Source organism: Periplaneta americana, chromosome 3, assembly GCF_040183065.1.
Source record: "Periplaneta americana isolate PAMFEO1 chromosome 3, P.americana_PAMFEO1_priV1, whole genome shotgun sequence".
NCBI classification, from domain to species: Eukaryota; Metazoa; Arthropoda; class Insecta; order Blattodea; family Blattidae; genus Periplaneta; species Periplaneta americana.
Window position 1 is genome coordinate 153,928,433 of NC_091119.1, and position 288,358 is coordinate 154,216,790.

General features: G+C 35.4%; 6 protein-coding genes across 12 annotated transcripts in view; 4 read left to right on the plus strand and 2 right to left on the minus strand.

Annotated features, from left to right (window-relative positions):
• Positions 1-1,285: 1,285 nt before the first annotated feature.
• LOC138696688 (insulin-like growth factor-binding protein complex acid labile subunit) lies at positions 1,286-61,941 on the minus strand. 7 transcript variants are annotated; one of them, XM_069821983.1, is made up of 4 exons: positions 22,068-22,379; positions 21,840-21,982; positions 8,643-8,735; positions 1,286-3,847 (listed from the first exon to the last, which is right to left on the minus strand). In XM_069821983.1, the coding sequence occupies exons 3-4, from the start codon at positions 8,647-8,649 to the stop codon at positions 1,668-1,670; spliced, it is 2,187 nt and encodes a 728-aa protein (XP_069678084.1). In that variant the 5' UTR covers positions 8,650-8,735; positions 21,840-21,982; positions 22,068-22,379; the 3' UTR covers positions 1,286-1,667. The 7 variants fall into 7 exon arrangements, 5 of the variants coding, with proteins under 5 accessions (XP_069678084.1, XP_069678082.1, XP_069678081.1 ...); XR_011331443.1 differs by lacking the exons at positions 1,286-3,847; positions 8,643-8,735; positions 21,840-21,982; positions 22,068-22,379 and adding exons at positions 35,408-46,102; positions 47,561-47,763; positions 58,931-59,850; positions 61,452-61,941; XR_011331442.1 differs by lacking the exons at positions 1,286-3,847; positions 8,643-8,735; positions 21,840-21,982; positions 22,068-22,379 and adding exons at positions 35,408-46,773; positions 47,561-47,763; positions 58,931-59,850; positions 61,452-61,940.
• On the plus strand, positions 35,275-90,727 carry LOC138696689 (medium-chain acyl-CoA ligase ACSF2, mitochondrial-like). Its single transcript, XM_069821984.1, has 13 exons — positions 35,275-35,413; positions 46,881-47,037; positions 47,658-47,786; positions 54,341-54,567; positions 63,561-63,678; positions 65,561-65,656; positions 70,398-70,546; positions 72,651-72,819; positions 75,336-75,440; positions 83,942-84,090; positions 89,834-89,975; positions 90,126-90,236; positions 90,322-90,727. The coding sequence occupies exons 1-13, from the start codon at positions 35,403-35,405 to the stop codon at positions 90,445-90,447; spliced, it is 1,689 nt and encodes a 562-aa protein (XP_069678085.1). The 5' UTR covers positions 35,275-35,402; the 3' UTR covers positions 90,448-90,727.
• A 5,709-nt stretch (positions 90,728-96,436) lies between these two features.
• LOC138696690 (uncharacterized) lies at positions 96,437-106,722 on the plus strand. Its single transcript, XM_069821985.1, has 5 exons — positions 96,437-96,570; positions 97,906-97,970; positions 103,092-103,116; positions 103,458-103,613; positions 106,347-106,722. The coding sequence occupies exons 2-5, from the start codon at positions 97,914-97,916 to the stop codon at positions 106,517-106,519; spliced, it is 411 nt and encodes a 136-aa protein (XP_069678086.1). The 5' UTR covers positions 96,437-96,570; positions 97,906-97,913; the 3' UTR covers positions 106,520-106,722.
• Positions 106,723-126,600: 19,878 nt separating this feature from the next.
• Positions 126,601-134,956, plus strand: LOC138696692 (uncharacterized). Its single transcript, XM_069821987.1, has 4 exons — positions 126,601-126,740; positions 129,886-129,910; positions 130,014-130,160; positions 133,941-134,956. Exons 1-4 carry the CDS (start codon positions 126,681-126,683, stop codon positions 134,105-134,107), a joined length of 399 nt encoding a protein of 132 aa, XP_069678088.1. The 5' UTR covers positions 126,601-126,680; the 3' UTR covers positions 134,108-134,956.
• Positions 134,957-141,158: 6,202 nt separating this feature from the next.
• LOC138696691 (uncharacterized) lies at positions 141,159-156,517 on the minus strand. The gene is made up of 2 exons (XM_069821986.1): positions 156,221-156,517; positions 141,159-145,848 (listed from the first exon to the last, which is right to left on the minus strand). Exons 1-2 carry the CDS (start codon positions 156,377-156,379, stop codon positions 141,304-141,306), a joined length of 4,704 nt encoding a protein of 1,567 aa, XP_069678087.1. The 5' UTR covers positions 156,380-156,517; the 3' UTR covers positions 141,159-141,303.
• Positions 156,518-282,177: 125,660 nt separating this feature from the next.
• Positions 282,178-288,358, plus strand: part of LOC138697062 (venom allergen 3-like) — an 8,090-nt gene continuing 1,909 nt past the window's right edge. The window contains exons 1-4 of the mRNA XM_069822657.1: positions 282,178-282,192; positions 282,379-282,546; positions 284,818-284,899; positions 287,145-287,313. Of these exons, the coding sequence (XP_069678758.1) occupies positions 282,178-282,192; positions 282,379-282,546; positions 284,818-284,899; positions 287,145-287,313 (434 nt within the window). The remainder of the gene's footprint in view (positions 282,193-282,378; positions 282,547-284,817; positions 284,900-287,144; positions 287,314-288,358) is intronic.

Here is a 288,358-nt window from a genome sequence, read left to right on the forward strand (position 1 = left end):
GCGGATGATATTAAATTGTATAAAGAAATCAAAACTATATCAGATTGTAAGCTACTTCAAACAGATATTACAAACTTACATATATGGAGTATTAATAATAAATTGTTATTTAATATAAATAAGTGTATACATATGACCTTTTCTAGATTGAAAAATACAATTAAATTGTCATATAAAATAGAGGCAAAAGTTTTACCAGCAAAAAATGAACATAAAGATTTAGGTATATTATTTAGCAGCAATTTTACATTTTATAGTCATATTAATAATATTATAAATTTGTCCTATAAAAATGAAAACTATAATAATTTTGTATAATTCCATTGTTCGATCTAAATTAGAATATGCTGCTGTTATCTGGAACCCAGTTACTAACAGATATATTCTGTTACTAGAAAAAATTCAAAATAAATTTCTAAAATGGTTATATTACAGACTTTATAATGATTATCCTACCTATGAGAGTTATGCTACAATGCTTCAACATTTCCATTTTACTAGTTTGCAAATTCGACGAAATTGTCAATCTTTAAACTTTCTTTATAAAATTATTAACAATAAGTTGGACTGTGTTGGTTTATTTTATTATATAACATTATATGCACCTAAGCTTAAAACGAAATTTCAAAATTTGTTTTACATACCATGGACAAATACTGAATCCCACAAAAATTCCCCAGTTTTCCAAATGTTACAGTTATACAATAAATTACATCCTCATCCGAATGTTGATATTTTCAATATGAATTTCTCTAGATACAGAATTATTTGTTATCCTATTTTACAGAATATTGTTGTTAGTTAATTTGAAGCTACTTTCACACCTTATTTCAATTTCTCTTTTTTTCTCTCCCTTTTTTCTATTATGTTTCAGTTCTTAATAAGTGTATGTTTCCTTTTCCTTGTTTATGTTTTATCAATTAATTTGTTAGTCCTGAACATTGTAATTGAGCTTTGCCTGTTATGTTCATCAACAAATGAATGAATGAATAAATAAATAAATAAATAAATGAATAAATAAATGAATAAATAAATAAATGAATAAATGAATAAATGAATGAATGAATAAATACATAAATAAATAAATAAATAAATAAATAAATAAATAAATAAATAAATAAATAAATGAATAAATACATAAATAAATAAATACATAAATAAATAAATAAATAAATAAATAAATAAATAAATAAATAAATAAATAAATAAATAAATAAATAAATAAATAAATATTATTAGTCGGTTCAATTGATGTCCGGCTGAAATAAATATGATTACAAGTATATGGATTTTACGTGTAAAATTTATTTTCATATAAACACGCTGATTACATTAAGCACAGATGAGGAGGCGAGACTTGGCATATGAGCTGTGCGAGAGAGAAAAGAATGAGCTATGATAAAGAGAATTTGTTTCAGGATGGTTGATATTATACGAATGTACCGGTACGGAAGTTCATCTCAGACTAAAGCATATCTTCCCCTTCAATATCCATTGGTAATATAGCCACGACACATGAGAAGGTCACAGGACAGATCTTGCCTCCTCTGCTATATCTACAAACAGCAATTTGATGTCTTAATCTACATATCCGATAAACACTGCCAGTTTACAACAAGGCATCAAAAAGTTATTATTTGAAATATTTTCAATTAGAATAGTTCAATTCAAATGTCATTTTCACAATCGTGAATCAAGCAGGTATTATCTTGGGATATTCTGCGCCTAAAAAACGCAAAACCTTCCGTCCTGTAGCGTCTCCAAAGGAAGGTGCCGACAAGCACGACGATGACAATAGCCAGAATAGTAAAGATCACTGTCGTCACGTTCCTTGAAGTCGGAGGTGATTGTTTAGATTTCATTTTCCAAGCAGGTATCGGCTTTGTTTTTACGGTTGTAGTAGTGGTTGTAGGAGTTGTCGAAGTGGTAAAACACGCTAGTGTATCCACTACATCCCAAGAAGACTTGGCAATGTCATCACATAAAACCAATCCAGTGTCTACTTCCCATCTAAGACACCACGACCTCAAAATCTTCAACTTGCAGTTGCACTGAACTGGATTCCCAGTTATTCTCAGCCGACTCAAACGTTCGAGATTCGCAAACAGTCTTACGTCAAGAGTTGTGAACTGGTTGTTTGTTAAGTCTAATTCTTTCAATTGTGTAAGGGACGAAAATATACTCCACGAAGATGTGATAACATTTGGCGAAAGTCCAAATTTGCTTTCATCCAGTTTCATCAGTCTGTTGTTACTTAACGAGAGTCTTACGAGGCCTGATAGGTTCTGGAACGCCTGCACAGGCAAGTAACTTATATTGCAGAAGTCCAAACTAAAATATCTCAAGCTGGGTGCATGCAAGATCGGCTCGTCATTAACAAATTTCAGTTTATTATACTTAATGCGAAAGTCAATAATGTTTGGATTTTTAATGAACATATGAGGATCGATATCAGATATACGATTTCTGCTGAGATCTAGGAACTTAAGGTGGGTGTTACTGGCGAAAGACTGAGGCTGAATGAATTTTATGGCATTCCTACTGATGTCAAAAGACTGAAGTTTCGTGGCGAACTTTAGTGTTTCAGGATGGAAGGATGTTATAACATTATTACTGACATTAAATTCTCTCAGTTCCAAATTAGTCAGAAAGGTATTACGTAGGATGTACGTCAGCCTATTGAAGCTTGCATCAATATGCCTGAGAAAACTGTTGTATTTAAACAATTCAGAATCAATTGATGCAATGTAGTTGCCTTTTATAACTACATATTCGAGGTTTGGGTTATTTTGGAATATTGTATGAGTAAGAGAAATTATTCTATTGTGACTGACGTCCAAAAATCTTAGCTCAAGATTGCTGGTGAAAGTATTGGAGTGCAGATAGCCTATGTCATTACTTCCCAGATCCAGATATCTGAGCTTAGTCGCGACTTTCAGTACTTCAAAATGAAATGCAACTATCTTATTTCCATTAAGATTCAAATATTGAAGGTATGGATTGTTTCTGAACGTTTTACGATCGATTCCAGTGATGTAGTTGTTACTTAAATCAATATGAACTATGTTCATGTTATCTTTAAAAGTGTCCACGTGGATTAGAGATAAATTATTACTACTCAAGTCAACATGTACTAACTCCGTTTTGTTCCAGAATATCTCCGGATATAGGACAGGTATACAGTTCTTGCTGAAGTCGAAATGTCTCAGGATAAGAGTACTATTTACAAGGTCGTCTGGGAGAGTCGACAGACTGTTAAAACTGAACTCCAAGATCCACAGTCTAGGATTGTTTTTGAATATGGAATTATTCAAAGACGTGATTCGGTTCTTGGTGAGATACAAGTTAGACAGTGCGAAGTTTACCTTGAAGGTGTCCGGATGCAGTGTCTCTATCATGTTGTTCTTAAGATACAGCGTTGACAGAAGAGCACTGTACGAGAACACATTTGGATCTATAGAGGTCAGTTTATTGTTTGACAGCGAGATCGACCGTAGCTTAAGAAGACCTCTGAAAGCGTCCTTCTCGATTACTGCGAGACCATTATTATTGAGAATTAGCATCTCCAGACCAGTAGCTCCAGCGTCGTTCAAGGCGTTATTTCGTAAGATATTAATGTTGTTGTACGATGCGTTAAGACCAATGTCTTTATTGGTCATTCCCGATGGGATATCTTGAAGAAACGCACCCGAACAGTCCGGTCCGTTCACGATCCTGTAGCTTGCCACGTCGAAAACTCCGCCGTTGCATCGACAGGATATTGGACAGGAAGAAGTCGAGGAGGCACACACGAGAAGGAGGATGGCAGTGCCAGCGAGAAGTTTTCTCTTGCTGAACAGCATGTTGCCTGCAATTTAGAAATAAATAATTATGTCCAAATCATTAATCCAAAGGTCCTTTTTTGGAGTAGGCCTATTTCAATTTCTGAAAATTTGTATAAAAGGCACGAAATTTCGAAAGTTGTATCTATACTTGTTTTTTTGAAAGATGGGACATGACAGTTAAGCGGCCGAGCTTGGAACTACAGTGCCATGTTGCCAATATGGACTACCACGCTGCCAGCTGATGGTAGCTAGCAATTGTCGTTAAGATGACTGACGTTAAAACATTCATTGACAATTGACGCGAAGGTAAGAAAACGATACAAAAATCGACAGAGAATCAAAGACGAAACGTGCCAATGCTAACATTGTGTGCACAATAAATGTTGCCAAGAGAGCTATTAAGCACTCGCCATACGGAAACTGTAAGTTTGGCAACTCAACCGTTGTTACCATAGTAACAGGCCTACCACGCTATGTGACATTCAGTTGTTTTTCCGATCGCAACGCTCCTGTCATATCCCATCTTTCAAAAAAACAAGTATACCTACATCAAGCAAGGAGGAAGCTATACTGTTTTCGCTGTAAGAAAAATCCTAATGTAAACATAAGCACGTTGCTGTCATACCCGTGATTGGCTTCCAGTCGAAACACTCACATGACGCAGGAAAATATAGTCCGTATTTGGAAACCACAATCTTGTATTATTTGAAAAGAAAACATTGAATCCTAGTTGTTAAATACGATGAAACATTTAACTTCACTCATATGTAAAACGCTATGTAAAAGAAAAGCTACTTTTATATTTTGTTATGTACTATGAACGCGGATGAATAGCCTACCAACAGTAATACCGAGGTAGTCTGTTCTTGTAACAAGCTGGCGTCACTTGAGCTCGTAGTTGTTCACGTAAGCACGTGGTACTGAAGTATGGCTTTTGCATCCTCAACTGTCCGTTGTGAAGACATAAGACTTAAAAATAATTTAATTACAGTAATTATAAAATAAATGTTTCCTAAGCAAACGAATGCTTAGTAGTGGGGTTAGACCTACTTGACGAGTAACGGGATGAAACAGAATGTACAACAGTAGGCGGGAACACGTACTGAGAATCTATGGCGCCAAACAGCGGCCAATGAAGCCTCACTTCAGTCACGTGTTATTGTTTACATTAGGATTTTTCTTACGGCGAAAAGATTATACAGAAGCGTTCATCGAAATCGATTTCAATTATCATCGTCTTAGGAGGACTTGGTTAGGAAACAAATGCATACCAATATAAAGAATGCATTGTAACTCTACTACTGTTGCGTAATCATGATAGAATTCAGTTTGTTTCTCTAGGCTTCGAATAAACTATCTATTGACAATAAATTTTAGAGAATATATTATGACATCTTGTATGTCTGAGGTAACGTGTGAATGTGTCGTAAAATGTAGAAGCAGATCTTTCTATAAATCAGATAATAAATGCTGACCAGCCTTGGACCAGCGAGGTGTGGGGACTATATATATAAAAAATTCAAATTCAAATTTATTTGTTTACATTGTGTAAATAGAAATTAACGTTGTGTAAATAATATAAAAAATACAAATAAATACAAAGTAAAAATAAAATAAAATAATACAAAGTGTAAAAGAGGAGGACATAATATTACTTCTGAGAAAAATGCTTTTAAAAGTTCATGACAATTTGAATCCTCAAAATATAAATTTTAGTACGTTATTTCCCTTCATGTGTATTTCATTTCCCGATTCTAAGTTTGTACACATACATTATGTACATTGTAGTATATACGTTTTTTCCCCATAAATAATATTGTTGACTTATATCCAGTTGTGTACCATTCCAAAACATCGCCCTATGTGTTCTATTTGTTACTACGGCTTGCCAATGAATGGAAGGTTCACAGGTTTCGGGTAATACAAATCCTGATATGACTTCTTTCAGAAGGGAAATAAAAGTTGGGAGGTTCAAGTTTTTGTATAATTAAATTTATTATCGTATAGTGCGGAAATGGATTGATAGTTTCAAGTATCCTGAGTGGGCACAATAAGTCACCAAGAGGCTTTTCTCTCTCTCTCTCTCTCTCTCTCTTGTACGGAGGAGGAACCCGAAGACTTACACTGCAGCCTGAGGCTTATTGTGCTTACCATTCCTATTCTTGTTTGTGAATGATTGGGTAGCCGAACGGCCGCACTCTTGTACAGTAGTGGCAAAAAAAAACCGGACCAACCCTTGTAGCTGATACAAAAGAATTCTGTGCTGTGTATTGTGTCAAACTGTGGTAATTTCAATATGGATAGTGAAGTCAGAGGTATGTACTGCTATTTAATGTAAAAATACGCAGTTATCTTTGCCGAATAGAGGTAGAAATGTAATATTGATGCCAGATGAAAATAAAACCCTCAAAGTTTTTTCGTCTGTAAGTTTGAGGCACTGAAGGACTCAAAAGACGGCAAGAATCGAACAAATGCAATAAATTTCATTGTTACAATTAATTATACAGATGGATGTGTTTTGTAAAATTTGAATCTGTGACTCTATAGCTCAGTCGGCAGACTCGCTGGGCTGCTGAACCGGAGCTGCGTTCGGGCTTGGGTTGGATTACCTGGTTGGGTTTTTCAGAGGTTTTCCCCAACCAAAAGGCCAATGCCGGGTAATCTTTTGGCGAATCCTCGGATGTCACCTCATCATTGTAGAAAATTACTACATTGTAAAACTGTAAAAATTGTAGAATATTGTAAAAATTTGTAAAAATTGTAATTGTAATATTGTAAAATTTTGACTTGTTCCACATCTTAAAGCTTCATTGCTCATGTAAGATATATGGAAGATAATGAATGAATGAATGAATGAATGAATGAAATCAGCTACAAGATCGGTCCGGTTTTTTTGCTACAAGCCGCACCGTGAACTTAACCCGGTCTATTGTAAGGATGATGATGATATTTGAATTAATGATAGCGAAATGAGTCCGAGATCCAATGCCGAAAATTACCCAGCAATTCTGCTTCAATTGGTTGAGGAAAACCCTGAAAAAACCCAACCAGGTAATTTGTTCCAACCAGGATTTGAACCCGGGCCAGATCAAGAGGCTTGCTCTGAGGTTTCAGATGTAATCTAAATTTTCAAAATTATGAATGTTGAACAATACCTTCGATCCTTTGGAAAAGATTCTAATATTAATATAAAATCTATAATAGGTTTCTTTATGTTCCTTTTTCGGCTTAAAATCTTACTTTCTTGAAATTCTTACAAGAATGTATGAAATTAAATGTTCATTAACGTACTGTATAAGAGCAGTTATTATTATACAGAGACATCACTTTATTTTTACTTGCATTTTTATTGTACATGCGTTTCTGAATGTACTACTTGACTCCCACCCCTTGCAGTAATATTCTTGCTCCTATCAGCCACACAAACTCACGGCCGCTGTTGCATTCGAAGTCTGCTAGCAGTGAAGTAAATAGTACAGAGTATAGTGTGTTTCAGAAATATGGTTGCGTTTCCTATAGAAGAAAAAGCCTATATTATTGAAACTTATTTCCAGGACAGGTATTTATAGAGATTGATTTTATCATTTGTGTTTTTTAATATTGGTGTCGGAGGAGATTGTTGGAGATTGATTTGAACTCTTGGCGGATATTAATAGAAATTTTGGAAAATACAATTATTTTGAAATTGGAGTATTAACTCAGTATGAATATTACTTTCAAAATAATTTTATTAACATTAAAGGTTCGTTGGATTCTGGTAAAGGTGCGGTATGGCCAATAGGCAATATTTGTTAAATTGAGACTGTATTTAACACACATTCATTAAAAAAAAAAAAACTTGCAGTCCTCAAATTAACACGTACAAATTATTAGTGAAATGTTTAATTCTCCGTCTTTTGAGTTCACGAATGTAATCAGGAACACCTGGAATACCATATAATGTAGCCTACTTGAATGTATAACAAATTCAAATGAAAAAAAAGTCCGAAAAAAATTCAGAATATGAAATTCGCTATAAAACGACGCAATAATAATAATAATAATAATAATAATAATAATAATAATAATAATAATAATAATAATAATAATAATAATAATTCGCGAATGTGTTCATATTTCGCTATTAGAACTCTATTTCGCGATTTGTCGCGATTGTTTTATCCCTATATTATTAATCAGAATAACTTGATTCGTGAAGATTAGTAAAAATCTATTGTATATCTATCATGTCGTGAATTTCGCGATCTCCGTAAAAACCCCCCCCCTGCTTATTTCGCACAGGTACGGTGTGTAGCATGACTGAATAACTTTATCTGTGTGGACTGAGCAGAAATGAAGATTAGAGTTACCGAAAGTACGGTAATATACTGAATAAAGTGTCCATTATATAATGAATTCAACCGCCTGAAGAGTTGCGTTTGTGAAAAAATACTGTTACTACTATACTCTATTTTGATAAAATACCGTAAAAGTAATAAATAAACTGAAAATCGTAATATCCTATTTCCTTGTAACATAAATGTATACACTACTTTTCTCTCCTCCTATAGCTAGTAAAATGATTTGTTTACATATTGCACTAGTAACACCAAATGGAAGGGGGTAACAGTGTTTCCGAGTATAGCCAGGTTAATGTTAAAAATGTTTGTAAAAATAAAGTGATGTCCCTGATTCTATAGATTCAAATCAAATTATATGGCATAGACTGAATTAGAGGTAATATTTTATACACGTGAAAGGAAGGATAATAATTTTTATTACCAATGAATTGAGAATAAAGTATCATTATATTACAAAATACCATTAACATTTGCTTACCTTTCATGCTGAAAAACGTTCTGCTGCCTACAAACTGCGCGTCTGAACTGTTCAGTTGTACCAAGGGAGGCCCGGACAGGATGTTTGCAGCTTCTGAAGATAAACCCACGTCTACCGACTCAACAAAAATTATATTTTCCGTTACGAGCTAGTTTAGAGAACGAAAATTTGTAAACAATATGGGAGATCCTCACAGAATAAATTACAATTCTTTATTTAACACTCCCTTTAATTATAGACGTTGCTCATAGACGATGAATTGATAATAAATAAGAGCCGTAGAAAACCAAAATAGTCGTGAGAACCTCAAACTGCAGGTCTTTTACCCACTATAAAACATATTTCTCCGGTATGAGAGACTGATTCCATTTTATTTATTTATTTTTCTAATAATTGTAACATAAAATATAATATACATAGATAAAAATTTTAGCTCACCCCTGAAAGAGTAGAATTCGTGCTCAGGGGCGAATTCCTGAATTTAAATTAAGAAGTATATAATACAATTTATTTTATGTTTATTACACATATATATATATATATATATATAAATATATAAATAAGAATATATAAAGAATATATAAATTTAAAATTTACAATTTTTCATTATTTATAAAATCCATTTTTATTAGCATTCAGTTGACGTGCTACGGTTACGGAAAAAAAAAAGAAATTGAAGAAGGGAGAAATTGACTAGTTAATTGAAACATAAAAAAGAAGAAGAAAAGTACCGAAATATAAAACAGACATAAGTAAAAAAGGCTTAATTAAGAAAACGTTTCGTAAAGAGAAGGAAGAAGTCAAAAATAAATTAATAATTAGCCTATAATTAATTGAAACATGAAAAAGAAGGAAAGAAACAAAATAGAAAGAAAGAAAAGACAAAGGTAAAAAAGTCTTACTTAAAAAAAGTTTTTGCACGATCATACTCTTTTTGCATATTTACCTTCATTGTTGCATGCCATGTTACTTGAATTTAGGCCTACAACACGTTCAATGGTTACTACGGAAACGCTGGAAATAACAGTGCAGTAAACGAATTACTTACAACACAGCTGTGTTTTAAGTAATAATAACAATAATAATAGTAAACTGCCCCCCATTGAGGGTAGCCCTTACGGACTCAGTATATCCTCAAAAAAATTATTATACAGAGTGATTTATATAGAACTGACACATTTCTTTCATTAATTGTTTCAAAACGAATTGTGCTAGCGACAACTTATTATACCTAAAACGTAGAGGAATTTTGGGAGATTATTTACCTCTATAGCAAATGATGTCCGGCGTTGTCAAATCCGGAGATCTCGGTTGCCACAGGTTCCTGGAAATTATTCTGTCGTCACATAACCGGATAAATGGAACCATGCTTCATCTGTGAACCATGTGATGGACAATATGGCAGGATTTTGCACAATGAACGTTTGAAACCAACAGCAGAATGTTATGGAGTTTCGATTCCTTGTCACTAGATGCGCAGATGTTTATGTTTTATTCCTATTGTTGGCAGCTGTTTTCGACATTTTGTGTCAACGTGAAAATGCAGTACACAGTAAATCAACGACTCTTCCTTGTGAAGCAATACTGGATTACGAATTCAATTACAGCTACTCAAAGGGCATACTAGAGAGAATTTGGTGTTCGCAATCCTCCCAAAAGAAACACAATACTGGGACTGGTAAACAAATTGGAAACAACTGGATCTCTGGTGAGTGAAAAGAGCAAGCATCGTTCATCTAGGCTTCCCACGGTTGTTGTTGACGTAAGAGCACGACTGGAGCAGTCACCCAAAAAATCATTAAGACGTTTGTCGCAGGAGATAGGGTACACCTACTCAATGTGTCAGAGAGCCTAAAGCCATATAGGGTTACGGTTGTTCATCAGCTACAGGAACGAGATAAGGATAAAAGATTGATTTATTGTCGTTGGTTTCAGACGTTCATTGTGCAAAATCCTGCCATATTGTCCATCACATGGTTCAAAGATGAAGCATGGTTCCATTTATCCGGTTATGTGACGACAAAATAATTTCCAGGAACCTGTGGCCACCGAGATCTCCGGATTTGACAACGCCGGACAACATTTTCTATAGGGGTAAATAATCTCCCAAAATTCCTCTACATTTTAGGTATAATAAGTTGTCGCTAGCACAATTCGTTTTGAAACAATTAATGAAAGAAATGTGTCAGTTCTATATAAATCACTCTGTACACAATATGTAAATATAGATATTAAATTTTAAAGAAGGGAAATAAAGAAAAGGCGTGAAAAATTACAATTGCTATTAATGTGGCACCATGTGATTAATTAGGATTTGGCAGGATTTTTTTAACACAATTATCACAATGTCATCCTTCAGAGATATTGGCAGAGCAAACTGCCGTCGAAATTCTTCGAAAAAAGCTGGTATAGTCCCTCGAGCACCTATGAGCAAGCCGAATACCTCCACGTGAATTAAGGCATATTTCAGCTTGAAATAGTTGACTGTAGGCTCTTAGATCGACTTCTTCTCAAGGTGGACCTCGGCTGACTGATGACATTCTACAGGGACATCATTTTATTTTTACTTCAATTTTTATTGTACCTGCGTTTCTAAACGTACTTGACTCTCACCCCTTTCACTAATGTCCTTGCCAACGTCAGTCACACAAACTTACGGCCGCTGTTGCTAGCAGTGAAGTACAGTGTGTTTCAGAAATATGTTGTTTTCTATAGAAGAAAGAGCTTATATTATTGAAGTTTATTTTCACACAAGTATGGTGTGTAGCATAACTGAATTTATCTGTGTAGACTGAGCACAAGTGAAGATTAGAGGTACCGAAAGTACGGTACCCTATAATATGGTACGGTACTTAACAACATTATTTAAACAAGAGTTTTGTTTTACTATTTTTAGGTATGAAGGACGATGATGGAAACTGAAATTACAATGTAACCGAATGTGAACAACAGTTTTTTTTTCACAGTTTCCTGATTATATCATTACGGAATATTTTCGTAAAAATGTCATTAATCTGGTATATAAATTTAGAGTAACAGAGCGTACAGTGTAAGATGGCCAACAAAGGTGACAGAAGATGCTATAGAATATGCTAGAGAAAGGATGCAGCGAGGTCGTAATTAGTCGGTCAAGAAGTTAGCTGTAGAAATTAGGGTTTCTTAAGGAAGTGCTCACAAAATTCTCAGGAATAAATTAGGTTAGTAATATGCTGAATAAAGTAGACATTATATAATGTATATAACCGCCTGAACAATTGAGTTTGTGAAAAAAAATTGTTGCTATCCTACGTGTTTTGATAAAAATACTGTAAAGTAATGACCAAACTGAAAATCGTAATACTATATTTCCCTGTAACATAAGTGGATACACTACTTTTCTCTCCTCCTATAGCTAGTAAAATGATTTGTTTACATATTGCAGTGGCAACTCCAAACTCCTGTAATGGAAGGGGGGTAACAGTGTTTCCGAGTATAGCCAGGTTAATGTTAAAAATGTTGGTAAAAATAAAGTGATGTCCCTGTATTTCAAAACGTATCGTGGGATCCACAATGATGCCCTGTTTAGTGTCAGCATTGTACGCTAAAATATATACTCGTCTCGTTGACCCATTTTCAGCTAGACAGGAGATTTCTTCTTCTACTATCCAGCCCTTATTTCTTAATGCGGCAGCAATTTTGAATCTTACAAGATGATGTCTAGAGTTCCTCAAGAGCAATCCCTGTTCACAGAATCCCAAGACGTGTGCTAAAGTTTCAATCTCAGGGCAGCCATGTCTGCACCGGGTACCGTTGAGAGATCTGCCGGGAACGGAACGAACAGCTGCTAAATTTGCTGTCATTTTCAGGCTAGATATCCATTCATTAGTCGAAAGTCCTTTCTTGTTTGCAATCCAACTGTTGGCGGCTGTTACTTCGCTATACATCTCAACACCTTTTCCCCGCCCTGAAAGGGTCTTCCATGATTCTCTACAAACTTGATATACAATCACTTGTAAATTAAAAAAAGAATAAGAACTCTGACAGAATAAGCTGTAACTTTATTTATTAACATTAAAATTGAACGTAAATTTAAACAATTATTAAATGTTATGGGATAAAGACTGTCATTCTCTTTATTTATAGAAAAAGATTCAGACATTTCAATTTCACATATTGCAATAGCTTTTTATTTATCTGAACAATGCATACACGTAAAAGACAGTCGTATACCTAGACTGTGGTCGTATCCAACAAATAAAACAAAAGAATACAAAAACACGGCCACCTAGAAAATTACACATTGCCATTAACAAAACGACAAACGTTCAGTTCAAAAATGAATACGTAATAAATAAAATAAAGATATAAATTATAATTGTGCAAAAAAATAATATTCAATACACAGACGTCGAGTACATAACAGAGTCTCGGGAATTAAAAAACTTGGCGCAAGCACCTCTATTATATAGCATTTACCAACCTGAAATATAATATTTCATAAAGGAAAGGAAGAAGCCAAAATGACAAAAAGCGCCAAGCAAATAGGTACACTTTCTCATTACATTATTAAACACTGTAACTAATAAAACCACTATTTGTATAACTTACTATGTCAAATGAATTGTCAAACTATTACAATCCATCTATAATTTTAATCAACAGTCAGCTATGTGAAAATGATTATTTTTGTTCAGACAAGTAAACGAATATGTTGTGAATTCTATTACAATTTATAATTTATTTTATTAAATTATTATCCAAAAGACTTACTTTCATGAAATTATTTACTGTGCACGCAAAAAGCGTTATTTATCCGAGATATTAATTGAATTCATATTTTGTAAGCTGTATGTGTGTTTGTACGTATGTACAGTAGTGGCAAAAAAAAAACCGGACTGACCATTGTAGCTGATTTCAGAGCCTTGTTCACTCCAGAGATCGATAGACTGGTAACTAAGACTTTCGTGGTTCGAATCCTGCCTGGAAGGAAACTTTTTTTATAATAATAATAATAATAATAATAATAATAATAATAATAATAATGATTTATTTTAGCCGGCAGAGTTAAGGCCGTAAGGCCTTCTCTTCCACTCAACCAGCAAAAAGTGTATATACATATGCATGAACTTACAAAGAATCCAACAATTTGATTGAGATGAGAGTTACATGTATACAAAAGTTATTTACAAATTAAACAACAAAATACTATGAACTATTAATTAAACACTGAAATAAACTGTGTAGCAGAATTAAACTAAAATACATAGAATGTTAATATATTTCAAATAATATTAGATAATAGAAAGAGATTATTACGAGACAATTAAAATACAGCACAATCAGGATGATGTCTAAAGAAAAAAGTAACAATGTAGTCAGTGATAGTTTAAATCAGTATGATTGGAGTGAAATGCTAATAAGGTTATCTTTTAAGCTGTTCTTAAAGGTGTTTATTGTCTTGCAGCCCCTAATACTTTGTGACAAGGAATTCCATTGACGCGAGGTGGATATTGTAAAAGATGATGAATAACAAGATGTTCTATGAAGAGGTATACTTAGCGTGCCACAGATAAGTGATCTGGTATTTACGTCGTGGTTAGAGTATAGATGAGAGAAACGAGACGAAAGGTAATTTGGTGTTGAAGTGTGCAGAATTCGAAAGAGTAAAGACAAAGAGTGTAAAGTTCTACGTTCTTTAAGTCGGAGCCACGAGAGACTTGCGAAGGACGGTGATATGTGATCATACCGTCGGATGTTGCACACGTATCTGACGCACATATTCTGAGCTCGCTGTAACTTGACTGACAATTCAGAACTTAGGTCACTTAACAAAACGTCACAATAATCGAAGTGCGGCGTTACTAGGGTTTGCACTAGGGTAAGTTTTAGTTGCTGGGGCAAGAAGTTTCTCAAGCGACTCAAACAGTGAATGGAGGAACAGATTTTTTTTATCGTTTCTTTAACTTGAAAATTCCAACTTAGATTATTATCAAAAAAGAAGCCAAGATTTTTTACGACAGATGAATAAGGGATTAGCGTGTTGTTAAGAGTAACAACTGAAAGATTACTGTTATTAAGGGAGTTAACTAAACGCTTATGTCCAATAATTATGGCTTGAGTCTTACTTGGATTAAGTGCGAGTCCGAAATTGGCCGCCCAAGTGGAGACAGTGGCTAGGTCACAATTTAACTTGTCAATCGATTCATTGATCGTATTGGGTCTGGAATGTATGTAAAGTTGTAGGTCGTCCTTTTTGTTCCTTATTCAAATTTATTCCCAATACTTTTCGATTGCTGGTAAAATTCATGTTCTGGGAATAATAAGTTAATTAAGTAGTAAAATATCGCTGCAATCGAAAAGTATTGGGAATAAATTTGAATAGGGAATAAAAAAATGTTTCCTTCCCAGGCAGGATTCAAACCACGAAAGTCTTGGTTACCAGTCTATCGTGCTCTGGAGTGAACAAGGCTCTGAAATCAGCTGCAAGGGTCGGTCCGGATCTTTGCCACTACTGTACATACATAGGCCTACATACATACATACACATACACACACACACACACACACACACACACAAAGACAGAACATAAAAAAGGAAGAAACTGGAAAGGAGGGAAGTAAAAATAAAAGACTTCATACGTTTCATGGAAACATCTAATGAACCATGAAAGTAGCAAAAAAGAATAATGCATGTAATTAGTCATTTGTATTAATTTAGGTTACACAAAATACATGACGTAAGAATGTCTTTCTAGTCTCTGGTACTGGCAATTGCACATCACGTTGAAAATAACAACATTGCTGAAGGTCAAGTTCTGAACTGCCAGAGAATGATTAAAACTGAGTCTCCCCACTTCCGGGAACACGAAATAGAGATTAGATATAGAATATGCAAAACGTTTGTACTAGGGTGTTCACAAAACATAAAGACAGTAGGCTCGAGTTAGCTCTGCGGTTAACGAAAGACTACTCAGGTTCAAATCCGGCTGAAGGAGAATCTTCCATCCCAGTGTAACTTCAGAATGGCCACTCAGTATCTTATAACTGAACGTGAATGATTTTCATGTGGGGGATGAGACAAACTGACGCGCTATTCGGTGGTGTATTTCTGAAAGGAAAAGTGCCCTGGCTCTGGGATTTCGACTTATAAGCTCCTGGGCCATTCTGTGAACAGAAAAGTTGTTTGCATATAGGACCATATTCATAGACATTCTTAGCGCAGGCTTCCGGTGGATGATCAGCGAACTAATGTTTTTCGTATTCATAAACCAGTGTTAGCGATATGATATGATATGATATGATATGATATGATATGATATGATATGATATGATATGATATGATATGATATGAGTCCTGTATAAGTAACCAGTCGATAGCCGGGGCTAGTTTAGCACGCTCGTAGCGCGGGCTAGCGAAATGTCTATGAATAGCACCCATAGAAAACAAAATTGGAGGAACTTCCTGATAGCAAAGATAAAGAGGTTGTTGAGTCTGAAGAGTAGACTTCACTATGAAATGATTTAAATATTAACAAAATATGACTTTTTATAAATACAAAATTTTACGATATTGTGAAAATCTGAAAAGTGCCCTGGCGCCGCCTGGTCTCGAAAAATAGTACCTTGGCAACGCCAGGGCCCGCGAGACCTGAAAGACATCTTTGGGGCTATTACATCACAGTCTAGTATATACAGTCATGAAGCTTGAGTTGTGAGGGTACTAGGAACAATAGACTGTGCCGGTACTATTTCGCATTGTCTGTGATGAGGCGATAGTAGCGATCCCAGTGGTTAGCAACTATCTATGGGTGCATATTCCCTACGTATTGAGCTTCGTGACTGTATATACTAGACTATGATTACACCCTCTATACGAGCCCATTTTACTACCTCTAAATTTTAATTTTGACGTGAACAAGAAATGGACGGAAAATTTTGCCTGAAGTTTTCTTATTTATTTACGTGCAGTAAATCTATGACGTTGCTCCCATCCTGAGGAAGACATGCTAAGAATTTTCCTCAGCCGGGTACAAAACACTCGAATTTCGGGTCCATGGCAAACAGTGTAACCTCGAGGACGAATAGACACACATTTTCTTTGTGCCTGGTTGGCGCGTAGAACAGTCTTGCGATGGTGACTAGTAATTTCGAGCTAGAGCTCTTTTTATGCCCGCTGCGCGCGCGCGGAGCTCTTTTACCTGTAAACATTGCTAAAGGATGTACAGATCTTAGTACACAGCGCATCATGACGGAACGGAAGCGCTTAAAGCTTTCAAGGAAGAGTGGAAGATACAATATTTATGCTTCGAACATGGTGATGAAGTCCAGTGTTTGTTGTGTAAGAAAAAATACCATTTGCAAAAAAAGCAACATAAAACGGCATTATGACACGCAACATAAAAAAAATACAGGCATTCTTATTCAGGAGAAGAGAGAAATAAATTGATTTCGGAATTGACACCGAAGGTAAATTAATTTACATTTGGGTCAGTAAATTGTATCTAGATTCCTTTTATTACTTTATTTTAAATGTATTGTTGATATTTTATTTGTTCCTTGTTTCTGGATATTTACTTTTATTAGACTACGTGTTTTTTAATTTAGAAATAATAATTTATCTTTGATTGCACTTTAACTTATACTACTACTAAGCTCAAAAAGCTAATTCACTTTTATTCCAATAACTATTTTCAAGATTTTGAGCAAATATGAACTAAACATTTTGAAAACTTTGATGCAAGGAGCTTTTTTAGTAACGTCAATATAAAATATACTTAAAAATATAATTTCAAAATGATTAGACCTAATTGCACCAAATTTTGTACAGATGATATTATTATAGATTTGTTTATATAGTTTAAATTTCACAAATTTTGGCCGAAAATTGTGGAAGTTTTAAAAATCACACATATCCCCTTAAATGATTGACCCCAAAAATTACGATGGCTCTCAATATCTTAATTTAATCAATTTGTTTTTTCGTGTTAAGTGCATCTCACAAATCACTCTAAGAAAACTCATTACATAATCACGACTGAGAGTAAGGACTATATTTTCACAATCACACAATCAATATAGACTACTCTATTTCAATCAATATTGTCATTATTATTTTTTCAACAAATACTCAAAAGTACTTAGAGATCACACACGTCGAGCAGGTAGACCCTATTAGTTCCTCCTAACCAATAAAGTGAAGTATTTGCATAATAAATAATTGCTTTTAACAAGAAAATGGTTTGCATACAATTAACTTTTCCTATTTCTCTTTTTATTCCTAAAAAACCCTTCCCTTTGCAATTTGTTTATATATGTACATGTATATTAAATAACTGAATAATTAACCCTATTACATATCCAGAAATTTAGTAACGCAAGTTATTGTACTAATTGCTGCCTTTATTCGCTGCGTGTGCATGTACATCCCTGTTGTCTACGTTACGACGCTACGTAGTGGATGCGCTATGCGCTCGTGATCAAGGTCGAGTTAGTATTTACTAGTATTTAGTTATTTAACCTGGTAGAGATAAGGCCGTCAGGCCTTCTCTGCCCCTCTACCAGGAGATTCCAACTACAATATGAACAATAAAATTACAATTAGTATTAAATTTACAATTACAATTACAAATAACATTACAATTAGTTCTTCTACCATTATATATTTATCCATGATTGGGAGCTAATATCGTCTCAACTCTGGCGTAGAAGGTCACCATGTACACTATACATATTTCATTGTAATTAGAGATAAGTTACAAACCAGTTTGTTTTATAATATAGCATTTCTACCAGAAGACCTTATAAGAGACTGGTTGTAGGCATGAAGAAATTCCTTGAAAGTGACTGGTTGTGTTCAGCACTTGAGCAGGGAGTAGGAATGTGCATGGCAAATATTGCTAGACTTAAATATGTACCCATTACTGCTGTATTATTGGAAATATCTTTTTTCGCTTAATAAAATGGTTCTGTCTAAGGAAGGCAAACTTTCACAACAGGAAATTTTGAGAAAATCTTTGCTATATATTGCAAGGCCAATTATGAATGATGTGTTAGTTATTTATAAACTCATTGGTAAATTAATTAATTTAATTGTAATATTAACACGTATCAGCAGTCAGAGAGCAATGAGGCTGATGAATTTATTAATAATTATTATTCATAATTTAAAACATAACAAAAATTATGTTTCTAACCACAATATTTATTTAACCCTACTGTTTTTGTCACTGTATAACGTAATACTCATTAATTAATTTATTGTATCTTTATAGTTATTGTAATTGAATGGATAGAAACACATTTTAGATGTACAAAATCGTATTTTTAGCTGTCTGGTATTTTTTAGGTGTCTAAAGTTGATTTTAAGGGCCTAAAAGTCCGAGGTCTAGACATTACACATTTCCACCGTAAATCAGTTCAACTTTGAGAAAATTCGTATATATACTCGTATAATATGAAAATGTAATTATAGATAGCACAGTTTTGTTGGCCCCTCTATATATTTTATGCTCGACCATGCCGAAATATAGTAATTATACACCTGATAGCAGTCCTCATGTCATTAAAGTACACCTATTCATTAAAGTTCAGGTTTTCGATTATTCTCGGATATGCAATCGAAAGACAACGAGGGAAACGTCGCGGAGGCTGGAAATCCAATACTGTCGCAGAAGGTTATGTTCTCTTACTATAATAATTAGCGCTAATTGTAAATAATATTCAAATAAATTCAATTTGTCATCTCGTTTTTCAATTTTAAATCAATTTCCAGGTTATATCAAAATTAGTTCATGTTATTCTTTACATTACATCAAGGTCAATGACATTATTGTTCCTCGGAAAAAATCAATACTTTCGCGTCTGCGCACATCTCACAATATACGAGCTATGCACAAGGTCACTTCCGATCTTCAGTCAGATACAAGTAAAATGAATACTTCTGAATAATTTCAAGTTAGAAATATGGTCGAGCATAAAAAGTCATATGAAACTTGCCTATAATGGTAATTAAGACGCTCGTATGAAAATTATGAAACTCACGTGCGCTCGTTTCATAAACAAACATGCTCGCGTCTTAATTACTATCATTATAGGCTCGTTACATAATGTACTATTACGACTTAGGCAGATGGGTGCATGGTAGCGTCACGGTTAAGCAGTTACTTTGCAAGTTTGAAAGTAGCGGGTTCGATTCTAGACGGGGTTATGGATTTTCTCCATTGATCCAATTCCTCCGGCTGCATCGTAGATCTGGGGTTCACCCAGTCTCTAACATAAATTAATTACAGGGGTATTAGTAGGAGGGGGGAGTAAAGGCGGCATGCTCGAGGACTGACATCCTACTGTTACTAATGTCTATTGTCTGCAAAGGTGTGAGCCTCAACCTGCCGCTATCCTGTGCGCCACCATGGGCTGTAATAGTGGAATTTGGTACAGTATCTATATTATAATTTGAAGTGGTTATGGAAATTACGACGAAACCGTAAAATCATTAGGTATGTGTTATAAATCAATAAAAATGATTTAATTCCGGGATTTGGAAAAAAAAAAATTTTCAATGAAATGTTAATTTTCCTGTTTTCCGAAAACCATCTGTTATCAATTTGCAGCAATAATTTATTTTTCAGAATGGCTTTTAGAAGACAAAACAGATTCTAATAAGCATTATCGCGAAGGGTATGACCTACTATAAAGCCAGCATATGTACAGCTCAGATTCACTAACGTCATAATCAAGGCCCGGACCTTGGAGACTTGTGTTGCTGCACGTACGTAAGTAACCGACTTCAATGTCAACATAAACTCATTCCAACCCCGCTTCCGTAAAGGAGGTACTGTCAGATCCGCTTGAAAAGTGACTTCAGTCTAGAACAACATATATTTTATTAATAACCTTGGGAAATACATTGAATTTAATGGTGTGCTCTGTACGTTTTATTACAGTGTATGACTATGTACATTCGAAGGTTTTCGAATTGAAAACTTTTTCGATTGTCAGTTAGAACCGATTTTAAGCGCGAAAAACTTCTTTCTACGTCATAAGACGTGACGGGTGCAAACTTAAAATACTAAATGTATTCACTGTCACTGTTATGTGTTTGATTTTCAGTACTTGCTAGCTGATCACGTATTTGGCAAAGATCAGAATATCCAACATTTTTGTCAATAATTGTTTTCAGTTTTTGTGTCACTGCTTGGGAGGGCCCCTCTCTGACTTGATCTAGGGCTGTGGACAAGTCTTGTACTACTTTAAGAGACTTAGATATTTCCATGGCACTTGTTTCCAACAGCTTAATATATTTCGACAAATCCTTGAACTTCTGTTCAATATACATAATGTGGTCTCTTAGCTGTTGCGACACTAACTCTTTAGCTATGGCAACTGAAGAACAATCCTCACTATTGAGCACTGCTAACACGTCTACTATTTTTTCGTAGTATTTTCCATAGTAGCTTGCAGCATCCAACCAAGTACCCCAACGTGTTATGATTGGCTTCGGAGGTAAGGGAATTTCTGGCGCTATATTTTTAAATACTTGTAACCTAGTAGGTGCCTTTTAAAATATTTGTTTCATATTTGATATGAACCGGTCCACATCTGGATAGGAACTCCTCACAGTCTCGGTTACTCTGTGAAGACAATGAGCGCAAGACAAGTCATGTGACAGACGTTAGGGTAGCTTAATTTTATTTGTCTGCCTGCTTTCATCATGTAAGCAGCGCCATCGGTGACTAGCAGGAGGATATTTTCACGTTTAACTCCGTCTGGCCATAAAAGAGACATTGGGTTTTCAAATAGTGTTACAATGGATGCATGATTCACTTTATCAAATACCTCTGCGGTTAACAAAAACTTTTCACCAGGTCCATCAGGACTCAATGTTCCGACAACGACATGTGCTACAAATCGCCCTGTTTCATCAGTCGTTTCGTCCACAGAAACCCAAATCTTATTATTTCCTACCGCTTTCCTTATTTGATTTAAAACATCTGCATAACAATCTGGCAGATAGTTCTTGCGAAGAGTTGATTCGGAAGGAAGTTGTTTTTCTGTATATTTTTCTATGAAGTTCTTAAAAAAAACATTCTCTACTTTATGGAATGGAATGTTGGCCCCCACCATCATCTCACAGACGTCCCGAAAAAATGTAGACTTCCGACTTGAGAGAGAAGTAAATGGAACTTTGTTTACTTCCTGCTCCAATAAAGCTACACTTGCCTTATGTTTTTTGTGTTGCAATGTCTTTCAGTGAATGCTCGTTTCCAGCCTCTAGTTTGTGTGCGACACAATCTACAGATTATAAATTCTCCATTCGAAGAAAATATTTCACCTCCTCCAAATTCCCCCACGAAACAATTCACCTACAATTCAAAGTAGTATTGTTAAACTTTTATAACACCACTTCTAATAACACGTATGTTGTGAGTTCTCAAAACGTCCGCTTACCTGCACTTCTTTGAATGTAATTGGCTTCGCCATGACTCGGTTACCTCGTCCGTATGCTGTACTTGCATGTGCCCGCTTTGTTATTACCGTAGTTGTGACTGTCACTGTGCACTTGCAACGCAAACTACCAGCACAAACCCCCCGTCCTATCTGAAGCCATAGTCGCGCGGAGAACACAGACGTACCGAACATCCGTGGCCTGGTCATAATTAATGACAATATTGTCAATCTTCATTTGTGTAATTTCCTGAGAACGGCTCTACAGTGTGTTTAAAAAATACGGGGCATAATTTCAGGTATGTATTTCCCACATGTAGACAATCAAAATAGTTCATTACAACATGTGTCCGGAAATTCTTTATTTCCGAGTTATGCCCTTCACAACATTGAAATTCACCGGAACGTTTCTCTTTCCGCAGGTCGTTGCCGTCAAAGGAGACATTAAGAGGGCACTCTGACAGTTCATTCCGAGGCGAAGGTTACATTCAGTGTTGTGTAGGCGTTAGACTGTGCGACATGTATTCAAATCAAGAGCTGGCAGAGATACACTTCATGTACGGTAAGGCGGACGACAATGCTGCGCTGGCTCGTCGTTTGTACCAGGAGAGGTACCCACAGCGACAATGTCCAGATCGGAAGACATTTGTATGTCTCCATTACCGTCTGTGCGAGTATGGAAAATTTAACTCTCCTGGTTTGGGAAGGGGACGACCAAGATCTACAACTCCAGAAGTACAGGAGGAGATTCTGGAGGCTGTGAACATGACTCCTTCTATCAGCACACGAAGGGTAGCGTTGCAAGTCAATGTTCCTCATACGACTGTCTGGAGACTTTTGAAAGAGTATCAATTGTATCCTTATCATATCTGAGGACATACGCAATACTCCTGGAGTTTGGGATCGTGTTCGCAGGTCAATGAGACATCGATGTGAGCTCTGTATTCAAGCAGGAGGTGGACATTTTGAACATCTTCTGTAATGACAACGACCTGCGTAAAGAAAAACGTTCCGGTGAATTTCAATGTTGTGAAGGTCATAACTCGAAAATGAAGCATTTCCGGACACATGTTGTAATGAAATATTTTGATTGTCTACATGTGGGAAATACATACCTGAAATTATTCCCCGTATTTTTTAAACACCCTGTATATTGGTTACTAAAAATTATAAAACTTAAGAAGGTAAGGTATCATTATTGCCATTAAAAATTAAGTAGAAAAAAAAAACGTGATGTGGGTCTTTGCCACAAATGATACACATTAATGCTATTATTAATTATCATCATCAACATCATCATCATCATCCAAGGTATAAGCCCAGTAGCCTGTACAGGTCTCAGTAGCTGTCAACAAGTCTTTTTATCAGTCTGTCCGGAGTTCTTCTTCCGTGTGGTGGATACTTTACAATTTGGAATGGTAGTCTGTTTCTGTCCATGCGTTGTACTGTACATGATGGATTGAATTTTCTCTGTATTTTTTTATTTTGACTGGTTTGACGTTGAGTTCTGTTAGAATTTTCTCATTGGTTTTATAACCTTGCCATTAATAATTAATTAATTAATTATTATTAATGATGATAGGTTTATACAAGTAGGCTAGCTGTAGAAAATATCTTGTATATAATTTTCTGAGCTCCGCGCCGTGGCGTCGTGGTCTAAGGCACCCTGCCTAGAACTCGCGTTATGGAATGCGCTCTGGATCGAGTACTTGTGGGGAAGAAATTTTCTCATGATATTTCGGGCCAGTGTATAGGACCGGTGCTCACCCAACATCGTTATGAAATTAGGGAGCTGCGATATATAGCGAAATCCGGTTACAAAAGTCAGCTATAGGCCTAACGGCTGTGGGAATCATCGTGCTAACCATACGATATTACTATTCTGGTTGGATGATCGTTCACCTCTGCGATTTGGAGAATTCTGATTACAGAGATGTGTAGAGAACACTGCCATCTATCGGAAACAACTCCAAACTTAATTTTGACCGGAGATGGACAATTTACGTTCAGTTTAGTTGCTTCTCATTTCATTACAAAGGATTCATTGATAAATCACGATTACGGAAACAACATAAAAAATAATTCCATTGCCTACTTATCGAAAGACATTGATAGACAAAATATTTTAACAGGGTTGCACCTCACTGATTTATTGCTTTGCTTTCAATGTTAATCTTCAGTGCAATATGTTTCATTATTATAGAAGCAAATAACTTTCATAACTTCTAGTATTCTTTGTGGAAAATAAATTTGAAAAATCTTTATTTGAACTTCTAACGAACATAATTTGCAGTATTTGCTGCACAAGCCACTAGTAGGCCTATTTGTTAATTATACACAAATTCGTATCAAATAACTATGCATATGATTATACAGAGGTTCCTATTCAGACCGGTTCCACTCCAACTTCTACCTAACAAAACCTGTTGTCGGGCGGCGACGAAGACCGGTCCCACTCTACTCCTTACCTTTCTTGGGACAGGTGCTCCTCACAGTTATTAAGGGCATATACTGGGTGTTCATTTCAAAGTGTGTCATGATGTCACTGTTGATGAGTCAGCGATTTGAAGCGAGTTTCAGCTTTTGTGTCAGAGAAGTTGCCTATTAATCAAGGCGTTCAACCTGAACTTGAGAACGTGTACGGTTTAACTTGAACGTCGTAGCAACAGATGGCGGTCTGTACGGTCTGTGTGCTACCATAACCTCTTTCGAACTGTATTTGTGCGGCCAAGTCGTACGCAGGGTATTTGTTATCATCGGTTGCGTACGCCAACATTCCACAATACAAATCAAATGTTCCGTGTCCATGTTGACCGTCGAAGTTAATATCAACAAATACGTAAGTAATCCTCTTAACCCTCTCCCCATATCCCGACAGTAAGAAAAAACTCACCTCAGTACATGTTTCGAAACAGTTCACATTCCTGCCACTACCAGCGTTACCGTACGTATCGGTAAGTACTCTTCTGAATGAACGCCGTACTTGCTAGGCAACTTCTCTGGAAGATAAGTAATACACCTCTGCGGAAGTGTAGGAAGATTGAATTCTCTAGGCTCATCGACTAGCCACGTGACGGCATACAGCGAGCCATGACACACTTTGAACTGAACACCCAGTAGTCATGAGCAGGCTTCGGACATCACTTTAGGTTACCTTAACTTCTACTATACTGGTACTTTGTTTACAAAGCGAGCGCAGAGGAGAGAGGCAACGATCTCTTGAGCTATTGAGTTCGTGCTGTGCTGAGTACTGCGTAGGCTACAGATAGGCCTATAGGTGGGCCCAGAAATAATAATAATAATAATAATAATAATAATAATATGTTGTGTATATCAATTCTCGATGCCTGTGCGTCCTACTTTAAACAGTTCAAACCTACCCGCGCAAATGAGAGTCGCTGCTTTCTCTCTCTCAGAAAGCAGGTTGGCTCGCTTTTTTCCCTCTTGTGAGGGAGAAAGCAAAGATCGCGCAGCGACGAGTCACGTTGGCAGTAGAAATACCCCCAGGCACTGTGACGTCAACGGCGTCCTCAACCACCATTGTTCCGAGGGGTATAAATATAGCTTGGACTCAAGGCCTGCCATAAAAATTCACTTCAATTAATCCCCAAGGTAAAAAAGGCCAGACCACTCGTTCGCCAGATGGCAAAGAGGTAGCCTACGCCATGGTTGTCTTTTGTTCGGACGTGCCTACACACGGCCACCACTCCGGGAACAGGGAGCCAAGCTGCGCCCCTGTCTCTTGTATTCTTTCTTACACCAGCCGAATCTTCCTCACTTCTTACGTATCCTAAACTTATGTTATTCTCGTCTCGCTACTAGTCTCATCACCACCTCCAACCCACCCACTTCTCTTCCTGACTTCGACTTCCCACTTATCCCGGCTTGTTCGATAAACCACAGTCCTCGCCTGAAACCCCCCCCCCCTCTAGTGTCGGTAAGTCGCATAGTACGCTGTGTTGATCCTCCGAACGCTAGAGGCCACCAACCCCCCCCCCTTAGTGTCGGTAAGTCGCATAGTGCGCTGTGTTGATCCTCCGAACGCTAGAGGCCACCATTCCTCCCCCTCTTGGAGTCGGTAAGTCGCATAGTGCGCTGTGTTGATCCTCCGAACGCTAGAGGCCACCATTCCTCCCCCTCTTGGAGTCGGTAAGTCGCATAGTGCGCTGTGTTGATCCTCCGAACGCTAGAGGCCACCATTCCTCCCCCTCTTGGAGTCGGTAAGTCGCATAGTGCGCTGTGTTGATCCTCCGAACGCTAGAGGCCACCATTCCTCCCCCTCTTGGAGTCGGTAAGTCGCATAGTGCGCTGTGTTGATCCTCCGAATCCAAAGGGGTGTGTTCTCGAACGTCGATAAGTCGCACAGTACGCTGTGTTTGATCCTTCGACCTAGAGAATCAACCATTATCCCGATTCCATCTCTCTCGTTATCCTGCCCACCCCACAACACACATGAAAGCAAGCCGATTTCCCCAGGCACTCCCGTTACCCCTACCTCCCTCTCATTCAAGTCGTACTTTACTATCACCCATCATAACTCTCCTCGCATCGAAGCCTCGGGACGAATTTCTAAACTATCAATTTCTATCACGACTCTCCCGTTACCCCTACCACAGAACTAGGAGGAAACCACAGTTACAATTTCACTGTTATTTCTGTAATAAACAAATCTTACTTTAAAAGCAGTCTTTCTTTTAAACTTCACCACAGTTTCTTATCATCACCCCACCCACAAGCGACAGCCATCTTGTCACGTCACTCCCGTTTCCCCTCCCCACCTCGACAACACGTCGGAGAAGAACGACCACGGAGACCGGCGTACGACAAATAATAATAATAATAATAATAATAATAATAATAATAATAATAATAATAATAATAATGATGATTTATTTAACCTGGCAGAGTTATGGCCATACGTACTTCTCTAACACTCAACCAGGAGTAAAACTGCGTTACAAAAAAACACTACAAATTTACAAAGTACACTACAATTTTACACACAAAACTGAATAAGATAATATTAATAAAATGTAAACATCAAGTAAGTAGAAATCAGGCATACTTAGTCTATATAACATACAGAAAGAAAGGAGAAAGCATAATAAAATGTGAACAGCAGGTCAAAATAAATGAGACATACAAAGTATAAAAAATAAGATAATTATTGATGATGATAATAATAACAATAATAATAATAATAATAATAATAATAATAAATAAGAATAGTCATAATAATAATAGTAATAATAATAATAATAATAATAATAATAATAATAGTAATAAAATAGTGCAGTACAAAGCATACAATGAATACAATATTTTTAAGTAGGCCTACACACAGTAAGGAAAATTATGATTACATATAGCTCAACTTATCACATTATAGATATACCATTATCGGAAAATATGAAAACAAAAATATAAAATAAGTTAAATATCACTAGAACAGAAAAAAAAATGTGAATACGTGGTAACATGCAATACAACACTTGTCATAATAGTAAGTTAGTTTGGCAACTCATCATAAGATAATTTTCTACCTTGGATTTGGAAGATTTCAATGTTCGGCAGCTCTTGACTTCAGACGGCAGAGAGTTCCAGTGACGAGAGGTAGCAACAGTGAAAGATGAGGAATACAGAGATGGTGTATGAAGTGGAATTTCTAGCGTGTTATCGCGTTGTGATCGAGTATTAATATTATGATACCGAGAGAAAGGATGAAAACGAGCGAATAAATAATAGGGGTATGAAGTGTGCATAATTCGATATAAGAGAGAAAGTGAGTGCAGATTTCTCCTCTCATGTAACCTAAGCCATGATAACTTCTTCATGATCATAGTAAGTATACAGTTGTGTAATAAATATAAGTTTTTAACGACAAATAAGAAATAAGTAGACTCACAAGGAATTTTCATAGCTGTATATTTCTCCAGAAACGTTTTGAAAGTAGGATTCTGCAGCTTATTAAAGGGAGGTTTGCGCATTCCATCATTTCACACAAATCCCTGTAAAATTCAGTCTGGCTACATGAGTTCGTGGTTTCTGATGTGAATAATATGTCCTCACCCCCTCATTTCTAGGAAGCAACGAAATATTTTGTCAGTGTTTTTTAGATTTATAGTGTCTTTCAATAAAAGTCCTTCTCCCTCCCTTGATTTCAATGTGGTATAGCCTACGTTACAAAATATGTGTTCGCCTTTTACATGAGAATATACTCGTCCGTATTCATTTACAAGCAAAGGCTGATTGACAACAAACCGGGAACGGAAACGACAACGAGAACGAGGACGGAAATAATGTTAAAATATATGTTTTTTAAATGTGAGTATTCACAATAGTTAATTGTAGTACGTAATGCAGCATCTGATCGCCTGCATAATATTATGTAGACTGAATGACTGGCATTGCTTGGGAGAGGGGAGGCGCAGCGAAACTGAGTCAGTCAAGAGTGCAACGAAACCGCACCATGTCCAGGTCATGGATATGCAGTGAAATGATGCGGAATCTACAACAAACATTTATCACTCTAACTACCATAATATTGAAGACAGAATTTTACAAATTTTACTGTGTGAAGTCAAAATCTACTTATCCACACCTGTGGAGTAACGGTAAGCGTGTCTGGCCGTGAAACCAGGTGGCTCGGGTTCGAATCCCGGTCGGGGCAGGTTACCTGGTTGAGGTTTTTTCCGGGGTTTTCCCTCAACCCAATATGAGCAAATGCTGGGTAACTTTCGGTGCTGGACCCCGGACTCATTTCACCGGCATTATCACCTTCATTTCATTCAGACGCTAAATAACCTAGATGTTGATACAGCGTCGTAAAATAACCCAACTCAAAATCTACTTGTTCAAATTAAAAGCACTTCATTAGATTTAGATTAATAATTTGGTGTAAGATTTTTTTTTAATTGAGTAATTTTCCAAGGACTTGCTGAAACGTGCCATTACATAAGAACTTGAGATGAACAACGATTGAGAAAGCAAGACTAACAGCGCCCGCAAAGCCGAAAACCCGCACGACAATGTTGTGTTACGTCGCGTCCTTGACGTATAAGATCTTCAAATCTTCCGAGACTCGATATTGATCAAGTCCCGAAGTCAAGCAGCTTTCAATCGCCACAGTTGCTTATACCTGACTGAACTTGTATCTACTTTGGCACAATAAAGTAATCCATTTGAAACATCTCTACCTTTTAGTGTATAATAATCCGTTCCCCAGTCTTTATTTAATTACTAGGCCCTTATTAAAAGACTAGGCATTTTCTTTTCATATGTTTAAGATCAAATGTGCAATCTCAAGTAAAAATATATTAATGTCATGTTTTAGAAATGCAAATTTATTTGAGAATTGTTTTTTTTTTATTTATATAACCATAGGTAATATCATATAATAGAACCAGAACATTTTGATAACTAAGATACTGTTCTGTTTTGTCTTTTTGTCTCATTTAAACATTTATGTTATTTATTTCAATGATGTATGTTATTCAAAGTTACGAAATCTTTCCACGCCTACCAAATGCTATTTCGAGAATGACGAGCGAGACTCGAAAGACAAATGCAGTGAACACAGCGAGCGAGAGCGGCAGTTAGTTCTGTTCATCTCTAATAAGTACACACTATAGTAAAACTACTGGTATCAATGCTTCCAAATTTTTACGACTCATTAAATAGGTTCAGATCTATATGATCTATATGAATTCTAGAATTATTTATTTTGGTTAATATTTAGTAATTTAATAAATTTATTTAAATTCTCATTACTGAAAAATTAATAACTTATTAACCCAATACAAAACTTTTATAATCTAGCACAATTTTGAAGCCGCATTAAACATTCTAGAGTTTCAGCATCACAGTCTAGTCATAAAAGAATGTGCAAAGTTTCAGATCTCTAGGTTTAATAGTTCACATGCTAAAGGAAAAAAAAAATAGATTGCAGAAAAATGCAGAAAAGACATTTAAAAAGGTGGAGTGGCAAACACGAACTTCATATACAGTATATTTCTTAAATTTATTAGTGAATTTGCATATTTATTTATTTATTTATTTATTTATTTATTTATTTATTTATTTATTTATTTATTTATTTATTTATTTATTTATTTATTTATTTATTTATTTATGTATTTATTTATTTATTTATTTATTCATTTATTCTTTCATTCATTCATTCATCCATTTTTTCATTAATTAATTAATTAATCTATTTATTTATTTATTATTTTGCTAATAATTGTAACATAAAATATAATATATACAGAAAAACTTTAGCTCGCCCCTGAAAGAGTAGAACTCGTGCTCAGGGGCGGATTCCTGAATTGAAATTAATATTTATTTATTTATCTAAACGATAACAGCCCCTGTATTAACAGGCTGCCACAGAGACAGAGCATATTGAGCAATAGGCAGTTGGAAGTATAAATAACATACATATGTTTAAGTTGAAGGGAGTCTTACAATAATGACAAGAAATGACTGAATAAATAAGTAGCTACTAATTAATTAGTTGAAGATCATTGTTGACCGTAGAGATGGTTGCGGAGTATAAATATTGATCCTCCCAGAGCTGCAAGAACAATGTCATCAATTGCCTTCCTCTGTAGGCCGAAACGTTGCCAGGTCTGGAAGAAGAAACCGGGAATAGTTCCGCGCGCTCCAACCATAAGGCCTATTACTTCAATTTGTTGTCGACCGTATTTGTCCATGAAATATGGAACGGTACGTACATAGATGTCGTTTTTTCCCTATTTACATCTTCAGGTTGGCGCTTTTGTTTTTCAAATCTAACGGTGGGATCGATGACGTAGCCATTGTTGTTATTTGGCGGGATGGCAATCATGTCTATTCTTCTTGTACTGCCATTGTCTGCCAGTCCGTGAACTTCTTCGAACACTTGAAAATTTATTGATCTAAACTGTTCGGCGATCATCGAACGAATTCTATGGTGTCGTGAGTTACGGAGTACTTCACCGTGTGGACAAGAGCCCAGGACATGTGCAAGTGTTTCTGGCTCTCTGTGGCATCGCCGACAGAGGATGTTGTCCCGAGTCCTGCCCGGAAGGGAACGTACGGAAGACACGTGTGCAGTCATTTTAATAGCTTCGCGCCACTCGCTAGAGGTTAGGCCTTCACGATGTCGTATCCAGGAATTCGCCGGAGTAAACTCGCTGTATAGCTCTACGCCAAGACCTTTCTGCGGTAGCTTAGCCCACTCCTCTAATTCCTTTTCTCGCAGTTTTTTCCTCATACGTCGAGCGTCATACAAACTGGTTCGTGCGTCTTTAATTACGTCGGATGTCTCGGTTAACTGCAAAGATTTGACGCATTCGGTGCTTTCAGTAAAGAGATATCGAGTGGCTGTGACGTAGGGATTGGCTGACAGTGCGAGGACGCGACAAGTATTGGCGTGCTGAAGATGGGCTTCGCACTCTGCTTTGAAGAGACCAAGACTTTTACACTTCATATCTGAATAAATCATATAGTCTGGCGTGTCCGTTGGGAGCTGTAGAATTTGTTTGAGGGCACTTCTGATAAGTTTATCACTGTCTTGAAGAAACTTAATTGGGATTTTGTTCGGCTCCGCGGTCTGGAAGGGATAAATCAACGATGTACAAATAGATGTGTTTAAAACCAGAAATTTTTGTTCACATTTCAATAAGGGTGTAGAAGCCAGTAAATCGAGTTTTTTGTGTATATTCTGAATTGTACCTTTAGAGTCAAAATTTAGGGAATCATTAAACGTGACGCCGAGATACTTAATTGATTCTCCGTGTTCCAATACTCTTATCCGACAATTAACATCTAGATCCAAGGGTTCTTCTACAAGTTCCCCTTTCTCAATACGAATGCCAACACATTTTCTTGGGTTTACTTCGAGGCCTATCTCGCTAAATTTCTGCATAGCTATGCGTGTTAATTCTATAGCTGCTTCTCTACTTTTGCCAATGATTGCGGTGTCGTCGGCAAAACCCAAAACTGTAAGAGGTGGCAGGTCTGTGCTCAGTGTTTTGCCATAATGTTTGCAAATGTTATCTTCAGTTAATTCGTCGAGGATATGGTTAGTTGCGATATTATATAATATTGGCGATAACGGTGACCCCTGCATGACGCCTCGTAAAAATGAGACTGCTTTCGTCTTGCCATGAGGGGTTTCAATTTGAGTGATATTACTGGATTGCAAATTCATGATTAAATCGGTTAATCTAGAAGGAATTCCTTCAGCTCGTAGGGTTTTATTAAGGTAGTATGACCTACGTTGTCAAAGGCTTTTCTTATGTCTAATAGTACAACTGTTACGTCATCTTTTTTTGTTTTAGCACATCTTAGAGCGGAATTGAGTATGGAGGTGTTTATTAGCGTACCTGGTAAAGTGACGAATCCTCGCTGATTTTCAATAAGTTCAACATACATTCGAAGTTGTGAATCTAAAACACGTTCGATGACTCTTCGAATAACCGAACAGATGGTGATAGGACGCCAGTTGGAAAGATCCTTGTTTTCGCCACCTTTAAACAATAAAATTGTCCGTGCTTTCTTCAAGCATTCAGGTACGAAACTCGTTTTTAGCATTCGTGTTGCGATTATTGAGATCACTTCACTAACCATGTCATCTCTGATAGCTCTAACAATGACGCGATCTGGTCCGGGACTAGTGTCAACAGCTATGCGATGTGTAGCTTGAATAATCTCATCTTTAGAAATTTCAGTTAAAAATGTATCGTCAAGTTCAAGACGAGCTGCTTCGCTAATTTTGGATGGGAACTCGTCTCTTTCAGCAGTATTAGGAGAAGAAAAAGTCTTTGTGAAAAAAAGTATGAATATCATTATTGTTAATTGAACACCATTCATTTTTTGTTTCAAGTACTCTTCTGATCGCTTTCCTCCTCTGATTGTAGAAAAGATACTGCGTGAGTTCATAATTGTACTGCGCTTTTTCCTATCGCGATCTCTCTTATTGGCTCTCTCTGGATTACTTGAACTTTTGTAATTTTTCTGTTGTTTCACTAAACGGTTTCTCCGTCTAGAAGCGTAATATTTGGTGGCCGGATGTTTGGGCCCGGGTAGAAAGTTAATACTATTTCTTAAGAAGCTCTTATGTCTACTGTGCAATTATAGTATATAAATTTAAATTTACAATTTTTCAATTTTTATAAAATCCATACATAACTTTTTTAATTTAATACTAGAACTATTAGAATTGACAAGATTAGGATATTTGAATATAAATTTGTTATATATTCTTGGGCCTAAATTAATACTATGATTAAATATTGTAACAGTGTTGCATTCTGGTTCAAACAACCGTAAAGAATTCATACCTTTTGTTTCATAACTATGAGAATACAATTCAAAATTATTTCGATTTTGATGTATGAATTTTATTAATACAATATAATAAATTTGTCTTACGTTAAGTACATCAAAGTCTAGAAACAAATTTTGAGGTGGAAAATCAATAGGTTTATGAAGACATATTTTAATTATTTTCTTCTGTAATAAATAAAGTGGATTAAAATGGGATTTAAATGAGCTACCCCAACCTATAATTCCATACATAATTACCGATTGAAATAAAGTTAAATATATTGTACGTAATAAACTTATTGACAAGTAATTCCTCAATAAAACAAAATAATATACTATTTTACGTAATTTATTACAAAGGTAATTAATGTATTGGTTCCATTTTAAATGATTATCGAAAATTATGCCTAAATACTTAACTTCCGAGGACTATTTAATAATCGGACATTTACACTGTATAAGACAACAATCAGAATTATGTAATGTAATACTTAATATAGATGTAGGAGGTTTGTTACATTTTTTATTTTATTTTAGTAGGTTATTTTACGACGCTATATCAACATCTTAGGTTATTTAGCGTCTGAATGAGATGAAGGTGATAATGCCGGTGAAATGAGTCCGGGGTCCAGCACCGAAAGTTACCCAGCATTTGCTCATATTGGGTTGAGGGAAAACCCCGGAAAAAACCTCAACCAGGTAACTTGCCCCGACCGGGAATCGAACCCGGGCCACCTGGTTTCGCGGCCAGACGCGCTAACCGTTACTCCACAGGTGTGGACGGTTTGTTACATTTTTCAGATAATGAGAATGGAATAATTATGGTTTTATTTTCGTTGATAGAAAGATAATTTATGTGAAACCATTTTTTTATTAATTTAAGTCCATTATTTGAATTATTATATGCATCATACCAGGTTTTTCCACCAAAAAGTAAAACTATGTCATATGCATAAGAATAGTGAACACCATTGTATTGTTGTAAGTCAATTTTTAACATGTCATTAATATATATATATTAAAAATTGAATAGGGCCTAGAACTGTGCCTTGGGGAACACCTATATTAATAATTAAAGGTTCACTTGAATAATTGTCAATTTTCGTTATTTGAATTCTGTCGTTAAGATACGATTTTATTAAGTTTAAAGCATTACCTTTGATTCCTGATAAGTCTAATTTCTCAATTAAGATATCATGTTTCACTGTATCGAATGCTTTTCTTATGCCCTAGAAAATACCAATACATTTGTTACCATGATCAAATTCTCTAACAATTTTTTTGGTAACTTGATATATTGCATTATCTGTACTGAATTTTTTTCGAAAACCAAATTGATTATCACTTAATATATTAAGTTATGTTTATCAAGATAATTCATTAATCGAACTTTAATACATTTTTCTAGTAATTTTTAAATACGTGAAAGTAATGATATTGGTGTCTACAAGGAAGGCGCGCTTTTCAAAATGAGTTCATGAAAATACATTTTGGAACTACTACTACTACTACTATTATTATTATTATTATTATTAGTAGTAGTAGTAGTAGTAGTAGTAGTAGTAGTAGTAGTAGAGTATTAGTAGCAGCAGCAGGAGGTCTAGTAGTAGCAATAGCAGTAGTGGCAGTAGTTGTAGCAGTAGTAGTAGTTCATCATGAATTCTAAGCAACATTGTGGAATCATTCCACCTACATAAATATGACTGAGAATCTCTTGGTTGTCGCTGATCATGAGAACTGAACATTTTAGATGTCTAAACTACGATTTTCACCTCTCACTTTGAAGCATTACCAAACCAAGCTAATAAGAAAATTAACAAGAAATAAATAGAAGATGGAGTTCTTGTCAGACTTGGAAACCTGTTTCGCTTTATACATAAACTCGCTGAATCACGAAGCGCAAAGGTCTGGCTTGATAGGATTAAAATTTCTCATTCTCTTGCCAAGCAGTGATACCAACAGTTCACTTCTCGTTTCGCTTACATCAGTGCTAGTTCGGGCGAAGTAAGACGAGATTCAGAAAATATGACTGCAAGGTAAGACCGGTCAACTTTATTTTTAGAGTTCGTATTCACAAAGCAGTGAAATATCGGATTATTACGGTGCTTAGCGTTCCTAATTCGTACTGGGGAAAAGGGTTCGATTCTACCCTTTTTAGAGCAGCCATTTTCAACCGGTGAAGGGCGGCAACATGAAAATAATACCGGTACCGATTGCTTCTTACATGACATTACAATTAACGCAAAACAGTTTTTTTCATACATTCTCTATAACAAATTAAGAAAACTTTCATAATACATACCATAATTAATACACTAATATTACATTGTAATAATTTTCTGTCACTAAATTTACATTTCTATCATAAACTTCAAATAAAAATACAAAAAAAGTGTGTTATAGTGCGTTTCACGAATAGAGAGGATTGCCTCGCCGGGTTATTAAATCAGTAACAGGTCAGTTTTTCAGGAATAATAATAATAATAATAATAATAATAATGCTCGGTTTCGAGCAAGTAGTCTACACCTGTGAAGCGCGTTGGCGGTGAAACAGTTGGCCCGGGTTCGAATCCCGGTCGAGTTAAGTTATCTGGTTGAGGTTTTTTTCTGGGGTTTCCCTCAATCCAATTTGAGCAAATGCTGGGTAACTTTCGGTGCTAGACCCCGTACTCATTTCACCGGCATTATCACCTTCATCTCATTCAGACGCTAAATAACCTAAGATGTTGATACAGCGTCGTAAAATAACCTACTTCTCCCCCTCCTCCGAGCAAGTAACAGGCACATCAGTCATTCTCGCGTTCATGAATCGGAAGCCTAATCGTACGCTCTGTAATATTTCATGAAATAACATTGAGAATAAGTATAATAACATAACATTACACGCACCCAGAATAAATCCATTTCAGCTCCTATATGAATCAATATTAGGCGCTGTCTTAGACTACTATTTGTGTATGTCCTTGGAATTGTTATCGCTTTGTCAACATTTAGATACTGTACAGCGGTGTGAATCCACGTTTCAACCACGTAGACGTAGACCAGCCATGGCGAAAATGTGACTGGCTCGCAATGATAGCTATGCATTTCTCTTGCTTCCTACCTCCCACAACCCCCACCCTCTCACTCACTGGAGTCAAACTCCGTTCCATTTGTATTTGTCTCTGACCTGCTATCATCGCAATGTCTCTCTCGAAACCATGTACCTCTACAAAAACGAAAGTTTGAAGTAGGATAGGAGGACGCATTTTTTTGCTGCCAATATGATGAGAATATTAAATGAAGAGTCCACTGCAAGAATGATGGATGTCACTTTCTTGTCGAAAATGAACCAAGACTGTAAATGCATAGCTTAAGACATATAGAATGTACATACAGAGTTATATGGCATTAACACTGATAGTCGTTGACCAGTAATGATCGGAAAATCACAGTTAAGCTTTGAGTGCTAAGCATTTCAAACTTTCAATTGCTTCTCCTGAAAAATGTATTCCAAATGACATCCATCATTCTTGCAGTGGACTCTTCAAATGTATGATTTGTTCACAAGTATTACGAGGAAATCGGTTGTATAACATAAAAAGGCATTATACTACATGTTACTGATGAAACATTAAAACATTAAGTGTTATTATTATTATTATTATTATTATTATTATTATTATTATTATGATCATCATCATCGTCATCATCATCATCTCTATACGTCGATCCTTTTTCTGCAGATGTACGAATAATGCGGTTAGACCTTCAATTTAAATTCACAGATTTACAATGTGATGTTAAAAGAAAGCTAGATGTAAGGACTTGACAAATGTTGAACTTTTCAAATCATTGCCAAAAAATAAATATCCGAAGCTTCGTTCTTTCGCTTGCTCTTTTGAAGCCATGTTCGCTACAACTTACGTTTGTGAAAAATTATTTTTAACAATGAAAATAGTAAAAACCAAATTTAGATCACGACTGGCAGACAAATACCTTAGGGTGCTATGATAGACATTTCGCTAGCCAGCGCTACGAGCGTGCTAAACTAGCCCCGGCTATCGACTGATTACTTGTACAGGATTCATATCATATCATATCGCTAACACTGGTTTATGAATACGAAAAACTTTAGTTCACTGATCATCCCCCGGTAGCCCGCGCTAAGAATGTCTATGAATATGACCCTTCGTGATCAACTACGACTAGCAGTAAGTGACATAATTCCTGATTTTGAAACTCTGTCACAGAGATATTCTGAAGACAGTTAATTTTAGGTTGTGATAATGTGTCCTATGTTTTATTGTTCATTTTTTTCTTCGTTACATGTACTAAACATTAGTTTGTAGCCTGTACTGTATAAAATTATATTTAAGTGCTTGACGTAAGGAAAATGAAAATCCGTTAATAAGTCAGACAGTTGCTTCACTTCCTCTTCGGGTGTCCGCCTCCCTCCACAGGTGCTATTCACGTTGCAGGTTACACAGTGGCTCGGCGCACGATCACATTTTCGCCACGGCTGTCTACCGAAACCGGAGAACGCTACAGCTCAATGGGAATTTGAAAGCCTTGTTCTTTCTCTACATCTGCAAACTTAATAACACGACTACCTTGATCGTGAATTTTATAATTAGCAGATTTCGGACGCGGTTGCAATTTCGCTGCACTCTGGAAAAAAAAACGAGTTAGTGTACACAGTTTGGCAGTGACCTTCACTCCCCCAAGCAAAACAGTCATTTAGTCCACATCAGGGATGACAGAAATGAGGCACTGATTGTGCAGTTACGTGCGCGGATCGCCGGTCTGTGCGGACTGCATCATTCAGGCGTTGCTCTAACCAGTTCTTGGCTAGAGGGGTGTACAATAATCTATTCTGCGCTCCTAGTGTTGGATTAAATAGGCATTTGGACATAATAAACACACTTAGCAGAAGGAAAAAAAAACATAGTTATTATCAGTGTCTACATTTGATACTTGTAATACAAGAAACATTAGGCTTACTCAGTTATACTTTATAAAGTAGTGGTTTGTAAAGCATAATTTATTAACATGATTTTTATATAGTATTTGAAGAAAAAAATATTGCAGTAATTTCGAAACAACAAAAAAACGAACAAGTATTTCATTTTACGTAGTAGGTACTAATTATTTTAAAGTAATAGACCATTATTATTTATAGGGACCATTGGTACACAAATGTTGAAGAAAATATTATACTTACAATTAATTACATGCAGTAGAACATTGTGAAGATTTTACACCGAAATCATTTCCTTGCTGTATGTCAATATAAATTAACAATAATATTAATCTATACTAATAATAAATCTGTAGCGGAAAATTTTCTGGTAATTTTCGATTTTCCAAAAATAATTGGTCCTGACATATATAATTAACCACCCTGAAACCGAAAATCGCTTTTTTTTAATTTTTGTTTGCATGTCTGCCCGTCTGTCTGGATATTTGTTACCTTTTCACGCGATAATGGCTGAACCGATTTATATGAAAATTGGAATATAAATTAAATTCGCTGTAACTTAGATTTTAGGCTATATGACATTCAAAATACGTTATTTAAAAGGGGGTCATAAGGGAGCCTGAATTAAATAAATCTAAATATCTCCCTTATTATTGATTTTTGTGAAATATATTACATACCAAAAGTTTCTTTACAAATGATTTCCGATAAGTTTTATTCCTTGCAAAATTTTGATAGGACTGATATTTAATGAGATAAATGAGTTTTAAAATTAAAATACATTGCCATCTAAGGCGGTATAATGAAATGAAAACAAATGACTTCGTCTATAAGGGGCCATGTACAACAACAATCGAAAGCTATGAAACATAGCCTACAGAGAATGTTTCTGTGTTTGTAGTTTCTCTTGATGGGCATAATGCTATACTTAATGTTATTACAGTAACTTCTGAGTGCTCTCTGGACCAAAATGGCCGCATTTTAATTATTTAAATACAATTTGAACTAAGTAACATATTAAACGATTTATCCTTCTATCAAACACGAATGTCCCCTGGATCAAACGTCCTATTTTAATTATGTAATTACTTTATATTTATTTCTAACAGGTGCAGCGGAGCGCACGGGTACGGCTAGTAAATAATATAAATTAAGCTTAGAATTTAAATTCACATATAGTATATTTGGAAAACTTTGAGAGCAAGTATCGACAAGTCGGGAGCGTTACTGAAAGAAATTAGAAGTGTAGTTCACAAACTGTGACGCGATGGCATTCTCTTTATGTCAGGATTAAAGATTTATTAATGTAAGTTTATTAACATAATATAGATGGAAAATTTGCCATTATATATTTTTCCAGAAAAATTTTTCCGCCTTGCAAATAGTTGCTTTCTTCGCTTCTTACAACCTCAAGAGCCTCACATGTATTCCTCACTATATTCTCATCACTTAGCAGCTTATCAAATAAAAGTCGTCAGTCGCCTAATCTTTGATGCCTGTGTTAGTACAGACTCCAAAACAACGCCATTGTCAATTTCGTTTTGCCGCGAGAGTACTGATTAAGAAATAAGCGCTGGCGAATATCATATTTTGAGAACTTTACTCATCTGATCTAAACTGTCACAAGGCTCTTACCTCGACATGGGTTGATGAAAGCCTTTCATTTTAAAATAACTATTGTTGGCTGAGGAAAACATAACAATTATGTTATATTAGTGCTGCTTATGATTAGGTTTTCTTCGGAGCGGTTGTTTGCGTGCTTTCAATCGGAGACCTCCGGTTACCTCCGATTGATGCCGGGCAGGTTGTATATGTGCTGTGGCACAGACATACACTTTCCGCTGAGCATTCCTGTAATGGGATCAGGTAGTGATTCGAGTCCGCTGACGTCCGCGTATCTTTTAAAATAAGTTGTAATTTGTTGTATATTCTCTCTTTTATGCTAATCTCTCTCTCTTTCTTCGGCTCTCTTTTTGTGTTGCTTAAAGTGCTACGTTAGCTGACAGATTTTTTTTCTAGTTTTGAAATTCATAGTATATGTGGAAATACATATTAGTTTTATATCATTGATCAAATTAATAACATTCAATCTAACTGCAAAACTAACGCAGAAGTAAAGCTTTTCAGTAGGTAATGTAAACATTTATACTTTAATTCTCCTAGAAAATCTCGTTTAATCGCAAACAGGGTTTGTCAATTATTATTCTAATCGGTTTAGTTTAACGTAAAATATATTAAGGGAGCTTCAGAATGGAACAAAAGAAAAGTGGGCTATCAATGGGATAAAGTTTACTGTACAACATAATGTATTGAGATTCTTCACCGGACAGGATTGTGATCATTGTGTTAAAGGGTGTCAGTATTTGAACTGCCTCTTCTAAACGCGTCACTCTTTCTCTGTAATAAAAATATAAGCGGATATCAACTTAAGAATAATTTTAATTATATTATTACCACATGTTTCTTTAGTTTAATTCAGAAGTATTTTAATCCAAACAGTAAAATATAACTCAAGTTGTCTAAACAACAAAAGATAACTCAAGTCGTCCTGTAAATATTTCATATGTTTTTTTTATTGCATCGAAAGTTAAGTTTTAGAGAAATTTCAAGACTTTCCTAGACTGTGAGCCTTTGGGAACAATAGCACTACAACAATTTAAAAATAAATCGTATCAAATGTTTTGCGTAATTGTTTTCATCAAGTTCGCGATTGTGCGATCGCTTCAAATGGTCTAACAAATTCGAAGTTCCACCACCCTTAGAGTAAATTCGCCCACAAAGTTTACAGTGTGCAACTTTATTATTACCTTCAACTAAATTAAAGAATTTCCATGCGACGGATATCCAATTTTGTGCCATTTTATTCCACTCACAACTACCGTCAGTCCGTACGCGCCGGTCGTCCTTGAGCTAAATGTCGCTTTGCTCCGAACCACCGCATCCCTCCATATTATGTCCCCTGTTCTACCTACGGTAGTACCGGAGATCACCGGTGGAGAGCTTTGTTCGTAATCTCCGACTCCTCCGCGGTTGTAGTCACTCCGATGAGCAGCACTGTGTTATATGATTCGTGATTTCTCTTCTTCGTTATATCTGTGGAGTCCTGACTTTATTTTTCATAACGCATTCACAGTCACAGCTCAATCAGCACCCGTACTGATCTGTGTTACTGAGACAAATGCTGGTCTGCTGCTGCAGATAATCTAAAGCCCTGACGCGCGCCCCTCCAACCTGATTCACTCCCTCCAGGTAGGGGAATAGGAACTGCACATTGCACAGAGACAGCTGCACAATGTGCGCGACTGCACAATGTGGAGGGGTTTGACATGCCTGGTCTACATGCAGGCGATCAGTTGCTGCATAACATACTGCCTATTCTAAAGTTACGAAGTCCGGTCATTGTCAACTGACGAAACAAACCGAAAACAAATACCAAGAAGAGTGTCTTACTTGTAAATGAATACGGACGTGAGTGTTTTGATGTAAGAGGCGAGCATATACTGTCTTTTGTAAAGTATGCCACACTGAATCAAAGGAGGGAGAAGGACTTTTATTGAAAGACACTATAAATCATGAGTATCCAAACGCCTATAGAACCAGGAGATATTACACGTCAAGCATGCTCTGCTAAGGTCAATAACTTCCCATATAAAATAGAAAAAACGACCTTAAAGAATATGCGCTGCGGGTTGCTTACGCCAGGGGTTACCTCGTATGCGTTACAATAATTGAACATCTATGCTTTCTTTCTTTCTTTCTTTCTTTCTTTCTTTCTTTCTTTCTTTCTTTCTTTCTTTCCATTAGTTTAACCTCTCCCTTTTAGGTGCATTTACACGACCCACGCCACCCGGGCCTTACAGGGCCGAGACCTGTCGGGAGAGGAATTAAGCTATGGATCACATACATACTTTTTTGACCACACAAGGACATGGAGGGCCTCCCCGGACGAGGGATCAGCTCAGTGCCAGGGCCACCTCCGATACAACACAAACATTTAAGACATTACACATCATTCACTCACACATATGAAAGGATTAAGGGAAGGATCGCCGTCCATGGCCGGACTTTCAAGAGGTACAATCCCAGCATTTGCCTGGAAATAACTGAGGAAACCAGACATGTATGCTGTTAATCTAAAATACACACAAAATAATATTATGTTGCTTCCTAGAAACGAGAGGGAGATGACAAATTATTCACATCAGAAACCACGAACTCATATAGCCACACCGAATTTTACAGGGATTTGTGTGAAATGATAGTATGCGCAAACATCCCTTTTAATAAGCTGCAAAATGCTGCTTTTAAAACCTTTATATAGCTATTAAAATTCCTTGTAAGTCTACTTTACGCAAATATTATTTGTCTCCGTGTTGTGATGATACTATAAACTACATCAGAAGTTCTATGGCGGATTTCGATAGATGAAACCACAGATGCTACTGGAAGATCTGTAGCTAATGTGGTCATAGGAATATTACAATCTGAACGTCCCGGTCAAAAATTCTTGTTAATATCCGAGATGTTAAACGAAGTTAACCAGACAAACTGTTTAACAATGCGATGTTTCTTCTATGGTCAAACGGGATGAAAACAGAGAACATATTACTATATTTTGTGATCAAAGCTGCTTCCAAAATTCAGGAACGTTATCCCAGAATGATACATGCCATGTTTGGCTCATGGTCTTCACCGAGTAGCAGAACAAACTAGGAAACATTTTCTGATGTAGATGATTTCATCTCAAAATGTGAAAATAGTAATATGCGTTACAAGGGCGGTATGTTGAAGTTTTCATGTTCGAGGAAAAGTTTGAAAAAGCGAAACGTAGTTGAGCTTTTTTAATTTCCGAGAATTGAAAGAAAACATACCGCTCGTGTATCGTACATTATTTTGTGCGAAGATCGTTTATTACATACCTGAAAGAGAAATTTCTAATTAGTTGCAATGAAATCTCCATCTTGGTTTCTGTTCAATGACGGCAAATTTGCAAAACAAAAATATCTATCTTCAACATTGTTGCTTTAAAATGTTTTCTGTGTTTACTATACTCCAGCTGGCCGTGATATACGTCTGTCTTTTTTTTCCCCCAGTCTATGATGAGTCTGGAATCTTGTTGATTTTTTCACTGCTTCCTTAATGTTACTTGCATCACGAATGCAGTAACTTTAGTGGAGTTGTAGTCTACAGTTTACTTAATTTTTGCAAATATTTAAAAACAATAATTAACAGTGCAATTTAGGTGAAATTGCAGTGGTAAGTTTCCAATTTATAATTATTACTATATTGAACGTCTCTAAAAATAATAATCTAAAGCAGTAAAATCAATATATCACTTAAGCGGTAAGAAGAGGGAAATTGTTATGTGTGTTAGGTTGGGAATACTGAATGTGGAATTTTAGACTTTCCGCGGATTGGTTTTGTGCGGAAACCAAGCAAATACGCACGATCTCGCACAAAAGTATTTTTAAAGGCGCCTTCTAGGACATTGAAATTTAAAGAATTAGCACCAGGAATTCCTTTGCCACCCAAACCTATTGTGAGGAGAAAAATTCGCCCCGGCGCCGGAGATCGAACCCGAGTCTTTGGTTCTACGGACCATTGAGCTACGCCGAAGTTCAATCCATAGCACCGGATCGAATTCCCCTCCTCCAGTGTTTTTCCCTTTGTGGCCTGACTCCAAGTTCGACATGTGTGTTGACATTTTTATATTAAGTCAACTGCCATTATACAAGGAGCGCACTCATTTGAGTGACTTGATGGCCGGGAGTCCACAGTAATATGCACTGTTGCTCGAAGAATCTATGTCAATATACATGTAGATTGTGCGATATCATAGTTGTAAATGCTCACGCCCCTACAGAAGAGAAACTGAACTCGGTCCTCCTGAATGGAATACCAACGCGCTAGCGCTGGACTCAGATGATGCATCTCCGGATTTTACTGTTATAATTAGAGTCCTGGGTTTGAACACCTAAGCAGCGGTTATCAGCACAGTGCACCCTCGGACTAGCGTCCCTTACCCGCGGATAAGAGACTGCACTATGGTGCATCCGTGGCTCTTGGCGGGTATACTCTCTCCCTGTTCCTGCTGCATGACGGAGCATATTACGTTGCACTGCTCACCCTTTTCCCATTTCAGCGAGTGCTGACCTAGAGTCTCCAAGCAATCCACAACGGTGTAGGTATGTTTGGAGTATAGCATGAGGACATGTAAACTCCACCTACACAGTTCAGGTCTGTTGTTCTGTGGGTAAGGTAGTGTGAATGCCAAAATAAAACAGGATCACCGGTGATTAAACAAAGATAAAATTCTTCAACGTACTTAGGAATAATAATGATTATTTTGTGATGTGAGATATACGGAATGTGTTACTGGGACACAAAATACAGATCAGTTGTAACAACATGGTTACCTCAGACGTATCACATTTCAAGTTTGTGCCCATTACGTCGTCTACGGTAGAAAAAAGTTTTTCTAAGTACATTTGATCAGAAAGAAGGAGAAAATTTTCATTTGAAACACTTAAGAAGTACAGTCGGTCATTGTAAATTGTAGAAACTATTAAAGCACCTAGTCAGTATACTTTATTGTGTTTTACATTTGTATTGAGAATTATGTTTTTTTTTTTTTCAATTCTTAAATCAAACCTTTAATTAAATCTGAAGTACATACATGCGTTTTACTTGTAGTAAAAATAATCGTTTGTTGCTTTAAATAAATATGTAGTTTTTCTATATTGTTTTGCATATGAATACTACTCCTGTTGTTCACCGACTTATACATACAGGAACACGACTAAATAGATGTAAACACACAGTACCGGAGACTGATACACTGTAGATTGAACTGTTTTGTCTCGCAGTGTTTTTCGTATCAAGCGAAGCTAGTATGATCTACGTACGCCTACAGTAACTTGTAATCAAAGTAAACAAAAGCAGGGCTCTAGTTATACATGCTTGATAATGCTGTTATTAGAATGATACTGAGACACATTTCCATTTCCTGCCATTAACGTCAAACTGGTTCTGTTTACTGTCTTTCATATTACATAACATACGGTACAGATGGGTAGGTAAATAGGCATAATATAATATAATATAATATAATATAATATAATATAATATAATATAATATAATATAATATAATATAATATAATACAATACAATATAATACAATACAACACAACACAACACAATACAATACAATACACAACAACACAACACAACACAACACAATATAATATAATATAATATAATATAATATAATATAATATAATATAATATAATATAATATAATATAATGATATATGATATACTGTAATACATATACTGCAATGTAATGTAAGACTCAAAACTCGCTAAATTATATCCGCTCCTCAACAAGAAATCATCTCCAAAGCTACAAAATTGCATGCTACTTTACACATCTCTATTACGACCTCTACTGCTTTATGCCTGTCCTGTCTGGGGAGGAGCTGCAATAAGTGAAATTAAACACATCCAGTCATTTCAAAATAAAGTCCTACGAATTTCACTCAATTCTCCTTGGTTTGTCCATAACAGCCAACTACACAGAGAAACTGGTATTGATACAATCAAACAGTTTATTCATTCACAAGCTAAGAAGTTCTATGACAACCTAGAAAATGTTCCAGGCGCCGTCCATTACTCTCTCGGAAGGAAGTCCACATTTCCCACCAGAATCAAGAGCCGACTTCCAATGGACCTCATATTATAATCAAAATTTATCATCACACCAACCTATGTAAACAATTATTTATTAACAATTATTTTTGTTCACTGAGGAGCCCAGTCTAGGCTGCCCTCAATTCAGTGTCATAATTGTATTTATATTTTTTAGAAATGATCTGTATAGCGCTAAATGCGCTAATCGATCAATAAATTGTTAAAAAAAAGACATAACATAACATAACATAACATAACATATCATAACATAACATAACATAACATAATATAACATAACATAACATAACATAACATAACATAACATAACATAACATAACATATCATAACATAATATAATATAACATAACATAACATAACATAACATAACATAACATAACATAACATAACATAACATAACATAACATAACATAACATAACATATCATAACATAATATAAGTTTAATATAATTTATACAAATTCAAATATAAGATCCACACTGTTAAGGAGGATGAGGTCATCGCGTAACTCAGTCGGCTGAGGCGCTTGCCTACCGATCCGAAGTTGCGCTCGGGCGTGGGTTCAATTCCCGCTTGGAATGATTACCTGGTTGTTTTTTTTCAGAGGTTTTCCCCAACCGTAAGGCGAATGTCAGGTAATCTATGGCGAATCCTCTGCTACATCTCGCCAAATACCATCTCGCTATGACCAATCCCATCACACTAAATAACCTAGTTGATACAGCATCCTTAAATAAACAACAACAAAAAGATAAAAAAAATATATATATAAAAAAATCAAGGACGAACAATTCGTGAAACTGTACAAGCAATCGATTTCCTTTGTTTCCCGCAGCAAACCCAGCTATTGGAATAGGCCGGGCTACAAAGGTCTGACTCCTTTAACAATAGGACAGCTGGTCGATATTTCTGCAAAGAAGTGGCCTGACAAAGAGGCACTAGTATTTGTCCATCAGGAGAAACGCCTAACCTTCGGAGAAATAAAAGATAAGGTATGTAGAGTGTTTTGATTTACTTTCAACACTAAATCAGTAGTCTATATATATTTTGTGATTATTGTAATTATTTGAAGGGTCTGTTGTAGTAATGAAATCTCCACTACATCATCTAAACTAAAGATATTATACTAGGTATCACTAGTGACATCTGAAATGAGTGCCTTGTAACAAACTTAGCAACAATAAAAATAACGATAGTAGTGACAGAGACAATGTAATGAAATGGCCTTCAAAACAAAGTTATTCAGTCTTTAAACAAGGCGGGTCGCTACCCCAAAATATGAATATGCACAAAAGAGCTCGTTCTTCATATCACATACAATTGGCCAGTCGTATTTATTGAAATATTCTTACTTAAATTTCTCTATGAAATACTTGCCTTAAATTTACTTAAAAATTTTTATGTATCTGAATTCAGACTCGGCGGTGAATGGTGAATGACGGTGATTTAGGTCTACAGTCCCGTACAAATAATGCGCCGGTAAGAGGTAGTAAGAAAACGTTATGTTAATCTTACCTTTTATCAAAGCACCTATGTTGAAAGTGATATCAACCTTCCTGGATGCTAGAATTACATGTATGTATAGGGCCTATGTATTACATTATTATTCCAGGCGGACAGATTGGCAGCTGGGCTTCTACAGCTGGGCCTCAGTCCTGGTGACCGTCTGGCCATCTGGGGCCCAAACTCGGCGGAATGGTGCATCACAAAACTGGCAGCTGCAAGAGGAGGATTCATCATTGTGAGTTGAAAGGAATTTCACGCATTCGGTGCTTTTAATTTGTTATTTAACGATTATTTATCAACTGCGCGGTTATCTTGGCGTCAATGTTAGATGTATGATATGTCAGTGCTTATCTGTGTCCTGGGCTTCAGAGTGCCAAAAAGGAAAGCAAAAACTATCTGATTGGCGTCATTCCAATGTTCTGGCCACTGCTTGCGTGAGTGTAAGATAAGATTTCAGATATACGGGCTATTCCATCTCAAATCGACCGAGATATAGAGAAAATTGACCTTGCAATTTTTATATACAATGAAACTTTTTCTGTCCGTAGACAACTGTGATACAATGCTTTGTGAAAAGTTTGAGGCATCAGAACTTCATAGTGTTTAAATTAAAAATATTTAAATTTATCGTGTTTTCATAAAATTAGCAACTTTAAACTGTTGTGGCTCCGAAACCCTTTCACCCAATGATCAAAATCATGGGTTATTTTGATGCTGAGAAATTAGAGTTTATATTGGCATGTAAACAGTTTTTCTTACTTTTTATGGAAATGGAGAAATTTAGATTTTTCTTCATTAAGACGCCTTTGCCCACGAAAAAAAATATTTTTAAAATATATGGTTAGATTCCGCATTGAAAGTACAAATAAACACATATTTTTTACTGGTGCACCGTTGATAAGAAAGTATTGAAAATATCAAATAAAGAAAATGAATAGTACGCGCGTGACCTAACCAGCTGACTGTGAGGCGGGATCTAGCCGAGGGAAGCAAGGCCAGGAGACAAATACGTGATGTTTCGTCTAGTAGCGCATAGCTAGGCTAGCTTTATCACAGGTTTTCGTAAACACAGGAGTAAAATGACGCCCAACGCTCGCTTATCTTCAGCTCTCGGCCAGTGCGAGCGGTACTGCGCCGTTCAAGTCTAGGGTTATGAAAATAATCTATTTAATACACTCGAAATGTATTGCCGTGACACTAAGCAAACAATGCCGAATCCCTCTTAATAATGCAAGGTTTTTCCTCAATATTTTTTTTTTTACATTTTTACAAATGGGCAAAAAGCCTAAAAGTAAGTAAAATCAGATTATCTCTCTCTCTGTATACAATAAAAATAAGGATTACTTCTTATCATAACCTACCAAATGTCAGCTTCAAAATAAGCTCTCGTTCAATGTTCTGCAGTAAATGGTTCCAGAGTTCTGAGCGCTGATAGACGCTTGTTTTTCTAAAATACGCTAAATTTGTCGCTCAACAATACGAAAACCGTTTGACTTTCGATAATATATTTTTGCAAATGCACTCTCCTCAGCACCTTGTATAAATAGGGAAAAAATTAGAGTATAAAAAATGCGAGGTTTTTTACTGATCGATTTCATATGGAATAGCCCATACTTTTTCTCACAAATCAGTGTAACTTATTTCTCTTCCCGGTAGTGGCAGGAATGTGAACTGTTTCAAAACATGTACTGAGGTGAGTTTTTTTTCTTACTGTCGGGATATGGGGAGAGGGTTAAGAGGATTACTTACGTATTTGTTGACATTAACTTCGACGGTCAACATGGACACGGAGCATTTGATTTGTATTGTGGAATGTTGCCGTACGCAACCGATGATAACAAATACCCTGCGTACGACTTGGCCGCGCAAAACACAGTTCGAAAGAGGTTATGGTAGCACACAGACCGTACAGACCGCCATCTGCTTCTACGACGTTCAAGTTATACCGTACACGTTCTCAAGTTCAGATTGAACGTCATGATTAATAGGCAACTTCTCTGACACAAAAGCTGAAACTCGCTTCAAATCGCTGACTCATCAACATGACGTCATGACACACTTTGAAATGAACACCCAGTACTTGTAACTCTACGACATGGGCCTCCCAGCCAAGCTAAGAATTTTATCTGCATGGCCACTAAGGACAACTTTATCGTCGGTGCGGTCATATTTTGACGATATGAGTCCGAAGAAACGCAATGGGATTGCCTGACATACGCCTCATAATTGGGGAAACGTCAGAGAACTCCAACCAGGTAACCAGCCCAAGCGAGAATCGAAACTAGTATCGAAACACGAGTCCCGCTTGCTGACTTGCTAATCTCTAATTTGTCCCATTTGATATTGACAGACTACAAAATGTTGCTCTACTAAAAATTACAATCCTCCTGATTATACCAACTAGCTTCAAATCCCTATATATTTTTAAATCTAAATCAAAAGATGCACCATAATTATTTTTGCATGATCGTGTTTTTACTCTATTTACAGCTATTGCTATTATAGGCCTTGAAATGTACAATTACCAAACAGAAACTTGTTGCTAGGGAAACCATTCCTCATAACATTAAAATATACTGAAAAGACCCATTACAGTGCACTTATTGTTATTTAGTTACCATTACAGTGCAGGTTTGCGAAGGCTTTGGAATAATCTATATATATATATATATATATATATATATATATATAATTTGAACTGGTAATGGAAATTACGGGAAAACGGCTGAACGGATTTTAATAAATGGCCCCTCATTTTAAAGCTTGGAACCTAAAGTTTTTCGGAAAAAATAGTAGTTTTCAGTGAAATGTCAATTTTCCTACATAATTTTCCTATTTTCCAAAATTCATCTGTCGTCAGTTTTGAGAACTAGCTAATTGCATTCGGGAGAAGCGAAGCGAGCATCAAGTCGACAGTGTTGCATTTCAGAATAAAACAAAACACACACTACAGTAAACAATAATACACGAAGGCCATGATCTGCAAGAATGCTGACATAGTTAGAGCTTAAATTAAATTGGTTATTAAAAACTTAACTTACTAAAAATAATTTACAGGTTCGATTCTGTGGTGTGTAATTTTCTGGGTACAGCTGTGTATTGGATATTAAAAACTACAAAACTTGAGGTGGTTTGATGACATTATTACTATTAGAAATGAAATATTATTGTAGTTAATGCCGTGATGTGACTATTTTTCATTAATTATACATATTAATGTTATATTGATGATATGAAAGTGAAACGTTTTGGGGTTATATAAGTAGATGTAGAGAATAACTTAAATTAGATTTCTATATTTTACTGAGTGGCGGCTATATAGTAGACTATATATAATATATGTTACTGAAAGCTATAAAACTTACTTAAGATAATAATATTATTAAAAATCAAATATTTTTATAGTTATTAATCAAGTGGGGTTGGGTCTTTTCCATATATTTAATGGCCGGTGGTGTAGATATTTATATGCGTGGTTCTCTTCAGTATTGGCAGTATTCATTATTATGGAAGCAAATAACTTTCAGAATGTCTGGTATTCTTCATTGAAAATAAATCTGAAAAATGTTTATTTGAACGTCTAATGAACTTAGTTTGCAGCATTTGCTGCACAAACCACTAGTATTGTTCTAAATTTTCAATGCAAAATACAGGTATATCGTATTTGCAATTTTAAAAATATGATCGTGCAAAAAATGTTGTACAATACACGTTTATGAAGTGCATTACAAAATCTCGGAAATTGTGAAAAGCACTTCCCAACCTTGTATCGTAATATACTGTTACATCGCTTAGTATGCACCAAACGGAAGAGAAGATAGGCGCTCACTTAGAGCAGGGTTGCCAAATACCATTAAATTGTGACGTAATAGTAATGCAAAACCCGCATACCATTATCCCAGAGAGAGAGAGAGAGAGGAGTGGAGTAGGATTAGAGTCGTCCACAACCGGTTACGAAAAATAAAGCCACCGGCGGTTAAGGCGCTTGCCTGTCGGTGTGAAGTTGCACTCGGACGCGGGTTCGATCCTCGCTTGAGCGGATTATCTGGTTGGGTTTTTTTCGTGGTTTTCCCCAACCGTAAGGTGAATGCCAGATAATCTATGGCGAATCCTCATCTCGCCAAATACCATCTCACTATCACCAATTTCATCGACGCTAAATAACCTCGTAGTTGATACAACGTCGTTAAATAACCAACTAAAAAAAGCATATGATGTTTTTGGTGCATGATGTAGTACAAGATATGCTTATTGTCTGATAATTTTTCGTGTTCTATTAGAGTACTTCATATATCGCTCATCAATGAAAATCCACTAATTGTTGTGTACTTTCCTAGAAATTCCCTAAAATGAAGATTATCTAATTTATTAATTGGTATGTTGGCACTGAACATCATGGTAGGCTACACAAATCCATGCTAAATGTCGGGTTAATATCTTCATAATTTTCAGATTTTTATGGTCTTGATTGTTTGGATTACGTTGAACACACTTTCTGTGCCTTTTGGTATTGCATTGTCTTTCAGTGCAATGTTTTTATCACTTTTACGTTTATTTTACACAATTTATATGCAATGTTGTCTATATTGACAGTGAAAATATTACTTAAAATATTCTCATCTATGCCCTGCAATATTACACGCTTGAGCGTCTTACCCTAATTAAGAAATTTTACCTCTTCAATGAAATTTCAATCACCCACAATGATGTACAGTAGTTAATAATACGACTAGTAAGAGCAGTGATCGATAAGACTACTCATTATGACTGCGTCCCGATTTTGACTTTCTAGAGAAAAAGGGCGGAGGATATGTAACTATTTTGTATACGAACGTACCTGTACCTGGACTGTGACGTCAATCCTACTTCGAATCAGGCAACTTAATTCCAGTTTATAGGTAGAAAAAAAAAAGGTGACGCAAGAAGAGCTTGCCAAGGAAAGCTGCGCGAACTTTTGGAAACGTTCGGGTGCACTCGACCTCGCTTCGATTCGATTGGCGGTTCTCAGTCGTCTGCTGGCTTGATGTTTCGAGTGAGATTTATCAAAGCGCGTGTAACGTAACGTAAACCTTGTTGCAGAGTAACTAGTAACATAACATTGTTGAAAATACAGAAGCACGAATTTTTTTACACATAAAATCACTGACTGAAATGACAAAGATGTTATAAGATAATTGATATTTGTAATAATTGATATTTGACGTTGTAATAAAACACTAATACTATGTGATTTTATAAAAATGTTCCGATAACTAAGGTACTATGGTCGGTTTATTTTAATCTGTATATACTCCTTATATTAGAGTGGAGCCTGTTTCGTTTTTCATAAATTTATAAACGTTATAAATAATTCCCTAGTTTGACTGTGTAACGTTTTATTAGCACTTCCTAATTTAGAGCGAAACAGGGACATTGTTAAGTACATAGAGTGTTATACAGAACTCTGTTATTTAACCCTTTGATGCACGCATTTGGGAAGGAAATAAAAATTGTGTTTGTAATGAAATTAAACTTTTATTTGTCTAAGAGAAGTGCCTCAAATTTTAAAAAGTTTAAAAACTTCCATTTTTTACACAGAGAATGGGTGGTTTCATGGTAAAACCACTATGTAATACTGCAGAACACAATGTCTTCAGACTTACTGCGAATGATACAAAAGGAAACAGTTTCTGGTTTCATTAAGGCAAAGTGCCACTTCACATATGTTGCGTGGTAATTAGAAAGGAAAAGAATGGACCTTCTATCCTTCCACTTGAGCCAGGACACTCCAGCATATGACGTACGGCTATCACTCTCACCACGTTTCATGTCGCGGTCTCTTCTTTCGTCGTGTGGTAAACCAATACGCCCATGTCTAACTGTATCACATGCATAGATATTTTGCTCCCTTAGAGATCATCAGATTCAAACTTGTGAAAAAGTTGTCAAAAACACTTAGTGATTGTCACCAACCATCTCTTCCTTGTAGCCATGATGAATAAGCTGACACGAAAATGGAACATTTTGTTGAATATGGTGAGCATAACTACCCTGTTCGCTTAGTGGTTACGTTTTGAAACCACCACATTATTTCTATATTGACGCCACATGTGTCGAATAAATTACAATCTTGTTACTGAAATATGTTCTAAAAGACCGAAAGACAAATAATACTAAATAGAAACTTACGTAGTTGTGATATTTTAGCATACAACTGAAATAAAAACACATAGCGAGTCTTCCACATCCCAACTATACATAACAATATCGGCCATCTTAGTGGAGCAACACAAATATAGGGAAAATAAAATTCTTCTACAGTTACTAGGGATCAATGAACGCAGCACAGTGGTTTTGAAATAAAAATCACACTGTAAGTAGGCAGGAAACTCAAATTTAAAAGGTGGTTATGTACTGTAACCACTGCGCTTCAAAGGGTTAACAAACACACTTTGGACTACATAAAACTCCTGATATCAGGGATAAAACGCAGAAAATATAACGCACACGCTGGCTTCTACCCGCTCTGCACAACACACTTCACGATACGAACTGCTCAAGACCGCGCTTTCGAATGCGCCCTGTAATCAGCATTAGGTGATTCATAGCAGCCCTGTAACGAGCATGGCGGCACGAGGACCGAATATCGTTCTCTGCGCATCAGTCAAATGGGCAAGCTTTCTTTGCGCTTCCTCTAGCTGGAATACGGATCCTACATATTGTTAAATATAATTAAAAATTTCCAAATTCAAATGTTACATTAAACTTTTCGCTATCCAAAACTACTACTTGCTTGCTTGGATATTCCAGGTTCAGCTTGATCCTGCATATGAGAAGCCACAGTTGCTGGATGGTCTCAACAAAGTAGGCGTCAAAGCTCTGGTCTGTGCACAGAGCTTCAAGACTAATAATTACTATGAGATGCTGCGCAGTCTTGTGCCAGAGCTCGACAGTTGTGCTGAGACTGGAGTCGAGTTAAACTGCAGCAATGTGCCATCACTTAAAACACTCATTTTCATGGGTGACTGCCAGTATCGGTGAGCAGAATTAAAACTTAAGAAATTTGCTTATCTGAACTCAGGGGCGTACGCTAGGGAGATTACCGGGTTTCAACCCCGCCTCTTGAACTTAAAAAAATTAAATATATTTCAATATAATTATTTGATTGTTTCTATGGATTTTCCTGTTATGTAAAATGTCTTATCTATCATATACAGGGACATTATTTTATTTTTACTAACATTTCTAATATTAACCTGGCTATACCTTTGGATCAATGATTAAGAACCGGAAACACCGGAGTTCGATGATACTGGCGTAATATACAAACAAATCACTTTACTAGGTATAGGAGGGAAATAAAGTAGTTCATCCATTTACGTAAACAAGGAAATATCGCGATTTTGAGTTCGATAATTTTCATTAGGTTTTTGTTTAATCAAAATACAGTACAGTATTAACAATGAGTGTTTTTACTCACGAACTGAGCTTTCTATGCGGACGTATTCATTATGCAGTGTATATTATATTGTCTACAGCATATTAGCTACACTATAGAGAATGAAGTTAAATTGAAAAATAATCATAATATGGATATTTAAACACATTTTTGAAAATGGTCGCCGTTCATTTCTATACAGGCTTCAGTTCTAATGTGCATATTATCGCACTATAGACTATTGTACGTAATTCCAATTACCAGGTTCGTACTTCGTATCAGTAACTCATGTTGAAATAATTCTGTACCTACTCTATAAAAGAGTACCTTACGTATTGTAAATTCAATCTTCACTTCTGCCCGATCCGAAAAGATAAAATTACTCAGACATGCTATCTACTGTCCGTCCAAGTGGTTACGTCGCAGCGTCGTAGAAAGGGGGGAAATCACGTGACAGTTACTTAATGAGGCCCTTTTATTTAAGTTATTTTAAACAGTTGTATGGGTATAATATTACGTAAACGTCCAATTCCTAACAGAAATTAATGTTCTCAGAAAAGAGCTAAAACAGCCCAGCCACTAGCATTTACAAATGTAGGCAAATGGAAAATGATGCAATATTGAAAGCTCTTTCGTTACTGGAAAACGCGAAAATATTTTTGGAACGTACTGTTTACTATGACCGTAAGGCTACTATGACTGTATAATCGGTCCTGGATCTGTGTGGAGGACGGTTGAACTTCATTAGTAGAAGGGGTAGGAGTGAAGTACATTCAAAAACTGAGGTACAATAAAAATTGAAGTAAAAATAAAATGATGACCCTGTACAAATAACTGCTGACTAAATATATAGGCTGAGTCGTAATTGTGTAGGCCTACTATAAAGTATTGCAGAGTATTCTATATTCCAATATAAACAGATTTTGTCAGATAAACATACGGCTTTGTTATCGAGATGTGACAACACTGTGGGACGCTCGAGTTGGCGTTACTTCGAAGGTATTCAGCATCAGTCATTCAGACGACACTTACAAGTAAGTACAAATGAAGAGAGAGAAACGCTACAGTTTGTTAACAGGTGCTACATTTGCGCTTTCTGCAGATTGAACTAAAAAAACGGTATGACTGTCAACACGGTTGAACGCGTGGGTACTTCCAGATGAAGCATCTGCGCATTACCGTCGTGCGGTGAAACGTCATTTGAATGAACGGTATCCAGGCAGATGGAATGGACGCAACGGGCCTGTTACATGGCCGACGCGATCGCCTAAACCAGGGCTGGGCACATTACGTGATTCTGAGAAATGAGCGCTGTGTGCTTTAAAGAGCGGGTCTTGCGAGCGCTCTGACGTATGCATACTGTACGTCATTCAGTGTCGGTGCAGTGGTGACTCTGCAGTATGGTGGCGAACTTTGAAGACGGAGCTTCCGTTCATACACTAAAGCGTCCCTCTATTCCCAATGCGTTTAATGTATCATGGGAGGAGGAGTTCTTTTTGGTAGAGAGCAGTGGATTAGCAAAGTGTTTAATTTGGCATAAAACACTCCAACTTATTAAGAAGTTCAATATCCAGCGACATTATTCTTTACAACATGCTACTGAATATGACAAATATGTTGGCAATGAACGCCATAAATTAATAAAACTTAAAGAAAATATTTCTCAGGTACATTATATTAGAGTATCTATTTGATATTTACATTGCATTATAAGTTATTACACATTTAGTAATATATAATTTTAAATTATACAAGTATTATGATATATCATAATATTTGTATAATTTAAAATTATATATTACTAAATGTACTATAATAACTTATAATGCAATACAAATATCGAATAGATACTCTAATATAATGTACCTGAGAAACATTTCCTTTAAGTTGTATTAATTTATGGTCATATATCATATCATATCATATCATATCATATCATATCATATCATATCATATCATATCATATCATATCATATCATATCATATCATATCATATCATATCATATCATATCATATCATATCATATAATATATCATATCATATCATATCATATCATATCATATCATATCATATCATATCATATCATATCATATATCACATCATATATCACATATCACATCACATCATATCATATATCATATCATATATATATCATATCATATCATATCATATCATATCATATCATATCATATCATATCATATCATATCATATCATATATCATATCATATTATATTATATTATATTACATTATATTATAATTATATATTAACAGGATGGCAATAATGCACTTAGTGAATCGGCTATGAGAATTAGCTACAAAATTTGCCACGAACTTGCAAAGGAATTGAAAACATTCAACGAAGGTGAATTCATCAAGCGATGTTTAATTATATTGGCAAATTAGCTCTGTCCACAGCAAGTAGGGGAAGTGGAAGCCATACGCCTGTCTCGTAGAACCGTGGTGAGGAGATTGCAGTATGTGCGTATGGGTTATGTAAATAAGCCTAATGATTTGTGTGTGTGCATAGAGCGAAGTTTATTTCATTAAATTAATAAGAGTGTTATAAAGTCTGTAATGTACAATGGATTGATGTAATATCCTTATAAACTACTATGTACTGACAGACTGAATGACTAGAACAACCGTGGCTCTTGTTATATTAATGCAGGGAAGGTAGCTGTAATGCGAGTCCGCCACTGCGTGAGCGTTCTGCTCTGGCTTGGAATTGAAGTGCCTTGCGGAGCGAGAGCAGCTCTGGCCGACTAAATGGAGCCGCTCTCATGCCCGGCCCTGGCCTAAACTCAGTCCCTGCGACTTCTGGTTGTGGGGTCACATGAAGAGACTAGTTCACTCTCAACGACACGCCACGAGAGAGAATTTGTTGATTGCAATTGTGGCTGCAGGAAATGCGATTCGGGGTATTGTTCAAAGAGCAAAACAGTCATGGCGGAGGAGGGCGGAATTGTGTTGTGAAGTGAGTGGTGGCATTTCGAACATCTTCTGTGAACTTGCAATGTTAATAACCACGTCATTAAACAACACTCTCAGAAAAGTAGCTGTTGTCTTTTTCTAACTGTTCCAATCATTATCTCCATAATGAAGCGGGCACGACCGTAAGTTTATATGAAAAAAATATGTTTCATTTTGAGTATAGAATACTCGGCACTACTTTATAGTACACAATTACGACTCACACTGTATACATTTTATATATTTATTGTATAAATGTAATGATGACACAAACATTTTTTATTATAGGCTACGAAATTAAACACAAGTTAAAATTTGATAAGAATTGGATGGCAGTGGAAATATTACGTTTCAAAGATTTTATAAGGTTATTCATGAATATGTTCTATTAGAACAGTGGTCTTCAACACTAAATAAAAAGGATAACGGGTAAGGAATGTATCGTAATATGCACCGTCGTGCAGAAGGAAGAGGGAGAAAGCATACACGCCAGCAGCCACGGATACACGCTAGTGCCTCTCTTATCCGCGGGTAAGCGACGCTTCTTCGAGAGCACTGTGCTGATGACTGCTGTATTAGAACATAGTATAATATTAATAAATATACTGTAACATAATAATAATAATAATAATAATAATAATAATAATAATAATAATAGGGTAAAGCTAGGAGAGAAGACGCACATTTCAATATATAGGCTAAGGTATTTTGAAAAACAAATAATATTTATTTATTCATGAGTTATCACTTACCTACTTCAGGAAAAATATTTGTTTCACAATGAAATCAATTACATATTCATTTTTAAACATTTTTCATAAGGCCTGCAATGCGTCATCTCTCCTACTATGGTATTCATAGACGACGCACTATGGGTAGGAGAGATGCCGAACAAAAAATTGCATACTGTGTACACACATTATGGACTTAATATTACTATGAGTGTTTTCTGTCACAAAATAATTATAGTTACAGTTATATAATACTTACTGTATAAGCCAATTCTAGGAGTTTGACATCATTCATTTGGGAAGCATGTCCATCCATGATGAGTAGATTTTTCCCTGCTAGCTTTCGTGGTATGAAATGTGTGGTCATTCAATCCAGGGACAGTTCAGAGTTAATGTACCTTTTTCAGGTCTCATTTTAATAACAGTCCCAGGAGGCGCTCCTTTTTTGTGTTCAGGCTTCTTGTAGACTCTTTTCATCACTCAATAAGGGGGTAAGAAATGACCTTCCGCATTACAACATGCAAGGACAGTAATAGTTTCGCTCTTTTCCATCGTAGTAACGACTTTAACATCTTTACTGCCTTTTCCGGCAATTATTTCGCCAGGCATATTGTTCAGTTGCAGCTTGTTTCATCTGCGTTCCAAACATTGCCTGGCTTATTTACCAGATCGTTTTCCACCATAATTCTTGATAGAAGCTGAAAATAATCAGCAACTTCTTTCCTGTTCATCCCTTCAATCCTTGCTCGTGAGGTACCTTCACCCTTTCTTATGGCAAGCTCAGGATTTCGACGCATGAAGGAAGCCAGCCATATTTTAACAGCTTTTCCGTCCTCAGTATTAAATGTTGTCCTTATACCGAGAAACCGTGCCATGGTGAAGGCCATTTCCCGAACATCTTTCCTTTTAGGAGAATGCAGATCAAGAATGTGCTTCACCAACTTTTTTTCTGCCACATTCCCCAGCTGTGAAGATGGCCCGAGAACACTTTTGTTGAAATTATTGTTCTTCACTCGGTCCTTAACGTTTTTTCCGGTATATTGTACTGTTTAATTGCTGCTCGTAGAGACATTCTCTTTTCCAGAACAGCGAGACCAGCATTTCTTAAATCTTCTTCACTCCAGGAAGCACGATTATATATTCTAATGTATTTATTTGGCATGTTTGATAACCCTAAAACTAAAAAACAAATAATTAAAATTTGAAGAAACACGATTTGTCATTCTAATTTATTTATTTACCATATTGGTAACTTTAAAATAATTTAGAAAACTCAATGAGACTTCACAGTGACATGATTATACAGGGACATCATTTTATTTTTACTTCAATTTTTATTGTACCTGAGTTTTTGAATGTACTTCACTCCCACTCCTACTAATGAAGTTCAATCATCCTCCACACAGATCTAAGACCGCATATACAGTCATAGTAGCCTTACGGTCATAGTGAACAGTGCGTCCCAAAAATATGTTCGCGTTTTTCAGTGACGAAAGAGCTTTCAATATTGAATCACTTTCGTACAGGTACTGTCGTCCATTTGCCTACGTCGTATCCCGGTTTCTCCCACCAGCTTTTATTCGCCAGCTAGTGGCTGGGCTGTCTTAGCTCCTTTCTCAGAACATTAATTTCTGTTAGGAATTGGACGTCTACGTAATATTATACAACTGTTTAAAATAACTTAAATAAAAGGGCCTTGTTAAGTAATTAACTGTCACGTGATTTCCTCCCTTTCTAAGAACCTACGACATAACCATTTGGACGGACAATAGATAGTATGTCTGAGTAATTTTATATTTTCGGGTCGGGCAGAAGTGAAGATTGAATTTAGAGTACGTAAGGTACCCTTTTATAGAGTAGGTACGGAATTATTTCAACATGAGTTACTAGTACGAAGAACGAAACTGGTAATTGGGATTACGTACAATAGTCTATAGTACGGTAACATGCACATTAGAACTGAAGCCTGTATCTAAATGAACGGCTACCATTTTAAAAAATGTGTTTAAATATCCATATTTAGCCTATTTATTTTTAAATTTAACTTCATTCTCTATATTGTACGCTAATGTGCTGTAGACAGTATAATATACACTGCATAATGAATACGTCCACATGGACAGCTCAGTTCGTGAGTAAAAACACTTGCTGTTAGTACTGTACTGTATTTTGATTAAACAAAAACCTAATGAAAATGATCAAACTCATGAGCGCAATATTTCCTAGTGTATGTAAAAGGATGAACTACTTTTTTTCCCTCCTATACCTAGCAAAGTGATTTGTTTGTATATTACGCCAGTATCATCGAACTCCAGTCGTGGAACGGGGTAGCAAACGGCGTTGATCCAAAGGTATAGGCAAGTTAATATTAAAAATGTTAGTAAAAATAAAATGATGTCCCTGTATATTATAATTTATTACTGTAGTATAATTTGGAATATTTTATATGCCAAAACTAGATATAAATGCCCAATTACGATTTAAAGAAACGTTATTATAATAATTTAGACAAACTTCCGTATATTCATTCTTTAAATAAAAAATAGATCATAAACTGCGTCATCTTTCCTGCCATTGTGATAAGTCATCTGTCCTAAATTGGTAGGTGAGATGACGCACCCAGCTGGTTAATAGAAAACATGGCCGAACGGCGTAGAACTGTGTACACTGCATGTGGATGGGTATAGCTTCCACTAACATTTTACAATTCCTAAGTATTACTACTACAAATATGCTATATAAAAATATTAGAAATGTTGAACGAAAATTCAGGCACTTACCAACGATAATTCATTGAAGAAAGTCGATGTAAAATACACAGTAATACATATAATCGCGGGAGAATTTCACTGCATCAGCACACTTCCTTGTTACTCTCGTTGAGATTAGACATGAGGCGAAACATAGCGGTAAACCGGGAAACTAAAGAACGCGTTATCTCTCCTACTCTCGTCTTCTCTCCTAGCTTTCCCCTAATAATAATAATGATAATAATAATAATAATAATAATAATACACAAAATTAAAATACCGATAATATGAATTGTAAACAATTTTCATAATGACCCCCTTGACAAAATTCTGCGTACACCACTGTCTGAACTCATTATAAGATAAATGGGCTATTTTCATTTCAGTTGTTCTATACACTGGTAATTATTACTTAAAAATTTAACATTGGCCATAAACATAACATTGTTGGTTTACAAGTTACTATACATTTCTACAATTTTATTATTCAGATCATAATTAAATCCAGTTCTAAATTAATACATTCTCTATTCCACCAAATGATTGATTTGAGGAGATTGATTTGAGGAAATCCCTATGATTGCGTGTGACGTCTGTCTACATGGACGGCAATTAGGATAAATAAATAAAATTTGCAGTAAGACTTAAATGTGTCTAATGAACGGAATAAAATAAGGTATGAATAGCAGTCAATCATTCTGTCAAAGGGCAGTTTTTTCCTATTTTCCGCCTTCCCCTTAGTCACCGCATACGATTCATGTATCTTAATGTTATCTACCATCTGATACCTTCTGCCCCGAACTTTCTTCCCATCCGCCATTCCTCTCAGTGCATCTTTTAGTAGGCAGTTTCTTTTTATCCAGTAACCTATACCATTTGTTTGTCTCTTCCTGACCATTTCATTATCAGAGCCTACTCTTTCTTCGCCCACTCCTCCTGGCACAGCTTCATTTCTTATACAGTCAATTCAATAATAATAATAATAATAATAATAATAATAATAATAATAATAATAATAATAATAATAAAAATAATGCAATGAAAACTGTCGTTGTTCCACTGCTGTGGAGTAACGTTAGCATATCTAACCGTGAAACGAGTGGACCCGGGTTTAAACCCTGGTTGAAGTTTTTTCTGGGGTTATCCCTCAACCCATTAAGAGCTAATATTGGGTAACTTTCGGCGCTGGACCCCGGGCTCATTTCGCTGGCATTATCACCTTCATTTCACTCAGATGCTAGATAACTATCGAAGTTGATAAAGCGTTGCAAAATAAACTAATAAAAAACAACGTAGTTACCAGTAAGAGGGCAAGTAAAAAACTTGTTTTTGAGCTGCAGACAATTTAAAATTAACTGGATGCATAAAAACACATGAAAATACCCTGTAAATGTTATTGTTAGACCCTACTTATCCATCTCTAAATTTTGTGAGTAATATTAATTTCGTATTAACTTTCTAGATTTACTCATGTATTGTGCAACTTCCCCATGAATTGTAATAAACTCTTCCAAGTAGATTATGCAGTCTTTCCTTGAGTATAGCAATGGACTCGTTCAGATTGTTGAGTTTATCGGATAAGACGTAAGCATTTCCATGACAACCGAATGCAAACGAGGTTAGTGTTATTTCTGCTTTACTAAATCCTTTCATTTTTTCTATTAGAGTAGGTTGCTTTTATAGACGTTACACGTAAACAACTTTAGTCATAATATTTCTTCAATACACTTTTAAGTCATTTTTTTTCACTTCTTTGCTTATTCTGGAAGCAAAACAAGTAGAATATTCCACGTGTTCTGCTGTAAGTTTATTGAACAAATAGTCTACATCGCTGAAAATTAAACACAAGCTTTGGAGTCAATTAAAGTTGATGTGTTTCTGTTGCCCTGCTTGTATGTAGTATTTAGAGTAGCTACTGTATATCAGAATTTAAATAACGTCTTTAAACAACTTGTGATTATTACACAACTTTAACATAATTTATTTAATGTCGAGGTTCTAATCTTAATTTCCTTTTTATATAATTTTGAAAATGATTGAAATATATTCTCAGTTACAAGGTTAACAGTAGCCTACTTTTTTCATAATCCTGCTTGGTATTATATGGTGCCAGTAGTACTAATTACATTATGTTAATAGGGGTGCTTATAAGTTTCACGATGTCTTATCGTCTGCTCAACCCAAGTTCCTTCAGAGAATTCAAGAGCTGCAGACTCTGATACAGCCAGATGATGGAGCAGTTATTCATTATTCATCTGTAAGTTGGTGTAATCCTCATTCTCTTAGTCAGTAACCTTACAATTTAAACTTAAAATATCTGATATCCATTTAGAGTTCCATTAAATTGAAGTTATGTAATGAAATCTTGTGAGTTAGGTGATGCCTTGATGACAACGGGATAACGATAAATTAATAGCTTTGTGCAAAAATAGTCAACCTTCCCTCTGTCTTCGATTTCAATGTTAATTCTTATAACTTTGTCACATTCTGTAATTGTAATAATAATAATTCCTCACAAAGAAAGGGAGACATCTGCCTCACAGACCAGATCATTCAGATCCAGATTACAAACTTACAAGAATTTAATTTAATTAACATGAAAACTGTACTAATTTAGAAACTAGCATTACTAACTATGAGTTGTGATCATCAAATTCCGAGACTTGTCCCATAAATGGGAATAAAATTACCTGACTTAAATTTGGCTCCCATTCCCTTCAAAGTAGTCCTCTTGGGCAGCTATACACTGATCCCAATGTGTCTGCCATTTTTGGAATGCCTCCTGAAAGTCGCATTCTTGAAGCCTGTCAAGCACCTTTTGCGTTGGATCTCCTCCACTGTGCCAAAACGGTGACGTTTTAGCTTCAATTTCATCTTTGGAAACAAAAAAGTCGCAGGGGGCCAAATCTGGTGAATACGAGGGTGAGGAACGACGACCATTTTGTTACGGGTGCAAAACAGGCGTGTTGGGAGACCTCTGTCAGCTGGTGCATTGTCGTCGTGGAGCATCCCTTTATTCTCTGTCCAGAGTTGTGGTCGTTCATGTTCAAAATGTACGTGAGGATCATTATTCACAATTTGTCGAATTTTTTTACATTTTCGACAGTGTTGCAAGTGGTCAACCTGGCCTCTCGTCGTCCTCCAGCGATGTTCTGCTAATTCTGAAACGCGAATGAAACTCAAAATACCTCGCTTGACTCACTGCTTCATTCCCGTAGGCTTGCTTCAACATTTCATGGGTTTAGGGTGCCGATTTCCCGAAGAATTTGATGTTGGCTCTCTGCTCCAGTTTCGAATCCATCGTGATTTCGCAAATGCGCGGATGCACGTGCTAACAAAACCTTGTGTAACACAGGTCTCAATGAAGGTAGCGCTTTGAAACTTTGTGTCGCGTCTCTTCAAGGTCGTCTAGTGTCACTGCTGTGCGCGCGTGTCAATCACGTGATCCCTTCGCCCACAGTAGACACAGTCTCGGAATTTAATGACCACAGGTCGTATAAAAATTGCTATAAAATTTTGATAAAATCACATTAATATGTAGAATACAAATGAGTATTTAGTATAAATACAGAATCTTTAAGAATTTGTAGACAAATACTTTCTATATCATGCTGCAATATACCTAGAGTTCAAATAATTATTAGTATATTTAAAACAACTTCCTCGAGCTCCGAAAAGAAGATCCCTTCCATGCATGTATAGGTATATTATAACTCTCACTGAAGTGAGGGATGCATGGACGATAAATTGCCTCCTTTTCGTCGCTCACTTGTGTTGCTTGTTGTATTTTCTGCTCCTTTCTCAAGGTGGGATCTAGAATAAAGCCTCTTTTTCTCTTCCTCTCTTCCTGTCGATCGCTACAATATCAGCTCGTCGGAGGCTGCCATACTTTACAAACAATGAAATTAATAACTATTTTCTTTTGCAAAATGAAAACAGAAAATGTGTCTACATAATCCTGCAATATTTCTGATTATTTTAAGAAATACTTTGTATTAGACACATTGCATTTCATTACATATTATATCAATACTTGAAAACTGAAAACATGCAACAGTTAACGTCAGTTAAATTTGAATACATTTCTTAAGTATTTCAATACTTTATTAGAAGAATAATTATTATCTTTTAATTTCTAGGGTACGACAGGAAACCCAAAAGCTGTTCTATTATCACATCACAACATTGTTAATAATGCTGTCTATGTTGGCAAGCAAATTGAACAAGATAAAGAGGTAAGATTAAAAAGTAAATAGTTGCGGAAAAAATACAAATTGGACTATTTGTTTCTAAACTTTCAATGTTAAAATAATACTATTTAGCTTGCTCTATTATTGAAGTATCAGCTTAAGAGACTAGCGGTGTAGTCAGGCAAATAGAAGAGAATTAATAAAGAAAAACTGAAGTTTTTTTCAATGTTGAGTATTTAAGTATAATCCGAAGTTCTAGATTTTATAGTAGTCTTTTATAATATTCTGTAATACATTATCATTTAATTCATTCTGTAATAAGGAGAAGAAACAAAGTTAATAACGTGTTCTATCTGCAAAATTGGTTGAAGGGTTTAGAACAGAGCTGGGCAGCAAGAGCGGTTTCTACTCTCCCACGGGGAGCCATATGATTTCTCTTCATTCCCTTTCTTCCCCGCCGAACACCGCGCAGCGTTGATTCAGTCACGGATGAATATTAAGCGTCCCCGTTTAGAGTCTGGATCCGCTCTCGATGCCCAGCCCTGGTTTAGAACAACGTACAGATACGGAATTAAAATTTGGAGCGAGTCTTGATGGGAGTAAACCTGTATGTAGGCAACAGTTTCACACGACTGTCCATAAGTAGCATATGCACAGGGGATCTTGTTTACTGCGCATGCGCAGTATGTTGTAAGCGAAAAACACAACAAGGGAGCTCCAAATTTTATTTCCGTATCTGTACCCTACAGTAAAACTTATTTTATGTGTTTCGAACTTACACAATTTTCACACATTCATTTTTTTTCTGAGGTTCTATACTTTCAATGTTGTTTATTTTTTTGTTTATTCGTTTTTTATACTTATACGGTCGTATTTTAAAGCCAGGAACATATGTAACGTCATTCTAAACCAATTTTGCTCAAAATTGGACTTGCAGTGAAAATGTAAGAACGCGAAAATACAGCAGGTGTTCATTGTTAAGATGCTGTCCACTTTGAAATTCGTAGAAATTCGAAGCTGCCCTATTATCAAACAGATTTCTCCCGATCACTAAGAAGACGTGAAGTCATTCTATTACAAATTATTATTTCTCTATTTCGTTTTACCGTTGATTTATGAGTATAAACTTGTAATTACTTTAATGTCCTGCACCATAGATATTTTACGTCGGTGACCATGGGTTCCCAACTCGAACACTACCTGTCCAAGACTCAACTCTCACAAGAGAACCGTCCCAGGTCGTGTAGCTTGAATTTAATGAAAATTCAATCTTAAGCTAATTTTCATTCGTTTCGCTTTTTTCCTCGTTTACGAAATATGACTTGAAAATCGTTGCTATTTATACCGCTTCTTTCGCACACTCGGATCCTCATAGCTCCGCGACACGTATCACAGCTTTCGTAATAATGCTCTAGTCTATTTGTTTTCTCTTAAGTCACATTAATAAAGTAGTAGCACAGACTAGTATATACAGTCACGAAGCTCAATACGTAGTAAGTATGCATTCATTGACAGTTGCTAACCAGTCGCTAATATCGCCTCATTACAGACAATGCGAAATAGTACCGGCACAGTCTATTGTTCCCAGCACCCTCACAACACAAGCTTCGTGACTGTATATACTAGACCAGTGATATCAAAGCAAGCGCATTTTTCTGACCTTGACGTCGTGCGCGGGCAGCAAGCGCTAAGTATGGAAAGAGGAAGGGTTGTGTATATGAATAAGCAACCTGTTGGATTAAGAAAACAGTGGTGTACAAACTTCAAACGGAATGTGAAATTTTATGTCGTTATTTTTATATGGCTTCTTTATGTTTAATATTATCTATATTGTCTGTAAAACAAAAGTACTAACACTGATCTCTTAATATTGCACTTGTGTTTTAAATCTTAATAACATAATAGAGGGTTAAGAAGGAATATTCACTTAAATTCCATAGTAGTATAATTATACTGTATTAAGTGAATGAAACACATCATTCATAAAGAAAGTGATATTCCAAAGAAAGAGATTGAGTATGACATGATAAGTTGGAATTGATATTGATGGTATTTCTAGTCTTACAAAAGTAATCAATAAACTAATCAAAACAATATTACAGTACAAAGCATAGTTATCTAGGTACTGTATATGTTTTAAGTGTAACTAATATTACATATCAAAACTCTTATCGCATTATACTTTTAAGGTGATATTTGTGAGCAGCTTCCTATCATCAGAATATTAAATTATTTTCTCGAAATTTGCTGAAGCTATAGAGCTGACATTTTTACAACACATGGACACGTATCTTTTGCTTATGATGTAACAGTAGTTGCTTTGTTAATTCATTTCCTTACAAACAATTTCCATGCGAATATTTTCAAAATTTTCAATACGCTATCTTCAGTAATACGTATATACGGTATATTAGATTTACGAAAAAAAATCTGTAAGGCTACTAAATAAATAGGCCTATACCTGAAAATTTCACTTTTCTATACGAAAAGTTGAGAAAATGTTTCTTTTGAATAAAAAATCAAACTTGTGAAAAATGAGCATTAAAATTATAACTTACATTCTTATAATGCACTTATACTTCTCAGGCAAATCTAAAAATTAACATGGATACAGTTTTAATAAGTTCTCTTCCCTTTATCTATTGAATCAGTACTGGCCATCCCTGAATATAGCTCGACCAAGCGGCATATACTATTCTACCTCTTTCGTCTGTCTCTTTCCTTTCCGCTGTAAAGCGCTCAGGCTCTCCTGAGCTCTAAAGCGCGCGCTTGCTCCTATGGGCATCAATTGACATGCCTGTACTAGACTGTGGTAGTAGTGCAATTCATAGCATCTTACTTATTCGTACACCGTCCAAATACATAGGTATGCAGCTGGAAGTCTAGGAACACGACAGTACATACTATGCTTTCAAGAACAAAAAGAGGAATTTGGACTGAAAGTAAAACAACGTGTAGACAATTATAAGCCATTTAATGTCGTGGACGATGCAAGTAGCTCCGGTAAACTGACAAAAGAAATCACGTGAGTTTGTTAAGAGATGTATTTCTCTCGGATGTTAAGAAAGACACATTATTAATTCTAGATTCCTGGAGTAGTTAGATAGGTGACACTATATTTACTTTTGAAGGAGTAAACAATACTTTACATGGTAAGACAATTAAAACACAAATTATCCCTCCAAACACTACAAGATTTTTTAAACCCTTGGATGTACAGTATATTTTTTAGGCGATATAAAATTGTAATTCGAAGGCTAGAAAAGTATTTCAGACACAAAATAATATGTGAAAACATTCCAGACACATTGCACGATAGGGGCTTCATAATGACATTGCATTCTTTTGTGTATCAACAGTTTCATTCACCTGTCCTCAAAAGACATGCTAATATACGCGTGGAAGAAGTGTGGATATGTGACGGAGAAACACGTGAACAGTTTGATAACGTTCTTGCAACAATGTTGAATTTTGGAAACAGTGCGTGTGTTACAAAAGAGTGTGAAAAGCCAGCCTATATAAAATGTTTGTACTGTTCAATGGCTCTTTGTTCCGACCACTGAATTTCGAATCCCACTATCATATTTAAGGTGAGTCACAAAGTTAATACATATTTCAAATTCAAATTAAATTTGTATTTCAGCAAGAGTACTCTATTATTATGAGTTAAGAGAAAAAGAAAACAGACTAGAGCAGTAATGCGGGAGCTGTAATACGGTGTCGCGGAACTATGAGGATCCGAGAGCGCGCAAGAAGTGGCATAAGTAGCATTGATTTTCAAGTCATTATATTTCGAAAACGAGGAAAAAGCGAAACGAACGAAAATTAGCTTAAATATGCATTTTCATTAAATTCAAACTACACGACCTGGGACGGTTCCCTTGTTAGTTGTCTCATGAGTGATGCTTTATTGGTGTCACTTATGAGGTTCAAACCTGTCTTCGGACAGTTGAATAAACAAACAGCAACATGACTGATATTCAAATTTTGTGGTCTGCCACTTTTAAAACCACGAGCCGTTACTTGTTGCTACCTTTCTTGAATCCCTAAAACTTATTCTGTCTTGTGGCATGCGAGATTAAGTACATTTAAGAGAGATGTTCGGGCATTATAAACTCAAGGCCTGGACTACTCTTTTATTCAAGTTTTACTTTCCTAATCTAACAGTGGTGGCAGTTAATATTTTCTATTCGTCCGCAACACGCATTTTGAGGGAAGGTTTTGACATGATTTCATGAAGTGTTCCCTTGTGAGTGACTTTGAAAGACGTTTTACCTTATACGCACAAGTTGTGATTACGCACTTTGATAATTACGATTAATTTTGAACTATTACAATTTGTATTCTAGGCCTATGACCGAAAGCTCTACGAAAATATGTTTTATAGGCCTATAGCTCCTGAACCCTAAATTGTTTGGTTGTACATCTTGATTACACAATTTTTAACACTATATCACTTCGGAATATGTATTTCTCGTGCTAAATTTTACTGTACCTGGTTAACATGTTTCGGCCTGTTATTGGCCTTCTTCAGAACTGGTTGTTGCTGGTCTTGGCGCCTTTTGTTTTGTTTCCTGTGGGGTGTGTTTGTGTAGTGTAATGTGGAGTCAAAGAGTGTGTGTGTGTTCTGAAACTTGTTAACCAGGTACAGTAAAATTTAACACGAGAAAGACATATATCTACATATTCCGATATTTGGTTATCTTTTCCCTTTTAACGATAAGTCTGATCTTGTATTGGAATTTAATTATGTGTACCGTATATTTATGTTATGCTCTTTTTTCAGGGAGCACGCATAAATATAACTATGCAATTTTGCCACATATCCGGAAGTGTAATAGGTATAATCTCCAACATAATTTATGGCGCCACAGTAGTGATATCTTCAGCAGTATACGATGGAGAAAAAGTATTGGAAACCGTTGAAAAAGAAAGGCAAGTCTCACTAAATAACTAATTTTATTTTTAGTTTATTCTACATGAGGAAATTTAACAAATAAGTTGTAAAGAGTCTTTACATTAACCTGGGTTCAAATTTGAAGACAGAATTCATGCTTGAAAACGGTAAAGTATGCATATGTTTTCTTCGTGTATTCGCGTTTCACCAGTTACAACACCAATTATACACTGTCTTATTACTAGAGCTCGAAAACGTAGAGACTTAAAACATTAAAAATAGGCGGGCTAAAAGTCATTAGAAACATCTAAATTACGCTTAAAAAAACATCAAAATGTGAACTAACATTTAAAATGTATATCATGGATATATACAGGGACATCATTTTATTTTTACTAACATTTCTAATATTAACCTGGCTATACCTTTGCATTAACTTTTGAGAACCGGAAACACGTTTGCTACCCCCTTCCACGACTAGAGTTCGATGATACTGGCGTAAAATACAAACAAATCACTTTACTAGATATAGGAGGGAAGAAAAGTAGTTCATCCATTTACGTAAACTAGGAAATATAGCGATTTTGAGTTTGATAATGTTCATTAGGTTTTTGTTTAATCAAAATACAGTACTGCATTAACAGTAAGTGCTTTTACTCACGAACTAAGCTATCCATTCGGACGTATTCATTATGCAGTGTATATTATACTGTCTACAGCACATAAGCGTACAATTTAGAGAATAAAGTTAAATTGAAAAATAACCATAATGTGTATATTTAAACACATTTTTTAAAATGATGGCCGTTCATTTCGATAAAGGTTACAGTTCTTTTGTGCATATTATCGCAGTACAGACTATTGTATCTAATTCCAATTAGTAGTTTCGTTCTTCGTACTAGTAACTCGTGTGAAATAATTCTGTACCTACTCTATAAAAGAGTGCCTTACGTATTGTAAATTCAATCTCCACTTCTGCCCGATCCGAAAAGATAAAATTACTCAGACATCCAAATGGTTTTGTCGCAGGGTCGTAGAAAGGGGGAAAATCACGTGACAGTTAATTGCTTAACGAGACCCTTTTATTTAAGTTATTTTAAACAGTTTTATAATATTACGTAGATGTCCAATTCCTAACATAAATTTATGTTTTCAGAAAAGAGCTAAGACAGCCCAGCCACAAGCCTTTACAGAGGGAAACAGAAGCGGGGGGGGGGGAACCGGGATGCGACGTAGGCAAACGGACGCGACAGTACTTGTGCGAAAATATGATTCAATATTGAAAGCTCTTTCGTGACTGGAAAACTCGAACATATTTCTGGAACGTACTATACTCACTAACTCAGTATACGTGGGCTTGGTTCTGTGTGGAGGACGATTGGAAGTTTACTAGTAGAAGGGGTGGGAGTGAAGTACATTAAAAAATTCAGGTACAACAAAAATTGAAGTAAAAATAAAATGATGTCCCTGTACACATCAAAATATTTCGGAATATGTATTATATGTCTTCCTCGTGTTAAATTTTACTGCACCTGGTTAACATGTTTCGGCCTGCTATTGGCCTTCTTCAGAACTGGTTGTTGGTGGTCTTGGCGCATTTTGTTTTGTTTCCTTTGGGGGTATGTTTGTGTAGTGTAATGTGGAGTCAAAGAGCGTGTGTGTTCTGAAATGGAGTTATGTGTTGAGAATTTCATTTGGATGTGTTTTTGTGTGTCTGTGTATTTCGTATTGTTCTAGTGTGTTTAGTCTCTGGCTTTTTGGTTGGATGTGTAGAACTGCCATGTCTGTGTTGATGTCTCTGTAGATGTGGTTAGCATTTGTGATTGTTCTACATATGTGGAAATGATTTGTAATTTTGTTACGGCTGTGATGTGTTCTTTGTAACGTGTACAATTATAATTAATTGGCACCATCACTTCTAGCAACAGCAAACAAGGAACTGAGGTTAAACTCACATTATTGCAAGTCAATTCATAACATTATTACATTATATTTCAGTGACTTGGCTCTGCTTCCAGACATAGGGGACTTTTGTGCTTTGAAACACAATAAATTGAAGAAGAGTTACAAAACGATGCCGACTAGAATATGGTTGCTTTCCTATCGATAAATATCTTCTTACATTTATTTTCTCCTTTACAGATGCACTCATATTATTGCCACACCATCGCCTTTCGTAGAAATGATAAGAATAGCAAAATCGCAGGGACTGAAATTTACTACTCTTAAGTGTGCAGGAATAGGAGGAGCCCCATCTTCACAAGAACTTCCTCTGGAAATTCTTAGAACATTTAATATGGAAAGGATATGCGTAAGTATGGCTTCAGCATTATCTTTTTCTGTTATAGGCTACTGTTTAAGCCAGGGGTACCGAACTGAGGCTTTTGCGGTGCTCGAGAGCGTATTCCGAATCTCACCGGTGAGCAATCCGATGGCATCACAGTGTTCCGAATTCCACCGATGACGTCATTGATGCTCCACCGGTGTCGCACCGGTGCCATCAACTTGCAGAGGTGGTGGCAGTCTCCATCAGCCGCCATCAGTGAATCTGATTGGTTCTTGTATAGGGAGGGAATTAGCAAACGAATAACATCGTGCACTGTTGTGTCATGGCGGTGTGTTTAGCTTTAGTTCTGCTGTATTGTTTGTAATGAGCAGAACGTAAAAACAATATGTTAATGGCTTATGAGCGAACATGTCAACGGACCAGTTATTACTACCGGTTCAAGAAATAAATTGTTTATGCTACCTTTTCTTTGAACGAGATGGGAGTACGAAAATTTCGCAAAATTTTGCTAGCGTAGCACAGACAACAACTTGTACAGTCGCCATGACAGCCATCGATCCTTCCAGCAGTTTTGTTCCTTATTTCGCTGCAACGTGACGTCATTGATGCCACCGGACCGGTGAGATTCGGAATACGTTGAAGGCTACGACAATCATATTCGAGGCTGTCCCGGGAGCCGCGTACCGAAAGGTGAGATGTTTCGGTTCTCGTAGCGAACAGAGCGCGGGCCATGTAAATGCGAATCATTGGCGAGATTTGCATACTTGAAAATTGAAATTGAAATATTTTAAAGCAGAAAAAACTTGACGTAGCCTACCTGAATTGGAAGATGATGTTTGGTGGCAAGACCTTGGATTCCTGTCTGACATGTCTACCAAATTAAATGATCTTAACGAAAGTCTTCAGGGAAACGTTTCGCTGGTACCATATTTACGTGACAGAGTCAAAGCGTTTAGTTTTAAGATATAAAAGTAAGTGAATCATTCAGTATACAAGATTATGGAAATTAGAAAGTCAAGTCCGCAATATGTGAAGTTTGTTTCGAGTACTTCCAGATTTTTAGACGGAATGAGGCGTGAAGTTATCTCAAGAAAAATGCTGAAAATTTTTAGAGGTTCCTATACTTAGCCTACATTGTCACATCATTGCCATATTCTTGTACTTTCTGTACGTTTAAGCATTCATGTTGTGGCCTTTAGTTTTCCCACCAAGTTTATTTTTCTTGTTCTTTCCTTCTTTGCTTTTCCCTATCTTAGCTTTATCCGTTTCATTTCTTTTATTTCGTTTTATTTTTATTTAATTAATTTATTGTTTATGCTTTTTCTTTCACTAGAGCGTGGTACTTCCGCTCCCTGTACTCCTGGAAAATTCCGGGAAATTCTCTAAATTATTTGCACTTAACTACATACGGTACAAGGACAGTTTAAAACAGCGGTGACCAAAACTCGAACTGCAGTGATTACATGCGACAGACAGCCTGTGAAGTAAGGAGACGGAGGAAAGGTACTTGGCATGAAAACTACAACCAGTGGTGATTCCTTACTAACATCTTGATCAATCCCGCGGATAAAAATCTCAAGCTTTGCTGTATCAGTACTGTTACTGCTGTCTTCAACAGCCAGTGAATAATATATAATTTTTCTTGCTTCTTTTTTTAAACTTCCTCTTGAATACAATCAGGAATTTTCTAAATTCTTATTTCGATACTTGGTCGAGAAATTCGTAGTTTTTCATAATTAAAAAGTTCTTATGGACAAGTTATTTAAGCCATTTTAATCATTGCTCTTCTGAGAAATTTTGTTCTATTAAAAGGTTTTAAAGCATGAGATATTTCAAACCCCATTAGGTAGCTGACTTCCTTACATTTATTTCTCATCTTTCTCTTCCTGCCTATGATTTAAGACATGTCAATTCCTGGCGTTTAACAGTTCGTTGGCACATAATATTGAATCAGTTTCTCTACAATATTATTATTAAATGAATAACTAATAAATAGTTACCCTCATCTAAAGATTAAGGAGAATAAAATTGAGATAAACCCTAATAATTTTATCCTTCTAGGGAGAAGATCTAAAAATATCAATATTCATGAATGTACAGAAGAATTATAGAAAGACATACTTAGTGGACAATAATAATAATAATAATAATAATAATAATAATAATAATAATAATAATAATAGTACATTATTCAGGGTACAATTAATGTTTCTATATACTCCTAATTGAATCGTTGAGCAAAGTAAACATTGCATTTTGTCCGACAGAAAAACAAAAAAGTTCTCCTCATTATTTACAAAACCACCTCTTACTGTTTGTAGAGACAGAGTTTGTAGAGCGACATGATACCACCACTGCTTGCTTTCAGTACGTGAATGCAACACACAGCAATGTACAGGAAACTCCTCGTACCCGTTTGAATGTCTGTGATTACACGATGTAATCACGACATCCGCTTTGGTCACCGCTGGTTTAATTCATACCAAAAGCATGCAATAATGGGCAAATCTAATAACTGCTCCTTAATATTCTGTTCTCAGTCATGCTACGGAATGACAGAAATAGGCTTCGTTGCAATTGGACAACCTGGCGATGACCTGGAGGAAATGTCTAACTATGTGGGCCACATGAGCGATGACATGGAGGTATAGTTGAAATTTATCAAGTATCATGTTACACATCTACATGTACTAAATAGAGACTTGAAAATTAACTAATTTGAATTTATTTTTACATGAAGTTAATAGGTAATTTTTAATTGCCACGAGTTAAAAGCACTTCATTCAGCATGTTGAATATGAACACATTAATAAATAAATGGATGGAATTTACATTATACAATTAATTTGTTATGTAATTCAGTGAAATATCTATGAATTAGATCGCACTGATATTACAAGGTTCAGAAACAATAATTAATAATTATTATTATTTTGAAAGCATAGAAAAATCTGAAATGCATAATGCAGGTAACTGTGTAAAGGGCTGAGAAGGCCTGAGGTTGGCAAGAAGTAGGGTTTATTATTTTCAAAGCTGTCAAGATAGAACTACAATGTGAAACACATTCTCAAATTATTATTATTATTAATAGGAAATTTCACAAAAATTATTTTATTCAATGCTAGCATCAAAACACGTCTGTTGTGATGCTATAAATCGTGCACAATTTGCCTAATTCTGGCACTGGTGCCAGAAAATGTTATCCAGCAACTAGTATTCCATGACGTCATCACCGCCTTCACAACAAAATTTTATGCAACGTACCTGTAAGAAAATATTCAAAATAACAATATCTTAGAAATGGTTACTTAGCAACCGTGTAATATATTGTCATACGTAGTACTCATGTCTCTACTACGTCATAACATTACATCATGGATGAATATATAATAGGATGCGAAACTTACTGAGTTTCCCGTAACACATACTAGAGACGCTGTTGTAGAAATTGACCTTGCTGCCATCTGTTGGGGGGAGAGGCGTTATTACATCTAGCAGCGCACCAAATAGCGAAAAGAGTAATTACTCCATGCATTTAGCAGCGCACCTGGTGACGAAAATGTAAAACTGTGCAGAAAGTATTCCCTCCCATCCTCATCGATATTCAAAACTAACCCAATTTAAAATAAAACATTCACAGTTTTATTCCTCACAGCATCTTCTACTGAAAGCCAACAGGAAGATAAAAGAGACGATCTATTTTACACTACCCGATTAAAATATAACCAGACAGAGACAAAAAATAAAGCAAAAGGTTGTCAGCCCACTTTGAGGTCTGTGGATCGGTGTCGGTTAGAGTTCCCGGGTAGCTCAGTGGTAGAGCGTTGGTACGTTAAACCAAAGGTCCCGGGTTCGATACCCGGCTCCGGAACAATTTTTCCCTCGAAATTGTTCAAATCAACTTTACAGGGAGTTATACCTGAAATCTTGATTTGCATAATACACGTCACTGTTCGTTAACAGAAAACCACAATTTAAGTCACACAGAGTTAGTGTGCACTCGAAGTTGGTTGCTTGACGGTTGTCAGCCCACTTTGAGGTCTGTGGATATAGAGGGAAAAATTGGATCGGTGTCGGTTAGAGTTCCCGGGTAGCTCAGTGGTAGAGCGTTAGTACGTTAAACCAAAGGTCCCGGGTTCGATACCCGGCTCCGGAACAATTTTTCTCTCGAAATTGTTCAAATCAACTTTACAGGCAGTTATACCTGAAATATTGATTTGCAAAAGGTTATATAATTGGGATTGTATTCTTTGGGTATTTATGTACAGCGCAATGGAAAAATCTGCAAGAACTACTTAGATAGTTCGATTTATCATATTACTATTACTTTACAATTCATTCAACAACACTATTTTTACAACGTCCATAAACATCACTGTTTAACATACACTGCTTATACACACACGTATCACTTTATGTTCACTTACTAGCAAGTTTCTGTCGGCCATCTCGTCTCCTCGACTCTTGAGCAATATCTCTAACGGATAAATAGAGACCTCTGACATGGATAAATATTTATCCATGCCTCTGACGTGAGTAATGTACCAAAGACGTTATATGTACCAACACGTAGTTCTAATGTTCACCACCTACGATGTTGGGCGCTGATCACCTTATTTCAGCTCCCCGCCGCCAGATGGTGCTGACCGCAGTCTCGCATCCTATTATATATTTATCCATGATTACATTCTGTAAATTTATAATAGTTTTTTCATATATTTTAATGCTAGAATAGCATAAAACGTTGTATTTAACACGTGTATATCTTCATTATAACACTCGTGAAAAGTAGAGCGCTCGCTTACGCTCACGCGCTTAACATTCACTCGTGCCATAATTACCAAGATTATATAGGCCTACTAGTTACATAAATTACTATATCAGTGATATTCCAATATATTACACGTAAGACTAAAAAAATACACAAAATTCTACCCCGATCGAAATGCACCAGGGATGACCTTAAGGCCGCGGCGTTTCGATTTGTGAATTTCAGGAACCTTTCTGTTCCGTCTAGTAAGAAATGACTGTTGTCCACATCGGTTCGTTTTAATTAGATGTGATATTTCAACACATTTTCAATTAAATGTGAATTACTGTAAATTCCTAAAAACACCGACAATGCCACTACGGGCATGCAGATATTACTTAGTTATATTACAACATTCTCATATAAGCTGTCGCTAATTTATAAAACACCTGCGGCGTGTCTTTGGTGTGTGTGAATCTGGATTCAGTACGGTCAAAGTTCTGAAAAATGGCGCAGCGTTAAAATGAAACTAAAAGGACAGGGACTCAGAAACATTTTCTCACTCCATATCCAGCCAAATATCAAATATCACAGCCCACTACTAGGCAGTGAGTCGAAATTTGTATTTTCATTTTTTTTTCATTTCATTTTGTTGAGGTTTTGACCGATAAGCAGGGTACAATAGGTTTTGGATTGAATGGGCCCGTCTGATGCTTATCTACTAATATAGTATTAATATGTTACAATTTATTCATCATGAAAGTTTTCGGCATATTTATGCCATCTTCAGATATTAAACTTCGTCTTTGTACATGCTTAATATATGCCACAATTGTGAAACATGAGTAAAAGCGACGTAATCGTTGTGTGCCATTTAAATGAACTTATGGGTTACATTTTTCATACAGCTATTGATTATACACTGTCACTTCGTAATGAATTAAAACACACACACTGAATGAATGGAACAACTAAATCAGAGGTGTAAAAATTTGACACACTAGCAGATGATGCTTGGTAAAATTCAAGGTGAATGTCATTAGCAGGCTTCGAGACTTTGGACCCGATACAATAAGTTTACTGTGCATGCACTATAGGTTGTTGACTCGCTGCAGGTAGTGAAAGGTAGAGATGTGTTTAGGTAACAACGTTCCTATTTAGAATGGAGTACGGTAGTATGGGGAAACGCACACATATGGACATTCTGAACGTAAATATACATTACACAATGACAATGTGAAAAGAATGTGAAAAGCATTTATTCGCCAGTCCTTTATACACAGTGTTAATGGTGGAAATAAATAGGTAGCAATTTTAATTTCTTCATTTATCCTATTGGTCGTCTTTAGGAAGTGCAGTTACAGTACCGAATTGCAATGTACCTACTACAAGATACATTTTCAGTGTCTCAAACGTAAGTCTTTTTCAGTTGTCTACCAAACACAGTTTGTATTGTGAAAAGATGCACTCTACGTCGCATGACGTGATAGGATCAAAGCGAAAAAACTTAACATCATTGCAGTCTCTAAGAGACAGTCCTTTATTCTCGAGTGACTCTATGTCCACTAATTTGCTGTTTATGTTACACAATGTTCCATATCCGTTATTTTTACATAAAATTGATTTCCACTTCTGTTTTACACGTTCAGTAACCGGTGTACTTGGTGGTCTCATTAATTCTCTGTGTCATTTCCTCAACTAATTTGAGGGCTTCCGGCATCTCTTACTCTGACTTTTCTAACCGTGTAATAGTTTCAGACACAGTTTGAAAATAGGTTTGTATGAAAACCAAATTATTCATCAGAACCTTCAAATCCAGAGCATTTTCCTTTGCGTATTTGTTGTCATTCATTCTACAGTACCCCCACCCACTGTACGCTTTATATACCACTATACTCAGTACGCCGTTATGCAGATTTCCCACTGAACTGCTCTATCGGGTCCGAAGTCTCGAAGCCTAGTCATTAGTGTCAATCACTTAGTTACATTTTTAAATTAAACCACTTTAAAACGATTAAATACACACTGAAAGAATGGAACAACTAAAACAGAAATATAAAACATAAGCTTTAACACACTAGTAGATGATGTCTGATAAAATTCAAAGGTGAATGTCATTAATGTCAATCACTTAGTTACATGTTCTATAAAATTCATTCAGTGTGTGTGTTTTAATTCATTACGAAGTGACAGTGTATAATCAATAGCTGTATGAACACTGTAATCCATAAGTTCATTTAAGTAGCACACAACGATTACGTCGCTTTTACTCATGTTTCACCATTGTGGCATATATTAAGCATGTACAAAGACAAAGTTTAATATCTGAAGATGGCATAAATATGCCGAAAACTTTCATGATGAATAAATTGTAACATATTAATACTATATTAGTAGATAAGCATCAGACGGCCCCATTCAATCCAAAACCTATTGAAATCTGTATTGTTTAAACTTTGACTTGAGTATTCATTTCAAAGACTTGGCGAAACAAAGATTCCAGTCATAAGTTACGCGTAGGGCCTTGTTCATTGCTGTGGAGTAACGTGTAGCATGTCTGACCTTGAAACGAGCGGGCCCGGGTTCAAATCCTGGCTGAGATAAGTTACCTGGTTGAGGATTTTCCAAAGTTTTACCTCAGTCAATTAAGAGCAAATACTGGGTAATTTTCGGCGCTGGACAGTGTACTCATTTCGTTTTTCATCTCTCCCAGACGCTAGATAACCATAGCAGTTGATAAAGCGTCGTAAAATAACCGATTATAAAAGTATAGAGCCGTAAATCGCTCTCCTTCGCTAGTATCTAATATATACGTAGAGGTAAATTATTAAGAACGTGCACATTTTATTCAACAACTAGAGGAGACATGAAACAAAGAATTTGAGAAGCCTGTGGGTCTCTCAGCTGTGCTGAAGTGCAATCACGGATGTTAGGAGGTGATCAGAACATTGTTTAGCACAGGGTGACGTACATTTTCAACACTTACTATGAAGAGTGTACGTACATAAACAACATACAGCATTTCTCAGAAGATACCATTTTTGTTGCTTTGTGAGTAAACAATAAAAGCTAGAAAAAAAGTTTCAGTAAAAGTTGTTTCTTTTTAAAAGTAGTTTCCAATGGTACCTTCAATGATCCATGTTCTCATTTGAAATTTCGAAATTGACCACAGGTACAGTTGTCAAAAAAAAAAGTGGCCGCACTCGTGAACAGCGAATATTTTCAAAGTCCACTTCGGGTCGCGGCGATGTTACACGATGCATGTGCTTGTACAAGCAGTTCCGGAACTATGAAAGTGTTCCATATCTGCACCTCGTAGACCAGCGGTAGAGTGCTTGTTTAATGATTCAAAGGTTCGGGCCTTCTTCAAGTTTTCATTTTATTTTTTAATCGTTCTTTAGCGATGTATAGTAAATGATATTCAAATTATCATTTATATCCAGTTATCGTTCTTTATGGATATCACGTTATTTATATTTTGTTATCGTTCTTTAGAGATATGAATAAAATTCAAGTCATCATTTGTATTCTGTTATCGTTTTATAACGATATGAATAATAATTATTATTGTATCTCCAATGGGTGTTAGCCCTATTTTACATATGTATGTTAGGGCTATAGTTTTATACACAAAAAAAGATAAGCATAAAGAGAAATGGAAAAGAAAATTAAATTAGCTTACGCGATGTAAACAAAACATAAACAATCTGTAAATTAGGCATTGCGATTGCAAAACAAATATCAGTTATCAATTTGAAACATACAAAAACATTAACAACGCACATACGTAACACTTCTGTAACACAAATATGCAGCTTTCCCTACCATACATCATAAATTAATACACAATAGTCACACAAACACAATCAAACTATAATTACGACATTGCGACGACATCAAGCATCCCATAACTGACTCACATACATAACAAATCAAGCATCCGTTACAACACATACACTTCAACATAGTATCCACACTTTTAAAAGTTACAAATTTGGCTCCAAGAAGAATAAATAGGACACTGTTACTAATTACTATTCTTCTACAATTTCTTAAATACATCTGTAATAAATCTGTGAAATTCCGATATGAATAATATTCACGTTTTTTATATTGTTATCGTTCTTTAGCGATATAAATAATATTCAAGTTATCATTTATATTCTGTTTTCCTTCATTAGCATTATAAAATAATATTCAAGTTATTTATATTGTTATTGTTCTTTCGCAATATAAATAATCTGTATTTTATGTAAGTAATTATTATAACACAAATAACCATCTTTCTCTGTAAAATAGCTTATTTTATTTAGATAATTAAATACGTATTATATAATATCTTGTATTAATTAAACAAACCGATATTTATCATTTATATTGTGTTATCGTTCTTTAGTGATACTGTATATATAATATTCAAGTTATTTATATTGTAATCCTTCTTTAGCGATATAAATAACATAAATTTAATATTAGGTTTGGAAAAATCCAGTTGCATAATACTAGTATTAGTTTTTCTTTTTGTATTATTACATTATACTATCTTGAACCACAATAAAATGAAAAGGAGTAACGAGGAATTGAACCTGAGACGTTGACATCTAAATTCCGACGTTCGTCCGCTGAGCTACGAGGGCAAAAGTGTGGAAACATTTTCAGAAAAATTGGCCCAATCACACTCTTCTGATGATTCGTAGAAGCTAGTCCAGGATGCGGGGGGCAAAGGCTAATTGAGATTTCCCGGTCTCTCATTGGGTCAAACATCCTGATAGAATTAATATTTAACTCTTGCCGTGACTTTCGGTGAAGTCCGGAGGGCCCAATTAGTCAAATCCACTCTCCTCATCTCCACGCTTGGGCCCCCTGGAATTTAATAAGATGCGAAAGAGATAGTGGTGTGCGGAAAGCAACGGGATGTTACCGCATTTAGGCCTATCCTTCCCAAGAAAAACTGCAAACATGAACAAAGGAAGCTTTTAATAGAAGAAGAAGGATCTTCTGCGGACCTCTGGAAAAAGAACTAAGGAAGAGGCTAGTGAGGTGTTTTGTGTGGCATTGTATGGGGAAGGAACATGGACATTACGACGAAATGAAGAGAAACGAATTGAAGCATTTGAAATGTGGATGTGGAGAAGAACGGTGCGTGTGAAGTGAACAGACAGAATAAGAAATAAAATTGTGTTTGAATAAGTGAGTGAAGAAAGAATGATGCTGAAACTGATTAGAAAGATAAAAAGGAATTGGTTGGGTCTCTGGTTGAAAAGAATAATAGACGACATTAGGATATGTGGATCATATGCGGAGACTAAGAGGAAGGCAGAAAATAGGAAATATTGGAGATTGCTGGGTTTGTAATGAAAGACCTGCCCATGGACAGAACACTTATGTATGTATGTTCAGAATGCCTGGAATATCGTGTCTGAGAACAGTCGCTATTTGCAAAGACTAGTCAATTTCATGTCCACTCGACTGCAAGGTTTTCGAGATAAGAGGAAGATAGACTAAATATTGAATTGTGGCTTTTTGTTTTGTTTTTTGAACGCTTAATTGTTTGAATGTTTTAAGGCCGACGCCAGTAAATTTGTTTTGTTTATGCCACGAAAGATATTTTTGTTGAGAATAAAATCTTTTTTCTTTCCATTTGCAGCCACAATATCATAATGATAAAGTCATGTTATAATATATTAACGAACCTGATGTTAATTACTAAAATAATCGTAAAAAGAAAGGAGCCATTATGTATAATTTGTCTCTCTCAAAAACAGAACAAAAAAGAACATAAAAAGCACGAGGTTGTAGTCGAACGCAGGACCTCATGAATAAGAGGCCTGAACGCTACCATTACGCTATCGAATAACACACAGAATACTTCAATTATAACTGTAGATATCAGGCAACGTGGTCCAACAACATGTAACATCGCCTGTCTCCGAATTGTAGCGAAGATACCCGAAGGGAATTTTGTTTCAGGAGAGCGGCCACTTTTTCTTTTGACAGCTGTACACCTACTTCCGGTTTGTTATGGAAAATGATACTACCACCAATCGGTTCTTTACATAGGTTTTGGTCATCAAAATGTTTTTATGAACAATCAGTATCACATAGTTTTTGAGAAAAAAAGGCTGACACGGGTGGTCTGAAACACCTGGTATATAATAATAATAATAATAATAATAATAATAATAATAATAATAATATGATAGTAATAATAATAGTAATAATAATAATAAAAATTATTATTATTATTATTATTATTATTATTATTATTATTATTATTTATTTATTTATTTAATCTGGCAGAGCTAAGGCTAGTAGGCCTTCTCTTCCGCCCAGCCAGACTGATATAAGGTAGTACTTCATGAATAGTGAATAAAATATTATTCTTCATATTGTCAGTTCAAAGTGGTGGACAGAGAAGGACGTATGGTTCCTATTGGAACACCTGGAGAATTGTGGGTCAGAGGATATTCTGTCATGTTGAAGTACTGGGGAGATGAGGAACAGACTCTCAAGTCAATGGGACCAGGTGGATGGGTCAAAACTGGGTAAGTGAAAAGTAATACACATTCTTTGAAATACAGTAGGCCTACAGCTTATTTCATGTTTAAGAAAAAGTTGAACTTATCAGGAAACGACATATAAACAGGGTGTTAAAAAAGTATTCCATATTTTCTGAGGAGGTAGTCTGCACCAGTATAATCCCAGCATTTACTGAAAATTCATAATGTATTTTTGTATTTAGTTTGATATATTAAATAATAATCATACAGTAACACAAAACCAATTGAATATCAACGATCCTCTGAATGCTTAAAAATGTAATTTGCCCTCTAACAAACATTATGCCCTACAGAAGTCAATAAGTCCACAGTAATTTCTAATTTATTGATACGTAGGCCTAGAAGAAAAAATAACAAAGTTCGACAGCAGGCTCAGAGAAATTGAGAGCAGTGAAGAAATGAGGCGAAGAAGAGAACGTAGAAATAATATCATAATCAAAAGCAAAACCATAGCAGAAAAGAAGGAGAAACTAGAGGACGAAGTGAAGGAAATCTTCAAAAAAACACGAAGTGGATGTTAGCTACGAACATATGCACTATATAGGCGAAGACTGGAAGAAGAGAGGTCTGGCATTGGTACGCCTGAATAAACTGGAAGACAAAATGAAAATCACGAGGAATAAACGCAAACTGGGAGACGAAGAATGCTACATAGAGGACGATATGTCAAAGAAAGAAAGGGAAATCCAAGCCGCAATAAGAATTAAGGCAAGAGAAGAAAGGGAGGCAGGTAGAGAAGCCAAGATAGGCTTTCAAAGATCATGCTGAATGGGAATTGGGAGAATTGGGAAACCAGCCCTCCAAAAAACGTTACACGGAGTTCACAGGTGATCCCGAGCCAAAACTCCGGAAACCAAGACTAGAAGATGCACAGAAAGAAGATCAATTCGCATTAGCCATAGCAACATACAACGTACGATCCCTTAGAACAGAAGAACAGCAACAGGAACTGGAAGCAGCATTACAGGAATGCCAGGTGGATGTACTAGGCTTAAGCGAAGTAAGACTAATGGGAGAAGAAATTATTGAAAAACCAAATGGTGACATATTTTCCTATATTGGCGAGACGAAAGGTCATAGAGGAGTTGGATTCATCATCAACAAGAAACTAAAATCCAATAGGCCTATTAGGGAAATAGTAGGTATCTCTGAAAGAGTAACAGTGCTGTCTCTAGAGTTAAGGAAGAGAAAAATTACTATAATTCAAGCATATGCTCCAACAGACTCAGGCACAGAAGAAGAAGTAGAAAACTTTTACACGACCTATATGATACTCTCAACAATTTTAGAGGAGACATAAACTTTGTCATAGGAGATTTTAACAGCAAGGTGGGAACGAAACAACACGAGTTAGAAGACCCAATCGGTCCATACGGCTATGGAATTAGAAATTTGAGAGGGAGTAGATTAATCAGCTTCGCCGCAGGACAGAGATGGAAAATAATGAACACGTTCTTTAAAAATACGAAGGATAGTAAATGGACATGGAGATCTCCAGATGGAAAAACAAGAAACGAAATAGATTTTATTCTCACCGACAAGGGAAGTTACGTAAAAGACGTACGAGTTAATAACAATCTCAAATTCGATTCAGATCACAGAATGGTCAGAGGAATAATTAACATCAGGAAGAGGGGCAGAAAGCATATCTGGGACCGAAACATACAAGCTGAGAACATAAACTATCCAGTATACAAATCAGAACTACAGAGGAAAGTGCTAGAATGGAGAGATAACGAACATACTGAAGTCCAAGAACTCTACTCAAAGTTGGAGAATTGCATAAAGAGAGCGGGAAAGGCCTCAACGCCCAAGAACAAAATCGGCAAGAAAAGAAGCAGACTAAGTGAAAATACAATAAAACTCATAGATCAAAGGGAGAAATTAAAACAAGAAAGATACATCTCCGACATAAAGAAGATCGAGTATGCAGAATTTAATAAAGTCACGAAGAAAGAAATAAGAAAAGACTTGCAAACTTTTAAAAACAGACTGGTGGAGGAAATCATGCAGTCTTCCAAATCCGTAAGAAGAGTCAAGAGGGAGCTGAGTGAAGGGAAACACTGGATGCTTAGTTTAAAAAGTCAAAATGGAGAGAAAATCACACAAACAGATAAGATTGTTGAATCGGCAACTTCCTTCTAAAGACAACTGTACACGAGTACAGGAATTGTTACAGCGGACTCAACAGAAAAGTTCATACAGGTGCTTCCCAAAGATGAAGTACCTTCATTCCTCGCCAGCGAAGTGAGAACATCTATAACGGAGTTAAAGACAGGCAAAAGCCCCGGAGAGGATGGCATCCTTAATGAACTGTTGAAACTCGGCGCCGACGAACTCATACCACCAATGACAGAGATATTTAACAATATTCTGCAAAGTGAAGTTATACCTGAAGAATGAACTAAGAATACAATAATTCTTTTACATAAGAAAGGTAAGAGAGACAATATAGATAACTGCAGGCCCATCAGTCTCATGTCCAACATGTATAAAGTGTTTTCGAAAATAATATTGCGCAGGATCACCAAAACGCTGGAAGAGAATCAACCTCCGGAGCAAGCTGGATTTCGTTCTGGATTTTCAACGGCGGACCACATTCAGACATTGACGCAGATAATGGAAAAAGTCGAGGAACACAATTGGAAATTGTATATAGCCTTTGTGGATTATGCAAAAGCTTTCGATTCGATAGAACATGTTAGTGTTTTAAAAGCACTTAGGAATCAGGGTGTTCCAATCAAATATACGGGGCATAATTTCAGGTATGTATTTCCCACATGTAGACAATCAAAATAGTTCATTACAACGTGTGTCCGGAAATGCTTTATTTCCGAGTTATGGCCTTCACAACATTGAAATTCACCGGAACGTTTTTCTTTCCGCAGGTCGTTGCCGTCAAAGGAGACATTAAGATGGCACTCTGACAGTTCATTCCGAGGCGAAGGTTACATTCAGTGTTATGTAGGCGTTAGACTGTGCGACATGTATTCAAATCAAGAGCTGGCAGAGATACACTTCATGTACGGTAAGGCGGACGGCAATGCTGCGCTGGCTCGTCGTACCCACAGCGACAATGTCCAGATCGGAAGACATTTGTACGTCTCCATTACCGTCTATGCGAGTATGGAAAATTTAACTCTCCTGGTTTGGGAAGGGGACGACCAAGATCTACAACTCCAGAAGTACAGGAGGAGATTCTGGAGGCTGTGAACATGACTCCTTCTATCAGCACACGAAGTGTAGCGATGCAAGTCAATGTTCCTCATACGACTGTCTGGAGACTGTTGAAAGAGTATCAATTGTATCCTTATCATTTGCAACGTGTACAGGCCCTGTCACCAGCAGATTACCCTGCACGAGTTAGGTTCTGTCAGTGGTTCTTGCAGCAGTGTGGTGTAAATCCGAACTTTCCTGTCTTAGTATTATTTACAGATGAAGCACGGTTCACACGAGATGGCATAACAAATTTCCACAATCAGCATGTATGGGCGTATGAAAACCCACGTGCAACTGTTCCATCTCATCACCAGGTGCGGTTCTCCCTCAAAATGTGGGCCGGTATCATTGGTTATCGATTAGTTGGATCCCATGTACTTGTAAACAGACTTACGGGGCAGCGTACACAAACTTCCTGGAAAACACCATACCTCATGTTTTAGAAGACACTCTACTGATCAATCGTCAACACAGTCACTTCTTGCATGATGGCGCTCCTGCACACTTCAGTCGTACGGCTCGCCGGTACTTGGATCGAAGGTTTCCTGATCGATGGATAGGTAGAGGTGGCCCAATTGCTTGGCCTCCACGCTCACCTGATCTGAAACCTCTCGATTTCTACTTGTGGGGCAATTTAAAATCATTGGTTTATTCGTCTCCGGTGCCTGATTTGGAATCCCTTCGGAATCGAATTGTGGCATGTTCTGAGGACATACGCAATACTCCTGGAGTTTGGGATCATGTTCGCAGGTCAATGAGACATCGATGTGAGGTCTGTATTCAAGCAGGAGGTGGACATTTTGAACATCTTCTGTAATGACGATCTGCGGAAAGAAAAAACGTTCCGGTGAATTTCAATGTTGTGAAGGCCATAACTCGGAAATGAAGCATTTCCGGACATATGTTGTAATGAACTATTTTGATTGTCTACATGTGGGAAATACATACCTGAAATTATGCCCCGTATTTTTGAAACACCCTGTATAGCCTTTGTAGATTATGCAAAAGCTTTCGATTCGATAGAACATGTTAGTGTTTTAAGAGCACTTAAGAATCAGGGTGTTCCAATTAAATATATTAGACTGTTTGGCGTGCTGTACCAAAGAAACACAACAAAAGTGAAACTGGATACAGAAGGAACACCATTCAGCATACAACGAGGAGTAAGACAAGGAGATCCCTTGTCACCGAATATCTTTAATTGTGTATTGGAGGAGGTCTTTCGCAAGTTACCTTGGGGTCGCAAGCACGGCATATCTATCAACGGAAGAAAACTGACCAGTCTACGCTTCGTTGATGATGTGGTTCTGTTTGCCAGATCCAGGAAACGATTGGAAGAGATGCTGAACGAATTGTGCGAAGAAAGCATGGCAGTAGGCCTAAAAATCAACACCAGCAAGTTGACCTGGTTGGCTAGTTGGTATAGCGCTGGCCTTCTATGCCCAAGGTTGCGGGTTCGATCCCGGGCCAGGTCGATGGCATTTAAGTGTGCTTAAATGCGACAGGTTCATGTCAGTAGATTTACTGGCATGTAAAAGAACTCCTGCGGGACAAAATTCCGGCACATCCGGCTACGCTGATATAACCTCTGCAGTTGCGAGCGTCGTTAAATAAAACATAACATTTTTTTAACAACACCAGCAAAACCAAAGTACTGACAAATGACGCAGAAGGGCAAATGATCGTCAACAATGCGAACATCGAATTTGTCACGCAATACATTTACCTTGGCCAGACTATATCATTTCAGAACAGCATGTATAAAGAAATTGATAGACGAATAGCATCGGCATGGAAAAAGTTTTGGGGTCTGTCCTTCATCCTAATGGACAAGAGCCAGAAATTGCAGAACAAGAGGCAGATCTTCAACAGCTGCATTGCACCTGTACTTCTGTATGGGGCGCAATCCTGGTCACTCACTAAGAAATCGGCATTAAAATTAGGAAGATGCCAAAGAAGAATGGAAAGGAAAATACTCGGAATAAGCCTGAAGGACAGAATTAGAAACGAAGAAGTACGGCGACGAAGCAACGTAGAGGACGTGGTCACACTTGCTAATAGGACGAAATGGCGCTGGGGAGGACACGTGGTACGAATGCAACCTACCGGATGGGCACACACGGCGACACTGTGGGATCCAAGAATTGGCTGGAGAAACCGTGGACGACCGAGAACCAGATGGGGGGACGAGTTCAAGTTGCAGCTAGGAGGACTGTGGACCAGAATAGGACGCCAAAGAACACGGTGGAAGGACGCAGCTAATCAACTTTGAGCGGGAGCAACAACCAGTTCTAGTGAAATTGTGGACAAAGAACTAGAGATGTAAATAGACCATCAGGTCGGCTCTTCTGATGGTCAAGACTCGAGCCACCCCTGCCCAAGCAGGAGGCCTTGCCCCACTGGGGATTTACGGCAGTATTATTATTATTATTATTATTATTATTATTATTATTATTATTATTATAGGCTAATGTATCGTAGTTTACTAATATATCTGAAATTTCTTCAGGGACCAATTCATTCTTCAGGAACATGGATATGGTAAAGTGGTGGGAAGAATCAAAGACGTGATAATCAGGCTAGCAGATAAAATATTTCCAGTAGAAATGGAGAATTTCTTCATGAAACATCCCGATGTAATTGAAGCTCAGGTATTCCTTAACTCTTTCTTACGCTATAATCTTATTTTATAATTTTACCACACAAATTAACTTGACAATACGTAAAATTATATACATTGCTAAATATAAATTCAACAGCAGAAAGAACTGTATATTTAAAATATTACTTAACCGTTTTAGGTTTTAGGAGTACCAGATCCTAAAGTTGGGGAGGAAATCTGCGTATTTCTTCGCTTGAGGGATGGAATTGAGCTTACCGTTGAAGATATTATAAACTACTGCAAGGACAAGGTAAACAACAAGTTGTGTAGAAAAGTAGAAGTTTAGTTTTCCTGAGTACCCGAATTAATTTCTTTACATCTTAAACTATTTTCAGATTCCTGAATATCGTATTCCGAGATACATTCGATTTGTGAAGGAGTTCCCAAGAACTGTGATTGGTAAAGTGAAGAAATATGAATTACTGGAGATGCTGCAAAAGGAATTCAATGGATTACTGTAGTGGTGAAATAGGCTAATCTTGTGTTACTCCGTTTTCGCCGACTGAATGTTCTGCATTGACTACACATAGCTCTAAAAGCACCTAAATGATATTTACATTTTTTCTAAACTGTGCCACTACATATTCATAGAGTGTGCAGTTATTTTTGCTTAGTTCAGTATTAAAGCTAACAGATTTATGTACTCAGGTGATGACTGACATTGGTAAGAACGGACACAATAATTGCTTTTGTTAGAAATTAGTTGTAATTGAAGAAAATGTATAAATGAATTATATATGACATCAGGTATTTCTATTCTTTCTCAGTGAGATATGGTCATAACCCACAGTTAGTTACTTTCTTAATTACATTCACTATAAAACGTGTTGGGAATAAAAAAAATTGTGTGCTGAATTCATGAATATGTTTCACAACATATTAAAGTATCATAAAACATACAAAAAATCTTGATAGTTTGATATAATAATTTACGTATTTTTATCAAACTTTATTTTACTCACTTCTCGAAACTATATCAGTGTGGCGTAATGACTATATCTCTCGGAGCCCTTCATATCTAACTCACAATTTTTTGTTCACGTAAACGAACTTTCTAACTATGGGATAAGTCAGAACTAGAGAAGAACAACGAGCGAGAATGCAAGACTAACAGCGCTCGCAAAACCAAAGCTCGCACAACAGTATTCCTGTCGTTGACTGCTTGTAATCAAACGTTCAAACATCGGGACTTCGGGAGTGATCAACTCTCGAACGTCGAGCAGCCCTGAATCGTCACAGTTGTTTATACCTGACTGGACTTTTATCTGTTTTGGCAACTCTTATATATGTATAAACAATCAAGTAGCCTATTTGAAACATCATCTCTACCTTTCAGTGTATAACAATTCGTTTCCCAATCTTTATTTAATTACTAGGCCCTTATTAAAAGGCTAGGAATTTTCTTTTCGTATGTTTAAGATCAAGTGTGCAATCTCAAGTAAAACGATACTAACGTTATGTTTTATGTTTCTTAGAAATTCAAATTTATTTGAGATTTTTTTTTATTTATAAGCTATAATCATAGGTAATATCTGGCTTTTGATAACTGTGATACTGTTTTCTTTTGTCTTTTTGTATCAATTAAACATCTCTAATGTTATTTATTTCAATGATGGTATGTTATTCAAAGTTACAAAATCTTTCCACGTCGACCAAATGCTATTTCGAGAATGATGAGCGAGACTCGGAGCGCACAAGAGTTACGAGACGAGACTCGAAAGACAAGTGCAACGAATACAGCGAGCGAGAGCGGCAGTTAGTTTTGTTCATCTCTAGTCAGAACCGAAGATATAACAAATTGACAAACTTTGAAATAGTTCTACTAGATCTCAATAGTTGAAAATTTTATTGAGAAGGATAAAAAATGGAGGAAAATGATGATGTAGATTAAGTATAAATTATTCTCATAATTGATAGTATCAGCGGTTTCACGTTAGACCTAGTGCTTTTTAGAATCATAAAGGTAAGCGTTCACTACATCGTATCGCACTCCTCGTACGAATCGCACGCAACGGATATTTTAAGTGCAGTGCGTTCACTGTAACGGCTTCGCCTCTTCGCCTCATCGGATTCCCCTATCAGCTGTTTAAAACATGACGTCGTACGATATTGACATTACTGAAAACAGAGAAGTTGAGGTTAGGTATATTAATTACGTCTGTTAGCGAATAAGAATTTGTAATTGCTTCACGCGTCTTAATTGAAGAGGAAGAAACGAAAGAAATATTGGTTACATAATATATTTGCAAGAAACGACTTGATTACTGTAATGGGAACTTCTCAAATTATATAATTCTTCGCAATTTTCTACACGCGAAATAAGTTTTCCGTCTGCCATTTTGGAGCGACACTGAACATGGCACAACATAATAGTAACAGTTGAGCAATTAAAATTGATTTATTAAAGAAGGCCATGATCGCACGCATCGGAAAAGTTGCCCATCCGAGAAACGTGGACGGGTTTGCCGAGAGGCGATGCGTCCGATACGATATAGTGAAAGCGGTTACATAACAATTACAGCAAAGATAGTCTTTTTCCGATCCGTGCGATTCGTCCTATGAATGCGATACGATGTAGTGAACGCTTACCTTTAGAGAGTGATGAAATTTTTAATTCTATGATGCTGATACATTTAAGCACTATTGGCAACAATGACTGTCATCTTCGTCATCTATCAAAAGAAGTAATAACTAAAGAGGCCACACTTACACGAACAAATTATCGATCACTATCGATTAGTAGAGGTCAGGTATCTTTGGTGTGCCAATATGATATGTGAAATATGATTCTAACAGACTCATATATTTAAAGTGATTAATATGTAGGTGTATCTTAACATCCACAATTACCTGCACGGAAGGGACCCAAATAGTACCATACTCTTTTTACCCTGGGACCTAATTAGTATTGAATATTTAAAGTATGTATTTATTCGGACCCAAGTCGTATCTACTCTTTCATAAAACGACAATGCTAAGAGTCCCGCTCACTTTCCTGTAGGAACCTCGCAGGAATAGTGGAAAGGAACTTACGGAAGGGGGCACTATGGCCCAGAACTGCTACCAGTCACGATCTATTGCGCTAAGTCTCAAGCTAGGCGCATTCCCAAACCTACACCGGCTGACTACACTAAGGTTCGCTGCGTATCCAGGTTTCGAGAAGACAAACCCTTCGTTCCTAGGCCAGCCCCCTCCGTACGTCGCCAGCCAGCGATCGGGGAATGCTCTGCAATGATGACGAAATGGAGAAATGGTAACGGAATGATTTAATGCCTGATATGGGGAAAACGGAAGAATCTCGAGAAAAACTCCAACTGCGACCTTGTCCGCCACAAGTGTCACACCTGACCGGGATTTGAACCCTGCCTGCGTGACAGGCTGGATATCCGACTACTCAGCTACTCAGGGGTTCTTCAGAGCAGAAGTGGTGTAAGTAAAAAATGGGTAATGAGGGTTAAAGTAAACATTCTGTAAAATACAGCGCAAAGTAGCAATTAATATTCAATTTATTTAAACTATTAGTAGTCAGTGGATAGCAAGAAGGCCATATTAATTGTTACTTGGCGCTGTATTTTACAGAATTGTTACTTTAATCCTCAATACCCAATTTTGACTTACACCACTTTTGCTCTGAACGGCTCAAATGTCAAAAAAAATCGAGCCTCTCTGTTGCCTCTGGCATCCTTTACGAGGAATTAAACTTCTTGGGTCTATCCAAAATGGGTGGATATACTACAGTACAAAAAACATGCATCCTGAAGCATAAGCGAGCTTGAGCGGTTGTGTGGACAAAGATTTCACAGTATTTCATGCATATCAGATGCCTTATGTCGAAATTATAAAAGCAAAAAGAGCAAAACTAACAAGGATCATAAATCCCCGGGATATAATGGAACCATCGAGGAACAGGGCACGATTCTGGATTCATTCGTGACCCACGTCGTTTGTGGTACCATCAAAATCGGGACCCCGAACAAAAGTTAATTTTTGAGAAATAAAGCCTTCCTGCGAACTTTCTCGCGGTCATAATCCCACTGAATGTGAAGCGGGAAGAAAGGGCAGAGAGGTTACCGAACCCTAACTGTAGTCGAAGGGACAACCCTGTTCCTCCAAGCATATGAACTGTAGACCCCAAAATATTAAAAGAATCGTCAAATTCGGCTGTTCAAAGGGACTTTCCCCCCCTCCCCGAAAATGAGAACAGTGCTGGGTAACTATCGGTGCTGGACCCCGGACTCATTTCACCGGCATTATCACCTTCATCTCATTCAGACGCTAAATAACCTAAGATGTTGATAAAGTGTCGTAAAATAACCTACTAAAAACGAGAACAGAGGGACTGATAGCCCAGCCCACTTCACTGTAGGAACACGCAGGGCTACTAGCAACCAGCAAAGAAATCGAGCTTCTTTGTTGCCTTTGACAGCCTTTACTGTATTCTACGGATGCTCATAAAAAATTTTAAGCCTATTGAAAATGACCGGAGCATATTTTAGTCACAACTCAGAGGATATAATGGCACGATCGAGCAACGAGGAGCTGTCCTGGATTCACTCGTGACCCACGTCGGACGTGGTAGCATCAAAATTGGGATCAGGAATAAAAGTTGGTTTTCGAAAGAAAAAAAATCTACGAACATTCTCGCGACTACAACTCTGCCGAAAGTTCAGCGGAAAGACAGCCGATGTCTGTAGGACAGAGAAGTTCCAGCTATCAGCGGAAAGGGAGCCGATGTCTGTAGGACAGAGAAGTTCCGGCCATTAGCGGAAAGGGAGCCGATGTCTGTAGGACAGAGAAGTTCCGGCCATTAGCGGAAAGGGAGCCGATGTCTGTAGGACAGAGAAGTTCCAGCCATCAGCGGAAAGGGAGCCGATGTCTGTAGGACAGAGAAGTTCCGGCCATCAGCGGAAAGGGAGCCGATGTCTGTAGGACAGAGAAGTTCCAGCCATCAGCGGAAAGGGAGCCGATGTCTGTAGGACAGAGAAGTTCCGGCCATCAGCGGAAAGGGAGCCGATGTCTGTAGGACAGAGAAGTTCCTGCCATCAGCGGAAAGAGAGCCGATGTCTGTAGGACAGAGAAGTTCTGACCATCACATCAGCGGAAAGGGAGCCGATGTCTGTAGGACAGAGAAGTTCCAGAGACCTGTAACGCAGTGCAAAGCACAACACCGTGCTCACTACCATATGGCTGGTAGAACCCAGCAAAATTAAAAATAAAAGTCAAAATGGGCTATTCGATGAAGATGTTTTTCTCTAAAACGAAAACGAATGAGCTGAGAACCTTGCCCACTTTACGGTAGGAGCCTCACAGCACTAGTAATAGCAGCCCAAAAGCAGCCCAAAAAATTGAGTCCCTCCTTTGCCTCTGATACCCTTTACATTTAATTAAATTTTTGGACCTATAAAAATGGCCGGAAATATGCATCCTGATCTATAAGCGAGCTCGAGCAGATGAGTGGACGAAGATTTCATATTATTCAGTGCGTGTCAATTGCCATAGAAATTAGAAAAGCAAAAAAGGATCATAAATCCGTGGGTTTATAATGGCACAATCGAAGAACGGAGCACGGTCCTGGATTGACCCACGACCCACATCGGAACGAGGTAGTAGACAACGACAATCTCGAACAGAAGTTTATTTTACAAAAAAAAATCATTTCAGTTTTTCTGTACAGTTTTACAATGTCTGCAGTTTCATTAATGGATCTTTTCCCCAGTTTTCTTTTCTCGCTATTATCATTAACATTCAAAACTGAATTTTAAGACTTTTTAGATAAAGCAATAGCAAATTCTTTCTTATATGAGTTTTCTGAGGAACTAAGTTCACTAATCATTATTGGTACCGGTACGAGTATATTTACAATAATTTGTTTCTCCTTGAAATTCTTCTTTTTGGACTTGCACCCTTCACCAGACAGCTATTCTGCCTGTTATCGAAGTATATCTTGCATTACTACAGACTTAATAATTTTAAAGGAAATTATTTACATTCTTAATATCATATACTACATTACTACAAAATTAGAAGAGAAAATAAGTTCTTGTGAGAGAAAGCATATAGGAAAAGTCGACTGGGGAAAAAAAGAGTGCTTGGGGAAAATCGCATTGTGAAACCAATAATTATTGTCCCCCCCCCCCGAAAGAAGTAGTTTTAAGAAAAATTGATATTGAGAATAGTAAATTAAGAAGAGTTCCTCCAATCCAGTAATTATTATTTCTATTGTTTTAGGGCTAATGAGCTCACATTAAGTGGGGTCGATGGTTACCAAAATTGCATGCCATTTAAACACGCAATACAAATAATAATTAGACGATTGTCCTGAAAAAATTCCAGTTTTATCAATTGCTTTATCATTCGCTACAATGAGGACAGAGGTCTATGCTTTCTGCAAGCAAGTTTTAAGAATGATAAGTATAGTAATCAAAAGTGAAAATTTTTACAAGGTCTATTCTTTTGTTACACAAGTTTTAAAAGTGATAAGCAAGCAACTAGTAATTTCACAGTTGTGCGCATTACGTAACTTATTTGGAATATTTTCCGTAACAGCAGTTCGTTGCAAACACAACAAGAAGCACTTTATATGGGTATGTTACAAACATTTTATTAATTTATCATTTCACGTTTAAATTGAAAGAAAAATTCTAACGAAATTCAACGATTTAGTGAGAACTGAATTAACTAAATCACGTGTTTATACATATTGTGAGTTACACTGAAAATTATATTATGCATTAATATTAATATACTGTCATACAGCTCAAATAAATGCCTGTATTGTATTTCTTTCTTATAAATGCGGGAGTCTTAATACAATTTATTGCACAAATTATGTTAATTAGTGCTTACTTTCATAGAAATACAATATTTGTTTAAGTATTATTTCAATATAACAGTTATACTTGCTCACAATTTACTACTTTTGTCCTCAAAGAAAAGTATTTTATGTTAAGACACAAAAGAGTAATTAAAATAATAAAAATTTAGATTAATTATATTATTGAATTAAAATCATAAAACTAATATTATAGAAATAAATTTAATGAGCATCCGTAGAATACAGTTTTATGTGAACTACAAACGACACTTCAATACAAGACGAATATTTATTAAGCATACTTATACAATAAAATTATGATAGACAAGATCGCTGAAATTCGGCTTCTAGATGTAAGATACATAGTTTGAATTACAGAGGTAGATAAACGTGAGAAATTCTAAGTAATAAATTAAGATTTTACATTTCCGTTTAATATAATTTTGACGTTAAAACACTTTATCAGTTTATTTATTTTAATTTAATTAAATGATGATCGTCTAAAAAAATTGTATGCAATACACGTGGTAAGTGCATTACAGAATCTCGGGAATAGAAAAGATATCGATTTCGTCTCGTTTTTCCAAATTTTTCTTGGATTCTATAATAAAACATAAATAAAATATACCCAAAGCTACTCTAGCTACACATTAGAAATCAAAAGAAAAAAATCCATAAACGTCCTAGACATCACAATAATAAAGGATTTATGTTGTTGTTTAGTCAACTATCCGAAGACAGGTCTGACCTCACAAGTAATACCAAGAAGGCACCACTTACGAGGCAACTAGGCCAGGAGATAATGGGGTAGGGTGGCCAGATCCTTTTACCCTCCGTTGCATACATCGCCGACTAGCTGCATATTACACTAGTCAGATTTCAGATGCATACAAACAATTGTTCTTCCTCTGACACATATCGTCAAGTGAGATGTACTGCCTGATAATAGATGGACATATCAGCCACAACCTCAATCAGAGGATAAGGATTTATGATAGATAAAAATAAAATAAACGCTTTATTGTTACAGTAATATACCGTAAGTTATGACGTTACAAGACACATTTCAAATTATTGTTATACTTAATACCATTCTATTTTACAGTGTAAAATATGGCATACAAAGTCCTGTACATTTTGGGTGTCTTCACCATATGCCTTATTCATCAGGTAAGTGGTAAAATGTATTCTTCCTCTACAAAATTTCAGAATTTTACATAGCAATTTTTATAATTAATTAATTGGTATCTAAAAATACAGTCGAATCTAAGGCTGGACTGTGGAAACGACGACAATGTTGAGAGATTTCCTTGAATTGCTATTCTAGCCAATTTCATATTGTTCATTCAATTTTTTCCCCATCTCATTAACATTTATGTCCGATATTGCTGGACAACAATACAATGTTTTCTCTCAAACAGTAGTTCCAGATACAATCGAAAGACATCAATGTTACCTAGTGAATTTTATTGCATACAATGTGTAACCAGTTGGGAACTTCTACATCTATTTAATTGAAAAAAATACTCTACGATCCTTACTTAGGTGTAGAAGTACATGATTTAATCGAAATAACTGTGTATTGGAAATAATAATAATAATAATAATAATAATAATAATAATAATAATAATAATAATAATAAATCATTCTTCAATACTGTAGTTTTTCTTCAACTGAATATAACAAATATACAAAGAATAATCTAAACAATAAATTAAAGAAAAACGGGATAATACTGCTTTATAGAACTCAATTATTATTTAAAAACGAATTAGAATACTTATATTATACATAGTAAACATCAAAAGAATGCAAAGAACCTACTTGAATGAATATATTAAACATAGTAGCAGTACCCGTGCGCTCCGCTGCACACGTTAGAAATAAATATAAAGTAATTACATAATTAAAATAGGACATTTGATCCAGGGAACATTCGTGTTTGATAGAAGGATAAATCGCTTATTATGTTATTTAAATTGCATTAAAAAATTAAAATGAGATCATTTTGATCCAGAGACCACTCATTTGGTCATAAAAATTATTTTAGGAAATGCAGGAAACGAATGCCTATCAAGTTTTCTGTGCATAAGAAGCTATTTTAATCTTACCTGTCCTCGATTCACTCAGAAGTTACTGTAATAACATTATAGCATTATGTCCACCTATAGAAACTACACTTTCCAATGGTGAATTAATAATTAATTATACAAATCGGTTAATTTAGCTTCCGATATTACTTCATACAAACACAGAAACATTCTCTGTAGGCTATGTTTAATAGCTTTCGATTGTTGTTGTCATCCAAGGCCCCTTATAGACGAAGTCATTTGTTTTTTTTATTTCATTACACCGCCTTAGATTGCGTTGTTATTGTAATTTTGAAACTCATTTATCTCATTAAATATCAGTCCTATCAAAATTTTACGTGGAGTAAAACTTATCGGAAATTAGTTTTAAAGAAACTTTTGTTATGTAATATTTTTCATTGAAATTAATAATAAGGGAGATATTTCGATTTATTTAATTCAAGTCCCCTTATAACCCCCCTTTTAAATAAAATATTTTGAATGCCATATAGCCTAAATTCTAAGTTACAACGAACTTAATTTATATTCCAATTTTCATATAAATCGGTTCAGCCATTATCACGTGAAAAGGTAACAAACATCCAGACAGACAGACAGACATAAAAAAATAAAAAAAGCTATTTTCGGTTTCAGGGCGGTTAATAATATATGTTACGACCAATTATTTTTGGAAAATCGAAAATTACCAGAAAAATTTCGGCTGCAGATTTATTATTAGTATAGATAATATGCAAATATAATAATAATAATAATAATAATAATAATAATAATAATAATAATAGTAATAATAATACGTTTCTCATTGTAGAGTATTTCTTTTATATAGCAAGATATATTTTTTCTTCATATTCTACAGTGCGTTTGCTTCCCCCTGCAGCCGGGCGATGAACAGCAAGCACGCGGAGCAGCAATAATATAACCTACAAACGTGCTGCCACCCGTGCTTAAGAATCACTCAACAGCTGTCCATCATTTTGCAGTCAGCTGACCTAATTGCGTTCTGTTTCAACAATCAGTTTGCTTTACTGAAACGCTTAAAAAAAATGCCTCAAGGCCGCAGGGGGAAGCGAACGCACTGTATTATACTATATATGCAATTCGTGATTAACAGGGAACGGATTTATATGGACTAAAAATATATGAAATATGTAAATATATATGTAGTTATTTTTACCAAAATATGGAATTAAATATGGATTTTTACCAAAATATGGAATTAAATATGGACTTAAAATTATAAAAAAATGACTATGTACGTTAAATATTGGTACATTTTAATCAAACTAAACAAAAAATATAATGGACGTACCTTATCTTCCAATGTAGTTTCAACAAAACACAATTTTTATTGTCTGTTACCATAACAATAGGTTACAAACATTTCTTTCAAGTGCTGAAAAGTGAATCTTCTTCTATTGTCTCTGAGGATAGATTTATACTGACTAAAAGAGCGTTCGACGTCACAAGAAGTAACTGGTACATAATTCAATTTCACAATGTCTGCTGGGGATAAGTCCAAGTTAATCTTCACTGTTGATTCACCACTCATCACAGCAACAACCTTTTGTAGTTCTTCATATCCAGGGTTTTTTGAAAGTACAGTGTCCACCTTAGCTCTTACTGCATCTGCAACTTTACCTCTACCACGATTCAGTTGTTCCACAGTACTATTTATAATTTCAAAACTTTCAGATAGTGAAAGGTGCCTATTTTGGAGACTTTTGAGCGTTTTTATGATGCATGAAAATGTATGCTGAATGTGAGCTAAGTCATTCTTCACACTTATGTCACAGGTAACTGTTTTCGCAGTATCAATTGAGACTGCATCTTCAGAGTCCAATGCAAGGAGAACATTGTTAATAGAGTCTATATGTTCGGCATAATATTCAACTGCTTCTAGCCATGTACCCCATCTAGTTAAAATTGGCTTTGGTGGCAATGGAATTTCAGGGTACATTTCTTTCAACACGTTAACTCTACTGGGAGCTTTGAGAAATACTTTTTTCACTGATGAAATCAACAAATCTACTTTAGGGAAATTGTCTCTGACCACTTCTGCCACACGATGAAATGCATGCGCCACACAAGTAAAATGAGTCAATTTAGGATATACAACAGATAATGCTTGTCCAGCTTTGACCATATAAGGGGCAGCATCGCTAATAAAGAATAACACATTATCGTACATAATACCCTTTGGCCACAGGATACCCATAGCTTCGTTGAACAGTTTAACTATAGTTTTGTTATTGCACTTTTCTAGAACATCACAATGTAAAAGAATTCGTTCAGAATATTGTTCACTTAACAAACCGATAACTACATTACCAACAAGTCTACCTTCTTTGTCGGGAGTCTCATCAATGGAAACCCAAATTGAACTATCTTTAATTTCATCTCTTATCTTGTGTATTGTCTCATCGTAGATGGATGGAGCATACGTCTTCCTAAGTGTTGACTCATCCGGGATTGTATGTTGAGTATATTTTTCAAGGAATTCCCTGAAGACCTTATTCTTTAGTTTGTAGAGAGGAATATCAGCAGAGATGAGAGAACGGCACAGGTCGATGTTAAACTCAGATCTTACATTCGATGTTGTTGGTTGTGTTAAAAACAATTGTCTCTGCTTGGAATTTAGTTGTTTGTTGGCCTGATGTTTACTAGTTGTAATGTGTTGTTGCATCAGGAACTTTTGTGTAGATGATACTGCACACTGACACAAATTACAAAATAATATTTTATTGTCAGTTGATAAACCATCTTCTTTAAATTCTGAAATGTAACTTGTTAGTTTTGATTTTAAATTGACTGAATGACGTACTTTTGGCATATTTACCGTCTTTATAGTATGATTTACAAAACTGAACCTATGTGTACTCTGACTGGCATTTAACTGTTGAGCTGCACAACTGAAGTCTGTTAAAAATTTTAAATTAAATTAATACAGTTTTGTAACTTACTTTCCCATTGTTGATAGGACTGCTAATTTTCAAATAACTCTGATGTTAAAGGGATTACTGAACATGTGTTTAAATCTCTATTGTTGAAATGTATTTTTAAAAGTTAATGGAATTTTGTTTTGTTTTATTGTTAAACCTAATATAATATGGACTGTTTTATATGAAATATGGAAAATATATGGAAATTAACGAAAATATGTACTAAACTCTAAAATATGGAAAAATATGGAAAATAAAAGTAGGATTTTTCAACCCTACACATTGTGAAACATAAAGATAATGCAAAATATAAATTATATTAGCTTTATAAGTAAATATGTATTTACATATAAATCCTTTCCCTGGTGATTAACCATGTTTTGCAATACAATTGCATATTTCTAGAGTCCATTTTCTTAACTCAATCTAGTAATAAATTGTACAGTTTTATGCCAATATTTTTATAGTAATTTTGAGTTTTCTTCAGTCTAACCTGTGGGGTTTCTATATCATGTCTATATCTAGTGTTATAGGAGTGAATGTTATGTCTTTACCTTAAATTATCAGTATTTTCTTTAATCTTTAGAATGGAGCCTAAAATGTAAATAGAGGGAAGAGCTAAAATTTTATAGGGAACAAATATAATGTTATAAGGTTCCTCCAAACATTTCTATTATATACAATAGGCTATACATTCTCTTCTGATGCGCCAAATCGTTGCACAGTATTTTTTACACTGGTTGCCCACGTCATCTTCTCCTTCCACTTCCCATTCCTGCATTCTCTCAAATCCAATCTATGGGCATGCCCGTACCAGTGTAGTCATCTCCGTTCAATTAATGTATTTTATGTCTTCCATTATTTTTCGTACCTCTGTGTTTTTATCTTCTCTCTTCTCGATGTCCTTTTTATCTGGTGAAGTACCATGAATACACAGATGCAAGTAGGAGCAGCCACTGATTGGCTGACAAAAACACAGGGAACGTTTGTTGGGACTCACTGTAGTTCATTTTTCAAGTACATAAACGGTTTTGTCCTATTTATATAAAATACCCGTATATACGTAATACGTATTTAAATAAATGTGTAATGTAATTTCAATTTATTTTAAATACCCGTATATTTAAGAATATTTATGCTTAACTAAATTTACCGACAATGAATTAATATAACTAAATGCAAATTATGAAAAGTCTGTAAGTAGCTATAACTCTTGAAAGACAGTAATCAAAATAATATAATATTACATTTTATCTTTCAGAATGGTTACTTCATTTCTGGAGCTCGTAAGTAATATCAGATAGCAATGAAATCATATTACATCGTAAAATAATGTATTGCTATTTGTTTCTAGTGTCTGCATTAAGCAATTTTGGCTAATTTACATAAAGATAAAGTTGTATTTATGATTTTTATATCAGGGATATATATATATATATATATATATATATATTTACTTGACTAAAAATACAGGTTGAATTATGATACAACTAGTGTATTTGGCAGAATGTGACGCAAACCATTATGATGTCAAAGACAAAATACTCTATTCAGTCATTTATTCTGATGAGATAGTACCGGTAACTATGCAACAGTTTGCTAATAATATCATTATATTTCTTAACAGCAACCAAGTACAACACAAAAGCCATGGAGAGACTCATCTCTTCCATAAACGAACATCTACCAGGTCTTGAGGATGCAGAAAATGATAAGAAAGAACTCACTTCAGCCATGAAAAGTCTTTTGACTAACCTAAAGGACCTACGACAGCTTCGTAAAGGTCGGTTATTAGTTACTGATTATCACAATCATTACCATCACAAACATTTTCACTACCACTATCTTGATCTTTCTCTTCCTTTATTCTTGTTTATCTACTACTTCAGTTACTCCTCGTAATTCTAATTTTCATTACCTGTACATACACGATTATTGATCAATCTTCTTAATGTATCCAGCTGTTTGCTGGTAACATAAAGTCCATTATAGTCCACTGTAGTCTATATAACAGTTATATTACCGGTTGTTCTATATGGTTGTGAAACTTAGACTCTCACTTTGAGAGAGGAACATAGGTTAAGTATGTTTGAGAATAAGGTGCTTAGGAAAATATTTGGGGCTAAGAGGGATGAAGTTACAGGAGAATGGAGAAAGTTACAGAACACAGAACTGCACGCGTTGTATTCTTCACCTGACATAATTAGGAACATTAAATCCAGACGTTTGAGATGGGCAGGGCATGTAGCACGTATGGGCGAATCCAGAAATGCATATAGAGTGTTAGTTGGGAGGCCGGAGGGAAAAAAACCTTTAGGGAGGCCGAGACATAGATGGGAAGATAATATTAAAATGGATTTGAGGGAGGTGAGATATGATGATAGAGACTGGATTAATCTTGCTCAGGATAGGGACCAATGGCGGGCTTATGTGATGGCGGCAATGAACCTCCGGGTTCCTTAAAAGCCAGTAAGTAAGTAAGTAAGTAAGTAAGTAAGTCTATTCAGTTTTTGTTTTTCATGAGAAATGAGGGGTATTTTAATCGGTGTTCATTATAGATACCTGTTGCTAATAGCCAGAGTTAGGGTGTAGTCAATATATACTGCAGAGCTGTGTCTTCTGCAGCTGGTACTGATGCTTTTAATTTATTTCTTTTGTTACAATATTATTAAGATAACAATAATCACATTTGGTGGTCAGTCGTCTATTACATTGACTGTCAGGATTAGAGTCAATGTCAGTAATTCTGAGTAAAATTAGTCTATTTCTGATATTCTAATTTATATGCTAGAGATTACTTACTTACTTATGACTTTTAAGGAATCGGGAGGTTCATTGCCGCCCTCACATAAGCCCGCCATCGGTTCCTATCCTGTGCAAGATTAATCCAGTCTCTATCCAGTCTCTATTACCATATCCCACCTCTCACAAACCCATTTCAATATTACCCTCCCATCTATGTCTTGGCCTCCTCAAAGGTCTTTTTCCCTCCGGCCTCCCAACTAACACTTTATATGCATTTTTGGATTCTCCCATATGTGCTACATACTCTGCCCATCTTGTGTGGTTTCGTAACAAGCTGTTTTTTACGGTGATGGGTTATTAACCCTTCGCCCAACCCTCAAGCTGGAGGACCACCCCTTATTGGCTGTCCACGACTGCTTATTTAATATATTCGCAGCTACTCTCCATATCTGGAGGCCGTCTCCTCTATCCGCAACCTGAGGACGCGCCATGCCGTGGTGATAGGGACCCACAATACATGGATATGATGGAGATATGGAAGTAAAATATTAAAAGTGAATATAAACAAATAATTTTCATTTATGGTCATAATATACAAGAGAAAGAAGAAATATATATGAAAATTTAGAATGAATTCTGTTACACACAAAAACACTATATAATGTAAGGCATATATTTCAGACCACAAATCAGATATTGGAATGATGTGGATTTTATGTGGCTAATTAGATTCTTTGAGTGGAAATGACATTGCAATCAAGGAAAAAAACATTCTTTTCTTCTAGTCAACAAGGTACTATACCTAATATTTAACACGCGAAAGTAATATAATATAATAAATATTCCGAAGTGATAGTGTTAAAATTTGTGTAATCGAGATATATATTCTATCAACTGAATAATATATAATTCACACTGTACAAGTTACAAATACAACAATAATGAATTGTTATTTAAAATAAATAATGTTATTACTGGTACTGTATTTTTGATAATGTGCACTGAAGTATCTTTTCGTGAGTTTTGTCCCAAACCAGTAGCGTACGCAGAATTTTTTCAAGGAGGGAGTCATTAAAATTGTTTTAAATTTATATTATCAGTATTTTAAATTTTGTATATTATTATTATTATTATTATTATTATTATTATGTTAAGGTATATTTATTAATATTATGAATATGCTTATAAAATCTTTGAAACGTTAATTTTTTCACAGCCCTCCAATTTTCAACAAATTTTAAATTTTGTTATATTTGTATAATAATAAAAACATGCGTTGGTCATTATTACACTTACACAGTAATCATATTTAGTATGTGATATGTGAAACACTTTGCATGCGAACAGGAAAATTCATGGAAACAATAAAAAAATATTGAAATATATATAATTGAACACAATACTGGAACATGCAACTCACCTAGAATGAAGAATGTAACTGGCATGATGAATATATTGAAGGGGGGGTAGGAGTACTATGTCTTATGTAGATGTGAAGAATTAGAGATGGGAAAACGATTAGGCCTATGGATATAAAAATACTCGAATCTAAATATGTAGTTTTTTGTAAGTTCAAGAGGAGGGACTCAAACTCGGCAATTTTCGTAACTCTGTAACTCTGTCCGAAACACTTTCTCCAAAATATTATTTTATAATCTTAGAATACTGTATAATCTTATAATATTGTATAAACTTATAATAATTCTATAAAAACTACACTGTTTTATAGAACTATTCTGAAATTAAAAATTGATTGATAAATTTGTTTCAGATGGAAAGGATAGCAAAGAAATTGCAGATAAAGCTCTGAATGAGATCCAGATACTCCAAGAAAAGGGACCTGTATATCGTAGAAAGGAGGAAGTGAATGTTTTGCACACAATGCTTGATGCTGTATATATGATTATAGCTAAACATGAAATTGAACAAGGTTCACAGAGTTGAGTGGAACTCGAGATTTACTTTCATATGTCAGTCATATTTTAATTGCATGTCACTTTGCCATGAAAGACAGACATTTTCTAGACCTATTATTATTACTACTGAAGTGTATTAAAGTTAAAAATAATGTACTAGAGTTTACATTATGTTTTGTTCTATTTTTGTGAATGGTACTTATTAAATAAAACTGCAGGTTTTAACTCTGATATTTCTATTTTGTACTTTAATATGATGAACACTTTCATACCTCTCACAAATGTGGAGTTTTAGGCAATAAAACAAATTAGTCTGTCTTGCTGTCCAATATACGAGGGTGATGTAGCAAAAAGTATGTTTTAATGAAGGCACCACATTTTTATGTTATGGCTGTCATACACCTACACGCAACTCTCAAACTGTTCGGAGGACCACACCTGCTATTAGTTAGCCGGTCCATATGACCTAGACGGGAGGATTGTCAGACGACTCCATCGACCATATCTTCTCTTCACCTCTGAGGGGACGCTTGTGCATGCTATGGCAGGTCAGCAAATTTTGATGGAACAGTTATACTGGGGACAGACTACAGTCACTAATCGCGGTTATCGACCTAATCGCGATCGGGTTTGTAGTGTGTCACCGTCCCGATCGCGATCAGGAGCTAAATCCTGTTTCCAGAACAAGATAATTGCGCTGAGGCACGGCCCAGTGGACGGAAGTAACATTTTAGTAATATTTAGTTTCGAATCACCTTGATTTATATTATTTAGGAAGTCGTGATAACTTCTGCTGTGGAATTTTGTTACCCCTTCCATTGTATTATATGAAATAGAAACGAATATAGATGGCTAGAAAATGAATTTGGCTTACTATTAGACGTAGTGGAGAAATTTAATGCAGATATGAGAAAAGTAAAAAGAAATATATTAACAAATGACAGACGAATTATTCATATTTCATATATATATATATATATATATATATATATATAGAGAGAGAGAGAGAGAGAGAGAAAGGGAAGGGGGGGGAGAGCAATAGAAGGCTGCTGAAAGATGTTTCATTTCAATAAATAATGGATTACAAACTGGAACTGGTTTCTTTTTCAGATTTTCAATTTCAGTCTCCATTACGACGCTATCGTTGAGGTTAGGGTTGATTTTAAAAATATGTTTTATTACAAAATAGTATAAATTTTTGGCATGATATAAATTTTATAGGTTATAAAATCTCTTTTCAAAATAATATAAATAGTAATGATATAAATTGTATCAGTTTACATTGTAAAGCATATAACAATTTTAACAAATAAATTCCCATATAAAGCTGCAAGAAACAACAGAAAAAAAGGAAAAAAAAAACAATGAACAAACATCAAAAGAAAGTATGAACTTTAGGTGTTGTCCAGGAGGGAAACAAACATATACGTATGTACATAGAGAAAAATGTTTCCTCTATGACAATTGCTAATCGCGATTAGTACTGTAGTCTGTCACCAGTATTATACTGTTGTGACTCGGTTCCCAGAGTCTTGTTTGTTAAAAACATGTTGCATCACGAGAAGGTGAGGATGGGACAAATCATACCTTGGGTGGTAAAGAGGTCATTGTATATAGTGATCTTCCCAAGGCTAACTCATGGGTAAGCAATCGAAGGGCCTATCTTCCTCAGAATGGACCAATGCTTTAAAAATGTCGAGCAATATTTCGGCGGTTCGCGCAATACCGGGCAGAACTCTAAGCACAACCCGCTGCCGTCACCCAGACTGTAGTGAGCTTGAAACACTTGGACACGTGCTTGGACAATGCCCTAAAGGCGAGCTGCTTATCAATGCTAGACATCATCGTGTATGACATGCTTTGGCGACTTTAAATTGGAAGATTCATGAGGAAGTACAGTAGTGGCAAAAAAACCAGACCGACCCTTGTAGCTGATACAAAAGAATCCTGTGCTGTGTATTGTGTCAAACTGTGGTAATTTCAATATGGATAGTGAAGCCAGAGATATGTACTGCTATTTAATGTAAAAATACGCAGTTATCTTTGCCGAATAGAGGTAGAAATGTAATATTGATGCCAGATGAAAATAACACTCTCAAAGTTTTTTCGTCTGTAAGTTTGAGGCACTGAAGGAAACAAAAGACGGTAAGAATCGAACAAATGCAATAAATGTCATTGTTACAATTGATTACAGAAGATGGATTTGTTTTGTGACTAGCAAAATTTGAATCTGTGACTCTGAAATCAGCTACAAGGGTCGGTCCGGTTTTTTTTTTTTTTTTTGCCACTACTGTACATTGTGTATCAATAGATGGTTCTTTTAGACGGGCAGACATTATTGCCATTGACGGACGCTTAAAACAGGCTCTTGTTCTTGACCCTACTATCCGTTTCGAAAGAAACCTAAATCAGGCCAATGAAGTTGATATTGAGAAGAAGTCTATAGGCTATATAAGCCTGGTCTGCCTTATCTTTCTCAAAAGTACATCCCTCTTAATCAATGGTCTGCCACTGGTTTGCTGTTTGACAGTAGAGGTTCTATTACAAAATTCACATGGAATTATTCAAGGAACTTCACATCTCTTTTAATTATGTAATATCTATTCTTACAAATATTATCAAGGATTCTCTTCAAGTATTACATCATCATCTCTATTTAAATTAATTCACTTATATTTGCCTTCAACAATTAACTTTCTTTTTCTTTAATGTTTCAAATGTTATATTATATTGTAGGCCCTATATGTTTATTGTATTCAGGACCCTTGTGGTCACTCAAATTCTTTGAGCTGATGTCTTTAATGAATAAATAAAAAAACAAATGTTCTTCCTCTGACACATATCGTTAAGTGAGATGTACTGCCTGATAATAGATGTAGGTACATATCAGCCAGTACCTCAATCAGGGGTATAACAAAGTATATTGTACAGTATTATGTTAGAACACAACGGCAATTGGGAAGGCTGTCGTCTGCTAGCGTTTGCGTCGAGAGAGACAGATAGCGAGAGCAAGGCAGCGTACAACATTGCCACATCGTACTTCACGCACGCGTGCAATACAAATAGCACAGGAGAGAATTTAGATTCTCAAACGACAATAACAACCTTGGCCGTTGATTACTGTAAGCATGACACCAAACAAACCCTCTTTCCTTCACTAACAATATTCTTTGTATGGTTCGCAAACCCAAACCACATACTTCTGCAGTCGTTTCTTGGGCATTGGCAACATTGCAGGCAGCATCATGATAGCCGGCGGCGTTCTGATTGTCAACGTTTTTAAAATAATTATACACCTTAAGGGGAGAGGATGGTATTTTTTTTAACTTTTTTCCTATTTGGTGTAAAATATTAATTTTTTGTATGTAGAGAGCTCATAGCTGTGGCAACTCAACCAAATAAAAATATTTTAAAAAATTTATTTGGGGGCCCAAATTTGAAAAAAAAAAAAAAAAAAACAAAAAAAAAACATACTCAATGCAGGATTGTACTAAAACCGATATATCTACACCGCTTTTAAAGATCGATTCAAACAATTTTTTGCAATGTATTTGCAAAAGCATGTTCTACAAACTGTCTGTAACAGAATTTTGATATTAGTCCCTACGTTTGTAAAATAAACAATTAATATTTAATAACAATTTTCTGATTTCCTTTCTTGCAAACAAAGACTTATTTTTAAAATGAAATCAATTAACAAAATTCTGTTACAGAGAAAAGTTTCCTTATAGTCTAAAGAATGTGTGTTCTAAATTTCATGCATGTATCTTTAATAGTTCAGAAATTATAACCATTTTTGTCTGGCAATGTAGCAAAAAAAAATAAATAAATAAGTTACTGGAAACCGATAAAAGCAGGCATGTACCGGTAATTTAAAAATCCATAGCGCAGGAAGTTTAAAAATGTCATGCAATGCATTCCACACATATCAAAGGGTATTTTAAAGAAAAAAAATTGAAATTTAATTTCAATCATCCTCCCTCTTTTAGTCTCCTCCTTTTTTCAATAATCCTTCTTCTTTTAGCCTCCTCCTTTTTTCAATCATCCTCCCTCTTTTAGCCTCCTCCTTTTTTCAATCATACTCCCTCTTTTAGCCTCCTCCTTTTTTCAATCAGCCTCCTGCATTTCTCAATCCACCTAGTTTTTTTTAATCAGAGCCTTTTTTATTTAGCCTCCTTTTTTAAATCAGCTTCCTCCTTTTTATATCAGCCTGCTCCTTTTTTCAATCAGCCTCCTTCTTTTCTCAATCCACCTCCTCTTTTTTTATCAGCCATTTTTTAATCAGCCTCCTTTTTTCTAATCAGCCTTCTTCTGTCTTTAAATCAAACTCCTCCTTTTTTCAATCAGCCTCCTTCTTTTCTCTATCCACCTCCTTTTTTTAATAAAAGCCTATCTTTAATCAGCCTCTCCCTTTTTTTTTAAATCAGGATCCTCCTTTTTTAATCACCCTCCTTCTTTTCTCAATCCACCTCCTTTTTTTAATAAGAGCCTTTCCTTAATCAGCCTCCCCCTTTTTTAAATCAGCCTCCTTCTTTTCTCAATCCACCTCCTTTTTTTAATAAGAGCCTTTCTTTAATCAGCCTCCCCCTTTTTTAAATCAGCCTCCTTCTTTTCTCAATCCACCTCTTTTTTTTAATCAGAACCGTTTTTTAATCAGCCTCCTATATTTTAATCAGTCATCCTTTTTTTAAATAAGCCTCCTCCTTTTCTTCAACGCGCCTCTTCTTCTTTTTCAATGCGCCATCTTTTCCTTCTTCAATCTCCGTCGTGTTCGTTTTTTCCTTTATTTTCCTGCATGTTCTCATTTTCCTGTAACAGTGAAATACTAAGTTGTGAATTAACCTCCTCTTATACACCCAGGTAAAGGCACAACATATTGGTTCGTATTATGTGCTTGTCATTTGTCAAATTTTGGGAAACTGTAGTTAGAAGAACTGTTTTATGTGTCTACGATATGTACAAAAATTATTTTGGCAGACAACCCTTTTTATCAACAAGCGATTCTCAGTTATATTAAATTGATTTTTTATGTGATATATGTAAGTTATTCTAAAATTAACAAAATTGCAAGCGCAAAACCTTTTATCATCGAGCATGGAGTAACTGCTTGTTAAGCATCATCTTGTCAGTGGTAACCTCCTTTGCATTTGTTTGTAACGAATGTCTAAGCGGCAAAATTCGCATTATTTCCTCATTCGAATTTGTAGCATTGTGGAGTCTTGTAAGGTACCATCCTCTGACCTCTGAATCGCTAAAATACGTTACTTGGTCCTTTGCAGACAGTATGTATTCAGGACCTTATCAATTTTAAAGTTAGTTTTTAATTATTCTTGCCATTGTCTAATGACCTTGTAGTAGCAAAATGGACCAATAGCTTTTAAAACTAAAAACTAATCTATAGAAAATAAACTATAATATAATTTATAGCCACAGGCGTAGCTCAGTCGGCAAAGGCGCTTTCCTTTTGATCCGGAGTTGCGTATGGGCTCGGATTCGATTCCCGCTTGGGCCGATTACCTGGTTGGGCTTTTTCAGAGGTTTTCCACAACCATTAGAAATTGTCGGGTAATCCATGGCGAATCCTCGGCCTCTTCTCGCTAAATATCGTCAAGTTATCACCAATCCCATCGACACTACATAACCTTGTAGTTGATACAATACCGTTAAATGACCAAGTAAGGAATCGTGATTTGTAACAAAATAAGGAACATATTAATTGTGGACCACGTAAAGGATAAAATGAGAAGCTACATGTAGTTCGGGTCGTCTTATTTTATAGTCTGAAAGCAAAACCTAATCATTTTCCCCCTGTTTTTACATGCGAGTGGATTATAGTGATTTTCTAGTTGTAAATTTGAATTTTCTTTTGCCGACTTTGTTCGAATTTCGGTACTGACAAATATTACAACTGGCAGTTACTTTCTATTACGTTGGCATCACCGTTTTCCTTTGAAGAAGATGCCAACATTCATGAAACGGAAGTTACTAGCTAGTATTATTTGAAATTTGAACGTTATGATTAGTTTTTAACATTAATAAATATCACGATAATATTAAGTGAACATCATACATTGTAAAGTGATTTTCGAGGTTAGTACTGATATAATTTTAATCAAGCAACCGAAAAGGTATCTAGGCCTATAGTCCGTTAAAGAGATTCCGAGATAACTGAGTTTTAAACTCGGACACTAAATTATCAGCCTATGACGCAACTGCACAACACCGATTCTTGTGGGACTGTGCATTCGTAATATCTACGTTTTCAGATTTAATGAGCAAAAAATAAGTAAAAATTAAAAATGACTATACCGGTACCCCTACCACACCAAAATGCAACAAATTAACGAAAATAATATGCGTTGCGGTTCAGGTATAAGTTTATCGCTTTGTGACAGTGAAACATTATGGACACTATATTTTGTTCACAGCTATAATTTATGGGAACATGGTGGATAAATCCCCCTTCCCCCGATTTTTGTGCCCCTCACGTTTAAAATTAAAAAATAATAATAATAATAATTGAGCAGTATTATTGAAATGTGAGTAGTATAATTTTAATATTACATTATTCCACATTTACAAATGCTTAAGAAACAAAATACGAGCTTAATGTCTTTGCCAATTGAAACCAAGGCGTTATCCTTTGCTACATTTCTTGGTTGTTATGTAGAATAAATGAAATACAATGACGAATCATTCATAATTGAGTGGCTCAGTTCCAGAGCTGGCTAACCCAATTTTTAAGCCTCTGATTTCTGCATAGAATGACTGTAAACTATCATTTATATGTGTGTCAAATAAATATTAGATGATGGTAAAAGGGAAATAATTTGCAATTGAAAGCCTATAATTTAAAAAAACCGACGCATAAGTTTAGATTTCAGTCACATTTTTCAGTGTAATTGTGATTTAGGCAACTCTGGCACTGAGCCACTCAATTGAAATTAAAATTCCCTTATTATAAAAATTGTGTCCGTTGATATTTTTGGTACCTACATCATTTTAACTATAAGTACATGTAAATTGTGTATTACATTCCTATAAGTAGAATAAAAACTTAAAACTAGGCTTGTGTGTGGAAACTGTAAATTTACTGGGATTAACTTCAATACAAAAAATAAATTAAATCATATTAGCGCTGTTAGTGACTTAAGATTAAAAAAATTCTTAAGGAATTTAAAAAAAAACTTTAAAAATATGTTCAGTGGGGTTAAAATGAATTTTGTAGTGAAGCTTAACTCAGTTTACGGTATGAAAAATAATTGATTTCAGAGGAAATAGAGGGAAAGTATGCCCCACGATATAATTTATAAAGTCTTTTCTAAAATGTCTTTCCTCCCACCCATGGAAAGAGCGGAAACATATTTTTCTCTACACTACACAATACAGATCTTACTCGTACATGATATAGTATGACCGCTTGCTTTACACCGTATGACAGTAACGTAAACTTTTATTCCAACGAGTGTTCTCGCATTTTATCTAGCAGAATACTTTTTTCTGGCGTCTGGTGATATTATTTTTAAACCTAGTGTGTATGGTAAACGATGTAAGTAAATCCAGAGATCTTTATTCCACTACAAACTCAACGTTACACAAAATGTAACATAGCCACTTACTCTGCCGCATGCTTCAAGTTTTGGCTGCTGTTCTACACTTTGTTTTCATCGATTCTAGTTCACGTTAACACTTGTTTAAAAATTAAAATTGTATTAGTCTATACACCCCACCTCTACAACTGACGAACGCAAATGCCGGAATTCAAGATCACCAGGAACAACAGTAGTTCGTAGAACACTGAAGATGACGCAGCACCTCTAAGGTACATAACCTATTTTAAATTTTAACACTTTAACGTATCGACGAATACAATTTTAACTTCATTTTCGTCCATTGAGCATGGAGGCGACTAAATTTGGAGCAACTTCTTGTCTAGCCATGCTTTTAATTTTTCCCACATAATGACTAGAGATATCCAAATTTTATTTAGCGCCTGAAGTCTGTGAATGATAAATTAAATAAAAGAGTATAATTTGATGATAATAATGAGAAAGTTTAAAAACACACAAACGCGACAGTACAAATTACTGCGCCGAAATACTGAATGTGATTCGTGTAGTATCACATTGCGCGAATTAGCATGTGCGTGCTTTGTAGTCTGGTTAGTGACTCGTAATGTTATGTGAAGGACCGAGCCTATAAAGGCTGGTACACAATAAACCGGGAACGGAAACGAAAACGGAAATATTGTTAAAATATATTTAAATGTGAGCATTTACAATTAACGAGAAGCTTGCCGGAGCCCGGGAACGGGAACGTGAAAATTAATTGTGAATGCTCACATTTAAATACATTTAGTTTAACAATATTTCCGTTCTCGTTGTCGTTTCCGTACCCGGTTTATTGTGAACCCCCCCCCCTCATTGTAGTTAATAATAACTTTGGTCATTTGGGTGATTTTATTATTGAAGATGAACTTCTACATGTCATTATATTAGTCTTTGATTTCTTTTCTTCATTAATGAATTTACAGTAGCTTAACTGGGACTACTTTTTGTGTACAACGTCAACGCTAAACATTTGCTACGTTATATTTACTAATGGCGGGTGTTTGACTGCCATTTACTCATATGAAGCCAATTGTATACGCTATACACCATTTTTTTATTTTATTGGGTTATTTTACGACGCTGTATCAACATCTAGGTTATTTAGCGTCTGAATGAAATGAAGATGATAATGCCGGTGAAATGAGTCCGGGGTCCAGCACCGAAAGTTACCTAGCATTTGCTCGTATGGGTTGAGGGAAAACCCCGGAAAAAACCTCAACCAGGTAACTTGCCCCGACCGGGATTCGAACCCGGGCCACCTGGTTTCGCGGCCAGACGCGCTGACCGTTACTCCACAAGTGTGGACACTATATACCAATTTAGTGACAATCGTTGTCTCGGCTGATCTACGCTAAACCCGCGATGAGATGAGATGATGATGATGATGTTGATTTCTGGGACGCCACAGGGGAACCAGAGCTCCAGGAGAAATTCCTGTGTTAAGGCTAGTCCACAATAAACGGGGAACGGAAACGATTGTGAATGCTCGCATTTAAATACATTTATTTTAACAATATTTCCGTTCTCGTTCTTGTAGTCGTTTCTGTTCCCGGCCTTTACCTGAACTACGGGCTTGGCCAACGTTTGTTATAAATTCGGGTATATTGGGGTTCGAAGTTACATTAATATAAATTTGGGCGTTGTTTTATGTTGCGACTTTTTGTTTACATCAGGTTTTTTTCTTGGATGGTTTATAATGTAGGCCTACTATAAATTATAGTACAGTGACACCGATGAAATGCGCACTCAGGCGCGATAACCGTTTTCACTTAACGTACTTTCCCCTGGAACTACCCCAACATTCCCGAACGAAAATGTTCGTTCAGCTGTTCAATTTACATTGACAGCAAAAGATGATTCGCTCACTTACTCAGTGTTAAGTGGCTCAGACTATGCCAAAGATATTTTACCTGTGTGCTCCTTCATTGCCGCATTCCGTTACGCAGGTAGACAAACAGGCAGCCATCCGTAAAGCGAAGTCTATCCAGGAGTATTAAAAGCGAAGCCAGCCGTAGTAAAAACGTCATCTTTAAAGCGAAGTCTATCCAGGAGTATTAAATGCGAAGCCAGCCGTTGTAAAAACGTCATCTTTAAAGCGAAGTCTATCCAGGAGTATTAAATGCGAAGCCAGCCGTAGTAAAAACGTCATCTTTAAAGCGAAGGCTATCCAGCAGTATTGAATGCGAAGCCATCCGTAGTAAAAACGTCATCTTTAAAACGAAGGCTATCCAGGAGTATTGAATGCGAAGCCAGCCGTACTAAAAACGTCATCTTTAAAGCGAAGGCTATCCAGCAGTATTGAATGCGAAGCCATCCGTAGTAAAAACGTCATCTTTAAAGCGAAGTCTACCCAGGAGTATTAAATGCGAAGCCAGCCGTAGTAAAAGCGTCATCTTTAAAGTGAAGTCTTCCAGGAGTATTAAATGCGAAGCCAGCCGTAGTAAAAACGTCATCTTTAAAGCGAAGTCTATCCAGGAGTATTAAATGCGAAGCCAGCCGTAGTAAAAACGTCATCTTTAAAGCGAAGTCTATCCAGGAGTATTAAATGCGAAGCCAGCCGTAGTAAAAACGTTATCTTTAAAGTGAAGTCTATCCAGGAGTATTAAATACGAAGCCAGCCGTAGTAAAAACGTCATCTTTAAAGCGAAGTCTATCCAGGAGTATTAAATGCGAAGCCAGCCGTAGTAAAAACGTCATCTTTAAAGGGAAGTCTATCCAGCAGTATTGAATGCGAAGCCATCCGTAGTAAAAACGTCATCTTTAAAGCGTAACCAGCAGTGATTTGGGTAATAAAGCCATGGAAACCAGGGACAATGATCTTCCGATTCTTCAACTGTTGCCATTATTGCATGCATAATCTGAGATTAGGAAAAGCGACTCAGCTATAGTGTTGAGGGCTAAAATACATTAACTTATGGATATTGTGCTCCTGCCGCCTAAATCTTTACCGGAAATGGGCCGGTTTCTCAATTTTGCACGAGATTGACTGGATGCTGTAACAGAAAAATTACGAGTCTATACTTTCATAATATTGCACATACCTATCCTTGGCATTTTAGTTGTTAGGACGCGGGCCTACGATGAGTGCGGACGCGGGTTCGAATCTCGGTGATAGCGAATTTCTATTTGTAGTGAGGTTTTTTTCTCGAGATTCTTTCGTGTCCTTCCATTATTTCATACTTACCCCCCGTTTCAATATCCATAGTTATTACTTGTATAGTACCCAAAATTATGCGGCGTTGTGTGATATTGTGACTGGCGTACAAATGACATTAGATGGAAGGGCATAGATAGCATCAGCGTTGCCAAACCTACTACCTAAGATCATACCAGATACGATAAAAAATTATGCCAGACTAGAATAAAATATGCTAGAGTGAGCTATATCCTCACAACTGTTACTTCTGCAATAATAATAATAATAATAATAATAATAATAATAATAATAATAACCCATGAGCAGGCTTAAGATAAGATGTGTAATTCCTAAGTTATTGATTGTTGTCAGCTTGCTGGTGATGATAAATACCGACATCAATATTGTTTTCTTTGCTTACCGGTACTTTATACTTTATATAAAGTATACTCGTATTAAAACATCTTGTGATTGGGATAAAAGTTATCCCTGGCAGGAATGTTAATATGAATTTATGAGAGGGGGATAACTTTCCAACGGGGGGGGATCCCTATCATACCCTGCTCCCAGAACGATCTCAGCGCGTTGGAATACTGGCATTGCCAGCCCCTCTCACTGAATTGAATATGAGTGGTAGCCAATTTTGAAGTGAATGAGATATAATACTTACTTACTTACAAATGGCTTTTAAGGAACCCGAAGGTTCATTGCCGCCCTCACATAAGCCCGCCATCGGTCCCTATTCTGTGCAAGATTAATCCAGTCTCTATCATCATATCCCACCTCCCTCAAATCCATTTTAATATTTATCCTCCCATCTACGTCTCGGCCTCCCCAAAGGTCTTTTTCCCTCCGGTCTCCCAACTAACACTCTATATGCATTTCTGGATTCGCCCATACGTGCTACATGCCCTGCCCATCTCAAACGTCTGGATTTAATGTTCCTAATTATGTCAGGTGAAGAATACAATGCGTGCAGTTCTGCATTGTGTAACTTTCTCCATTCTCCTGTAACTTCATCCCGTTTAGCCCCAAATATTTTCCTAAGTACCTTATTCTCAAACACCCTTAACCTATGTTCCTCTCTCAGAGTGAGAGTCCAAGTTTCACAACCATACAGAACAACCGGTAATATAACTGTTTTATAAATTCTAACTTTCAGATTTTTTGACAGCAGACTAGATGATAAAAGCTTCTCAACCGAATAATAACACGCATTTCTGCGTTTAATTTCCTCCCAAGTGTCATTTATACTTGTTACTGTTGCTCCAAGATATTTGAATTTTTCCACCCCTTCGAAGGATAAATCTCCAATTTTTATATTTCCGTTTCGTACAATATTCTGGTCACGAGACATAATCATATGCTTTGTCTTTTCGGGATTTACTTCCAAACCGATCGCTTTACTTGCTTCAAGTAAAATTTCCGTGTTTTCCCTAATCGTTTGTGATTTTCTCCTAACATATTCACGTCATCCGCATAGACAAGAAGCTGATGTAACCCGTTCAATTCCAAACCCTGCCTGTTATCCTGAACTTTACTAATGGCATATTCTAAAGCGAAGTTAAAAAGTAAAGGTGATAGTGCATCTCCCTGCTTTAGCCCTCAGTGAATTGGAAAAGCATCAGGTAGAAACTGACCTATACGGACTTTGCTGTATGTTTCATTTTAACTAATCGAACTAGTTTCTTGGGAATACCAAATTCAATAAGAATATCATATAATACTTCCCTCTTAACCGAGTCATACGCCTTTTTTAAATCTATGAATAACTGATGTACTGTTCCCTTATATTCCCATTTTTTCTCCATTATCTGTCGAATACAAAAAATCTGATCAATAGTCAATCTATTACGCCTAAAACCGCACTGATGATCCCCAATAATTTCATCTACGTACGGAGTTAATCTTCTCAAAAGAATATTGGACAAAATTTTGTACGACTTCAACAAAAGTGATATTCCTCTAAAGTTACCACAGTTGGTTTTGTCCCCCTTCTTAAAAATAGGTACAATTATGGACTCCTTCCATTGTTCTGGTACAATTTCCTTTTCCCAAATAGCAAGTACAAGTTTATAAATTTCGCTATATAATGCACTTCCACCCTCTTGTATTAATTCTGCTGGAATTTGATCGATACCTGGAGACTTGTACTTTTTCAGATTTTCTATCGGAATTTCGACTTCTGAAAGCGTGGGTTCGGGTATAAATGGCTCAGCAGTTTGTATTTCAATTTCGTCCCGATCATTTCTATTTGGCCTATGTACATTTAGTAGTTGCGCAAAATAGTTTTTCCATCTGTTTAGGATTGATGGAGAGTTTGCAAGCAAGGAGATATAATACTAACACCAGTAATGGCAACTAATTGACTATATTGCCAACATTATAGTTCACATCCCTTAAAAGCATTACTATGAATGTATGAAAATCTAAATCGGAACAAATCATAACATCTAGGCAAAATCCGGAACAAATTACCGTCCCAAAATGGCTTCAGAAAAATCCGGAACTGGGTCTAAATTCGGAACTGCCCCGGAAAAATCGACAGCTTAGAGAAATATTAACAGATAGTGTGGAGAGATGAATGTTAGAAGGGACAGAAGTAATTTTTTTTCTTATTTCTAGATAAACTTCATAAAAGTAACAGCAGTACTTTATCTCGTGTCCATGTTTATTACTCACAGATGTGTCTCTCAACATATTAATGAGGTACTAGAAAATAATATTGTATTAGGTTATAAGAGAGTTGCTCATTAAATACGTTTGGATTCGTAATCATCTTTATAAATACATTCCTGGCCCTTCTAATTTCTTATTAACTTCCAAATTAAACAGCCTGTTCATTATAAGAAACAGGAGTTCTATAACACTGCTTTGCATTATTTAAATTGACATAACAATTAAATTAATGGAAATAAATTCTCTGAAACGATTTTATTACGAAAAGGATCTCTCACAATTATAAACAGATATAGAGTGTTACTTCTCAAGTTTTCAACTTATTACCATTATTAAAGAATAATTCAGAGTTTTGTAAAACAATTCAGTAGAGATTAAAGTAAGGTAAGAGACTATTTAGCTCTTAAATGAAGTGAATATCCTGGAAAATACGTTACAGCCTTATCAATTACATTATCATTACGAAATTGGGGACAGTTCCTTGCCTGTATCAACAAACTTTTAAGTATGATAGTACAAACTGCTTAAAGCATTTCACTTCTATAGACAGTATTTACCTACATTGAGTCATACTGTGTACGCAGTTGTCTTCTCATGATAGTAGAAACTGCTTAAAGAATTTCACGTCCATAGATAGTATTTAAATACACTGAGTCATACTGTGTACGCAGTTGTCTTCTTATCAAATATACATATCATACCGGTATAGTACGAAATTCCCCAAGATAGAAATAAGTTTAATTGCATTATGAAATAATAGCTTTATACACCTTGATTACACAACTTTTAACACTGTATCACTTCAGAATATGTATGATAAATCTTTCTTGTGTTAAATTTTAACGTACCTTGTTAACATGTTTCGACCTATTTTGGGTCATCTTCAGAAATGGTCTTTGTTGGTGTTGGCGCACCCACACAGGAAACAAGAGGCGCCAACACCAACAATGACCAGTTCTGAAGATGACCCAAAATAGGTCGAAACATGTTAACAAGGTACGTTAAAATTTAACACAAGAAAGACTTATCATACATATTCCGAAATAATAGCTTTAATTTACTGCGTAAAGGAATATGAAGATAACTGTTCAGAGGCAAATATAGGAATTAAATTTTAATACTGTTAACACATTATTTTCATTATCTGTATAATCTGTATTTGAACATGAGGATAGGCACATGAAGTTGTCTTCAGACTGACGTAAGACTTTTATTTACATTTTTGGTACCGATAGACTATTAATTTAAATCAACTTCATCAGTAGGGCCAGTTGACAGCATCCTGTAAAAATTTACAAGATTGAGCATCATCATTCAAGATGTAGAAACAGCAAATAAATTTTGCACAGGCAACTTGAAGAGAAAAGTTACATTTATTTTTAGACTATAAAAAGAAATATAATATTCAAACGTTTAATGTTTGGGATTTAATCATATTTAATCTCATAAATAATGGCTATTTTGATCATCTGATAAAACATACTATCGTGAAACGAATGTAAATACATAAAAGTTTCAAAGTGATATTTTTTCTCCACTTAATAAAATACGTTCTTAGATTAGATTAGATTAGATTTATTTATTTAACCTGGTAGAGATAAGGCCGTCAGGCCTTCTCTGCCCCTCTACCAGGGGATTACAACTATAACATGAACAATAAGATTACAATTAATATTAAATTTACAATTACAATTACAATAAAAATTAAAGTACGACAAGAATACCTGATTAATGAAAGCTAGACATTTTATCATAGAAGTTAAGAACAAAGAATATTTTTGTATTTACTAAATTACAAATTAAACCTACAATAACAAAATTCTATAGTGATGAAATTACCGGATATTGAGATATTTTGTGGTAGATTAAAAGAACTATTTACAAGAAACCATATCTGAACGAGTCTCAATTACTGACCAAGTGCCTAGTAAGTTTGCGTTTGAATTGAATTTTATTTCGACAGTCCCTGATGCTAGCAGGTAGCGAGTTCCAGAGTCTTGGCAGGGCTATCGTGAAAGAGGATGAGTATGAAGAGGTGCGATGGGATGGTATTGTTAGTATTGTTTCATGGCGAGAGCGTGTGTTCAGATTGTGGTGGGAAGAAAGGTAAGTGAAGCGAGACGACAGGTACGAAGGAATAGAAGAGTTCAAGATTTCGAAGAGAAAGAGAAGTGAATGTAAATTTCTTTTCTTATCTAGTTTAAGCCAACCTATTGCTTCCAGGGATGGGGTAATATGATCATATTTACGAACATTGCTTACAAAACGTACACACAAATTATGAGCACGTTGAAGTTTCATTTTGTTGTCGCTGGAAAGGTCAGTCAGTAAAATGTCAGCATAGTCAAAATAGGGAAATACAAGGGTCTGCACAAGGGACTTTTTTAAGCAAGAGGGAAGATGAACATTTATCCTTTTTAGCACATGAATAATAGAATATACTTTTCTGCAGGTTTCTGTGATTTGCATGTCCCAGTTGAGATTATTATCCATGTGAATGCCAAGATTTTTCACCGAAGAACTGAAAGGGATATGCACTGTACTTACTTTAACGGGGGAAATGTCGAGGTGCTTTACAGCGTCGGTTTGCCGTTTGTGTCCTAATATGATTGCTTGTGTCTTTCCAGGATTGATATTAAGATGGAATTTCTTTGTCCATGTCACAATCGAGTCAATGTCTTCGTTCAATTTATCTATAGCGTCATTTATTCGATCTAAGCGGGAAGAGATGTAGCATTGAAGGTCGTCAGCATACAAGTGATAGTTACAATGCCTTACATGAGATGTAATATCACTGACATATATTGTGAACAACAATGGTCCGAGTACCGAACCCTGTGGTATACCTGATGTTATGTTAAGCCAGGAAGAGCTTCGATTCCCGGATACAACACATTGTTGTCTTTCCCGTAAGTAGGATTCGAACCAACTCACAGCAGTCTCTGACAAATGCAGATTTCTCAATTTATGGGTGAGCAGGTCGAAATTTACAGAGTTGAAAGCTTTGCTAAGGTCAAGAAGTGTTAGTATTGTTACTTTATTAGAGTCGATTGCTTCACGAATGTCTTCGGTCACTTTAAGTAGAGCAGTGCTTGTGTTGTGTCCAGCTCTGAAACCTGACTGATACTTGTCGAATAGTTTGTGTTCGTTCATGTAGTTAGTAATTTGTCTGTGTACGATTCTTTCCAGTGCTTTTGATATGGCTGGCAGGATACTGATTGGTCTATAGTCGTTCGGGTCGGTGGGAACTTTGACTTTTGGAAGAGGAAGAACGAAAGCTTGCTTCCATATTTTAGGGAAAGTTGAAGTGATTAAGGAACTATTGAATATGTGTGCAATTGTAGGTATTACTATGTCTTGTATTTTCTGTATGAGTAATATGCTAATGTTGTCTGGCCCTTGGGCTTTTGTCTTGATGCGTCGGATGGCTTTCATTACGTCAATGGGAGTGACGTCGGTAAAATAGAATTTGTCTCGAGTTGGGGGAGCTGAGTCAGGCAAAACTGTGTCTTGTTTCGTTGTGTCGTTTAAGGTCGGGTCCTTTACAAAGTGTTCGTTCAATCGGTCAAGTGGGATGGGAATGTCTGCTTGTTCACTAGCCCTTCCAAGTCCAATAACCTTCAGATTTTTCCATAATTCGGAAGGGGTTGTGTTGGGTTCTATAAGTTTGTAGGAGTATTTCAGTTTAGCGTTTCTTATTAGTTGAGTCGTTCTATTTCTTAGGTGTTTATAGGAGTTAAAATATTCGTCGTTTTTGTTGCGGGTGTATTTTCTATAAGCTAAGTCGCGTTCGGACATCAGGCTACGTATTTCAGTCGTCATCCAAGGGGCTGGGGTCTTTCTGGTACGTTTGGTCTTTAATGGTGCGTGTTTGTCATAAAGTTGAAGTATTAACGTATTGAATAAGTCTACTTTCTCGTCTACAGTTCGTAATGTCCAGATCATGTGCCATGGAAGTTGCGCAGCGTCTTCTTTCAGTGCAATATCATCTATTCTTTTGATATCCCTGTAAGTAATTACTCTAGGAGTCGATTTAGGACACTGCAGATTAAACGATAGATAAATGATATCATGCCCTGATAGTCCTGGTGCAGGCAACTGTCCATGCGTCAGTACTTTGTCGGCATTATTAGTAATTATCAAGTCCAGTAATGTGTCTGTACCTTCCGTGTGATGTGTGGGAGCTAGGGGTAGGATTACCATATCAAGGCACTGAAAGAATGATTTAAGTCTTTTAGTCGTACTAGAATGTAAGTCAAGTAAGTTTGAATTGAAGTCACCCATGATTATAACGTTCTCATATTGCGGCGTTACGTTTAGTAAGGCGGTTTCGAGATCATCTACGTCATATATATGTGGGGGTTTATATACGACACACACTAGACATTTTGTAAATAAGGTGCAAATTTCAATGAACATGAACTCGGGTTTGGCAGAGTACTGGCTTGGAGAATGATGAATAATTTTAGGTCGCAAATCGGATCTAATATAACCAGCCACCCCTCCGCCTCTCTTGCCCTCTCTGTCATTACGGCAAAGCGTATAGCCAGGAAGGTTTACGAGAGTGGAAGGAAGATTAGGATGTAACCAAGATTCGGAGATAAGAATAACGTGAATGTCTAAAGGTGAGAAGATAGAAGAAAATTCGTCAAAATGACACAACAGACTTTGAGCATTCACGTGAACAACATTAAGTGACAAAGGAGAGAAAGAAAGCGCAGCCTTGATTATGTCTGCGGTACAGGGCAGTGGGCAGGTAGGATTGCTATTGTTCGTGTTAATAGAGGGGACCGGTCTCTGTACACTGACCTCAGGGACTGTCGGGTGAACATGCTGCTTTTTGTTCTCAATGGTACCAACTTATATGCAATTCAAGTTTTTAAATTATTTTCTAGCAATAATAACTTAAAATTACAGTACTAAATGATAAAGAATGTGAAGAAGAAAAATAATTAATTAATAAATAACGTTATTATATAGTAAAAGTTAAAGTGACTTACAGTTCTAAATGATAAAAATAAGAATGAAAAAGAATTAATTATTAGGTAAAGTTACTGATAGAGTAAAATTTAATATAGATTGAATATTGCAGTATGTTAAAATTAGTTGCCTTACTAGTTTTACGCAGCCGACTCGTTCAGATCATGTCTTCTGGGCATTTAATTCTGTGTTTGTGCTCGCCTACTTTGACAATAATGTCTCCGTCTTGTGTCCACACGTTTTTCAAGCTGTATTTAGTTATGCATTCTTTTAACAGATTATGCCTGGCTTTAGTTAGGTCTTCACGGACGGTAACAAGACTACCCTTTAACAGTTTTTTGTTTCTGAATACCTCAGCCCTCTTTCTATAGCTGACGAATTTGACAATGATAGGCCGAGGCCTATCACTGTTTCTTCGCCCCACTCGGTGACTTCTGTCGATATCACTTTCAGTTAATTTTACTCCTATTTTAGAAGCCACGTCAATGGCGATAGTGTCCGTGTTCTCAGACTCACTTTCACTCACACCGAAAATCCGTAAACACTGTCGCCTCTGATATTGCTCCAGATCGTCCACCTTCATCTGGAGCTGCCTAATGTGCCTGTCCTTCTCCTCTAGAGCTGTTTTCAGGCTTTCTATCACAGCACTGTTTTCAGCAATAGTTTGTTTCAAGTCCTCCACAATGGCGGTCCTGATGGCCTGCGTCAGTACCTGCAGCATGCCGGGATCTTTCAACGCTTCCACCATGACGCGTCGGACAGCTTCTTCGGAGAACTCGCTGTTAAGCAACAATGTTTTTTTTTTTTTTTTTTTTTTTTTTTTAAGAGAGGTGAAGTTTAAATCGAGGTCTGCCTGAAGAAGTCAAATCTTAAAATAAAATATTGAGCGATAAAAATTCTTGCCATTCATTAACAATGTATCTAGTAATGTATTTGGTAATTTTTACCACAGATATGTAACTACGGATTTTAGCAAGATAACATTTTACAGTAATGATGCTTCAGACAATGACAAACCACATCGAAATTAGTCAGTCAGGTAATTTACCGTCAGAATTTTTAACCTCCTAGGTCTGAGAGTATAGTATACTATACCATACTTCATATTATGTGATTATGATACAAGATGTAGTATGTGCAGAGACCAGAAATGTAGTATAATATACCCGCATTTGTGCCCTAACTGTAACCTCCAGAATTTTTGGAGCATTTTTCCTCATGTTAGTGACTGTTTTCTGAAGTGTAGAATTATGGTATATTGAACTTCAAAAATAAAACAACATATGTCTCAGGACTCAGGAGGTATTAGCACAGTTTAGCAGTTATTACTCGTCCAATAACGTTTATCAGTAAAACTATATTTCATTTCTCATATCTACTAACTTACATAATTTGGCATGATGTAAGTTTTAGAAATGAGGGTAGATATGCAACCGAAAAAAAAAAAAAGAGGAGATAATAAAAAGTCTTTGTCATACATTCACAATGTATCGTAGCTAATAATTTTTACCACAAACATGCGACCTTGCCTGTCAAATGAGATAATACGTTACAGTACAAAGCATGTTTCTATTGTCACTTTCACTAACATTTATGTTATGCAATTTCGCACGAGATAATCTTCAAAAACGAGGTTAGATATGACAGTGAACTAACCATACAGGTTTTAAAAACGATATGACGTGTTCTGTCTTTGTCACAAAAAAAAAAAAAAAACAAAAACAAATTATTGCCATTGCCACCTTACTCTATAGTTCCATTGTTCTGTTTTAGAGCACAACAGCATGGCTACCAAAATATTATATTTCTTGCCTGTCGTCTGCATACTATTATTTGTTGTTCAGGTATGTTGCAAATTATTATATTATAATTTCTTTTGTGCAAACAATTATAAGATATTCAATAAATTTTATCTATAATAAGAAATTAACATAGAAGCTCATAATATTTAATTACAAGTAGAAAAGCTCAGGCTAACAAAATCAGATATCTTAAGTAATATTCCATTTCCATTCCAAGTATATTAGAATGTAACATTTCTGATATTTTTTTCGTCTTAATATACCATAATTATTATAATATATAAGGTATAATAATAATAATAATAATAATAATAATAATAATAATAATAATAATACATTTGACATTATGGATAAAAATAATACGAATTTAAAACGCCTTCGAAACTTTTTTTTACTTCAATAGTTTGTTCAGTTATTAGCATTATATCGAGCTAGTACATTTTTCGAATGAATTCAACATTTAAACATCTGCAAGATTAGGTTTTTCGTTGAAAGGATAGTGTCTTTTGTTTTCTGAAGACTCTACATAGATCAGTCTTTCTCATTTCGTTTAATCTGGAAGTTTTTCTTGGACTGTATCGCAAAAATATTTTCTTTGTTTGCATCTGTTATGTTTAATTAACATTTTTATTGTTCAATTATGGATAATAATTTATATAATGTCTTTAAAATGTGGTAGGTAATTAGCATATTCACTTTATCAGCAATACATTGTTTATTTAATCAAATATTAGCTATGGTTTTATGTAATTATGGATAATTATTTATTTTTAATCATTGTTTCCACTGTCAAAGATTATTCCTGTTAATTAATAATTAATCATATTTTTATTGTGTTTGTCTTTAAATGTTATTTATTCAGTGTAAGAAAGCTAGTGCGGGAACACAAATGTTAATTTAATAAGAAATATGTCATTGTCTACGTAACTAATAACCCAGAGTTTGAAGAGATTTGTGAAATATTTACGCTCATACTAATGTTTTATTATCTGAATCGTAAATTCATGTTAAAAGCCAATCTTTCACTCATTCTTCCATTACTGGTACCATTCTTTTCAAGGTCAGGTATTCATATAAATATAATACCTTTTCTAGTGTTGTTTTGATACCGGTAGTGTACCATTAATAACACTGATACAATCAAGCTATTTCGCAAAATAAGTATACCATACCATATTATATATATATTTATTTATTTATTTATTTATTTATAGAAATTTTCTGTGATAATACAGGTTTCCTCAACCAAAAGATATCTTCTTTCTTCAGTTCTCTCGATCTAGGCAGACTTCACCTGTCAGGTTCTTTTTCTGCATAATTTTCATTTTCTCTGCCCATGTGGTCTCCTCTCTTCCTTCTTCTTTCTGGTTTCCAAATTAGGGCTAGTCTATTTAATCTATTTTCTCTTCTCATAACATGCCTGTACCATTTTAGCTGCATTCCTTCCATCACTTTAACAGTATCTTTCGTTAACACCCATTTTCTCTCTTATTGTAGTATTTTTTATTTTTTCCCTTCTTGAAATTTTTGTCGAATGCCTTAGATCATCAAACTGTTTATATGTTTTTGTTGAAGTATCCAAGCTTCGACTCCATACAATAAAATGCTTTACTATTGTGTTACGGTATATATTACCGGTAATATGTTAGTTTCTTCAATAATATTTCTACTCCATAGGATTGGATTAAATATACTAATTACTTTCTTTGTTTTAATGACTCTATTCGATATTATTAACCTAAAGCTAATGTATTTTAACAGTATACAAAAACACTAAACTTACGACATATTGCAAAATGTTTAAAATATTTATTTTTCCTTTTATTGTCTTATATTATTAAAAATATATTTTAACTTATTTGTCTAATTCTGTGTGTGTGTGCGTGTGCGTGCGTGTGTGTGTGTGTGTGTGTGTGTGTGTGTGTGTGTGTGTGTGTGTGTGTGTGTGTGTGTGTGTGTGTGTGTGTGTGTGTGTGTGGAGGGGATGGGGTTGGGGAGTGCAAGTGCGGCAAGCTCATAAATTCTTTTTTAGTTATGGGAAATAAAAATTTAATAATCTATATTTAGTGGGAAAAAATATATCTCTGCTTATTTTAAACATATTGATAATAAATTTAAGGGAATAACACTCATAATTATATTATTCCGAAAGAATTAAAGTTTAATGATTCTGTAATACAAAAAGTTGCACCAGTTAAATTTTTAGGTTTGATTGTTGATGAACATTTAACATGGGATAAGCATATTTTGGCTGTCTGTGAGAAAATTGCTCCAATGTCTGATATTTTGAAAAGACTTCAAAGATCTTTGCCTATATCTTGTCTCTTGAATGTATATTACGCTTTTATCCATTCTCATTTAATGTATATGTCATTTATTTGGGGACATAATAAGAAAACTGCTTTGAGACCTTTACAAGTTATTCAAAATAGAGCTTTAAGAAATTTATTGGGTTTTCATTATTTGACTATCTATATCAATTTTCTTTCGTTCTACCAGTTGAATCAATTATCAAATTAGGTGCTGCCATTTTCATGTACAAAGTTATTAACAATTTAATACATAGTAATATTATATTTCAGTTTAATAAAGATATACATACTTATTTAACAAGACAAAAAGACAATATATTTTTTTCTCAGTATAGCTCAGTAACTTATGAAATGAAAGGACTTACCATTTTTAAAACAACAACTTTTAACCAACTTCCTTTAGAATATAGAATTTTATCAAATTGCCAGTGCTTTAAGAATTGATTAAAAATACGTTTTTGGGAAGATTATTTATTTTAATTCTCAGTTGAATTATTTATTTCATTGTTTCAAACTTTTTCTTCTTTCTGTCCAAAACTTTATATCATCTATTTGTTCTTATTTTGCTTTCTTTCTTTAATAAATTCTTGTGTTATTGTTTGTTTTTCACAGACTGTAGTTTCATGACTTTTTCAATTACATTGTACAACATATGTATGTGTTCTTGTATAGTCCCTACATATGAGTTATACTCGTTGGGGCATACTCAATAAATTAAAAAAAAAAAAGTTACCTTTCGAACTATAACCCATTAACTCGTATTTTAGTGATTTTTTTTCATACGATACCTATCATGAATTTTAGATGGTCATGATTTTGTGTTGTAACTAAATATGAACAAGAAATAATATTCAACCTACATTTTCACATTTCAGGATTGGCAACTCGCTGCTGGAGCTCGTGAGTATTGTATTACATAAAGAAAATATGGTACAGTAGTAATGTATTAAGTTGTCATAAAACTGTTACCAACATGACATAACACGTATGTAACAAATTTCAGCTACTGGTACTAGAATTGATAAATTGATCGACACTTCTGAAAAACACTTACCAAAATATGAAAAAGCAGTAGCCACAAGGGCAGAGCTTAATAAGGAGATGAAGGAGCTTGCCACTAAACTCCAGGAATTAGTTGACAAACGCAAAAGTGAGTATAATATATTGTTTTCTTTAGTACTGTCTTCTATGTCTATTGCAAGCTTTCACAATTTTTCGATATCGTTATCACTAGGCTAGGAAGTTCATGCATTTGCATATATTTTTCCATTGGCTGTAATTAATTGCTGATTAATTATCTTCACGAATCATCAACATTTAAGTTTATAAATAAAATTTTATGTTGCATGTATTTGCATATTTCTGCTTTTTTTTTTATAAATGCATCATACTTCATTATATTTATATTTTCATGTTTATGCTCATTAAACTGATTTTATGTTGCATAAAAATACATAGTTTGTATTTTTAAAATAAAAGCATCATATTCTATTTTTGAAAACTGGTATTAAGTGAAATTATTATAATTATTTTTACCAGAAAACCATTGAAAGTTTCGTGGCACACTACTTAACGAATCTCACAGCACAATAGTGTGCTGCTCTCAAAAAGAAATATAGAATTTTATTAGTGCATATTTATTGGCAAATTTTAATGTGTTTAAAGGCACACTTGCTTGCATGTTTAGTAGGTTTTTAGGGCATGAACTTTCTGGCCCTAAACTTACTGTCTGCTTAGTTACCATTACAATAGCAATTTTTTACTCATTATAAACACAGTGTCTCAAAAGATTTTATCCAAACTTTGAGGACACTTAAAGAGGATCGATTACAACAATTGATGTAGAAATCTGTGCCAAACTGATGAACTATGGTGTTAAAATGTTGGATCTTTTGAACATGATAGGTACCAAGATTTTGAACAGTGTTCACGTGCTTAACTTAATGAAATTTGTGACATTTAATTTCGTATTTAATCAATTGTTAGTGTTCTGTTAGTTGTAGTCGTAGTGGTTATTTTACTTGTTATGTAGATGTTGTAGATGCTTATTTCTGGCGAATTCTTTCGAATATTAGGACATAAGATAGAAAAGTGTGCTCTGTGAAACTATTCCTCACCATGTAGGCCTACGTTGATTTCAGTTAAGTAACACAAAATATATATCATTCAGTCTGCGAAAATGTATGGTTCCATTTCATTGATAACTGTTAAGTCAGAAGGACTACACTTTTCAGTTCCATTTCCTATGTGTGCTCCCGAAGTTTTGGTGAAACCTTTTGGAACAATATGTAATGACTAGAGTCCGGATTTTTAAGTAATATTGATCCTAAGAATAAGCATATATATATATATATATATATATATATATATATATATATATATGTGTAATTAAAACATCAAAATATGTAATATCAAAATTGCACAAGACATTAAAAATTTTTGCATATTTAAAAAAATAGTTTTATTTTAAGTAAAGGTAAATAAGAAGATTAATTTCATACAAATTACATATTTATTTACATCACGATCTAGTTTCTTGGGCTAATATGAAGTTAATCAAGGCATGAAGCACAATGTGCCATGTGCCATAAGATATTTCTCCATACTTTCAGGAGTTGAGTTCTGCCAGTGAATGGAAAGTATAGGCCTATTCCTAAGAATATGTAGTATTGTGCGAAATATGTAAAAATATATAGTATTAAAATGAAATATAATGGTCTTAGTAGCCTAATACGCCAACATTTTTAGTTTGAGACAGATACATACCAAACAAATATGTAATTACATAAAAAAAATCCGGATTAGAGTAATAATTGTATAAATCTCTTAATAAGGAGAGAAAATGAGATGACATAAAACAATTGCTTACTGAATATCTATCCTCTAAATTAGTTTTTTGTTGGTATAGCCTACTCTAAAATGAGTTTAAGTTGTTTGATTGCAAATTAAATTTTGATTTCTGCATTTAAACTACAGAGCGTTCCAGCGATAAGTACCGGTTTATTCTTTGGCCACTGGGTGGCACGGTGCTTGAGTGACCACCGGCAACTGAGCCCTTAAACTCATGGCGCTTCACTAAATTAAAACTTAGATACATACTTACTAACCATAATATGTTGTATTTAACATTAATTATAATACTTTATATTAATTAATTAATTAATTTTCGCCTTGTTTTCTCACACGATTTTTTTTCGTATAATAAGTTTTCACAATGGCATTTAGAAGATATTACAGAAAATATATGACGTCGTTAATGAAAGAGGAGTCTGGTGTATTAGACAGAATAAGGAATGTATCAATTACTTAATTAATCAGATATAAATCACATAACAGAATTATTGTAAGTGGCTAGGATATCCTACCGCTGGAGAAAGTTATCTTCAGTAATCCTTAATATATGGGAAGAGAAGTTGGGGACAAGTGACGACACTGTGTACCTTAATGTGACTACACATTTGAATTAATTGAATTTGCAATACAACTGATTTTATTCGTTTTACGTATTTCAACTAATTATATAGGGCCTAAACTTTTAATTTTATCACATTTTTGCTAGATTATGAAATTGCTTTTGAATTATTGATGAAGTAAGAAAAAATATGAAAAAATATGAAATTGCTTTTGAATTATTGATGAAGTATGAAAAAATAATGTCATATTACAGCCTCATCCAGGCAGAAAAAATGCACGATACAGTGTTTAAATCCTATTAATAATAAATCAGATTTCAAAAGTATGAAGGTACTGTACAATATCTAATTCATTCTATAGTATTATCGTTTTTATTTCAATACAACCTGAAAGGAGGTGCTAGACAGCGTTGATGACGACACTGAACATAGGTTTGAAAAAGGAATAAGGCATTTTAAAAATAATTTTATAGAAATGAGCAAAAAATTAATTTTTTTTTTCATTCCGGTACAAATATAACTCAATCCAGGAAACAGGACATATCACTAAAATCCAGACCATGCCTGGAACCAGGATGTCTGGCAACCCTGCTCCTGCCCCCTTTATTTATTTGATATTCTACACTGAAGATACTGGTTAGCATTACGTAACTTATTCGTATTTCTTTTAAATACTTTGTGCATATTCACCAAAGAGAAATTTTTCGAATAAAAAATAATGTGTTATTATTTTTTAGGCAAAATGCATTCTTGAGTATCAAGAGGACTGCATCTTGCATTGGATTGATCACTATTTCGTTGAAATCAAACTGTTAAATTAAAATAAATGGACCAAGCGAAATACCACTATTGTGTCCACAGACAAAATAAAATTACTCTTCTAATATTAAGAGATATCACACACACAAATGTGCCAGAATGATAACTCACGAAATTATGCATTTGAAAGAAAAGATGAACTTTCCGAAAGTAGGCTATTATAAAATTTCATAAAAGTCACTCCACCTATTCAATAATGATGATGATGATGATGATGATGATGATGATGGTAGTAGTAGTAGTAGTAGTAGTAGTAGTAGTAGTAGTAGTAGTAGTAGTAGTTTAATCGACTGTCCGAAGACAGATTTGAACCTCACAAGTGACACCAATAAGGCATCACTCATGAGGCAACTAAGCCAGGAGATAATGGGGTAGGGTAGCCAGTTCCTTTTTTCCTCCATTGCACACATCATTGACTAGATACATATTCCACTAATCAGATTTAAGATGTATACAAACAATTATTGTTCTTCCTCTGATATACAGTATATAGTCAAGTCGTATTTGATTTCAGTACAGAACATCTAGGTGCACAATATTTCAATAATGAACATATTTTGCATTTATCGTAAATTTAAAACCGAATTTTGTACTTCATGTATGTACACTACTATATTATATATCTTTATGACAATGACAGCAACACATGAAATATGCTGAAGAACATGTTATTAAATTATGCATTTACATTGTTTCAGATGGTGAAAATGACGGAGCACTGGCAAAAACGATATCTGATCTAATAGACAAACTACGAAAAGATGGCACTGCATATTTCATATCAGAATTGATTAATTTGTTTACTGCACAAGAAGATCTTTTAATGATGAGACTAGCAGAAGCTGAAATAAAAGGAAATTCGTAACTTTGTGCGCCAAATTCCCTCTTAATTCACTTGCCTTATAGTGTAAGAGCTGAGTGTCACTAATTTCAGCCTTCAATGTATAGCATAAGTAGATAATTCTAATCTATATACATTTTTCAGTACAGTCCCAATTTTACGTATTTAATAATTGTATTTCTTATAAGTGTCAGTATGAGTTCATATTGTAAGCTTACCGGTACTTGTCTTCCATATGTGTGTAGTTTTATTCATCTTTAAATTTCAAAACATATGTACTTTTAAGGAACGCATATACAACATTAATAATTGTTAATTTAAGGGAATATATTAAAAATAATTTACAAAAATCGTTTTTGGAATGACGTTCAAGGAACATTGTGTCAGTGGTCAGTGTCATGATAGACCTACTTTTCTGTTCAACACCAGAATGTATATCTTATTTATAATATGTAACAGTTGACCCATTTAATCACTTGTAAGAAACTGAATGAATTTAATTGTCTTGAAGTAAATATTGTTACGAACAAAATATGAGTATTTATCCACAACAGCAAAGAATTTTTTGTGTTTGACACATACCATACAATATCAATTGTGATTCAAAATGAAATGCAAGAAATATCAAGACAGTACCTAATTTGATAAATGAAATAGAATGTTGAATATTCCTGAAATTCTGAGTACCGGTAAATATCAAATGAAGAAAATATGGATTTAGTGTTTATTAAAAGGCCAGTCCATACGAATAAACATAATAAAAGCAGCTTCAATAACATACAGTGGTTAAGTAAATCAAAACAATAAAGGTGAAATGTATTTGAATTGTGTATCTAACATTTATGTTTATAAATAAAGTCTATAAATTGAAAATGTCTTTGTTTGTCCATGCAGATCTATATTTTGAGGTGGAAAAGCCTGCATCTTCTAGGAAAATAAGTTTTGAAATACACATCATCAGTGGCTTACTCTAGTTCTAAATTTTGTACAAGTAATATAATTAAATTTCATAAAGTAAATGATATTTTTATGTTGTTGATGTAAGAAGTCAGAATTTAATCTCCATCGTGAGAGACAGGCAATTAAAATTCCTATACTTGAAATAAATTGCATTATAATAACGTGCACTGGTACCACATATAGACAATGATGACAGCTGTGTATGAATACTAAATACGAGCACTCCTAATAAGAATTAACTAATTGATTAAGTAGCGATCTTACTCGTGTAAATTATGTAAGCATGTCTGGCTTACAGCTGTTTCGGAGCTACTTGACACCATCTTCAGAGCCTACTAGATCTCGGTACTATCTCAACTTCGCTGCCGTTGTGTGGGTGCGTTCGTGTGATGAAGAGTTGTGTCAAATAGTGTGTGTGTTCTGAAATTGATCTGTGTGTTGAGAATTTGATTAGGATGTGTTTTAGTGAGTCTGTACATTTCATATTGTTCTAGTGTGTTGAGGTTTTGGTTTTTAGGTTGTATGTGTAGGATTTCCAATTTTCAATTTCAGAACACACACACTAGTTGACACAACTCTTCATCACACGATCGCACCCGCACAACAGGCAGCGAAGTTAAGATAGCGCCGAGATCTAGTAGGCTCTGAGGATGGTGTCAAGTAGCATCGAAACAGCTGTAAGCCACACATGCTTACATAATTAACACGAGTAAGATCGCCATTTAATCAATTATTTATATTCAAGTGTTAAAAGTAGTGTACGAAAGATTCAACATGAAGAATTAACTTCTTAGAAGTGAACTTATTTTCTGGCACAGGCTACATATTTCTTTACTTTACAACAAAACCTTCTTTATACATCTTGATTACACACTTTTAACAATTTTTACCACTTAAGACTTTAGTTACAATAACAACATCATCTGAAGAGGACTGATATGAATTTGAAACTAGTTAATTAGGTAATTTACCATACAGTTTCCATTTTAGCACATGGAAGTTGTTATTATAACTAAATTCTTAAGTAAAAATCTTTTAATCATGTTCTATCCCATTTACATAATGAACATCACATAAATATTCGTCGTATATTACATGTTGGTTGTTACAGACATTATAAAAGTCAATTTTACAGATATAGGCTATACATATCATGTTTGACATACAATCTTCATATTCTATAAACTTGAAATAAACACGTCTCACGTTAATATTAATTATTATGTTATAAGTTACTTGTTACATATATTATAAAAGTCAATTTTACAGAAATGTACATAAGTATATGTTCGACAAACTGGTTTCAATTTTTATAAACTTGATATCAACATGTCTCACATTAATATTAATTGTACTGTAAGTTACTTTTACATAACTTACATTACCGGTATAACTTACATATTTTACAGGAATATACAAACCAAGTTTGGCACAAATACCCAAACTAAATTCAACATGTTTTGCTATTAGATCTATGCAAAAGATAGTAACTATCAATACCTTAAAAAGAATATACTTTGCATACTTCCACTCGGTAATGAGATTTGGAATAATATTCTGGGAAAATTCGACAGATAGTAACAGTATATTCCTACTACAAAAAAGAGTAATTAGAATAATAGTAGGTGCCAAATCTAGGGAATCGTGTAGAACTTTAAAAAAAAAAAAAACAAATAAACCCCATGGCTTGTCAGTATATTTTTTCATTAATAATCTTCCTCGTAAGTAATCGTGAGAACAGTCCATAGCATAAATATACGTCAAAAAAATTACTTTCATACTCTATCGGCAAGTCTAACATGTTATCAAAAAGGAGTGTGTTATATGGCAGGAAAAATTTTTAATAGCCTCCCTATCGATATAAAAAATGAAACCTAAAACATAAGATTATTTAAGGCCAAATTAAAGAAGTACGGTATCTAATTTTTCACGCCTTATATTCTACAGGTGAATTCATGACATTCAACAATGCTTCATGAAATTGATACCGGTACTAAAACTTTGTGTTGAACTAGTAGACTATATTGTAAACCTCTTCTGTATATATTTCAACTAGATTGTGACTATAAATTAAAACTTTATAGTTGTATTAAGTTTTTGACTTGTTCCATATTCTAGCTGTGAAGCAATGTATGAATACCATGGAATGTTGTTGTTGTTTTCTAATGGCAGGCATTTGACAATAAAGTCGTTTGACCTCTTGCACTCCAATATTTTTCAAAGATATTGTCATGGTCAGCCTCTGAAGCACAGATTTTGAGGTGTTTCGAATTCATTTCTTGGATTGAGTTGCACAATGGGCAGTTAGGGGACTGATATATTCCAATTCTATGCAGGTGTTTGGCCAAACAGTCATAGCCTGCTGCCAATCTAAATGCAACTACAGACGATTTTCGTGGTAATTCTAGAATTAACTGTGGATTATGATTCCAGTTCCATTTTTTCCCTTGAGATTGTGTTATCAAATTTTGTTTGTTGAAGTCTAAGTATGTAGATTTAATAAATCTTTTCATAGAGTAACACATAGATTTAGTAACAGGTCTGTAAGTACCAGTAGCAGTGCTGTCCTTCTTTACTAAAGCATCCGCATTCTCGTTTCCCAGGATGTAGGTTGCTACTTCCATTTGTAACTTACTGACTTCTCTGTGCATTATTCTAAAAGATGGCCAATGATAACCCTTTTTCCCTCCTCAACATTTTTTTATTATTTAATAATAATTTATAATAATTTAATTATTAATTATTCATAATATCATGACAGAGTAGTTTTATGCCTACCCCAAATCGTATTTCACGTCCAGTTCTGAAGAATAGGCCTAAATCTTGATAAATAGTTCAACCTGTTTTTCATGATAATGGAACTGATGTGTAGATTTGATACATTGAATGCCTCTACATCTATGACATGTGTGAAACCTCAAAATGTATCAATAATAATCACAATAGCCCGTGCTTTCTTATATAAGCAATACCTTACCAAAACATTTATAAAATAAACTTATTCTTATTAGTACCGCCAACAAAATCAGTGTTCTGATATAAAAAAAAAAACAACATTACAATGGTTTTGAAAACACAAAATGAGTCTTGACATTTCAACATAAAAACATTTCAACATAAAAATTGTACTAGGTTGGTAAATCATACTGACTGAGATAACACAGGTGCAGATTATGAAATTACCATTAATTATATTTATTATTGATCAAATGTTGAACACAAACATTTGTGAAATTTCTTTACAGAGAATTTGGGGAAGCTGTTGTACCTAGGGACAAGTTGTACTTGGGGACACTTCGTTTATTTTCAAGGTTATGTGGTGGAATTTTTGTTTTCGCAGTTGACCACTTTAATTTCATCATTCAGCTATCCTGTGAATGATTTACTTTTTGTTGAAGCAACTGGAGAGATTTTATTTAAAAAAATCTATTTTTGAACCTAAAAAGTAAGTAACTGTCAAATTAATTAATTGTTTTTAATTGATTCTTTTGGTACACGATTAAAAACTTATACAGTATCTATAATTTTAAGCCCTATTATTCTAGCTACGAATCCATGTAGTTATTGGCTTGTTTTCGGTAACTCAGTCTTGAAAACTTGCTGAGATATGTTTGACTGATTCCTGATGTACCAGGGACAGTGTACCTGGGGACAACTGGGATAACTGTCTTCAGGTGGACCTCATCAGATTTTAAATATTTTTGTAAATAAGTTTCTCTTATGATGAGTAATCAAAAACAGTATTTAGTAATGACTTTTATGGGGTTTCAGCTTTAGTGGAAATGCCATGCAGCAAATTAAAAATTAAGAGACAAACCCCGACAAAGCTAAATTATTCTCCTCCCAGGAAAAGAATAACTTATACTCCTAAAAAAGGAAAGACAAGCCCTTTAATAGATACCCCAGAAAAAACCGAAATAGAAGAAAGAAAAAGAAAGTTGAGTAAGAAGAGAAATATGATGAATAAAGTTCAGAAACGGAAGAAGTTGAAGCCACAAGTTCTGTTTCCAGAAGATAATTGAGAAGAGACTACAGATGAGCTGAGGAATGTGTTAGTTCTAATGATAATGATGATGAAGATGCCATTTAAACTGTAAATTACACTGCTCGAGCAAATTTAGAAGAAATAAGAGAAGAAAATTTTGTTTTCATTCGTGTGGCAGGAAAGAGATACTAATTATACATTTTTTGTCGGTAGAATTTGTAAGAAGATTTGTGAAACAGAATTTGATGTTCAGTATCTGAAGAAGTTTACTAAATATGACAATTTATTTATTTATTTATTTTTTTACATGATGAGCAATCAGAGATTGTTGATCTTCCTTCAGAGGATATTGTGTTCAAACTTCCCCACCTTCTCAAAGAAAAGATTCAAGCCTAAGGGGCACTAAGAAATATGTTTTCAAAATGTCATTTGAAGGATACGCCCTCATATAATAAGAAATTCATATAATTAGAAAGCCTAATATTGTTTCCTGTCAAGAAAATTGAGAATTATTTTAAAACTTAGCAACATCATCACTATTGCTATTACAGTAAATTTAAAGGCAAAATGTATAATGGGAAGTGAAAGGACTTCTTTTTGGCGCTAGGGGAACTTCATTTAAGTTAACCAAAACCATTCTCTTTTCTCTTAAATTTTCTAATGAGGATAGTAACAAAATTTGCCTAATGGTATTGAGAGATTCATTATCCATTTTACACAATCACTTGTATAATACTATGTATTTTTTTTTTTACTTCATTTCATTACTCTTCAAGGTATTTTCGTCTCATGTTTCTCCGAAATCAAATTGTACTTTATTTTTAAATTTGTCATTGTTCCGTATTCTCTCCATAATCATATTGTATTTTTAATTTAACCTCTGCTTTGTATTCTGGATCCTAGTGGTCAGCCGTAGATTCGGCCAGATGTCCCAAATTGTGGAATTTGTGTAATAATAATTACAAAACAGTAAATTGTCTGTATTTTGTAGAAATATAAACTTAATAAAATATTAGTTACATTAATATTATGTTGACCCATGTTCCAAGGTATGTCATTCTATGTCCCAAGGTACATCACCCTTATGTATCTAGGGACAGTATGTAGCACTTAAGAAAATTTAAAAAAATCTATACAAAAAATTATTTAATTTAATTTTTTTTTTCTAAGATACTTTACACTTCAAAGATACTGTTGTTAATAATAAAAAGTTATAAAAGCTTACACAAAAATTAAAAAAAGTGAAATTTAAAAAACTGTCCCTGGGTACAACAGCTTCCCCTCCTTTATTTTTGGCTTGAAGTCAACGGTCTTCAGGATGTCAGACATGCCAACTTTCTGCTACAAGTCGTAATTTTTATCCTGCTACCGAGGAGTAGGAAATTTGAATGTTGAGGTGGGTGATTGTAAAATTAGTATTATATGGTCCGTGGACAGAGTAGCATGTAATCCCTATGCTCCTGGGGCCCCTGGGCAACTGCCCACCATGCTCATAAGTTGTTGTTTGTTGTTTTCTAATGCCAGGCATTTGACAATAAAGTCGTTTGACCTCTTGCACTCCAATATTTTTCAAAGATATTGTCATGGTTAGCCACTGATGCACAGATTTTGAGATGTTCTGAATCCATTTCTTGATTTGAGTTGCACAATGGACAGTTAGGGGACTGATATATTCCAATTCTATGCAGATGCTTGGCCATGGCACTAAAATCGTCCTCCAGTGGCTTAAGGAGGAAAAGCTGGTGATCAAAAAGATCTCCCAACTAGGTCCAGTGGACCCGTCGACCAACAGCAGGTGTGGTCCTCCAGACATTCTGGGGGTTGTGTGTGAATGAAGTAGCCACCAAAACGTTAAAATATAGTGTTCACTTAAATCGGCTACAACTTGCCATTTTCACTCCAAGATGCTTGGCCATGCTCATAAGTTAAGACAGTACTGCTACAATGTTAAAGTAATTTAAATAACCAACCTATAGCCTATTTATTTTTTAGATGCATACAAAAGATTTGGCATCCCGTATATTTTACCGTTTAAATAAACGAGTAAGAATGGAAAGAATGAGTAAAGGCAATTTACAATTATATACCACATGGCCAAAGATCTGTGGGTTGTCCTGCTAAGAGATGGCGTGAAAATTTTATGTGAGATCGTAACAGGCCTTGTGGCCTAACACTTGTCAGGCAGAATAAGAAGAAGAAGAAGAAGAATAAACTTCCCAAATTAATCAATGGTAATTACAGTTTTAACACAGAAGTAGGCTACATGTTGTTGATATTATGAAAGTTCACTCTGAATCATGTGTGCTGTATCGATTTTTAACGAGTCTGGCTGATTTTCAGCAATCTCTCTTCTCTTACTGTGTCTCCCCATGTGTCGTGAGAGATAGCATCTCTTTGTGAAAGTTTTCCCGCACTCGAAGCACTTGTGGAGTTGTTTTCCTGTATGCTTGCGCTTATGTTCTGCCAGTTTTTCCTCCATACTGAAGGTATTATTACATATGTCACATTGATATGGCCGGTCTCCCATGTGCACTCGCATGTGGCTCTTAAGATGGTACTTCATGGCAAATGCCTTCCCACAGTGGAAACACGTAAAAGGCAAGCCTTCCTCCCCATGGGACATGCGGTGGTGGGACAAATATGTTACTTGGCTGAAGGTTTTTCCACATATATCGCAAGGATATCGGCGTTTCTCTAAACCTGTATGTATCTTCTCATGTCGACGCAAACTCGCCTTCAGGCTAAATGATTTGCCACACTGTTCACATACGTGGGGTCTGACACCAGTGTGGGTAAACTCGTGCTTCTTGAGGTCCCATGGTGTTGTGTATGAGCAGGAACACAGAGTGCAGGAATACCGCACGTTATTTTCACGATCGTGGTAATATCGGACCAAGCTTTTTGACAAGGGCATTTTGTTTGTCTTATTCCTTTCCGTAGACTCATCTTCCTCTTCCGTCTGAAAAACTCCTCCTAAGATTTCATTAGTAGGCCTACTCTGTTCATTTGCATCTTGAGATTCATTAGAAGGGGAGGACTGGCGTCCCGAAGAGAAATTTTCATCTTTGCTTGTCACAACATTAACTTTCTCAAACTTCCATGGAGAATAATCACCATCCTCTGAAACCTCATTTATATTGTCATCTCTTGACATTCCCCCTACTTGAGTTTCTTCAATATTTGAAAGTTCTGTAGCTCCTATAATATGAGGTGAATTTAACTGTTTATTTCTCGGAATTTGTGCAATAGAACTATCTAATTCTAGAGTAGATTCATCTTCTATTAAAGGTGACGTAACATGATAATTTGATTCTTGGGGAGTATCATAAGTGCAATTTACAATATCTTCGTCATACGTCCACGGAAAAGTGTCATCATCAGAGTCACTTGTCAGGTCAATCACTTCATGTTCATGTAACTCTTCTATGTTATCTTCTTCGATTTTCTTCTCTATTTTCCATAGAGGTTTCATATCAGATAGAGATTCTTCTACAGTCGTTTCATTCTCATTAGAAGGTGAAGGTAAATTATCTAACTTCTCTTCGACTTGTGCCATTTTGAAGAATTTTGTGGCAGATAAATCATTCTTTCCTTGAGTCAGTGGTGAAAGAGTTGATGTGTGTCTCGAATTCAAATTATTAAGACTGCCACTTTCATGTAACATAATTGAATCATTAACAGGCTCCTCTTTTGGTTTAATTGTAGACAATGCACCTGATTCACTTGAATGAGCTTTGAAATGAGAATTGTTTTGTTTTCGAATATTTGAATCAATACCATCTTCAGATGCTTCACAGTCATCAATAACCACAGAACATTTTACTGGAGACACAGACTTTATTTCTGGCTTACTGCACAAATCCTGTTTCAACTCACTCCTTATTCCATCATTCATCACTGAACGAACAACTAAAGTGTTTCCATCACTTGAAATACTCTCAGCATTACAAGAACTTGCAACGAGTTCCATATTTGATAATTTCATCACATCAATTGCCAGATTTTGCATCACTGGAGCCTCGGATCTCTGTAGTGTTGGTGGCACATCATGTATGGAAATATTTGCTTCACATCGTTCGTTAATTATGACTACCTCTTCTTCCACAGGGAAAAGAGTCTCATGTTCAGGAGAATGTCTTTCAGGTGACAAAACTGGAGACGTTACAGAGGCATTGACTAAATCTATGTTACTCACACTCTGAAAAGAGGTAGACTTTGTATTCTTTTGTGAACATATATTTGGAATAAGATTATTTTCCGTTTTAATTTCATGAAGAATCTCAGAATTGCCTTCAGTAGACATACAAACTTCATCTTTATCTTTAATAATGCAAACATCAGTATCCAAGACATCAAGGGTATCTTCTTGTTTTCGTCGTTTTTTAGCTATGATTATTTCGTTTTTCAGTGCCAGATGAGTCCTGCATTCAGGAGAATGCCTTTCAGGGGACATTGCTAGAGGCGTTTCTGAGAAATTAATTTCATTTTCTTTGCTTAGTCTCTTCTTAGAAGTGAACTTTGAGTGCTTTTGTAGAACAATATCCGAAATAATACCATCTCTTTCTGTTGTAATTTCATGGGAGTATCCAAAACTATTTCCAGTAGATACCGGTATAGCATTTTTGTTTCCACCTTCTTTTCTATTAGGCACAAAATTGTGAGCACTAACTATTTCATTTTTATTCTCTTCAATTAATAGCTGCCTTTTCTCAATATTTGATTTTTCAGCCTTTACTTTGGTGGCTTTTCCGTCATTACTGGAAATCTTGTGTTTCATTTTTTCCTCATTTTGAACATTTGTTACCGGTAACAAAACTCTAAATTCATTGTCTACACTTTTATCTTCATTATTTACATTACTTTGTTTCTCTCTGTTTACTGACTGATTGACTTTTACAGTGAGTGTTTTTTGTGTAGCTTCCATCTCATTTTCATATCCGTTTTTGGAATGTGATGGTTTTGATTGAGTAGTTTCACTTCCCTGGAAACATTCAATTTCGTGTGTTTCTATGCCACCGTTATCATCAATAACCATTGAATTAATTACAGTTACACTACTAATCTGTATATCAGGGTTCTTAATGTTATCTTTTTGATCAATTTTGGTAAAGTATTTTTCGTCTCTTTGTTTAATGTCAGTATTTTTAATAATTTCTGTGTAACCGGAATCTGTTTTATTTTCTGAGAAATTATAGTCTTTTATACTGTTTACTTTGCTGTTCAAAACTATTTCATTATTTTCTGTGTAGCAGACTTCATTTTCAGATTCAGATTTCAGTTCTTCAACAGGATAAACATTACACTCAACATCAGATGACTCATCCGAGAGGACTATTGTGTTTAATGGTTCAGATTTAATCTTCGTATTTAAATCTTCAATTTTATCATTAAATGGATCTTCTTCTTCAGAGCCATCTTCACCAATTAATTCTATAAGTTCAACAGGTTCCGATTTTAGTATGACATCAATATCATCACTTTTGTTGTCACTGTGAACAATTTTTGATGATAATTCTTCAATATCTGTGCTCGATGGTCCAGTTTCAGCTTCAAGGACAGTCTTTTCCATGTCTGTTCGTGGCTCACTATTGGCTGAATTTTGTCTACTTGACAAAACATTAGTGTCTGCAGAATCTCTTCTTCCTGTTAACCTATGTCTTCCGTTATTGTTTTCAGTGCTAGTTCGTAAAAAATCTTCGTCAGACTTGCCAGTTCTTTCATTATTACTCATTGGATTAATACAGGCGGTAGAATTATGTTGCTTTTCATTAGAATTAAGATATTCCCGAGAAATAGCATGCTTTCTGACTTTGTAGTCAAAAGGACATTCATTTTGGGACTGCTCAACTTTATTTATCTCAGAGTACTTTTTAGAACTCTCATTGAAAGATGCAACGAATTTAGAAGTATTTAAGTGTCCAGAAGACATTTTAGTTCTCATCTCTTTCGAAGGCTGTGAATAACACACATTCTTACAAGACTGGACCATTTTTTCATTGTTGTGTCTTTTATGTGCTGACTTAATATTATGGTCAGTATGACATTTAATTGTGTTAGACGGAATTATTGAAGAATGTTTAGACAATATTTGCGTTTCTGGCTTACTGCTTTTTGTTTCGGATGTCGAAAGAAGTTTTCGTGTACCAGAATGAGGGTGGTCAATATGGCTCTTGTTTATTTCAGAAGAATTATGAGACTTACGTGTAACTGAAGCATTATGAGATGCTTTATATTCAGAGAATGTACTAGATTTCTGTGCCTTTATGTGGTGGCTAGTAGAACCATTTTTTGTTTGGCAAGATGAAGCCTGTGAAGTAACAATCCGCTTTTCAGCTGGTGCAGAATATTTCTGTTCCGTTGATAGTGATAACGATGATGATGGAGTGCGATCATTGTGGCAGTTTTTCTTCTCAGTGGACGTATATTGCTTGCGTGATATTGAAGACTGTTTACATTGCTTACTTATTTTATGTGTGCTATCTTTTTTTGTGTTGTTAGGAACGCGAGATAGCTGTGACTGAGAAAATGTCCGATTCTTTGGAATACTGGAAGGGCTTTCAGAAGATGTTTGGTCATCACTCTGAAGATCTTCGGTGAAAGATCGCTCACAAGTTTCTGGAGGCGAAGATTCAGGTTTGTTTGGTGGTGTGTTAGCATGGTGTGGTGGACTCTGCTCGCTGGGATCTCGGGCTGGTTTCTTCAAAAGACACCTCAGCTTGGCGTCAGCATTCCAGCACTGTTGCTGATATCTGTAGAAGCGATTAACCACGCTGATACATTGTTCACATATCAGATCTGGCAAGCCATCTTCTTCCGACACCTGAAATAAAAATAAGGCAAATGATTTTTCACATTTTAAATACGTACAGTAACTAATTCTTATTGCGTTATAGCCTATATTTTCAATTTCATTAAGAATTTATTAGAGTCAATAACAGCAACACTAAAGGCTTTCGCAGAGTTAGATTCCAGACATCTTGTGATATTTATGGGAACAAGGTATACTTTTTCTCATACTGCTTCGGCCTTTTCTATTCTTTTTATCATACTGTAGTTCCATAGTTCGACTCCGAATAACAGCTTAAATTTAAGAAGTCATAAAAAAATCTTCCTTTTCTCCAAACTTTTACAACAGTTACAGCATTTAAGAGGAGAAGATAGCCTATTGATATTAGAATTTTTTTCGTAATTCATGCATAGTTTTTATTTTTGTATGTAGAAATATCATTCCTGCGACAACTTAAATTCAAGATTAATTTCTGAAAAAAAAAAAAAAAAAAAAAAATGGGTCTCAAATTAAAAAAAAACAGGATATAGTAATTCATTAAAATTGATATATCTCAACCGTTTTTAAAGATAAGTTCATAATTGCTATGACATTTTACTTCTAAAAGCACATTCTTTAAAATATCTGAAGCACAATTTTGATATTGGCTTTCAAAATTTAAAGATAAACAATTATATTTTAAGATATAATTTTAGAGGTACTTTTATAAAAATATGGAGGTATATTTTTAAATGCAATAAATTGGCAAATTTATATTCCAGAAAAAATTTTCTTAATAGCTTAAAGAATTTGTGTACTAAATATCATGCATGTAGCATTAATAGTCTCGAAGATATAATAGGCCTAACTTCCTGTGTTGAATAAAACAAAAATTAAAGTTATGGGATATTGCAATCAAAGTTTACTGGAATAATGTTTGCATTAGATTAAGAAAAAATTATTCATTATTTTGTTGTTCTACGAAATTACTTGACTGATTTACCTCGCACTAATACAAGCTACAGTATTTTACAATATGGTATTATAGGACGGAGTTGTGCTTTTAGTACCTCACTCATGCCAATAACACTGCTACAAAAAAGAATAATAAATATATATCTTAATTAGCCTCTTCATTAACCCTCAGAACTGTTGTATTCAGACTTCAAAGTATTTGATATCCATCAAATTTATAACAATATCTTACTGAATTTCATACAAAAAAAAACCTAAATATATTTAATTTATATTTACTTAAATATAAAACTAAAATATCACACAACATAGGCTTGACAAAACCTAAATCTACCACAACTGTAGTTTATAATCACAGTAGCAACTTCGATCCAAGTCTATATAACAAATTAACAGATAAATTCCCAAACATTCAATTTTCTAATGCTCCTTATTTTAAAAAAATCAATTAAAAAGGTATTGTTCAGGGAGAAAATATAAAGTTTCAATTATTGTAATATCTTTCTTTTCCTCTTTATACTTTTTATTCTGCTGATTCATAAAATACTTATCTTAAAATGTTGTGGAATTACCCCTAAGCACGAGTAGACCTATATACTCTTTCTCAGGGTGCTAGAGTGATTTTTGTATATGAGTATAAAAGACTACGTATGTATCTTTGTTCTAGCAATAAAAATTTGTTATTTTTATTATTAATATTATTATTAATTTAAAAACTTTGTGCAGCAGAGCTTTAAAAATGGCGTCACAGCAGGTGCCATAAATCTGCATTAAATTTTATGGAATGTGTTTTACACATATCACAAAGTATTTTAAAGAGAAAAATAAAACAAAAAGATTAAGTTAGGCGAAATTACAACCAAAGTTTAGTGTCATGAGTTCAACAAAAAAAAAACAACACATTTATGAGCCTACTATTCCGTATTTTCTAGAAAAATACCAGATAGAAGGCACCTGGGAAGTGCATGGTTTAATGATCGGAGCGAGGGACACCATCCCACAATTAACTGTTAACACTCTTAAGCAATTTGGAATCCATGACATCATTCTTAAAATAATCAGTTCAACCATTAAAGGGTCTGTGGCCTTGAAAATCATTTATACAGAATATTACAGTTCCCCCCCCCCTTTTTTCGTTAGTGTGTGATTGTAATAAATATATGTATAATTTATATTATTTCTAAAATTCCTGTTCTATGTTCACGTAAATTTGACTGATCTACTTAATGTAATCACTTATTATTCTTGTAAGTATAATATTATTCTGTGTTCTTGGCAACCCAGGATGCCTGGGCAGACGATTTTTTGAAAACAAATTATATAAAAGACCCTGTACACCACAGGTTTAAAAATTGTGTCACAGCAGGCGAGGCAAGGCCTTAAATGCACATTAAATTTTATGTAATGTATTATTCACATATCAAAAAGTATTTTAAAGAAAAAATAAAACAAAAAAATAAGTAAAGGGAAATTACAACCAAAATTTAATGTCATTAAAAAACCCTGTGCATCAGAGCTTTAAAAATGATGTCACAGCAGCTCACAAGACCTTAAATGCACATTAAATTTTATGTTATGCATTTTTCACATATCAAAAAATATTTTAAAGGATTCTTTTTAATGTATTAATTTTTCCCCACACTGAACTATCTTCTATCATTAATGGCTTCCTAACAAATGAACATAAAGCTTCTTTAAGGGAACTGGGTAGTGATTTGAGATGAAAAACCCGATATTTAGGCCTATTTTGTTTCAAAAAGTGTAAAACTTACTATTTAAAACAATATATTATGGAAGTATCTCTGCAGATAAGCCCTTTAAATGGTTAATATAGCGGAGCGTATAATTCACACATTCTTTTTCTCTTTAAATGCAGTGTAAGTTGATATTTTTAAAACTTAAGTGCATTTTCCTTTGAAACAACTGAATCTATTTACATGAAAGTTTAAGTGTTTTCTGTAGCCTGTGTTCTACGAAGTAAACCTATAGGTACATCACACACGATATGAGAAAAACTATAGATATGAATTGAAAAACAAATGGCAAAAATTGATATCGGTAATCAAAGTTTATCCTCCCCTGCTTCACTGAGGGAGAAATATTTAACTAAACATTACTTTAGAAATTACAATAGGCATATATATAACTTGATAACTTAAAAAAATAAGTTACAAGGAATATGAGTGAAGATTGTAGCAAGCAATGTGCATTTAAAGTTTGAGGTACCGGTACATTTAGCAAAGTGGGAAAACAGGTTATCAGCTAGAGCCTTTTTCTTGTACCTGGATTTATTATTACTTATTTATTCGTCTTTTGTACTACGAATTTAGAGTGATTTATTGTACAACGATAGCAATTTTTTTATTATCGGACATTTGGTACAATCCATATCGCCCAATAGCAGTAATGGTCCTGTGACATTTTGGTACAGTCCCTCCAAGGTTCGAAGAGATGTGACAATCCCAAAACGTACGTACTCGAGAGCCATTCACAATGAAAAGCAAACGCAAACGCGACGTGAACGCCAAAGTCAGGTTATTTAATATAACCATTCACAATGATTTTCGTAAACGTTAACGTTAGAAGCAGGGGTGAAGTCATAAATAAAATAGTACTAGGGCGCATCGTGAAAAGTTTATTATTATTATTATTATTATTATTATTATTAAGATAAATCCCGACAAGACGCTATTCATGAACCGCGTGTAAAGCGAGTATTTACAGCGACTGCGTACTAGGTGGGTAGTCACCTATAGTACAGGAAGAGAAATCGAATAGATCGATCCCAACAGTAACTGTAATTTCAAATGATGCGCCGTCAAAACCAAAGGGAAAAGTGACGTAAGTTCATTACTTACTATGAGTCAATTTACAATTTCAATTTAAACGCTGAAATACCTAGAATATTACTATTTGATATTAATAGATAGATATGTTAATTTCTGCAAGTAAAAAGTAAAAGAGAAATAAAAATAATCAATTGAACACCATCTCTACATTTTAATTAACACTTGCTAGTGAATTTTTATTTAAATTAAATTTAAGCAATTAATTTATACAAAAGAAGTTCACATTTAACACAGTACAACTAACAATCAGACCACAAAACACGTAAAGGAACAGGTGTCAAATACTCCTCACTATGGAGGATGATATGTTCAGCTTCTTACTCTTACTTTTGCGCTGCGGCAAGGTTACAATCATGGGTCCTAATCTCTCTTAGGGAAAAACGTTAGTCTACTGTTAATGTGTCGACTTAGACAAAAGCCTTGCGTCGTGCTGAACATCCATTATAACGATGATGATAACAGCGGCTGTTTCGAAAAGAGTGTAACAACAATTTATTGCTATGGTGGTAGTGGTAAAGGTCATGGTACTGACCGTGGTGGCGCTTATGTGGATGGTAGTAATGATAGTGTTGGTGAGAGTAGTGATGCTTATGGTGATGTAATAATGATGGTGTTGATTGTGATGACGGTAGAGTTGATCGATCATAGTGATGGCTATGGTAATGGTTGTAATGAAATGATGGTATTGATTATGGTGAGGGTAGTGTTAATCGAACATAGTGATGGCTATGGTAATGGTTGTAACGAAATGATGGTATTGATTATAGTGAGGGTAGTGTTAATCGATCATAGTGATGGCTATGGTAATGGTTGTAATGAAATGATGGTATTGATTATAGTGAGGGTAGTGTTAATCGATCATAGTGATGGCTATGGTAATGGTTGTAATGAAATGATGGTATTGATTATGGTGAGGGTAGTGTTAATCGATCATAGTGATGGCTATGGTAATGGTTGTAATGAAATGATGGTATTGATTATAGTGAGGGTAGTGTTAATCGATCATAGTGATGGCTATGGTAATGGTTGTAATGAAATGATGGTATTGATTATGGTGAGGGTAATGTTAATTGATTATAGTGATGGCTATGATAATGGTTGTAATGAAATGATGGTATTGATTATGGTGAGGGTAGTGTTAATCGATCATAGTGATGGCTATGGTAATGGTTGTAATGAAATGATGGTATTGATTATGGTGAGGGTAGTGTTAATCGATCATAGTGATGGCTATGGTAATGGTTGTAATGAAATGATGGTATTGATTATAGTGAGGGTAGTGTTAATCGATCATAGTGATGGCTATGGTAATGGTTGTAATGAAATGATGGTATTGATTATGGTGAGGGTAATGTTAATTGATTATAGTGATGGCTATGATAATGGTTGTAATGAAATGATGGTATTGATTATGGTGAGGGTAGTGTTAATCGATCATAGTGATGGCTATGGTAATGGTTGTAATGAAATGATGGTATTGATTATGGTGAGGGTAGTGTTAATCGATCATAGTGATGGCTATGGTAATGGTTGTAATGAAATGATGGTATTGATTATAGTGAGGGTAGTGTTAATCGATCATAGTGATGGCTATGGTAATGGTTGTAATGAAATGATGGTATTGATTATGGTGAGGGTAATGTTAATTGATCATAGTGATGGCTATGATAATGGTTGTAATGAAATGATGGTATTGATTATGGTGAGGGTAGTGTTAATCGATCATAGTGATTTCTATGGTCATGGTTGTATATGGTGAGGGTAGTGTTAATCGATCATAGTGATGGCTATGGTAATGGTTGTAATGAAATGATGGTATTGATTATGGTGAGGGTAGTGTTAATCGATCGTAGTGATTTCTATGGTAGTGGTTGTATATGGTGAGGGTAGTGTTAATCGATCATAGTTATGGCTATGGTAATAGTTGTAATGAAATTATGGTATTGATTATGGTAGTGTTAATCGATCATAGTGATTGCTATGGTAATGGTTATAATGAAATCATGGTATTGACTATGGTGAGGGTAGTGTTAATCGATCATAGTGATGGCTGTGGCAATTGTTGTAATGATATGATGGTATTGATTATAGTGAGGGTAGTGTTAATCGATCATAGTGATGGCTATGGTAATGGTTGTAATGAAATGATGGTATTGATTATGGTAAGGGTAATGTTAATCGATCATAGTGATGGCAATGGTAATGGTTGTAATGAAATAATGGTATTGATTATGGTGAGGGTAGTGTTAATCGATCATAGTGATGGCTATGGTAATGGTTGTAATGAAATGATGGTATTGATTATAGTGAGGGTAGTGTTAATCGATCATAGTGATGGCAATGGTAATGGTTGTAATGAAATGATGGTATTGATTATGGTGAGGGAAGTGTTAATCGATCATAGTGATTGCTATGGTAATGGTTGTATATGGTGAGGGTAGTGTTAATCGATCATAGTGATGGCTATGGTAATGGTTGTAATGAAATGATGGTATTGATTATGGTGAGGGTAGTGTTAATCGATCATAGTGATTGCTATGGTAATGGTTGTATATGGTGAGGGTAGTGTTAATCGATCATAGTGATGGCTATGGTAATGGTTGTAATGAAATGATGGTATTGATTATGGTGAGGGTAGTGTTAATCGATCATAGTGATGGCTATGGTAATGGTTGTAATGAAATGATGGTATTGATTACGGTGACGGTAGTGTTGATCGATCATAGTGATGGTTATGGTAATGGTTGTAATGAAATGACGGTATTGATTACGGTGAGGGTAGTGTTAATCTATCATAGTGATAGCTATGGTAATGGTTGTAATGAAATGATGGTATTGATTATGGTGAGGGTAGTGTTAATCGATCATAGTGATGGCTATGGTAATGGTTGTAATGAAATGATGGTATTGATTATAGTGAGGGTAGTGTTAATCGATCATAGTGATGGCTATGGTAATGGTTGTAATGAAATGATGGTATTGATTATGGTGAGGGTAATGTTAATTGATTATAGTGATGGCTATGATAATGGTTGTAATGAAATGATGGTATTGATTATGGTGAGGGTAATGTTAATCGATCATAGTGATGGCTATGGTAATGGTTGTAATGAAATGATGGTATTGATTATGGTGAGGGTAGTGTTAATCGATCATAGTGATGGCAGTGTTAATCGATCATAGTGATGGCTATGGTAATGGTTGTAATGAAATGATGGTATTGATTATGGTGAGGGTAGTGTTAATCGATCATAGTGATGGCTATGGTAATGGTTGTAATGAAATGATGGTATTGATTATGGTGAGGGTAATGTTAATCGACCATAGTGATGGCAATGGTAATAGTTGTAATGAAATGATGATATTGATTATGGTGAGTGTAGCGTTAATCGATCATAGTGATTGCTATGGTAATGGTTGTATATGGTGAGGGTAGTGTTAATCGATCATAGTGATGGCTATGGTAATGGTTGTAATGAAATGATGGTATTGATTATAGTGAGGGTAGTGTTAATCGATCATAGTGATTGCTATGGTAATGGTTGTATATGGTGAGGGTAGTGTTAATCGATCATAGTGATGGCTATGGTAATGGTTGTAATGAAATGATGGTATTGATTATAGTGAGGGTAGTGTTAATCGATCATAGTGATGGCTATAGTAATGGTTGTAATGAAATTATGGTATTGATTATGGTGAGGGAAATGTTAATCGATCATAGTGATGGCTATGGTAATGGTTGTAATGAAATGATGGTATTGATTATGGTGAGGGTAGTGTTAATCGATCATAGTGATGGCTGTGGTAATTGTTGTAATGAAATGATGGTATTGATTATAGTGAGGGTAGTGTTAATCGATCATAGTGATGGCTATGGTAATGGTTGTAATGAAATGATGGTATTGATTATGGTGAGGGTAGTGTTAATCGATCATAGTGATTGCTATGGTAATGGTTGTATATGGTGAGGGTAGAGTTAATCGATCATAGTGATGGCTATGGTAATGGTTGTAATGAAATGATGGTATTGATTATGGTGAGGGTAGTGTTAATCGATCATAGTGATTTCTATGGTAATGGTTGTATATGGTGAGGGTAGTGTTAATCGATCATAGTGATGGCTATGGTAATGGTTGTAATGAAATGATGGTATTGATTATGGTGAGGGTAGTGTTAATCGATCGTAGTGATTTCTATGGTAGTGGTTGTATATGGTGAGGGTAGTGTTAATCGATCATAGTTATGGCTATGGTAATGGTTGTAATGAAATTGATTATGGTAGTGTTAATCGATCATAGTGATTGCTATGGTAATGGTTGTATATGTTGAGGGTAGTGTTAATCGATCATAGTGATGGCTATGGTAATGGTTGTATTGAAATGATGGTATTGATTATGGTCAGGGTAGTGTTGATCGATCATAGTGATGGTTATGGTGACGGTATTAATAATGGTGTTGATTGTAGTGAGAGTAATATTGATCGATCATAGTAAGTGTTATGGTGATGGTAGTAATGATGGTGTTGACTGTACTCAGGTGTTGATTGTAATGAGGGTAGTGTTGATCGATGATGGTAGTACTTATGATGTTGATTGTAGTGAGAGTAGTGTTGATCGATCACAGTGATGGTTATGGTTATAGTTATGGTAGTGATGAGGGAGTTGATTGTTGTGAAAGTAGTGTTGAGCGATCATAGTGAAGTTATGGTAGCGATGATGGTGTTGACCAGGCATGCCAAACTCAGTTGAAAGAGAAGGTATGACTTCAATCCCACACCAAACCTTTTAGACACGATTGACGTCCATGTATCGCTCTCAATCAAAAACTTGCTTCAGTGGCGGGTAGTACATGAACTCATGTTGTAAAAACAATGGCCACTCTAAACATAAATTAGGATAAGACTGATAAGTCCACACACAAACTATTGAACATTAATCTATTTAGTGATTAACTTATAGCAGATAACTCTTGTTTTGCACTAATATATCAATAATCGGGTCCACACTTGTGGAGTAACGGCTAGCGCGTCTGGCCGCGAAACCAGGTGGCCCGGGTTCGATTCCTGGTTGAGGTTTTTTTCCGGGGTTTTCCCCCAACCCAATATGAGCAAATGCTGGGTAACTTTCGGTGCTGGACCCCGGACTCATTTCACCGACATTATCACCTTCATCTCATTCAGACGCTAAATAACCTAAGCTGTTGATAAAGCGTCGTAAAATAACCTACTAAAAAATCAATAATCGGCTGGATTGTGTTAGTCTACATAGACGCAAAGCAAAGACAAGATGACAATCATTTAACCTCTGCTATTTAGGCTACACTGATTCATTTAAAAAGAATACTGTTGATAATAATATGTCGACACAGACATTGCAATTATACGAGCTGCAACATTTTTCATGTTAAGATACATTCATATTGCCAACAACTAGTATATAAATCTCGATCACTTTTCTCTAATGTTTTATGAAACTGTTGGCAAAAATCGTTTACTCATTTTGTCGTTTATGAAATTTAAAAATCTCAAATAAAAACAAAATTTCATAAAATAATCAACACAAAACAATTTTACAATATCATGCTCTTTCAATTACATTCCTTAATAAATAATGTTTTCTTGTGTTAGAAGAAAATACTTATATTTGCCCATTTTTAAAATTGAATTTATTTTTTATCAGACAATCTGTCAAACGTAGAGAAGTAATTTTGAACCATATTATAGATATAACATGGATAACTACATACAAAAAAATTCATCACAGAATGTTGGATAGATTTTTAGTTATGTGGGAAACGCTTCATCATTGCACACTGAACTGAATTTTAAAAAACAAAATGTAAATAATTGTTTTTAAAACGTAAAAATATTTTTGTCATATAGCAGGACAGTGTTTTACACATATTAATTTTCATTATTGTACAAGATACAGTAAAGGAGGAAAAAATGTTGAATATTTCCAAAATTTTTGTGCTGTAAGCTGTACCTAACCCTTTAAAGAAACTGTCATTCACATAAACCCGGGAACATTGGTGATCTATGGTAAAAATTACTCAAGCTTTCCAACAAATCACACCTCTGATGTTACAACGGGCATGGGCTGAATTGCATCACCGTTGTGAGTAGTGCAGAATGCGCAATGAGGGCCATGTAAAATTCTGAGAAATATCCCAACTTTCAATGCTATATACACAAAGTTTCAACAAATAAAGTTCAGTAGTAAGTGTTTAATAGCGTTTTTATTTTATCCATATTCAAACGTATCACCTTGTAGTTTATAACACTCTTTTTTACTAGTTTAAAACACTCTTAAGATGTGAACTATGACAGTAATAATGGTGGTGATCGTGGTGGTGGTTGTGTTGATAGAAATAATGATAGCACAATATAAGAAAGTGGTGACCTGAATATATAAATTTCCTGAGTACAGGAACTGAAAATGGTGACTGGAACGGAGGCAGAAATTTCTGAGACTCCACTTGTGATAATGGCGATCATCACCTCCAGTCATGACTGGTATAGCCTATCACATGTGTCGTGTATTCACAGATAAGGATAAGTATGGCAACATATCTCATAAATACAGCATTTGTTCGCTACTTACCTGTATCTTTAAGCAGCTTCTTACACGATCTTGTAACTTGACTTCAAATTCACTGCTCTCCTCAAACTTCAAAATGGACATCATCTTGCGTCCACCGTATAAACAGAAACGACAAACCTTGAAAATACTGAGAGATGCCAGTAACTGCTCCGAACTCATGTTGCTGCTATCTTATCGCACAAAAATCAAACACAAACCAGGTGTAAAACACGCGAGAAATTTGGTCAGATGGCCCTTGGAAACATATTTCCTGATCAAATAATTTTCATGCACGCTGATAAATTCGCCATTTCAACAAACAACTTATCCAAACCTAGGCTAGGATATGATGTCACTTCCGTACGCATTCTTATCTGCTACATAATATCAGATTTCTCGTATTTTACGACAGTCGTATTTTTCATAGAGAAAAAAGTAATAAGACATTATTTTCACAGAGTGAAGCAAATTTGAAGTATAATGCTAAATTAATTGAGGCCTATGTGAAAAAATAGTGTAATACGTATAAACGAATTAACTTCAATAGCTACAGTAACTGACATTTCAACAAGAAAATTCTGAACTGGAAGAATAGATTTAGGAAAATTCAGGAATGAATATGGTAAAGATGAAAGTGTCCACAAATCCATTTACCATCTCTTTGCATCAAATGATAGCATATTCCATGCTTTATGACCTAGTAAACATGAAAAATTCTGGAACAATGTGGTTTAATTATCCTAAAAAAACATAATATAATATATACTTTTAGTGCATTAAATGTGTCTTAATAAAAAGATGTGGAAATTACTGTTTGCCAAGTTTTCCACAAGTTTGTTTGTGGGACTTTAATCGTTAACCATATTCAGATCTCAATTACTTTCTATCTTACATAATGAAACTATTATAGCCTATAGCTCACTTACCGGAAAATATTCGTTCGGTGCGTTCGGATTTTTATTACAGTATCGTTCATTTTGTCCGTATTTCCGAATTAAGGTAGGCGCCCACTTACCGGAATTGATGCGTACGCCGCGTTCGGATTTTTATTCTTTAGATTATTTTAAATGAAGCATCGCTCACTTGGCCATATCGCCTCTGTCCACATGACTGGATTCCAAACAGAATTCTTGGCAGAGAATTCTAAATGGATTTCCGTACGGTAAAGATCGAAATATAGAATGTCATGGCAAATTGCAAGGCCTCCAATCGCGGTAATATCACAGTCTAGTATATACAGTCACGAAGCTCAATACGTAGTAAATATGCACCCATAGATAGTTGCTAACCACTATAGTCCCGTCACTCTAATATCCGGCAGCCAATCGCGTTGCAGGTCGGCTACATTTAAACATGTGCGTCTTGTGATTCGCTTATGAAGATGTTATTCATTTCTTAAGGCTCGATAAATACTTAATATAATCGTTGGCGTTCGCAGAAAGCACAGAAGACGTTATTTGCCGCTCAATTATTTGTTGAATTACAGTGCGTTTGATTTATTATCATAGGAGCTACGACATGATAATGTTTAACGGTGTGGCAAATAGATTCCTCGTATGGTAGCTCGGCAACGAAAGAACAAAAATGGCGAACGATACTACCTACCTAGACATTATAGAGCCTTCACTTCCTAAGACGTAAGCAAAGAGGAGGAGTCATGCCAGGAATAACAGCGTCGATATAGGATCGCTAATATCGCCTCATCACAGACAATCAAAATAGTACCGGCACAGTTTATTGTTCCTAGCACCCTCACAACTCAAGCTTCGTGACTGTATACACTAGACTGTGGTAATGTTGAAGGTATTGGTTATTTTACTAAATTCAACAGTATGAAGAACTTTATAGTTTATGAAATTAGAATTAAAGCAATGTAATATGGAGAAAGAACATGATGAGATTGGGAAAATACTAAATTAATCAGGTATATCCTTCATAGTTTATGTAAGTTACAGAACTATTTATTTTATTTCCAGGTTCAGGTCAGAACACCACAATGAAATAATGTGTTCTAGCGGTAAATTACAACACTATTTGATTATTCAGTCGGAAATGCGGAAAATGAGCGACACTATAATAAAAATCCGAACGCATCGAACAAATTTTTTTCGGTAAGTGAGCGCCTACCTTTAATCATAAAAATAGTGTTGTAATTTACCGCTAGATTGCATTATTTCTTTGTAGTGTTATGAACTGAACCTGGAAATAAAATGAATAGCTCTATAACTTAAATAACCTATAGAAGGACATACCTGGTTAATTTAATATTTTCCCAATCTCATTCCATACGTTCTTTCTACATATTACATTGCTATAATTCTAATTTCATAAATTGTAAAGCTTTTCATAGTGTTGGACTTAATCAAATAAGCTTCGCGTCATCCATTTCATTATACCTTCAATACTCACAATGAAGAACATATACTGAAGAACACTCTGAGGCAAATGGTTGATACATTCTGCTTTTTCTACCAATGGTAGATCTTGAGAGAACGATTACAATTCGCTGTGTCGAAATGTCTTATCTTTTATCAAGATTAGAGTGAGGAAGTACGCTTCCTGTAGCACATTAATATTTCATGACCATGAGATTTTATACTCTTATGCAGACCATTCCCTTTTCTCTCACCAAATACATCGCAGATGACACCCCGGTGAAGGATGACCAGTCATAAGAGAGTACTGTGTCAGACAAGTGGCCAATCCTGAACTTGATAAGCCAACAGTAGTCCTGATTTATATACAAGAGAGTACTGTGTCAGACAAGTAGCCAATCCTGAACTTGATAACCCAACAGTAGTCCTGGTTTCCATGCAATTTTTTATACTCTTACGCAGACCATTCCCTTTTCTCTCACCAAATACATCGCAGATGACATCTCGGTGAAGGTTGACCAGTCATAAGAGAGTACTATGTCAGACAAGTAGCCAATCCTGAACTTGATAAGCCAACAGTAGTCCTGATTTATATACAAGAGAGTACTATGTCAGACAAGTAGCCAATCCTGAACTTGATAAGGCAACAGTAGTCCTGATTTATATACAAGAGAGTACTATGTCAGACAAGTAGCCAATCCTGAACTTGATAAGCCAACAGTAGTCCTGATTTATATACAAGAGAGTACTATGTCAGACAAGTAGCCAATCCTGAACTTGATAAGCCAACAGTAGTCCTGATTTATATACAAGAGAGTACTATGTCAGACAAGTAGCCAATCCTGAACTTGATAAGCCAACAGTAGTCCTGGTTTTTATGCAATTTTTTATACTCTTATGTAGACCATTCTCTTTTCTCTCACCAAATACATCGCAGACGACACCCCGGTGAAGGAAAATGTTATGTTTTATTTAACGACGCTCGCAACTGCAGAGGTTATATCAGCGTCGCCGATGTGCCGGAATTTTGTCCCGCAGGAGTTCTTTTACATGCCAGTAAATATACTGACATAAGCCTGTCGCATTTAAGCACACTTAAATGCCATCGACCTGGCCCGGGATCGAACCCGCAACCTTGGGCATTCGGTGAAAGATGACCAGTCATAAGAGAGTACTGTGTCAGACAAGTAGCCAATCCTGAACTTGATAAGCCAACAGTAGTCCTGGTTTGTATGCAATATTTTATACTCTTATGCAGACCATTCCCTTTTCTCTCACCAAATACATCGCAGACGACACCCCTGTGAAGGATGACCAGTCAGAAGAGAGTACTGTGTCAGACAAGTAGCCAATCCTGATAAGCCAACAGTAGTCCTGGTTTTAATGCAATTTTTTATACTCTTATGCAGACCATTCCCTTTTCTCTCACCAAATACATCGCAGACGACACCCCGGTGAAGAATGACCAGCCAGAAGAGAGAACTGTGTCCAGGGGGCAGGATTAACGGGCAGGATGGGGGAATTTCTCCCCTGTTGAAAAGTTATCCCCCTTTCATAAATTCATATGAACATTACCTACCAGGGATAACTTCTATCTTCTCCACACAAGATATAGTTATTGTTTTAATACGAGTATATGTACTTTATTATGTATAAACTAAGCAAAGAAAATAATTTCTGTATTATCATCACCAGTAAGCTGGCAACGATCAATAACTTAGGAATTACACATCTTAACTTAAGCCTGTTCAGGGATATAATTATTATTATTATGATCAAGATGCAAGACAAGCAACTCAGTGCGACGAAGCGTTGAGCCGTATCGAATGAGGATAACAATTGCATGTATAGTATCTCGGATTCTATCCCCCCCCATCAAAAATCTTAATACGCATCATGTTATTATTATTAGTATTATTATTATTATTATTATTATTATTATTATTATTATTATTATTATTATTATCATCATCATCATCATCATCACCACCATTATAAATCAGTATGTTTGGGTCTAGAATGAAATGAACCAAACAATAGGAATATTAATGAGAGTAATATATAAAGCGGGCTTCAATTAAATGTCAGTTAGCCTATAAAAAGAGATTCAAAATCGAACAATAGTGAGTGTAAAAGATGAAGTACTGTACGAACCAAAACAGAGGCATTAGTATAAACCACCCTACTTATTTACAACTATAATAAATTATAACCGTTCTACTGTTTTCTGTTATTTGCAAAAATTTTACAACCAGGGCTTGAGCATAAATCTTTCGTGTTTTTCTCGATAATGTCATATTCAGCTCGTCAAATATAAGAATCGGCCGCACTAATGGAAATGAGACATAACTCATTGTTATTACTATGTATAGCTCACGGAGGGATTCGCATCTGTCTCACTATTCATACCGGCGTAGTTACTCGCACAACTATCTTATTCTAGACATAGTTTACACAATTTAGCTAAAGCAACCTTTGTCCTATGTAGTTAATTCGTGCAGTAAAATTAACCACGATAGTGGAAATCTTGTAAAGTGGTTGCAAGAGACGAGTATTTCCTAAAGGTAACAGGGACGCATATTCAACTACGAGGTAAACAATATAAGCTGTAACGTAACGTTATAAAGATAGAGTGATCGAACAGAGGTTACTTTCTTTGTTATTAGTGCCAACACTTGTACACCAAAATAAGCAGAACTTAATTTCAGTGCAAGAGGTAAGCCATATATAAACTTACTCAATAATTAGGCCTAAACGTACCGTATCAGTGTTTCAGAGATGTTTTACTTCAATATCTCTACTTACATCGGCGTTGGAGAATAGATTTTGTAATATAACAAGATGAGCCAATGAAATGGGCGATTTTAAAACTTTAGGCGTAATAGTTACTGCACTGATTACTTTGAAACGAAACTTTCACTTTACATTTAAAATATACACAATAGCATTTACCTGTACCTCACGAAATTCTTATTTTTTCTGAACACTACATCCCGCAGATGGGACCCATTTCGTTGCACATTCAAGTCTAAGTTGTATGTGATTAGTCGCATCATCCTGTTGAAACCAAGTGTCTCTATCGATGAGAGGATTATTGGCAATTTGTGGAGACAAAAATTCTTGAATCATTCGGACACATCACTGTGATGTTACAGTAACAGATATTCCATTATCGCCCTCAAAGAAATAAGCCCGATGATTACAAATGACGCTATTGCACACCAAACTGTGACTTTGACACTGTTTAATGGTTCCTCATGTATTTCATAAGGGTTAGTTGGTGACCAGTATGGAAAGTTTTGTTTATTGACGTATCCAGAGAGATGAAAATGAGCTTCATCACTCATCAGCATATTGTGGACAATGTCTCCGTTAACATGTAGATCCAAGAATTGTTGGCAAAAAGTCATGCTGTTTACTTTATCAGCATCTTTTAATGTCTGCACTACTTGAATTTTGTATGGATGCATGGAATTCTTCGTATACTGGTGTTTGACAAGACAAGTGAAATTGCATGACTACGGGCAGGACGTTTAGGACTACAGATCATAGCAACTCTTAAGGCGACGATGTTTTCCAGGTACGTACAGATCTTTGCTTACCTGGAGACTTCTTTAACGCAGAACCAGTTACTTCAAAGTTCTGAATCCAGATTTTTATTGCATGGACTGATGGTATCGGATCATTGCGATGGATATTGTAATGACGTAGAAATACCCGTTGTGCAGCAATGAAACTATCGTTACTTTTGTAATATGCCTTAATAGCAAAAGCACGCTGTTCACCCGTCCAATGGTCCATTATAAACAAATTATTATTTTATTTATTTATTTTGCTAGTAATTGTAACATAAAATACAATATAAATAGAAAAACTTTAGCTCGCCCATGAAAGAGTAGAACTCGTGCTCAGGGGCGGATTCTTGAATTGAAATTAAGAAGTATATAATACAATTTGTCTTATGTCTACTACGCAATTTAAATTTACAATTTTTCAATTTTTATAAAATTCACACATAACTTTTAAAATTTAATACTAGAACTATTCGAATTGACAAGATTAGTATATTTAAATATAAATTTGTTATATATTCTTGGGCCTAAATTACTACTACGATTAAATACTGTAGCAGTGTTGCATTTTTGGTTCAAACAATCTTAAATAATTCATACCTTTTGTTTCATAACTATGAGAATACAATTCAAAATTATTTCGATTTTTATATAACTTATGAATTTTATTAATACAATATAATAAATTTGTCTTATTTTAAGAAATGCTATCGAATGAAGAATAGACTTGTATGTAACAACTAAAATACCCGACAACAGCCGAAAAGACACGAATCTAAAAATCGCCCCTTTCATTGGTTCACCTTGTATTTATTAACATCGTGATACTGAAAATTGAGTAAAAAAAAACTTGACAAAAAATTTCAGTTCTGGAAGTATTCTTGCTAAAATATCCCTGTAAGCAGCAGCAGCAGCAGCAGCAGTAGTAGGCAACAATTTCGCACAACTGTCTACATGTAGTATATACAGGGGCTCTTGTTTACTGCACATGCGCAGTATGTTGTGAGCGAAACATACAATAAGGGAGCTCCAAATTTTATTTCTGTATCTGTTCATGACCATACCAAGCAAGTTCTTTTGTTCTGATGTCATCTATAGTAAGATTATTGTATTCTCCACTTTCATTTTTTGTCTTATAATAGCGTTAAGTACAGGATCTAATTTACTAACACCTGCAAAGCGTTGTTAAAACTCCATGTCCAGTGCAGTTATTTTTTTTTTCCTGATTTCTTTTCGGATAAGAAATAATCGCTAGTTAAACAATTATCATTTAAAGGGTTAGGTACAGCTTACAGCAGTAAAATTTTTGGAAATATTCAACATTTTTTTCTCCATTTTCCAAAAATTTACTGCTGTAAGCTGTACCTAACCCCTTAAGTGTTTTAATCTTATAACATATTTGTGTTGAAGGCTAAATGTCCGTGAAACTACCGTCTCCTGGGTGGACGAACATGGTGAGTCCTCCTCAGAAAGTCTGGAGGCCATTAGAATTGCAGCGTCATCGCCACCGTACGAGACAGAATGCTAACATGGACAGATACTACACTGACCTCAGATTCATCCTGAGTTTCCTACGTGTGGCGGGAATTTTACCTCTCAGCAGGTCAGCAGCAGGTAAGATTCAAGACAATGGAAACATACGAGAGACAAACTTTCAAGCAAATTAAGAAAATAACCATTTAATATTATTTTAAAAAACAAATTAAAAAAATTTCGTAACATATTATCTAACGTAATAAAGAGAGCGAAAGCTAATTATTTCTCCATCAAATTAGAAAAATATAGCAATAATTCTAAAATATTTTGGCAAACTGTGCGAGAAGCGGCAAATATTGAAGTAAATAAAAAAGAACTATTTAATGAGATTGTTTCTCGAAATGGTTTAATCTTAAGTGATAGAATACACATTGCAACAGAATTTAACTCGTATTTTACAAACATTGGCTTGGATATTGTATCGTCTATAAAAATAACAATTTCCTTAGCAATGTACCTTCAGTAAATGCTTGTATGTATCTTTACTCCGTAACAGATGACGAAATAATCAATATAACCAAAACTTTAAAAAATAATGTATCACCTGGTCCTGATAACATAAGTGCTAAAATACTTAAGAAGGTTATAAATTATATTGCCAAACCTCTAACTCATATTTTTAATTTATGTTTTCTAAATGGCAAATTCCCAAATAAATTTAAAAATGCAATTGTGAAACCTATTTTTAAAACAGGAGACAAAAGAAATATGAACAATTATAGACCAATATCATTACTTTCATATATTTCAAAATTACTAGCAAAATGTATTAAAGTTCGATTAATGAATTATCTTGATAAACATAATATATTAAGTGATAATCAATTTGGTTTTCGAAAAAAATTCAGTATAGATAATGCAATATATCAAGTTACTAAAAAAAATTGTTAGAGAATTTGATCAAGGTAACAAATGTATTGGTATTTTCCTGGACGTAAGAAAAGCATTTGATACAGTGAAACATGATATCTTAATTGAGAAATTAGACTTATTAGGAATCAAAGGTAATGCTTTAAACTTAATAAAATTGTATCTTAACGACAGAATTCAAATAACGAAAATTGACAATTATTCAAGTGAACCTTTAATTATTAATATAGGTGTTCCCCAAGGCACAGTTCTAGGCCCTATTCTATTTTTAATATATTAATGACTTATTAAAAATTGACTTACAACAATACAATGGTGTTCACTATTCTTATGCAGATGACACAGTTTTACTTTTTGGTGGAAAAACCTGGTATGACGCATATAATAATTGAAATAATGGACTTAAATTAATAAAAAAATCGTTTGACATAAATTATCTTTCTATCAACGAAAATAAAACCATAATTATTCCATTTTCATTATCTGAAAAATGTAACAAACCTCCTACATCTATATTAAGTATTAAATTACATAATTCTGATTGTTGTCTTATACAGTGTAAATGTCCGATTATTAAAGAGTCCTCTGAAGTTAAGTATTTAGGAATAATTTTCGATAATAATTTAAAATGGAACCAACACATTAATTACCTTTGTAATAAATTACGTAAAATAGTATATTATTTTGTTTTATTAAGGAATTACTTGTCAATAAGCTTATCACGTAAAATATATTTAACTTTATTTCAATCGGTAATTATGTATGGAATTATAGGATGGGGTAGCTCATTTAAATCCAATTTTAATCCACTTTATTTATTACAAAAGAAAATAATTAAAATATGTCTTCATAAACCTATTGATTTTCCATCTCAAAATTTGTTTCTAGACTTTAATGTACTTAACGTAAGACAAATTATTATATTGTATTAATAAAATTCATACATAAAAATCGAAATAATTTTTAATTGTACTCTCATAGTTATGAAACAAACGGTATGAATTCTTTAAGATTGTTTGAACCAAAATGCGAAACTGTTACAGTATTTAAACATAGTAGTAATTTAGGCCCAAGAATATATAACAAATTTATATTTAAATATCCTAATCTTGTCAATTCGAATAGTTCTAGTATTAAGTTTAAAAAGTTATGTATGGATTTTATAAAAATTGAAAAATTGTAAATTTAAATTTATATACTATAATTGCACAGTAGATATAAGACAAATTGTATTGTATAATTATTAATTTCAATTCAGGAATCCGCCCTTGAGCACGAGTTCTACTGTTTCAGGAGCGAGCTAAAGTTTCTCTGTATATTTTATATTTTATTTACAATTATTAGCAAAATAATAAATAAATAAATAAATAAATAAATAAATAAATAAATAAATAAATAAGTAAGTAAATAAATAAATATACTTATTAAATTATATTTTGAAACTCAAAACCGATTAAAAGAACAGCAATTCCAACCTTAATATTGAAAGAGAAATTTGGATCTTTCGAAAATGGGATAGAAACAGGTTAACCGCAGTAGAAATTAATTTCTCAGGAAAACAGCGTAATGAACTATAATGGCTTAATGAACTATAAAATGAATTAAGTTTTTTTTTTCTTTTCTGAGGGCCCGAAGGCTTGCGCCTCAGCCTAAAGGTCATTGTGCCGATCTTCTTATTGAGGGATGATTGCTGAAGTCCTTTAGGACCACATTCCTGTGAGTACGTGTTTCACTGCTTGGTGCCATTTTATCCATTTATCTACGGCATCCAGGTCTGACAGTCTCTTCCTGTTGATATTCCGAGCCTCCTCAGATCGATGGCATCTGTTCGCAAATTGCGTACTACGTCTTGCTGTATCCTATATTCACCTGAAGATCGCAGCACCGTAGATATCGTGATTCATCATGGTCCCATCAGTCCGAGGGAGCTACACAGACTGGTGGCTCTCTGGGATCTATGCAGTCCCCCAGACATTTTATATCTGTAGGCAAATCACGGTACCACGTCTGTCGGATCTCCTGCTCGACCTGAAACTAATGAAGATGACCGATGCAAGGCACCAGCGTCGCTCAGTCGGTTAAGACGCTTGCTTGCCGGTCTGAAGTTGCGGTCGGGCGCAGGTTCGATCCCGCTTGGGCTGATTACCTGGTTGGATTTTTTCCGAGGTTTTCACCAACCGTAGGGTGAATGCCAGGTAATCTATGGTGAATCCTCGGCCTCATCTCGCCAAATACCATCTCGCAATTACCAGTCTCATCGACACTAAATAACCTCGTAGTTGATACAGCGTCGTTAAATAACCAACTAAAAAAATAACAGATGCAGTGGAATTTAATGAAGGCGAAATGTGTCCAAGGTCCAACGCCGAAAGGTATCCGGAAATTTTGCTTCAAGTGGTTGAGGGGTAAAACCTTGAAAAAATACCCCAACCAGGTAAATTGTCCCAATCAGTATTTGAACCCGGGTTCCCACATTTCATGGTCAGGCATGCTAACCGTTACTCCATAGCGGTACACAAATGAAGATATAATTAGGACTTAGAAATTATATGAATTTGTAGAAAAAAATTGACAGGAGATTTTGAGGAAAATACAATAAAACCGCAAAACGTTTATACACAACATATAATATATATCTTGTATAACACTGTAGTTTATTTTATTTGATGTTCATGTATATACATAACCAATATACCTAATGTTTCCATGAATATTGTGTGAATGAATGAATGGATGGGAATTTTAAAATTATGGTATATTTAACGACGCTCGCAACTGCCGAGGTTATATCAGCGTCGCCGGTGTGCCGGGATTTTGTCCCGCAGGAGTTCTTTTACATGTCAGTAAATCTACTGACCTTAGCCTGTCGTATTTAAAGCACACTTAAACGCCATCGACCTGGGCCGGGATCGAACCCGCAACCTCGAGCACATCCGAAATTCATGATTACGAACTACAAACCATGAGAAAGTGTTTTGAACTGAAAGAGTGATAGTGGATTCATTGTAATAAAAATCGATCAGAAATCGAATTAGATAAACCTCGTTAATATTAACAGGCGATTTTTCGGTCCCTTTAGGTTCGTCTTAACGAGGGTTTACTGTATACAATATAAATTATTCAGTTGCTGATGGCAACATCCATCGCGCTGATTGCCAGGAAACCGAATCCAGCCCCGTCAACCTATCCCGGTTTTTGGGGATGTGTAAGGATGAAAGATAGGATCCTTAGTGTGTGTTTAATAATTAAGATTGTAGTTTATCACGACACAGGATATCGGGCGCTTCTGGCCTAAGATGAGCTGGGGATGGACCCTGATCCTGAGACTCGAACAGACAATAGTTGCTTGTACCTTCTCAGGTCGCTTCTGACGCTGTATTTCAGGTCGCCAGTATAGTATGGGAAACCTCGAGGCATATTATTTAATAGAGAATGGAGAAAGACTGACCGCGTGAAAAAAAAAACCACTTACAGCGTTTTTGGCGTGTGTCGTAGATATATAGTGCCCAGTTTGTGAGCATGTTGTTAGTGTAGCTGAGAATGGTACCACTTCCTATACACGTCATATCAGTCATTTGCCAAATACAGTTGTCAGACTGGCTATGGCAACTGTAAAACACTCGCACTTTAACGTTCCCATTACTTATTTCACACGCCAAAAACGGTGATGCGGACTGTACATTTCTGTTTCCCTATGATTAATTTTAGAATAAACGTATCATGTGAGGACGTTCTGGGAGTACACTTAAACCATACAGCTTATAAACTAATACGAACTTGAATTACAAAGTATAATGAGTGCAATGCAAATAAAATGAAGGCTTTTATCTTGTCACCGTTTCTTCCTGTGAAATTTGTATTATCTGCTCTTTGCAGGAGTCGTACGATTCAAACTGTTCTCTGCACAAATGATCTATTCTGCATTCTTGCACTGTGGTGTCCTGGCCATACACGTCTTTTCGAATGTTCGCACGAAGTTGTTCAACTTGTGTGATGGCAACTTCCTCAATTCTGTGCTGGACCACATTCAGATCGCGGACGTAACGTCCGTTTCTGTAATTCCGGTCGTTCTTTGGTACGAAGCAGCCTCCATCGCGCTGCACCTCAACAACTGGGCGATTTTCCAGGTAAAGTCTTTACTACGCAGTACCGAACAGATATTAGCAATAAAATGTATTAAGTTTTTAAAACTCGTATCATAAGTAGCCTAAACATAAATTAGAATTCAATAGTCGAGACCGGAAAACGCAATTCTTTAACGAAACCAGGAGCGCATGCAAGCGGCAGGTTACAGGGTTTGAACCACCCCTTGAACCTTTGAAAAAACTACATAACTTATTTAGATTTAAATATTTTTAACCCATAATCGTTTCCCCTTCTCTAATTTTCACTGTTAGAGTAACAAAATCTACATCGACATAAGATATAGTCCTCCTATCTCTCCTTCAATATAATCCCTGTTTTTTGGGGCTGCGGCACATTCCATTATTATAGCAATGCTAGCTTTACTATAGAAAGACCTACCACCTAGTACCGGCCTTGTAATTAAATGAAGTCAACAAAATACGAAATTAACTTGTGAAACATATCGAAAAGGTTATTTTGACAATTCTGCAGTGCAGATGATAAATATTATGCATTGTCGATTTCAAACTCATTTTAAGAGCGGTATTCACTCGATCCTTATTTTCAGTTCTGACTTCATTCTGAAACATTCATGTAACGTTTTGTGCATTTGACACTTCAAATTTTTAATAATAGTAATAATAATAATAATAATAACAACAATAATAATAACAACAACAATAATAAAATACAAGATTCAAAATACCAATAATGTAGGCCTAAGTTGTAAATAATTTTAATAATAAACCCCTTGACAAAATTCTCCGTAAGCACTGAATGAAACTCAAAGGATGAAAATCAGAATCCAATAGATGTAAACCATTAAAAACATGTAAAGAGTGACTAATACCACACTTTAATATCCATGAAATGTTCGGATTGTACCTACTCACCTACTTCAATTTTTCTTTCTTTATTTCTTGTGTTATAAAATATTGAGCATCTCGTTATATTTATATTATTTTATTGAGTCAAATGTTTCAAAACACTTCACACAGATTACAATTGTAACTTTGACTATAACGACTACGACTATGGCTGCAATAATGAATCATATGACTGAGAAGAGTAGGATTATGGTTATGACAACTGTGACTATGATGATTAAAGCTGTAACTATCAACACTATGTATGTAAGACTATAAAGGCTATGCCTATAGAGGTTCCAATATGAAGAATGTGACTATGAACGCTGTAGTAATGAAGACTATGGCTATGAAGATCATACAGTAGTGTTCTTCCTCCCTTCACTGCAAATCCAGCATTCTCCAATCTTTCCTATTTTCTGCCTTCGTCTTTGTCTCCCCATATGTTCCATAATTATCTTAATGTCGTCTATCATCTGATATCTTCTTCTGCCCCGAACTCTTCTCCCGTTCACCATTTTTCTAGTGCATCCTTCAGTAGGCAGTTTCTTCTCAGCAGTGACCACCCATTCCTTTTTCTCTTCCTGATCAGTTTCAGCATCATTCTTTCTTCACCCACTCTTTCCAACACGATTTCATTTCTTAACTGTCTCTCCATTTTACGCGCTCCATTCTTCCCCATATCTACATTTCAAATGCTTGCAGTCGCTTCTCTTCACTTCGTCGTAATGTCTATGTTTCTGCCACACTCCACACAAAGCACATTACTAGTTCATTTTCCAGAGGTCCGTAGAAGATGCTCCTTTTTCTATTAAAAGCTTCCTTGGCCATTGCTATCCTCCTTTTGACTTCCTGGCAGCAGCTCATGTTACTGCTTATAGTATATCACAAATATTTGAAGCTGTTCACTTGTTCTACTGCCTCATTTAGAATTCGCAAGTTAATCTTATTTACTTTTCTTCCCATACCATGGTCTTCGTCTTTTTTCCATGTATCTTCATCCCATACTGCTCACAGCTGTCATTTAGCTCCAGTAGCATATCCCTTAGTACAGCGGTCGTCAGCACTCGCTGAAATAGGCAAAGGATAAGCGGAACCGTCCCGTGTGTACCGTCGTGCAACAGGAAGAGGTAGAGAGCATACCCACTAGCAACTACGAGTGCACCATAGTGCAGTGTGTTCTCCGCGGGTAAGTGCCGCTAGCTCCATGGTGCTCTGTGCTGATGACGGCTGCCTTAGTATCATCTCCCTTCTGCTAACAACGCCATATCATCAGTAAGTATTCTTCTTCCTCCTATTAGGCCTACTCCTTCCATGTTCTGAAAACAATTTTTCACTTAATCCTTCAAATAGATGTTGAACAGGGTAGGTGATAAAGGGCATCCTTGTCGTACTCCTCTCCTATTTCACTTTCTTCTGACATTCCTTCTCTTATCTATCATTTATTCTTGTCCATATTATTCTTTTGTCCCGCGCCGTGGCGTCGTGGTCTAAGGCATCCTGCCCGGGACTCGCGTTACGAAATGTGCGCTGGTTCGAGTCCTCATGGGGAAAGAAATTTGCTCATGAAATTTCGGCCAGTGTATGGGACTGGTGCCCACCCAGCATCGTGATGCACTTGGGGAGCTGCGATAGGTAGCGAAATCCGGTTACGCAAACCAGCTATAAAGGCTAGGGGGCTCATCGTGCTAACCACACGATACCTCCATTCTGCTTGGATGATCGTCCACCTCTGCTTCGGCATATGGCCGTGAGACCAGCAGCCGGCTGGTCGGTCTTGGCCCTTCGTGGCTTGTAGCGCCACGGATTATTATTATTATTATTATTATTATTATTATTATTATTTATTCTTTTAATTTATATCATCGTATATTACACAGTATTGTTTTTACACTTGACACTCAATATAAAGCCCATATTCATTAATTTGTGAGTATCCACAGGAACAGTACTCGCGCAGCACGGGTCGGGCGTTGGTGCTGAGGCTCCGACGCCGCTGCGTCGTGCTGAGCGTCGTGGCGCTGTCGCTCTGTCCAGGACTGGCTGTCGCGAACCATCTGATCCAATGGGAAGTGCTGCCTGGCCACGCGCTGGAAATCTGTCTCGATACATACAGACGAGCCATTTCCTGTTCGCTAGCTCTCTACTGGTACTTCACATGCCAGGCTCTCGTGAAGGCCTCTTGGACTGTCCTCAATGACATGAGAAATGTAAGAACACACACTATCTTTTTCATTTGCCACATCTCTTTTCTTTTTTCCTTCTTCCCAGTCATCTTTTCTTCCTGAGGTTCTGCAGTTGCTGCCGCTCTTGCTCCTCCTTGAATTTTCTGTCTTAAACAGGTATTCACTGTAGGCAGTTGCTCGCTCTAGCAATCCTTGCTCATAGGTTCACAGTTCGCTTCCCTTCCTACGTCTCTAAGAAGAGTAGCAAATTGTCTTGTACAACAGGGGTCAGCACACATTCACTTGTGGCCGAGAACTTGACAAGACAACAGCCTAAATCATCTATACCCAGATTGCTCGGCGTTATAGGTTTTGACGGTAACAACTTTTGTCAGGTTTTCTATGCTGCCATCTAGTTGTTACATAAGGAATCACGTCATAACTCCCATTTGAATTGCATTAGCGACTGTACTGCGGTCTCGTGTTCGTTTACGGCGGACGGGTGGCGATCCTGGCGGTTGTTCTCTTCAAAGTGCAACCATAGGAATGAGCAATCTATATTATGTGATCTGGGATAACAGTAAACGTAGGCGCTACAGTTAGATCTCGTTTGACAAAAACCTAACGTCCATGCTGAGACTTGGGTCTGCTAAAAGTATTAAGCTCAACATTACTCTACTGAAGGAATACAAACTAAAAAAAAATATTTGATAATATCCTTTATTTATATCTAGAAACCTCCTAACGTAAAAAAATAGCACTCCTAATTTAATTTCTTTAATCTGTGTCAAAATTAATTTGTTGTTTTAAGAAGTAGTAGTTCATAAGAAGTTAAAGTCTTAATTTACAATAAGTTGTATAAAGACTAATGACAATAGAAAGATCAGTCTATGTTTATTATTATTATTGTCATTATTATTATTATTATTATTATTATTATTATTGTTTAGTCAACAGAGTGTCCGAAGACAGGTTTGAACGTCATAAGTAACACCAATACTCGAGAGACAACTAAGCCAGGAGATAATGGGGTAGGGTGGCCAGTTCCTTTCCCTCTCCATTGCATGCAATGCTACTAGTAACATATTACACTAATCAGTCTTCAGATGCATACAAACAATTTTTCTTTCTCTGACATATACAGTATCGTCAAGTGAGATGTACTGCCTGATAATAGATGTACATATATCAGCCAGAACCTCAATCAGAGGTAATTCTTATTAAAAAATTGAAATAGGTATTATAACAACAACAACAACAACATAATAATAATAATAATAATAATAATAATAATAATAATAATAATAATAATCGTCTAATGTGAGCTCTTTGCTTGTTTCGTATTGCAACGCAGTACAGCAAACAATAGAAATATACGTTACAAGAGCGGTACGTTAACGTTTTCATGTTCGAGGAAAAGATTGAAAAAGCGAAACTTAGTTGAGCTTTTTTAATTTCCGAGAACATGAAAACAAACATACCGCTCGTATATCGTACATTATTTTGTACGAAGATCGTTTATTACATAGCTGAAAGACGAATTTCTAATTTTTTTTCTTGGGTTATTTTACGACGCTGTATCAACATCTAGGTTATTTAGCGTCTGAATGGTATGAAGGTGACAATGCCAGTGAAATGAGTCCGGGGTCCAGCACCGAAAGTTACCCAGCATTTGCTCGTATTGGGTTGAGGGAAAACCCCGGAAAAAACCTCAACCAGATAACTTGCCCCGACCGGGATTCGAACCCGGGCCACCTGGTTTCGCGGCCAGACGCGCTGACCGTTACTCCACAGGTGTGGACCGAATTTCTAATTAGTTGCAATGAAATCTCCATGTTGGTTTCTGTTTAATGACGGCAACTTCGGAAAGCCAAAATATCTCTCTTCAACATTGTTGCTATAAAATGTTTTCTGTGTTTACTATACTCCAACAGGCCGTGATATACGTCTGTCTTCCCCCCCCCCCCCAGTCTATAAATGCGAACTTAAAACAAACGGTAAGGTTATGTAATGATTTATTTTTCATTTTAATATTTTAACAATATTATTTATATAACATATTGCAGTAATAACATCGGCATCTGGAATCTTGTTGATTTTTTCACGGCTTCCTTAATGTTACTTGTATCAGGAATGCAATAAGTTTCGTGGAGTAGTAGACTTTACTTAATTTTTGCAAATATTTAAAAACAATAATTAACATTGCAATTTAGGTGAAATTGCAGTGGTAAGTTTCCAATTTATAATTATTACTATGTTAAACGTCTCTAAAATAATATGTTAAAAGCCCAAAGCAGTGAAATGAATGTCTCGCTTAAGCGGTAAGAAGAGGGAAATTGTTATGTGTGTTACATTGGGAATACTGAATGTGGTATTTCACACTTACCGCGTATTGGTTCTGTGCGGAAAACAAGCAAATACGCACGATCTCGCACAAAAGAATAGACAGGCATATGCGACATATCCGGAAAAAAAATTATACGATGTGTGTGTATATACAGTATAAAACATTGGTGTGATAATAAATTTTGATTGTAATATTAGGTCCATGAGAAGTCAATTGATTATGGTGGGAAATGTACAGTAGATTTACTGTAGGCCTACTTCCGAAAGTCCACGCCTGTGGAGTAACGGTTAGCACGTCTAGCCGCGAAACCAGGTGGCCCGGGTTCGATTCCCGGTCGGGGCAAGTTACCTGGTTGAGGATTTTTTCGGGGTTTTCCCTCAACCCATATGAGCAAATGCTGAGTAACTTTCGGTGTTGGACCCCGGACTCATTTCACCGGCATTATCACCTTAATCTCATTCAGACGCTAAATAGCCTAAGCTGTTGATAAAGTGTCGTAAAATAACCTACTAAAATAAAAAATAAATACTTCCGAGTGAGTAGTGGACGGCGCCTGGAACATTTTCTAGGTTGTCATAGAAATTCTTAGCTTCAGATTAAATAAATTATTTGATTATATCGATACCAGTTTCTCTGTGTAGTTAGCTGTTGCAGACAAACCAAGGAAAATTGGGTAAGAACGGAAACAATGGAAAAGGTTATGAATAATCACGAAACTCATTACGTTTTTGAGTCGAAATGGTAATAAATGGATTTTGACCCATATCGTTTCAAAAAGAAGTGCAGATAAGAAAGGAATTCCATATCTAGCTACTAGTTACACGATAAAGAAAAAAACATTTCATCACTCATAACTTATACAGCACCTAGAAGTCAAATGGACACTGTATTTTACATAAAAAAAAGATCTTGATATTGAACGGTTTTTTTTAACCAAGTGCAATATAAAAATATGAACCTCGCTTACCTCAGACTGTCTTCCATGCTTGTTCCTCAGCTTCTCGACAGAAGCTTCCGTCCCGACGTCGTGGTGGTGACGTACCAGGCTGTGTGGTTGCAGCTGAGCAGTCTGGCCCGTCAGACGGGCAGCATGGCGTCCTCCACGTACGGCTTGGACCTGCTGTTCATGTTCCTCAGCGAGACCACGCTGATGTACGGGCTGTTAGCCAAGGTAGTGGAGAACAACGTGTCCTTCCACGGGCGGGACAACTTCAACATCGTGATGTCCCTGTGCGCCACCACGGTTCGCGTCTTCACCTTCTGCAATGCTGCCAACAGCGCGACGGACAGTGTGAGCACGATGCTACCTACAGAGTGACCCAAAAGTTCCACATCATAAGCAAATTATGAAAACAATGAAGAATCTGTATACTACCTGCTAATTTATGGGGCAATAGAATATGTTAAAATAAATAAGAACCTATTATGCGTTTTGTAATTAAGTGCGTGGTTAATTAAAAATTAGGCAGAAAGTCTGTGCAGTTTGGCAACATCGCATCGACGGCTCACCTACGAATAGACACACTCACTCGGTCTGAATAGCAGTGTTTCGTCCCTTAGACTGCAGTAGAATTCCTAATGACAGGAAATAACGATACGTGTTAATTTTTTTTATTTAATCTGCAAGAAAACCGTCTATTTTATTTAAAAACTGCAAAGAAGTAAATAATTCTTTATTAGTTTCTCTAATAGTAAGAGTAAAAGTCAGAATCGAGTAAAACGGTGTTGACATTTAGGAAAAAATTATGTCTTTTTTTGGAAAAGTATTCACTTGGGACTAATATGGTACAGTAGAGCGTCTCGTTTAGGCACAGTGAAAACGTAAAGAAAGTGCAGGTAACGTGTGGGAGGAGGACGAGCCATACTATAAACACGAAGGTTGCACAAGATTTTAGTTACAACATTTATGGCGGAGCATTAATTGAAAGTATCTTTTCCAAAAACAAAAAAACAAAAGAAGACAAATTGCATAACGTTATCATTATACACATTTTAACAAAAAAGCAATTGTAACGTTGAAATAATTCATTATAACAAATCAAATTTTGCTACTTGCATAATGTTACTTTCAAGCAGGAATTTTTATGGTCATGAAATTCATTCTCTGTATGACTGATATAATATCACAGTCTTCTGTGGCCTAATTAACAAAATTACAGTATATTGGTCTGAAGTGACAACATTATTTTCTAAACATAATTACAGTACTATACATTGGAAGTAGAAGAAAAGCTGTTAGTTATATAGGCCTTTATAGTAAGTTCAACGACTGTCTACACTAAAATATAGTGTTTTCTTATTCCTCATGCCACAAAAATAACAAAAGGATTATTTACAAAAGTTTCGAACGTAAATACATAAAAAATTAGACATAACTTCTAATTATGAACTAATATAATAACAAATAACATGTAATAATAGGTGCCAAATGATAACAGAAGAAAAACCATTTATTGTACAAGTTAATTTACAACAATGGAGCTAGTTTCTTCTGTACAAGTTGCCGTAACACACAGCCTACTGAATCAATCTTTGCAGGCAATAATAATTATAATATAATTTCACACAATAATTAAGTTAAATATAAGTACATACTTCATTATTATTTGTGTTCATATGGTGTTGTATTTAGCGACAGATCTCCAATGATTCCTTCAATAATGATTAGCAATGTCAAATTATTATAATAGTAATATGTATAAACATATATGCACATATACACTGTATAGGCCCACCACCTTCTTATTACCGATTATAGATGAGGTCGCTGCTATCGCTACAAACAGGAAACATGCAACGAGCTCAGTAGTTCGGATTCCTGCCGTCGGTAATCGGAACTTGGCTGGCCTATATATTGTTTCATAGAATCACAAGACCTTTTTTTTATAACGTGTAAATGAAAAGTCTGCAATGATGGGAAATTGACCCTTTGAAGCTGACATAATGAGCCAACTCTCCATTCACTACATTCACAAACAAATGTGGCGAGCAAGGTCGCAGTTGGGGTTTTTCTAGGGGCTCTCCTGCTTCTCTAGTACAGACATCGGCACCGTTCCGTCAACATTTCTCCATTTCGTTATCATATACATCAGAATTTCTCTGATCACCGATCGGTGACCTAAGAAGCACGATAGTCCAGGAGCACGTGGGGTTACCTGGATACACAGCGTGTCTTAGTGCAATAGACCGGGTGGGTGAGAATCCGCTTTTGTGAGGATTAATATAACGGACCAGAGAATAAAATAAACCTATCATATGTTAACAATATCATTAAAACTCGTTTGTTTACATCAATAATAAAATTGTTAAATACTGAAATATGTCTCCGACAGAATACTGTAAATATAAAAAGGTAAAAATGAATAAGAAGCACTACGTTAATCTATTGCAAACAGCATTTTAATCATAGCGCAAACTGTTACATTAAAGAGAAGTAGCAATAAAATGAACAAGATAGGTGAATGATAAAGAATAGACTATCACTAATAATAATGGGATTAATTAAGAAACAAGCCCACCCATAACTACATCATTTAATTTTTAATCCATAAGTCTAGTAATTCCTTTATGATATAAGAGCACAGTCTAGTATATAGTCACGAAGCTCAATATGTAATAAATATGCATCCATAGATAGTTGCTAACCACTAGGATCGCTATTATTGCCTCATTACAGACAATGGGAAATAGTACCTGCACAGTCCATTGTTCCTAGGAACCTCAACAACTCAAGCTTCATGATTGTATATACTAGACTGTGGTAAGAGTATCTAATATCACTGTGAATCTAAACTAATAATATATTTATTTTGTGTTCAGATTGGGGAGAGATTCAAGTCTGAACTTCTGAAATATGAAACACGAGATGAGAGAACTAAGCAGGAGGTAAGAATAACAGTTTCAACAACAAAGGCCAGTATCTTGTTTCATAACTATGTATGTTAGAATTTCAATTTCGAGTAGACATTTGGACTTGCATAATCAAAAATCAGTTAAGTCCAAATGCTTCATCACCTCGATTTAAGAAACCAACTTATAAGCAGTTTCTCCGAAACACTACTATTTAATATTTCCTTAGTAATAGGCCTACACTTATACGTAAATTCAAAATGTAAACAAAGTGCAGAGACACTAGAAATTTCAGACTGTAGTGATCGGTTGGCAGTGTCCCTGTGCAATAGGCATCCCAAAATGCATAGGTGCATGCACGATAGGCAACCGGGTCTTTCCAAGCGCGAATCTCTAGTTTCTAATAATTTACACCAGCCCTGGCGAAAATGTGATCGTGCGCCGAGCCACTGTGTAACCTGCAACGTGCATAGCACCTATGGAGGAAGGCGAACACCCGAAGGGGAAGTGAAGCAACTGTCTGACTTATTAACGGATTTTCATTTTCCTTACGTCAAGCACTCAAATATAATTTTATACAGTATAAGGTTACAAACTAATGTTTAGTACGTGTAACGAAGAAAGAAATAAACAAGAAAACATAGGACACATTATCATAACCAAAAATTAACTGTCTTCAGAATGTCTCTGCGACAGAGTTTCAAAATCAGGAATTATGTCACTTACTGCCAGTCGTAGTTTATCACGAAGATATTTGTGTGTCAGTCGTGATATAAATTTGGTTTTTACTATTTTCATTGTTGAAAATAATTTTTCACAAACGTAAGTTGTAGCGAATATGACTTCAACAGAGCAAGCGAAAGAACGAAGCTTCGGATTTTTTTTTTTTTTTTTTTTTTTGGGCAAAGATTTGAAAAGTTCAACATTTGTCAAGTCCTTACATCTACCTTTCATTTAACATCACATTGTAAATCTGTAAGCTAACCGTATTATTCGTACATCTGTTGAAAAAGGATCGACGTACAGAGATAATAATAATAATAATAGTAATAATAATAATAATAATAATAATAATAATAATAATAATAATAATAACACAACCTTTTAATATTTCACGAGTGACATGTAGTATAATGCCGTTTTATGTTATACAACCGTTTTCCTCGTAACACTTGTGAACAAACCATACATTTAATATTCTCACCATATTGGCAGCAAAAAAATGCGTCCTCCCACCCTACTTGAAAGTTTCGTTTTTGTAGAGGTACATGGTTTCGAGAGAGACATTGCGACGATACATCACTCGCAGGTCAGAGACAAATACAACTGGAATGGAGTTTGACTTCAGTGAGTGAGAGGGTTGAGATTTGGGGGAGGTAGGAAGCAAGAGAAATCCATAGCTATCAATGCGAGACACAATGTGCTCGCGAGTCACATTTTCGCCACGGCCGGTTTACAGTATTTCTTTCATCCTACCTACTACTTCTGATAGTTTATAATGTAGCTTACGAAACACCTTATGTAACATATGTATGTATGCATGCATGCATGTATGTGTGTATGTATGTATGTATTTTTAGTAGGTTATTTTACGACGCTTTATCAACATCTTTGGTTATTTAGCGTCTGAATGAGATGAAGGTGATAATGCCGGTGAAATGAGTCCGGGATCCAGCACCGAAAGTTACCCAGCATTTGCTCATATTGGGTTGAGGGAAAACCCAGGAAAAAACCTCAACCAGGTAACTTGCCCCGATCGGGAATCGAACCCGGGCCACCTGGTTTCGCGGCCAGACGCGCTGACCGTTACTCCACAGGTGTGGACTGTATGTATATATGTATGTATGTATGTATGTATGTATGTATGTATGTATGTACGTACGTACGTACAGTATGTATGTATGTATGTATGTATGTATGTATGTATTTTTTTTTTTTTTTTGTATATCAGCATGCTCCATTACATTGGAGTAATACTACATGCTTTACATAAAATATTACAATAATTAGTTACATAATTTATGAGAACAAGATATTTACAATTTTGATTGCGATCTTGAAATTCTTATAGATAGAAGTGTTGCCTAATTGTACTTCTTATATTTTAGGTTACCATCAGTGTTAGTATTATTTCTAATTTCAATTTCTGTTACATTTTGCCAAATTCTATGGATTTTATAAATTTTCTGAAGCTTTTGAGGTATGCTGTTGTGAACTGATCAAAAGGTGGAGGCCAGGATGTATGTATGTATGTATGCATGTACAGTATGTATGCATGTATGTATGTATGTATGTATGTATGTATGTATGTATGTATGTATGTATGTATGTATGTATGTATGTATGTATGTACAGTATGTATGTATGTATGTATGTATGTATGTATGTATGTATGTATGTATGTATGTACGTATGTACGTATGTATGTATGTACAGTATGTATGTACTGGATGTATGTGTATATGTATGTATGAATGTATGTATGTCTTATGTATGTATGTATGCTTACTGCACATCTGCAATGAGTTGTATCTGGAACTTAGTAAAAATTAGGCGGGCCATTTTTTTTCTGGAACTCTACGTTATACGTACGTGTGCACGTATTAAAGATGTAACGTCACAGTCTATCATATTTGTTGCAGTTAAAGGCGTTTGTCGCTATGATCGACACATATCCTCCAACGATCAGCTTATCAGGCTACACTACAGTCAACAGGCAATTATTAGTCTCGGTAAGACATATTCAGAGTTAAATCGAACGTAGTATACTTTGAGTATCTTTTTTCCTTCTTCTTCTTCTAATTCCATCATTATTCTGTTTCAGCTTGGATCCATGCTTGTCACGTATCTAGTTGTGCTCGCGCAATTCAGTATTTCCGCGTCCTCAAAGAATGTGTGGACCAGCACGGCTATTCCAGTGAACAACACAACAGCACAGTGAAACCTCGCTAATTCGGACTAATTGGAGGAAAATCCATTATGAATTAGTGAAAGCCCGAATTATAGATAGTTTAGACTTTGTGTCTAATCATTCTATTTTACAAATATATGGAACACAACACAATAATTTAAAAGAGAATTATTTTGAATTACTGCAAAGGAAGCACATATTGTAATTAGTTTTTACAAATTATGCATATCTAGCTTTCAGGTAAAGCTCCTCTTCTTCCGACCCATCTATTAAGAAACACTTCATTCAGATATTGCCGTACAGGAGCAGCATAATGAGGAGGAGCCCCATCTTGCTGATACTAGACAGAATCAAGAAACCCTCCTGGTAGGATATGGTGCCCAGCGATTTCAGGACGTTCTTCCTTACTTCCGGAGTGACGTCCCGACAGTGCTGACTTCAATGCAGGAAAAAGGTGGAAGTCCGATGGGGCAAGATCGGGGCTGTAGGCCGGATGTTTCAATCTCTCCCATCCCAGACGACGAATGTGTTCTGCAGTGTCCCTTGCTGTGTGAGGGTAAGTCTGGATCCTGGAGGTTTGGGTGAAGAACGGCAAGGACTGGTATTAACTCTTCGCGCAAAAATTCTAAATACCGGCCCCCATTAAGTGTATCATCAAAAGTAGGGGCCCAAAACTCTGCATCCTAAAATCCCTGCCCATACATTTACCTTCTGGGGAAATTACGTATGAGTTTCTACCATCCAGCACGGGTCAGTTTCTGACCAGTAGGCCTACCTGCAATTTTTTCTATTTACTTCTCCATTCAGACAAAATGTAGATTCATCGGAGAAAGCAAGCTTGATATGAAATTGGGGTCCTTATGGCAGAGATTGGTCATTGCTTCCCAGAATTGCAATCTTATGTCTCCGTCATCTTCCATTAGCTCCTGCAAGGGCTGCATTTCATAAGGATGATATTTATTACGATGCAGCAGTTTCAAATTGGTTGTTCTCGATATATCAAATGTAGATTGTAATTCAGTAAGTGAAGAATGTGGATTATCTTTCACTGTTATCAAAATGTCTAGCTTCAATTTTTCAGTAGTTGATGATGGTCTACCTCTGTCAGATCTTTGGACATCTCTCATGTCCATTTTCATTGAAATTGTTTTGTATTCCACTCACAGTAGATTGATAAACAGGAGGTCGATCTGGATGTGTTTCACTGAAAAGTGCACATACTTCAGCTTGTGTACGTTCCCTGTCACCATATCCAATCATCATTAAAATATCAATTCTCTCACTTTCACTTAATAACATCGTTATTTTCTGTTAATTTCTACGTATAAACTGCTTCCATAATACCACAGTCTAGTATATACAGTCACGAAGCTCAATACATAATAAATTTGCATCCATAGATAGTTGCTAACCACTATGATCCCTACTATCGCCTCATTACAGACAATGCGAAATAGTACCGGCACAGTCCATTGTTCCTAGCACCCTCACAACTCAAGCTTCGTGACTGTATACTGGGTGTTCATTTCAAAGTGTGTCATGACGTCACTGTTGTGAATCAGCGATTTGAAGCGAGTTTCAGCTTTTATGTCCGAGAAGTTGCCTATTATTCAAGGCGTTCAATCTGAACTTGAGAACGTGTACGGTATAACTTGAACGTCGTAGCAACAGATGGTGGTCTGTACGGTCTGTGTGCTACCATAACCTCTTTCGAACTGTATTTTGCGCGGGCAAATCGTACGCAGGGTATTTGTTATCATCGGTAACGGCAACATTCCACAACACAAATCAAATGCTTCGTGTCCATGTTGACTGTCGAAGTCAATGTCAACAAATACGTAAGTAATCGTCTTAACCCTCTCCACATATCCCGACAGTAAGAAAAAACTCACCTCAGAACGTGTTTCCAAACAGTTCACATTCCTGCCACTACCGGCGTAATGGTACATATCGGTAAGTACTCTTCAGAATGAACGCCGTACTTGCTAGGCAACTTCTCTGGCACATAGGTAATACGCCTTTGCTAAGTGTAGGAAGATTGAATTCTCTAGGCTCAACGGCTAGCCACATGACGGCATACAGCGAGCCATGACACACTTTGAACTGAACACACAGTATACTAGACTGTGATAATACTAGGAAATCCAACTACTTATTTCGTTACCATAGCAACGTTTGTTCTATAAAACAATTGATAGCTAGTGTAACAATAGAGAATAATAAAATCTTTCAGCTGGTATACAGAAAAATACAGGATGTCATTTAAAAATGTTTCTGATGACGTCACAATTCGCACAAACATGATATCAGGACTGTTATGTTTTTGTGAAAAAGTGTCTTTTAAAATATATATATATATATATATATATATATATATATATATATATATATATATACTATTTGACGTGTCCGAGCGTTTTTCTAAAAACATTCCCATTTAGCTGTAGCAGAAAATATGCGTGACTTTTGAAACTCACTGTATAAAAATAATTGAGTTATTGAATTCCAGTTAAAGTGTTGTTCCAGCGAGCCCACGACAGATTGCAAACCAAGTTGTGTGTACTCACAAAGCACACTGTCACACAGAACACACATTTCTTCTCACTTTTCCAACCTGTCACTTGAGTGTTGACACGCTTCCGCCACAGAGAATTGATGATAATATCTCCATTTTAACAAAAATAACAAACAGTTCGTACTATTTTTACTCTCTGTGGATACAGATGTTTACTTCAGGTTGGGAGGTGAACGAGTCGACTGAATATTTAAAAATATGGTAATTCTTCTCAAGAAAAATGCAATCATAGACATGAAATATTTGCATTACATAATAAAAATGCCCAGAGTTATTGTTTTATCAACAGTAACAATATGGAGGATAACTGAATATAAATAACGTAATATTTAATTTTTATAACTATAATAAAATATTTTTAATTCAAGCGTATATCGCATTCTCAGTAAATTAATGCAGACATCGGCAAAAATGTAACCGCGATCATTAGCAATAGTGACGTCGCAGCACAGTAACCTGCCTTTGCTTCACCCCTCCCTTCCATTCAACTCCCCTACAACTCCAGTACACAAAGATCTATCAGTTGCGGGTTACCTGCTTAGATTTAGATTGATTCTTTCTCAAAACCTTCAACGTCTGTTGGAAACGTGTGTTTAAGGAAGAATGGGAGGAACAGTATTTGTTGTGCACATGTGACAATGTAGATGCCTCGTAGGCACTTATCAAACATCAGACAACATGTTTCATCACATTTTAGTACCAGACATTGACACATGCCATTATGATTATCACGAAAACATAGGTAAGCGTGAAAATATCTAATTTCATTGTAAACAGAAATGTGTATAGTACAGGGACATCATTTTATTTTTACTAACATTTTTAATATTAACCTGTCTATACCTTTAGAGAACCGGAAACACCGCTTGCTCCCCCCTCCAAGACTGGAGTTCGATGATACTGGCGTAAAACACAAATCATTCTACTAGGTATAGGAAGGAAGAAAAGTAGTTCATCCATTTACGTAAACTAGGAAATATCGCGATTTTGAGTTTGATAATTTTCATTAGGTTTTTCTTTAATCAAAGTACAGTACTCTATTAAGAATAAGTGATTTTACTCACGAAGTGAGTTATCCATGCTAACGTATTCATTATGCGGTGTATATTATACTGTCTACAGAACATTAGCGTACAATATAGAGAAAGAAGTTAAACTGAAAAATAATCATAATATGAATATTTAAACACAATTTTGAAAATGGTGGCCGTTCATTTCGATACAGGCTTCAGTTCTTTTGTGCATATTATCGCACTATAGACAATTGCCAGTTTCGTCTTTCGTACTAGTAACTCATGTTGAAATAATTCTGTACCTACTCTACGTACTGTAAATTCAATCTTCACTTCTGCCCGACCCGAAAATATATAATTACTCAGACATGCTATTTACTGTCCGTCCAAGTGGTTATGCCGCAGGATTGTAGAAAGGGAGGAAATCACGTGACAGTTAATTACATAACGAGACCCTTTTATTTAAGTTAAATTAAACAGCTGTATAATATTAAGTAAACGTCCAATTCCTAAGAGAAATTAATGTTTTCAGAAAAGAGCTAAGACAGCCCAGCTTTAACAGAGGGGCGAGCAGAAGCAGGTGGGGGAAATCGGGATGCGACGTAGGCAAACGGACAGTACCTGTGCGAAAATATGATTCAATATTGAAAGCTCTTTCGTCACTGGAAAACGCGAACATATTTCTGGAACGTACTATACTCAGTAACTCAGTACTGCTCACTATCTGCGGTCTTGGTTCTGTGTGGAGTTGGAACTTCATTAGTAGAAGAGGTGGGAGTGAAGTACATTCAAAAACTCAGGTACAATAAAAATTGAAGTAAAAATAAAATGATGTCCCTGTAGAAAATAAGGATATAAATCATTTTCTCTTAAGGGGTTAGGTAGGCCTACGGCTTATAGCGGTAAAATTTTGGAAATATTCAACATTTTTTCCCTCCATTACTGTATCTTCTACAATAATGAAAATTACTATGTTTAAAACACTGTCTTTCAGCTATATAAAAATATATTTTTACGATTAAAAAAAATTATTTACATATTTTTTTTTTAATTCAGTTCGCTGTGCAGTGATGAAGCGTTTCTCACATAACTAAAAACGTATCCACCATTGTGTGAGGAAATTTTTTGTGTATATTAAATTCATTTTTAAAAATGTTCAAATATCAGTATTTTCTTCTAAAACAAAATAAAAAAATATTATTTATTAAGTTGAACGAGCATAATATTGTAAACATCAGTTTCAGCAATAAAATAAAAGAGAGAGAGCATGAAAAATTTAACAGGTTTATGAGTTATGAGGGAAACGCTTCATCACTGCACAGTAAACTGGCATCATTTTAAATTTTGAAAAAAAAAACTGTAGTTTTTTAAAGAGTAAAAGTATTTCTTTTGAAATATCAGAAGGACAGTGTTTTACACATTCCAATTTTCATTATTGTACAAGATACAGTAATGGAGGAAAAAAATGTTTAATATTTCCAAAAATTTTACTGGTGTAAACTATACCTAAACCCTTAAATAACACGTTACTCCATTTAAAATTATATTCCGAGCCCCGTCTGTTATTAAAGTTTTTAGATAGATAGATGGATTTATTGAGTAATATTATACATACAGATTTTATATTATCATAATTTTCTCTAAAATCCAATGCACGTGTCTTCTGACCGTACGTGCTTTGTACCCAAAACAAGTCCTCCTTTGTAGGTCCCCCCCCCTCACCTATGATTACATCCAACTACTCTCTAAAAGAACACACATATTAAAATGGAAATGGCACAATAAAACACATTATATAATATATCCTAACCTAAAAGGCATAAAAGTGTACAGTTGGGTGGATACTATTATCCCTTCCTCAGTTCGCGTCACAAACTTCAACAGCTGAAGTTATAATCTTTCTCGCCTTCAAGAGGAACAATCCAGTCTTTTGTTCCAATTCTCTATTCCCCATGAGGTCAAGTACAAGTTGTTTTACATTCAGATTCTTTTCTTCTCTACATTTTGTTCATGCTTGAAATAATTCTTCTCTTGTTGTATTTTCTTACTATTAAAAACATCAGATTATTCGGGACAAATAATGTATTAATATAATGTCTTGGTTGCCCTTTCATGTTCGAAGATTGCAGGACACTATACCCAGGCCGCTGTAACCTTGCACCTGACTGCTTCGCGTAATGTTGGGAGAGAGAGATGCGACGTTGTCACAATGACCACACACTGTAAGACAGCTGACTTAACTTACGGGGAGTTTGCTATTCTGCTATGTTGTATTGCTTCGCCCCGTCCAGCTATTCTGCTCCATTGATTGAAATTATGATTATTAGGTAACTCCATTCTTTATTACTGTTCTCTTAGAGAGTCTTGAAGTTTTTGATGTCAGCTGTATTACATTATCTGCAGGGATGGATGGACGCCCATATATATGGACAAATTCTTCTCTTGCTTCTAAAATTGGCAAGTCATTCGCACCAATTCTAATGCCGGACTACTACTTGAGTCTTCTTCCTTATTTTTTATATTTTTCCTCTATTTTGCGACATTTTACAGCATCGCTACAAAACATACAAATTACACACGTAACAACATCATGTAACACAACATGTAGCAAACTGACAATACAGTAACAGCAGAAGTAGCTGATTGAAAATGCTACGTTTTGATTGGTTTAGAAGGCTACCTCAAAGTGTTCTTCACTTTTTCATAGGAAGGGTTGCCAACGCAAATAACTGTCAAGTGCAAGGTTACAACGATCTGGGTATACCTAGACTACATATTAAATAATATGATTATTAATGTTTTGTAATGCGTGCTATTAAAAAACAAAAAGCACAACACAGAGCACGAGTAAGGTGTTTACTCGTCACAGGAATCAGATGCATAATAATCGGAAGAATTATCTGAACTACATTTTGTCACTCAAAGTAGCAGGTCACAACAAAATCATCGATTACAAAGGACAGCACCTTCTCGTGTCGATATGAAGCAGGCAGCTAAAGCTAAGATGCAACACCGCCGGGCGAGGGGTTTGGAGTGGAGCGGGGAACCGGTAGAACTTCAGATCCGCATTTCTGTGTCCCGTAGTATAATATATATTAATTAAGTTGCAAATACCAATGAAAAGTAATTCACAGCCATCGATGTAATGAGGAATCCATTTTGTTTTACAAGAATTACCTTAAGACTCACGATGCTTTTACATATATATTAAGACTGTTTATACAAATGCTTCTCTCTGAGGCGCTATTAGAGTATAAACATTTAGTGCGTAAGCTTTCCATTTCGTAAATCCGAGTTACATTCCTGACGAGTTCAATGAAGAACAAATATGTGTCGGGGTAAGTTTAATCACTTCCATTCCCCCACTATCATCACTTCGATAATGTTTCAGAAGTGAAAAAAAGCAGAGATGAGGAGGTAGGTGAGATGAGGTAGAGAGGGGGGAGATGAAAGAGAAAATAGGAAAGAAAGAAGAGGTGAGAGGAAAGATGAGGAGGTATAAAGGAAAAGGAAAATATAAAAGAGAGAAGTGAAAGAGAGGAGAGATGAGAAGGCAGAAAGGAGTGAAATGAAAAAGGAAATGTGAAATGGAAGAACTGTGAAAGAGAAGATGAGAAGGTAGAAGGAGTGAAATGAAAAGGGATATAGGAAATGGGGGAAATGTGAAAGAGAAGAGACATAAGGAGGTAGAGAGGAGTGAAATGAAAAGGAAAATAGGAAATGGAGGAGATGTGAAAGAGGAGAGAGATGAGATAGAAAGGAGTGAAATGAAAAGGGAAATATGAAATGGAAGAGCTGTGAAAGAGAAGAGAGATGAGGTAGAAGGAGTGAAATGAAAAGGGATATAGGAAATGAGGGAAATGTGAAAGAGAAGAGAGATGAGGAGGTAGAGAGGATTGAAATGAAAAGGAAAATAGGAAATGGAGGAGATGTGAAAGAGGAGAGAGATGAGATAGAAAGGAGTGAAATGAAAAGGGAAATATGAAATGGAAGAGCTGTGAAAGAGAAGATGAGAAGGTAGAAGGAGTGAAATGAAAAGGGATATAGGAAATGAGGGAAATGTGTAAGAGAAGAGAGATGAGGAGGTAGAGAGGAGTGAAATGAAAAGGAAAATAGGAAATGGAGGAGATGTGAAAGAGGAGATAGATGAGATAGAAAGGAGTGAAATGAAAAGGGAAATAGGAAATGGAAGAGATGTGAAAGAGAAGAAAGATGAGGTAGAAAGGAGTGAAATGAAAAGGAAAATAGCAAATTGAGATGTGAAAGAGAAGAGAAATGAGGAGGTAGATAGGAGTGAAATGAAAAGGGATATAGGAAATGGATGAGATGTGAAAGAGAAGAGAGACGAGGCGGTAGAAAGGAGTGAAATGAAAATAGAAATAGGAAATGGAGGAGATGTGAAAGAGAAGAGAGATGAGGTAGAAAGGAGTGAAATGAAAAGGAAAATAGCAAATTGAGATGTGAAAGAGAAGAGAAATGAGGAGGTAGATAGGAGTGAAATGAAAAGGGATATAGGAAATGGCTGAGATGTGAAAGAGAAGAGAGACGAGGCGGTAGAAAGGAGTGAAATGAAAATATAAATAGGAAATGGAGGAGATGTGAAAGAGAAGAGAGATGAGATAGAAAGGAGTGAAATGAAAAGGGATATAGGAAATGAGGGAAATGTGAAAGAGAAGAGAGATGAGGAGGTAGATAGGAGTGAAATGAAAAGGGATATAGGAAATGGAGGAGATGTGAAAGAGAAGAGAGATAAAGAGGTAGAAAGGAGTGAAATGAAAAGGGAAATAGGAAATGGAGGAGATGTGAAAGAGAAGAGAGACGATGCGGTAGAAAGGAGTGAAATGAAAATAGAAATAGGAAATGGAGGAGATGTGAAAGAGAAGAGAGATGAGGTAGAAAGGAGTGAAATGAAAAGGAAAATGGCAAATGGAGGAGATGTGAAAGAGAAGAGAGATGAAGAGGTAGAAAGGAGTGAAATGAAAAGTGATATAGGAAATGGAGGAGATGTGAAAGAGAAGAGAGATGAGGAGGTAGTGAGGAGTGAAATGAAAAGGGATATAGGAAATGGAGATCTGAAATAGAAGCGAGGTGAGGAGATAGAGAGGAAAGAGATGAGGAAGGAGGGATGAGAAGAAAAAGAGGAGAGGTAAGTAGGGCAGAAATGAGGAGACAGACAGGAAAGAGCTAAAGAGAGAAATGGAGAGGAAAGATATGTAAGGGGAAATAGAGAGGGAAAAGATGGAAGTAGAAGATAGCAGAGATGAGGAGGTAGATGAAAGGTGAAGAGGCAAAGAGGGAAAAAATTAAAGAGGAAATAGAAAGAGAGGAAAGGTTAAAGAGAAGAAAAATAAGTAAGGAGGAAAGAGACGAAAAGGGAAATAGAGAGAAAAGAGAGATGTAAAAGAGAGGAGATAGATAGGAAAAAGATGGAGACGAGAATATTATGAAGGAAAAATTAGCTACAATAGAGAGAAAGGAGATAAGAGTATTAGAAAGAGAAAGAAGAGCAGGAAGGAGGAAAAGGAGAAGGAAATGAAAAGAGACTGAGGATGGAGGTAATAAGAGAATAAAGAGAAGTAAGCAGCTGACAAGGGCAAACGTAAGTTCGACATGGAACGTGGTGAAAGAGAGAAAAAGAGTGACGTGAAAGGTAAAGTTTATTACAATAACAAAACGTTAAACACACAAAAGAAAGATAAATAAGCAGCGCAAATCAAAAATAGTAAAGGTATTTTTTTAGTAAATGTCACGCTACTGTGAAATCGTAAGCCATTAACTTAGGAAACGAAGGGGAAATTAAACAAGGTGACAATAATAAACAGCTGAGACTGATGGGGTGATCGCGAGCGAGCGACAGACGACTCTAGCCTCGAGGCAAGTCTACCGCAAGGTACGAGCTGCACTTGCAAGAGATTTGTCACCATGGACACCAATGTACTAGCAGACCAGTGCGTCAGTGATAGTGCTCGTGCAGGAAATCGCGTAGCGCCTACAATGTACGGTGTCAACAAGAAATATGTGGATTTGTGAACAGTTTTCTGTCTTTCATAACACCGATAAGTTTAAGCATTAACAGATTCTCCTTTTTCTTTCCTCTTTTCAGTTATATCAGTCCAATTTTCCTTACCTTTAAAGTGTCACACACACACAAGCAGAGACTTACCTCGATGTAAGTCTGTACAAACTCAAATCCACAGGCAAATCCCCTCTTGTTTGGAAGAAAAATGCTAAGACTTCCGGCCTTGAAGTAAGTCTAAAGATTTCTGCCGCTGCCATAATTTTTCAGACTGGTGTGCTCTCCAAATTAAGTGGGAGAATAGACAAACATAAAAACAAACGATACTGCGAGCATGTGTCGAAATTTCGTCATTGTTTCATTTTAAGCAGTTCTGTGTGACGAAATACAAGGTGTGAAAAGTACAGATTTGAAAATTTACTCGCACGTATTTATATGGAAGTAGAACCATGAAGGAATAGTATTTCTCAAGTGATCGCATTTATTATTGATATCTACTACTTTATGTCTTCGTTGTAAAATATACGTCTAGGTGGAGGTAAATCTGAGCGTGTATGGACAATCATCCAATTCCCTGAGGTAAATCTGTACAGATAAGTCTCCGATAAGTCTTTGCGTGTATGGGGCCCTTAAGAGTTCTGCTAAAGAATTGTTTCTTCAACATCTTAATTTTCGCTTTTTATTTAATATTATTATTATAGAAAATGTTGGCTTTAATTTTATATATTAGTTATGTAATATTTTCGTTTATAGGCCTAAGTGCGCAAATTAATTTAAAAAAAGTGACAGGGCATTTGAATAAATCCCTATGATTGCTAGTAATTAGCATAAATAATATAATTTACTGCAAGATTTAAGCGTATCTAATGATTGTAATTAAATAAGATGGGAATAACTGTCAACCCTACAATAATAATAATAATAATAATAATAATAATAATAATAATAATAATAATAATAATAATAATAACGCATTGAAACATAATTTACTATTAACAGCACAAATAAAGGACTGTTTTGAGTCACAGGCAATCTGATACTGGTGTACTCTATGTAAGCACATTATAATAACCCGTAAATACTGTTATTATTACGTAGTCATTTGCATGTGAGTAATGCCAAGTATGCCTAACGATGTTTATAAAATGAAAAACTTGATATTTTTACAAATACAATACTCACCTTTAATACAGGCAATACAATCGTATTAGACTAAGGTCCGATTTCTTCAACCTTTGTTAATTTATAACAGTGTATTATTCCACTTTAACTGTAAACTTAACAGTTGAAGCATTTCTTCAACTTCTGTTAGTACTAACAGGCTGTTAAACCCATGTTAATTTAACTGCCCAATTTCATACAGTTAAATTACTTAACTCTCTGTTAGCAGAGAAGTATTCAATATGTTGGTGCGTTAGATGCTGAACTTTTATTTATATTGATTATTTAGAAAATGATATCCATGAATACACAAACAGAGCTGATGATTTCTGTGATTTGGCAGAACAGAAGATCATACAAAGGTGTAGGCTATTTTCTGCCGAGCCTCACTTTTTGCTTTCAACGTAATCCATTTGTTTGTTTATTCTCAATAATTGGTTTATACTGCAAAATTATTTCCAGCAGAAGACTTTTCTCGAACGAAGAGAAATTAGTCCCCCTACTTCTTTTTGTTCCAGTATTTTCCATTTCACAACAGCAATATCAATATGGTAATATGTAGCTCCATGCTACTATGATACAAACGATGGAAAAAAGCATAAATCAAACCTGAGAGAATAGAAAGACTTCTATCCTCTCTGAATCAAACAACGGAAACAAGCAAGAATCGCAATTGTCAGAGTTCAAAAAACAGAACTGAGTCTATACTTGGTTATCGTTTATGGTTAAACTCTAGAATCTCTAGTCCTAACAGAGAGTTAAAAAATAGAATGTTAAAATGTGAAATGTAAAGTTGAAGAAACGCAATATTTTCAACAGCAGTTTATACTTTTAACTTACAGTTAATTAACGCTATGTTAGGTACATTTTAACAAAGGTTGAAGAAACCGGGCCTAAGAGTTGTAGAATTTCATATACGTACTTCATCAGACAGTTTTCCCAAATTATAAAATTAAAATTTAAATGAATAAAAACCGTCATATGGCGTTCTGGATACCATTAAGCTTTAAAATTCACATTATCCTAGCGATATATTATATCTCACAAGAAAGCCTCACCAAGTGATAATGAAGTTTCACAACGATTTTACTCCGCGAGTTTAATTTGAAATGAGAAACCTCCCTATGAATTTCTACATCCGGAAAGGGCCTACCGTAGTTTTCGAGATATGAGTTTTTCAAATTCTTCAGTCCAAAGCTAAAACAGCTAATGCAAACAGTGATATGTGCTAGACATATCAGGAAATAAATCTGATCTAGGTGTATACTGAGCTGTCAAAATCTCATTAAATAATATAAGTTATGAAGATGACATAATATCAGACATATAATATTCATGAAACTGACTATAGAATAGTCTATGAAGAAATGATAAGGAAATGTAAGCATATCTTAATAACACACTGTAATGATCACAGCAGTGAAAATCTTTGTAAAAATGCTGAAAAAACAGTCGAACTTTGCATCACGAACTTTTCAGAAAAGTAAGTTTCTTGCAAACGGCTTTAGAGCAGTTCTGCACATCAACGTGAAAACAAAGATATCAGGTTTGTTGCCAAGGTATCAGGCTTTAAGCCAGCCATAAGTTATTTAAATTAGGAGAGAAAACTGATTATGTGTTAAGGACTGACATTTTATCACACTATCTCTGTGATGCAATATAATATTCATGCCAAGTAACAAAACACTATCAAAAAACTTCCGAATGAAATTTTTCCAAGGCCTAAAGCCATAAACGTCAAGAGGCTGAACAATCGAAGCTGTGTGCTTTGGAATTGTTAACACTTCCACCGTTTTACCTTCTGGAGATGTTCTTTCTGTAACTGGTCCGCGAGTTTACAAAAAGAATGCTATGATCACTCACATATGGAAAGTGTACTTCTTGAAACAACTTGAAGAGATGAGTTTTCATAAGCTTCCCGGATTTTGGCGGCAGTGTATAAACATTTGAAGCCTTAAACATTTTCTTCTTCACGATGGCAATGGAGATATGAGGCTTATATGAGTATCAAGAGATTTTTTCGAAAAATCATATCTCGAAGGCTAGGCCTTCTCCAGATGTAGAAATTTATAGGAAGATCTCTTATTTCAAAAGGAACATACGGAGGAAAAATCGTTGTGAAAATCCATTACCACTTGATGAGCCTTCCTTGTCAGCAAAGCGCAGTAACTCCTAAAATGCTTTAGGATGCTGTAAAAAGAGAAAACAGAGCGAAAAAAAAATATTTAAAAATTGTGGCGAAATAAAATGTTTTCAGATTCCATGATATCAAAAGACTATCTCCATTCCACTTCATAGCCAGATTTCTTATTTATTTGTCTACAGCTTGTCTGTCGTTCACATTTTCCCCTGTTAATCAATTAGGTCGTCTGATTGCATACTTAACAAGTCAATTTATAAGGGGAAGTGTAGAATTAAATTTTCTGAAGAAAAAAATACGTATACTCTTAGACAAAACAAGGACAAAAATAGTCTATCAATTCACACTTTTAATTCTTCTTTGTGTAAGGAATAGTAGCGAATAAAACAACACAATTCTAGTTCTATATATAAGTTAAATAAGAGCTGGGAGAGTAAATAAAATTTAACCCATTAACATGAATTCTGGGTCTTATGTTTTCAGTCTTCTTTATTTAAATCTAGCTAGACTGACAATTTAAACATGGTATTTTTTCGTATAAATAATATATTTATTGTCTAAGGAGGTACAGTGCAAATGATGGCGACACCTATTATTGTTTCTAACTATACTGAAAGTTAAACAAGTGATTTATTCTTTTTTCTGAAGTGTGGAGGAAACTAAATCAATTAGCCTTATATTATAACTTAACCAATGTATTCTATTTAGTACAAACTTACAAGTTAGTTAAGTGTCCGCAGAAACAGGCAACAAAAGCTATTAATCTATTGCTATGATTTATTGTTTTCATTTAGCGTTAACTGACAACAAATCAATAATTTGCGTGGTAGGGTTATAATAAATGTCTATTCTTCTGTGACTAAAGAACATGGTTCCATAGAACGCATCATAGTAGAAGATATGCACAGGCTTACTGCTGTACGTTAAAGCAATCAATTTATTCTGATGTAAGATGAAAGACTTCTTTGTAATCAAAAATCATTCTATTTGTATGAAAATATCAATATAAAGAACGCACGCGAGTAACATGAATAACTATTCACATTTCAAAAATAATCAATACTCATTAGAGTAAAATAGATAGAGTCCATTCAAAATAATTACCGTTCATGATGTAAACAGATAGACATGTTACAGCTAGTTATGACTGTTTGTCGGTCGAAGTTTAACTGTCGCTTGCTAGATGATGTAGGTCTGCAGATGGCTGGAGATGGATGTGTACCGCGAGCTACCCAGGCGACTGTCATCGTCACCATCATCTTCATTTTCCCGTAATCCTCATTTTCTGTTTCTAGAGTCATCATTTTCTATTCCTGTATATCTTCTTCGCTTTCCCATAATCCTTATTTCCTATTACGACAGTCATTTTCTATTTCTGTACTAGTCATTTTCTTTTGCTATAATCCTCATTTTCTATTACCATAGTCCTTATGTTTTATTTCTGTAGTCTTTCTTTTCTTTTCCTAAAATCATTATTATCTTTATCTGCAGTCTTTATTTTCTTTTCCTAAAGTTATTATTTTCAATTTTTAGAATGCTTATTTTCTTTTCTTAGAGTCATTCTCTTTCTCTTTAGTTTAAATTTATTTTCCAATAGTCCTTGTTTTACTTTTCTATAGTTTTATTTGCTTTTCCTACAGTCATTTTCGTTTCCTGTAGTTCATATCTCCTTTTTCTAAAGCACTAATTTGTGTTTCTATAGAACTTATTTTATTTTCATGTAGTCCATATTTTCCTTTTCATAAAGCACTAATCTGCTTTTCTATAGTTCTTATTTTCTTTTCCTACAGTCTTTATTTTTTTCCTGTAGTTCTATTTCCTTTCCCTAAAGCACTAATTTGTTTTCATACAGTTCTTATTTCCTTTTCCTATAGCCCTTATTTCCTTTTCCTAAAGTCATTTTCTTTTCCTGTAGCCCATATTTCCTCTTCCTAAAGCACTAATTTACTTTCCTACAGTTCTTATTTTCTTTTTCATACTGTCATTATCTTTTTCTGTAGTCCATATTTCCTTTACCTAAAGCACTTATTTCTTTTCCTATAGTTTTTATCTTCTTTTCCTACAGTACTTATTTTCTTAAGCCATATTTCCTTTTCCTAAAGCGCTAATTTGTTTTTCTTTAGTCCTTATTTTCTGTTCCTATAGTCCTTTTTTCTTTTCCTATAGTCCTTATTTTCTTTTCCTAAAGTACTTATTTTGTTTTTTATTTAGTTCTTATTTTCTTTTTCTGTAGGTTAAATGTGTTTAGATGCGACAGGCTCATGTTAGTAGATATACTGGCATGTAAAAGAACTCCTGCGGGACAAAATTCCGGCACACCGGCGACGCTGATATAACCTCTCCAGTTGCGAGTGTCGTTAAATAAACCATTATTTATTTATTTATTTATTTATTTATTTATTTATTTATTTATTTATTTATTTATTTATTTATTTATTTATTTCTATAGTCATTATTTTATTTTACCAAGGTTCTTATTTTCTATTTCTGAAGTCATTCTTTTCCTTTCCTACAGTCATTTTCTTTCCTTATAGTCATTTTCTTTCCCTATAGTTCTTATTTTCTTTCCCCATAGTTCTTATTTTCTTTTCCTATAGCCTAGTCCATATTTTCTTTTTCTACGGTCCTTGTTTTCTTTTCCAAAAATATTTATTTTGTTTACTTATAGCCCTTATTTTATTTTCCTGTAGTCCTTATTTTCTTTTCCTAGGATTCTTATTTTCTATTCCTGAAATAACATTTTCTTTCCCTCTAGTCCATATTTTCTTTTCCTACAATCTTTATTTCTTTTCTTCTAGTCGTTATTTTCTTTTCATATAACCCTTATTTTCCGTCCGGGGTTCGACCCCGGGTGGTGACGGGATTTTCTCTTTGCCAAACTTCCAGATCGGCCCCGAGGTTCGCTCAGTCTCTTATCAATTTGAGTACCGGATCTTTCCCGGGGGTAAAAGGCGGTCGGAGCATGGTATCGATCACACCACCTCAAGAAAGCATGGGGCCCTACCTCCACGCCCCCCATGTGTCTTCATGGCATGTGAAGGGGCTACATTTATCTTTATATTCCTTATTTTCTTTCATTGTTGTTATTTTTTCCCATAGTTCTAGTCCTTATTTTATTTTTCTATCGGCCTTTTTCTTACTTATCTATCGTCTTAATTTTTGTTCATTTTCGTCTTCATTACCATTCGTCTTTACTAGATTTCTCTCCCTCTCTCATTTTTTCTATCCGAATGTATTGCGTCCATCTTCCTTCAGGGTTCCAGAGAGCAAGAGATTGGACCGGTATATAGTTTGTTCTTCAGCTTGGCAACGAACAGTCATGTCCTAGAAAACATTATCCATAACCGTGACCTTTCTGCAGCGTAATTTTCTGTTGATACATTTCGTTAAACTACAGTTTTCATCGATTTCGCCTCTGTTGTTAAGCACTGTTTGAGTACGTTAAAAAAATACCCAGACCCAGAAAATACATAAATACTAGAAGCGAGGAGTAAACATGGTCGGTACCTACCAAGATTTGTCGCTGCGATTTTCGTTCTCTTGTACTGTGTTTACAATTACCTGACATACACGCCCAAAATCGCTCTCCTGTGCATTGCGATAATTATTCCAACTTTTATCGCATGTCTAATATATCGATTTACAGATTATATAGTATCTTATGAATAATTTAATGCAACAATACAGTATGGCATTGATCGTAGGAATTGCAGTACGTTGTAAACGAGTGAAGTAATTGGACTTAAGTGCTCATAAAGATTCGTAATTTTATTCAAGAAAACTAAATGAAAAGTCACTATTAATACATTATTATTACGATTATTATACGCAGTATGTTAAAATAAAAATAAGTTATACAAACAAGCTTGGAAACACTAACTACAATACGTGATGGAAAACATTTGTGTGGCTGAAGCCTGAATCGGAATCAGTTGAGAGTTGCGGCAATATTGCTCGTCGTATGCCGAAACTGTTAAGACTAATAAATATTCGAATGAACTGAATGGTAGGCCTATTCGGTCGTGGTGTGCACAACGGTAAATGTGCAGGGTTCTTGCAGCGTGAAAGCCACAATATTTAGTTTGCACCCTTGCGAGTTTTCCGTTGTTCCTATGACTCCAATGTCTTGTCTTGTCCAATGTGGGATTCGCCACCACATACGACAGTTACAACTCAGTTTAACATTACGTCCCTTCAGTATCTCTCCTCTTTTCCTATTCCTTTATCTCCTCTCCCCTTTCGTATTCTTTCAACGCGAAACATTCATTCGCTTGACATTCGAGAAATCTGGTGACAATTTCTGTTAATACGATGACGTCATTAATTACAGTAAACCTTGGATGACTGAACTTATGATGTTTCTAAAACAAAGTAGTTTTTAATTCAGTCAGCAGTGAAAAAATATAAAATACAAAGGGGAAATGAATGCGATATAATAAATTCATTTTTGTCATGAATAAAATTTTAAAAAATATTCAATTAATTTTGATTTAATAAAAGGATATTATTAGAACACAAATTGGAGTGCAAATACTGAAATAGTTATTTAACATAGTCTAGTTATAAATAGAGAGCGGAATTTTAGGCCCTAAAAAGTGGCATTTTAGGTGCCTAAAATAGACTCTTAAACTCCTTTATTTAGGCTCTATAAAATAAAAAGTTGGATTTTTTGTTAAAGAATGTCACTAATATAAGATTCAACATTTATTTAATGAAAAATTCTAGGATTAAAAGAAACTTCCAAACATTTTACATTTTACAAGGGTACACATGCATGCACAAGATGAAGACATTCTGTCTTTAAGTTAGTGTTTTTCATTCACCGATCACATTTCCATAGCTTGCTTCACAGTAGATGATCAGCACGTATTGTGGCTATTGTGTCGCTCACTACTGTACTGAGAAAAAAGGAAGGGGTTGTTATCTGTCTTGGAATGTAAGAGTTTGTGTTAAATTTCCGACAGACAGAGGAAGATGATATAATAATAATAATAATAATAATAATAATAATAATAATAATAATAATAATAATAATAATAATAATAATAATAATAATAATAATAATATTATTATTATTATTTGTCCAGCAGAAGTTCTTTCACATGCCAGTAAATCTACTGACACGAGCCTGTCGCATTTAAGCACATTTAAACCCATTGACCTCGGCCGGGATCGAACCCGCAACCTCGAGCACAGAAGGCCAGCGTTATACCGACTACGCTACCCAGGCCGACTGAAAGTTGGCATTTTAGGGTTGAAAGATTGTAAGAATGAGAAGGGGTGGCCCGGAGAAGGTACTTCTCTATTGTGTCGTTCACTGCTAGGAAGGAGTTGTTGTTATCTGTCTTGGAATGTACTTAAACGTTACAGGCTGTTAAGAAAAACAGTGAACAGTTACGAAAAATTATGCAAAAATTTAAAAAAAAACTTAAAAATAGACACTAACGTCGAAATACGCATTTTTAAGCACTATACAACCCCTTTATTTATACTTATATTTTCATGAAAAATGTAAATATTAAATCACAAGCCTGTATGTATGGAGGAAAAAAATAGGTTTTTGCCTAAATTCCGCCTTCTAGTTATAAAGTACCAAATTGTGATATTAACTTTCAAATTAATTCAACTCTCTGTAATGATGTATTATTATTATTATTATTATTATTATTATTATTATTATTATTATTATTATTATTATTATTTCTATTTTCGTTGCCATAACTAATTTTCTCTTTTTACAGCACTGGCGAATAATATGGTATTGACACTTTATAGTTAAATCATGACCAGTTCATGCATTGTTTCATACCTCGAATCAAAAAATAAATACGGAAATTCAATGAATAGGCTATTCTGCAGCAATTCATGTAATCCTCAATGAAATACGCAAGTGCGGAGAGGTTAATGGATTAAAATCCGGCGCTTCAGGTCAGCAGATCAATCCAATAAGAAGACTGGCCCAACAAGAGACGTTTGGAAACTGGATCTGACTACATCCCAACCAACAAACAGCAACCTATGGATCGACCGCTCGAATTATTTAGAGTGAAAGTGAGTCCAAATGTGTTCGCTCTCCCGTCGCAAACTTCTCGAAAACGATCCGCCATTCTCAAAGGTATGAAAAAACTTACTTTTTTTTTTTTTTTACTAATGTCACCAGTTGTCTTTCGACATTTCCGCTCTTCTTGAAAAGACGATTTACATACTTGGCACTAACAAACTGAATACTGAAATATAGCCATCATGTTAAGGAACGCATTAATTTAATCTCTTTCTAACACATGCTTTCAAAATCTCTTACAAAACTACCCGCGACAAACTGATAATTTTGCATTGAATTATACTAGCCATTTTAATAAATATGATGCAGCAATTTCATGCGCATTTATTTTTGTCACGTGAATACTTTAAGTTCTTTGTAGGAAGAGAATTGGCTCAAAATTGTTAGGGAATTTATGCACACAAATGCACACATATAAATACAATGAATGGATGCATGTACACACACAAGAGAGAGCGTTCGAGTACTAGGAATTGTTTGTTTTGCATGTTTTTGTTTTTCAAGTTAAGATAGGCTATACAAATTTCAAAATTAACTACTTTGCGCTGTATTTTACAGAATGTTTACTTTAACCCTCATTACCCATTTTTGACTTACACCACTTCTGCTCTGAACGGCTCAATTATTACAAGTTCTGAGCATGCTCAGCAAATAATGCAGGCTCGCCATCTGGCAACTATGCTACTGCGCACGTTTTTCCTCCGCCTGTACTCGCTATGGAAAATAATGCTTACTACTGATAAAAATATTTTACGTCATGTTATTTTGCAATTTGCTTCTGAGTATCAATTAGAGATTGTAACAATTCAATTACGAAATATATTATGTATAAGTTTAGATTGCCAAGTGAAGTGCAGAGTAAACGTATGATTGTGTAAAGAATAATAGTAACTCCTACAATGAATCTTTAACTTCGCTATTAACCAATCAATATTGTGAAAATAAAGTAAAACACGCTACAACAAATACTGTGTAAGCTCCAACATTCAAAACTTCTACTTATAACAATCCTTATGACAACCTATTTTCTCTTATTTTCTTATCCAGTACGCCTGTCTGCAGTAGGAGCTGACGGTAGAGTTAAACATAGGAAGGACAATGCTAATATGCAGATGTAATTATATCTAAATGGAAGTCAGAGAACACGATACTTTTTTTGTAGATACGACTTAAACAAAACAATTTACATTTAGTGACAAGACAATAGTTATTCGTGCACACATTTTAATCTGTTCTCATCACTACACTTCCCCATATATTTTCATGGAGGTCAATTCCACATAATTACCAAATGTTGTCTTTTTTCAGACACCATTCTATAGCCACCACTTGTTTCCCAGTACTCATGGAGTAAGACTGTAATTTGTCCACCGCTGTGGAGCAATGGTTAGGATGTGTGATCGTGGAAGGACGGGGCATGGGGCTGAAATCCTGTTTGAGACAAGTTATCTGGTTGGGGTTTTTTAAAGAGGTTTTAATCCTGAACAAAAAATGAAGCAGAAATGCAGGGTAACTTTCAGAGTTGAACCTAGGACTCATTTCGTCTTCATTAAATTCAACTTCATCTATCATCTTTCAATAGTTTCAGGTCGACCGAGGATGCAGCAGATGTAGTACCGTGATTTATATGCAGATGGCGTCTATCTGAAGAGGCTGCAGAACTCTCAGAGGACGGAGGGGTGTTCATCGCGGACTTCGTCGGACCGGGTGTTTGGCTGAATCGATAGATGGAACCAAACAGTGAATCACGATACTTACAGGAATGCGGTCCTGAGGACTCAAACAATAATCCCTATCTGTGGCGCAAGCCTTCGGACCTTCCTCCATATCAGAGAAAACTCTGATTTAATAAAGTTAAATCGTGTCTCATTATTTTTATATAACTGTAATGGTAGTAGTCCTATTTCATTTTACGACAATTTCAACTGCAACTACAGTAACGAATTTCAACGTGAGAGAAAAGTAACCGACAAGTTTTGTTACGAGTCCTATATCATTAACAGGGTTAGTTTTTTTACAACGCTTTATCAACTGTTATGGTTATCTAGCGTCTGAGTGAGATGAAGGTGATAATGCCGGCGAAATGGGTTCAGGATCCAACGCCGAAAATTATCCAGGATTTGCTCTTAATGGATTGAGGAAAAACCCCGGAAAAAAATCACAACCAGGTAATTTGTTACAGCCAGAATTTGAACCCGAGCCCGCTCGTTTCACAGTCAGGCATGTTAATCGTTACTTCACAGCGATGGACAGGATTATTTCACTTCCCGTAAATTTACTATACGGAATCCACAGCTTTACTTCTCTCCAGGAGAGTACATACTAAGGATTTTATTGCGCTTTAAAATTCAGCGTCCTCTGGTGGGTTTGAATAGGCGGATCTCGGATCCAACTTGGTAACTGCTAAATCACCGAGGGCGAGTCAAAAAAAGATTCATTGTTTGTGTCCAATTGAGATAGTTCTACTTTTGTTGTAACTTAGTTAGCAACCATTCTTCTAGCGGAAAATTGGTTGATTGTAGCTTCTTGTACACCATCAAAATTTTTCTTCCAATTCAACACTTTACAAGAAATTTTGTAAAAGAATGATCAATATTGAAAAAAAAAAAAAAAAGATTTGCCAAAGATATTCCTAAAGATTAGACAAAATCTTAAATCAATATTTCAAATTCATTGTAACCTATACCGTACCATGTAGATATTCCTATCAAATATTGCAATATGAAAATGTAGATCCTTCGGAGAATAACTAGCCTATACAAAACAATATTTGTATTACTTAACTGTACAGTACACTAAACCGGAGAATATTACGATTGTATACTGTTTAAAACAAAATATTTACGATTAGTATTTGCCTAGCCTAGGTTATAGGTTAGAAACTTCATTAAAACATATGGGTATTTCTGAAATCAGTGATAAATGAAGACCGATAACATGCACAAAAGATAAAAATATATTCAAAATTAACAGATACCTATCTCTGAAATGCTTCTATTGGTTATAGGGACCACAACGCAAAATTTCTACTACAGGGAGTTGCTTCCTGTCATCGCCGTGCTGCGTGGCACCGGGGTGCTACCCATTCACATCTCCTCAGGTAAGGAGTGACTACAGTCGCAAGCGCTAACGCCAGATTTTCTGGAGTGTGTCCTTGAGTACAATGCCCAATCTGTGAGAAACTTGTACCAGTGGAACTGTGAATGGTACCACCTCCTAAGAACACGTCACGCCAGCAATCTGCCAATTACAACAGCCTTATCGCCCACAGGTTGCGACAAAGGTAGGATACTCGCATTTCCCTTTCCCGTTACTTATTTCACACCCCTAAAACGGTAGTTTGCTGATGCTAGTGTCTGCAGCGCGTGTCCTTGACTACAATGCCCAGTCTGCGAGCATTTGGTGACAGTGCAGCTGAGAATGGTCCCACCTCCTACATACACGTCACGTCAGCAATCTGCCAATCCCACACAGGTTGAGGCAAAGGTAAGACAATGGCACTTAACATTCCCATTATTTATTTCACAAGTCTTAAAAAGCTTTTTCTTTGCGGAACGTAGCTAAATAATGTTGTTCCTGAATATTATAAAGACAGGTATCCAATCAAAATTCACGGCCAACACTATAGGTCATGTTTCGTTGATGCTATAGGCCTATTAACATATTTTATAATCCTGCCATTCCCGCTGTATCCGGGGCTAGATTGGCACGGTCCCTCACAAAGGTAAGGAAAGAAAAAATAAATAAATAAAACATCTGAATATAATACCCACTACAGTTATTTTGATGCATTATAAACATGTGGCATGGTGATGTATAGAACTCGGATAATTATGTAAATACATATTTTTAGTTCACTAGTGCAACGTGTGTCCATTTAAAATTATTGGCAAACTAAGTCATTTTGAGTATCCTATAGGCAACCAACAAGGAAAACTCAGTGCGCAGAAACTGCGGGCGTGACTATCTTGCGCAGATTACGTATGCTCCCGTTCCCAGCATGCTCTCACGCCTACTGCAGGGGAGTAAGAGGGGTATAGCATGCGCGCCGCGAAGAGTCCGAGCTGAGTTTTGCTTGTAGGATACCTATAATAGACGCATATATTTTTACAAATTTTGGTATTCAGAATATTAAAATACATTTTAAGCATGTTTACTTATAAGTATAACTACATATTTCCTTTTTTTATATATAGAAAACGTCAGTATTCGTGAATTCCCACACTTAAACCCGTAATAGCCAACAAACGTATTTTCCATATACAAACGAAAGGTTACCCAAATTTTGCACTTGTTTTTTTTTAAACAGCCCATCATTTTATCATGTTTCATGTGTCTCATAACATTCAAACCTAAACGAGAAAATAATTCTAAATCTGGTAACTACAGAACTGATTTAAATAGGCTCGATTTTGAATAACAGTGCAAAAGTTTTCACCAATATTCATTTTTAATTTACTTTTAATTTGGCGATGACAGATACATTTATGTTTCAAATTTAAGCATGTATGAGTGAGTATCTTGTAAGTTGTAAATACATGTTTATCAATTTTAAGCACGAAACTCATAAAAGAATGTGCAGTTGAAGAAATTTTATGAGTACATATTTTAAACACATATTTTTCAGTTTTTAAACACATAAAAATATATATTTACGGAATTTTTAAGAACGTAATTATCCGAGACTTAGTGATGCATAACACTGTATTTAATCCCTTCAGACCTGAATTTATATTTAAAAAAAAAATGAAAAAAAAAAACTAGTCACATAATCATTCTGGGGATCCAAAATTCCCAAATCAAGTCTTCACAGAAAATCACAATTTGGGGACAATTTTGACCCCTGGGGCCCCAAAATTTTCAATTTTATTTTAAATTCAGGCATAGAAATGTTTCAAAAATAATGTTCTCCATTTCTATCACACTGAATTTTTCAAAATATTTAAAAGTATCGAAGACATTCCAAAAAAGAAAAAAAGAAACAATGTACACTATATTGTACACTTAGCGGCAAAAAGAATGGGCCGGCCAACAATTTCTAGGTTCCAGAGACATACATTGCGCATGCTTGTCTCGTCAACGCCGTAGTTCACTAGGTAACACATAATTAAACCATTTAAATTTGCTGTATTTTGTTTAAGAGGCTAAAATATGTAATAAAATCAAATGGCGGGTTGATTCTAGATACATCAGGGCCCTTAAGAGTGAAATAATAATAAAATTGATAAATACAAAATCGACCGGAGCGAATATGAACAGGAAAACCATATATTATGCCGAACTGATATAAACAGTTGCAGTAGCGTAAGTTGTTATGGCATTGGTATGTTGAACACGTTGGTACTAGTAGCTCAAGATTCGAATCTCCCACAATCTTTTTTTTTATTGCAAATTTGCCATCATATGTGTCTCGCAAAGCTATAATTATGTGGCGATATGTCTTAGAATATGCCCAAACTCTAATAAATAATAAACCTCCCTCTCTCTTTCAAGCAATACTGATCTCTATTAATATAACGTTCTGTCTTGTCATTACGCTTGAAGATGGCACAGAAACAATAACTCATTGCCCTGGTTCCGACAGTACTTCGATTGGAGAAATGTCATTTTCTCCGGCGAGATAATTGTCTCCAATAGCAATGATAGTACTGCCCTAGTTTATTGTATGAATGACCACCGATATGCTTCGCGTGAGGGTCGCGTGTTGGGGGTGGATGTCATACGATGCAGGACTTTTGGAACGCATCCACGGCCTGTTTGCGGCAGATGTCTACGAACACATTTTGGCAAATGTAATGATCCCTTCCGCCCGAAAACGATATCCAGAAGGAACACTTTTCTTCCAGCAGGATAATCATCCGATACACACCGCCAACCGAATTCAAAGATGGTTTACGAGGAGGCATGATGCCGACCCAGTCGACTGGCCTCCAAATTCACCAGATATGAATCCGTTTCAAAATTTGTGGGCTGCAGTCAAAAGGATCCTACGCTCTAATTGGGCAGAACAACCACCCGTTCGGACACCTGAGAAATTGTGGGACAGAGTTCTAGATGCAAGGGAGAAGATGGCCAAGAATTTAGACCTGTTCCATAATCTTGTGGACTCCATGCCGCGCATAATGAGGGCAGATGTTGACGCAGGTGGTTTGTGGACGAGATACTAGTCCCCACCACAGGCCTTGTTTTGTTAATATATTAAAGATTGTTTGTTTTTGTTAATTTAATTATTTATTTGTGTTTCATATGCGTCCGTTTTTTCAGGATGTGAAACAAGTTTTTTTGTTTATACAGGCCAGGTCTCACCTATTAATAGCCCACAGATGATGGGCAACAATATTTTTACAAGGCAGGCATAACGAAGTTTGTTAACAAATGCCATTTCACATTTAAACTAATAAATTAAGTAAAAATTAAAAAAATAATAATAATAATTTCACCGTACTAGGATGCGAACTCACAACCTCTGACACGGATGTCAGACTTCTTACCACTGGGCCACACACTGCTCGTAAGGTTTATTACATTATAGACGGATGACTTTCAATAAAGAGACACCACAGCAATGCCTTGCACTGGGTTACGTTTACACGAGTGAACCGCGCGATAGAACTTAGCATTTCTATCGACCAAGAGTCGGCCCATTCTTTTTGCCGCTAAGTGTACATCAGGCCTGAAGGGGTTAAGAAGACACAAATCAAATTATAAAGACTTGGAAATTACTGATTTTTTTAGTTGGTTATTTTACGACGCTTTATCAACAGCTTAGGTTATTTAGCGTCTGAATGAAATGAAGGTGATAATGCCGGTGAAATGAGTCCGAGGTCCAGCACCGAAAGTTACCCAACATTTGCTCATATTGGGTTGAGGGAAACCCCCGGAAAAAACCTCAACCGGATAACTTGCCCCGACCGGGAATCGAACCCGGGCCAACTACTGTTTTTAAAAGTGGAGTTTTTTTTTAAGGCACTAATATAACTTTTTGTAGGAATAGGCCTAGTCGACTTATAATTTCCATAATACTAAGCCAACATGACTTATTTTGTGGTGTAGGTACCGCCAAATTCAGCGTTCTCTCAGTAGCGATGCTGTACTCGGTGTGCGTGTACGCTACAGAGATGTTACTTCTCTGGTTCACCATGGTGCTCCGCCTCGCGAGGATCATGTCGGACTACGACTACTTCGCTGTGTCCCTGTTCATCTTCATGGCAACCTCTTACTTCCTGCTCGTTATCTTCATTCCTGTTATCAATTGGAATGAGGCCGCAAGAGTGGCGGATTACATCAACAGCTGGCATCAGTTCCAGGTCAGAATGTACGAGAATAACTATAGCCTACTGCATACCATTTTAAATAAGTTAAGTTACTTTTAAGAACTTTATGAATGAGATGTAAGATCGAAATTATTCAGAATTGAGCCATCAGCCGGTGACTATCTTTAATCCAAGTGTTTGGGATTCAACAAAATAAATATCCACACAAGTTCAGAATTATTTAGGTATTATTACTAAGAGAGAAGTTTTATATGATATTCTTATTGAATTTGGTATTCCCAAGAAACTAGTTCGATTAATTCAAATGTGTCTCAGTGAAACTTACAGCAGAGTTCGTGTAGGTCAGTTTCTATCAGATGCGTTTCCAATTCAATGTGGACTAAAGCAAGGAGATGCACTATCACCTGTACTTTTTAACTTCGCTCTAGGGTATGCCATTAGGAAAGTCCAGGATAACAGAGAGGGTTTGGAATTGAACGGGTTACATCAGCTGCTTGTCTATGCGGATGACGTGAATATGTTAGGAGAAAATCCACAAACTATTAGGGAAAACACGGGAATTTTACTGGAAGCAAGTAAAGAGATAGGTTTGGAAGTAAATCCCGAAAAGACAAAGTATATGATTATGTATCGTGACGAGAATATTGTACGGAATGGAAATATAAAAATTGGAAATTTATCTTTTGAAGAGGTGGAGAAGTTCAAATATCTGGGAGCAACAGTAACAAATATAACTGATACTCGGGAGGAAATTAAACACAGAATAAATATGGGAAATGCCTGTTATTATTCGGTTGAGAAACTTTTATCATCCAGTCTGCTGTCGAAAAATCTGAAAGTTAGAATTTATAAAACAGTTATATTACCGGTTGTTCTGTATGGTTGTGAAACTTGGACTCTCACTTTGAGAGAGGAACAGAGATTAAGGGTGTTTGAGAATAAGGTGCTCAGGAAAATATTTGGGGCTAAGAGGGATGAAGTTACAGGAGAATGGAGGAAGTTACACAACACAGAACTGCACGCATTGTATTCTTCACCTGACATAATTAGGAACATTAAATCCAGACGTTTGAGATGGGCAGGGCATGTAGCACGTATGGGCGAATCCAGAAATGCATATAGAGTGCTAGTTGAGAGACCGGAGAGAAAAAGACCTTTAGGGAGGCCGAGACGTAGGTGGGAAGATAATATTAAAATGGATTTGAGGGAGGTGGGATATGATGATAGAGAATGGATTAATCTTGCTCAGGATAGGGACCAATGGCGGGCTTATGTGAGGGCGGCAATGAACCTCCGAGTTCTTTAAAAGCCAGTAAATAAGTAAGTGAGTAAGTAAGTATTATTACTGGCCAACATTTAAAATGGGATATGTAAGCACATTTCCTTCCTGTATAACAGACTGCGTAAAACAATCCACAAGGTTTCCATTTTACGCTTTTATTTCACCACATCAAAAAATGTAAATCTCAAAAGTACAACATTCCTAAATAAGGAAATACATAAATATACTTGGACTTCTCCAGATGGATTGACACACAACCAAATAAATCAAATCTTGATAGATATACGAAGACATACTAGTACAGTATACATTTGAACCTTCAGGGGGACAGACTGTAATTCTGACCATTATTTGGTAATTGGAGAACTTAGAGAAAGACTATCACTAGCCAAGCATGTAGAGCAACAAGTTAACATTAGGAGATTCCATATTCCGAAATTAAAGGACGAGGAAACTAAGCAACATTATCAGGTCGAAATTTCAAATAGATTTACCGCTTTACGAAGTTCATGGATTTCAAAAGGATATGACTCGGTTAAGAGAAAAGTTTTATATAATATTCTTAATCAATTTGGTATTCCAAAGAAACTAGTTCGATTAATTGAAATGTGTCTCAGTGAAACCTAGAGCAGAGTGCATATAGGCCAATTTCTGTCGGGTGCTTTTTTCATTTCACTGCGAGCTAAAACAATTATCAGCTTTACTTTTTAAGTTTGCTCTAGAATACAACATTAAGAAAGTCCAGGATAACAGAGAAGGTTTGGAATTGAACGGATTACATCAGCTTCTTGTCTATGCTGATGACGTGAATATGTTAGGAGAAAATCCACAAACTATTAGGGAAAACACGGGAATTTTACTTGAAGCAAGTAAAGAGATAGGTTTGGAGGTAAATCCCGAAAAGACAAAGTATATGATAATGTCTCGTGACCAGAATAATGTACGAAATGGAAATATAAGAATTGGATTGTTGCACGGTAGTAGAAAGAAGGAAACAGGCATTTCCGACAGAAGAAGAGAGACGGATAATTGCTATTCAACTAATGGCAGAGTTCAAATTCCAGTCTCATCTTAAATTTGGGCGGAAGTAGAACGTTTCAGACCGCCCAACTTCAATGTAAGCGTGGAATGTGATCTCTGTCACTGGTTCAATAGCAATTATCCGTCTCCCTTCTTCTGTCGACAATGTTTACGTCGCCTGTCAGACATTGTGGAAAGCAGTATAGTGGTTACCAAGCTAAAGATTGAATCCGACATTCGTGGGATCAAATTGTTAGGAAAATTCTTATCATGGCTTCCCCCCGCAAGGGAAACAAAGCTGTGGGTCCTTGTCGAAGATTTAAGGCAAGTTAAGAAACTCAGTCCCTAATAGAGAGATCGTGGAACAATTTGTCGAGCATTTCTCGTCCGTACTGAACTTCGACACTGAATAGCATTTGCATCAATGCTACTGCTCCTGCCTTACTTACTTACATATGACTTTTAAGGAACCCGGAGGTTCATTGCCCCCCTCACATAAGCTCGCCATCGGTCCCTATCCTAAACAAGATTAATCCAGTCCCTATCATCATATCCCACCTCCCTCAAATCCATTTTAATATTATCCTCCCATCTACGTCTCGCCTTCCCCAAAGGTCTTATTCCCTCCGGCCTCTCAACTAACACTCTATATGCATATCTGGATTCACCCATACATGCTACATGCCCTGCCCATCTCAAACGTCTGGTTTTAATGTTCCTAATTATGTCAGGTTAATAATATCATGCGTGCAGTTCTGCGTTGTGTAACTTTCTTCATTTTCCTGTAACTTCATCTCTCTTAGCCGCAAATATTTTCCTAAGAACCTTATTTTCAAACACCCTTAATCTCCGTTCCTCTCTCAAAGTGAGAGTCCAAGTTTCACAACCATACAGAACAACCGGTAATATAACTGTTTTATAAATTCTAACTTTCACATTTTTTGACAGCGGACTAGATGACAAAAGCTTCTCAACCGAATAATAACAGGCATTTCCCACATTTGTTCTGCGTTTAATTTTCTCCCGAGTGTCATTTATATTTGTTACTGTTGCTCCGAGATATTTGAATTTTTCTACCTCTTCGAAGGATAGCCTAAATTTCCAATTTTTATAGTTGCATTTCGTACAATATTCTGCTCACGAGACATAATCATATAGGCCCACTTTGTCTTTTCTGGATTTACTTCCAAACCTATCTCTTTACTTGCTTCAAGTAGAATTTCCGTGTTTTCTCTAATCGTTTGTGGATTTTCTCCTAACACATTCACGTCATTCGTATAGACAAGAAGCTGATTTAACCCGTTCAATTCCAAACCCCCTCTGTTATCCTGAACTTTCCTAATGGCATATTGTAGAGCGAAGTTAAAAAGCAAAGGTGATAGTGCATCTCCTTGCTTTAGCCCGCAGTGAATTGGAAAAGCATCAGAAACTGACGTATACGGATTCTGCTGTAAGTTTCACTAAGACACATTTTAATTTATCGAACTAGTTTCTAGGGAATACCAAATTCAATAAGAATATTATTTAAAACTTCTCTCTTAACCGAGTCATAGGCCTTTTTGAAATCTATGAATAGCCTAACTGATGTACTGTACCCTTATACTCCAATTTTTTCTCTAATATCTGTCGAATACAAAAAATCTGATAAATAGTGGATCTATTACGCCTAAACTTATTTCTGCTCCTGCCACCACTACTACGTTGATGGAACTGTTTTGATTCCGCAGGAGGAGTACCTCAAAGTGACGGGGCACAAACTGGAACTATCGCTCAGGAGAAAGGCCTGGGCCTTTAGCGTCGTGATTTCGGTGCTGCTCATATTGTTCGAGCTCGTGTATCAGCTAGTAAACGAGGACGACACGCTTATAGACTTCGCGGTAGCTGTCAAGGAGTGGTACCTCGACTTCGTGAGGTTCTTTCTGCCCGCATTCTGGTACCTCACCTGCATGGCTCTCAGCGTGTCTGCATGCAGTCTTGCAGACAGCTTCAGAAAGGTACGTACATTAACTTTTCTCTGCTTATACATCAACTTTCAGGTTGTCAAGAATGATATACACCGTTCAGCTCAGTATTTCGCCGATACGACTGAACACTTGTTCGCATAGTACTCGACGAGTTACACAGGATATCCCAAAGTCATCATACATGGGAAATGTTGGTTCAAAATAAAAATATTACATAATGTACTCAATATAGCCAACCCCCTCCCCAGATCTCACAACCCCTTATTTTTACCTCTAGGGTCACCTTAAGTCGCAGGTCTACAAGAAGAAAATGTGGGACTCACAACATCTGCAAGCTCGCATTTTTATTTACATTTTATTTTATTTGTTTATTTTGCTAATAATTGTAACACAAAATATAGCTAATATAAACAGAGAAACTTTAGCTCGCTCCTTAAAGAGCAGAATTCGTGCTCAGGGGGCGGATTCCTGAATTGAAATTAAGAAATATATAATACAATTTATCTTATGTCTACTACGCAATACGAATATATACATTTAAATTTACAATTTTTCAATTTTTATAAAATCCATATATAACTTTTTAAATTTAATACTAGAACTATTAGAAATAACAAGATTATGATATTTAAATATAAATTTGTTATATATTCTCGGGCCTAAATTACTACCATGATTAAATACTGTAGCAGTGTTGCATTTTGGTTCAAACAATCTTAAAGAAATCATACCTTTTGTTTCATAACTATGAGAATACAATTCAAAATTATTTCGATTTTTATGTAAGAATTTTATTAATACAATATGATAAATGTGTCTTATTTGAAGAATATTAAAGTCAAAAAAACAATTTTTGAGATGGAAAATCAATAGGTTTATGAAGACATATTTTAATTATTTTCTTCTGCAATAAATAAAGTGGATTAAAATTGGATTTAAATAAGCTACCCCATCCTATAATTCCATACATGATTGCCGATTGAAATAAAGTTAAGTATATTGTGCGTAATAAACTTATTGATAAGTAATTCCTCAACAAAACAAAATAATATACTATTTTACGTAATTTATTACAAAAGTAATTAATGTGTTGGTTCCATTTTAAATGATTGTCAAAAATTATGCCTAAATACTTAACTTCAGAGGACTCCTTAATAATCGGACATTTACACTGTATAAGGCAACAATTAGAATTATTTAATTCAATACTTAATACAGATGTAGGAAGTTTGTTACATTTTTCAGATAATGAAAATGTAACAATTATGGTCTTATTTTCGTTGATAGAAAGATAATTTATGTCAAACTATTTTTTTTATTGTCGACGGTTCTCATGTGACGATGGACATGTTGCAGCGTTTGCATCGGAAATAGTTTGAACGCATTCATTGACCTGTGCCTGACTCTCGAAGATTGAGCACATTATGTGACATTTCTAATTTGGACTTGCATTTCCTATGTATGGAGACCTTTGGGACATTCTGTAGATAAAAACAGTCTACCACTTTCAAATGATTTCGTTAAGAACCAGTTTATACAGTCTCCTACCCAGGAAGCATGTGGCTTCTGCAAGACTTGCATTAGCTACACTCGCAGAACACAATTAAATCTATGATCATTGTTCTAGGAATTAGCCACATCGCCGACACCGACAGCCGTCGTGAGGGAATACAGAGATCTGTGGCTGCGGCTGAGTCGCCTGGCCAGGAAGACAGGCAATGCCACCTGCTATACGTATGGCTTCTACATCCTGTACATGTTCCTGACGTTGACTCTGTTCGTGTACCACACCATATCCAACATGACACACGGCTTCCGCATAGATATGCTGCTAATGACGTTGGAGTGCTTCATCATGGCCGGTGTTCTCTTCGCCATTTGCCATGCAGCGAACAAAGCCACTTACAAAGTAAGCTTCTAGTTATTCTCCAGGTGGAAGCCGCGTCAGGAACCGATTTCATAGAATGATAATTCAACTGCTTATGACTACATGTATCGACACATGTTTGTCAGTCTGTAGTTGTACTAGGCCATTCGGTATCTCGTGAAACCTACCTGCGCATGAGGGGAAGGAAAAAGTGGACTGAGAAGCTTCCCTTCCTCGATACGCTACGCGGCTTGCAAGCTCGTTAGCTTGCTTACCCCTACCATAAGACTTTCTCTATCAGCGTATTCCGAATCTCACCGAACCGGTGGACAACAATGGCGTCACGCTGCAGGGAAATAGGAACAAAACTGCTGGAAGGATCGATGGCTGTCATGGCGACTGTATAAGTTGTTGTCTGTGCTACGCAAGCAAAATTTTGCGAAATTTCCGTACTGCCATCTCGTTCAAAGAAAAGAGAGCATAAACAATTTATTTCTTGAACCAGTAGTAATAACTGGTCCGTTGACATGTTCGCTCATGAGCCATTAACATATTGTTTTTACGTTGTACTCATTACAAACAATACAGCAGAACTGAAGCAGAACACACCGCCATGACAGCAACAGTGCATGATGTCATTTGTCTGCTAATTCCCGCCCTATACAAGAACCAATCAGATTCACTGATGGCGGCTGATGGAGACTGCCACCACCTCTGCAAGCTGATAGCACCGGTGCGACACCGGTGGAGCATCAGTGTCGCCATCGGTGAAATTCGGAACACCGTGATGCCATCAGATTGCTCAGCGCTGAGATTCGGAATACGCTCTATGAGCTACGGAGCACAAATGCATTTGGTTTCACGAAATAAAGAAAGTCCTATAATATAAATATCATTATCAGGATAAGTAGGCTAAATAAGTAAATAAATTTAACTGTAACTAATCCATTCTTCAAAATATTTGAACTATTAAGTACATTGAACTTTTCCAGTCAATTTATTTTCGGTATTATAAGCAATATTTACGTGAAGATTAGAGAAATATAATGTATAATATGCCATGTTTCATATATTGACAAAATTTTCTTCGAACATTATTAAAGGCTCTAAATTCTTTCTTTCTTTTTATTTTCAGGATTTCAAGCAATATCAGGTGAAGATAGGAGAAACACAATGTTATCTTTTTCATATTCTGGAAAAAAAAAATATATAGGCTATATATTATTTGAACCTTATTAAATACTCTGAACTCTTAATTTGACTTTATTTTCGGGATTTAAGTAATATTACGTGATGGCTAGAGAAACATAAATACACAATTTTTCATAATTATACTGACAAAATATTTCTTCTTACAGATCGGAGAGATTATAACAGACGATCTTCTCAACCTTAGGATGTCCAATTCCAATCATGCTGTTGCACATGAGGTAATATAAAGACATACCTTCTCGAAATAGTTTTTATTAATTTTCTGTATTTAAAAATTATGGTTTATTTAACGACGCTCGCAACTGCAGAGATTATATCAACGTCGCCGATGTGCCGGAATTTTGTCCCGCAGGAGTTCTTTTACATGCCAGTAAATCTACTTCAACGAGCCTGTCGCATTTAAACACACTTAAATTACATCGATTGGACCTGGATCGAACCCCCAACCTCGAGCACAGAAGGCTAGCGCTATACTGACTACGCTACCCAGGCCGACTTCTGTGTTTATGTTAGGTATCATATGACATAATTCCTTGTGATCAGGGAACAGATTTCTTTGTAAATGCATAACTTAATATGCAGCAAAACTCAACTATACTTTGTATTATCTTTGTATATCACGGTTTGTAGAGTTGAAAATGCTTCATATTTTAGAGTTTAGCACATGTTATAATAATTCTAAATATATTTTCCATATTTTAAAACATTAAAATACATATGGTAGGCCTACCGCTTAATTCATATTAAGGCTAATTAACAATTATGAAATTTCATTAAACACAAACAATAGAGTTTTAATAATTTACAGTAATTCCTGTAAAATTGGTTTCTGTTGTTATTTTTAAATTAACAGTCCACTCAATAATTGGAAAGCAAATTATATTTAAATTCTAAGTTCGTATTTTGAAACAAATGTACCCTCAAATTCCACTGCCACCTAAGCCAATTCTAACTAGGGGAGTACCGGTACGTGTCTGCAAGCGGTTGAATATTATACCGAATAGGTTTATATAGACTCTATTAAGAAAGTTCTGTATGCTATGGACTCAGTTCAAGTCGCAACAGTTGTCTGTGACCCAAGTGTGAAGAATGATTTAACTTACATTCAACATACATTAAGAAAGCACTCAGAAATCTCCAAAACAGGCACTTTTCACTTTGTCAAAGTTTCTAAGTTGTGATTAGTACTGTGAAACAACTGAATTGTGGTACAGGTGAAGTTTCAGATGTAGCAAAAGTGAAGGTGGACACTGCACTTTCAATGTACCTGCCCAGGATATGAAGAAATACGAAATGTTGTTGCAGTGATGTGTGAAAGATAACCTTGGGCTTAAACCCGTTAGACATTGTGAATTTAAAATATAGTCCTATAAATTATTATGTGACGAAAGCAGTTTCAGTCAATATAAATCTGTCTTTAGAGACAACATTACATTTTGTGTACTTGAAATAAACTCTCGTAATCTATTGTTTTGGTAGCAGGGAATAAAATACTGTGTATTATTTGAATTTCTTATTAAAATAATTATTAATGAATGAGAAAAAAACATATATTTTAATTAAATGAAAATTGTCAATTTTAGCAATTTTAAATGCATAGACCTATAAAAAATAACTAATTATATAAACACACTTTATAAACTTTAGTATACCAATATAAATTCGTTCCCGCTTATGATGTTCCGGTATCCGTAACCTATTAAAAGAGTATGGAAAAATTTACGTACCAGTATTCAAATATCAGAAATGGAAGACTGTAATCGAGATCAATTTCATTACGCTTTATGTGTCATATTTTATAGAATCGTCGTTTTCGTCATAATCATTATCATCAATATACAGTATTCATCATCCTAGAGGTTTGACTTTATTTTAATAGCTAAATTTCCAAACATACAATTTGCTAATGCTCCTTATTTAAAAAAAATCAATTAAAAATTGCTGTTTAGAGGGAAAATTTAAAGTTCAATTATTGTGATGTGTGTTTTTTCTTCTTTTTCTCTCTTTTTTCTTTTACTTTTTACTCCGTTATTTGATAGAATGTCTTAACATTATGTGAAATCCCTTCTGAGCATGAATATATAACTTACTCTTTCTGGAAGTGCTAGAGTGTTTTTATATAGAAAAACAATTTGTATCATTGTTCTGGCAATAAATTATATTATTATTATTATTATTATTATTATTATTATTATTATTATTATTATTATTCTCATTGCTAAACTTTCAGAACGGCCCCGAGGTTCACTCAGCCTCCTATAAAACTGAGTACCGGGTCTTTCCCGGGGGTAAAAGGCGGTCAGAGCATGGTGCCGACCACACCACCTCATTCTAGTGCCGAGGTCATGGAAAGCATAGGGCTCTACCTCTATGCCCCCAAGTGCCTTCATGGCATGTTACGGGAATACTTATTATTATTATTATTATTATTATTATTATTATTATTATTGTTTGCAACTCATCCAATTCCATTTTCAGTTTAGATTATAGCCCATTCCTCCTTTACATTGATTTGCTCTCTTCTGTCTTTTCAAGTTTCTATAAAATATTTGTGCTCACTTTTATATAAATCTCACCATCTCTTCTACTGCATTTAGTAAATTTATTTCAAATGCATCATTCAATATTTGACTATTATATGGAACACCTACTATTAATGTGTAGGCCTATCTGATTGGAGCTCAACTCACTATTTGCAAATTTATGTTTTAATCTTTATTTGAACCACCGGGGTGATTTGCGGTATTTATGGTTTGCATAAGCGATTGGAAATGGGTTCGAATCCCTCTTGGGCTGATTACGTGGTTGGATTTTTCCTGAGGTTTCCCCAACTGTAAATCGAATGTTAAATAATCTCGTAGCAAAGCTGTGTATTCATCTCACCAAAAATGCCAACTCGCTATCACTAATTCCAGTAGATAACCGCATAAATAGTGCAGCAAAGTTAAATAATGATTAAAAATTATTTTGATTACAGGTCGATATTTTCTTGCACACAGTACAAATACGAAGACCAACGATCGAGCTCGGAGGATTCGTTACAATTGACAGACGCCTATTCATGTCAGTGAGTATCTCCATTATTTTAATACACGACAATATTTTGTTCATTATTATTATTATTATTATTATTATTATTATTATTATTATTATCATTATCGTAATAATTATGATGACTATATTTAAGAAAACTGATATACTTTTGTTCAAAGTTATGCGATCACAACTTTCTTACCACTAGAACGCTACTATTATTATTATTATTATTATTATTATTATTATTATTATTGTATCTCCAATGGGGGGTAGCCCTAATTTACATATGTATGTTAGGGCTATAGTTTTACAAAACAAAATAAGCATAAAAACAAATGGAAAAGAAAAATAAATTAGCTTACACAATGTAAACAAAACATAAACAATCCGTAATTTAAACATTGCGATTGCAAAGTAAATATCAGGCATCAATTTGAGACATACAGAAAACAGTTAAAACACATAAACGTAACATTTCTTATAGCCGTTCTCTATAACACAATTATGCAGCTTTCTCTAACATACATAATAAATTAATACACAATAGTCACACAAACGCAATCAAACTATAATTAAGACATTGCCACGACATCAAGCATCCCATAACTATGACTCACATACATAACAAATCAAGCATCCGCTACAACACACACACTTCATCATAATAGCCATACTTTTAAAAGTTACAAATTTGGCTCCAAAAAGAATAAATAGGACACTGTTACTAAATACTGTTATTTTCTACAGGGTCTTAAACACATCTGTAATAAAGCTATGAAATTTCTTTATGCAACATTGCTTCAGAAGAACTTTTGTTATTGGTGGTGAGAAAGTTGTATCGCACATGCTAGGATGGGTTTCTAGCCGGTATCTCTTGCGTTCTTGTAGCGGGCACTCAAATAACAGGTGGTCGACTGTTTGTGTGGGGTGTTCACAGGAACATGAAGAGCCGCTACTATTTAATCATTGTAGACAGGGTGTTCAAAATAAGGGCACAAACTTCAAGGGTAGACAGTGTCCAGAAGAGTAAGTACATTGAGACAACATAAGTTGCTTGCGGTTTTGCTAAGGCACTAAGGCAAATGTTCGAATGAGTCATGAAAGAAATAAGCCACGGACCTACATTCTAATCCACATAATTTCGTTATATTTTCCAATTTAGCCCCCACAAATCAGAGTCTTGTTTTTCGCGCTTTACCTCGCGTAGGCCTATTTCACGGCGAGCTTACTCGGTCCTTCATGAACCATATTCGTTAGCAAAGACTAAGAGACATTTCCAACAGATCAAGTTAATTATTCATTACGGTATGCAGCACCTGTTAATCGACTAGGCAATACTATAGGTTTTAAGAGCCTATAGTGTAAGATCACTGATTAGACATTGTAAATCGAACCTGACTGATCAATACTGTCACAGCATGAGTGTTTTGATCTCCTCAGGTATACTATAGGTATGTATTCTGGAACTTCCTTGAGCTGTAATTTCAGTAAACAGAATTCTGTTTGAAAGATTTATATTCAGTAAGTGTCTCCTGTTCATGTTCACAGCTGAGAAAACTCTCAGCTATACAGAACAATTTATCATTGTGTGAGCTGCTAATTGAAGGGTTCAGAGTCATAGTGGGCCAAGCGCCATTTATTAAAAACGGAGAAAGCAAGGGTTAAAGTTAAGTGAATACCACAGTTTAATGAAGATTTACATATCATTTAGTTTTTATGTGTATACTTTATATTACTTGCTATATGTTTCCATTGAATTATGGTAATAACTTCATTTTAACCCTTGTTTTCTACGGTTTTAGTAAATGGCGCTTGGCCCGCTATGGTTCTGAACCCTTCAATTGAGGGATCTGCACAGACCTGTCCACCTCCTACTTTCTATGCACTTTCCGCTATACTATCTCAGACCGTGTCCACATGCTGAGATACGACTTGCGAGAGATTCCTTCATCTCAACTCGCATATAAACACAGAACTTTAGACCACTGGCGAGTTTTACTAGACGAGATCAAATCCCGAATGAAATAATGAGAGAACAACCAGCAATATAGGGCAAGATGTAATACTCGTACAATATAGAGAACAATGGAGAAGGCACATAAGTGGAATGTCAGCTGAGAGATTTAAGAAAATTGCACTTAATGTAGGCCGCTTGGACGGTGGAATGTAGGGGAACCACAGAGTACATGGTCCGTTCAATTTTCTTGAGTATCAAAACGGATTTTGAGGACTCAGTCTTTGTTAATTTTGAAGAAGAAAAGACAGTACCGTCATTTCCCATAACTATGGTCCTGGAATACAACTATGGTCCACGATACAATCATTCAAAGAACATTGTAAAAGTAACACAGATCGTTCGTAGATAGCTGCAGTGACTTCACTTCAAACTACAGTACAGCAAAAATATAGATAAATGAGGTAGGCAGTACTACGTTATGGAGTACAAAATTTGAATGTGTTCCAGGATCATAGTTATGGGAAATGACGGTACTTGTTACACTGAGGGTGTTTTAAGTTTCGATATTCAGTGAGGGTTTTATGTTTTACTTTTATAAACACTATCTGTCCTCGAAGTCTGTAATTCTTTTCATCATCGTGTATATTTCTACTAACATATGATTATATTTATATTATTTTCAGCTCGGCTCCATGATGGTGACGTACCTTGTCGTATTACTGCAGTTCAATATGTCAGATGGGAACGGCGCTGGCTATAATGTTCCTCTCGAAATATAATAACCAAAAATAATTAGTTATAAAGCCTCACGACAACTAAAATTAACACACAAACTTTCTGTAGTGTATATGAGAGACACATTTCAAATTCCATGACGTATTTATACGTTAAAGCTCTGATATTACAGTAATATACAGGGTGATTCACGAGGATTTACCGTCACTTACGGAGCTTATTTCCGAAGATATTCTGAGCAAAAAAAGTCATATAAACATGTGTTCTAATCTCAATATTTTTAGAGTTAAATTAATTTGAAGTTGTTAGTAAAATACCATTATTCTTTAGTTTTAAGGGCAAAAAAATACTATAGGAAAAGAATGAACTGTTGGGAGTATCATTTCTTTAATTAGCTATTATTCTAAACAAAAAAGTGTTGTGAATTCCATAGTTGCTTCGTACAGAATTTGTTTTTCAATTTTTAACTACAAAATTACATTTTTACGAGTACCACATAATTGTTAAAAATCACGCCAGTCTTGTAAATACCTCAAGACTGTACATTAGGATACATAATTAAACTGTAAAGAATCAAGTTCCTAAAGTCGTACGATTTGTAACAATTTTTGTGATAAGTGCGTATGAATGATGACATTTTTAGTTAAAAATTGAAAAACAAAATCTGTACAATGCAATTAACAACACATTTTTAGCTTCAGAACACTAGCCAATTGATATTTCTGAATAGTTCATTCTCTATTTGCAGAATTTTTTACCCTTAAAACTTAAAAAAAGGCATTTTACTAACAACTTCAAATTAGTGTAACTCTGAAAATATTGAGATTATGACACATGTTTGTATGACATTTTTTGCTCAGAATGTCTTCGGAAATAAGCTCCGTAAGTGGCGGTAAATCCTCGTGAAATATCCTGTATAAATATGATGGAAATATTCAAGTAGTGTAACACTTTAAAAATTATAAAATGTTCAATATAAACTTAGAAATGATAATAACAGAATCGAAACCAAGCCGTGTACAGCATTACAGCAATGACAACGAATTGGTAATATAACTTCTGAGCAAACAAATTTTAATTGAAGTAAAGGTATTTAAATGCACTAGTATATAACTTAGGATATATTCATCAGAAGAATGTTTTGGAGTTTCCAACATCATCTTGAGACATTATTACTTATTACTACTCTGACGTGGTAGGGCCTATCCTAGCGCTACGTGTATGTAAGACAACTATTATGCTGACCCCCTGCTAGATGAATTCTCAACCCACACCAGCTGACTACACTAAGGTTCGCTTAATGTCCAGGCTTCCAGCAGTCAATCTCGCTCGTTCCTAGACCAGCCACCTCTTCGTTCGTCGTCAGCCACCGGGAAACTATGTGGAATGATGATGGAATGAAAATCGGACAGAATGATGTTGGTGTCTAACTTGGAGAAACAGGAAAACCTTAACTCCGATCTTGCCAACGAAAAGTGTCACTATTGATTTTTTAATTAATATTCCCAGATCTAACCAGGACTTGAACCTGGACCGCCAGCGTGACAAACTGATGATCTAGACCAGCGGTCATCAGCACAGTGCACCCTCGGGCTAGCACTCTTACCCGCGGATAAGACATTGCACTGGAGTGCATCCGTGGCTGCTGGCAGGTATGATTTCTACTTCTCCCTTCTCCACGACAGTGCATATTTCGTTGCACTGCTTACTCTTTACCCATTTCAGTCATGAAACCACAAAGAGATAGATGTATTGATAGACTACTTAACATATCTAATGTTTCTGAAATACTTTCAGATTCATTTCATAATCAGGACCAAATTCTACCCAGTTCATTTAGACTAACAACTTTTAAAGGACCGAACACGTTATACGATCATTCAGTCTACGACAGTATTCTCTCGATGATAGCACCTGAATATATTTACAGAATAGAAACATTAGTCTCAATACAGAGTTAAAACTCAAAATTATTCTGTGAACACAATAACGCTTGAAAGGCTGAAGTTTCATCAGATTACATACTGTTTTTCAGTTTGTTCTACACTGCTAAGACTCATTAAAAAAAAAACGAAAATGAAATTGTTCAGACTTTTTTTTTCTGGATATATCTATACAGAAGGAAGAAAAACTGCCTGGATAATCTGTTCAGGATATGTTTCGAAAAAAATTAAGGGACTTCGGTAGTGTAAAAAGGTAAAGTTATCACCTTGCATTCCATGGGGGCGTAGGAACGGCATGGAGGTAGAGCTGCTACCTCGGTACTAGAATGAGGTGGTGTGATCGGAATCACTGTGATATTTTTCCCCCCGTTTGTACCTCCAATCAAAATGTAATCACATCAACAAAATAGCGAAAGTCATAGGAAATAACACCAATTTTAAACAAAAATTGAAATAAGTATTGAAGGTCCAGGTTATGGTAAAGCATCACTGTACATTTGAATTTCCGAACTACGAGATTCAATACCAAGCACTTGCTGAATGAAAACCAGAGGTAAAAATAGTCTCACATTACTTTCACCACTTATTAAAACCACAACCTTATCTACATTAAATAGCAGCCTTATTTGACGTAAACTGTTCTGTGAAATAAACTGAACACTTATGACTATCTTGTCGGCTGCCCACACCGTAGACCCGAGTTCAAAATCGTAGTGAGTATTGTATTGTATTTATTTAAATTTCATGGTATTCGTACATCGCTTCACTGCTAGAATATGGAACATGTAAAAAAAAATCTTAATAGTACTACAAAGTCTTAATTATAGTCACAGTCTAGAAGAGTTTTACAATACAGGGTGTTTCAAAAATACGGGGCATAATTTCAGGTGTGTATTTCCCACATGTAGACAATCAAAATAGTTCATTATAACATGTGTCTGGAAATGCTTCTTTTCCGAGTTATGGCCTTCACAACATTGAAATTCACCGGAACGTTTTTCTTTCCGCAGGTCGTTGCCGTGAAAGGAGACATTAAGAGGGCACTCTGACAGTTCATTCCGAGGCGAAGGTTACATTCAGTGTTGTGTAGGCGTTAGACTGTGCGACATGTATTCAAATCAAGAGCTGGCAGAGGTACATTTCATGTACGGTAAGGAGGACGGCAATGCTACGCTGGCTCGTCGTTTGTACCAGGAGAGGTACCCACAGCGATAATGTCCAGATCGGAAGACATTTGTACGTCTCCATTACCGTCTGTGCGAGTATGGAAAATTTAACTCTCCTGGTTTGGGAAGGGGACGACCAAGATCTACAACTCCAGAAGTACAGGAGGAGATTCTGGAGACTGTGAACATGACTCCTTCTATCAGCACACGAAGGGTAGCGTTGCAAGTCAATGTTCCTCATACGACTGTCTTGAGACTGTTGAAAGAGTATCAATTGTATCCTTATCATTTGCAACGTGTACAGGCCCTGTCACCAGCAGATTACCCTGCATGAGTTAGGTTCTGTCAGTGGTTCTTGCAGCAATGTGGTGTAAATCCGAACTTTCCTGCCTTAGTATTATTTACAGATGAAGCACAGTTCACACGAGATGGCATAACAAATTTCCACAATCAGCATGTATGGGCGTATGAAAACCCACGTGCAACTGTTCCATCTCATCACCAGGTGCGGTTCTCCCTCAACATGTGGGCCGGTATCATTGGTTATCGATTAGTTGGATCCCATGTACTTGTAAACAGACTTACGGGGCAGGCCGACACAAACTTCCTGGAAAACACCATACCTCATGTTTTAGAAGACACTCCACTGATCAATCATCAACACATTCACTTCTTGCATGATGGCGCTCCTGCACACTTCAGTCGTACGGCTCGCCGGTACTTGGATCGAAGGTTTCCTGATCGATGGATAGGTAGAGGTGGCCCAATTGCTTAGCCTCTACGCTCACATGATCTTAACCCTCTCGATTTCTACTTGTGGGGCCATTTAAAATCATTGGTTTATTCGTCTCCGGTGCCTGATTTGGAATCCCTTCGGAATCGAATTGTGGCATGTTCTGAGGACATACGCAATACTCCTGGAGTTTGGGATCGTGTTCGCAGGTCAATGAGACATCGATGTGAGGTCTGTATTCAAGCAGGAGGTGGACATTTTGAACATCTTCTGTAATGACAACGACCTGCGGAAAGAAAAACATTCCGGTGAATTTCAATGTTGTGAAGGCCATAACTCGGAAATGAAGCATTTCCGGACACATGTTGTAATGAACTATTTTGATTGTCTACATGTGGGAAATACATACCTGAAATTATGCCCCGTATTTTTTAAACACTCTGTATACTAGTGCAACACAAGGGATTAGTATCGATACTTTGTACAAGATAAAAATATTCATGCAGCGTTGTTGAATGTCATGAATTCACCTAGAGAACAGAAGACGTGAGAAATTAGGTACTTTTTAATTTGGCCCTAAATAATCTTATGTTTTGAGTTTGATTTTTTATATCCTTAGGGAGGCTATTAAAATTTTTCTACCATATAATGCACTCCTTTTTGATAGCACGATAGGCTTACCGATGGAGTATGGAAGTAATTTTTGACGAGTATTTATGCTATGAATTGTTGAATTAGTTACAACGTTTTCACGATTACATACGAGGAAGTTTATTAATGAAAAAATATACTCACAAGCCATGGGCATTATTTGTAGTTTTCTTTTAAATGGTCCTACACAATTCCCTAGATTTGGCACTTTCTAGTAGTATTATACTGTTACTATCTGTGGAATTTTCCCAGAATATTATTCCAAAACTCATTACCCAGTACAAGTATGCAAAGTTGTTGTTGTTTTCTAGTGCCAGGCGTTTGACAATAAAGTCATTTGACCTCTTGCACTCCAATATTTTTCAAAGATATTATCATGGTCAGCCACTAAAGCACAGATTTTGAGGTGTTCCGAATCCAGTTAAATGGCAAGTTGTAGCCGATTTAAGTGAACACCATATTTTAACGTTTTGGTGCCTACTTCATCCACACACAACCCCCAGAATGTCTGGAGGACCACAGCTACTGTTGGTCGAGGGTCTACTAGACCTAGTTGGGAGATCTTGTTGATCGCCAGTTTTCCCTCCTTAAGCCACTGGAGGACGATTTTAGTGCCATATCAGGTCAGCACTAGGAACAGAAAAGTAGAAAGAGGAGGAAGGAAAGGGAAATGAACCCCTAGGCCTCGAATGCTCTAATGCCGTCGGGGTCGAAGAAAGTAAGAGTTCAGTCAGAGGACTGGATAGGAAAGGGTAAAGAGAGAATTAGGTATTGAATAGAAGAAAATTATACCAAATTCAGTCATTAACTCATCAAGCTGACCAGTGCTAATTGATGAGTAGCCTCTCTCTTTAGTTCAGCTCGTAAAATTATGCTTACTAATAGCTGCACCACGGGAAGGTAGGGATGGGACATTGGATATTTGTCAAGATTGGTTCCTTAAAGCCTTCAATGGGAAGGATTAATGGCTCTCCCCCATGTATCCGACAAATACCCTTTTGCAACCAAAGTATATTGTTTTTAAGGTACTGATATTTACTATCTCTTGCATAGACCTAACAGCAAAACATGCTCAATTTAGTTTGAGGGTAATTTTATTTCTTTAATATGATTTTCCCAATTTAACACATTATCGATTTGTAAGCCAAGAAATTAGGTTGTTGCTGCTGTTGTTATTGTTGTTGCTGTTTCTATTAATAATAATAATAATTTATTTATTTAATCTGGCAGAGCTAAGGCCAGTAGGCCTTCTCTTCCGCCCAGCCAGACTCTAATTCTAATTAAATACATTTGCTTACATAGTTATTACATTAATATCTAGATCATAAAACAACATGAAAGTAAATGATGAAAATTGGATAACTAATGTTAGTGTGACAATAATAAACACTGGTAAGAAATAGTTATAATAATGATAATAATAATAACAATAATAATAATAATAATAATGGTAATTATAATAGTAATAATAATAATAATAATAATGAGATAAATTATATATTTATCTGTGATATATATAACCATTAAACACTGAGAAACCTGAAACAGCTATTATTGTTGACAATAATTGTTAGAAAAATATCTCGTTAACCTATTCTTAAATTGATTTGATGTCTGACAGTCCCTGACATTACTCGGTAGGGAATTCCAAAGTCGAGGAACAGCCACAGTGAAAGAAGATGAATATGAGGATGTTCGGTGGGAGGGAATGGATAATATTGAGGAGTGTTGTGATCGTGTGTCTAGGTTATGATGGGTGGATAAATTTTGAAAACGAGACCCAAGATATACAGGAGTGGAGAAATGTAATATGTGAAAGAGAAGGGAAAGACAGTGGATTTTCCTACGATCTTCTAGACGGAGCCAGGACAACATTTCGAGGGATGGTGTTACGTGATCAGCCCGGCGAATATTGCAGACGAAACGGACGCACATATTATGAACACGTTGTAGTCTCTGCGCCGAAGTAACGCTTAGGTCAGTAAGCAGAATATCACAGTAATCGAAGTGGGGCATCACGAGTGTTTGCACTAACATTTTTTTCATGGAAAGGGGTAGAAAATTCTTCAATCGTCTAAACGAGTGGATTAATGAAAATACCTTTTTGCAGGTTTCTGCAACTTGAATGTTCCAATTTAAACTTTTATCCATATAAATACCTAGATTCTTTACTGATTCACTGAACGGAATTTCGGTGCCGTGTATTTTAATCGGGGACAAATTTGGTATGGTAATAGTGCTTAACAAACGTGAATGGCCCACAATGATTGACTGTGATTTTTCTGGATTTAGTTTAAGTCGGAATTTCCGTATCCATGTGCAGATTGAGTTCAGGTCGTCATTAATTTTAGTTATTGCATCATTTATTTCGTCAGTGTGGAATTTTATGTATATTTGAAGGTCGTCTGCATAGAGATGGTGTCGGCAGTACTTTAGAGATTCTGATATGTCGTTGATATAAATTGTAAATAGTAAAGGGCCAAGAACTGATCCCTGTGGGATCCCTGACCTTACGGCCTGCCAAGGGGAAGAACGATTTCCAGCTATCACACTTTGTTTAGGAACCTATTATTAAATATTGCGCTTGAAATTTCCGAGGTTGAATTTGGTCAGGATTTAAATTGAATTATGTTAGTTTGGTTACAATGTAATAGGATCTACTAATTTATTGGCTGAGAACCAATCCCATATTTTGAGGAGAATTTTATAAGTGGAATGCGCAGTGAAAGAAGACAGTATTGAGGTCGAGCAACTCAGGTAAGTCCTGTTTCTCCTACCACCGCCCTATCAGTTCTATAATATCATCTCATGTCGAGGTGCTCGGTCTTATTGAATAGTGGAATATCGAACAGGTTAATTGAGCCAAAAACAAATTAAAAGAGCTACGTGTATCAATAGTTAATGTTATTGCCCACGATAAATGATAGGATAATTATGGGCCTGAATTGCTATGTGTGAGGTACTTAATGATGTCCTGGAAATTGCCTTTAATCAGGGAGGAAATGAACGGGAGCGGAAGTTCAGAAAAGATAACATTTGCTATTTAATATCACGAAATACATAAGGGCGAGACGTGAAGAAGGAAAAGGAATCGTTTACTAAAATTAATTTTAATAGAATACCATCGAGAACTAACATTAACAAAGACGTACATCACTTTGCTGTGTCTCTAATAAGAATGATATATAATATGTAACGGTGAAATTAAAAGTGCTCTGTTTTGTACAAACTGTTCATCAAGAACGTTTACATATTATCATTTACATTGTGGAACAAAATAATAAGTAAGTTTGAAGAACAGAGAAAATGAATAAATGAATGAATGAATGAATGAATGAATGAATGAATGAATGAATGAATGAATGAATGAACGAACGAATGAACGAACAACAAACGAACGAACGAATGAATTAATTAATTAATTAATTAATGAGAAACATATGGACTGAAAGATACTATAAATATCGACTACAAAATTGTATAATCGTATTTATAAATCAGGACGGAAGAAGTCAACCACATCGACATCGCTGTATGAATATAAGAACATTACATAGGCCTAAGTATAAACGCGAACAACGCTGTTTTATAATATATAGAAAATAAAACTGTAGGGCCTTATCTAGTATCCTAGGAAAATAAGTCTGTTCTATTCGTAACAGATAAATTCACAACATATGTGAAATTATACATCACGAGACATGGAAGAAAACAATTGAACGCTGTCACTTCTCACAGTGATGGATCGGAAGTTGAAGCTGACCAAACACATGCATGGTCGATACTGAACTCGATTTACTTCATTTCGGTTTGGTTTAGTTAACTTACCTGCTATATTCTTGTTACTCGGACAAGCGAGGGGTTTCACCACTCGGCGACACGGCGACAAACAACGACCTGCAAAAACAAACACAACCACAATTAATCATTGATCTGTAACTCTGTTATGAACAAATAAACCGCCTAAAGCAGTTCATAAAGCTGCATGAAAGGGACAGTGTGACGTCGAAGAACTTGAAAGGTTTGTATTCTTTAAGTTAATTGTTAATTTAACTTAAATTAAAGACAGAAGCTGGTGAAATTTGAATTTTGTTTTCCTAATTGACGCATAATTTTCATTTTTTTTTTTTTTTTGTAAAGAGAAATATAAATGCTGCAAAATCTTAAATTCGAGATTAGTTTTGAAAAATTGGGCACAAATTCAGAAGAAATATCAGGATACTATAACTTACATATGATTATATCTCAGCCATTTTTTTAATTCAAACTTTCTATGATCTTTTACTCCTATAAGCACTCTCTTTAAAATGCTTGAAACACAATTTTGATATTAGCTTTCAAATTTTTAAACTAATCAATTATCTCATTTTAAGAATGAATTTTATAGGTAGTTTTATAGAAATATGGAGGAATATATTACAAACAAAACAAAATAACAAATTTTTACTCCAGAGAAAAGCATCCTAATAGCATAAAAAATATATATTATATATTTAAGGTTTTATGTTTGTAATACATTAATCCGGAGCCCATTCTTACAATTATTACAATTTGAGGTATTTTTAATAATTCTCTTCAATTATTGTCTATCAGACCATAAAATTTCATCAATATTCCTCCCCCTTTTTGTTGTAAGTATTCCTTTCACCCTAATGTCCGTTGATCTTATCTTTTTTGTATCCTTGAGGTATCCATTCCATACGTAATGTGTGTACTAAATATCATGAACATAACATTAATAGTTCCGAAGACATGTAACGTTTTGTATGGAATGAAGCAAAAAAATTAAAGTTACGGGAAATTGCAATCAAAGTTTAGTGTCATTTAAAAACCTTGTGCAGCAGATTTTCCAAAATGGCGACACAGCAGCTGACAAAGACATAAATGCGCATCAAATTTTATGTAATGTACGAGCATTTTTTACAGATCAAAGAATATTTTTAATTACTTTTTAATTGGTTGATTTTTCACCATATTTAACAACCCTCTCCTCTTAACTTATGAAACAATAAAATAATGTGATATATTCATTTCTAAAGGAAGTGTGTGAGAATTATTCTAAAAGAATTATGTATGGACTATGGATAAAGCATTCAGGGATTCCCTTTCCGATGGCTCGAGCTGGAAGTATGTACGGCATAACAAACTATTTACGAGATATTTGTTTTTTTGTTTGGATTCTTTTCTTCAAGTCACCGAATATATGCTATGCAACTTGAAGTTAAAAGGTAGATCAATATTATTATTATTATTATTAATATTATTATTATTATTACTATTACTATTATTATTAACATAATTATTTTTATTGGGTTATTTTACGACGCTGTATCAACATATAGGTTATTTAGCGTCTGAATGAAATTAAGGTGATAATGCCGGTGAAATGAGTCCGGGGTCCAGCACCGAAAGTTACCCAGCATTTGCTCGTATTGGGTTGAAGGAAAACCCCGGAAAAAACCTCAACCAGGTAACTTGCCCCGACCGGGATTCGAACCCGGGCCACCTGGTTTCGCGGCCAGATGCGCTGACCGTTACTCCACAGGTGTGGACTAACATTATTATTATTATTATTATTATTATTATTATTATTATTATTAGAAGTAGTAGTAGCAGTAGTAGTAGTAGTAGTAGTAGCAGTAGTAGTACCAGTAGTAGTAGTAGTAGTAGTAGTAGTAGTAGTAGTAGTAGTAGTAGTAGTAGTAGTAGAAGTAGTAGCAGCAGCAGCAGCAGTAGTAGTCTTAGAAATGAGATAATGAGATTTATGAGTAAAATTTTCAATGATCTGTTCGAAAAGCTCTTCATTTTTCCTTTCATACACTTTAAGTGAAATTATTCGGTTGAGAAGCTTATGTCATCTAGTCTGTTGTCAAATAATCTGAAAGTTAGAATTTATAAAACAGTTATATTACCGGTTGTTCTGTATGGTTGTGAAATTTGGACTCTCACTTTGAGACAGGAACATAGGTTAAGGGTGTTTGAGAATAAGGTGCTTAGGAAAATATTTGGGGTTAAGAGGAATGAAGTTACAGGAGAATGGAGAAAGTTACACAATGCAGACCTGCACGGATTGTATTTTTCACTTGACATAAATCCAGATGTTTGAGATGGGCAGGACATGTAGCAGTATGAGCGAATCCAGAAATGCATATAGAGTGTTAGTTGGGAGACCGGAGGGAAAAATACCTTTGGGGAGGCCAAGACGTAGATGGGAAGATAATATTAAAATGGATTTGAGGGAGGTGGGATATGATGCAGGGACTGGATTAATCTTGCACAGGATAGGGACCGATAGCGGGCTTATGTGAGGGCGGCAATGAACCTGCGGGTTCCTTAAAAGCCATTTGTTCTTTGTAAACACTTCAAGTGAAAACCTTCTACCAAATTTGACACTATAAATCACTAAAGCAAGAATTGACAATCTATGTGACGCGTGGTAGCCGTACATCTGGCACGCGGAATAATTTTAATTACAAGCAAGAAGTTCCAGTCAAAGCAGAGACAGAGCGATGGGAAGGCAGGTCAAAGGCAAATCTTATGTGATTAGTTTCCCTTATCACAAGTTTATTTTCATCACTATCGCCCATCGACAACGGCTTAGAGGCTAATTAAACAGTTTATTTTTTTTCGTGTTTATTATTATTATTATTATTATTATTATTATTATTATTATTAGTAGTATTATTGTTATTATTAATCTTAACATAATTCTTGTCCTCTTAAAATTCTTTATTATTCTTATTAGGTATGGTTCAGAAACGTGTTCGTTTATTAATAAATACACAAAACTTCAGAACGACAAGGAGGTGCAATGTTTTCAGCACTGTGTCCCAGATTATTTTATTTATCCTGCATCCACACACCAATTTATTTTGTCCCTTTACTTCAACCTTAGAAAATTCAACTCACATCTATAGTTATAAAAGTTAAACTCGAACTGTATGCCACACTTCAAAGAATTAATTTAGCACAGAACTCACAATAGCCGTCCGCCGACCCCTGTGACTTCGAATTGTAAAAATTTTGATTAGATTTTATTTTAATATTTTTGAGTATGTGAAACTGAGTTGGTATGAATTATTTCTTGTGACTTCAGGAAAGCTGATGTTTGCCGAATATAATGGGAAGAATACAACAATTAATACTAGTATAAAGTAAGAAATGGGCTCTTGACTATGGTTTCGAAAAAGAACGAGGTAGTGGACAGCTCAGTGGCATCCCGGGGCAGCGACGCTGTTGTACTAAACCTGAGGCCAGTTCTGGTCATTCTTAGAGCTCTAGGTGTAATGCCTATTCAGCTTTCTTCAGGTGAGCATATCTTATGCATCTTGACAAGTTCAAAGCAACCCAGAATTCTGTCGTATTTATTATAAAACAAAAGCATCTAGTTTATTGAACACTGGAATCAAGTGGGAATCAATGAAGTAATACAAATAAATATATCGAAAAAATAAATATCGTTGAACAGTAAATAACATTAAAACTGCACGTACTTCATAAAATAATACGTTTCCCGTTCGCAAGTAATCAATTCTAAAGGCTCATTCACAATGAAAATTAAACATAACGTAAGCGTTAACTTAAAAATGTAAACGTTACGGTAAAATCAAGAATATTCACGATGGGAACATAAACATAACCGCAAAGATACTTGGCATCCATGGAAACATAACAACGACGCCATTTCCTCATATTCTGCCGTATAGGCCTACATCAGCGCTCCACGATTGTGTACTGTTTGCAAATCACGTAAACATAAGCATGAAAGTTTGGAGTTTGCAAACTTTCATGTTAACATCTAACGGCAATGTTTATGTGAATCATTGTGAATGTTCCCATTTGATAACCTGACCGCAAACTTCTGTGTTTATGTTATCCTTATGTTTAATTTTCATTGTGAATGGGCCTTAAGAAATCGTTTAAAGTTATTAAGAAAATGAAAAGCAATATTTACAAAACATGATCGATCAAAAGAATGAATTGTACTCGTAATAGTATCATTGTGCAGTGTCCATCATAATACAACATTTTTACTGTGCAGGTGTGACGTCCTTCGCCATTTTATCTCCCGTCATGGTCTACTCTGTGTGCATCTATATAATGTCCATAGTAGTAATGGCATTTACTTTTAAAAAATGGATGAGGGGAATACTGCAGGGGTCCCCCGAGTACTCTGAAGTTTTATATGGGATTCTAGCTATCATCCTGCAGCTTATGATATTATGTGTGCCCATTTTAAACTGGAGGGAGACAAAATTTCTCGCCATTCTCTTCCGTGATTGGACCATACTTCAGGTAACCGTATTGTGTGCGAATGTATGAAAGTTTGATATTGGAAATATCGGTATGTACCGTCGATCCCAATAACTCGAAACTGCATATCAACTGGGAAACACTTCGACTTATCGAAATTTAAAAGTGCAGTAAAATAACTGTTTTAGTCTAAGCCTTTGAAGAGTATATTAATCAAAATTGTTATACATATATTTTGGTGCTTTTATCTGAGGAAAAAGCGTAATAATAAAGTTATCAAAGTCCATATAAGACCAGAGATTGCTAGTTGTTTCTGAGGAATTTCAGCATGCTCTTCTAAATTTACTGTAAGTTTTAGAATATCAAATTAACTCAGGATAAAATTACGTAAGTTAGGTCAGATACAACAGTGTTCATGAGTGGGATAGTTATATGCAATAGAAGTGATTTACTACAGTTATATGAACACTTTTTAATAATTGAATAAAATTAATAAAATCGGTTAAAAACCATACATGTTTCGGAGGAATGCTCCTCCATCTTCAGTGGTAGTACCACGACGCTGGTACTACCACTGAAGATGGAGGAGCATTCCTCCGAAACATGTATGGTTTTTAACCGATTTTATTAATTTTATTCAATTATTAAAAAGTGCTCATATAACTGTATTAAATCACTTCTATTGCATATAACTAACTCAGGATATATTTTTAACAATGCAATTAGTGGTCTGTCATTTTTAATGACACATTTTGAAGTGACCCCTGGTATATTTTGACTTGTTGATCTTACTCGGAAATTGTTGACACATAACAATGCACCTGAGATGTTGTTCATTTCTTGGACTTCTTCCTACATTCTGGTCAGATCCTGGATACAGTGTGGTCTGGTTTGAAACACCCTTTATTTAACGAAATCCACAAAAAAAAAAGCAGTTATAAGGTCTGGGGATCGAGCCGGCCAGTTTATAACGACAAACAGAGAAATTAAGCATCCAGGGAAAATACTTCTTAACAATTTCATTTAAACACTGCAAAGGGATCAATCACTTTTCATCGGTTTGTCTATTGATAAGAGTAAAAATCAGAATCTTACGGATAGTAGGCCTACTGATCGAGTAAAACAGTGTTAAAATTTAGGGGGAAATTATTTTTTCTCACAAATGTATTCATTTGAGACTACTATGGTAATATAATTTTTTTGTTGTACTCTATCCACGGAATAAACTGTTAAAATCTGCACAGTTATATTACTTCCACCCTGTACAAAATTTGAGTACTGTATTGAAGATCTATTTGTATAGGTATAACTGTTAAAAGTAATTGACACTGTAATTATTTCTGGCATTATATAGGAGCAGTATGCACGAAAGACACTCCACACGCTGCTGTGCCCACAACGAAAGCGCTTTATTGTGCTTTGTATTGTTACCACGTGCATAATGGTGGCACTCCAATTCTTGTACGAGATTATGTCATTCGGAGAGCTCTCCTGGTGGAACTATCGCGACATATTCGTGTACTGCTACGTTTATGAGATCAGGAATTTCATGGCACTCTTCTGGTTCCTCTTATGCTTCTTCACCGCATCTTCTGCTCGCAATATGTTGCGCCATCTAAAAAAGGTAGTAAAGACTGGAAGTTTTCCACTCTGTAGGTTTTTATAAGAAAATTTCTGTTAGCAGTACTGTACGGTATTTAAATAAATATAAAATAATGAAAGCTCCAGTTCTTCACTTGACCCCATTTGTCTATGAATCCTCTAAACTCAAAGTCCTCTATATCCATTTCCACAAATTAAAAAAAAACTGTATTTTTAATACAGTATGATTATGTACCTATTGTACTTTTTCATTGCTAATAGCATATGTTAGGTGTATTAAATAATAAAATATGATACTAATGGCAATAATCATAAAGCAAAACATCCTAAATTAATATTAAATACGCACATGGAGGGTTTTGAATCTCAGTTATTGACACAGAGGATTTTGAAACAAACTTTTGTAAAGAGTTACGAATATGAGGATGTTTAAACTCATACAGAGAACTTAAAAATACTATTATTACTATTATTGTTATTAGTATTATTATTTTCATCATCATCATAATTGTTGTTACAGCAATACTATTTTGAACCATCATTGGGAAACAAAACACTGTTGTATGCAATGTAAGAAATTTTAAACAATATAATATTCAAAAACTGAATCAATTCACAGCAGCATTAACAAAAAGAACAGAAACACTTTCTACACAATCAACACTGAATCACTGTGCACCATTTCAGAGTAGCATTCTTTATCACTAGAGCCCGGATATTTAGGCATTTATTTTGGTTAAAATAGGCAGGCAAATAGGCACTAAAATAGTAAAAATTAGCAGTGAAATAGGCATTTATTATTCATTGAAACAGACAAAAAATAGACAAATACTTAATAAACTATCCCATACGGTACTCACTTTCCTTGGTTACATGTCACAACAAGATGCTTTTTTAAGTTGTCAACTCTCATAGTGAGCCGCCTGTGAGAGAGAACGTTTTTCATGGTGGAAAAAGATCTTTCTACTTCTACTGAAGTGATTGGAGCAAACTTAAAACAACTTATTTCAGAAGGACCGTCTCTACTTTCTTTCAGAGATCGAGAAAAACCGACTGTGTATTGTCTCTAAAAGAGGGATGTGAGAAGGGATTAGAGACTTCAAAGTACGCGTGACTTGTGCGTGCAAGCGACAACAGTAACGGGACCTGGAGACTTGCTTTTAATACTTCCCTCATCCCCTTTCATTCGCTGGTAAATCCCGAAGTGACTTGAGCACTGAGGGTTATACTGTTCAAACATCTTTGTTAAGTGACATAAAAGATGGAATCGGTAGGGGAGAAAAGTTTACGACTCCTTGGAAACATACGTATTGCTGGAGAATAAGATTCTCAGTAAATATTTGTGTGAGGTGAATATATATTTTTAATTTGTACAACCGTTCTTTTTTGTTTTTTATATAATTTATGTGCGGTTTATTTCAAAGGATTTAAAAATATAGAAAATGTATAATAACGACGTTAAAAGGCTAAAAAAGGCATTTAACCTTAAAATAGGCAACGGGAGCTAAAATAGGCAAAATAAAAATTGGGCCTAACGTCCCCAAATGTGTGGAAACGTGTTTATCTCTAATAGGTCTTTCATACAAACAGTTTAAAAAAAGGCATTTTGTATTGTATTTATTAACATTCCATGGTATTCATACATTGCCTTACAGCTAAAATATGGAACAAGTCAAAAAACTTAATACTATTATAAAGTCTTAATTTATAGTCACAGTCTAGATGAAATATATATACAGACGAGATTTACAATATAGTCTACTAGTACAACACATAGTTTAGTATCAATTTCATGAAGTGTTATTGAATGTCATGAATTCACCTACAGAATAGAAGGCGTGAGAAATTGGGTACATCTTTAATTTGGCCCTGAATAATCTTATGTTTTGAGTTTCATTTTTTATATCGATAGGGAGGCTATTAAAAATTTTTACTGCCATATAACGCACTCCTTTTTGATAGCACGATAGACTTGCCGATGGAATATGAAAGTCATTTTTTGACGTGTATTTATGCTATGAACTGTTGAATTAGTTACAAAGTTTTCACGATTACATACGAGGAAGACTATTATGAAAAGATATACTGACAAGCCATGGGCATTATTTGTAGTTTTTTTTTAAATAGTCGTACAAGATTCCCTAGTTTTGGCACCTACTATTATTCTAATTACTCTTTTTTGTAATAGAAATATACTGTTACTATCTGTGGAATTTTCCCAGAATATTATTCCAAAACTCATTACCGAGTGGATGCGTAACATCCGGGCTCTATTTATCACTTTCAGCATCATTGACCTCCTCTTGTAGAGCACATTCTACTTTATTATAGAATTCGAGACTGTCAATAGTTTTCCAGTCGCTACTACAGTGTTTTGTTAACAACTTTTCCACATCTGCTAATTTGTTCCGATTAAGTCTGATGAGCCAGGAATTATTGGAGCTGGTTTTTATGTCTGCTACTGTTTTATACTTCTTTGTTCTGTACTTGCTCACACCTAAGTCACTTCTATATGCATGGGCCTACTCTCTCTGTAACTTTACATTTTTTTTTAGTTTTTTTTTGTGATGTAAAATGTTTTGCACTGATTAAATTTGAAGTCCCATCGTTAATTTTGTTTCGATTACGGGTGATATAGGCCGCACATGGAGATACTTCATGTTCATTACATCCCTGATGATTCCAAATTTATACTATAAGACATCTTCAACGAAATATGTATTACTGTTTATCTCGAAAAATAGTAGTAGATATATAGATAAATAACCATGCAATCATTTTGTTATTACAGGACCTCACAACTTCTGTGCGCCCATGCTCCATCTTGACCGGATATCGACGTCTGTGGTTACAGCACAGTCGGCTAGCGCAAAGAATAGGAAATGCTGTGTGCTACACATATTGTTTCTATTTGGTCTACACGATGGCAGCACTTACAGTCTACGTGTATTACCTTATCTTTATGGCAACAGAGGGCAGCACAGATGAATTGGCGTGGATCGCCATCGAGTCCGTATCCCTCATGGCACTTCTGATCACGATTTGCGAAGGTGCCGACAAAGTGACGCGTGAGGTTCGTTGAGGTGTCGACTAGAAAAGTTCAAGATTTCGAATGCTCAAACAATATAGTTTTAACTAAACAAGCGTCTCTCGAAAAACATGTTAATTCAATAGTTACTGAAAAATATGTATATTGTAACACAGTTGTCTACTTTTTTATTGACTAAGAACTTTCGCTGTTAAGCATTTCATGGGTTCTGTTATGTACAGTAACATCCTGCTAACAGACAAATGATATAGAAGACCTCTAACTCCATGCATGCGATCGAGAGACTACTGAAATTTATAAGCGAATGTTAACGCCAATGATGGCAAAACTCGGAACTACAACTCACGTTACACAGCCCGACTGATATTACAGATATCCACTGTACAAACAATATTATTGATTTATCTAGAGAAAATCAAAACTCGAGTGGGATTTTATTGAATATTACATGATTATATAAAGTATATAAAGATTAGAAGAAATAAAGTATTCTAATACAATAAAATATTAATTGACTTAATAAAATTCTATTTCACTAATGTTAGCTTCACCAAAACGTTTGAACGGAGCCGCTATTTTCAGTTGACTGTCTATGCGGTAAACAAATGACGATTGCAAATATGTTGTTTTATAGGACCGTAAAGAATTTGCAGTTTGAAATGTTGGTAAGCAAAGAAACAAATGGTAGGGACGTGATAAAAACAGAAGAACGTACATAAACATTAGCAGAAATAAAAAAAAGAAATTATATAAAGATTTGAAGAAATAAAGTACTCTAATACAATAAAATAGATATTAATTGACTTCCTAAAATTCTACTTCACTAATGTTACTTTCATCAAAACGTTTGAACGGAGCCGCCATTTTCAGTCGACTATCTATGCAGGAAACAAATGACAATCGCAAATCATGTTTTATAGTGCCGTAAAGAATTTGCAGTTTGGAATGTTGGCAAACAAAGAAACAAATGCTAGGGAAGTGATAAAAACAAACAAATGCTAAGGAAGTGATAAAAATAAACAAATGTTAGAGAAGTGATAAAATTGTGCCATAAGCAGCCATGATTTTTTTAAAGACGTGCTTTCGTACCATTTTATTGGTCAAAAGTAGTATGACGTGGTAAAAATGTAATAGGCCTAGTGAATTTAAATTATATTTTAATCATATCACATAATATGGTTTATGGTTTAACATATGCATATGAATAAATTGATCACATAATTCACTGAAAACCATACATTCCCTCTGCTACCCGATTTATTCACAACAACGGTTTTTTTATTCGATTCAAACCTAACTAGCAGATCGCCAACTCTAATCACTGACCAGCTTAACAAAAGTGAATAGTATTGCTAAATTGTATCCGACTGAAATTCTAAATTGGTTATACAAATAGACGATTTTATAGTTCAACAATAACAACAACAACAACAACAACAACAACAATAATAATAATAATAATAATAATAATAATAATAATAACGTATAATATTATCATATATTAAGAATTTATCTGTCGTCTAAGACACTATTTAATGCCAATTTCATATCTTATTCAGACTGAAGAATGCTCGTGATCTTGCAGGTAGGGGATGCGTTCCGGGAGTTCCTGCTTTCATTGCGGCTGTCACCTAAGTACCAGCACATCCAACACGAGGCGAGTCAAAATGCGAAAAGGTTATTGTATATATGCAGCCGCTAAATAATACTGTTAAGATGCTTTTTATGAAGTTTATATATAAAAAAAATGTTTTTACTACTAAATGAGATTTCCTTACCTAAAATATGAGTACTGTTTCGAAACTCTTCAGTGAAGAAATCATAAAGTTAAACTGACTTAGGCCTACTGTATGTATAGCCACAAACAAGAATACTGCATGTTTTTGTGTTTTAAGTTAATATTTCTGTGTCCTCAGGTGGAGACGTTCATTCAAGTACTGAAGCTCCAACCTCCGACAGTCGACCTCAACGGTTACGTCATAGTTAACAGGGCTCTTCTTACCTCAGTAAGCTATAGTATAATTTATACTTATTTTAATATAACGTCCCGCGCCGTAGCGTCGTAGTTTTATCTCGCTGGCTCAATATTACAAGGTTCTATGTCTATATCAGAAATATTACTACATACACCCTTGTAACATTTAGCCAGAGATCTGACTTCAATAAAAATACAGTAAATGTCTGAATTAATTAATTTATTTATTTATTTACTTACTTAATTATTTACTTACTTACTTACTTAGTTACTTACTTACTTAGTTACTTACTTACTTAGTTACTTATTTATTTATTTATTTATTTATTTATTTATTTATTTATTTATTTATTTATTTATTTATTTATTTATTTATTTATTTATTTATTTATTTATTTATTTATTTATTTATTTATTTGTTTGTTTGTTTGTTTGTTTATGTATTTATTTATTCATTCATTCATTCATTCATTCATTTATTTATTTATTTATTTATTTATTTGAATATACAATTTCTTGAACCGTTAAAATCTCTTTCTTGCACAATACAAAATAATTTTTCTTGACAGAACATGTAGAAGCAATAGAGTAACCTATTTAGTAGGCCTATTAAAGCTTTCGATCTCTGTTGTAACATAATGACTTTAATTATGATGATGATGATGATGATGATGATGTTGATGATGATGATGATGATGACGATGATGATGACGACGACGATATTACTACTGTTACTACAACGTCCGCCATTACGGCTTAATAATTAATGAATAACATACGCACTTTCCAACCATGCAGTCCGTGGTTGAATTTCTGGCACGGTTAGTGAAGATTATCTCCGTTCCAGAACACTTGATATTTTGTCCCTTGTCTCGTGAAATCTCCGCGGTAGTCCTGAGTCATGCTGATCACACGACCAGAGAGGCCCGCAATGTGAGAGTCTAGTGTTGGTTGAAGATGTTCCTCTGATCTAGAGATCTCTAAACCGAAACGCAGAATATGATTTTTAATTGCCTTATTTTACGACCTTTATCAACTGCGATGGTTATCTAGCATCTGAGTGAAATGAAGGTGATAGCTCCAGCGAAATGAGTCCAAGGCCCAGCGCAAAATTTACCCAGAATTTGATCTTAATGGGTAGAGGGTAAACACCGAAAAAAAAACAGATAACTTGTTCCAACCGGGATTTGAACCCGGGCCTGCCCGTTTCACGGTCAGATATGGTAACGTTACTTCTTAGCAGTGGGCCAGGATGAGGATAGGATTAGACGAAGAAATGAAGAAACATTATTGCTACTATTATTATTTCAAGGCAAGAGAAATTACAGTTTTTTTTTACCTAGAATGAAAATTTTAAATCCTTACTATGTGTTCATATGACATTAAACGGCTAACTTTTATAATTTTATTATGGTCACTTTACATTCAAAATTAATAATATTTGCATAACGATTTCCAAGAAATTACTTTTAAATCGTTAGGCTTAAAATATATAAAATTACAAAACCAAGACCCAAATGTTATAAAATAAACATTACTATTCATTAATTTGAGAACAAAGCAGAAAATAATCAGTTATTTCATATCAATCAATGTCACATTTTACGGCCTTAATAATCTTCATATAATCTTCGTTTAAAAATTGAACATTTACCATCTAACTCTAATCACCTCACACTTCTAAATTGAGAGCATTTATTACCCGTTGTTAACATTATAGGATAATTTCAATCTTTATGTATCAATCAAACTATATTTGCGGACATTTATGTCTTCAATTACACTTTTTCACATGTATTTTTGTTGATATTCGTATTGCTGTGCTACGCTGCAATGAGATATTGATGTAGAACCGGTACAAGTTTTGTTATAATTTCCTTCTAACAAAAGTAGGCTGAAATGTTTAATGTACACCGTGATTTACAAATAATAATAGCGCAATTACGAAAAATAAAAAGGGGGACCATAATAATGCAAAAAAAAAATGAAATTGCCTTACAAGTCCAGAATAGAGGAGAACGTTTTAAAAAAGACCCACAAATTGTATTTGTTTTTTTTTTTTGTCAGAGAACGTTAATATACCGCGTAAACAAATTTCCATTATGTGTGTAATATGAGGCTTGTAAATAAAATAGTGACAGCATAGACGGTACGAAAATTATTATTATTTTATTTATTTATTTATTTATTTAATAATAACATATACATAAAAACGTTACATTAAAATACCCCGAAAGAGCAAAGCTCGTGTTCGGGGACAGTTCCGTTACATAGATACACATACTTTGTAGACAAAATACTTAAGAAAAAAGCTCACATAAAGATTGTAATAAAATTAGTAAATAATAATACTAATAATAACTGAGTGAAAAAAGAGACGATGTTTAGATTGATGGATTAATATTAAATTATTATTAGTAGTATAATTAGTGCAGGTCATGTTGATATAGTAACCAAGATAAAATAGTGAACTTACATGGAAAATACATTCACAGCCCTTCAATATAATCATCTGCGTGTTTCTATATTTTTTGCCAAATCCGTGGTAACCTGTTGAATGCCGTTAGCGAGGTTGTTTCTGTTGATCTGTTGAACTTTCGTTTTGAAAAGGAATTTTAAAATGTTACGTATGTTTGGATTAAATTGCTATATATTTAAAGAACAAAACTAAAATTCTTTCAACCATTTATTATCATATCATAATACACTGCTCTCGACTAAATATGTGGGAACTAAATCAATGGCTTTCCCAAAACACGCTATGAAATGTTTCATACAAAATAATTTTTTTTCTCGAAAAGGAAGCAAAAACGAGCAAAATTGTATTAATTTTTTTTGCTTTAAATATTTCAAAGAATGACCCCATGAAATTAATGACACTACTTACATTTCATCCTGCATTGAGTAACAAAAAATAAGCTTCTCAAAGTCTGGGAAAATTATCCTGGTACATATTTTGGAAAGCTTCTTATAGAAATGTTTTCTATTATTTTCTATTATTTTGTTTTATTGAGGAATTACTTGTCAATAAGTTTATTACGCACAATATAACTTACTTAATTTTATTTCAATCGGTAATTATGTATGGAATTATAGGATGAGGTAGCTTATTTAAATTCAATTTTAATCCACTTTGTTTATTACAGAAGAAAATAATTAAAATATGTCTTCATAAACCTATTGATTTTCAATCTCAAAAATTTTTTTTCGACTTTAATGTTCTTAACATAAGACAAATTTATTATATCGCATTAATAAAATTCATACATGAAAATCAAAATAATTTCGAATTATATTCTCATAGTTATGAAACAAAAGGTATGAATTCTTTAAGATTGTTTGAACCAAAATGCAACACTGCTACAGTATTTAATCATGGTAGTAATTCAGACCCAAGAAAATATAACAAATTTATATTTAAATATCCTAATCTTGTCAATTGTATTAAATTTAAACAGTTATATGTGGATTTTATAAAAATTGAAAAATTGTAAATTTAAATTTATATATTCTTATTGCACAGTAGATATAAGACAAATTGCATTATATACTTCTTAATTACAATTCAGGAATCCGTCCCTGAGCACGAGTTCTACTCTTTCAGGGGAGAGCTAAAGTTTTTATGTATATATTATATTTTATGTTACAATTATTAGCAAAATAAAAAAAAATAAATAAAAATATTACATTGTGTGTGAACTCACATTGCAAACAGCAAGTTGTTTCGAAATATTAGACATAGTTCTCTCATTAAAAATATGAAGTAGAAAGTTTTGCGTCAGGAAGCTTAAAACTTCGAATTAATGTTTTATTAAATTTCATTAATAATGTCCAATTAAATCCGTAACTCAGCACGATTTTCTCTTTCAGGTGGGTTCCACCTTAGTCACGTATCTCGTCGTGCTGGTGCAATTCAAGCTGTCTTCTTAGTCTTCGCAGCGGAAGATGTGAAACTCGAGTGTAACTGATCTTAGTTTCTTCACATGATGTATTTTGTAATTAATGTAAGCTCAGCAATATGACAGCTGTAAGCTTCAAATTAATATTACAGATAGTCACAATAACCCGGTATTTCCATTCTTTCTCTTCACTGCCTTGATAACCAATTATTTTCATATACCTCCCTCCGCATCACTGACCCAGTTTCCTTTGCTTTCTCTCAATAAGAGTGATATATAATTTATAACAGTGAAATTAAAAATGCTCTGTTTTGTGCAAACTGCTCATCAAGACCGTTTTCGTCGTCAACAAATCCACATTATCATTTATTAATAGAATTAAGTCTATTAATTACATCATGGGATAAAATAACAAGCAAGTTTCAAGAACTATGAAAATAAATTAATGAATGGACGAAAGAGTGAGTGAGTGAGTGAGCAAGCGACCGAACGAATGAATGAATGAATATTCATATTCTTTATTTGCCTGAAAGTACAAGAATACAAGAGGCCTCGTCAATGTGTTAATATAAAAAACAATATGTCAATATTTAAAATATTAAAATAATAAAAAATAATAAAATTTAACTAAAATACTACATCATTTTCAAAAATTTCATTCATACTATAAAAGGGATTATTTTGTAGCCATCTCTTAAGCTGAAGTTTAAATTGTGTTTCATTAAGTGCCTTTATATTTGTTGGTATCTTATTATATACTTTTATTGCAGTAATTACATAGCTTGATTGTGTTTTTTGCAACCTGACATGTGGTACGTTTAATTGATCATTATTTCTGGTTTCATAGCGATGCATATCAGCTATACTTGTATAATTAGTAATATTCTTGTTTACATACATTAAAAGTTCAAAAATATATAGATTGTAGATTGTCATAATCTTTTCATTTTTGAAAAGACATCTACATGATAGTCTGGGTGGTGACATTGTTAAAATACGAACTGCCTTTTTCTGCAGTAACAGAATGTTTGGAAGATCAGAACTATTTCCATATAAAAGTAATCCATATCTAATAACGCTTTCAAATAGTGCATAGTAAACTTGTTTTAAATAATGTTTGGGAATCTTGTACATGATACTTCTCAAGAGATAAATTACTCTAGAAATTCTTTTATATACATAACTGACATGGCTGTTCCACCTTAGTTTAGGATCCAGATACATACCCAGCATCTTTACAGATTCATTTATCACATTATTTTGGGTTTGTTTCAAACTTAGCGTTAACACATGAGTTTTTTCATCATTAACAATAAGTCCATTAATTGAAAACCACTTTCTTATTTCAGCAAATACAGCTTGCTTCATAAAATCTAACACAGCAGTATTATTATGTCTGATAACAAAAGTTGTATCGTCAGCATACATGAATGAATGAATGAATGAGAAGCTTATGAACTGAAAGACTGATTGACTCATAGACCGAGTAGGATTATCTAAAAAATATGGCCACATAACTTAAAAGACAACAATCTTCTTCCAGAATTAGTATAAACATCGACTATAAAACTGCATAGGCTAATCGTATTTATAAATTCGGACAGAAGTCAACCACATCAATATCGCTGTATGGACATGTGAGCATTAGCCTACATAAAATATACACGCGGACAACGCTGTTTTAAAATGTATAGAAAATAATACTGTGGTATCCTGGGAAAATAAGTCTGTTCTATTCGTAACAGATAAATTGACAGCATACGTGAAATTATATACGACGAGACATGTAAGAAAACAATTGAACGCTGTCAGTTCTCACAGTGATGGATCGGAAGTTGAAGCTGACCAAACACATGCATGGTCGATACTGAACTTGATTTTGGTTTTGTTTAGTTAACTTACCTGCTACATTCTTGTTGTTACTTGGACAAGCGAGGGGTTTCACCACTCATCAAGCAGGCTTGTGACGACACGGCGACAAACAACGACCTGCAAAAACAAACACAACCACAATTAATCATTGATCTGTAATTTTGCTATGTTCAAATAAACCGCATAAGATAGTTCACAAAGCTGCAAGAAAGGGAAAGTGTAATATCGAGGAACTCGAAAGGTTTGCTTATATTGTTTAAGATAATTGTTAATTTAATTTAAACTTATATAAATTAAGAGAAGAAGATGGTGAAATTTGAATTTTGTTTTTCTAGTTAATGCACAATTTTAATTTTTTTTACAGTGAAATATAATTGCTACAAAAACTTAAATTCGAGATTAGTTTTCAAAAATTTTGGACACAAAATCAGACAAAATACCAGGACACAATAATATATATACACACTCAGTCATTTTTTTATTTAAATTTTCTATGACTACTCCTATAAACACACTCTTTAATTCTGATACTGGCTTCCAAATTTTTTACTAATCAATTACATTTTAAGAATGAGTTTTAGAATACTTTATTGAAATGAGGAGGAAGACGCAAGAAAATAACAAATTTCTATTCCAGATAAAAGTATCCTACTAATAGCGTAAAGAATACATAATAATAATAATGATAATAATAATATAATAATAATAATAATAATAATAATAATAAAGCTAGAAAAATATAATGCAAAGAAATTGTAAATTAACAGAATTCTAGCACTCCCCTGAAAGAGAGTGTTCTCGTGATCAGGGAAGGATTCGATACATAATAAATTTACATTAACAAATTACAATAAAATAATAGTACCCCTCAAGACAATAACTCAGTGCGGTCAAGCGTTGAGCCGTATCTAATGAGGATAATAATAATTTTATGTGTGGTATTCCCTATTTGGATTGTATCCCTCCCTCATCAGAAATCTTAATTCGAACCCTGACAACCAGTAAGTTTCAATCACAGCAGAGACAGAACTGGGGGAAGGCAGGTCAGAGGCAAATCTTAGGCCTACGTGAATAGTTTTCCATATCACAAGTATAATTTTATCACTATCGACCATCGACTACGGCTTAAAGGCCAATTCGACAGTTGATTTCTTTCTCATTTGTGCTTATTATTATTATTATTATTATTATTATTATTATTATTATTATTATTCGCATAATTTTTGTTTTCTTAAAATTCTTTCTTTATCATTCTTATTCATTTTTTATTACTCTTATCTTTTTTTTGCTCTTGTGTGTTATTTAGGCCTATTGGTTTGAATTAAGTTACTTATTGCATTTAGTAAACTGTCCTTGTAAATTTTTTGTTATATTATTGGCTAAGAGCACACCGTACACGAGCTGGCTGGCTCTTACGGTAGTGGCTAGAAACATATTTGCTTTATAATTTTAATTTGTACTTACTAGCTAGCTAGCTAGTTAAATAAAAATAGTATTCTTATTAAATATAATCCAGAAACGTGGTCGTTTATGTAATAGGTACGCAAAACTTCAGAACGACAAGGAGGCGTAGTGTTTTTAACAGTGTGCCCCAGATTATTTTATTTATCCTGTATCTACACACCTATTTACTTTGCTTTTTTACTTGAACCTTAGAAAATCCAACTCACATCTATAGTTATAAAAGTTAAACTCGAACTGTATGCCAACTTCAAAGCATTAATTTAGCACAGAACTCACAATAGCCGTCCGCCGACCCCTGTGATAAAAGGGCATGAAACTTATCAGACTACGACTATAAATTTTGATTAGACTTGATTTTAATATTTTTGAGTATATCAAAGTGAATTTCTATGAATTATTTCTTGTGACTTCAGGAAAGCTGATATTTGCCGAATATAATGAAAGGAATACAACAATTAATACTAGTATAAAGTAAGAAATGGGCTCTTGACTATGGTTTCGAAAAATAACGAGGTAGTGGACAGCTCAATGGCATCCGAGGGCAGCGACGCTGTTGTACTAAACCTGAGGCCAGTTCTGATCATTCTTAGAGCTCTGGGTGTAATGCCCATTCAGCTTTCATCAGGTGAGCATCTCTTATGCATCTTAACAAGTTCAGAGCAACTCAGAATTCTCACATATTTATTTATAGAACAAAAGCATCTAGTTTATTGAACACTGGAATTAAGTGTAAATCAATGAAGAAATACAAATAAATATATCGGAAAAATAAAATCGTTGAACAGTAAATAACACTAAAACTAAAAAAAAAAAATAATAATCAAATATTCAAGTAGGTATAAAGATCCAGATCTTGGAACCTCACAAATTACGCTATGACCAACCATTCTGCCAGTCAGCAAAAGCATTACAAGCTAAAACTGTGTAGTCAAGAAATGTAGGTGACTTTCTTTGTGGTTAACCGTCAACATCTGCGTTGGTTTTTATTCTTCAGACCCTAAAACGATATGTTTCCAAATACCCCTGGTAATCAATTCTAAGAAATCGTTTAAAGTTATTAAAAAAATGCAATATTTACAAAACGTGATAGATCAAAACAGTGAACTGTATTTCCAACAGTATCACTGTGCAATGTCCATCATAATACAACATTTTTACTGCTCAGGTGTGACGTCCTTCGCCATTTTATCTCCCGTCATGGTCTACTCTGTGTGCATCTATATAATGTCCATAGTAGTAATGGCATTTACTTTCAAGAAATGGATGAAGGGAATGCTGGAGGGGACCCCCGAATTTTCTGAAGATTTATATGGAATTCTAGCTATCATCCTGCAGCTTATGGTGTTATGTGTGCCCATTTTAAACTGGAGAGAGACAAAATTTCTCGCCAATCTCTTTCGTGATTGGACCATACTTCAGGTAATCATATTGTGTGCGAATGTAAGAGATTTTAATATTGGAAATACCACTAAGTTATATACAGTCGATCTCGATAACTCGAAACTCCATATCAAATGGGAAACACTTCGACTTATCGAAATTCTAAAGTGCATAAAAAGAACTGTTTTTTGGTCTAAGTTTTTAAAGAGCATATTAATAGAAATAGAAATACATACATTTTGGTGTTTTTATCCGAGGAAAAAAAATACAATAATAAGGTTATCAAACTCCATATAAAACCAGGCTTTCGCAGTTACGTCTGATGAATTTCAGCATGCTGTTCTAAATTTATTACAGCCTAAGTTTCAGAAATATCAAATTAATTTAGGGTATGTCTTGAAAAATACAATTTATTGGCATGTCATTTTTAATGCCACATTTAAAGTGATCCCTGGTACATTTTGGTTTGTTGATCTTACCCGAAATTGTTCTTGATACGTAGCAGTAAACCTGGAATATCATTCATTTCTTGGACTTTTGCCTATATCCAGTTCATATCCTGGATACAGTGTGGTCTGGTTTGAAACATCGTTTATTTAAGGTAACTCCACAGAAAAAATCAGCAGTTATAAGGTCTGGGGATCGGGCCGGCCAGTTTATAACGCACAAACAGAGAAATTAAGCATCCAGGGAAAATAATTCTTATCAGTTTCTCTAATGATACTAGTAAAAATCAGAATCATACGGATAGCAGGCCTACTGATCGAATAAAACAGTGTTAAAATTCAGGGGGATTTTTTTTTTTTTTTTTTTTTTCACAAATGTGTTCATTTGGGACTACTATGGTATTATAATTTTGTTGTACTCTATCCACGGAATAAGCTGTTAAAACCTGCACAGTTACATTATTTCCACCCTATATAAAATTTGAATATTCAAGGTCGATTTGTATAGGTATAACTGTTAAATGTAATTGATACTGTAATTCTTTCTGGCAATACATAGGAGCAGTATGCACGAAAGACACTCCACACGCTGCTGTGCCCGCAACGAAAGCGCTTTATTGTGCTTTGTATTATTGGTACGTGCATAATGGTGGCACTCCAATTCTTGTTCGAGGTTTTGGCATTCGAAGAGCTTTCCTGGTGGAACTATCGCGACATCATCGTGTACTGCTATGTTTATGAGATCAGGAATTTCATGGCACTCTTCTGGTTCCTCTTATGCTTCTTCACCGCATCTTCTGCTCGCAATATGTTGCGCCATCTAAAAAAGGTAGTAAAAACTGGAAGTTTTCCAGTCAGTAGTTTTTCTACGAAAATGTATGTTAGTAGTACGATATTTAAAACAAATATAAAAGAATGAAAGCTTCATTTCTTCAATTGACCCCATTTGTCTAGGTTCTCTTTTTATACATGGCCTCTGTTTTTGTTAGGTAAGATCTGAATTATTCTCTCTTTTGCTGTCGGTTCCATCTGCCCCGGTAGGCCAAGCCTGGGCGCTAATACCTCAATCGAGTCAGTGCAGACTACCTCTTAACTCTCCAATCCACCTTTCCCGGCAGAGACAGTTATGTATCGGATTGACACGGGTGTCCACACCTGTGGAGTAACGGTCAGCGCGTATGGCCGCGAAACCAGGTGGCCCGGGTTCGAATCCCGGTCGGGGCAAGTTACCTGGTTGAGGTTTTTCCGGGGTTTTCCCTCAACCCATTACGAGCAAATGCTGGGTAACTTTTGGCGCTGGACCTCGGACTCATTTCACAGGCATTATCACCTTCATTTCTTTCAGACGCTAAATAACCTGAGATGTTGATACAGCGTCATAAAATAACCCAATAAAATAAAAAATTGACACGGGTAGACAGGAAGGCAAGCATTGTTGATTGACGAATTGTATAAGGGCAGCCATCAGAGCTTTCGGCTCTCGCTGGTAGAATACAAGCAACCATTGATGCATAGTGCCTTATAGTACGATTATTTAGTCCTGACAGTCGCCGGAGATGTGCGCCTGGGTCAGGCGACTCCATTCAGTTACGCCAAGGGTTGTTTGGCTTATTCACTCGCTTGCCTTGGGAGCAATCGGATGTTATGCGTGCGGTAGAGCGGTATGTTTCTAGTACAATTAAGCTGTACTGTATTCCTTTACCGACCGCTCGCCCTTATCGCTACTCCGGAGCTTTCCCCACTACCCCTATTACTTCCCCTCTTTCGCGTCGCTGAGCTGTCAGGACGAAATAATCGGGCCGTACGTGTGTTTGTTTCTAAAGCGATGTAAGCGGAAAGGACAGGCAGGGTATCTCCTTTCCTTTTCCTTTCCCCCTTTATGTCCAGGGCTGGTATAGTCGTAAATTCCCCAAAGAAAAAATCTGAAATCAACACTGCTAAATTCCATATTTTAATTTGACAACCGATTTAACACATGCAGGAGATTTACACAACACAGAACTGCACGCATTGTATTCCTCACCTGACATAATTAGGAACATTAAATCCAGATGTTTGATATGGGCAGGGCATGTAGCACGTATGGACGAATCCAGAAATGCATATAGAGTGTTAGTTGGGAGGCCGGAGGGAAAAATACCTTTGGGCAGGCCGAGACGTAGATGGGAAGATAATATTAAAATGGATTTGAGGGAGGTGGGATATGATGATAGAGACTGGATTAATCTTACTCAGGATAGGGACCTATGGCGGGCTTTTGTGAGGGCGACAATGAACCTCCGGGTTCCTTAAAAGCCAGTAAATAAGTAAGTAAGAGATTACGAATATTGATGAAATAAAAGTAAGTTCTTTGACAATAGTTAAACATTCGACATTCGTTAATTTTGTTTCGATTACGGATAATATCGGCCGCATATGGAGATAGCCTAATTCATGTTCATTACATCCGAAATGTATGAATCCATATTTATACAATAAAATATCCTCAAGGAAACATGTATTATCGTTTAGCTCGAAAAACCGTAGTGTATATATAAATAAACAACTATGGAATCATTTTGTTCTTACAGGACCTCACAACTTCTGTGCGCCCATGCTCCATCTTGACCGGATATCGACGTCTGTGGTTACAGCACAGTCGGCTAGCGCAAAGAATCGGAAATGCAGTGTGCTACACATACTGTTTCTATTTGGTCTACACGATGGCGGCACTTACAATCTACGTGTATTTCCTCATCTTTATGCTAAGAGAGGGCATCTCAGGCAACATGGCGTGGCTCGTCATCGAGTCCGTATCTGTCATAGCACTTCTGATCACGATTTGCGAAGGTGGCGAGAGAGTGACGCGCGAGGTTTGTTGAGGTGACGACGCGAAAAGTTCAAGATTTCGAAAGCTCTTAATAAAATAAAAACAAAAACAAATAAATTAATGAAACTCACTTCACAAAATATCTCCAAGTATTGTCAACATATTATTATGCGATCAGACAAATAATAATAATAATAATATAATAATAATAATAATAATAATAATAATAATCTATACTAATAATAAATCTGTAGCCGAAATTTTTCTGGTAATTTTCGATTTTCCAAAAATAATTGGTCCTAACATATATAATTAACCACCCTGAAACCGAAAATAGCATTTTTGAAATTTTGGTTTGTATGTCTGTCTGTATGTTTGTTACCTTTTCACGCGATAATGGCTGAACCGATTTATATGAAAATTGGAATATAAATTAAGTTCGTTGTAACTTAGATTTTAGGCTATATGGCATTCAAAATACTTTATTTAAAAGGGGGGTTATAAGGGGGCCTGAATTAAATAAATCGAAATATCTCGCTTATTATTGATTTCTCTGAAAAAATGTTACATAGCAAAAGTTTCTTTAAAAATGATTTCCGATAAGTTTTATTCTTTACAAAATTTTGATAGGACTGATATTTAATGAGATAAATGAGTTTTAAAATTAAAATAACGCCATCTAAGACGGTGCAATGAAATAACAAATGACTCCGTCTATAAGGGGCCTTGGGCAACAACAATCGAAAAAGGGGCCTTAGACAGCAACAATCGAAAGCTATTAAACTATTTCTATGCACAGAAAATTTGATAGGCTTTTTTGTACATTCGTTTTCTGTATTTCTTAAAATAATATTTATGTACACACTCATTTTAATCTCAGAGAATTAATGAACAACGAGAGCGTATTGATTTAGTATGCAGTAATAGTACGTTAGCTTAGCAATCCATTATTTCATAATTCAAATTTTAACTATGCTCAATTGAATCGTGTTAAAATACATAAAATAGACTATATATGCAATAAATGCAATGCAAAAAAAAATTGGGTAATAAGCCAAGCAGATTATGTTGCGCTGTTGTAAAGGTTGTTGCTTCTGAGATTCAAGAGCCCCCACAACAAATTAAAAACTTTCTTATCGGAGTACATCCGTTATCAACGCACTTTTATATAATATAATATAATATAATATAATATAATATAATATAATATAATATAATATAATATAATATAATATAATATAATATAATATAATATAATATAATAATAAATATGTAGCCGAAAATTTTCTGCTAATTTTCCCTTTTCCAAAAATAATTGGTGTTAACATGTATAATTATTCATCCTGAGACCGAAAATCGCTTTTTTGACATTTTTGTTTGTATGTCTGTCTGCCTGGATGTTTGTTACCTTTTTACGCGATAATGGCTGAACGGATTTCGATGAAAATTGAAATATAAGTTAAGTTCGTTGTAATTTAGATTTTAGGCTATATGGCATTCAAAATACTTCATTTAAAGGGGCCTGAATTAAATCGAAATATCTCGCTTATTATTGTTTTTTGTGAAAAATGTTACATAACAGAAGTTTCTTTAAAAATGATTTCCGATAAGTTTTATTCTATGCAAAATTTGGTAGGTCTGATAGACTTTTAAAATAATAATACAATACGTTTTCACCGCCGCCTCAGATTGTGGCGTTGTTGTTCCTGCAGTAATTTCCATGTGCAAAATATAAAATTTTTGAGTAGGAAGAAAAAACACATTTATTCATTCCATGGCAATGGTACATAGGAGATCGTGAATTCTTACATTTTCGAAAGAAAGAAATATAATTACATATCACTGTTTATGCTGTATCACTATTTAAGTTATTTGAAGGTTTCAGAACCATAGTGGGCCAAGCGCCATTTACTGAAGACGTAGAAAACAAGGGTTAAAATTAAGTTATCATAATTCAATGGAACCATATAGCAAGTAATATAAAATATACACAATAAAACTAAATGATATGTCAATCTTCATTAAACTATAGTTGCGTGTAATAACAAATAAGAAACATGTTAAAGGAATTGTCATTGCACCAAATGAGTGGTCTCTGGACCAAAATGATCGCAATTTAATTATTTAAATACAATTTCAATTAAGTAACATATTAAACGGTTTATCCTTCTAACAAACACGAATGTTCCCTGGATCAAACGTCCTATTTTAATTACGTAATTACTTTATATTTATTTCTAACAGGTGCAGCGGAGCGCACGGGTACGGCTAGTAATAATAATAATAATAATAATAATAATAAGTTATAATATTGTCACATATTGAGAATTTATCTGTCGTCTAAGACAGTGTTCCGCAACCGGTGTGTGTTGACAAAACATGCCCAATTCTCGAGTGTGTTGTATGTGGTGATAATCTCAGTAATGCTATGGTTCTCAGTAAATTGAACGATATTTGGTAACAAAACTTTCTTTTCTCTCAAACAAAGCTGTATATCGTTATCGTCGGTTGTTGGAACAAAATAAAAAGAAACAACTGACGCTCATGACGATGTCGGTACAGGTTTCACAAAAAGTACATGAAGCTATCTATAAGGTAGCCGAACTTATCGTAAAGGCCAAAAAAACACACATAATAGCTGAAACGTTGTTGATGCCCGAAAATGAGTCTTTTGAGATGTTCCCAACTGTATGACCCCTTGCTGACGGTAATAAAGTGTTGATGGACTTAATTAAAGAACATTTAGTAATCTTGCAGCAGAAGTTGAATTATTTCGGAGAGGGTATCCAAGATTTTGACTGGGTTTGTGATCCATTCATTGTGGGTTGAAAACATCTTCCGAATAATATAGGGGAGAGTCGGGTAGTATCGGACATCGGGTAGTATCGGACAGTGAGTTTCTTTCATCTACCACCATATGGCAGTACCTGAATGACATGGTTACGTCTCTCTATGCGACATCACAGAAACGTAACCATGTCAATTAGGTACTATCATCGTGTGGTAGATGAAAGAAACTCACTGTTCGATATTACCCGATGTCCGATACTACCCGACTCTCCCCTACTCTTACAAGAGGAACTGACAGATTTAAAAGCAGACAGAATATTGAAATTAAAACTTCTCGAAGTGCCTTTGGAAACATTTTGGTTGTCAATAAGGAGTGAATATCCGGCTATCTCTGAGATGGCAGTTAATATTATGTTATTGCCATTTTCAACTACATATAATATGTGTGAACTGGGCTTCTCAACGTTAACTGAATATTAAAACATCAAACAAGGAGAGACTCAGATCCATCGATGAAGAAATGAAGCACTGTCAACGATTCCGCCACAGATCAGACACATCTGTGCAGCTAAGCAGGCCCAAGTATCACACTGTGAAGGTGTGAGTAAAGTTATTTACTTTAATAATAGTAATAAAAATGCATATTTTCTACGGTGAATTAAAGTTAATAAATTGTTAATAAATGAAATAGTCGATTTCTGTTTTATAATGTCGACAACAACAACAACAATAATAATAATAATAATAATAATAATAATAATAATAATAATAATAATAAATTTAATTACATTACGTAATTACTGTATATTAAGAGAGTCACATCAAATGTTTTTGAGGGAATTAATATTTTGGTGTGCCGTGTTGACTCTAGGCCCATCTAGGGTGTGCCGTGAGTATGAAAAGGTTGCGGAACACTGGTCTAAGACACTGTTTAATGCGAATTTTACATCTTATTCAGACTGAAGAATGATCGTGATCTTGCAGGTAGGGGATGCGTTCCGGGAGTTCCTGCTTTCATTGCGGCTGTCACCTAAGTATCAGCACATCCAACACGAGGCGAGTCAAAATGCGAAAAGGTTATTGTATATATGCAGTCGCTAAATAATATTGTTATGATGCTCTTCATGAAGTTTATTGATAAAAAGAATGCATTTACTACTAAATGGGATCTCATTACCTAAAATATGCGTACTGCTTTCAAAGTCTTCGGTGAAGAAACTATAAAGTTAAACTGACTTACTGTATGTACAGCCACAAACAAGTATACTGAATGTTTTCTATGTTTTAAGTTAATATTTCTTTGTTCTCAGGTGGAGACATTCATTCAAGTACTGACGCTCCAACCTCCGATAGTCGACCTCAACGGTTACGTCATAGTCAACAGGGCTCTTCTTACTTCAGTAAGCTCTGGTATAATTTATACTTATTTTAATATAACGTCCTGCGCCGTAGCGTCGTGATCCAAGGCACCATGCTCAGGACTTTCGTTAAGGAATTCGCGCGTTTGAGTTCTCGTGGGAAAGAAATTTTCTCAAGAAATTTCGACCAGTGTACCTGTTTCGACCAAGTAAAATATATCGTTTGTTCTAAATATGCAGTGAGACTCCACATAAACCCCAAAGAACTACCTGAATTACAGAAATCTACAATTAAATATTCTAACAAAGAAGACTGGGAACATTTAAATCACTGCCCTATGATAGATTTGCACGGTTGCGTGTGTTTGCAACAAATGTAATGACAATCTTCCGATCTACATACATTTGCGAGCAAACCTAAATCTAAAATGAATTACATTAAAAGTCAGTATCGAAATAGAATACGTGACGATCACTTGGTGTATCTTCTAAGACTTTGTACGTCAGTAGGACAGTAGATAGTATGTCTGAGTAATTTCATCTTTTCGGATCGGGCAGAAGTGAAGACTGAATTCACAGTACGTAAGGTACTCTTTTATAGAGTAGGTACAGAATTATTTCAATATGAGTTACTAGTACGAAGGACGAAACTGGTAATTGGAATTAGGTACAATAGTCTATAGTGCGATAATATATACAAAAGAACTGAAGCCTCTATCGAAATGAACGGCCACCATTTTCAAAAATGTGTTTAAATATCCATATTATGATTATTTTTCTATTTAATTTCATTCTCTAAATTGTACGCCAATGTGTTGTAGACAGTATAATAGACACTGCATAATGAATACGTCCAAATGGATAGCTCAGTTCGTGTGAAGACTGAATTCACAGTACGTAAGGTACTCTTTTATAGACTAGGTACATAATTATTTCAACATGAGTTACAAGTACGAAGGACGAAACTGGTAATTGGAATTAGATACAATAGTCTATAGTGCGATAATATGCACAAAAAACTGAAGCCTCTATCGAAATGAACGATCACCATTTTCAAAAAAGTGATTGAAGACACTCGAGAAGCCAGCGACAGAGGAGAATTAACACTACTGACATTACTAGACTTCAGCAAAGCTTTCGACACAGTTGACACGGATCTCCTTTTATGCAAACTAAAAAACTACAATCTTTCTAACAGTGCCGTTGCTTGGTTCGATTCCTACCTTCGCGAACGCCAACAATGTGTATCAGCCGGTAGTCATTCTTCCAATTGGCGTACCGTCAAGACCGGAATCCCTCAGGGCTCGGTTCTTGGGCCATTACTTTTTACGTTTTATATAAACGACGTAACGAAGATCTTAAAATATTCAAAACACCACCTATACGCTGACGACTTACAACTTTACATTCATTCCCGAACTTGTACAATCAATGACTCTGTGACCAGAATTAATGAAGATCTAGCATCTGTAGCTCAATGGGCGCAAAAATTTGGACTCAGACTAAACCCAGACAAATCACAAGCTATAATAATGGGCCACCAACGAGCATTAAACAAAATAGATCTAGCCACTGTATCAAATACAAAAATAAATAATACTACAATTACATATAGTAAGACAGTAAAAAATTTAGGGGTATATTTAGATTCAAATTTAAATTTTCAAAGTCAAGTGACCTACATATGTAAGAAAGCTTTTTCCATAATTCATTCCCTCAAACACTTAACCAATGTTTTACCTCTCAGCCTTAAAAAGAGCCTGATCCAAACTTTAGTGATGCCCCACTTCGATTATTGCGATTCTTTATTCACGAATCTAAATACTGATCTTGCCCATAGACTACAGCGTGTTCACAATATCTGCGTTCGTTTCGTTTGTAACATTAGAAAATTCGATCACGTAACACCGTCACTAGAATTGTTGTCTTGGAGTCCACTTAAAGAAAGAAGATTCTTCAACTCTCTCTTATTACTATTTAAAATCATCCACACCTCCACACCCTCTTACCTAGCATCTCCTTTTGTTTACCTTTCACTACCTCGAACCCGGGACATGTACCTTCTCTCTATTCCTCTGCACAGAACATCCTTCTACTCATCATCTTTCAGCATATCTATTCCACGCCTCTGGAATTCTCTCCCTGACCACGTCAGAGACTGTCGGACAATATCAAAATTCAAATTTAAATTAAAAAATCACATTCTAGTTCGTGGAATTGCTTGTTGAACACATGTCAGGTTGCGCAACTTCACCTTAACCCATGACATATAGTAAATACTGTAACTATGCTGTTGTAAAATTGAAAATTAATATGTAATGTATTTATTATTATTATTATTATTATTATTATTATTATTATTATTATTATTATTATTGTCAGTTATCAATATCATCATTGCTATCTCTGTTTTCTTTCTTTTTGTTGTATTAGCTCGATGAGAGCACTATAATGTACTTTTAACTCTGTTGACCCTCTATAGAGCTTTAGCTTAATTTGTGTCATTTTCTCAGTGTTTGTATTTCTTTTTTGTATTTATATGTGCTATCTGGTAGGATGGAAGAGAAGGCCTTATGGCCTTAATCCTGTCAGATTAAATAAATTATTATTATTATTATTAAATATCCATATTATTATAATTTTTCAATTTAATTTCATTCTCTAAATTGTATGCCAATGTGCTGTAGACAGTATAATAGACACTGCATAATGAATACGTCCGAATGGATAGCTCAGTTCGTGAGTAAAAACACTTATTGTTAATACAGTATTGTATTTTGATTAAACAAAAACTTAATGAAAATTATCACACTCAAAATCGCGATATTTCCTAGTTTACGTAAATGGATGTACTACTTTTCTTCCCTCCTATAGTTAGTAAAGTGATTTGTTTGTATTTTACGCCAGTATCATCGAACTCCAGTCGTGGAAGGGGGTAACAAACGGGGTATCCGGTTCTCAACCGTTAATCCAAAGGTATAGCCAGGTTAATATTAGAAATGTTAGTAAAAATAAAATTATGTCCCTGTATATATATATATATATATATATATATATATATATATATATATATATATATATATATATATATAGGAAAACTTATTACAGAAATGTTTTCTATTACATTGTGTGTGAACTGAGGTTGGAAACGGCAAATTGTTTCCAAATACTAGACACCGTTTTCTCACAAAGAATGTAAAGCAGAGAGTGTTGCGTCGTGAAGCCTAATACTAGGAATTAATGTTTTATTAAATTTCATTTATAATGTCCTATTAAATCCGTAACTATGTAACACGATTTTCTCTTTCAGGTGGGTTCCACCTTAGTCACATATCTCGTCGTGCTGGTGCAATTCAAGCTGTCGTCTCATTCTTCGGAGTGGAAGATGTGAAACTTAAGTGTAACAACCGCGAATAGTTACGAAGTTGAATTTTAGTATTCATGTATAATCTGATCTTAGTTTCTTCACATGATATATATTGTAATTAATGTAAGCTCAGCAGTATGACAGCTGAAAGCTTCAGATTAATATTACAGATAATCGCAATAACCTGGTATTTCCATTCTTTCTCTTCACTGCGCGTGATCAGCAATTCTATACACCAGTGGTTCCCACGATTGGACAATACTTATTTTTTTGACTCCCCACTACTGTACAGGTTCTTGATTCCATTCGAAAAATATAAATACCTGTAAAATTGCAAAAACTATAATTTCACTTAAAATCTGTGGACAGCTTTTTGAGTATTTTTCAGAATAAATTCAAAACAATTACGACAGTTACAGATGGATACTGAATCCGTTTTTAGGCAGTTGCGTTTCAATTGATAAAAAAAAAAACAACAACAAAAAAAGACGAAAAATTGATTGAAATATGTATAGACATGAGAATAAAATTTGGAACTTCATCAATGTGCAAGTTTCGCTTACAACACACTGCGCATGTGCAGTAAACAAGAGCCCTTGTATATAGGCCTATGATACTTATGGACTATCGTGTCTGTTGCCTACATACAAGTAGACTTCCATCAAGATACGCTCCAAATTTTAATTCCGTATCTGTACCTACTGATGAAATGTTGAAAGTACCTTTTTTTCGGACAGCATAGACCACTTTTGCATCAAAAGAATACCTCGAACTTACGAATGAAGCTGTTAAATTTGTTATAACATTGATTGCCATCAAAACAAAACTGACAATCTCCTCGAATTTGTAGATGATATCACCACAGTCTAGTATATACAGTCATGAAGCTTTAGTTGTTGAGGGTACTAGGAACAATAGACTGTGTCGGTATATTTCGCACTGTCTGTAATGAGGCGATAATAGCGATCCTAGTGGTTAGCAACTATCTATGGGTGCATATTCTCTACGTATTGAGCTTCGTGACTGTATATACTAGACTGTGATATCACTGTGTATATCGAATACTTAGTCAAGGCTTGAAGAGCTAACTGGCACATTTAACGCATTAATTATTTTTTACTTTATAACTACTGAAACATTTTTTAAAGGTTAAACTTTGTTTATTTTTGTTTTTCCAAATACAAAACAAATGTATGTATATAAGGCTTTTTGTTTTATTTTGTAAATCGTCTTGCGACCCCCTCAGTTCTTTACATGACCCCCCCCCAAGGGGTCCCGAACCCCCACTTCGCGAATCACTGCTTTAAACCTTGGTTTCCATGCTGCCAACCAAACGTCATCAGACAATTTCTAGCAGTACGTGTAGCAAAGACAGGTAAACGGAAGTCGAATGTTAATATTGTTAGTTTTTGGTGCGAGGTTATTTTAATTTTCTCACCATATCATATATACAGAAACATGAATCAGGTCTACATATCGGCTCCAACATCACGAAAGGCTAGGAAAGGAGAACGTACGAGTATTTGTTACATCAATTGCCAGAAGCTATTTTCTTATTAACGGATCGAACAAATAGATTTCATTTCCTTTGTCTTCCTTCATATGGAGTCGATACACAGCTTCGAAACGTCGGTCGTTGCATTTTTCTGAATTTGACACGGTACAGAAACAAAAGTCTCGTACCACGTCTAACACTGTGTAAGCCTTAAATTAAATTTAGTGTTTTTTTTTTTGTTACTTGATTGTTTAACGACGCTGTACAGTACGATGTTATTTAGCGTCGATTGCACTGGTGATAGCAAGATGAGACCGAAGATTCGCTACAGATTACCTGGATTTTGCCTTACGGTTGGTGAAAACCTCGGAAAAACCAACCAGGTAATCAGCCAAAGCGGGAATCGAACCCATGCAACTCCAGATCGGCAGACAACCGGCTCAGCCGATTGAGTTACGCCGGTGACTAAAGTTAATTATTCGGTCATGGATGAATATATAATAGGATGCGAAACTTACTGAGTTTCCCGTAACACATACTAGAGGCGCTGTTGTAGAAATTGACCTTGCTGCCACCTGTTGGGGGGAAGGGCGTTATTACATCTAGCAGCGCACCAAGTAGCGAAAAGAGTAATTACTCCATGCATTTAGCAGCGCACCTGGTGACGAAAATGTTAAACTGTGCAGAAAGTATTCCTTCCCACCCTCATCGATATTCAAAACTAACCCAATTCAAAATAAAACATTTACAGTTTTATTCCTCACAGCATCTTCTACTGAAAATTCTTACCGGAGCCAACAGGAAGATAAAAGAGACGATCTATTTTACACCACCCGATTAAAATATAACCAGACAGAGACAAAAAATAAAGCAAAAGGTTAGATAAATGGGATTGTATTCTTTGGGTATTTATTGTACAACGCAATGGAAAAGTCTGCAAGAACTACTTAGATAGTTCAATTTATTATATTACTATTACTTTACAATACATTCCACAACACTATTTTTACAACGTCCATAAACATCACTGTTTAACATACACTGCTTATACACACACGTATCAATTTATGTTCACTTATTAGCAAGTTTCTGTCCGCCATCTCGTCTCCTCAACTCTCGAGCAATATCTCGAACGGATAAATAGAAAACTCTGGGTAATGTACCCAACACGTAGTTCTAATGTTCACCACCTACGACGTTGGGTGCTGATCATCTTATTTCAGCCCCCCACGGCCAGATGGTGCTGACCGCAGTTTCGCATCCTATTATATATATATATATATATATATATATATATATATATATAATATATGTGTGTGTGTGTGTATGTATTTATTTATTTATCCATGGTTCGGTCTTAGTAAGTTGCGGTCATTGAGGGAGACGGATACTCGGTAAGACAAGCTCAGTTTTAAATACATACATACATGCATACATACATACATATATAAATACATACATAGATGTTCAGTCCATGGGCAGGTGTTTCATTGCAAACCCAGCATTCTCCAATCTTTCCTATTCTCTACCTTCCTCTTAGTCTCCGCATATGATCCACGTATATTAATGTCGTTTATTATCTGATATTTTTTTATGTCCAGAACTCTTGTCCCGTTCACCATTCCTTCCAGTGCATCCTTCAGTAGGCAGTTTCTTCTCAGCCAGTGACCAAGCCAATTCCTTTTCCTCTTCCTGATCTGTCTCGGCATCATTCTTTCTTCACCCACTCTTTCCAACACAACTTCATTTCTTATTCTGTCTATCCACTTCACACGCTCTATTATTCTCCATATCCACATTTCAAATGCTTCTATTCGTTTCTCTTTACTTCGTCGCAATGTCCATGTTTCTGCTCTATACAATGCCACACTCCACATAAAGTACTTCACTAGTCTTTTCCTTAGTTCTTTTTTCCAGAGGTCCGCAGAAGATGCTCCTTTCTCTATTAAAAGCTTCCTTGGCCATTACTATTCTCCTTTTGACTTCCTGTCTGCAGCTCATGTTATTGCTTATAGCACATCCCAAGTATTTGAAGCTGTTCTACTGTCTCATTTAGAATTCACAAGTTTACCTTCTTTATTTTTCTTCTTGCAACCATGGTCTTCGTCTTGTTGGCATTTATCTTCATCCCATACTGCTCACAGCTGTCATACCCTTTTATTTTATAAAGGAAACTGGACACTTACGAAACGAACATAGGCCTAAATATTCTTTTAAAAGCTCAACTCTTCATCGAATGCTTAGCAGGCTGGCGTAAAAAAAAAACAGGAATTAATTTATCTCGTGATAACTGCAAGCTTCAGCAGGAAGAGCAACAAGTTCGTGTAACTGAACATCCATCTGGTAATTACGCGGAAAGCTGCACTTTGGCAATAAAAGCAGGATTACCAACCTGGGAATAAGCTGTGGCCTCGCATTTTACAGCCTTTCTCAATGGCAGAATATCAACTATCCTCTACAATGTAAAGGAGAAACAATCGAGGTGTAATATCATGAGATATATTAAGTAAATACGGAAGTGATATAATTTATGCAACCATAAATCTCAAGTTCATGAGCATACACTCAGTTACAACATTTTGGCGGTTTAAAGCTAAGAATCTCATCTTCATTCGCAGTCTTTATTTCAACAAAATCATATGCTATTTCAATATTATTAAAAAAAAAGACACATTGTAGGAAACGCACCATTGAAATTTGACTGCAATAGTAATGCAATATATGGATTTTAAAGCAAGAAAACCCATTAAAACCAAACTTAGCATTGTTGTGTTGTATAATATGTTGATTTCAGTTTACAAAAGGTGCTCAAACAATGCATAAATCTGCCTTTGAAATTGTTTAATGTTTAAGCATTGTTATTCAATTGTTTTATTAGCTTTATTCATTTGTTTCTATTAGCTTTTGTCTGCAATTGTTCAATCCAAAGCCTCCTCGAATTGGTGTACTGAAGCATTAAAATTTCCCTTTATTCAGTACATATCAGAGCCATCTTCAGTTACAAGCCGGAACATGGGTAGGTTTGGCAACGCTGAGTGGAGGCGGGCGGAGGCGAAATAAGGGCATGACGTTTGACGTTTTAGTGCTTTGATTTCGTTGTCACATGTACATTTTCGACATTAATTGATACAAAACTAAGTGCATATGATCAAGATTCAGTGTATTTATGTACGTAATTTATTACGGAATCCGAAATGGTATTTTATTTGAGTTTCAGAATAACGCGTAAGTACCTGCATACAGCCACTTATAATTTAAAAAAATTAAAAGCATACGTGTTCTTTTACTGATGGTACAAGGGAAAATAAATAAATACTTAAAGAAATGTAACTTGTACTAAAAATAAATAGAATAACGACGTACTTTCCAATCAATTAACCAATATGTGGCTAGTAAATTGACAATGTTTTGCCGCTTTATGTTGTTTTACCTCTGACGTGAAAGGTCTAGGATATCATATACATTTTAATTTCATGTGATTATCTATTGTGCTTTTCTATAAATATTTCAGATGCTTAGGAAGCCAGTTTTAATTTGAACCTCGCCAGTCACCATAACAAAACTGTTATCCTAAATTATTTGTTATAAATCTTTTAAAATGTAATTTTAAATAGGCCAAGGCCAAGTATGAAGATATATGAAAAAATAAAGAAACATACCTTCAACATAATACGTAACAAAACACATCATTATCTATTAAGTATGTGCCAATTAGCGTAAACTCAGTGAACTTTAAATCGTGTAAATACGAAGTGAAAAGAAACATGTTTATAACTAATTTATTACAAAATAAATAATATTAATAAATAAACCTTGAAAAACCAACAAAGTGAGTGTATGCATCTACAAATTATAGGTAGTTCTGACGTATAGCAGGCATTCCGAATCTAACTGCAACATTTATGGGATCACAAAACAGCTGTTTACAATGAACTTGAAAACCAAAGCGTAACTTTATTGATATAGCAGGCAAGATCCAACAATTTGGCCAGAATTCTGATAAACCACAAACCACAAGTAAGACTATAAAAATGTAGTTTATACAATATATGATATGTAGAAGATGCCGAATTGTCAATCACTTTGTCATTAATAATAACAGTAAAAATTGCTAAAGACTGCAGCCATATTTTCATTTATTGTCTTGTTTTTATCGCCAACACGCACTTAGTTTATAATACATCAACAATTAACGTTTGGTACGACCGCGAACATAATTCCATCGACACACACTTATATTGCAACATTAATTTACATTAAAATCGGCATTAGCACCAGCACGTTATGGATCGTAGGCCTCCGCTTGACAGTTAATTACAGTGTTGCTGACGTATGGCTCCGGCTTGTAACCGAAGAAGGCTCTGGTACCTATACATTGCCATCAAAGGGCGTAATTTAAAAAAAAAACAATAGTTTATAAATGGCAAAAAATATGATTTTGTATGTACTGAGACCTGAAGAATCCAAAAATTGGGAAATATGTACATGATGCCATTTAAAAAAAAACAGACTCATTGGCACACTCTTTATAAATAAAAAGTATAGTACTTGAACACATGTTCAAAATATTTCTTCTTTGATACCTACAACTTCTGTTAGTTTCTTCATAAAGTTAGAAATAAGAAAGTTACAAGCATTGTTCCATACTTTTTACTCACCCCGTACAGCTTTGCTATGTAATCAGTGAATATTAAAATATTAAAATAATAATGTTTCATGTTTATTTTATTATCAGCCTTTAGTTACTACTTACGAGATCATCAATGTGTGCATAGACTGAATAGGATTAATGACAACTACAATCTTGTCTCATCCCTCGATTTATTCTCACATCATCTGCCTTTCTTGTGTCTATTTTTCAAAACTTCTATTTGATTCATATTAACGCTTATAAGCCTATTTGTTTCAAACTTATTTCTCACTTTTACACTTTTGTGTAAGTCTCAGAAGCAACGTAACAGTTGCCCTCTTTAAGGTGCACGACTGCTTTCCAAAAGTGCCTGAATAAAACCACATAATGGTAGAGAAGGGGCAGACTAGCAATATATATCTCTTAAGATTGCGATCTCCCTTATTTGTTAAGGCCACACATCTAATTTACCAAAGTTTGCGGCTTTGACGTGACCCTCGCCTCTTCCCCCTGCAAACCCTCTCATTCCTTCTCTGATTGGCCTATCCATCGCTTGGTACCACCGTAGTTCAACAATAAATAACGTTCGTTCGGATATAGGGCGATTGTAGGGACCTCTAGCGAGCTCATGGTGAACTGATTTACGGACACGAGCTCATATCTTCTCGACTTATCCCCATAGTGATTTATTTTCTGCCTTCCAAACTCCACCGAAAAAAAAAAGTTGGTAGGGGCTAAAACAACGAACAAAAAAGACAACAAACAAGACGAAAATAAAACAAAAATAAAAGAGAAGCGGAAAAGGTCTCCTTTTTACAGGATGGGAACAACAAGAAATTTCGGCGAGAGCGAACACACTGGCCCCGCCAAGGTCGAGTTTTCCAAAGGTACAGTCGTACTTAACTTTGCAGGGTAGCATCACCCTGCAAATCCAGTAAGATAATCCGTAAAGGAGAACTCAATGCTGCTAGATTTCCTCTCCACATTCTTCTGATTCATATATTTGATAGGTCTTTCCGTGACATTCAGTGTAATAATTACAGAATTTGCACTTACAAATTATTCTCACATCCTGCTAACTATTGATTATTTATTAAAAAAAACAATATTTCAACTTCTTTTAACATTTTTATTTGATTACTTAACGACGTTGTATTACCTACTTAGTTATTTAGCGTCGAAAGAATTTGTGATAGTTAGATGGTATTTGGGGAAATGAGACCGAGGATTGGCCCAAGATTACCAGACATTCGCCCTACAGTTGGGGAAAACTTCGGGGGGAAAAATACCAAATAATCAGACCAGTCAGGAATTGAACCCACACTCGAGCGCAACTCCGAATCTCGGATCACCAAGCAAATCGGCGACGTCTGAACTACACCAGTGGCCGTTTAAAATTTTATATCACACCACAAGAAAATTATAAGTACACAAAATTAAGAATTGAAGCTAATTGTGATGTCCAATTGATTTTTAATAATAATCTTTTATATTACAAAATAATACTTTCTGTAATTCAGGTGAGATAAAAGTTTGAATTATTCCATTACTTCTATATTACGGAACTCACAGATTTTCGAATGCTTGGTCTCCCTTTCTCTTCAGGTGATGACGAAAATTTTTCTCGTCAGTGCCGCCACGAATGACTAAAATGGCTGGAACCAGTCGAGTACATCTAGTTAGTTTGCACGATGCCAACCCATATGACTTCTTTTCCTCATTCCTCTTTCCAGTTGAGGACGAAGGTAAATTCATGTTAGAAACAATAGAAGGTGCAATCTAAACTCTCCAATAATAAATAGACCGAGGATTTATATGCACTAAAAACTTCCAAAATATCCAAACGCACTGTAATGTTTAGCCATCCCCATGAGTCACGAATTCCTTGGACTCTTTAAAGATTCATCTTTAAAATATGTGGGAGAAGTAAAGAAAGTGTCAGAGTAGTCAATTATATGCAATATTAAATTAAAATATGCATTTTTTTAACCAAAACTGTTGAAATATGTAGAATATGCAAAATAAAATTGGTCTTATTCGATTATTTGTTATCCGAAATGCAAATATATATGGGTATTTCTTAAATATGACGTATCAATAAAAACAAGCCTTTCCATGAAAATGCTCGGTATAATAATAATAATAATAATAATAATAATAATAATAATAATAATAATAATAATAATAATAATACTAATAATAATAATAATAATAATATCACTATCAGAAGAAAAATAAAGAAGGTAAACGTACGAATTCGAAATGAGGTAGTAGAAAAAGTGGACAGCTTCAAATAACTACTTGGCGTGTACTAAGTGATAACATGAGCTGCTGCCAAGACGTCAAAAGAAGGATAGCAATAACTAGAGTCCGGATTTTTATGCACTATCAAATCTTAAAATATGCATGCATTCATGCAATTATGACGAAATATGCACAATGAAGCGAAAAACGGTAAAAATATGCACTATTAAAATTGAGTTCTACATTATGTTACATTTTTATTCTGCTTTGAGACAACGTAAAACTAATTTTTCAAAATTGTCTTCACTTAAGCTTGTGTGTATAACTGATGCACGTTCTTAAACACAGAAAACGATCAAGAGGATTACATTCCATTTGTAGTTACAGTCAATGTCATCAATCGACAATCGACATTAATTCAACTGCCTGATCGATTGGTTATCGAATAAAATAAATTGAAAAAAAAATATATATGTACTTAATAAAATTATATTGCATTACTGTATACCTACTTATGCACCACCTTGTATACTGTGTTTTATGAAATTCTCTTATTCATTAATTTTTTTTACTGACTGATCTAGGTTGTCAACTTCTATGACGCATTATAGACCGACTCACGAAATTCGATGAATCTCACGCGAGATTAAAACATTTATATTAATGTTGAAAAATATATTATTTTAAAGTTGTTTAAGCATGAAGTTACATTTTTTGGCTGATGTTGTGTGTGCCTGTTACGAGTTTAACAAAAGCCCTGTATTTCACACTTGATAGAGGCGGCTGTCATAAGAAGTAAGAGAAGGAAATAAAATAAAAACAACTCACGAAATACAAGCCCATCTTTTAAGTAGCTCTTAGAACAGACTTATATTTTCGATTTTCTCAAATAAAAAAGTCTGGTTAATGTTGTATTACTCTCTACTGTCCACTTGAAATAGTTTTGTACCGTAGTATTAAAAACGGTGTCTACAAGTTTAAAAAGATTTAGCGCTTGAATATGAATTGCGTTTAATAATTATTATTATTTATAAACAGCGTCAAGTAACGTAATTTGAAGTCTGAGTATCTGCATACAATTTAAAAATTGAGTTGAATTGTTTAAATTATTTTATTTCAAAACTGTACATTCTTCAGTATTTTTTATAAATCGTGTCTTACTTATTTACTTACTTACAAATGGCTTTTAAGGAACCCGAAGGTTCATTGCCGCCCTCGCATAAGCCAGTCATCGGTCCCTATCCTGTGCAAGATTAATCCAGTCTCTATCATCACACCCCACCTCCCTCAAATCCATTTTAATATTATCCTCCCATGTTGGGTAACTTTCGGTGTTGGACCCCGGACTCATTTCACCGGCATTATCACCTTCATCTCATTCAGACGCTAAATAACCAAAGATGTTGATAAAGCGTCGTAAAATAACCTACTAAAAAAAATTATCCTCCCATCTACGTCTCGGCCTCCCTAAAGGTCTTTTTCCCTCCGGTCTCCCAACTAACACTCTATATGCATTTCTGGATTCGCCCATACGTGCTACATGCCCTGTCCATCTCAAACGTCTGGATTTTAAGTTCCTAATTATGTTAGGTGAAGAATACAATGCGTGCAGTTCTGTGTTGTGTAACTTTGTCCATTCTCCTGTAACTTCATCCCGCTTAGCCCCAAATATTTTCCTAAGCACCTTATTCTCAAACACCCTTAACCTATGTTCCTCTCTCAGAGTGAGAGTCCAAGTTTCACAACCATACAGAAGAACCGGTAATATAACTGTTTTATAAATTCTAACTTCCAGATTTTTGGACAGCAGACTAGATGATAAGAGCTTCTCAACCGAATAATAACACGCATTTCCCATATTTATTCTGCGTTTAATTTCCTCCCGAGTATCATTTATATTTGTTACTGTTGCTCCAAGATATTTGAATTTTTCCACCTCTTCGAAGGATAAATCTCCAATTTTTCAACAGATGTTACTCAATTTACCTATTTCCGCTAAATTTAAACACATACTTGAAACAGCCAGCAGTGAAAATATTTACTCACTACCCAAGTAGGCCTACTATTACTTATAAATTCGTGAAATCCTTTTAATTTAAACTATTGAAATTGTAGTGCTTACCGAATGAGATTGCCTAGTGTTCAAAAGCTGAACTCACAATCGGGAGGTTCAGGTTTCAAACCAGGAATCGGCCAATATGATCGGAATGATTGTTTTCTCAATTACAAGAAATTAGGAATTTTGATATTTAAAAGGCGAATTCCGGATTCGATCTCACTTCCATTACAAACAAAATACACTGTATACAAGACTTCAATTCATAGTTGTGCATTGTGGAATGTCTGAAGACTACTCACATATGGCCACTGCACCAGCAACAAGTCGGAAATACACATGTCTGCACACTAACTGGTGAATATCAGAAAAATAAAAATCCAATGTACCAACAATGTACCATTCCTAATATACAGTCGGGGGATAAAGCCTTGCAGCCGAAGCGATTATAAATAAACTTAAAAAACAACTGCAAATCTGGCATTCAGGTATAGTTCCCTGTGAAGTAGAATTGAATAATTTCAAGGGAAAAATTGTTCCGGGCCGGTTATCGATTCCGGGACCTTTCGCTTAGCGCACCAACGCTCTACCGACTGAGCTACCCAGGAACTACACCGGACATCGTCTCAATTTTTTTCCCTTTATATCCACACACCTCAAATGGGCTGACAAGACGCCAGAAATCCAACTTTGAGTGCACACAAACTCTGTCTGACTTGAAATGTGGTTTTCTGTTAACGTACCTATAGTAACGTATATATTATGCAATTTAATTTATATAATCACAAATATTAATAAGTCCCGCGCCGTGGTGTCGTGGTCTAAGGCATTCTGCCTAGGACTCGCGTTACGGAATGCGCACTGGTTCGAGTCCTCATGGGGGAAGAAATTTTCTCATGAAATTTCGGCCAGTGTATGGGGCCGGTGCCCACCCAGCATCGTAATGCACTTGGGGAGCTACGATAGGTAGCGAAATTCAGCTATAACGGCTGGGAGGATGATCGTGCTAACCACATGATACCTCCATTCTGGTTGGATGATCGTCCACCTCTGCTTCGGCATGTGGGCGTGAGGTCAGCAGCCGGCTGGTCGGTGTAGGCCTTTCACGGGCTGTAGCGCCACGAATTATTATTATTACAAATATTAATATTCAATTCTTCTACTAAATTGCTGAAAATTTTCACTAATAACTTACTTAATTTACTTATTAACAAATTAGCAATATTTAACTTAGACTCCTAATATGTTTTATTCTCAGATATTTATCTATCTAATAATTAAACTTTCAGTCCACCGCTGTGGAGTAATTGTCAGAACGTCTGACTACCAATCTAGCGGGCCCGGGTTCAAATCTTGGTCGGAACAAATTACCTGGTTGGGGTTTTTCTCGGGGTTTTCGCTCAACCAATTGAAGCAGAATTGATGGATAATTTTCGGCGTTGGACCTTAGACTCATTTCGCTATCATTAATTCACATATCATCATCCATACCACAGCCCGGTTTAAGTTCACGGTGCGGCGTGCTGTACTTGTACAAGAGAGCAGTCGTTCGGCTACCCAATCATTCTCAAGAATGGGAGTGGTAAGCACAATAAGCCTCAGGCTGCAGTGTAAGTCTTCAAGTCCCACCTCCGTACAAGAGAAAAAAAAGGGAACCCTTAAATGATATGTTTGTCTATAGAAAAAAAAAAGGTCTGCATGTTTCAATAGAAATCTTGGATAATGAATTAAAGACTTTTGGTTAATATCTATTTCAACTGTCATGATTGCAATTTTCCATCACATATCACAAACAATTACACTATAACAACGGAGACAGATGAGCACGCACGCACACACGTTATCACACACGTATATTCGCAATTGAAACTCATTATTTCAATTGAAATCTGAAATCAGATCTTTTCACGAATATTATACTTACTCCATACGATAGCAATTATGCAGATATAATAAAATTAAACTTAACTCTAAGGTTATCGCATGTCTTACTTGCGAGTATCCTTGGTAACCCTGTAAACAATAGCGACTCTGAATGCTGTACGAAATGTGACAAGTTTATGGTCTCCACTAGACTCAAAATTCCCAAGCATTCGTATACTTAAGACGAAGTTATAGGTGGAGGCGATTACAACGGGAAGACATCATCACATATATCTCCAGGTAAGAGTTTTGCCTTTTCGCTCTTCTGGAAGATAAACATAAATACAAGAAGTCAGCTCTGTTCCAGACACAACAGGAACAAACAGATAAAATGTAAGTACGACATCTACTTTCTAAGACTATGTTCCTACGACACTACGAAATGTTACATGGTGCGGTGGTTGAATACTTCGATCAGCAATAATTTTGAAGACTTATTGGCAGATTTTCCTTTTCAGAAGTTCTTGGTAGCCTAATAGCTATCCTGCTGCATTCTGAATCTGATTCAACCAGAACAGTTATTAACAAAACGTCTATTAGTTTATTTAAAATATTAGTCAACTATTGCATACTGTAATTTATTTAATCACAAATATATTTTATTTCAGCATCTAAAACGTTTTATTAAATATTACTATTACTTTACTTACTTAAAACTTTTAACCATATCACAGTTGAATTCTTTTACTACAATAATAATAATAATAATAATAATAATAATAATAATAATAATAATAATAATAATAATACTAATAATAATAATAACTTAAAAAATTAACCATGCCTTAAACAGTTGGATATTTTATTAATGTTATTATTATTTTTTTATTATATTATATTATATTATATTGGGTCAGACTAATAAATTATATCAAATTAAATTATTATTATTATTATTATATTATATTATATTATATTATATTATATTATATTATATTATATTATATTATATTATATTATATTATATTATATTATATTATATTGGGTCAGACTAATAAATTACATTAAATTATTATTATTAATATATTATATTATATTATATTATATTATATTATATTATATTATATTATATTATATTATATTATATTATATTATATTGGGTCAGAATAATTAAATTACATTAAATTTTAAATTATTATTATTAGTAGTATTATTGTTATTATTATTACTGTTCACTCAAAAAATAACACTATTTAACTGAAAATATTGTAACTTTTATATTCACATAAACATGGGTTGTAAATAAAGTAGTGGTATCATGCGCATGCGATACGAGACAACTGGTGATCGTAGTTGGAGATATTGTCGATGTATTGAATGATAAAACCGATTGTTATGACAACAGATGTTGTTATTGTATGCGGTTAAATGTAGAGCACTATTTTTAACTGCTCTAAGGCATGTTTACTAAACTTGAGTAGCGATCGTAGATAAAAATCGAGGTAGCCCGTGGCAGAAATGCACGCCAATGTTATTAAGGGTTACTTGAAGCTTGTGGCAACGATACACTACCGTATCGGACGGTTGCAAGATGGGTCTCTGCATTTCGTACGGGTCGGAATGAGACGGCACATGTGGCTCGCACAGGTCGCCCGTCCATTTTTAACGAACAAGTGGAGTTAATGCCAGGTATCCTTGCTTTTGACCATCACTGGACTGTACAAGAATTACCCATCGAGGTTGGACTCAGACATCAAACTGTGTGACACATCCTGAAGAAAAACCTCCACTGAGAAAAATTGTAGCACGTTGGGTTCCTCATAACTTGACAGAAGCACAGAAGTGGCACTGATATCATTCATAGTTTTCTGTCCAAGGGCAGGTTTTTAAGTCCAAACCCAGCATTCTCAAATCTTTCATATTTTCCGTCTTCCTCTTCGTCTCCGTATACGACTCCTATATCTTAATATTGTCAATCACCTGATATTTCTTCTGCCACGAACTATTTTCTCTTTCACCATTCCTTCAAGTGTATCCTTCAGTAGACAATTTCTTCTTAGTCACTAATCCAGCCAATTTCTTTTTCTCTTCCTGATTAGTTCCAGCATTATTCTTTCTTCACCCACTCTTTCTAGCACAGCTTCATTTCTTATTTTGTCTCTCAATTTCTCACGCTCCATTCTTCTCCATATCCAGATTTCGAATACGTCCACTAGTTTCTCTTCCCTTTGTCGTAATGTCCATGTTTCTGCTCCATAAAATGCAAAACTCCAAGAAAGCTCTTCATTAGTCTCCTCCTTAGTTATTTTTCCAGAATTCTGCAAAATTTGCTCATTTTCATATTGTGGCGCCATTTGGAATATTCTCGATGCGTCCGGAAGTTGCGCGCGCATATAGCAAGAAAGAGGTGCGGAGAAACACGAATCCCTGACGCTAGCCGCGGTACGGAGCGAGGGGGGGAGAAAAGCTACTATGATTTGGCGGAAGTAAGGAAGCGTCGAGACGCGGACCTCTCTCGAAGATTCTGTAAGCCGCGCGAATTGAAGATTCCAGTAGTTATGGTGTAATAAATAACACCGTGAGTACCGACAAAACGATCAGTTAGTCTTCAGTCAGCCTTCAAGTCTTGGACAGCAGCGAGCAAGGTGGACGTGCAGTGAACTTGAGTGAGCCAGAAGAACTAGCCAAGGCAAGCGAATTATGAACTGAGAATTGACAGTTTCGTTTTGCACTTAGTGCTTTCTGAACTTCAATTGAAATTAGGAGTACATTGTTGTTCTTCTCAATAATACACGTGTATTGCCATTGTCGTCGTGTGGAGTGCAATAATGACTATTGTGTTACTGTGTTGAGTGGAATACCCATTGTTGTAGGATGAATTATTAAGAATAAAGTCACATTGTTGACAGGTGTGGTGATTTAAAGTAGAATAAAACGTCACAATACTAATAGCTTCCTTTGCTATTGCTATTCTCCTTTTGACTTCCTGGCAGCTCATCCCTAAAGAAACTGAGAAAAATTGATCCGAAAGAAGATTCAACTCCGTACCTTCCAAATTGAAAACCAGATCGATAATGCACCGTGGGAGTCTATCATTTTAATACATCCATGGGCAAGACCGTGGTCCAGGTAAGACAGAGGTTTTCTCTGGAAGCTCCGGTTCTCCTGTGGCATTCCAACTAGTGTCCTGCAAAGTTCGAACGTGAGAGAGGCAATCAAGACATTACAAACTGCGTCTTATTTCATATGAAGAACTAATCGCAAGATCAGTGTAAAAATTCTTAAGCGGTTAAAACATGAAAGGGTGAGAGTGGAGGTCAGAGAATAATTGAGGCGTCTAGAATCAAAACCCTCAAGTCCATAAAACAAAATTTATGGGAAAATGGAAAAAACTGTTTCCATATAAATAAACACTCTTGGGATATAAACAATGCTTTTATCAAATATTTTATTATCATTAGATGCGTTCAAATAAATTACAGGATTGCCCCTTCATTGAAACTAACAAATTCGTGAGGTTAAATTAGCACCTAACTGATTTTGAAACTGAAAAGTGTATAAATTTGAATATATGTTACACTTTTTAAGTTCATACAAATTTTACACAATATTGTCACATTCCTCTTCCTCCAGATTAACGGTTTCTTCTTCGTCTTCTTATTCTTCACGTTCAATTGTATTGTTTTTTCTTGTTATTACGGTACCTTTGCAACAACGGTGTCAGTTCTATAGTTAAACTCATCTTGCACTCTTACCTGTTCTTTCAATGCAGATCGTCTTAAAATAAATATTTTACAGGCACTTAACTTAAAATAGCAGGAGATCTTAAAATTATGTCTGCCTCTCTCTTCCAGTCTTGAAGAGGTACGCCTACATCTTCATTTTCAAGATTAAAGACTCTTCCATGTTTGCCAATAATATATTTATATTCTTCCTTATTTCTTTTTCGATTACTCCAAATATGCGATCGGGAGGGACAAATGAATGCCCAACCACAGGAAATGTAATTTACACTTTTTTAATAGTTGGAGGTGCTTCAGTAAGTGGCCATTTAGACCACATTCCAATCATTGTTGTATTTTTATTTTGTGCAGTAATAAAATTGTCTTATTGCTGATTATCTGATGAAGAGTAGAAAACGGAATGGAACTTCTTTATGTCCAACAAAGTTAAACTGTTGGATTTCCATTTACTGCCAACAGCATGATTACAAGCTGGTATAGCAGGAGGGCACAAGAGAAGTACCGACAAAATTATGTAATTAATTATTAATTGGTAAGAACATTTTTGTAACTCACTGCTCATTCTATCCACCATTTCTCTGAATATTATTAGAGTAGAAATTAAACTTAATAAGGTTTAACAAGAGCTTAACCACACAAATAATAAATCAACATCGCACAGCTGAGGAATGCTGGGTAAAGCAGTCCCACAACCTGATTGGCAGAAAGGGACTTGGAGGTTTTTGAAACTAACAATGGCCGAAATTCAGTTGGATCTAGCGGATATTGAAACTAACCCTAACTTTTGTCCAGCATTTTCAGAGGAATCCAGCAGATATTGCAGAAAAATAATGCCAGCATCGGATTGGCCATGCGAAGATACACAGAAAAATAACTTTATCTCATTTTTTTTCTTCGATGGACTTGGCGGGTTTTGATTCTAGACGCCTCAATTTTATAATAAGGGGGAACAAACACGACAGATCTCCTCCTACAGAGCGAACATCGGCGAATATCGAACTTCGCCATACTCGACAAACTTGAACAAAACATAGCGCCTGCAACGCACGACGATAATCCCAACAAATCTCCATCATCATCTCACCTAATCGCGGGTGCAGCGTAGACCAGCACTCTATGGCGCACCCTGGGCAACGACTCTGTCGGTAAATTGGTCTACATAACTGGCTTCACAAGGGTGGATGGCGAGGAGTCAAGTACCCACCATTAGTATTTAAAAAAATTATAACGCTTAGCGTGGTAGGTGATCATCCGTGTCGAATTCGGAGCAATTTTTCTCAAACACATAGCATAGTGAAATGAATTGATGATAGATTTCTAAACTGTACCTATAAAAAAATGTCCGTTTCCAAAACTCTTGGATGTGTTTGAAACATCGTTGGCACAGTAGCCTAGTGAAGGGGCACATGCCCTCGAGATAATGTCACTGCGAAGTTCTCCTAAAATTAACACAGTGGCTGCCCTGTGCATCGAACCCACTAATCAGTTTGAACTTTGTACGGGGTAATCCACCGATACTGATTGGGAAAGCACACACACTCAACGTGTAGGCCTATATTTTTTCCGCCAAGCTTTTCTTCCTGACGTAATATAACAGCCACAAATTCCCGAAGTTATTAATGCAAACAGATGATGACGTCAGAGTGATGTCGCTATCATGCATTAAAGTACTTGAGTACAGACAAACAGCGCTCAAGTAACACATCCACCCACTCACTACGTCATCAAGATCAGTAGCAAAGGCCTCATAGATAACACAGCTTCAAAATTCCCGGAATGCGCTCAATTTTTACACGTAAATGAACCTTAAACAACCTGTAGCGGTATTTAGTGAAAACTCGGTAGATGCTCTGCACGTAAAGAGATGAAAGACAATGCCTTTAACACTGCTTCATTTAGAATAGAACTAAAAATGCAACTAATGCAAGTACTTCTCAAGAAACCTCCACTAAAAAGAAATGGGTGTAAAGAAAATTCTTTTACGCGGGAAAGCAGTAGTGACTATTTGTTAGTTTCACTCTTAAATATAGAAATTGGATTTTAACATAATAATAATAATAATAATAATAATAATAATAATAATAATAATAATAATGACGATATAATGAGGAGAGTTCGGCCGGCGCCGTGGATCGTGTCCCGGCATGCTCAGCTGGAACGAATTTTTCTCAAATTAATAGGTATATACATGTTGACTACTAACACAAAATAGTAGTCTTGATTATTCATTAAGGATGGCAAGATCTCATATCTGAATACAAGTACAAAATAAATAAAACAAATTGGCGATCCTATAAAAATAATTAATTTAATTCGCACAAAAACTAAAGTTTCTAAATTGAACACACTGCATAATACCAAATCGGACCAGAAAATCTACTTTTGTAGGACCAAAAATTAATCTTTACGTAGATTCTTCGCCAACAGTGCATATTACTGTGGAATCTCGACCACCAAGTCACTCAATTGAGTGCGCTCCTAGTATAATGGCAGTTGATTTAATATATGACAACATATATTTCGAACTTGGAGTCAGGCCACAAAGGGAAAAACACTAGAGGGGAGGGATTCGATCCGGTGCTGTGGAACTTGGTACGTATAACCAAGGACCCGAGTTCGAGCCCCGGTGCCGGAGCGAATTTTTCTCCTCTAATAATCATTGTCCTAAAAGTTGTTCATCGGTCGATGATCGTGGGCATTACAGAGATAAACTTGTATTTGGGTGAAACTCCCGTATGTTATCAAGTTTTGGTCACTATAACTTACTTGAAGAAATGAAATCATAATAAATGAGAGTTTAATGAAATGGAATTTGTAAAGTTGACGAAATGGAAGAACTCCGAGAAAACCCTTCATCTCCCGATATCCACAGCATCACTCCAGACAACGCTGCAGATCGATCTCAAACTACGATCCAGCACAGTGATTCTCAATTTTTTTACATTCTAGCGCACACTTCTGAGACCTGGAACCTGACTACCGTTTTTCGCGGAGTTAAATGAAATAAGCATGTTCAAATAAGCGATAATTCATGTTAGGCCTACGTTTTCTTTCATATTAAATTATTTCAAACTAAATAACTTATTTTTATTTATTTTATTGGGTTATTTTACGACGCTGTATCAACATCTAGGTTATTTAGCGTCTGAATGATATGAAGGTGATAATGCCGGTCAAATGAGTCCGGGGTCCAACACCGAAAGTTACCCAGCATTTGCTCATATTGGGTTGAGGGAAAACCCCGGAAAAAACCTCAACCAGGTAACTTGCCCCGACCGGGATTCGACCCGGGCCACCTGGTTTCGCGGCCAGACGCGCTGACAGTTACTCCACAGGTGTGGACTAAATAGCTTATAAAAATTCAAAATCAATTCATGTTATTTTATAAAACACAAAGTACAAGAACAAATACAATTTAATGACCTCTCAGAAGTCCCAAATTTATCCACACTTCCACACATATTCGCGCAAATGTTATGTTGCCAGATGAGCAATATATATTCGTTTGAAAATACATGGCCACAAAGTAACTGCATTTTTATGTAGCTTAACTTATAAGTCGGGAGATATGCTGTGGATATCGGGAGATGAAGGGTTTTCTCGGAGTTCTTCCATTTTCGTCAACTTTACAAATTCCATTTCATTAAACTCTCATTTCTCATGGTTTTATTTCATCAAGTAAGTTATAGTGACCAAAACTTGATAACATAATAATAATAATAATAATAATAATAATAATAATAATAATAATAATAATATATAAGTCATTGATATAATGACACTCGGGAGGAAATTAAACGCAGAATAAATATGGGAAATGCGTGTAATTATTCGGTTGAGAAGCTTTTATCATCTAGTCTGCTGTCAAAAAATCTGAAAGTTAGAATTTATAAAACAGTTATATTACCGGTTGTTATGTATGGATGTGAAACTTTGACTCTCACTCTGAGAGAGGAACATAGGTTAAGGGTGTTTGAGAATAAGGTGATTAGGAAAATATTTGGGGCTAAGAGGGATGAAGTTACAGGAGAATGGAGAAAGTTACACAACGCAGAACTGCACGCATTGTATTCTTCACCTGACATAATTAGGAACATTAAATCCAGACGTTTGCGATAGGCAGGGCATGTAGCACGTATGGGCGAATCCAGGAATGCATATATAGTGTTAGTTGGGAGACCGGAGGGAAAAAGACCTTTAGGGAGGCCGAGACGTAGATGGGAGGATAATATTAAAATGGATTTGAGGGAGGTGGGATATGATGATAGAGACTGGATTAATCTTGCACAGGATAGGGACCGATGGCGGGCTTATGTGAGGGCGGCAATGAACCTTCGGGTTCCTTAAAAGCCATTTGTATGTATGTATGTATTAACTTATAAGTCTCATGAATGAAACTCATGTTAAAACATGTCATATTAAATGTTCATATGAACAAGTAACAAAACATACTCTCAGTTTTATAGAACACAAATAATTTAATTAATTAATTAATTAATTAATTAAGGGCTTAGGTACAGCTTACAGCAGTAAATTTTTTGGAAATATTCAACATGTTTTCCCTCTATTACTATATGTTGTACAATAATGAAAATTGGTATGTGTAAAAAACAGTCCTTCTGCTATATGAAAAAAATATTTTTAAGATTAAAAAAAAATAATATATATATATATATTTTTTTTTTTCAAAATTTAAAACGGTGGTATTTCACTGTGCAGTGATGAAGTATTTCCCTCATAACTCATAAACTTGTTAACTTTTCTATGTTCTCTCGCTTTTATTTTATTGCTGAAATTCATGTTTACAATGCCATATTCTTTCAACTACATTCATTAATAAATAATATTTTTTTTATTTTGTGTTAGAACAAAATACTGATATTTGACCATTTTTTTAATGAATTTATTTTCTATCAGACAATCTACCAAAGCTAGAGAAGTGATTTTGCACCATATTGTAGATATGACATGCATAAATACACACAAAAAATTTCATCACAGAATGTTGAATAGTTTTTTAGTTATGTGGGAAGCGCTTGATCACTGCACGGTAAACTGAATTTTTTTTAATCGTAAAAATATTTTTTCCTTTATCAGAAGGATAATATTTTACACATACTAATTGTCATTATTGTACAAGATACAGTAATGGAGGAAAAAGATGTTGAATATTTCCAAAATTTTACTGCTGTAAGCTATACTTAACCCCTTAAGACCCATGTGTTACTATTTTATTGCCTCCTATTATTAACTCAGAATTAATCCTGTTAATATCATTTTAAAAACTAAACGACCTACTATTCTCTCCTTACCACAAATTACCCCCTCCCAGTGAAAGTCAAAATCCTCCCTTGGGGTGCGGTGCGCCCAGATTGGGAAGGTACTAGGCTATCGGTCGACCAGTAAGAGATTCATATATGATGTGATGATTTAATTGTTTTTTTTTTTTTTTTCAGTTTCAGATAAAATTGGAAGAAGCGTCGTAACATTAACTTTTACAAATTAAGGAGAAAAAATTACACTTTGAGAATGTACATCCACATCGCTGTGACCCTGGTAATAGTGTTTGCAGAGACTTCCGCAAAAAGTTACTGTGACATCTGCAAGAATCATACCATGTGTATATATCCGGTGAGTGAATTAATGAATAGAGGAAATTAGAGGAAATACAGTGAACAGGTACGCGAAAACGTATCCTTGCAAGTGAAATTGGAACTGAAAAGAAGTGTCTATGAGAGCGCCAAGCCTGTTGGCCACTTTTCTCACTCCGATTTTCGCCGTTCCATTTGAAGGAACATTAGAGAATTTTGAAGGGAAAAATCGAAAATAGATGTAACCTAATAGCTTCCCCGTGCTAGGGAAGAAATATGGACGAAATAACAGCAACAGGGCAGGATCGACAAAGATGTTATTATTATTTATTTATTTATTTATTTATTTATTTATTTATTTATTTATTTATTTATTTATTTATTTAACCTGGTAGACATAAGGCCATCAGGCCTTCTCTTCCCCTCTACCAGGAGATTACAAGTGCAATATTAAGAATACAATTACATATATTCTTTATTCTGTATATTTTAATTTAAATAAAATAAATAAATAAATTATAATTACAATTAATATTAAATTTACAAATACAATAAAAATCAAAGTACTAAAAGATTAACTGATTAATAAAAGCTAGACAGTTTATTGTAAAAGTTAAGAAGAGGGAAGGATTTCTTTTATTGATTAAGTAAAAATTAAACCTACTCTACGCAGTAAGAAAATGCTTAATAGACTAAGTTTGCTTTTGAACGCTACTAAATTCCGACAGTAGGGTATTCCACAAGCTGTTAATGTTAATTTTTTTTTACTAAAGATTATTATTTTTTGGACGTACAGAATATATCTGTTGTGGTAACAATAGTAGAGGAGAAAAATTTGCTCATGCGCCGGGGATCGAACTCGGGCCCTTGGTCCTTCGTACCAAGCGCTCTCAGCATTGAGCTACGCCGAACTCCAATCCACAGCACCGGATCGAATTCACCTCCTCCAGTGTTTTGCCCTTTGTGGCCTGACTCCATGTTTGGCATGTGTGTTGACATTTTATTAAAAAAAAACACCGGAGGAGGGGAGTTCGTTCCGGTGCTGTGGATTGAACTTCGGCGTAGCTTAATGGTGAGAGCGCTTGATACGTAGAACCAAGGACCCGGGTTCGATCCCCAGCGCCGGAGCGAATTTTTCTCCTCTAATATTAATTGCTACTATAACAGACATATTCTGTAAGGCCAAAAAAATAATAATCCTTAGTAAATTCTACAAGCAACAGATTATTGTGGAATCCCGGTCACCAAGTCACTCAACTGAGTGCGCTCCTTATAAAATGTCAGTTGACTTAATAAAATGTCAACATACATGCCCAACTTGGAGTCAGGCCACGAAGGGAAAAACACTGGAGGAGGGGAGTTCGATCCGGTGCTGTGGATTGGACTTCGGCGTAGCTCAGTGGTTAGAGCGCTTGGTACGTAGAATCAAGGACCCGGTTCGATCCCCGGCGCCGGAGCGAATTTTTCTCCTCTAATATTAAAGATGTTAAAGCCTGGAAGGCGAGTGGGGAAGGAAGCGCCGCAGTCCTCGCATGAGAAGGGATTCGATGCCTTCCGCTGTGCGAGTGGCACTCGAGCAGGCACGCCCTGTAATACCGAAGGCGACATGCCAAAGCCAAGGCTCTGATTTCAGAAGGCTTTAATTTGGAAAATGCCAAAATTAATGTAGGATGGGTGATAGTGAGGTGAGTGAATGGACGAATAAATATATACCACAAAATTACACTTTTATCTGTTTTATAAAAAGAATCCGATAATTGGGACAATCCTTTCAATAATGTCCACTTGAACTGACTTTGTTAATGTGTCAAATTCCGTGAAACTCTTCTGACGTATTCACTTAAACTAATAGTACAAGTTATTATTTGCAGGAATTTGGTGCCGGATGCTCCCAGCTTGTAGAGCACTCTGTGCGTGACGAGGCTATAAAAGCGCGCATTGTGCACGAACACAACAAACTTCGCAGCAAGGTAGCACAGGGGCACGAAGCGAGGGGAACCCCCGGTCCTCAGCCCGCCGCAGCCAACATGAAGAAAATGGTAACATCAACCAAATATATAATCAAAAACCATCCGTGGAATTAAGCATGAACAGAAATCTATAGCAACATCATCTTTTATGACCGGCAGCAGCAACCTTAGGAATGAACCCCTCGGTGCGTTCCGTCCAAATTCCTGTTCTTGAGAGTATTTTTAAATTAATTCACCTACATTACAACAAGAATAAATATCACTATCACCATCAACACACTAACAAAAACAAACTAAATAATCATTACCACAATAACAACAGCCACCAGCATAATCACAACTCGCACAACCACAACAATAACAGCCACAGCATACCACAAACCACCTCTGAAAGAAGACGCACTACATCCACAACCATAACAATAATCAAAATAATCATCATCCCAATAAGTCCACACCTGTGGAGTAACGGTCAGCGCGTCTGGCCGCGAAACCAGGTGGCCCGGGTTCGAATCCCGGTAGGGGCAAGTTACCTGGTTGAGGTTTTTTTCCGGGGTTTTCCCTCAACCCAATACGAGCAAATGCTGGTGCTGGACCCCTGACTCATTTCACCGGCATTATCACCTTCATTTCATTCAATAACCTAGATGTTGATACAGTTTCGTAAAATAACCCAATAACTCATCCCAATAACACCCACCACCACAACCACCAGCAAATGCTGGTGCTGGACCCCTGACTCATTTCACCGGCATTATCACCTTCATTTCATTCAATAACCTAGATGTTGATACAGTTTCGTAAAATAACCCAATAACTCATCCCAATAACACCCACCACCACAACCACCACCAGCCCAACTACTTTAATTACCACAATAACAATTGCACCTCCACACTACAAACCACCACTACTACCAACACAAAAATCACCATTACTACCAACACAAGAAGCACTACACCCACAACAACAATCAAAATCACCAAAATAACAGTATCACCACTAGCACAACTACCTCAATAACAATTGCTACTGTCACACCGCAAACCTCCACTACTATCAACAAAAAAACCGCCATTACTACTAACACAAGTAGTACTACATCCACAATAACAATCTCTCGAGTAACGGTCAGCGCGCCTGGCCGCGAAACCAGGTGGTCCGGGTTCGAATCCCGGTAGGGTCAAGTTACCTGGTTGAGGTTTTTCCGGGGTTTTCCCTCAACTCAATGCGAACAAATGCTGGGTAACTTTCGGTGCTGGACCTCAGACTCATTTCACCGGCATTATCACCTTCATTTCATTCAGACTCTAAATAACCAGAGATGTTGATACAGCTTCGTAAAATAACCCAATAAAAAAATTAAAATCACCAAATTACAGTACTACTACAACCACCACTAGCACAACTAGGCTTACCTAAATAACCACAATAACAACTGCTATGTCACTCCACAAAGCACCACTACTACCATTAGAAACACCACACTACTACCAATTAAAAAACCACCACTTCTACCAAAACAAAAACCAACACAAGCACAACAGTAATAAGTACTATTCTAACCACACACTAACAATTACCATCAACACAACCATCAATAGTATAAAAATCGCAGTAACAGCCAACAAAAATTACCACAACCACAATCAGCACAACCATCACGACCACAATAACAACTGCCACCACCAGAACAAACACCACTTTGACGGCGAACATAATCTTTTTCTCTTTTTTTTATCCCCTTCATCACCATTACCACCCACTACCATCACCATCATCATCATCATTATCATCATCAATAACAATAATCTTCAATGAAATTATTATTCAATAAAATATTAATAGGCCTAGGCTACATCAGTCACAAAAATCTTATAGTTGATCACACACTAAAAATAACTTGTGTTAGACTAATTGTCTAAAAAAATAAACTGCAATAAGTATTGCAAAAATAAACATCATGTATACTGCATAAAGTAATATAAAACACATAACGTTTACTATTACAATATTATATGGATAACAATCTTCTTTATAATCATTATAATATCACTATGATAAATTCTTATGAGTTTCAGTGTGTGATTTTAAAAGGCGATCTCTCTCGTATTTAAGGTTATCATGGTATTTTAAGTGTGTTATAGTGAAATAGTCCCCAATGTGCCATTTATTAGTTGCTAGCGGTTTGCAATACATCTATGCAATTATCTATGTTCTTTAAGTAAATGTTACGTAACGTTGATTTTTTTTCTTATCATCACATAACAAAGTGATTTGAAATATGTGCTATCCACTCAGCCTTTGCCTATTTCATACAATATCACGTCACTATTACAGTTTTGGGACGAAGAACTGGCTACAATTGCGCAACGGTGGTCGAACCAATGTATCTTCGCGCACGACTCTTGCAGACATGTGGGTAAGTAATAAAGACGAGCACCGTTAAAAATCTCTGAATATTTTATACATAACTGTTCAATTATTTCAATCCCGAATAATATCATAGTCTAGAGACCATTCAAGTGTGAGGTTGCTTTAACAGCTCCATTACTAATTTCGAACGATTATAATAATTATTCTTTCCTCTTCTTGCAATAGCTGTGTGTGGGTAATGCGTATTGTTAGAATTTACTATGGGCATTTCTTAATTGCTTTTAATATTCCCATTCGTAACTATTTTACTTTTCTTATACAAATTAAAGGATTTCGAGATTTAAAATTTCTTCAATGTGACTTACGCACTATATTATATTTTATCTACTCAAAACCAATGTCATTCCAGTCTGTGAAAATAGCTGTAAAAGAGCAATTCAGGACACAACATTTGCAACACCTAGCCGCAAGAAAAACTTAGAATCACTGGAGAAAGTCAATTCTGAAAATACCAATTCCTCCAAGGAAAAGTGCAGTCGCACTCTTTCGTCTAGCAACAAGGCATGATTTACTGGCGAAACACCTCTTTCGTTTTGGGATAATGGAGACACCATCCTGCAAATTGTGTAACTCTAATACAGAGATGGACCAACATCACCTTTCAACATGTCCTGGCCTACAGTCACTCACAGAAGTAAGGAAGTATCTGAAAACGGATTGTTGTGGAGGTCCAGAAGCTTCGCGACGCAGAACATTCTAGATGTTCGCGGTAAATAAATAACACCGTGAGTTTCCGACGAAAATCAATCAGTATTGGGCCCTCAAGTCTTGTCTTGGACAGCAGCGAGCAAGGAGGACCTGAGTTCGATGTGCACTGAACTTGAGTGAGTCAGTAACTGTGGCAGTATCCAGGCGAGTGCGACTCATCCTGAGGACCTGAGTTCGACGTGCAGTAAACTTGAGTGAGTCCGTAATTGTGGCAGTGTCCAGGCGAGGTCGACGCGCACCCGGAAGACCTGAGTTCGATGTGCAGTGAACTTGAACAGTGAGCTAGAAGAACTAGCCAAGGCAAGCGAACTGTGAACTACGAACTGACAGTTTTGTTCTACACATAGTGCATTGTGAACATTAATTGAAATTAGGAGTACACTGTTGTTCTTCTCAATAATACACGCCGTGTATTGTCATTGTCGTCGTGTGGAGTGCAATAACGACTATTGTGTTGCTATGTTGAGTGGAATACCCATTGTTGTAGGGTGAATTGTTAGAAATAAAAGTCACAATGTTATCGGGTGCGTGGTGGTAGAAGTACAATAAAAAAAGTTACAATATGTTCTTGCTTATGACAGTAAGACAGTTATCTTTTTTTCTATTATATTTTTTTGTGGTATTTGGGTTTTTCTTCTAATCGTAAACATTTACTTGTTACCTTATTGAGTTTAGAATTTGTCTTAATCTTATTTTTAATATTATATACTTATTTAAATGGTTTTAATTACGAATTGTTTTTTAGAAAGACTGGCTCACTGATATGAGTAGTAAAATATGACTAGAAGAATGCACAATATGTTCATTCATTACATCTCAATTTGATTTCAGTTTTAGTATGCCTACTTCCGTAAAAAAACTCTGAATAGATTTTTGTTGAATGAAAATGCTCTCACGGTATAGTATTTCAATTTCCTCGTATGCAGTTCGGTGACTTCTTTGAACGCCCCCTTAACAGATTTATTACTTCCTGCCAAAACAGCTCTGGTCACCCCCAGTGGCATCCTGCACAATTGCCACATTTCTAGAGACCTTCGACCGCTCCATGGCTGCTAGAAGCCGTTCCACTGTTGTTGAAGCATGACCTTGGATGCGCTGCGGACGAAAATAAGTCTACTCCGTAAGACTTCCAAGTGCTGCAGCCCATGTAACCCGCTCAACTACTGTGGAACGGCTTCGACTTCAGGGCATATTAATACATGTGGCAACTCTTTTCTCCATGTGGATTTGTAAGGAGAATGTCAGTTCTTCTAAACGATAATTGTAATTGGTTATTAACGGGCGAAGATAAGATTTCTGTCGCAGTAAGAGAGACATTTATTTATGGCAACCAATTAGTAGGGTCAGTGTAGGGTCAGTCGGCAAAGTCTTTTCTGTGAAACTGCATTCGACTCTATTTGCAACAGTGAAAAATTAAACAATAACTCAACTTCATTGTTTGTAATTATTACAAGATATTTTATGCACTCATAATTTTATTGTTAAAGAGTTATGAGACACAGCTCCTAAAATGTGTGTTGCAGAAAGATTTCTGTTGGGACAGAGCGTATACTTCTGGAGTTCTACTTACCACTCCGGCAAGGCGCCGACCAGTGAAACTGTGGACGTCCATCTGGCCGCGTGGACCAAGGCAGTGACGGCCTGGTACGACGAGGTCGCAAAATTTAATCCCGCGCAGGTGGAACCTTTCCAGTGAGTAATCGCTTACACAGACCTGAGAAATAGAAATAGCTTTTGAACAAACTATAGGCTATTAAAGCATTTCAAGTATTTCCTGTTTGGTGTGTCTTGCAATCAGTTTGAAAGTTGAACTCAAACATTATTTCTTAAAGTTTCTTAAGTTCTGTAATAAATTGCGCTAATGTAAACGAAATAATGGTGCACTACTGACAGAAATTGTCAGCACATCGGCATTCCTTCAAGTGAGAACAGGTGAAATTTGTGTTTATCAAGAGTAATGATATATTCTTAGCCAAAAACTGGTGCTCTAAAACAAGATATCCGGTGTAACATTTATCGGCAATGTTAGATGGTCATACAGTACTGCTTTTATTCATATCTTCCTTAATCTATTGAAAATATAACAAGTGCACATCGAATTTTATTTTTGTACATGATTTTAATTAATTTTAATGATATATTCTTGGTAAAAAAAAACTAGCGCTCTGAAACAAGATATCCAATGTAATATTTATCGCCAATGTTGGGTGTCATATAGCACTGTTTTTATTCATATTTTCCTTAATCTAATGAAAATATAACAAGTGCACATCGCATTTTATTTGTGTACATGATTTTAATTAATTTTAATGATATATTCTTGGCAAAAAAAAACTAGCGCTCTGAAACAAGATATCCAGTGTAATATTTATCGCCAATGTTGGATGGTCATACAGCACTGTTTTTATTCATATCTTCGTTAATCTATTGAAAATATAACAAGTGCACATCGCATTTTATTTTTGTACGTGATTTTAATTAATTTTAATGATATATTCTTGGCAAAAAAAACTAGCGCTCTGAAACAAGATATCCAGTGTAATATTTATCGCCAATGTTGGATGATCATACAGCACTGTTTTTATTCATATCTTCGTTAATCTATTGAAAATATAACAAGTGCACATCGCATTTTATTTTTGTACGTGATTTTAATTAATTTTAATTATATATTCTTGGCAAAAACAAGCGCTCTAAAACAAGATATCCGGTGTAATATTTATCGCCAATGTTGGAT

Coding starts and splice junctions, on each gene's coding strand:
- LOC138696688 (XM_069821978.1), bottom strand. CDS start 22,274: ATGACCAGGCCACGGATGTTCGGTACGTCTGTGTTCTCCGCGCGACTA. Junction 8,761..22,067: donor TTACATTCAAAGAAGTGCAG/GTAAGCGGACGT, acceptor ATTTTTGTTGAG/TCGGTAGACGTGGGTTTATC. Junction 3,848..8,642: donor AACGTTTTTCAGCATGAAAG/GTAAGCAAATGT, acceptor TCTAAATTGCAG/GCAACATGCTGTTCAGCAAG.
- LOC138696689 (XM_069821984.1), top strand. Junction 54,568..63,560: donor ATGGGTGACTGCCAGTATCG/GTGAGCAGAATT, acceptor TTATGTTAATAG/GGGTGCTTATAAGTTTCACG. Junction 70,547..72,650: donor GAAACCGTTGAAAAAGAAAG/GCAAGTCTCACT, acceptor TCTCCTTTACAG/ATGCACTCATATTATTGCCA.
- LOC138696690 (XM_069821985.1), top strand. CDS start 97,914: ATGGCATACAAAGTCCTGTACATTTTGGGTGTCTTCACCATATGCCTT. Junction 97,971..103,091: donor CCATATGCCTTATTCATCAG/GTAAGTGGTAAA, acceptor TTTATCTTTCAG/AATGGTTACTTCATTTCTGG. Junction 103,614..106,346: donor CCTACGACAGCTTCGTAAAG/GTCGGTTATTAG, acceptor AATTTGTTTCAG/ATGGAAAGGATAGCAAAGAA.
- LOC138696692 (XM_069821987.1), top strand. CDS start 126,681: ATGGCTACCAAAATATTATATTTCTTGCCTGTCGTCTGCATACTATTA. Junction 129,911..130,013: donor GCAACTCGCTGCTGGAGCTC/GTGAGTATTGTA, acceptor AACAAATTTCAG/CTACTGGTACTAGAATTGAT. Junction 130,161..133,940: donor ATTAGTTGACAAACGCAAAA/GTGAGTATAATA, acceptor ACATTGTTTCAG/ATGGTGAAAATGACGGAGCA.
- LOC138696691 (XM_069821986.1), bottom strand. CDS start 156,379: ATGAGTTCGGAGCAGTTACTGGCATCTCTCAGTATTTTCAAGGTTTGT. Junction 145,849..156,220: donor GAAGCTGCTTAAAGATACAG/GTAAGTAGCGAA, acceptor TTTTTATTTCAG/GTGTCGGAAGAAGATGGCTT.